The sequence below is a fragment of the Dipodomys spectabilis genome, unplaced genomic scaffold (genome assembly GCF_019054845.1).
Source record: "Dipodomys spectabilis isolate Male_0828 unplaced genomic scaffold, ASM1905484v1 ptg000089l, whole genome shotgun sequence".
NCBI lineage: Eukaryota > Metazoa > Chordata > Mammalia > Rodentia > Heteromyidae > Dipodomys > Dipodomys spectabilis.
The window spans coordinates 12,017,683-12,281,860 of NW_024870766.1; the positions used below are offsets into that span (position 1 = coordinate 12,017,683).

Here is a 264,178-nt window from a genome sequence, read left to right on the forward strand (position 1 = left end):
TTTGCTTAATGCTGTTACATAAATGTAAATTTTAATTATGAAAAAATAAAATGAAAGCAAAATTCAGTTTTTCAGAAACACTAGACAAATTTCAACCATTAAGTAAGTATTGTTGTGGATACTGTAGAGAGTATCACTATAAAATATAAATCTATTGCTTGATCAATGTCCTTGTCATGCCAATGGAATGATTTGCCCTTGTTTTTTGAAAAGCCAGATGCTCACTTTAATTTCATGAGTGCTGATTGACATATTTTTTGTTCATGCTTCCATTTTGAGAATGTTTTGTTTATCCTCCATGAATGCTGAAGATGTGACATGCAGTCATGGGGCTATCTTTTAGCTAAGAGCCAAGTACCAACACATAAAATAAAAATATCTCATCATAAATAAGTACCCTGGCATTCTAAATATCAATAGCAGAGAAGCAAGACATGCAAGATAAAGGGATCAAAATGGTTTGGAATTTACGAAGTGTTCTCCTCAATTGAATTCCTTGAGCAAGGGCTTGGGGCAGGTGAGGGAGACAGCCCTGTAACTGGGAACCACATTCTACATGGAAGATACAACCAGGACAAGCAACACAACAAGTGTGCCCCTGGAGAGAGTGAGAAAGGAAAAGAGTGGTGTTAGAAACAAGAAATGAGAAGTGATAGGAAAAAAATGATACCCAAGTTTCTGAACTTATTTAAAAATTGTGTGGTGCCCTTGCAGAATTTTGAGAAGAGGAGGAAGCTTTTGTTTTCTATTTTGGCATGCTTTCATGACCATTTCTGCTGAAATACTGAGAATGGATTTTTAAGCTAGGAGTAGAGTTTTAAGGGTAAAAGCATGGAGTTCTATCTAATGGTTCATAGTTTACAGAATTGCTTCCCGACCTCTTATTATCTGGGCTTTCCATTGTGTGTTCTATCTGCATGATCCTGTTTATAAGTATCCGCTCTGAATCTGGTTCCATAAATAGAACACAATATGCTCAGATGATGGGACGAGACAAGTTCTGGAGACAATCACTCCTGACATTAGTGCTATTGTCCCAATGCTGCTGGATCTTTTGTCTCAATATTTCCTGAATGATGTGATATGTCATTTTGAAATTAATAAAATATTTACCTTTCTAAATTTTACATTGGTTAATTTAGCCTAGAGTTTCACTTCTCTGTTTTATTTAAGCTATAAATGTAGTAAGAAGTAGTTTTATGCTTTCACTTAAGTTATTAAGTTATTATGCACACTTTTTCTTGAGACAGGAACACTTCAGTGCCTGAAATTGCCACTGAAGATAGACAGGGCAGCAGTAATGCTCCTTGTCCAACACTGGACCATTAGGTAATTTGCATTGAGTACCATTCCAACATGTTTCCAACTACCAACTAGAAAGTCAATAGATAATCTTTCTTTTTAACCTTTAACCACAAGTGGTTGCACTTTGATTCCAACCATCATTCTCTTCACCTCCTATTTTCTCCTTTTTGTATACTGGTCATGTAAGACCAGTATTCATGATCCTCCCATGCCTGGCATACCCACCCCCCTCACAACCCTGTGTTTGCTTTAGCTTTATTATTGAATTTCTAGTGCTTGGAATGGGTGCATTGCATATACTAGGTCATTAGTAAATACTTGCTGAGGGAGTAAATCAACTATTCCTTGAAATTGTCAGATTTGTTTGATTACCTGTGTAACCTCAAAAACCTATGGGAGCAATCATTCAAATGCAGTTATTTTTAATATTTTGTGTGGCACTGGTATTTGAACTTAGGGCTTCGTACATCTAGGCAAGTGCTTTACCCACTAGTTAAGATGAAGCCTTGGCAATGTTTTATCTAGGCTGTCCTTGAACTATGACCCTTCTATTTTTTTTAATCTCCCAAATATTTGAGATTACTCATGTGTGGCACTATACTTTGTCTCGTTTTAAAATAAAAATATCTATTATATAATATATAGCTTACAACTGCATAACTTGGGTTGAGAATGTGGCTTAGTAGTAAAGTGCTTGCCTAGCATGCATGAAGCCCTGGGTTTGATTCCTCAGTACCACATGAACAGAAAAAGTCCAATGTGGCACTGTGGCTCAAGTGGTAGAATGCTAGCCCTGAGCAAAAGAAGCTCAAGGATAGTGCCCAGACCCTGAATTAAAGCCCTACTACTGGCAAAATAATAATAATAATAATAATAGTATGACTTTGTGGAACACACAGTAATGTTATGATTTATGTCATGATTTAAGGAACTTAAACTAATTAATTTATCAATCACATCAAATATTTAAAATTTTTTGCAATGAACACATTTGAAATTTACTCTTTGAAACTTGAGGTGAATAATACTTTACTACTACTTTCATCACGCTGTGCTATAAAACTAAGAAATAATACATGTATGTTCCTATGGTCTGATCAGTATTTTGTATTTTTTTAGTAATCAAATCCTCAAACTAGGATAATGGCAACTTGATAATGGAGTAGGACCTTTTTATTGTGCTATTTAATTTCATTTTCTAGTATTTTTATTGAGAATTTTTCATCTATGTCAATCAAGGGATTTGGCCTTTTGTTTTCCTTTTATTCTGTCCCTATCTGATTTTTAGTATCACGATAATTCATAAAATTAAACATTTATTTTCTTTCTAATTATGGAACATTTTGAGAAGTGCTGGTATTAGTTCTTTAAAAAACTGATCTAAGACAGCAGCAGATATTTCCAGTTCTGGGCTTTTCTTACTGGGAAACTGTTTTTTGCTGATATAATTTCCTTACTTGCTGTAGATCTGGTCATAATTTCTTTCTTTATAGTTTAATTTTGGTAAGTTTTATGTGTTAAATAACTTTCCTCTTTCTTAAAGTTGTCTAGCTTTTGTTTTCCGTTTGCAAAGTAACTTTGCTTGTTGTTTCACTTTCTTTCAAATATCTTTATTTTGTATTTATTTTTAAGAAGTTTTATTGTGAAAATATTGTACAGAGGGGTTACAGTTACATGAGCAAGACAATGAATACAGTTCTTATCAGGCATTGTTGCCTCCTCCTTTGTTTTTCCCCTACCATCCCTTCCCTCCACCCCCTCAACTACACTCCCCTCCCCACCTAAATTGTAAAGTTCATTTTTCCACATAGCATCTTGTTCATCTCATTGTTGCAATAGGTCCACCTGTATCCCTATTTAAACAATTTGTTTTTTTTCCTTCCCCTCCCCAAATTATACCAATGTCAAATACAGTGAAAACGAGGTGAATTTGTCAGAGGTAGCATAGAGTTGAGTCATTCTTTTGGTCCACTCAGATATTCTCTGTCTTTTGACTACAAATTTTAATCAACTTTGAGTAGAGGTAATTATTGACAGGTAATGTCAGGTAAAGAGCCACTTATTAACTGTGTATAGTTTTGTAGATCCTTTATTGTTTTCTTCCTTTCTTGCTAGTTTGTTATTATTGGTTTTCTAATTATTGATTTTCTCTTATTAGTTGCTTTGATTCTTTCTTTATTATATAAATTTAAAATACAATAAAATAAAGGAGACAGTACAATATTCCTCATAAGCTAGTTCCACAAAATTTTGTGCATTTGCTTCTTCCATTAATTAACTTTTTTGTTTATACCATCATTTTGATTTATAATTTTCTAATTCTAAAATAGATCCTATATACAATAAAATGATATCCATATACATTGAATCATGGAATGTCAGAGTTGAGAGAGTTTGTCAAATTAGACAGTTTCAAACTAGTGGCATATGAGACAAATACAGATAAATGGCATATGAGACAGATACAGATATGATAAAATTAAAAGTAGGTCTAATTTTGTGAATAATAAAAGGATGAATGTTCAGAACTCATGTAAAGAAACTACTGGATTAAGTAATATGGATGAGATATAGAATAATGAAGTCAGTTTTCCTCTTTCATGAATGTGTACATCACTAATGAGTCAACAAATATGCAAATCATCATGATGAATGACTTCTTGTGTCTGGAAATGTAATCCTTTTACTTCCTCCCCTGCCCTCCTCACTCTCTCTCTCTCTCTCTCTCTCTCTCTCTCTCTCTCTGTTGTTTCTATTTATAGATGCTAAGCTTTTATTTAAGATTTATTTACAACTACTGTAACTTCACTGAAACTGTCAATGTCTAACATATGGAAGAATGTATAAACTAATGAATAACTAACATTCAGTTGTCAGAGTATGGAAAGATCTCTTTGTAATACATGTACAGTATTATGAAATATTTTTGTATTAGAGTTTTTTAATATTTGATACAAAATGTATAATGTACCCCTACATTTCAAAACAATGTTTCTAATTGACAATATTTAATGCTTATCAAACCATATTATAAGTTAGACTTTTTTTTTTTATAAATATCCAGGCTCAGCTGACAACAAAAGCCCAAACCAGATTTCTTCTGACTTCTAAAGCACATTTTTTTTCTCTAATAATATTTTCAGAGCTAGTTCTAAAAAAGTAATGTGTAATGTAGATACTATATGGCTATTTTAGTTGACATCTAAAATATAACCTCAACCAAAAGTAATTTATAGAATTTTAAAATCACTTTCGTAAGTTCTTCATGAATCCCAAACATCTTAACAACAGACAACTGTTTAATGTTCTTGGCAGAATAAAAATGAAAGGCAGTCCAGTAGTAACAGTTCCTGAGCCCATGAATCTGTAACATCTCAACTTCTGGAAAGCTCTATGGTTTTTGAAGCTTTCAGTCTTCATGTGACCAACACACAACTCTACCTCTGCCCTAGTTGGAAAATCAGTCAACAAATATTGCAGGCTCTGGAAAATCCTGAAGCCACGAGGAGTATGCTCTGTGAATACCCAGCAAGTGTGTTTGTAAGATTTTTTTTTTGTATTTCAATATGATCTAATCTCATATTCAGAAAAATGGAGATTTTCTATTTCCATTATTTGTCTTTTAGAAATGAAAACAGTGTTCCTGCTGGAATAGTGCCTGTGGGTTACCTAGTTAAAGGATTTTCTATATTTTAATATTATACATATTTATAGATGTAAGCACATTCTAATTGTTTGTATTGGTCCTTTTCAATGCTTAGGCCACACTTAACACATCACTCAGATTCTGACTCAAAACAATGTGAAACTCTTGAATCATCAAAACCAAGTGGCTGGGAATTTCTGAGATGGCTACATTGAAGTAACTTTAGCTGACTAACATTTCTACTGAGGACAAATAGAGAAAGCAGATAAAATTACAAAGGAGATGATTCCTTTGAAGACAAGTGGGGTGTTGCTGAGGATGTGGACTTAGGAGTCGGAGAAGTGACCCACATGGAAGTGAGTTGGCTTCCTGTGAGCTGCCTCACAATTTGATTCACTTGCTGGAGAACTTGAGAAACAAGGAAGAAGTCACTGGCACACACACACACACACACACACACACACACACACACACACACCATCACCACCACTACCCACACACATGTATTAAATACATGAAGCATTCCCTATATGGAAAAATATGGTGAGATCTGGTAAAGAATTCAGAACAAAAAAGAAAATCCAAGAAAAAAGAGGAAAAGAAAAGGAAGTTTACAATGAATAAAACTCCCCTTAAATTATTTGTTCCAGATGATACATAGAGACATTCAAAGAAACTAAGAAATGTAGAAAGTGTTTTAAATCTAAGAGGAGATTTAGGAAGTTTCTTAGTACTGAGGAAAGAAGAATAGACATCATAGAGGAAGAACACTATAAATATTCTAAATTTTTAGTTGATGTCCCAAAATTAATACCTTAGGAACAGTGGATAAAACAGAGACAAATTGTTCCATAGCTATGTACCCATAACTTTATAAAATAATGTTAATTGAAATGAACTACAAGATATGGAAACAAGAATTTTTTTCTTAGTGTATTGTATGCAGTTATTTCTTTATAGACTAGTATTTGACTGATTAAGTTAATTTTAACTATTAAAACAATCTGAATTTGGAGAAATAGTCTCCATTATCACAATGCATTTTAGAAACCAAAGAATGACATTTATAGTAACTTATCTGTACTTAAATGTGTTATGCTGGCTGTTTTCAAGCTGAATCTCAAATCCTTGGATTTGATTAAAAACATCAGGCTACTGTAAGTTAGAACAGCAAATGCATTCTTTGCTGCAGATTCAGGGAGTGGCTCCAATCCCAGTTAGGTCAGCCAAAAGCTAAAGGGAGGAGGAAGAATGGAGCAAGAATCAGAATTTATTAAACCATATTGTATCCATTTAAAAAATGTATTTTATGTTATTTCTTCCAGGTAGAGAGAAGAAAAACCTGGTTACAATTTACACTAATGTTTATGTCCATCCCCCAAGAGTGTTTGTTAATTTGGAGTAGTAATAAATGTATCAAGTCTTTAGTTATGAAGTTTTATGACTACAACTTTAAATTAGGCCTGTGAGATAGGCCTCGGTTTGTTTATTTCTGTGCAACAGGAGTTAAAGCTTCATAGTCATTCACTGTCAAGCTGACTATGTTAATTCTTACATCTCCATACTCCAAGGCCACTTCAGCTGCAAGAGAATTGGTGTCCAGGAATCACAATTGTAGTTACCATTGTGAGGAGGTATGGTGGCATCAGGATGACCAAACCCAAACGATACACCGATGCAGTGTTGCTCTGAACTCATTCCCACAAATGCATTAGGTAATTTTTTTCATTTCCTTTCACTGGCATTACCTCCCCAACTTCTTCACCCCTGACCACTACACTCATACCGATGCCCGATGATGAATGGAGATAGGTTTGAGTTATTGATAACCAGTGATTTATACTAGGACGCATAGTCTTTCAATAAAATGGCCTGTGCTAATTATCTACAGTAGCACGGGTGTGTTCTAGTGTTTTAATGCCCTAAACAATAGTGAAATTAGGTCTACAATAAAGAAAAATGAAATTATGTTATTTGAAGGAAAATGGAAGAAACTGGAGGTCATCATGTTGAGTGAGATAAGCCAAACCTAAAAGTGCAAATATCCCATGTCCTTGTTTATTTGTGGAGTATGGAACTAAAATGGCAGTGGTGGTGGTGATGATTTTAGTGGTAACGAGACATGAATGTAAAAGGGAAACACTCTAGGAGAGATTCAAAGTCAGTGAGTCAAGAGAAAAGAGAGGATACTGAGATGTGAATTGGGTCAAAGGACATTAGATAGATAGATAGATAGATAGATAGATAGATAGATACATACATACATACATACATACATACATACATATATACATACATACATACATACATATATTACATACATGCATACATACATTTATACATAAATGCTATAACACAACAGTGAATCTGCCAAATGCTATTTGAACGGGTGGGGAAAAGTGAAGAGGACTAAGATATAGGAGAGTGACTGTTCAAAGTACATCATCATCTTGTATGAAAATATCACAATTAAAGGTCCTCCTATTAAATTGTTAATTTAACTTAAAAGTACAATTAAAAAGTTTAAAAAAATATGCCAAGGCATCTGGGTGAGAAATAGAATATTACATGAACCTACCTTTGGACTTTTTTTTTTTTTAATTGAAAAGGTGATGAGTGGGTGGGGGTCCCAGTTACATAGATATGGCAATGAGTGCAGTTGTGGGTTTTGTGTGTGTCTCTGTGTGTGTGTGTGTGTGTTTGTGTGTGTGTGTATGTGTGTGCTTGTTTTTTTTTTTTGTTTTTTTTGTTTTTTTGGTCAATCATTGGGCCTGAACTCTGGGCCTGGGCGCTATCCCTCAGCTCTTCAGCTCAAACTAGAGCTCTACCACTTGAGCCACAGTGCCACTTCCAGCTTTTTCTGCTTATGTGGTGCATGCCTCATACATGCAAGGAAAGCGCTCTACTACTGAGCCACCTTCCCAGCCCAACATTTGTTTTTATTCATTGTTATCCCATCCCTCATTATCTCTCACCCATCCCTCCTTATCCCCCCCCCCAAGTTGTAATGTTCATATCCAACATAGTGTCAAGTGAGTGTGAATTGAGTGCCAGTTTTGCTTTGGTTCATCCTTTTTCCTGCTGTTTCTGTGATCCTCTTTCCCTTCCATATGTTAAATAATCTTATAAGTGAAACACGAGGTAGAAACAAAACTAAGAGAAATGAAGAAAAATAAAACAATAGAAAAAGAAAAGAGCATAGTACATACATAATAAGAATCTCTTGCTTCCATATATTGGAGTTCATGTTGATACGCTTCATTATATACAGTCCTATGCACTAAACACTTGGGTTATTGAGATCCCCTATTAAGAACACAATAGACATATTCTAGTTCTTACAAATGATAGAAATTATGCAACCTACTTTTCTTTGGGTCTGGATTACTTCACTTAATATAATTTTTTCCAAGTCTTTCCATTTCCTTATGAATGGAGCAATGTTATTCTTTCTAATGGAAGCATAGAATTCCATTGTGTATATGTACCACATTTTTAAAATCCATTCTTCTATTGAAGGGCATCTGGGTTGGTTCCATATCTTAGCTATGGTAAATAATGCTGCAGTGATGCAGTCATGCTGGTAGCTTTAGTATGACTTTGTTTGTGGTCATTTGGGTAAATTACCATATCACATGGCACCAGAATCAACTCCAAATGGATCAAAGACCTCAAGGTAAAAGCAAATACTCTGAAAATATAAGAAACAATAGGAGAAACCCTTTGGGTCCTTGGCACAGGTTGAAATTTTCTTAAAGTCACAGAAACACAACATATCAAAGAAAGGCTGGATAAATGGGACTGCATTAAACGCACAGTTTCTGCACAGCAATGGACATAGCTCCTACAGATGGGGAGAAAATCTTCACAGACACACAACAGACAAGGGCCTCATATTTAGAATATACCCACAGGTCTCAGAATTAAATTCCCTAAGAACAAACTCCCAAAGAAGCAACCAACCCATTAAAAAGTGGGCTAAAGATCTTAGAGAGACCTCTCTGAAGAGGAAATATGAATGACCAAGAGACACAAGGAGAATTGCTCAACATCTCTTGCTATAAAAAAATGCAAATCAAAGCAACATTGAGATTCTACTTTATACCATTTAGAATGGCCATAATCAAAAAATCTAACAACAGATGTTGTCAGGGATCTGGTCAAAAGGGAATGCTACTACACTATTAGAGGGAGTGCAAACTTGTTCAACCACCCTGGAAAGCAGTGTGGAGGTTCCTCAAAAGACTAAACATAGAGCTCCCCTATATGTCCTTCTTTTCTCTGACAGCTGTCTCTATCTCCACACCTCTACCATCCTGATCCTTTGTTTGACTGAATTTTCTGTTGGAATCCCTTTTCTTGCTCCAGGCAAACTAGACCCCACCAAAATGAAACCAGTTAAGGAAAACAGGAATGTGTTTATGCTAAGGTTGTTAAACTAGCTCAAATCATTTTTACAAGAGTACTATCATTCCTTGTATAGACCCCTGACTGTAAATAACTCAAAGGAAAGCAGTGTGCCACCTGGCTCTATTCACTACAGGACACCAGTATGAATGTGGTGATCACGTCTGAAAGGATGAAAGAGCATTGGCAGTGATACTTAATGAGAAATTACAGAAGCAAAATTATAAGGTGATATATTCAGATGGATATCAGCAAAAAATTATATTGTTTTCTTTTTTAATTAGCATTAACTAATTGTACAAGGATGTTTCATGATAACATGTCCATCTATAGACACCTTGATCTTCCATCCTTCTCTTTGCTCCTCTCCTTTCCCCAGTGTCATCAAATTTCCTTGTTTCATTTTCATATATGTACCTAGAATCTTAAGACTAACTCTCCCTCCACCCTCTTCTTCATTTTCTCACAATAAGTGGAACCAACACCTCATCATAGTTCAAATTCCTAGTGTTCTTTTTGTTATGCTGCCTGTTAACTGTTTAAAAATGTTTTCACCATGAAATTTCACTCTTGCAAACTACATATGATTAAAGCATGATATTTTTTCATGAAAAATATTTATCATGTTTTAGTCATATTGGATTAGGAACCTATATGTGCTTATATATGTGTCTATATTTGAGGTCCAGCATCTACATATGGGAGAATATGTGTGAGCTTTGTCTTCTGACCCTAGCTTATTTCACTTACTATCATGTTTTTCAGGCCTGCCATTCTTCTGTATGGCTGAATAATATTCTATTCTACCTATTTTCTTGATCCATTCATTCACTGTTGGACATTTGGGTTGTTTATATTGTCTAGCTATTGTGAATAGTGCTGCAATGAATATAGTGTGCTATGCCACTATTATGTTCCGATTTATATTCTTTTTGATTAATGACCAAAAGTGGTATCACTGGATCATAGAGAAATTCTGTATTGAGTTTTTTTGAGGAACTTCTATACTGATTTCCATAGTAGCTGCAAGTTTACCATACTAACAACAGTATACCACCACATCCTGGCCAGCATTGGTATTATTAATGTTCTTGATAATGGCTCTTCTGATTGGAGTAGACAGCATCTCAATGTTTGGATTATGGCCAGAGATGTTGATTAGCTCTTCATAGGTTTATGAGCCCTTTTGCTTCCTCTTTTGAGGATTGTCTATTTAATACTTGTTCCCATTTATTAATTGGGCTATTAGTGTTTTGCAGGTTTAGTTTTTTTAAGTTCCCTCTATATCATTGTTACTAGGCCCTCTGTCAGATGTATAACTGGCAAAGATTTTCTCCCATTCTGTAAGCTGTCTTTTCAGCCTTATAAGTAAACCATTTGGTATCCAGAAGCTTCTTAGCTTGATGTGATCCCACTTGTCAATGCTCATTTCTATTTACAGAGCTACTAAGTTCTAGTATTTTTATCCTGTAGAATTTTCAAGGGGTTAGGGTACACATTAAGGTCTTTACAAATCACATTTGATAAGGAAAAATATAGAGACATAGAATTAACATTTAAATATTGGTACAAAGTAAAATTTTGCTACATTAGAAAGAATAAATATAATACTGCCTTTCAAATCTCATCATGTGCTTATTTAATAAAAAGTTTTATTACTTGACCCATGTTTTAATATGTATTACCTTTCAGAATATGTCTGCTTTTTATATTTATTATTTTTTTCTTTCTTTTTACCAAAAGGCCAATATATTATTTCATAGAAACAATTGTTTTCATAAAAGCAAACAAAATCAGCTCTGAGAAAGTTCAAATCCTACTATGGAGTTCTGAGGAATAACATGTGTTTTCAGAGTATTTAGGCTCACTAGGACTTAATATAGTCTGAATTCATATTTATTTTAATGAAGACCACAGAAAAGGAAGCAATAGGGGTAAAATGTTTATATATGGGGCACAGCAAATGTTCAATGTTAGTGCTGCGGTTTGTATGTAGTTTGCTTGTGTCCCCCAATGACTCCCATGTTAGAAGCTTGTTCTTCACTCTGGCATTGTTGGGAAGTGATGACATCTTTAAGAAGTTGTGTCTAAAGCAAAACAATCAATTCAAAATGCTGGTTTCAGGAGGAATTAGTTTACATGGAATCCTAGTTTCTTCTTACAAGAGACACAGACTAGCCCATCTTGGCTCTGGCTTTCTGTGTAGGCACATGTAACTTTCTTCTTATGTGTATCTCTGCCACGGTGTTATTCGTGATGTAGAAAAACAGCCAAGGAGGCATGAATAGATAAAGTTACCAATCTTGGACTTTCTACGTCTAATATCATGAGTTAACTAAATTGCCTTTCTCTTTAAACAACAACAACAAAAATTCAGCTTCAGTTATTTGGTTAGTAGTAAACCAATATAATTAACATTAAATTTATATATTAAAGTACCCATTAAATATTTGACTCATTGAATATCTTGATCCTTTTGTCCTTGTTTATAAATAAACATTTCTAAAGCAATAAACCCAGTCAGTGCTTAGTTCTATGTGTTAGACCGATTGTGGTAATAACTGAGATAAACTGCAAAACTTTCAATCTGTGTGTATGTCTGGGTCCTCACCACTCCTTGACTTACTTGTTTTAACCAGTGGGACAACAGCAAACTAGCACACATTTAGAAAATGATTGGGCATTGCTTGATCTTTTTTGGAGCTTATGGAATTTGGTAGCCATGTGATTAAGCCCTTGTCAGCCATTGGACTGAGGAACTATGGCCTAGTCATAACTGTGGCCTAGTCATAACTGTTGCATCTACAAAACCCAGAATTTTCTGGTGTTGTGAGTACAGTTCTTCCAGATCAGCCAGTCCCAGTTAGTGCCCAGGTGATGGACCTTAGAAGAGCCATGCCATATATTCAGACAGCATTGTGGCTGTACAGATTGTGAACTGAATCATTCTCAAGTCAAATCACTAAATTTTAGGGTGACATACTACTCCTCTAGACCAAACAAATATTTAGAAAATGAAATCCTAATTAACCTTTCTAGATATGATAATAGAAGTGGAGTAGAACAACAAGCATGTGGAAATTGGAAATTGTGTGATTAAAAATATAAAATTACACATTGATGAAGTCAGGTTTAAATTCTAAGTTGCATTATCTGTTTTGGAAATGTGTGAGGATATGTCCTATGTAAATAATCAGTGCACATTTGGCCATCATTTTTGGAGTTATTTAAGGTCATCTGGCTTTGTACTCAGTCATATTTTTGAAGCTGGCAGAGCTAGGCCTAAATGTAAATTAACAACTGAAAACTATTAGCTTCCAAGTCCCAAGAAGATTTTATCTGGCAAAACTTAGTCCTATTCTCAGATTGAATGAGAAAAAAATATCATAGGAAATCCTGCCAGTCTTGTGGAAGGGATGATTTTTTTTTTTTAACAACACAAAGCTTCGATGAGGGGATACTTTTAAGTATGACAGTCTCAATCCTAGAGAGAGGGTGGGTCATCTTCCTTTGTATATGAACTCCTTTTTAGAGGTATTGTTACTGACTCAAAATAGGTTGGCTTTCACATAATAGGGAAATTGACATTGTGAAGAAGCTTGCATTGAACTAGTCAATAAAAGTGCCAGCATTTGTATTCAAATGTTTTTTTTCTTTCATGCAATTGTTTCTAACACATTTATAAGATTATTTCTTTTAAGATTATTTCTTTGTTTCTTTGTATGTCCCTCCCCCATGGAATAACCTCTGCTTTCACTGTATTTGATGTTGTTATAATTTGTGGAGGGGAAGGGAAAAAACAAATCATTTAAATAGGGATACAGGTGGACCCATTGCAACAACAAGACACAAGTCGTTATGTTGAAAACGAACTTTACAACTTTGGGGGAGGGAGGGAGGAAGATTGGGTAGGGGGGTGGGGGGGAGGATGGGAAGGGATGGGAAGGGGAAACAAATGAGGAGGCTACAATGCTTGATAAGAAATGTACTCATTATCTTGTCCATGTAATTGTAACCCCTCTGTACAGTATTTTCACAATAAAAAAAATTAAAAATAGTGCCAGCATTTCTAATCTGTTACATATTTGAAGACAAGCCAGTGATCATACATTTCTAGATGAGTAGCTGATGTTTTTACTAAGGTTCAATTAAATGATTCTGTTTCTGTAAGACAATAATATTGAGGCAAAGTAGTTTAACACCTGTTTTCACTAATCAAACCAATATGAAATAAGTCTAGACAAAGTATTTTTTTCCAATGGAACATCAATTGCACACAAGGAAAGCCTGATATGACAATTACCTCTTAGATGATTTCAACCATTTACATAATACAACTACTTATAGAAACATATAGCTTTTTAGTGATATTAAAGTTTACTTTCCATGGTTGAAAAATGGCTCTCAGAAGACTAAAGATATTAACTGACATATTCTGTGATATGATTAAACCAGTTATTTACAGTCAAAACTTTTAAAAACTATATTTAGGATTTACCTATCCGTATTCCTCCTAGTAGCCACAAACATTTGTTTGCCAAGGTAATTATGTTCCCAGGACAATACCATTTGTCCTGGAAACTGCATGACTTAGGGAGTGCTGGGCTGTGAGAACTGGAATTGGCAGTTGGTCAGAACATGTTTTCCATCTGCTTTTTTTTCCTTTGAGTTTTTGCTTGGCATTACCCACAGGAACATTTAAATAACTTTTAGTATTAAAATTATCTTCCAGTTATTATCTACCCAAGCCAGTGTTTTTCCAGCTATTACAAAGCATACCTGTTTCATCCATCATTCTCTCTACCATAACTTTGTATGATTGGGACCGGGCAATTGGTCACTATGATCTGTACATAGCAAAAACATCCAAGCAACAGATGGACAGGTGAGGCTGTTGTTACTGTTAAACCAAAATACGTAACAGTGGCAGAAGATCTCTGTGAAAATGTTGAGGAAAGTTAGCACTTTGGGGACCAGTGTTCTGTTGAGTGGTCTAAGAAAAGACTATATGGATTAACCATGGCAGTCAAAAATAATAAATAAAACATGAGCCGGGCGCTGGTGGCTCACGCCTGTAATCCTAGCTACTCAGGAGTCTGAGATCTGAGGATCGCGGTTCAAAGCCGCCCTGGCAGGAAAGGCTGTGAAACTCTTATCTCCAATAAAAACCACCAGAAAACAGGAAGTGGCGTTGTAGCTCAAGTGGTAGAGTGCTTGTCTTGAGCTGAGGGACAGCGCTCAGGCTAAGAGTTCAAGCCCCACGACCGACAAAATAAATAAATAAAATACTACTAATAATAAATAAACAAATGTAAATGTTCCACAAATTCAGTGGACTATGTCCATTTACATATCAGCATAAATGCTTTAATACCTACACTGGTTTTCAAGGAGATATCCCAAGTGAAGAATTCCACAAACATTAAAAAAAATTATTGACCATCTCCTGTGGATTTTGCCATATGCTGACTCTATTTTTTAATATTCTTTTAACAAGAATTCCCCTAATACTATTTCTATTCATGATTTAAAATAGTTCTTAGAGCTGGGCTATGATAGCTCCTGACTGTAATCTCAGCTACACAGGAAGCTGAGATTTGAGGTTCATGGTTTGAAGCTAGCTGGGGTAGGAAAGTTCTTGAGATTTTTATCTCCAAAAAAGACAGATGTGGAGCTGTGTGTTAAGTGGCAGACTGCTAGTTTTGAGCAAAAAAGAAAAAAAGCTCAGAGACAGTGTGCAAGCATACACAAACACACAAAGTTTCTAGAAGTTGATCTAATTTTTCAGGCCTCATGATGTCAAACTTCATGATTTTTGTGAAATTATGATAACTATAAGAACAATGATGTCATTACAATATACCAAATCTTAGCACACATATTTCAATTACATAGCACAAACAAAGATGTTTTTAAGTTATTATAGTAAGGTGTATAATTACCACACACCTGTAATCCTGGTTGCAAGGGTGGTAAAGTCAGAAGATTTTCATTTGAGGCTAGCATAGGAAAAATTATAGCAAGATCCCAAATCCCAAACAAGCTGAGCTTTAGCGTTTATGAATATAATCTTAGCTACTCAGAAGGAAGATATTGTTCTAAGACCAGACCAAGCAAAGTTACCATGAAACCCTATCTGAAAAACCAAATAACCAAATATATCCATAGCAACTGGAGGCATGGCTCAGTGGTAGAATGTTTACATGAAAAAAGCCCTAAATTCAATCCCAGTACCACCAAAAATAAAGGAAAATGAAGAGTAATTACACTAATGCTTTGAAGAAAACCAAATTATTGGCATGAGTGGAAAAGGACTAATCATTTGAGTAACTCAAATAGATATTCTTCCATGTGTCTAGATATTTAAAATCAATATTTAGACTGGAAATGCAGGGGCTGGGAACATGAGTTAGTGGTAGAGTACTTCTCTAGCATGCATGAAGCCCTGGGTTTGATTTCTCAGTACCACCTAAACAGAAAAAGCCGGAAGTGGCACTGTGGCTCAAGTGGTAGAGTGCTAGCCTTGAGCAAAAGCAGCTCAGGGACAGTGCCCAGGCCAGCCCTGAGTTCAACTATCAGGACTGGCAAAAACAAAAACAAAAACAAAAAACAGAAAACCAAGAATAATAAATAAATAAGAAATGCATCAGTGATCACACACACACACACACACACACACACACACACACACACACACAAACTAAATTACGACAGATTCTATAATTAGGTCCTCTATATTCAAACTCAAGTATTAATGGGTTGCCTAACCTTAGGAAAGTATCAACAAAAAACCTCTCCTCTCTTCTGTCTGTCTGTCTGTCTGTCTCTCTCTTTCCATCTCTCTCTTCCTTTGTCTCTCTCTCATTGGTACAAGTACTGGGCCTTGAACCCAGGGTCTAGCTTCTTCCTCTTACCTTTATCTCTCAGGCTGGCACTTCATCACTTGAGCCAGAACTCCACTTCTAATAGCATCTTTTTTTTAAGTCTATGATGGGTCCTCACAGGTGAGTTGAAGGCGGCAGTCCCACATGCCTCACAGGTTTTGGAAGATGGTTTAATTTAAAATGCTTAGCAGCGTTCACGCAGCATCATTTTTCTACTATCTGTAAATATTCTAAATATTGATGATATCAATCAATTAGATATTATCCTAAACCCCACTGCATTTTTCTCAACTTTTTCCATGATTCACCAAATAATCTAGAGTGTATTTCATTTTCCAATATTACTTGGTTTCCTGTGTCCTTTCCTGAAATCCACCCTCTTGGGATCTGTGTATGCTCACTCTTCATTGTGCACAAGAGTCGGTCCATTCAAACGTGTGAAGTAACCACAGTACTTATTGTATTCTATCCTGTGATGCTACTGTATTTTTTAAAGCATTTCTTATCTAAATGATAAACTTATTTATCACTGTAAATGCATTTTAAATCTTTGTCCTTTATTTTATTCACTGTTGTTATGCCTGTATCTCTAGCAGCACCTCTAAAATGGGTGTTCAGTGAATATTGAGGAACTGAAATGAATACATGGCCATAACCCCTCTGTGATGCCTCAGGTTCAATGCCTACATCTTCTCGTCTCCTCACCACATTTCCATACCATATGGATACTTTAACAAGGTGGGTGGAAGTCTAACAGAACTTGCTTAATTATCAGTTCCCACATATGAAAGGATATTATATTATTAAACATGAGCAGAAAAAAAGGGATTTTTGTTTACATTTCAGATAAATCATTGGAGAAGCTCACAATTGCATAATACAACTTATTTATTTAAAGTTACATAAACAGTCACCAAGTTTTATTAATGTTGGGGAGAATATCATACAGCAGTGCCCACATGGGCAGAATGTATCCCTTCTTACGAACACTCTGATATGCGAGATGTATAAAGTGACAAACATCAACAAATAAAGAAAGCGGAGATGTGGCAAATGGTTAAGTACCAGCTTGGAGTAAATAGACCTCAAGAGTGCAAGGCCCTGAATTTAAACCTCAGTACCAGAATAAACGAACAAACAGACAAACAAATAAATAAGTAAAACCTTTATGGGAAATCAAACTGAAGCAAAAGTTCATTAGACCTCTGTGTCAATATCTGGCACATCACTGCATACCTGTTACCTCAGCTACACTGTGAATAGAAGATTGTGGCCTCTTCTTGCCTGGGCACAAAGAAAGACCCCATCTCTAAAACAATCATAGCACAGAGTTCAAGCCTCATGACTGACAATAATAATAATAATAATAACAACAACAACAACAATAAGAGCAAAAGGAGCTGAAGATATGGCTCAAGTTGTATGACACTTTCCTAGCAAATGAGAAGTCCTGAATTTGATCCCTAACTATTAAATAAACAAACAAAAATCTTAGTGTAAAGTAAATTAAATTGGTAGTATAATTAGGTAGCTGATAAAGAGAACACTATGTGGTATTCAGGGAGAAAGAGAAGCTTATTTTACCCATCTGCTGCCTGGCCATGCATGGCATGGACAGGCATGGCCGAAAAAGGGCTGGAGGGATGGTTTGCCAGGCCTTAACTAGGGATGGGCAGGGAGAAGGTATGGCCAGGTAAGGGAAGGTGTGCTACCACCAAAGGATGAGGTGACCTCAAAGCCTGGGACCCTCCCACAGTCTGACCAGAGAAATGACTGGGGGCAGCCCAGAATATGACTTGAGAGAAGGGGGAGGTGACTGGCTCCAGGTGTGCCAGTTACCTAGGTGACACAGATACTGGCAGAGACTTAGCCAAGAGGAGGGAGGAGTCTGTCTCGCCTTCTCAGGGTGGCTCTTACACTTAGAGCCAGGAACACAGACAGCAGTGTAAATAAAATCATTTTCCACCATGAGAAAAGTACATAGAACCATGAGATCATTAAGCACTGCACCTAATCACAGACCTGTTATATAAAGTTGCTTCTGGAAACCAGTGTTTATCATTATTCCCTAAGAAGAGGGAAGACCCGAATGTGTCTCACCTGTGGCCAGGACTAGTTCTGACACAGCAAGACTAGCAGCAGCTATTCTTCACAAGAGCCTAACTAATTGGGCTGCTTTGGAGCACAAATAACTGAGCGCATTGGAGGAAAAGACATCATTCCCATATGGTAACTTTGGTGCCTACCAATATTCTTGTGAAAAAAAAAAAAGCACGGGGGAATTGCCAGTGACCAGTTGCCTCCCCTTAGGACCTGGGCTGACAATTTCCATTAGCACGCTGAAGTAAAAGAAACTCAGAAGCATATGAGGACTCCCAGAAATAACTGGCTGACATTTTCAGATATTGTACATTAGGGTGGGAGTTTTGCCATTAGGAGCAAGTGTGTGGAATTTGGACATTAATATTAATGAATCCTCATCTGAACCCACAGGCTGGTGAGTCTGGTAGATATTATAGGTACCTGGTTATAAGAAAGTATGTTCTCACGACTATTTCACAAGGGGCACTTTTTCACTTAGGGTTACTTTAGACCATGGGTGTTTCTGTATGGTTTTCTCCCTAAATCCCTCAGGAGAATTGCTCATCTCCTTCATTTACCTCATTTATCTACCTTGGAGCACCACAGCCTCTTTATCCCTATAGAGAGGTACAGGAGTCCTCTGAACGGCATCAAATCAGGGCATCAAGGTAACATGTATTGTGAGCTCCAAAAATACACTACCCCATCTACCTGCACTGCCCATACGAATGAATTCTGGGCAGCTGCCTTTTCTCTTTGTCTGTGTTAGCCCCAGACCAAGCAATGAAAAGGCTGAAGCTCTGCCAGGTTCTCTCAAACAGATTGGTTTTGTTCAAGTATTATGACTTTATTTTCAGATGAATTGTTAATCAAAACATCAGTCAGATATGCTTTTAATACTATATTAATAATTTAGAATTCATGAAACATGTATGCCTTTGAGTTTCACATCTGTTGGGCTATCTGTAGAGCCCACACAGTCTTTACAAAAACAGATCAAAGTCTCTACCATGCTAACATGATAATACAGACAACAAAGAGCAGTTGTCATAATTGGCAGCATGGCTATTGCTTTTCAATGGATTTGGTTCACTTAATTAATATTTATCAGGAACCCAGACAGATCCTGGCAGTCTGTGAGGTGCCAGCCACTCCTACACTGGTTGCCTTTTGGCCATCTGCTATGCTGATGAATGGTAGGCAGCCTGCCACGTTAGCAAATGTGTCTCTAGGTGTCTCTATGCTACTTCCAGTTCACTGTCAGTGTCTCATGTGGCCTCAGCTCGTACATAAATGACACTCAAAGATGTAAGAATCGGGGTCTAAAATGCTTCATCTACAGATGACTGAGTGTCAAAGTCATCTCTCCTTTATGAATAATTAATTTATGGTTTCCTTATTTGCAATAACTAGTATATGTCTGGGACAAGCAGAAAAGGTCAAAAGCTATGTACATATGGCCAGATAAGATGAGGTTAAGCGAAATGAACCCCATCATATGGACACAAGTGATTTTTTCTTTCTTGCTATTGTTCCTAACCATGTGATTTTTTTTGTTTCTTTGTATGTTCCTTCTCCCATGGTATAGCCCCTGTTTTCACTGTATTTGAGATCAGTGCCCTGCATCTTATATACTTCTCTAGCTTGGGGAGGGGATGGGAAAAAACAAAATGCTTAAATAGGGATACAGTTTGACCCATGGTAACAATGAGATGCACAAAACACTATGTTGAAAAACAAACTTTACAATTTAGGCAGCAATGCTGGTGGGGGGTTTGTAGTTGTAGAGGTGGGAGGGAAGGGAGAGTAGGGGAAAAGCAAAGGAGGAGGTAACAATGCTTGATAAGAAATGTACTCATTACCCTACTCATGTAACTGTCACCACTCTGTACAGTATTTTTACAATAAAAAAGTATTTAAAAAAAAGAGGTTCGTGTGTTTTAAATGATTTGTTAAAACAGCCATAAAATGTTTGTTTTTTAAAAAGACTCTTGTGGAATAGTTTTAACTTAACAGCAAAATTGGAGAAGTAAGTCCAAAGGCATTCTATATACATATTCCAAATGCATGGTCATTGGCATTAGCATCACCTCCAAATAAGGGTGAAACTTTGGTCCCCATTCAGCAGTTTTCACCAAATCTATTCTGTGAATCTATTACTAATAAGATTCTTCTTTTTTTCAGGAAAAACTAAACATAGTTCACAAGATTTCTAGATAGCCCAAGGGTCGCTATGAAGTTAGAGTCATCCTATCTCAGCCTCCTGCGTGCTGCAATTACTGCTGGACCAAGACCAGGTAAATGATTACTCTGAGAGTTGCACAGTCTTTGCATGTTCTATGGATTCAAACAGATAAATGACAAATATCAAAATTAGGGATGATGCCATGTAGTTTTACTGGCCTAAAAATGAGTATTCTACCTTTCATTGCTCTGCTCCTTCTCCTTGAAACCATTTCACATGCACACATATGCGTGGGGGGGGGGGGGGTATATATGTATGTGCCTATGCTGGGACTTGAACTCAGGTCCAGGGCACTGTCCCTTAGTTTTATTGCTCAACGCTGATATTTTACCTCCTGAGATACAGTTCCTCTTGTGACTTTTCGACTATTAATTGGTAATAAGAGTCTCAGGACTTTCTTGATCAGGTTGGCTTGACACAAGGATCCTCAATGAATAGATAGCATTACAGGTGTGACACACTAGCCCTTGAATTCACCAGTAGATGTTCTTATCAGCTCTATGGGTTAGCTATTAAAGACTTAGATGTCCTTGGAATTTAGACGGTGAGCATTTCAGATTGAGTTGCTTCCCTTACTAATTAATATGAATTTAAGTTCTTCCCTGTATTTTGAGTTTATTGTCTTTGTTTCAATATACTTTATTAAAATGTGAGCTTACATTCATTCAGGTTTCCTAATTATATAAATGTTTTCAAACATGCACTAATTGTGTCTATTTAACTTCCTATTCCTCTCCAAGAAACCTAGTCCTTGTCTCCTACTCTCTCCTCTACTTTCATGTCATCTTATTTTATTAATTCGAGCATACGAGAGGGAAGATGCAATCTTGTCTCTCAGTGTCTGGCTTATTTTGCTTAAGAAGATGCTACTTATTTCCATTAATTTTGCCACAAATGGCAAAGTTTTTTTCTTCTTTATGGCCTAATTATACTCCGTGTGTGTGTGTGTGTGTGTGTGTGTGTGTGTGTGTGTGTGTGGTGTATCACATTTTCTTTATCCATTCATCCATTGACAGGCACCTAAGTGGTTCCAAATCTTAGCCATTGTGAAAGTGCTTTGGCACACAGGAGCAAACAAGTATCTTTTTTATTTGCTGATTTCACCTCCTTTGGATGTATATGGAGGAATGACATATCTGGATCAGATGGTAGTTTTTCCTATTTTTTTGGAAGGAGGGGTCTGTATTCTATTTTCCACAGTGACTTCACTAATTTATATTCACACCAGCTGTGCAGATGGGTTCTTTATCCTCCACATCCTTACCACCATTTGTTAATTTTTTTGTAATAGCCATTAGAACTGAGGTGCCACGGTATTTCAAAATATTTTTGATGTGCACTTACTATATGACTAAATAATAGTATTCAGATTTTTTTCAGAAATTTATTGTTCATTTGCATTTCATTTTAAATAAGTATTCTGATCATTTAACAATTTTAATTGGACCTTTTTCATGTTGTTGCTGTTGTGGTTGAGTTTATTTAATTCTATAATAGTTTTCATAGTAAGGCTCTGCCACATGAATAGCAGGCAAATGTTTCCTTGAATTATATAGTGGTTTATTTGCTCTGTTGATTGTTTCCATCACAGTTCAGAAGCTTTTACACTTGATGCAATACATTCAATAATTTTTTTTATTATTTTGGTTTCCTAAGATATGTGAATACTATCCAGAATAATTAGTGCTCATGTCAATATCTTGAAGAAGTTCTCTTAGGAATGTAAGGGCTTACATTAAGATCTTTTAACCATTTTGGGCTTATTTTCTATACAGAGTGAGAGATTAAGATCAGGTTTCAATCTTCTGCAGATGGTTATAAAATTTACTAGCATTATTTTTTATTTTTTTAAGAGACTATTATCACCACTATATGTTTCTGACACCTTTTTTTAAGGATAAATTAGCACCATAATCTCAAAATTTTGAGATATTTCAGTCAAATCTCTTAATTTCTTACATTAGTATTTTTGATTGAGTTTGATTTGGCTTTAGTACAGAACAAGAGACTGGTGTCCAGTTTCAGCAAAGTACATGAAACATCCCAACAAAAACCTCTTTCATTTGTAGGAGGTTGGGTTTTCTCTACATAAGTTTTTTGGCATCTTTATCTACACTCCTGGTTTTGTGACGGCTTCAACCTGTTTTCTTAGCAGTATACTTTACTAGTATATTTTGTCAAATATGTGAAGCCTCCAGCATTATTTGCTCAAGATTGCTTTGGCAATTTGAGGTCATTTGTATTTGAAGATTTTTTTTTTCTTTTTATGTAAAGAATGCCATTGGAGGGTTTTTTTAGTGTTGTTGTTGTTGGTGGTGGTGGTAGTGGTGGTGATAGGGCATGAACTCTGGGCCTGGGCACTGTCCCTCAGCTCTTCAGCTCAAAGCTAGCGCTCTACCACTTGAGCCACAATGCCACTTCCGGCTTTTTTTCTTTTTGCTCATGTGGTGCTGAGGAATTGAACCCAGGGCCTCAGGCATGCAAGGCAAGCGCTCTTCCACTAAGCCATCTTCCCAGCCCTTGTTTTCTTTTTAAATTATTCTGTAATCTCATTCTGATGTAATTCTAATTGTGTATTGAGAAGTTTTCTCTATATTACAGGATTTCATGGTGTATCTATATATTTATATGGAGCATATGAAATGTTTATAAGAATGTGGGAAAAGTTAGTAAGGGAGTAGTAAGGTTTCTAGGAAAGTGTGAAAGGCTTATAAAGCCTTAAAATATGTATAAATAAGAAGTGGTGCTATGGCTCAAGTGGTAGAGCACTAGCCTTGAGATGAAGAGCTCAGGGACAGCACCCAGGCCCAGGGTTCAAGCCCCATGACCAGCGAAAACAAACAAACAAAAATATGTATAAATATATAACACTACTCATTTATCATGGGGCTCTCTGGAATGTAATTCCCGCAATAGGTGAGGGATCCCTTGTATTATGCATTCATAAGAATGAATTTGTTATTTGGAGGACAATTGATGGAAATAAAAATCATTATGTTAAGAAAAAGCAGACATGTTTAGAAAGAGACTTATTTTGAGTTGTTTGGGCTAACACCTGTAATTCTTGCTACCCAGGAAACTGAGAACCAGATGGTTAAGGTGCCAAGAAAGCCTGGGCAGAAAAGCTCTTGAGAACCCATCTCCAAGATAACTAGCAAAAAGCTAGGCCAGAGGAGTGGCTCAAATAATAAAGTGCCAGCTAAGTGAGTATGAATGACAGCAGCAAAGACACAGAGAGACAGAGAGACAGAATACAGACAGAGAGAGGAAGAGAAAAAGAAGAGAGAGAAGGAAACAGAGGGGAAGAATGACATGCGTTTAAAACTGAGACTATTTCAAGAGGGAATTCAGTAGGAAGGAAAAGACAGCAGGGTGATGGTGGTGTTCATAACCAAAGTATTTTATATGTATTTATAACAAATTTAAAAGACATTAAAATAAGCTTTAAAAGGGTCTTAATGGGATAAGGATAATAGAGGTGAATTTGATCAAATTATATTATATGAATGCACAGAAATATCATAGAGAAACACTTGTTTATAGTTAATATACACTAATGAAAAAAAAAGAATTATGAACTTCAAGTCAATTTACTAACTCTGATTTTGTTCCTAACAAAATGAAATATCCTACTTAATGTTGCATACTTTTCACAGAAATGTATTCATTTCCAAAAATATCAGCAAATCTCCTTTTAGAATATATATACTTTCACCATTTTTTCAAAATAGTTAAATAAATGGAAAAAAACTTGAATATGTATGTATATATTTACATACAATAGAAATAGTTCAACGTCTTAGATAACAGACTTATACTCTATTTTCTCCCTGCATTAAAAATGTGGGACTATTTAAACTTACATTAACTATGATATATTAATATTAAGACAAAATAGAGATAGGCTAATTTTATAAATTTCATTTTTTAGCTTTCTACATCTTATTTTAAATATGTATTTTCAAACAATATAAAATCAGAATATAGATTAGTTTTAGGTTTCTTTCTGACACAGAGATAACATATTTCCTTAAGATAAAAGACTAATTGGACAAACTAGATAGTTATTACTAAGATCAATATACTTTCTAGGAATGAATTTGTTCCTGGGAAGTAACTACTTTTTGACTTTTTTTTTTTACTATTTTAAATATCCATCCCTTTAAAACCTATCATCACATTTTCATCAGCAATAATATTGTATGTTAGTAGAGAATATTCACATTTATTTACTTAAGACAATACTTTACTCTTTACCTAAAATAATTAGAAACCTTAAACAGTAGGTAATTGAAAGAGAAAATAAACACAGGATATTTCTTTTACAATGTTTATTTACTGGTGTTAACATAACAATTGTTAGTAGTTCAAAACAGATGTTTTCCACATTTTATTGATTATTTGGAAATGCTTTACTTCCTCTTTCACTGTACAATTTTATTTCTTGGGTTTTACATTTGTATTGACTCATAAACCTCTGAAGAATCAGTGTATAAAACAAACCAGAGCCACAGTTTGCACCCCGCCCAGTAAAGGAATTTTTAATATTATGGGTTTAAAATGCTTAATGCTTGGCTTTATCATCACTTTGTATTGTTGATATATAATATCTGAGATGTTATTCTTTTTAAAAGTTTTAAGAAGCCATCAAGAATCATGGATAAGCATTGGTCTCCCAGCATCCTCTAGAAAATGTGGCTGCCATCTCAATTATTTTTCTTCTCCTTTGTAACCAAAACTAGGGCAAACCATAGCAAGGCTTAATTAAAATTAGCTAGCAACAATGAGATGTACAAGTTGTTATGTTGAAAAACCACTTTACAACTTTGGCTGGGGGAGGAGGTAACAATGCTTGATAAGAAATCTATTCATTATCTTGCCATGTAATTGTAACCCCTCTATATGGTATTTTCACAATAAAAAAATAAATAAATAAAAATAAAAATAAAGTTAGCTAGCAATGGTGGTAACTGAAATACATTGAAAACAAGGTAGCCATAACTAAGTGTAAAAAATAAGAAACCCCTAGGGCTGGGAAGGTGGCTCAGTGGTAGAGTGCTTGCCTTGCATGTATGAGGCCTTGGGTTCAATTCCTCAGCACCACATAAGCAAAAAAGAAAAAAACTGGAAGTAGTGCTGTGGCTCAAGTGATAGAGCGCTAGCCTTGAGCTGAACAGCTGAGGGACAGCGCCCAGACCTAGAGTTCAGGCCCCACGACCCGACCAAAAAATAAAAATAGAAAGAATCACCAATGCCATTGCTTCTTTATTCATAGGAAATTTGACAAATTAGGATCAACAGGAGACAGATAATTGAGAAAATATTGTGAATTTGTCATTTTCTACTATTTACTTGGGAGAAGAGTTAAGTTTGTCATGGATATTAGCTTCTTTCAAAGATAACTTCTCAGAAAAGAATCCTGCATTTGTTCTCTTGTTTCTTTCCCTCCCTTCCTCCCTCCCCCTCCCCCTCCCCCTCCCTTATCCCCTCCCTCTCCCCCTCCTTCTCCTCCTCTTCCTTTTCCTCCATGTTTCAAGTAGGCTGGTTGCTAAAGGTCTCAAAGTTAATGACCCTTAAAAAGAGACAGAGGGATCCAATGGAATATGTGACCTCTGTCTTCTCATTGGCTTTATAGATCCTATAGACTCAAAACTGTCATTTGGAACAGAAATTACAGATTAGAAAAAAAGTCAACATACATCCAAGAAAATCTTTTCAGTCCCATAGTTAAGTATTTCAATCGGGAGGTGGCAAGAATATGAGATTTGTTGCTGCATGACTGAATAGCAAGTAAGGCATGCTGACAAACAGAAGAGTGAGGGAAGAGGCGGAGAGGGGAGGGATGGTGGAAAGGGATGACATTGGTCAAGAGTCATTTTCTTTATAAACTGCTTTGTTAAAAGTTTTTATACAACTCCTTAAAGATAACACAGAAAGAAGAAAGAAAGAAAACAAAACTTAATATGAGTGGAAAAGACACTTGTTTGTCCACCTTGAACGGGAATTCATTCATGTTCACATGAATTATCCCTGAGTGATAATGTATTTTTTTAAGTTTCTCTTGTATTAACACCAAGACCTTCGACCCCACTTCATTTGAGAGAATCCAGTCGTTTAAGACAAATAATACAGAACTTTAGGTACATGATTTTAAAGTCTTTTCAAAATCACATAATATCAGATAAACAAATCATACTGGGGTTGTGACTGTGCTTCATATATCTTTGTGCACCTATATCTACTTCTTGGAACCATTTCCTATATATTTTATTTAACTATATTGTGTGCCTATGTGTAATTATTTCTTCCTAAGAATCCGTAATTATTCTTGTACTCTTTCAGAGCCATAAGGAAAATATTTTAAGTCGCTTTTAAATGACGATGAGGGTAATGTTAATGCTGAGAATGTAGGAGCTCCCATGTCCTTTCAAGGCCAACTCACCCACTTCTGGTTTAAGCCTGTTCTCATCTTAGGACTAGAAAACTGGCTTCCTATATCCCCTTTTCATCTGTCCTTATAAATTTATATATCATGATTGCATCATTCCCAGTCTATAAATATACCTTTCAATCAACTTCTAACTTAAAAAAATGCCTTCACAAAGGATACCGTCCAAATATTACTGAGTCTTCTCTTTTCATTTAACTCTCTTTTAGGATAGCCTCCTTTTCTTCTCAATTTAATCTAGCATTTTTTTTGGGGGGGGTGGTCTATCATGGGGCTTGAAATTAGTTTGGGAGCTATCTCTCAGCTCTTCAGCTCAAGACTAGTGCTCTACCACTTGAGGCACAGCACCACTTTCACTTTTGGTTTTCTGGTGGTTTATTGGAGATAAGAATCCTATGGTCTTTCCTGCCCGGGCTGGCTTTGAACCGTGATCCTCAGATCTCAGCCTCCTGAGTAGCTAGGATTACAGGCATGAGCCACCATACCCCGCTTCTGAGCATGTTTTTATCTTATCACTTTACTGTGAGGACTTAGAGGGCATTACAAATTTCCATATTGAGGAAATTTGCAATATTTCCCTTACCTTTTTTTAAACTTACTTTAAAAAAAAGGCAAATGCAAAAAATAACCAGCCTACTGGAAGCTTTAATTTAATCATTTCCTGCCACTCTGTTTCTCTAGGTCCTTTATTTCCTCCACAAAGCATGATTGAACTCCTGAAAGCAAAAATTAAGAAATGCTTAAACTTACATTTGAAAGTATTAGTAACGAGATTCAGAAATTAGCATGAATCTTAGCTCTTTGGAGCTTTCAGTCCCGTGGCTGTAGCACTGTTTCTTAATCTTCGGGTGAACCTAAACTTACAACACTGACTATTGAGTTACAGTTTTCCATCTATCAATAATATCGGTATTACCAAGCTTTACTAACTAATCAAGCAACAATTTATAGTTAGCTTGGCAAAGACCTATTGTTTTATTTTTGCTCCTTCCTGGTCATTTTCCATTTGTGTCTAACATTTTCTATCTTGAAATTATACCTATTTCTAATTGATTCTTTCTAATTGATTTCTAATTGATTCTTTTCATGTAAGTTTGTCTCAGGGTACATTTTCTTGGGAAAGCAAGTGATCACATTATGCAAAATTCACATATTCAACCACAGTCCACCTACCCTCTTTCATTTCCTACCAGTTTCTTTGGTCCATTACATTCTAGCTCCTTTGGGCTACTTCTGTTTTGCAAGTGTTTCTTCTTACTCTATAACTTCATCTATCACTTCTGGTTTATCATCTATGTTTCACTTAAAATATGAGCTCCTCAAATAGTTTTTCTTGCTTACTTTACCTAAAGAATTACCACACCTGTTCAGCATACTCTGTATCTCATTTTACTTATTCCTACCCTTACTTATCTATCATACTTTATGTGCTCTGATATTAGTTATTTAACAATTGTCATCTTTTCTGCATGAAAAGATAAGTCACACTAGTTCTGTTGTTTTTTTTTCTATCTGGCACACAATATCTACACTAATTTTATTACATAAAAACAATTTCCTCATAACAAAATACATATGATTTTGATTGTGAAAATTAGTGATAAATTTATATTATTATGAGTTGACTTAAGCAAAACAGCCAACCAAAAGAGCCAGATGCATGCTTTAATGTAACTAAGATAAATTTATTTCTTATTCATCTATAAAGAAAATTTTTGTTTTAATTGTTTTGTTATATCAGAATCTAGTCAGCAAATTCTATGAGAAATATTCTTCTTGCTATTTATCCTTCTAGTTGATTCAGGGATTTCACATCCTCTGAAGAGTTAGATACTCTGTGTTGAGTATTCTCTATGATGCAATCTGACTGTAAGGGTAGTTGTGTTTATTATGGCATAGCAATGTTGAAAACTATGATAAAATGTTTTCATAGCAATTCTGAATTCTGCATGTAAATGGATTAGATTTGATATTTTTCTATAGAAGTGTTTACAAGTATTTTTCTGTAATTTTGGGCATTTTTGACATCTTCAAAAATTAAAAACGCACATTATCTTAAATGGTAGACTGTTATATTAGTTTTATGCATTTCCATAGATTTTCACATTTATAGCTGTCAATATTTCTTTGCACATTAAATGTATGATTCAATATAGCAGTATAACTCTGAAAAATACAATTTAAATTATTTTACTTCTTTAATAATCATTGACTACTAATGTGTATACTTTTAAAGATATTATTTAAAAATAAAATATATTCATAATAAAATGATTTTATGACTAAAAAGTAAATGATAACATTTACCTAGGAAATGGTCTGAGCTAAAAATAGTTTGGTGAAATTAAAATGAAAAATAATCCTAAATCCTGGCTAATTAGGCTAAGTAATAAAACAAACTCCACTATTCAGAATTTAACGTGAGTTAAATAGTATTTATAGGTCTAGAATCCCTATGGTCTTCATAAGCCTATCGTTTTGAGCCTACATGGTTTTATGAATTTATAATTAACTTTAACATTGCATCTTGATTTCAGATCAATAATGTTCTGGCAGAAATTCTGTTTTTTAGACAGATACGTTTGAATTTAACTTCTCGAAGTGCCTTGATGCCCTCTGGCCTTCACTCCATCACTTTGTGTGTATTCTCATCCTGGGGCTGGAACTCAAGGCCTAGGCTTCGTCCCTGAGCTTTTTCACTCTACCAATTGACCCACAGCTCCACTTTCAGGTTTTTGTGGGGATGCAGAGTGGAAGGAGGTGATTAATTGGATCTAAGAGTCTCCTAGACTTTCCTGCCCAGGCTGACTTCAAGCTGTGATCCTCACATCTCAGGCTTCTACGTAGCTAGGATTACAGGCATGAGCTACTAACACATGGCTACCATCACATCAACCAACAAACTACCCACAACCTAAGTCTGGTGTTTCTTCTGTTCATGGTTTACTCTCAATGTTTTGTTTTGCATTAAATTGTATTAGTTTTATTTTACTGTTGGATACAATCATTAAATATTCTGTTTGCAATACAGTTGTGAAGTCATATTTATACAGAAAGTTTTGTGTATAGCAAGAACACAATAAGGCAACTATTTCAGCAATTTTTTTGACATAAAATACAGTGTTATTGACTATTGGTACAATATTGTAGATCTTTAATTATATAAAAAGAACTTTATTGAAAAATGACCTATGGTTTAGGGGAAGGTTTACTTCATGGTGTTCATGGCATATTATAGAATAACCACTTACCAAACTGATGCTTTATGAAATATATTTGGGCGCCCACTACAGATCAGAATATTCTTGCATTGTGCCAGATCTTTTCCTTATTTTGCTTCACATTGCTTCTGATACTCCCGCTCCCTAAGTGGAGTCAATTTCTTTATGAAAACACATAAGAAACTCTCCAATTTCTATTTATTGATATAGTGATATATCCTATACATTTCATATATTCGTAGGTCAGTCTTAGCTTATTTATGCCTTGTTATATACCTAACATTTGTCTTTTCCTAAACACAAATTAGTCATAACATTTGCACTCAGGACAACAGCTCCCTTCCAAAGAATACTGTCACCCAGTCTTAAACTAACAATCTATTTTTTAACTGATAAATTTCTTTTATGAGATGTTTATGAGATTAAAAGTGGTTCAAATAAAAGATGAGCCAAGAATACTGCTGTAGAGTAAGCACATGTTCTAAAAGAAAAGACTGTTTATAGAACATAGTCTCTGTTTTCTCATCACATCACAATAAAGCTAATCTATCTAGAAAGTGAATATTTGCAAATAGTCCATTCACTTTATCTTTGACTTCTCTCTTCCTTTCTTTAAATAGTGCTTGCTCTTAGAAGAGCTTTTTGATGCAATTAAAGCTGGAACTATATTGACAATTTTTATTCCCTGTCCTTGTACATCCTACAAAATTAAGAAGAGCGAGGGAAGGGATGGGTAAGAATGTTCAGATGTGTGAGGAATGGGTGAAATGTTGAAAAAGGTGATGTTGATCAAGACCCTTTGTTGAATGGCAACTCCTCATACAACTACTTAAAGATAATAAAATAGGTTGAGGGGAGAGGGGTAGAGAAATGTCAGGGGTGAGGGATGCAGTTAATAATGCATTGAATAAACCACAACATTAAGAAAAATAAAGGACTAGGTGAGTCGAAGGGGATGAAAATGTTGAAGGGTGAGACACTGATCAAGATGCATTCATTGTATTCATTCACTGCATTGTTAAATGGCACCTCATTTATAGAACTACTTAAAGATAATAAAAATTTAAAATAAAATATCAGAAAAGCATGCTCTTTTTTCAATGTGTACCTTATATGCACTAGTGCACACTACACTAAGTAAAGAACATAATTTTTAAATCAGCTCATTTGTTATTTTTTCCTATTGATTATCCATATCCATATATATATATATATATATATATATATCCAAATCTAGTATCTGCTAAGATTCTTAAACACATTGAGGATAGATAATACAAAGAGATAATCTTAGATTCAAAGTCAATGAGATGTGGCCGGCTGCTGGTGGCTCACACCTGTAATCCTAGCGACTCAGGAGGCTAAGATCTGAGGATCACAGTTCAAAGCCAGCCCAGGCAGGAAAATATGTGAGGCTCTTTTTGCCAATAAGCCACCAGAAAACTGGAAGTGGTGCTGTGGCTCAAGTGGTAGAGTGCTCTCCTTGAGTTGAAGAGCTGAGTGACAGCTCCCAGGTCCAGAGTTCAAGTCCCATGACCGACTTCCCCCACCAAAAAAAAATCTATGAGATGTGTAGTTTGTTTTTCTTTTACCTAGATGTGTTCTCTGTGTGCTTCTATGTTATTATGAATCTTCTAAAGAAAACAATGATGGAATCTAAAGATGGAATTTAAAATACATATATAACAATTTATATTTATAGAAGAATTAAGGTATATATGTCTACAGGTCTCAATGGTATATTAATAAGCAAAGATAATTCTTATTTTTAAAAAATACTGAATGACCACTAACAGAAAACAACAAAGGTTAGGAACTATTCGTTTGAAAATAAGATAATTTAAAAGGAAATGTGAACCATCTACACACATCTTCAACTTTTTTTCTAGCTAGTTCCTATTAGTGTGTTAGATTTCAAGCTATCTATTATTTGTGATTCATTTTAAATTCAATGGAACTAGAATGTTTTGTTTTGCTTCATGTGGAGAATTGTAAAGGGTTTGCAAGTTAGTAGTATTCTTAAAGACAACCCATTTGACACCTTTATTTTGCAACAGATTGAAGTGATGTGAAATGAATGTGAGTGGATTCTGGTTACCTATTCCTAGTGCTCACGTTGTTTTTAACCATTCCAACTTGAGAATAACTAATTTCATCTTTATGGTTTCCATTTAAGTTATACATTGAAGGAAAAGAAATGATCTGTATGTAGGATTGTGTTGAAAGTCAGAATTAGACTTCCTTAAAACTTGTTCCAATCCATCTTTTCATATTTTGAGTGTCTGTTTCCTTCTCCCTATTCTATCATTTACTGTATAATTGCCTCTCATACTAGGCATGTTATTCCCTATTCTGTGCCTCCATCTAAATATAATTTTAATTTTGTAAAATTTTTAATTTTATTTTATTGTCAAGATTTCTATTAAAATCGTATCTCTATGTTTGTCTTTCTAACTCATTTTCACTCACATTAGTCATGAAATGATATTATCTTTTTGGTAGGTTTTGTAATAACTAGAAAAATAAAATCCATTTACTTGGAAAAAGACTAATTCATGGGAAAGTGACATCCCGAGACAAGGTATTAGAATTCTCTGTTTCAAAAGCAAATAACATTATGCTTTTGAATGAATCAGCAATTAAATTAAAAATTTTAAGTGTTCTGTTCTTTAAAATTAAATTTAAAAAAATTAAAAAACGTAAATACTACTATTGATATAAAATATGTAAGTAGACTCTATAATTATTCATTATACTCATTTCACACTCATTTCAGTATCAGAGAAGAATGAGTAAAAAGGCTGAAGAAACAAATACAGATTTAAATTATTAAAAAAAATAATTACTCATTAGTTGAAATCAAAACCCAAAGCCTGGCGTAGCAACTGTTGTGATATCACTAAAAATTTGTGGAATAATTTCTACTGTAGTTAATTTCCAATCTCTGGTTAGCAGATTTTATTTCCTAAATAAAATAATGTAGGGAACAATACTAGGTGAAATTAGACATAAAAATGATCAATTCTTTTTAAACATAAGTAAGGAAGAAAATGAGATTCTCCACTGACATTCTTTCTTCCTCGTTCTTGACAGCTGTCTGTGGACCACAGCTGGAGGAATGCAGTTTCAAAAACCACTTGTCAGTTTCAGTAGGTCAGAATGGTTCACATCAAACTAAAATTCCTTCTAGAAATAACTAAGAAATCTAGACAAAGTGTGTCCTAAATCACACAAAGAAAAAAACTGAAAATAGTAGGGACTGATCAAAGCAAGCAGAAATTTTAGGGTCATTACCCTTGAAAAAGAAAATTTTCCCTAGTGATAGCTATGGCTTGCCTCTTGAGATGTCTTTAGACTTAGGGCCAAAGACAGAGTCTAAAGATCAACTATGAAGCTGAAATGTTGTTGCAGTAAAGTCTGGTATCTGAAGTCTGAGTTTACGACGATAAGGTACCTGGAAATTGTGAAGACAAAAAGGGTTACAAATATAAAAACCTGCAATTTTGCATATAGAGTTCCTCATATCCTGACTGGATCTGTCATTGTACGAGCAGAAAAGAGGACAAGAGACCCAGCAGAAAACCAAATCTGGAAAGTAAAAAGTGATGGGATTATAATGGCTGATTATGTAGGGGAGCCTTAAATTGAAATGTAAAATATACTTGGATAGAAGAGTTTCCCCTAAACTAAGGAGGGCTCACACTCTCATAGAACTCATTTGGTCCTATGTCTTAGAACCAAAATTTTATAGTCGACTAGCTAATTACATACTTACTTATATGCCTTGTGTATTCCTTACTGAAGGAAACACAGTACTGGTTTTGTACTTTTATTCCCTGTCCCCTGACCAGCCCTGGCCTATCTCAAATGGCTCTCCATAGAATAGCATAACCTCTCCCTTTGAGATTGAGTACAATTGCATTTTCTTTGGCTATAGTCTTTTGATCTGTTGACAACCTCATGACTGAGTGGTAATACAAGCCTGTATTTTGGAACAGTAGCTTTTCTAGCAACAGGCATTTGCAGAACACTGACCAGCAACACACAAGGGCCGGTAGCTCCCCCAAAGCTATCCTCCAGCTAGTTTCACAGTGGAATGTCTCAGATGAGCATTGTCCAGATGCCAGAAGGGTGATTTCTGACAAGTTCTGAGGGATAGATCTTCTGAAAGTTCCATTGGCAGAATGCCACAGTATCTTCTCTTTCAGTGAACTGAAGTTATTTCTACTCCAGCAAAGTTTGGAGCTCAGACCTAGCTGGGGGAAGAGAGACTACTGTTCTACAGACACATCTGAGCTGGAGGACACAAACTGTTCCACATGTATTCCATTCCTGTATGCATTAGTAGTATCTTTCGTGCTTACTAGTCAACTTTTCATTGCTCTGATCTCCTATATAGTTAATAGAACTTTAAAAGATTTTTCCTGTTGAACTTACAAATAAATAAAATAAAAAATAAGTGAATTCATTTTTTAATTAAATTTTGATTTAGCATTTGATTTACCAATGGACATTTATCCCAAGCAGAGGTAGCAATTCTTGAACATTATCTTTCCATTTTTCTGGAAGATTTGTAATTACTACTATGTGTCTAAAATTAGCATTAAAATTCTATGGATACCTTTGAAGATAAAACTCAGAATTAGACTTTATGGGTATTATCACTATCAACTCTCTCTCTCTCTCTCTCTCTCTCTCTCTCTCTCTCTCTCTCTCTCTCTCTCTCTCTCTCTCTCCTCTCTCCCCACCACCCTCGGACAAGAAGTTATTGCCATACTCTGAGTAAGAGAGATACCTTTCATCCAGGTTTGCTATGCATTAGGAGGACTTTCTTTCTCCCTTATAATGCTTTAGGTACACAACGGTCCAAGTCATCCAGTAGAGCTGAAAAATAGATTTTTCATGTTTCTATTTGTTTGTTTGTAGGGGTGATGTCTTTGGGTGGTACTCTATTTGAACTTATTCATACTTAGCAAGTACTCTACCACTTGAGCCACTCCCCTGGCCATACTTTTTAATTTCTGTTATTGAGAGTCTGCTGGCCTTTTTGTCCTGGCCATACTTTTTAATTTCTGTTATTGAGAGTCTGCTGGCCTTGAAATTTTATCAGTAAATATCCTTTCAATCAAAAGAAAAATACAGGAATTTACTGTGTAAGCCAAGTAAATGAGATCTGGAAAAACTAGTGTGAGATGACCCTGGGATTGTTTCTCCATGTGTGAAATGCTACACTATTGAAATGCTGTCTTCCTTAACTCAAGATTTCCCCACACCTCCTTCCCCCTGTTGCTGTAAATGGGATTTCCCTGTCACAGCTCAGAGCATTCCACTTTAAGCCCTGTATATAGTATTAAACTACTTTACAAAAGGAAGAACTTAACAGATGGCAGTAGTGACATAACTAGGCTTTGGAAAACTAATCCCTAAATTCTGATTCAAGATGTGTTTTGCACTATAATATTGAATGATAATTTCCTAGTTTGTGAAACAAAAAAACTTATAGGGTCATATTATAAAAACATAAAAATAATACACTCAAAGATCTGTTCTCTTACTGTAAAAAAGAACCTATACTTATTAATACAATGATTTTTTTCTGAATTCTAAGCATATAATTACCCCATTCAGCACTATCTGCCAAGTACTGAACTTTAAGATCTGATTGTCAAAAATACTGAGCTTTATCAGAATTATATTTTACAAGTTCTTAAATATACAACAAATGGAACAATATACAACAAAAATGGAACCCGGTCACAGGTTCATTTTCCTCTTCAGCTTTGAGAGTATTTTATTTGTCATTATGGTGAATTACTTTCTTGGTCAATATTTTATCATAATGTCAAATACATGTCATGATATATACTATGTTTCTGTTATTGGATTGTGGGTAGCTTTATAATTAGTGTGAACTCAGCCTTGTGGTAAGTTTTATGTCCATGCAAAGAGCATCCACTAAGATAATTAGGTAATTCAGTTTTCCAGATCCTCTTTTCTTTAAGATTTACAGAACATCTATACATATTGTCTGAACCTGGGAATATAGAGAATAGGCAGATTTACTAAAAAAAAAAAAAAAAAAAAAAAAAAGTTAAGAACAGAATAACTGGAAGAATAAGAGAAAAAAAAGCATTTAGAGATTTGATGAAGGAAGCCAAGAATTCATAGCATTGATTTTTTTTTCCCCTAATCAAACTGCATAAAACACTTGAGAAGAAAGGATAAGAGTAAGGACCATAGATTTGCCATGGTCTCAAAAAGAAAGGAAGAGTGACAAAGTAGCATTTTCTAATTCTTATCAGTGCCATTAAACAATTTGATCTCTGCCCTTCTGGCCGACTTTGCTGAGGACGAATCCAATGGTTGGTTATTAGGATGTTAATTTTACCATGTGGACATCTGCTCTAGGAGCTAAATTGAGAATTGATTAACTTCACTTATGTCAGCAACTGGCAGGTGGTAACAATTTGAAGTCATTTCTTACCTAAGCTACATGCAAACCAGGAGCATGGGACAGAATTTCTTAAGAATCCATAGAGACATCGCATTATCATTACACAAACATTTTGTCACATCTTTAGTACTCAAGTTTTAATTCCAAAGCATTTGGCTATTCCCAGATGTTAGGTTTGGAATTATTTTTAAACTGGTCTTTGGGATCTCACCTTACTAGCCAGATTATACAGTCTTTAATGTGGGCACAAAGAAGTTGCTTTTGAATTGTAATTTAAAATGCTTTATATAAACAGAATTGCATGGCATTTAATGTGATTTTGAACATTTCCTGAGAATTTATTGTGAATGTTTAACACTTACAGATATTATATTCTTAGCTTCTGATTAACATTTTTTTCTGGATTCATCACTCCCTACATTTAAAGCTTCTCTTTAACTTCTGGAATATCTCCATATAAAAGATTAAGCCCAGGTCTGTTAGGACTTCGCCTAGTCTTTGAGAGTTATCTCCTATTGCATTTCCTTTCACCTTTCTTCCAGCCATACCTTTACTAAATGGTCTTTACTACAGGGTCTTTACCCATGTTTGCCCCTCTGCTATAACAACATTTCCTCTTTTCTTACTTGTTAGTGTTTACAACTGTCCAGAGTTCAGCAAGAAGACTCCCTCAGAGAGCATTTGCCAAGATCCTCTTCAAAGTCAATGCACCTTGCAGGATCTCATAGTGTCACTTTAATCTTTATTATATTACCTAAGGACATTAGGGGTCTTATGTCTTTGGAACATTATTGTCTTTCTGCTTCACTGAAATCTAAGCTCTGGCAGTCAGTTCAGGGTTCATCTATTCATCCTTATCACTTTCCCACCAATAATACTGCACAACTCATATTTGTAGAAGAAAAATAAACAAATTAATTACAAGGAGATCACTTATAGAACAGCATTATGGAAATCATACAGTATACATGCAAATTACATTAGGCTTGTCATGGACAAGGCCATCATTTTTGATAAATTTAAGCCAGCCTGACCAACTTTTATTTTGGTACCACATTTTGCTAATTGTGATTATTGGATACTGGCAGCTTACTATGCAAACAATATTTCATGGGGAAGTAAATCAACAAAAGTTAGTCACCAGGCAAAAACACTGCACCATCAAAAGAATAAGTAAATTCAGAGTAAAGAAGAAGAAAGGAAGATGATATCACAATGAGCTTCAACTCCTTCATTACCATTTGAATAATAAAATTTTATTGAAATGTTGAAAAATAGATTTTGTCAATATGAAGCAAATGTAAATTTGTCTAAGAGGAAGGCAAGAAGAAGCAGACACTTGAGATGGAGGGTTTACACAGACTTTTAGTTGATAGGTTTGGAAAGTAATGTGTGAGAATGCACACATATACACACATGCATTGTACATTTTATGCTGGAGAGTTGAAATTTATCAGGAAAGGAATGTGGAGTCTCTCAATGATTTTTGTAAAAGAAATTGATCATAAATTATTAACAATTCTGGAGACAAGAATTAGAATTATTGTACATGCTGAGACTATTTTGCAATAATGTAGCCAGCCAGCCAGGATTATGTAGTTTGGAAAGAGGCTGGATATAATAAGACAAATCCACAAGATTGTATGCAGGAAAAAATTTTCAGAAAATGATCATTTACATGAAGTTAAAGTGGGAGAAATGGATCAAAATGTTATATGTTCAAAGGCCAGTAGAGAGGCTAACTTCTTTGTAAAAACATACAAAAGGAAAATACTATTAGTCTTGGCCAGCTTACTTATTTTCATACTTTCTTAATGTTTTTAACTTTTGAGTGGGCAAGACTTCATTGATGTATTTAGCCCCTGAACACATCCATACAAGAATGCAATAATTTTTAAATATGAATTATGGATTTTTGTATTAGTTTGACTGCTTTAGATATAGAATGAAGTTTGATCCCATTAGGAAGTGGTCTTATAAATTTAAATTATTTCAAATTTTATTGGATAAATTCCAATCACATAGCAAAAGAAACGAAAGTTTCTTCTACATGATATTATTATTTATGTGTACTTCTTTTGAAGAAAAATCTTACAAAAAAAGAGACAAGTATCAACCAATAAGTCAATTCTGCAAGCTTTTGGCCAACTGAATATCCCCCAGTGGCCCAGTGATAAAAGACTTGGGCTCCAGGACAGACTGCAGACTGTTAGGAGGAAGAGCCTCACAGGAGGTCTATAGGTCACAGGGAGCAAGCCCTCTAAAGGGGTAGAGAAGCCCCAGGCTCTTCCTCTCAGTGTCTCTTCACTTCCTGGCTTGAAATATGAGCAACTTGCATCTACAATTGATTGTAGAGTTTTACATTAGAGGATGAAAAGCCTGAGTCTGGATATTTTGGCTCATTTCTTCAAGTCTACCTTTATGAAGAGATAAAGATTGAAAATACAATTTGATTCATTCTATGTTTTAAAAAATATGTTTAACTTTGTCCAACAGCTTCATTTCTTGATCACCTCCAGTGAATACCATTTTTTTAATATAACATAGTGTGAGGAATACAGATTATGGAGTCAAATTTCCTGAGTTCATATCCCTGTTCTGGCACCTAATTAAAAGCCATGCAGTCTTGGTCAGGTAACCAAACTTTCCATTCCCTGGTTTCCCCATCCACAATGCAGTTTAATATATAGCAAACAGGATGAATTTTATAGCAGAATTTTAGAGATAAACTAATTCAGAAGAAATAAAATTCTTGTTTCAGCTTTGCAGACCTACTGAAATGTCCTTGTAGACACCAAGATTTTGTTGATGTTTATTTTATTTATTTATTTTTAAGTTTATGCCAGTATTGGGAGTTGAACTTTGGTCTTATGCTCTTGTATGGCTTTTTCTCCCTACTGGCACTATTACCACTTGAGCCATGCTTTCAGCCCCCATGTTTTCTTTTCTCAAATCATACTGGTCAACAACTCTTTCAAAATTATTTTTGACATCTACAGAAATCATATATAACTACCTAATCAACTTCTATTATCTGATGTGTTGTGCCAATAGTCATTTCTCCTAAAAGCTTAAGGCTGAAAACCACAAGATTAGGAAGTTAGCAGTTCAAATAGTTCAAGTCATTTCCACATTTATTAATTCCACTTATATATTACATTTCTCTTATAGGACTATTAAGACCACAAGATTTCATTATCATGTTCAACACATTTAAAGAGCACATGATATTTTTTCTTTGATTTCACAGTGGAAACTCTGGGTGATTTCCCAAAACTGTCAGCAATGTGTTTCCCAGAAATATGTGGTATTTTGCTACCATTCCCCAATGAAAAGGAAAGATGAACTCTTTTTTTTTTTTTTTTAAAGCAACAAAGAGCCGGTTTATTGCAAGCTCGAGCTTGGTCCTCCGCGCACACAGTAACCTGTGACACTAAGAGGCCCTGAGCATAGAATCAGCACAGTTTTTATAGTATTGAACAAACAACTTTAAGGAACTTTTACATAAGAAATTACATGATTGGTTAACATTTAAAGCAAGCTAAGCTGAGCAAATATGATTGGTTGACCTTTACAGAAAAATGTCCTTGGTCCATAGCTTGACCGAAAACGGTTATAAGTCACACACACACACAACAGAATGCATGGCATGTCTCGCCCTGGGCTCTGAAGAACCGGTTGGTTAGAAATTCTTAATCCTAGGTGGCTGGGGGGCAACATCACTTGGAGGCTAACACCTCTCTTAAGCAAATGCCATCTATGGCTCTAAGAATTGTGCATGACTTTCTGTCATAAATTCCTAGCATTGGGACTAAAGTGGATCACGAGTCAAGTCGCAGAACTGAGATGTAGTGTTAAACAAAAATGGAGTTGCTCAGGTTTCTTAAAACATTATATTTCTTCCCTAGGGCCTTACTGCCCTGGCCTCTGGGAAGGGTGTTGCAGCTGTGGGGATAATTCTGAGGACTTTGCACCCTTGGTCAGGGCTGTAAACCCTTTATATATATATATTTATATATATATATATATTTATTTATGTTCTTCACTACCAAACCTGACACATTAATATAATAACAACATGGTTCCTGCAAGAATAGGCAGGTCCCACCTTTTTCAGCCATTAGAAGGTCCAAGGTTTGGCGATGTTGGAGCATACTCCCAATAAACTTTCCTTTCTTCACCTTTACTTCCTCCTACATGTTCTTTCCTCGCCTAAAACCTAATAATAACTTACAGTCAGCGGAATGTATATGTTAAAGAAAACTAAAAACAAAAACAGCATTATCTCAGAAGCCCCATTACATTATTAGGACTAAGAATTTAAAAGCCAACTCATCTAATGCTCCAAATACATTTCCATTTTCTGGTTGGTATTATAATGTTTCAGGAGGCGAAGAGTGATTTTCAAGAAGAAACTCACCATAGCTCCTGCTGCTGGGATAGGAATGTGCCAATGCACACAAGCACTCCACAGACCTAGAGACTATGACTGCTTCAACCTCTTGTAACAAGCCCACTTCCTCCAGTGGGCACAGCACATTGTGGGAATTGTAGTGTCCATTGGAGCACAGATCTTTCAAAAGTGTGGGCTTTTGAAGGGAAGGTAGAGAGAAAATGCTTCTGCCCATGCATTTCTCTGCCCACTGTTGGTGTTTGAAGTCTGCAAATTCTGGTTTCATTCCCTTTTCCTTGCGGCTGCAAGTGCTCAGAACTACAGTTTTGCATTATGTAGGTAGGAGCTCCAGGCAGGTGCCCAGCCTCTCTTCAGGGGACCTTGGGAGCTGTGACTTGAAGGAATCTCTGACTATGGAACCGACATCAGTTAGGAACCATGAGCTAGGCACAGGACAAGAGTGTACCCTCCATCAGTTCCTCCAGTCTGGCGTTGATGAGTTTGTGCTGTCGTTAGCCAGTGTGTTTCCAGATGCCAGAATCGGGCTCTCGAAGCTTCAAGAGCAAGTTGGGTTGTTCACCCGAAAGATGAACTCTTTACACTCCCAATTTCTGCTTTGGAATTGTAGTAAACAATTACTTCCCCTCATCCCTGTCCCTGCCCCCTGACTTGCAAGACATTTTAATTTGATGTTATTATTGTCTTCTTTGGAATTTTAAATTATGACTCAAATCACATTCTGACCAATTGTTTTCTGGAAGCCATTTGAACAGGGTTTAAGTACAAATAGTTGGTTTCACAAGAATCTTGTCATCCTGCCTGTAATCAGTTTTTAAAAAATAAAGCTAAGTTTTCATAACTACAGCAGCATACATGACTTCTTTGAAAAGAAATCTTCAGATTGCAATCTACTTTTAAAATGTATTCAATTTTAAACTGAGCGTTTTCCCTTACAGGTACATTTTATATGTATATTTGCTGCTTTCTGCCCTACTTTTGGATCAATTTCTAAGTATTAATATTTGGAAAACAATGATAACCATATCCCCAAGCTAAAACTAATCAAGTTATTTCCAACAAAGCACTTTAAAAGAAAAAATGTTATTTTATATATCATACATTTACAAAGCATCAAAATACAGAAAATACAAATGGCCCAATGTTTGAAATGTGCACAATCCAACAGAGCAATATTTGTTATTTTAAAATTAGAAAATGACCATTGAATGTTTCATAATAAATATTTTAATAATTTTTAACTATAAATAGCTAAATAATAAGCAGAAACCAAGTGATCAGAGTAAGATAGACTTGAAGAGTCCAAGGAAATACTATATGGTTGGCTTGTCAGAGAACACTTGAAATGGAGCAAACAACCATGCACAAAGATGATCATGAAGGGTTGAAAACATTATTATACAAACGAGATCATTTAGGATGATTAAAGGCGACTGAAGTGCCAGAATCTGGCAGTTTCCCCAAGTACCATACACGGTTTCTTGCTGGCTCTGTGTGTGTGTGTGTGTGTGTGTGTGTGTGTATACACATATATATATACTTATATGTATATATATACATACTGTATATATATTGTAAAGATACTGTACAGAGGGGGTTATAGTTACTTGAGTAAGGGTCATGAGTACATTTTCTATTGAACACTGTTACCCCTCCTTTGTTTTTTCCCTACCATCCCTTCCCTCATCACCTCCCCAACTTCTCCCTCACCCCACCCCCAACACCGGAAGTTGTAAAGTTCAGTTTCAATATAGTGTCTTGTACATCTCATTGTTACAATGGGTCAACCTGTATTCTTGTTTCAGCATTTGTTATTTCCATTCCACTCCCCAAATTAGAAAAATATACTTAAAAATGCAGGGCACCAGAATCAAATACATTGACAACAGCGGTTATACATACATACAAAAGAAACAAAAAAATTCACATAGTACATTAAAAACAACAAGGACTAGGATAAAACCTCTTAGCATAAGCTTATACTGCCATTGCACATAGTCTGCTTGTCTGATAAGATTATTCTAGATGTATATTGCAAATAAGGGAAACCAAAAATCCTATGCTTCTTTGGGCCTGTCTTACTTCATTTAATATAATTTTTTCCAAGTCCTTCCATTTCCTAACAAATGAGGCAATGCCATTCTTTCTGATGGAGGCATAGATTTCATATATAGATAGATAGATAGATAGATAGATAGATAGATAGATAGATAGATAGATAGATAGATAGATATAGATAGATAGATATATGTATATACCTATATATACATAAGTATATATATACATATTCTTGATCCATTCATCTACTGAGGAGCATCTGGGTTGGTTCTATATCTTACCTATGGTGAATAATGCTGTGATAAACATAGTTGTGCCTATAGCTTTAGTATGGCCTTGTTTGTGATCATTTGGGTAAATGCCCAAAAGTGGGATTGCTGAATCATAGGGGAGCTCTATGTGGAGTCTTTTGAGTGTTGGCTCTCTTTTTACAGATTGTTTATATTTGTCCTTCTCATCTCAGTTTTCTCCTTAAGAGAAAGAACACAGCAGACTTGTCCTCTTCTCAATCTTGTCAATGAGTTCTGGGAAGCCCTTTCTGACATACCTGGAGGACTTGGAAATCTGTTCCTCTAAATTCCAGTTGGTTCTAATTAGGAATACAGTTTTAAACCACTGGATCCTGACCTTGGCCACACATTGGAATCCACCTAGGAAATTCAATTGATGTTGATGCCCAGACCCTACCAACAGACTCGTTTCAGTGAAAGGGATATGATGTGTATACTGAGCAAGATGAGCTTGGGATAGAGTAGAAGGGGAAAAGGAAGGGGAAAAGAAAAGAGAGGAGGACAAGAAAAAAACTCTAATGCCAAGAAAATTTAAGCACTATTGGTGTATTCTCATAGTTCTAATATTTTGTTTTACTCTATAGATAGCTTCCCCTATAAATATGATTTTATCAATTTATACAAGAGACTGCTTGTTCCCAAACTACTGCTTGAAAACCTGATTTCTGTCATAGAACAGAGCCTTTCCCATTAGACAAAGAGCAGGAATTACAAACCTTGACATACTAACATTGTACTTTGAAGCAAATGTTTTAATCTCTACAAACTTTAGCTCCCCTAAATTAGTTGAGATGAGTGACTGAGATGTAATAACATAAACATTGACAAGAGTGTTTAGCTAGGCAACCATAAAGCCATTGTTGTGCTCTATTCATTGTAATTAAAGACCATTGTAAGCTCTTTAATATTTCATTAGTTTTAAGAACATTGCAATTATGCTTTAAATAAATAATAAAATATTAATAGTTTTATGTCCCATATGAGGAAGCAATAGAATAGGGCCAACATACATTTCAAAAGAAACCCACAGGTTAGATATCAAGTTAAGAAGCAAAGCTGAAATTTGGAATTGGTTAGTTCCATTTCTGATTAGATCTATACATTTGACTTAGAAAGAAAATAAAGCTGCCAGGCGCTGGTGGCTCAAGCCTGTAATCCTAGCGATTTAGGAGCCAGCCTGGGCAGGAATGTCTGTGAAACTCTTATCTCCAATAAACCACCAGAAAACCAGAAGTGGCACTGTAGGTCAAGTGGTAGAGTGCTAGCCTTGAGCTGAAGAGCTGAGGATCGTGCTCAGGCCCAGAGTTCAAGCCCCACAATTGACAGAAAAAAAAAGAAAAGAAAGATATTAATATAAATCAATTCTATATTTCAATTGTTAGCAGTGTGCAATAAGAGGCGCATAAATATTGGCATCTATCATCCTAGAAATTTTGAAAGGAACAAGGATTATGTCCAGGATTCCAGTAGAGGCTTCATGGTGGAAGTGAAATTTGATCTGTATTTCTATACTGTCTGTCAATATTGGGTGCAGCAAGTAGCACACAACAAATGTATGCAACACAGCACACACACACAGAGAGACACCCAAACACACCGCTTAATTTAAACTATGTATAGCAGGTACACTTGAAGTGTTTTAGGTGAGATGTGTTATTCTTGGAATTATATATAACAAGTAATTATCAAATGAGAATGAACACAGCTGTGTTTGGGATCCTTAACTACAATGGAACTACTATTAAAGATCCAAGATGTGATTCTGTGCTGCAATACATATTTTAATCTTGAAAACAGACACACTGAAGCTTAGATGATCCTAAGGGAAGCATTCACTTTCATCTGGAAGATGACTTTCTTTGACTCACAAGTGGAGGATTAGTCACAAAAATACTTACAGATTAGTTCATTTAAAATCAGCATATAGGCAAGGATGTCTACTTTACCAGTACTGCTAATATATGCCAAAAAAAGAAACTATAAGAGGACAAAAATTAAAGCAAACAATATCACATTTAAAAAAGAGAGAATTTGTTATCATTTTTTTATAGATTGTCTAGAAACCCCCAAGAAATCCTTAATTCTTTTAGAATAAGCAAGAGAGAATTTGGACAAATGTAAAATAAGTATATTACTCAGCACAAATTGTTAAGAAGATAGGAAAACAGTACACTTACAATGTGGAAATTACATCTAGTTTGTTATTGAAATCAGCAGTAAATTCTTATATGTGATGGCATTCAGATTTTTTAAAATAATCCATTATGTGTCATATAAACCAAATGCATACTATACAGCTCAGGGTTCTTTGGTGCTGTCTTGGAAACATAAACTGAGCAGGCAATGGATTAACATATCTACAAAATCAAAAAGGGTTTTGTGATAGACCTGGACTCTGAGGATAGAGTTTCAATAGCCTTCTACAAGCTCTGGCATTTTGACAATGATGTACTATAATCAAAGCTGAAGAGGAAAAAAACCAGCTATACCAGAAGCTGGTATAGCCTAAAGTTCTAGTGATATTCTCTACTACCAAACTTGATTTTATTATAGCTCTAAGAGAAATTCTCCAAACGTCCTCTACAAATATCCATATAAAATGTGTTTTGGTAAGTAATAGTTTGTATAACTAGTTTTTTATGTTGAATACAAGTATTTGGGCTTCCCAATATTTCTATAATGAATTATTTTACTATTTTTATTTTTATAAGTGAAGCAATAATTAAGCCAGTATGTTTGTTTTCTTATCTAGGCTAATCAACAATGAATAAAACTTAAATCTCCAAATATAAATGAAATCAGCCAAATATATAAGCCAAACACAACTACACAACAACTTTTTAGTAAATAATGTACTTGGCTTTGTTTGTTGTCTTTTTTTTTTATAGGGAGTATTACTTGGGTTTGAGCTTGAGGCCTTGTGAAATGCTTGGTTTTATTTTCTTCTACATGATATGAATACTTACTAGAATGTAAATTTTCGATTTTGAGCACCATTTAATATCATTAGTAGTGTTGTTTAGAAAACCTAACAAAATTCTTTTTATACCTTTTTATTTTTATTGAAGGAAGCTACTTATTGGCCATAACTATTGCCAAAACATAAGGGATTCTTGTGTATTTCAAGTGATATGAGATAATATTCCAGTAATCTAACTGCTAGAAAAATTCAGAGAAATACATTTTTTTAAACTAGTTACCAAAATAGCACTGAGATTCCACACCATCCCAGTAAGAATGGCCATTATTAGAAAACAAAGATGCTGGTGAGGGTGCAGCCAAAAGGGAACTCTAACACATACTACACTTCCTATGACCTTCCCTATGTTCCTGCAATTCCACTCCTGTGCATGTATCCAAAGGATCCCAAATCAGGCTATAATAAAGCCACCAGGACAACTATGTTCATTACAGTACTTTTCACCATAGACAACATTTTTAAGAAAACATAGCATATAATCACAATGGAATTTTTACTCATCCATTATTAAAAAAAAACCTTATTGTACTATTTGCAAAGAAATGGAAGGATTTGGAAAAAATATATATATTAAGTAAAGTGAGTCAGGCTCAGAGAGACAAAGGTTGCATGGTTTCCCTCATATGTGGAAGCTAGAATTAGCCTATCATCCTGTAAGTAAACATATGGGGTGCTATGCAAGTGATTAGAAACATATTAACTGAGATATAGTAGATTTAAAGGAGAACTGAAATAATGGAATTCCTTAGAAAGGCAAAGTCAAAGCCCAACAATAAAAACCAAAACACGAGTACTTGCAAGAGGAGCATTGGGTTCAAGGGAAGCGGGATAGACAAATGAAGACAAGAAAGGGGAGAATGTGGTGAAGAATCCATGTATATGCTACAAAATTCAAAAAAGTAAGGGAAAGGGTTGGGATGGTTTAGGGAGATTTTTAAAGGGGATGACACTGATCAAGATACATTGTATTTATAATTATGCTCTGTTAAATACAAACTCCTTTGGTTACTAAAAATAATTAAATTAAAACCTTAAAAATATATAATTTATGTACATAAATGAATATATCATTTTATTGTGCTTTGTATTTTCTGAATATTTAGTAGCTGTTTATCCTAGTATTTCTCAGAAATTGACTGAATTTTGTACATGCACTAAATATGATCAATCTTAAGTTACTAAATGCAATAATAACCTAAGTAATTTTTATTAGAACATTTGTAAAAGATAAAGATGATACTCTGGTATTAATAAACAAACTCTTAAAATGGACAAAAAATTATTCTAATTTCTTAGTGCAAACCATCGCATCTTGTAGACAATTTTACTAACTAGAAGAAGAAAAAAAAATTAAAAACCTGAATTGTTAGCCATCACACACTTCTGAACTCAAACCTCTGAGGAAACATGAGTTTAGATGCTTATCACTCTTGCTTTGAATGTGATTTATTTAATGGAAAATTTATGTAACAATTTTCAATAATGACTGTTTTGGTTTTGTGCTGGTACTGAGGCTTGTGTTCATGGCCTAGGCACTGTCCTTTAACTTTTTCACTCAATCGTAGTACTTTAACACTGGAATCACAGCTCCTCTCCTGTTTTGTGCTGGTTAATTAGAGATAAGAATCTTATGAACTTTCCTGCCCACACTGGCTTTGAACCACAATCCTCAGATTTTAGCCTAGTAACCAGGATTACACCAGTGCCTAGTCATAATGGTTGTTTAATAGCAGCCTTGCAGAACTCCTGAAATTTTGGCAATCATTTCTAGAAGGCTAGTGTCACGTCAGTATGTCACAGTTTCTGCAGACACCTTCTATCTACCAATTTTATGACATTAATGCAACACTTGGAATTGCACAGCCAACTGAGAGATCTCCACACTGGTGCCAAAGGGTCACTGCATGAACGTGCCACAACTCTGATCCAAGGTCACCACCAGGATGTCCCCTGATCATTTCCTGCCTTTGCTATAAACAACAACAACAAAGCTAGGATCATCTGTCATTTTAGGAGCAGAGATGTCATCGAGTTTAAATCCAAATGTAATGATTTGGATGTAAGCCAGGACCAGACATGCCAGATACAATGTGCTCTCTCTTTTCTCTCCACGTCCTGAAAATAACCTCCTGGCAGCCACCAGGCTTGTGAACAGAGCCCAGGACTCACAATGCTAAATGCTCTAATATTTGCTCACAGTCAATCAGGAGCAATTTATGATTCTTCAACTAAGATTTTATTCTGACCCAAGTATTATGGAAAAAAAGTGAGGCTTAGAAAAATAGTGATTTGTTAGAACTCACAGGTAATGAATGGAAGAATGAGATCTGAACCCCTGTGTCTAACTTTAGAGACTAAGTTCCCAGTACAGTACTGTGCTGCCTAAAGTGACAATGAAGATTATTTTAAATAATGACTGACAATTGTGAGTGACACTTATTTACCATGTTGCATTCTAAGTTCTATACATGTACTAATCTTTATGATAACTGGACATTAACTGGCATATTTCTTCAACTTCACAAGAATACTACAACTCATGGTAGACACATCTTTGCTTTGTGAACACTGTTCAAGAAAATATGCAGTAGATGTCATATAGATTATACCATGCTTGTCAAATAAATAAACATCCAAAGCTTACATCTCAGGACCAGAAAAACATGATTTATTGAAGAAAACCAAAGAGGAAAATGTGTTCCAGGAAGTTGAAGTGAATGAAGATGAAGCTGAAATTCTATGTTGCTGCAAGACCACATATAGTTTCTCAAAGTTCCTGGGTATCATGGTGGTAGGTTTACATACTAACATTAAATGAGGGTTTTTTTGGCTTAAGTAGCAGAGTATTTTTCCCTAGGAACTAGAGATGGAGATGCTGAATTATTTATCATGGTGAGGAGAAGATAGATTTTAGATTACCTCTTGGGAAACTTCATTGAGTCCAAACAAATCAAAAGGTGAGTAGTTGCCATACAATAACTAGTTCCTTTGTTGCTTCAATAACACCTTCTAGATTGAGAAGAGATTGATCTTTCCTTACTACCATGTTTTCTCAGTTACAATCTGTTGTGCCTGTTGCTCAGGTCTGGAGGAGGAGGATAGAGCCCCATAGGGGAAATAGTCCAAGGAATTCATACAGTCAAAAAATTTTCCTCAGATGCTGCAAGCATATGAATAGCTTTGCTCTCAAGTGAACAATATAAGCAACAAAGCCAGGAATTTTACTTGTTGCTCACAGTAAAATGAAAAGAACTGTTTGTATGAAAGGGAAAGTTTTCTTGAGTCTAATCTCTGCCTGCTCTGTTTCAATCTTTGTTTCTCCATATAAATGAACACATGAGGAATGTGAATGGAAACAAGCCAGCCCAAAAGGCTGGATAAAACCATGGTAACCCAGTGAAGCAGAGGTGCTCTATTCAACCCTTTAGCTCCCCAAACACAGATGTCAGATATTACAATAGCTTGAAGGAAACATTCTCAAGGAACATCATTTTAGTATGATAGGGATCACTTTACAAATAAGTTTTATGTTTTGATGGCAAAAGACAGAATCACTTGGTGGCTCATGCCTGTAATCCTAGCTTCTCAAGAGGCTGAGATCAGAGGTTTGCAGTTCAAAGCCAGCTCAGGCAGAAAGTCTGTGAGACTCTTACCTACAATTAACCACAAAAAAAAAAAAAAAAAAAAAAACAATAAACCCAACCTGGCAATGTGGCTCTAAGTGTTAGAGCGCTAGTCTTGAGGAAAAGAAAGACCTCAGGGATGGCACTCAGGCCCTAATCTCAAGCCTCACAAGCAAAAAAACAAAAACAAAAAATATCAGAATCATATATCTCAATTAGCAAAAGTATGAAAAGCCAGAGTAAATTGTGCAAGATGTAAATTGTGCCTGTTTAAAAATAAATAATTGCATATAGTAGCAGTTCTTTCCTTACTAAAATGTCTTCTGCAGAAAAAGCACCTTGAATGAATTCATCTCTATGCTTTAAGAAAATATATATAGTTAGCAGTTAGATTGGTAGATTTAGAAACTTAGTCAAAAAGATAATACAATAAAAGTAATAGAAAAGAAAAAAATAGAATCATGGAGTGCTAATTCAGAATTTATAGAATAAGAAACAAATTCAAATAGAATATATCAAAGTGATTATTTGGGGCCCCTTAGTGAAAATTCACACAAAAATATTTTTCCTTCCCTTTCTTTCTGTCTCCTCCCATTCCCTTTCATCCCCCTCCTCTTTGCTCCCCCTCCCTGCTCCTCGTGTCTCCTCCCTTTTTTTCTCCTTTCCTCCTTCCTCCCTCTCTCCCTCCCTGCCTCCTTCCTTCCTTCCTTGCCCACTCCTTTCTGTCTCTCTCTCTCTCTCCACTCTCTCTCTATTTCTCCCACACACATACATCTTATTTTTGAGAGAATAAATGTATCTTCTATTTCTGTGTAAAATATTCTGATAAACCTTTTGAATCGGATCTTTAAAAGTAGCTGCTCCCTGGAACAGTTATATAGCCTCTAAAATATAAAGATTCATTTTAATATTAGAATTAACCCATCAATAATAATAACATTGTTTAATAAGCTCTATGAATTTTAACTAATGTTATTTGCCACTTTACTTCTGTATTCTTGCTTTTTCAATCCTGAATCCCTAACTGCCCTAAATATGTTACATCATAGTCTTCACTAAAAGGCTAGGTGTTATATTTAATTGTCTGAATATGACAACTCTTCAAATTAGAACTCTCGTTATGTGCAAAGCAAATCCACTGAGACCATAACAAATGATTTTTAATTAATATGACCTATGAGAGTTTTTTCTGTTGTTACTACAACGCATGACTACCATATTTGGTGACTTAAAATAACAAAAATAAAGTATACTAGATTACATCCCTTCACAGGTTGAAGCCCAACTCTCAATTTGACTGTATTTGGAAAGAGATACCTGATGAGGCACAAAGGTTACATTTGTTCAGAAGGGTAGGGCCTGAACATGATAGAATTAATGTTCTTGTGTGAAGAGGTAGAAGCACTAGATTGTTCCTCATCATGGTTTGTATCCCATGAGTATTAAAGTCAATGAGACAGGCCTTGCCAGGCATTAACACTCATAATATTTCCACCTGGGACTTCTGAGCTCTAGAACTATGAAACAATAAATCTCTGTTTTCTAAGCCAACCAGTCTATGGTATGTGGCAGTCCATATGAACTCACATGCTGGTGCAAAATCAAACTATCCTCAGTGTTATGTTCCTTCCTTAGGGAAAGGAACTACTTTCTTGCTGTTCCCAACTGCTAAAGAATGGTACTAATTCTTTGATTGGTTTTCCTCTTCCTCTATCTCCAAAGATAAATAAATATGGTATATGTCCTAAAATATTATTCCAACTTCCTCCTTGGCCTTTTAGTAAGCATTCTGTGATTACACCTGGCTCAAAATTGGAAAAAATCTAGATAATATTCTTAATGTAATATAAACAGATTGACAACCTTGCTTCCATTTTTAACCTTAGTATCTCTTTGTCATTAATTTAGCATCTTTATAGATGCTACAGATGAGAATGAGGGCATCTTGGGGGTAGCAGGAAAACTATACAGTACACAAACATCAGGAAAGGGGAAGACGAAGCTGCCCTTCACTTCAACTTAGAAAAAAGGAATTCCTAGAGAAAAGTTTTGCTAGCTTGGCAAAAGCCACCTTCCCATTTTTGTGGTAAGGAGGGGTTAGGAGCCAAACAATATAAAATAATCATATTTCAGCCCCAGATAAAACTATGTACTTAGAGTAAGATGAGAAGCAGGGCATTTAAAGAAGAAATGCGTTTTCTCAGGAGAGAAAAAACTAGATGGAACAAATGTTGACTTTTTAGTATGCTGCCATTCAGTTGAACCTCTGGGGGACTTTGAGGCACTCGGTGGGACAGATACAACCTAATACCCACCTGTTTCTTCAACACTCTTTCATTGTAATTCTTCACATCTTTCTTTAAGCAGCCTGAAGAAACCCTTAGTTCTTCCAAATACAACTTCAAGGCCAAATCTTCTAGAAGAGAAACCTCACTGTCCAATGCATAAGCCATTCATTCTGAATGAGAGATCCAAGAGTAATGCTGCTGCTCTTCCGAGAGCACACGCTGTCTCCTCACTATACTGACATGTTTCTGATGTTTGCCTTCTTAAGCCTTGACCTGGGAAAATTTATTTGGCCTTGTCAGCTAGGTTCTTGAATTGCCCTGGTTCCAAAATTATTGCAAATGTTTTCTAAAGGTCCAGAATATTTGATTTTGTGGTAGGAAGATTTATGAATGCCAAGTTCACTTTCCAATTCAAATTTATTTCCCTACATACTAATAGGCAATAAAGACAGTGGCAACCTCCAGGCCATTGGACTACTTTTCTACAAAGGAAAATTTAATCTTCAAAGGGCAATTTTTTTATTAGAAAGGAACTTGTTGAGACGAAAATTGAATGAAATTTGATTTTCCTGAGAATAATTTTTAAATAAATAATTAAATTTTGACATAGAAAACAAAGTATATGCTTTATTGAAATGGAATAAAACCTAAGCATGCACTGTAAGTTAGTTCTCTGTTGTAGCAGGTAGTTCTAAGGTGAAGACATTGCTAAGACCTCCAAGACAAAGGGTTAATTCAACCTAAAACATTGAATCTTATTTGTTTACATAAATGAGATGATTTAAAAAACATATTTGTGAAAACAAAATTAATCAAATTATCTGAAGATAACAGTCAGGTTGATATCACTTACCATTTGGCACAGATGATTGGATTTTAGCCTAGACAGTGAATCCTTTGGGGGAATTGACATTGCCATCCAACATTCATATTCTAACCACTTAAATTTTCATATTAATCTTAGGCATTTGTGATGATATTGAATTCCCTCTTATAATGTTATAATTTCATAGGAATATTTCACAAAGAACATATTTTTGCTTCTAAATTGTTCGATGTAATCCATCCTCATTAGATTTTATGAATGAATTTTGATAAATATAAACTATTTTACCATTTTTGGATAGCTAGCATTTATTTTTCTACACTTCACTTAAGTTACATGATAAAAGATTTTCTATAAAAACGTAGCAAAATTTACTTTGACAAGAAAATACCTTTCTTATGCAAATCTTTTCATAAAAGCAATTTGTTCTCTTGTTTTTTATTTTTATTTAGTTATCTATCTATCTATTTTTATTTATTTATTTATTTTTATTTATTTATTTTTGTCAGTCGTGGGGCTTGAATTCTGTGCCTGGGCACTGTTCCAGGTCTTCAGCTCAAGCCTAGCATTACCACTTGAGCCACAGTGTTTTTGAATGGTTTTCTGAATGGTTTATTAGAGATAAGAGTCTCACAAACTTTCTTTCCCCGGCTGACTTTGAATGGAGATTCTCAGATCTCAGCCTCCTGAGTATCTAGGATTTCAACATAAGCCACCAGCACTCAGCTTGTTTTTTGAATAGATAGATAGATAGATAGATAGATAGATAGATAGATAGATATCTCTCTATATATTTATCTTAAAGTAGTTGTGTAAAGGAGTTGCCATTCACCGAAGCAGTTTAGGAATACAGTGCATCTTTATCAATGTCACCCCTTTCAGTATTCTCACCTACCCCTCACAAACCAGCCCTTTCCTCACTTATCTTAATTTTAGGATATGTATTTTTGCAATTTAAAGTAATGTATATGTACAATGCATCCTGACATGTGTCATCATTTCACCATCTTCACCCCTCTTTGATTCACCCTTTTCCTGTGTATCTCAATTCTGTGGTATATACATGAATTCTTGCCTGCATCCATCAACCCTTCCTCCTTCACTCTCTACCCTTCTCTTCTTGGCCCCACCCTCCCCTCTTGCCAGTACCCATTTCCTGGTACTTTTTTTGTTGGACTTTGACTTAGTCTTTTTAAAGAATTAGACCTTTTACACATTCTATAGAGTCTATTAACACTTCAGTTAATTCATTTATAAACCCTTGTTTACCATCCACTGTGGATTTATAGGCACATCCTAGCTACCACAAGTGAGAGAAAATGTGCAACCTATGTGTCTCTGGATCTGGCTTACTTCACTTAATATGTTTTTTCCAAGTCTTTGCATTTCCTTGTGGATAGTATAATATATTCTTTCTGAAGGATAAGTAGAATTCCATTGTGCATTTATCCATAGTTTCTTGATCCACACATCCATTGAGGAACATCTGGGCTGATTCTGTATCTTGACTATTGTAAAAAATGCTTCAATCCTTGTTTGTGCTCTATTAGATAACTGTCCAGGAATGGAATTGCTGGGTCATAGGATGTTCTCTTATATTTTAAGGACAAAAAAATGTTTTTGTTTATGGCTTCAGAAATGTTTAATGCAGCATGATGGAGTGAGCACAAAGGAGCAGACCAGCTTACTTCATGGTGTGTAGTTGTTGTTTTTTCTTTTTGGGGGGAGGGGGTGGGAGATAGGGAGAGCAAGAGAGTGAGGGAGGGAGGAAAAGGGGGAAAGGAGAGAAGAGGAGGAAAGAGGAAGAAAGGGGAAGGGAGATGTGGAGAAGTGAGAGGAGACGAGAGGAGAGGAGAGGAGAGGAGAGGAGAGGAAAGGAGAGGGGTGGAATGATTCTTGGTAATTATATACCAATTTAACTTAAATATTTTCATATCTCACATGCTAACTGGACTTCATACATGTTAACATTTACCAAGTTGTGAGCATTTAGCCAGAAATATCTGATGAAACCAATATTTTCAAACTCTCCCTTTAAATGTAAAAATGAATATATATCCATTACTTTTATAATACAAGTTAAAATCTCAAATATAACCCTCAAAGTTTGGATTAATTTTTCCTGTCATTTTAATATATTTTTTTTCTAATTTCTACTTTTTCCTTGCCTTCTTTGAGTCTTTGATGTATTCTATACCAGACAACTACAAGGGATTTGCACAGACTTCTCCCTACACCTGGAATTCCACTTTCCATTTCCTTACTTAAAGCCATCTTCATAATGTATACATGTCAATTTCTCATAGAAAATTTGTTAAAAGCTAAACTTTACAGTATATTTTTCTATGTTTTGTTTTCTCCGTTTCAGATTACAATAGGACAATTAACCAATTATTGGTTTATAATTCATGCTACTATCTAACAGTTACTTTTCTTTGTCTAAATAGCTGAATTGTATCTATCTTTTGTGTCACCTCTACCTAGCAAGATATTTTACACAAAGAAGATAGATCATAAAGAAACACTTTTAGAGTCACGCATGCCACACACTTGTAATTTTAGCCCATGGGAGGTAATAGCAGCAGAAGTTAAAGTTCCAGGCAAGTCAAAGCAATATATTAATAAAATGGAGACTAAAGTAATTGTTCATGTATTTTCTGTATTTGACTCTCCAACATCATATTAGCATATTTTTAGTGTTTTATTTTGGGGAGGAGGGATAAATATTGTAATGGTTGATCTTGTCATCTTGATTAACTGTAATCTTGTCCTATTGATAGAGAAATGTTTAGGAGATTTCTAAAACACACCTCTGTGGGTACCTTCAATGATATTTCCAGAGACAATTAGAAGATGAGGAATGTGACCTAATGAATAGATTTATTTCTTAATGCTTTTATAATGTGAGGCACTGATTGGAGTTAGTAAAAGGTAGGAGGTAAGGTGCATTTGGCAGAATTAGGTCAACGAGGGCATGACCTTGGGGCTAGATTTTGCCTTGTTCCTATGCTGTAATCTCATTTTAGTCTACTTTATGGCCTTCTTCATCAGCTGCTCTGCTCCACGGCACCCTCCCTGCCAGGATGGATTGATGCCTCTGAAACTGTCAGCAAAATAAACCCTTTCTCATTTTAAGTTGTTTTTTCTCAGGTATTTGGTCACAGCAGCACAACAGCTATGTTTCTAAATCGGCAGTAGCAATTTTCTTTTGAAATGTTTCCTGGAAAAAAAGAGTTGGAAACAAAAATCTAGTACTTGTAGAACTTAACAAATACATTTTTTATAGACATTGTTAAGTCAATCATTGTTCAGTTACTCCTTTAAGCCATTCTACTTAACTATTCTAAGTCAGCAAATGATTGTTCACTGACTTTCTTACAGGGTAGAAACTCAATATTTCAATGGGGGGAAAATAGCATATTCTTTTCAATTGAAATTCATTTCTCAGGTTTTTTTCATAGTATTATTAACTGCTCAGAAACTGTCTTCTGTAGTCCCCAAACTCAACTTATTAACCACTATTTTCTCAGAGGAAGGAAGTGGTTCTATCTAAGTGTAGAAGCCAAGAGTTTTACATTCCACGGCATTCATTGCTTCTGTTGCTGATTTATCTAGTAATAATATGTAGCAATTCCACAGAATTTTCTTTTGTACTACTGAGTGGCAGAGGACTAGAAAATTCCAGCAATGTGGGCATGGCCTGGGTGCATGACTAAAAAATAGGTGGTGATCAGAAACCTATCTTTGGCATGTCTGAGGAATGTCCCTGGAGTTGCTCATTACTGAGTAGCTGAGTGGAGAGACATGACTCAGCCAGTTTCTGAAACCAGCTGTCTGGGGCAGCTAGAAGAATGCTGGCAGGAGCGGCTGATAGGTCAGAACTCGCTGACTATAAAAGAGAAAAGTGAGCCTGCCATGCACAGTGGAGACTCCTAAATGGCAATCTGATTTTTCAAGAGACTTCAGTTTTTTGTCTGATTTGGAATGTTAAGTAAAGTGTAAGTTTATTATCTACTTGCAATAACAGTATTAGATGTTGCCAGTGCATGTAAAGCACATTGCAAGAAACTTATTCTGAAGACATTATTAAGTCATCTTTGGATAGATTCTCAAAAACAAAATAATAATAATATTGATTCTTGCGGTTGAAAAGTAAGAGAAATTATATTGGCAAAAATATAACTAAGGGACATGGGAACTTGTTTCTTGAGCAAAAGAAACTAAACTGAATATGGTGAATAAAGATAAAAGAGAGATCAAGAAAAGAGCTAAGCAAGAGACCAGAGGATGATAGAAGGCTGTACATCTAATAAATAGCATCTATCAATTGCATACGTTTTCCTCACAGGTGTTATTTTATATAGGTAGGTATATCTTTACACTGGGATTTTGGTAGCTCAATATTTATTTTTAGATTTTATTTTCAGAAATTTCTCTCCATTATGCTTCACTCTGTTATTCATTGACTTTATTTTTATGACAGAAACCTAGCAGTTAAGGCCAAGTGCAATCCCTTTATTTAATTTTATTGGGCAATAATCGCATGATCCTTATTTGTGTCATTTGTGTGTTAACACCCATGGGACAATTTGTTCACGGATCTGAAATAAGAGTGTAATTGTTTTTCCTATGTCCCTCCTGCCTGTCCTTGGTATATTCTTTATTACAATGAATTCATAGGTATACATCTGAAGATGGTTTATTGCTTACTGCAAAGTTAAATTTAAACCTTATGAAGGTACCAGCTGTCCTAAATGAGATAATTGCTATTTCCCTCAGGCTATAAATTCCAGCTCTGTATAAGACAGGACCCTGAAACAGAAATCTTATCAGAAGTCACTTTTGACCCACTTTGACTCATCGAAGTGTCAATGAATTTCCACACTCCTGAGCAGGCTCATGATGAATTCTCCTCCACTCATACACACCCCTTTTGGTCTAAACACTAAAATGTCTTCAAGAAAGTTGTCTCAAAACTCTGGTCCCCAGAAAAATTGTTCACATCACTTAAATGTTTCTGTCTTATAGATGAGAGCCTCCTTAAGTCGTGATAAAGAAAACAAAATTTCACAGTGAAGTTCACTCAATAACTGAGATGCTTACTGTACAGAGTATGAGATGTCTTTCTAGATTCTTTTTCATATTTATTTATTTACAATTTTTAGGGATGAGGAGAATGTTATCAAAGACTGATATATATTCTACCTACCACTCTTCAGATTCTCTGAAACTCAGCTCTCTTGCTTCAAGATGGGAAACTATAAAGCATAACAAACACTCAAAGCTCATTGCACAATTTGGCTAATGTTCTTTTCTGCAAGACTTTAGGTCTAAGAATGAATTTTCTCCCTTTCCTTGTTTCTCCTGCTGGCTCCAACTCCCTAAGGATAGTGTTCCCTAGAAACAGCTTCTTAATAAACCTTATATGCTTGTTTCAGAACCAACTTCTGCCAAAAACCCACCAAAAGAAAGGGGGAGATGAGTAAAAGGAGAGAGGAAAAGTATTCATCTCCACTTGTGAGGAGGAAAACTAGATTTCTGGGAGCTAGATGAGGAGAGACTTGAGGATCTGGAAAGAAACAAATAAAGACAAATGGAAGGGAAATCCAAGAAGTAGGCCACAGCGTGTGGGGGGCTTTTATTTAGGCTTCCTGAAACAGTTGCTTAAACAAAAACTTTGAACTCCTGCTGATTGAAAATAAGTCAAAGCCTCACTTTTCTACTTAAACACTGTCACCTTGGGTGTAGGATTTAACACTGTAAGCTTCTACCTTTCCATTTATAAATTGAATCTGAGATACTATCCATTTAGAAATACTTATGAAAATAAAGGTCATTTTATATTTTAATATAATTATTGAAGCATGATTTAGAGATATGTTTTCTAATTTGAAGTGATTTTTTGTTCCACAAGAAACATTAGGACATGCTGCAATTGTTTTTCTTTTAAATAACCACATATGTTGGAGTTATTAATAGTACAAAATGGCTGAGATAGCACCATGTAGCCCACAGTCTAAGTCAGCCTCTCACCATCTCCAAAAATGAAATATCTGCAATCTTCACACCAGAACATCAAAGATACACACCTGAGAGAAAATGCGGATCATCAAAATGTCAAAAGCTTACAAAATATTTAAATCTTTTGCAAACATTGATTCAATCAATAATTTCCTAACAAAATAATATTCTACCACTGATGATAAATTATTTTGCTAAATACTTGACACCGATGATGAAACTAAAATTTCTGAAAGTCTATAAATTGTGTGACTTTATTTCTTAATTTGTAAAAGTCTATTAATTGTTATGTTCACCATAGCTTTGTAAGCTGTTCCATGTCAGGTATTAGACTAGAAATTTCATAATATTAAAAGAGATAAATACACTGTTCTCATGAAGATTACATTTTAAAAGGAAAAAGATAAGTAAGAGATAGAACAAGTCAATCAATGGTGAAAAATTAATGTACAGAAAATGAATCACTAATAATTCAATTGGGATTGTAATTACTATAATGTACAGGACATGTTAACATAGAGGACAAAGAATTGCTAGGCACTGAAGAATCTAAAGTGAGAAGAAACAAGATAGCTTTTGAAGCACTGAATTTTTAAGAGTCAAATAAAAGTATGTGAAGTCTTGGAGAATTACAGACATATACTTGTCTGTGAGATGCTCATTTTCTCACTATTTCTTTAACATAGTCTTGATGTTATTGAACATAAAATACTTAATTGAATATGAAATACTCTCAGGATTATTTTGAAAATTAACTAGGATATATATGTATATATGTAATATATATCACATTAAATGTAATGTATTTTACATAATAATAGTTTTCATTTAACAAAAATTTAAGTTAAAATATATTTTATAGGGCTGGGAAGGTGGCTCAGTGGTAGAGTGCTTGCCTTGCATGCATGAGGCCCTGGGTGTGATTCCTCAACACCACATAAGCAAAAAGAAAAAAGCCAGAAGTGGTACTGTGTCTCAAGTGGTAGAGTGCTAGCCTTGAGCTGAGGAGCTGAGGGACAGCGCCCAGGCCCAGAGTTCAAGCCCCACGACCAGACCCCCCCAAAAATATATATAAATGTATATGTATATATATATATATATATATATATATTATAAGCTAGAGTAAAAGAGAGATAGGTATGGAGATAGATATGGGTACATACGTGCTTATGAATATGTAGTATGTCAAGTCTTTGTAAACAGTCTATGTAATACTACATATAAAATTTACTTTAGTGCCAAGCCCCAAGCTCATGAACCACAAAAAAAAAAAAAAAGAAAGAAGAAAAGAAAAAACCACACCTCACACTAGTGGAAGCAGCAGGTAGAATAGATGGCCAATGAGATTCTCCTTATCTTATAAGATTCCAGGAATTTATGAACTGATATACAATGTTAAATGTTAAATATCTTTAAGTATACTTACAACTCATGTCAGTTATCAGAACCATCAAAGAGTGAATGTATAATTCTCTGGGTAACAGTGGGAAAGAGCCCTGGTCTGGTGACTACCAATTGGTTCTTCTCATATTCAGCTTCTTATTAATTAACAATTTACCAACTAGTCTGGGACTCTGTTTCAATGAATAAATTATACACTATGATCCCAAAGCTCCTTTCTAATTCTCAGATTCTAAATATTAACAGAAAGTTTAGCAATAAAATGAGATTTGACCAAACTTCTGTTTCATCAAGTAGAAACATGTCTAGAATATACTGGCTTTTCTCCAAAAAAATATGTCCTTCTGGACTAAGTAAAACATATGTTTATAATTTGTATAAAGTTATTATCACAACCAATCAAAATGATCATAAATTATTGGCTTTAATGTATTTGCTTTTGATATAACTTTGACTTTGCATACAGAAATAAAGATGGCCAGACTTGTAGAATAAGTAGTTTATAGAGACTAGCTGTTCACATAGGAGACTATAAATATCTCCTTCAGTGAAAGATAAGATGGCCTAGACCTTACAGAAATGATGTACATTACATAGAGGCCATTCTTGACATTGGAAATGGCATCTAATGGAATGTTTAGTTCTAATGCACTAATTCAAAATTGGCTCATCAATACATGTTTATGAATAGAAATATTTATACACTCTTGGCACTAATTTGTGATATGAGTTAGGGTGTTTTACAAATGTGTTTTTATCACATATCAACTTAAATGAAATGCAGTGAAGAATGTACCAGTTTTCTTCTATACAATTTAACTAAATAAAGGATGTAGGTCTAATGGTTTACGGAAAGTTACATACAAATAAGATAAGGTCAGGGTCAGAATCCACTTAAAATCCATTAAAATGTCATTAGAGTCAATGATCCACTCCACATGAGAGGTAGTTGTACTGATGTGATAGAGAAAAAATTTCCTTAAAAGAAGTGGCATTGACTCAAGGCTAATGGATGCACATAAAACCTTATATGGAAATACTTAATACTTCTATTCTTACTTATTATATATTAATACATTAAGTAAGACAGTATTGCATATAATGAAGCCATAAATGACACTAAGGAGTTAAAAATTATATGGATAAATTCCAAGGTATTCTTTTCATTCATAGAATAAAATCATCTAAACATTTAATAGAATGTCATGAAAATTATTTAAATATCTGCCTTTTCTTACTACTGATAGTATGTAGAAATAAAAATATTGGCAGAGATTCTGTATAATACTGAAAAATGTATTCAACTCCAAAAGGAGCTGTAAGCTGGGCTTGGTGTCTTACTTCCAAAATCCCAATACTCAGGAGGCTGAGGCCAGCGTATGTTTGCAAGATCTTCACAGAAAACAGAGGTAGGAGTGACTTCAATTTTCTGTCTTTAATTTTGTATCTGAGGAACTAGAGTCAGAAATTAAATGAAGGATGACTGTCAATTTTCTCTTTACCACACACAGTGTATCTCAATTTTAGACTCATCTGGTTTCTCATATATAGTCAACTCTTAACAACTGCCTGGTCTATTGGGAACAATTATATAAGCATGTGTTTTCCTTAGTGAGTAAAACTTCCCAGTGTAAAACACTTTTTTAACCAATGTTGAGGTTAAGAAACAATAATTCCAAACAAAAATATTAGGGTGGAAGTGGAAGGAAAAGAACTATTATTCAAAATTAGAGATGGAACATTTGAAGTTATATCTGTTCCAACTTTAAATTAATGTCAAAGGAATTCACTAAGACTATAGTATGGAATAACAAGGTGAGCATATTGGGATCATCCATAGGCTTTTAGCACATTTCTAGAAGTGAGAAAGTAGATGATAAATTGCACAAGGAAAGAAGAATCCTGTGGTACAGGAGGAGGAGGCAGTGCTTTGAGTAGAGTCATAAGCTGATTCTAGACTGAATGACTTTTACCATAAAAGGTAGGTAATTCAGCTTAAAGAAAGAGAGATGGAATACTTCACCTACACTATTTCTTACAACTCAGTACAGAACTCTTGGAAGGCAATCTTAACTCTAGTAAAACCTAAATTTTAAGGATAGTTTCATATGTAGATGCACTTACTCAACGAAGACCACCTCTACTTTGATATTTAGGAAACCAAATGCTTAACAATCCAGCCTTCTGCTCTCATTCTGAACGCAAAGTCTGACCATCATAAACAAGAACATCTCATCATCAATTTATCTTAATAGATGACTAAATTAAACAGGACAGTATGGGAAGTCTGAAATCTGAAAAAGTCAAAGTAAACCAGTACGTGATCTGACGGAAAAAGAATTCACTAATGAAGAGAAAACACCCACAAACACAACAGACTCATTACGGCCCTAGTTATTTTGCTCAAGGGTATCATTCTACCACCTGAGCCATAGCCTTTTTTGTGATGGATTAGAGGTAAGTATCTTAAGGACTTTTCTTCCCTGGGCTGGCTTTAAATACCAATCCACAGATCTCTGCCTCCTGAGTAGCTGAGATTACAGACATGACCTGCCAAACTTTCTTTACCTAGCTTTCCTTTGTCTTCAAGTCTTGGTGGAGGGATGGAAAGGAGTAAATGCTTAAAACATAAGCTATATCTGACCATTTCTGTTTGTCTCAGACATATACTAGTAATTGCAAATAATGGAAACCATGGAACCTATGTTTCTTTCGGCCTGCCTTACCTCACTTAATATAATTTTTTCCCAAGCCTTTCCATTTCCTAACAAATGGGGCAATGTCATTCTTTCTGATGGAGGCATAGAATTCCATTGTGTATATATACCACATTTTCTTGATCCATTTATCTACTGAGGGGCATCTAGGTTGGTTCCATATCTTAGCTATGGTAAATAATGTGAAATAAGCCCCAAGATAAGGACTCAAATGTTTTTTCTTTCTTGCGATTGTTTCTAACATATGTATAAGATGATTTCCTTGTTGCTTTGTATGTGCCTCCCCTACGGTATAACCCGTTTTCACTCTATTTGATGTTGGTATAATTTGTGGGAGGGAAGGGAAAAAAACAAATTGTTTAAATAGGGATACAGGTGGGCCCATTGCAACAATGAGATGTACAAGACATTATGTCAAAAAATGTACTTTACAACTTTGGCAGGGGGCAGGGGGAGGAGGGAGGATGGGAAGGGATGGGAAGGGGAAACAAAGGAGGAGGCAACAATGCTTGATAAGAAATGTACTAATTATCTTGCTCATGTAATTGTAACCCCTCTGTATGGTATTTTCACAATAAAAAATTTAAAAAAACCATAAGCTATAAATAATAAGACAGTTGTGTTTTTTGGAAAGACTTCTTAAGATGTAAGAATACAAATTGACCTCATATTGCCTTCTAGTAGAATGTAATGTATAAGAAGCAAAGTATTTTCCTGTCACTTCCACCCTTTCTATGATATCACAGAGAACAAAAGATGTTCTCGTCCCTTAGAGGCATCCACATTTTATCAGCAACCATAAGGGAGTTGGGTGCCACAGTGAGTGATATTAGAACATAAAAGAAGATAAAGACAACAGGTACCATTCATGGTGGTTGACTGTATGTAAAGGCAAGACTTTGTAGAAAATGCTGGGAAATGCTATCACAACAAGGAAGGAGTTGATTTGTGTTAAACTGTTGTGTGAATTGGCAAGTTCAATATAAAATGTCAGTGTAACTTGATAAATGGATGTGATGTGAAAGTAAATTTGCACTTTGATTTATGTCCATCTGTGATTGGAAGCCTTAATTTTAATACAGTGAGAAGTGAATGCTATAAGACAAATCTTTCCAGTTAAATATAGGGGAAATGTTCAGCTTTAAAGATGAAGGCCACTTGTTTGTCCTTCAAAATATAGAGAACTCTCAGAATGTTAAAACATGGGACATACAAATCTTTAATTCATTAGCTAGTATGTTGCTTAAAGAGTCAATTTGTACAGTATTGCCAAGGGCTACATTACTCATTAAAGTAATTTATTCCATTTCATTTTGTAGATAAACTTCTCATATTTTGATTTCTTTCAAATGTCCTAAAATTTAAAAAAAGACTGACAAAGGGGAACATACAAAAAATATAAAAACAATAGATGATTATTATGATTATTTCTTTAAAATACCTTAAAAATTTGAATATGAGTAATTAGATAAGTACATGTATCATATTTGTAGCCATATGTACTACTCTGTGTGTGTGTGTGTGTGTGTGTGTGTGTGTGTGTGATGGTTAAGTATATAAAGGACATAAATTCTCAAGAGAACCAATTCATTGTGAACAAAAAGCTTATGCATATTCAAGAGACTTAAATTAAATGGAAGTCAAATAATGTATTACTTTCCAATATTGAAGGCTGTGGCACTTAAAGCCCTCCCCAATGCGTTCCATATGCACACAAGCAGGCAAATGGTAACATCAGTAAATGGATACCCAAATCTAATGCATACTTTGAAAAGTGAGGTCATGTCTTCAATATGTTGTGTTGCCACTGAATTACATTATATTTTAATACCCTAGGCATGTTCATCCCATGGTGAGAATTTCCTCAAATATCTTTAAAGAGATACCTATTTCTGGTTACAGATATTTGTAAGGAGTATATGAAGGTTTTTTTAAGCCATGAAGTAAAGTTTATTTGAAAATGGAAGTCACTTTTTATCATATTACCAATAGTTTACTGAAGGTATAGGTACACATTTATAGTATCTAAGGGACCAGAGCAGAAAATCCCAACAATGGCACTTGACTCTGTCAGAACATTAATTTTCAGCAATGTTGACATTTGTAAAGCTTTCATACTTCCTATACATGAAGTATAAATTATTTAAGTCCTTGTTTGTCTGAGATTTCTGTATATAAATATGTATAATATATTCTTAATACAATATGTGAATAATAAGAATTTTAAATTAATCTATCTGAATCTTTAATGCAAAATAACTGGCATTGTTAATAATATTTTATAATTAATTTTTGCTTGAGACTTGTATAAAAGAATACTTGGATGCATTAGTGATAACTACTAATTGTCCAAAATTCTTTTAGAAAAGCTGCAGAATCATATTTAAGTAACTTTTTTTTTGATTATTAAATGAAGATTTAATGTATAGAAATCTATTCTGTGGCAATAAAGTTCAGTGAATTCCTTATACAAAGATTTTTTCTCTTATACATATATGGGCATTAAACAACAAGAAGCCATATATTACTAAGGGACATTGTATGTGCAATCCATTCATTTGAACATTTCCATAAATATCTTCACAATGCCAATGATAAGCACTTGAATTTTAAAACTGTTTTATTAAGTCATGCTGTTGCTAATGTAGTAAGTACAGATTTTATATGTTGATTGTTTTGGATAATATATATCCTAAAATAAAAAAATGGAAATGTACAGAATAAATATACTAAAATATAAAATAATTAGTAGATAACTTAGTTCTTAGAAGACTAAGATTTTTACTAGAATGAAACTGAACTGAAAGGAAATATGAGAAGAAACAAAATGCTATTCAATTTCTAGAATAAATAACATTCCTTTTGTATGTTGATTGCTAGTATTTTTACAATTAGGTTTTATTTTTACTCTCATGTAATTTTTAGAGAATATTGATTTAAATTGTAAAAAGAGAACTCAAACATATTTGCTGATTTTAAAACATATACTTTAAAAAGAATTTAAAATTAACCCATACAGTTTGGTTCTATAGTTGTTTATTGCCAAGAATCAAACCAATTCTGGGGCTAGCAAGGTGGCTCAGTGCTAGAGCACTTGCCTTGCATGCATGAGGCCCTGGGTTCGATTCTTCAGCACCACATAAGCAGAAGAAAAAAAAACGGAAGTGGCGCTATGGCTCAAGTGGTAGAGTGCTAGCCTTGAGCTGAAGAGCTGAGGGACAGCAGCTCAGGCCCCACGACCGGACCACCCCCCCCAAAAAAAAATCAAACCAATTCCAATTTTCCTATAGGTTTACAAACTCAAAATAAGATTCAAATATGGTATGGTGGAATAAAACAAATAAGATTACATTTGGGAGTAAAATTTTGAGCCTTTGAAAGGGAGTAATTATAAAGCCTATAAAATGTATGTACAAGAATTCCACACTAATAATGACAAGTAAATATTTGATTTAGGTTTATAATATCTACAAAATCTCATAATTTTTTATTATGAAAATACTGTACTGAGGAGTTACAATTACATGGGCAAGATAATGAATACATTTCTTAACAAGCATTGTTACCTCCTCCTTTTTTTCCCCTTCCCATCTCTTTCCATCTCCCCTCCCCTCTACGTCTCCCTCATATCTCCCCCGATCCCCCATCCCCCGCCAAAGTTGTAAAGTTTGTTTTTCTACATAATGACTTGTACATCTCATTGTTGCAATGGGTCCACTCATATCCCTTTAAAAAGATTTATTTTTTCCCTTCCCCTCCACAAATTATGCCAACATCAAATACAGTGAAAGCAGGGGTTATATCGTGGGGGAGGGACATACAAAGCAACAAAGAAATCATCTTATAAATATGTTAGAAATAATCACGTGAAAGAAAAAAACATTTGAATACTTACCTTGGGGGTCATTTCACCTAACATCAACTTATCTGACCTTTTCTGCTTGTCTCAAACATATACTAGTAATTGTTAATAAGGGAAACCATGGGACCTATGTTTCTTTCAGCCTGGCTTACTTCATTTAATATAATTTTTTCCAAGCCTTTCCATTTCCTAACAAATGGGGCAATGTCATTCTTTCTGATGGAGGCATAGAATTCCATTGTGTATATATACCACATTTTCTTGATCCATTCATCTACTGAGGGGCATCTGGGTTGGTTCCATATCTTAGCTATGGTAAATAATGCTGCAATAAACATGGTTGTGCTGGTAGCTTTAGTATGATCTTGTTTGTGATCATTTGGGTAAATGCCCAAAAGTGGGATTACTGGGTCATAGGGGAGCTCTATGTGGAATCTTTTGAGGAACCTCCATTCTACTTGACAAAGTGGTTGAACAAGTTTATACTCCCACCAACAATGCAGTAAGGTTCCCTTCTGTCCACATCCCCTCCAGCATCTGTTGTTACTAGAGTTCTTGATTATAGCCATTCTAGCTGGGGTGAGGTGGTATCTTAATGTTGTTTTGATTTGCATTTCTTTTATGGCTAGGGAGGTTAAGCATTTCTTCATGTATCTATTGGCCATCCTTCTTTCCTCTTCAGAGAAGTTTCTCTTTAAGTCTTTAGCCCACTTATTTATTGGTCAGTTGTTTCTTTGAGGATTTGTTGTTGGGGGATTTAATTTTTTGAGTTCCAAGTACATTTTAGATACGAGACCCTTCTCTATTTATGGCTAGTGAAGATCTTCTCCCAATCCATGGGCTTTCTATTGATCTTGCTAGCTATGTCCTTTGCCATGCAGAAGCTCTGCAATTTTATGCAATCCCATTTGTCCAACCTTTCTTTGATTTGTTGTGTTTCTGGGTCTCTATTAAGAAAATTTCAGTCTGTGCCAAGGAGACCTAGGGTTTCTCCTGTTCCATTCTGTAATGTTTTCAGAGTGTCTGTTTTAATTCCCAGGTCTTTGATCTACTTGGAGTTGATTCTGGTGCAGGGTCCTATAAGGAAAAATCTCATAATTTTAAGAACCATCTAACTAGCATGTATTACCTGACAAGACTTGCCTGTACTCCTGAACAAAAATATACAAGATTTTTGTCCTTCTCTGGAAGTGTTGAGAGTAAAAAGTGAAGTTTTCACATAATTATAACATCAAATGATATAGCTAAGGGACAAAGTAAGCTACGTATAGCGTATAGAGGTAATTGTGTCTGTTAATGTTTATCCTGTGAATATACATTATATTATTTAATTAAACAGCGAAGCTAAAGGTGGTTGTTTTACTTTACATTTTGTAAATAAAAATAAAACAAAATAAATCAATCAACTACCAAAATATAGAGGCAGTAAATATTTGAAGATTGAAGGGAGGAAAAAATCTCCTGACATTGAACTAATAAAGTTGTAACTCTCATATAACATTTTGTACTTCAATTATGCTTCCGGCTATGCAAAAGGATGATGCATGTAGGATATATTCAAGGAGAATCTTTTTTAAAAATTATATTTTTATTGTAAAGAAACTGTACAAAGGGGTTACAGTTACATGAGCAAGGTAATGAATCCATTTCCTGTTGAGCATTGTTACCGGCTCCTTTGTTTTTCTCCTAGCATCCCTGCCCTCCCCACATCCCCAGCTCCTCTTTTTACCCCTCCCCCAAAGTTGTAACATAGTGTCTTGTGCATCTATTGTTACAATGGATCAACTTGTATCTGTGTTTCAGCATTTTGTTATTTCTCTTCCACTATCCCAATTAGAAAAGTGTAAAAAAAAAAAAAAAAAAAAAAAAAAGTGTATATACAAGATGCAGGATACCGGAATCAAATACAGTGACAACAGGGTTGTACCATGGGAGAAGATCATACAAAGAAACAAAAAAAAATCACATAGTACATTATAAGTATATTAAAAAGAACAACAAGAAAGATAAAATCTCTTGTGTCCCTATTTTGGGATTCATTTCGCTTAGCATCAGGTTATATGGTCATATGTACATACCTCTTCTGTTTGTTCTAGACATATACTAGTTATTGCAGATAAGGGAAACCATGGGATCTCTGTTTCTTTGAGTCTGGCTTACTTCACTTAATATAATTTTTTCCAAGTCTTTCCATTTCCTAACAAATAGGGCTGTATCATTCTTTCTGATGGAGGCATAAAATTCCATTGCATATATGTATACCACATTTTCTTGATCCATTCATCTACTGAGGGGCATCTGGGTTGGTTCCATATCTTAGGTATGGTGAATAACGCTGTGATAAACTTAATTGTGCTAGCAGCTTTAGTATGTCCTTGTTTGTGGTTATTTGGGTAAATGCCTAAAAGTGGGATTGCTGGGTATAGGGGAACTCTATGTATAGTCTTTTGAGGAACCTCCATACTGCTTTCCAAAGTGATTGAACAAGTTTAAACTCCCACCAACAATGCAGTAGGGTTCCCATTTGGCCATATCTCCCCAGAATCTGTTGTTATTAGATTTCTTGACTATATCCATTCTAATGGGGGGGGGGGGGTGAGATGTAATCTCAATGTTGTTTTGATTTGCATTTCTTTTATGGCCAAAAAAGTTGAGCATTTCTTCATCTGTCTATTGGCCATTCTTATTTCCTCTTCAGAGAAGTCTCTCTTTTAAGGCTTTAGCCCACTTATTAATCAGCTGGTTGTTTCTTTGAGGACTTGTTGTTGGGGGATTTAATTTTTTGAGTTCTAAGTATATTTTAGATATGAGGCCCTTGTTCATTGTATGGCTAGTGATGATCTTCTCCCAGTCCATGAGCTTTCTATTGATCTCCCTTGCTGTGGTCTTTGTCATGCAGAAGCTCTGCAGTTTCATGCAATCACATTTGTTCAAGCTTTCTTTGATTTGTTGTGTTTCTGAGTCTTTATTAAGAAAATTTTGATCTGTGCCAAGTAGCCCTAGAGTTTCTCCTATTCCTTCCTGTAATGTTTTCAGGGTATCTGCTTTGACTTTGAGGTCTTTCATCCACTTGGAATTGGTTCTGGTGCAGAGTGATATATAAGGATCTAGCTTTAGTTTTCTGCAGGTGTTTAACTAATTTTGCCAGCACCCTTTACTAAAGAGGCTGTGTTTCTTCCATTCTATATTTTTAGCTCTCTGATCAAAGATTAAGTGGCTAGAGGTCTGTGGGTTCATTTCTGAGTGTTTAGTTCTATTCCATTGGTCCTCATGTCTGTTCTTGTGCCAGTACCAAGCTGTTTTGATTACTACAGCTTTGTAGTAAAGTTTGAAGTTTGTTATTGATATTCCTCCAGCACTGTTCTTTCTGCTAAGGATTATTTTAGCTATTCAGGGTCTTTTATTGTTCCATATGAATTTTTGGATTGCTTCTTCTATTTCCTTAAAGAATGAGGTTGAGATATTGATAGATATTACATTGAATTTGTAGATAGCCTTTGATAGTATTGCCATTTTCATGATGTTATTTCTCCCAATCTAGGAGCATGGTAGATTCTTCTACTTCCTTTGTTCTGCTTTAATTTCTCAGGGAAAGTCTTGATGAATAAGAAAATCTTTGCCATGGGGTGACATGGAGAGAGAAAACAATCAAGTAAAGCCACAGAACTGTTAAGAGGCATGGTTTCATCAAGGAAAGACACTGGATGCACAGCAAACTTAAGTTGGCAGAAAGAATGAGTGAGAAGGAGTAAGGAATTAATCCAGACCAGGCAATAGAAGGGAATGCATTATCCATTCTTAAAAAAAGAAACATTGCCTTTCAGTAAATGAACAGATTTTTTGGAATCCATATTTGTCACTTTGCAGAGCAGGTACCAGTAATGTACAACATGACCTTCCTTTATAGTGATAAACTTCATATTACTTAGGCTTCAATACATTGTGAAAATTGTTTCTGGATTCCATTCATTATAAATTCCTAATTAACAAACTAGACATCTGAAGGGTCAATTTGCATAATGATAAATGTACTTGTATGGTTAAGGGAATAATTTAGAAGATTTTGTATTATACTTGTGTGGTCTTTTACTTGGTCAATATATTATTGATTACCACATCCCTTCTACTTACTGTCCTTGAACTCCCTTTCATATTGTGTGCTATGACCATCATTTCAATTGTATGCATTTCAAAGTGTAAGAAAGAATTAGACACTAATCTTGCTCTCAACTTGGCCAAATCTCATAGTAAAGATACAATATCTGCATTTATTGTACAGGTCTGAGAAACTGTGGTAAGTATACAACAAAAAGAAAAATAAACAACTTTCAAAAATACATTTTAATTCTCTTATTTACTGGATTTATTTTAATAGGTAGATGCACAAAGGCATAGGAGAAAGAGGAGCATATATTAATAACTGAGATAGGCAGACCTAAATTTTTTGCCTTATGGGCCAAAGAGGGAGAAGTTTCCCCAGATTTCTTGTTAGTATAGTTGATATAGTTTTCTCTTCTTTTAATGACTATTACATGAATTTAAAAGAAATAATCTTTTAAAATGTTTATTGGTATTGCCTTCTCTTTAAATCACAATAGCCCTTCTGGTGTAATTCTGGTCTAAGGTTTAGTAACCCCAGGGAAATGGATATCAGCATTACTTTACTTTTCCTTTCTTTACTATTAGAAAAGTTTTACAAAAATGTGTCCCAAGAGTCTTATGCCTTAAATTTTATTACTCTTGTTTCAAAATGAAAATTATCCTTCTATATAATTGTGTTACTTGGCATATCAAAGCATTAACTTCCTGACTAAAAAACAGTGCCAGTCACATAGGTAAAGTGATTGCTACTTTTCCTACACAGTATTATCTATGCTCAGGAATGATTGATAAAGAATACAATGGAGATTGTCAGGTGCTTTGCATTGTGAAAATATGTGGGCTCAGATAAGGAAGTCGCTCTTTATGTGATTCAATAATCATTTTAGTCACCCATTTAAAGCTTAAGAAGAGTAGAAAACAGTAAAATGTGAAGACTATGTGGAAAGTGCCTTTTACCACACTGAAGGGCTACAGATGGGAGTTAATTAGCCACAACAGTTTTACCTTAACTAATCCATCAGTTAATTATCATTTCTGAGCCTCATTACACACACCTGACCATCAGAGGCACTTCGAGGTGGGTCTCTCATGGCTCTTCTGGAGAATAGATGTGGAAAAGGGCTTTCTACTCCCATGTGAGGAGGAAGGGCTTTGCATAAAATAGACCCACAAAAGCTGCTACTTTTCTTAAAGCATTCTGACTGGTAGTGTTGGTGTGCATATTCAAATAAGGAACATTATGAATTAAGAGGCTGTGGGATACTTAGCCACTCTTGAAGAACACTCTAACAAGAGCAAGACAATGTATATTTCACTCCAGAGATGGAGGCGTACATGTGCATCCTCATAGCCAACATCTACAACTGTCATCAGACACCTGTAAGTTTACAGTAAAGAAGCAAAACCAGTAACAGGCTCCCCTCACTCTTCTGTTTTACAAATGAAATAGTGTGCAATGTACTAATATTAGAAGCAATTTGCTCTTGGTTGAACACCATTGTGTATTACTATATTTGAGATGTTTAAAGGAATATTGAAAACTTAAGCTTTGAAATTTAGAATAAATTTATTTCAAATTACAAAGTTGTAAATAATAAATAATACACATTATTTATTATTTATAATAATAAATAAAATAATAAAATATAAAAGGGAAAATAATAAATATTCTGGCAACTGTCCCTAAAAAAAAAAAAATCAGTCAGGGAAATGGCACTGTGGCTCAAATCATAGAGCACTGGCCTTGTGCTGAAAAGCTCAGGGACAGTGCCCAGTCCCAGAGTCCAAGCCCCAAAATCAGCAGAAAAAAAAAATAAAAATAAAATACAACCAGTCAGTAACTTATGTTTTTTAATGGCTTATAGATACTATAATTTGAGAAACATAGGGTTTAAGATACAGCAATAGAGAAGGTCAAAAGTTTGGGAAATAGGTTAGGAATGGATTAAGACTAACAATAGAGATACATTCTTCGAATAAAAACAGAGATACAATCATCCTGTTCAAAGATAAGAAATTATTTCAACAGGAGCAATAATAAATCCATCATCAAGCAATTCCACATACTGGTTTATATACCAGACCTGCTTGGCCAACTTGGTCTCAGAGGTGCTAAAATAACTCAAGAAGTAAGGGGGATGTAGACAAATTGAGTAACCACTGAAAGTACAAATGTGCTGGAGGTACTGTGCACCTTTGTATTCTACTGTAGATGCTTTCCCAAGGCATCCCAATGAGAAAATGTTTTGAAAATTGTGTCCTCTATATTTAGTTGTGTCATTGCTCCTCTGGGTTTATTGACTGGCCCTTTTCTCAGCCAGCTTCCTCAATTCGTTCCTGTACAAAGAACCCGAAGAAGAGGTACTGACCATTGATGTCTCTCATGAGTTTTGCTCTGTTAAGGGGTGTCAGACTCCTAAGCAGTATGAGGCAATGGTACAGAGGTAAACTCTTGAGAGTCAACTAATGCCGCTCCTAAAATTTCACTCTGCAGCCTTCCTTTAGGTAAGCAGGAGCACTGATTGTGCCCTTGGGCTTGGATCTTTCTTGGCTAATGAGTATCAGTACTGCATGAGTCATTTTGAGGTGTGGACTAAGCAAACATCTTTCACTCCCAGAAGCATACTGAAAGACAAGGTAGAGGAAATTTCAGCTCAGAGAGGGAATCACAGACAGATTACAACTCAGGTATTTGTCATAGTCTACAAAACTTTGAAAGTATTTGTTAAAGAATGGATACATTCTCTGAGTTTGGAGAAACCTAGTTTGGAATTGCATTCCCTTGTAAATGTGTCATTAGATTCTTATTCATCTTGTATTTCTTTATCGTGGTTCCCTAGAACGTAAAAATAAATGTGTAAACAACACCTACCTTGCATGAATCTGTGGATTAATCTATTTCTAGGGATCTGCAATTTTATGAAGAATTTTATCACTGTTATCTTCTGTCCTGATTCATTCTCAAGTCAGTTATTTGTGGGAAGATAACAAAATATTAGTACATACCAAAGACCTTTATATATTTTAGAATTCCAGAAAAGTAAGCATATTGCTCATTTACATATATATTTGTATCTTAGTACTGTCAAATGTTTTTTGAGTAAAATCTATTTACAAACTTATGTCAAGGATCTGCTCCACATTGTATTCACTAATCATAAAAAACAGCATAACTTACTATATTTTTTTTTATGAAACACACCTACTGAATTGGACATTTCTTTCAAAACACATACAAGTTTAAGGATAACAATGCCCATGGAATATTTTTGTTTTTATTATTTTAGAGGTACTGGAGGTTGAAATTAGGGCTTTGCTCTTGCTAGACAGGTGTTTCTTTTACTTGGCCCACACCTCTAGCTCTTTATACTATAAATATTTTTGAGATAGGGGCTTACTTTTTGTCTGGGCTGGATTGAACCACAATCCTCCTATTTACATTTCTTGCTATGGCTGGGATATCAAACACATGCCACCATGCCCAGCATGTCTTCTTAGCTGAGAAACTTTATGTCCAGACAGGCCGCAAACCATGATTCTCCTAATTGCTACCTCCTGAATAGCTTATAGGTAAGAGCCACCAGTGCCTTGCTAGGATATTGTTTTTGCACTCTTAATTTTTTAAACGTTTAAATGAATGCTTTATTAAATTATATATTCACTAACTAGGATTGCATATATTTATGGAAACAATGCACGCTCCAATTTTGAATATAGTTAGAAATATTAAATAAACCTAATTAACATAACCATTGCTTCAAATCTTTTTGTGATGAAACATTATTTTCTTAATGATACTGAAATATTCAGAGCTCAGTTTTTAGCTATATTCACCATACAATAAAACTGATCTTAAAGCAAAAATCAAATATATTCTTCACGCTTCACCCTTTCATCCTTATTTCTCTTGTCCCCTCAGAGGCTGCCACCACCATTCTGCTTTCTGTTTCACTGAGTTCAGATGTCTTAGATTGTACAGGTATGTGAGAACCTGTGATATTTGTCTGTTGTTTTTAAGCCTATTTCACTTAGCATGACATCTGGTCCCACTCATGTTTGTATAAATGAGAGGTATTCTTAATTATTTCTTTGTCTTGTATTATATAGGAGAATCACACAATATAGCATTCCTTATATGAAGTATATATAACTTTATGCACATACATATGCACCAGATTTTCTTTACCAGTCTCCATAGCTGTGATTGACTTTTAGGCTGATTGCTCAATCAATTAAGGGAATTCAAAACATCTCCTCTACATACTGATTTCAAACCTTGAAGGGAAATAAACAAGTGCCATTATGGGGTTAAATAGTAATCCTGTGTTCAGTAGTTAAAGGGACTTTCACAGTTTCCCCTACTGGTTGTCACTTAGTAGTCTATACATCTTGTCCAAGACTTAGCTTTGTCTTTTCGGTAATTGCCATGGTTAGTACACTATGATTATAATAGTTAGTGATGGGGACATTTTCTGTCTGTTAATCATATCTATTCTTTTCAAAAATACCTAGCAAAACCCCTTGCCTATTTTGTATTTGGATTCAGGTAATCTCAGAGATGCTGTAAATTTGGCTGGCCTAGTAACTCATCCTAGCTACTCAGGATTGAAAACTACCATTCCAGGTTCTAAGCCAGTCCAGAAGCTTATCTCCAATTAGCCAGCAAAAATCTGGAAGTGGAGGTGTGGCTCAAGTGGTAGAGCAAGAGGGCAAAAAGCCAAGTAAGAGTTCAAAACCCTAAGTTCAAGTCCTAATATTAGCATGTGCACAATGCATGTGCACACACACCCCCCCACACACACACACAGACTGCAAGTTCAGTTTGAGAGCATCACAATAAGGTGAATATTGCCATAAAGCATGAACCCAAATTGCCATTCCTATTTGACTTAATCCCCTCATTTCTTAAGTATACAACAAGAGTCACCGAGACTAGTGGACATAAGAGGCTGTGTCTAGACACATGTTAGCTGTTTACAAATTGCCTGACCCTCCCAACCAACATTTCATTCAGTTGTGTCACTGAGCTGTAATTCTACTCTCGGTTTTGTTTTCTGTGATACAATTTGTAGGAACTTAGCAATTCTGCTTCGTGTTGTAAAGAAAATTGTAAGGTGCAAGGTGGGCGAATTAAACTCAACTTTCCTCCACACAGTGACATCTACTGGGCTGTAGCTTACAGTGATTTTAAAGAAGCTCTTCCCCTCTCTCATGAAGCAAAGCTCTTTTCTCTCTGTGTTCAAACATTTACTTCATTGTGGTTGGGGAAAATACTTTTCACTTAACATCAAAATCATTTCCAGAGCTGAACAGAGAATATACCTGAAAATAAAGCTGGAAACACATTCCTAATGACTAGTTCTGTAAGCCACGATTTTGGGGGGCATAATTTCCGAACAGCATTCCTCAATAAAATTATGAAATAATGTCTTGTAATTATGTTTTGGGGAGAGAAGGTACTGTGCATGATTCAATGTGGAGAGGTCTAAATAATTGTTGCCATTAGAACATTAAGGAAACACAGTAGTAGGTCCATTAAAAAAAAAAAAAAGGTTCAGTTTCTGAGACCAGAGTGTAGGTTTACCTCGCCTGACTTTAGACAATTTGCTCACGTCCTTAACAAAACGCAACTCTTTGCCTTAAAAGGAGGCAGGGATTCATCTCTTGCAAAAATTAAAAAGAAAAAAGAGAAACAACTGCTTTGCACTTTGATATTTAAAGCCTGTGTGCTTTTTCAAGAACGGCGGATAACACAAAACCTAGGAGCGCACACTTGCAAGTTGTTCGGTCACAGCGCGGGTGGACCAAGGAAGCGCGTGGAGGCAGAGCAGGTTCCCGGCCCCACTGAAGCGCATTCCCGCATCTCTGGGGCAGCCCGGTCCGCCCTCGTGGCTCTAGGCTCCCCGCCACCCTTTGGCCCGCGCGCGCTCTGGGTGGGGCCTCCTCGCTGCCTCGGGATGCGGCCGGGTGGGGTGCGCTGGGCGGGCGCTGCTAGCCGGCTGGGCGGTGCGCCGGGGCAGCTCCAGCCGCACGCCGCGTCGCTGTAATCGGACACCCGTGCGCTCACCCCCCGCGCCTGCCCGGCCACTTTCCATTCACTCCGAGGTGCCCGATTGAACGACGCGGGGAAGGGCTCCGGGTGCCACGGCACTGCGGCGCTGAGAATTCCTTTACAAAGAAAGTCAGGGGATCAAGAAGAAAGAATCGCACTATTGGAGACGCACTAAGAATTAAGATCTGTGGAAAAGGACTCAGATTGGGGTATCCAACCTGGTAGCACATCGATGACTTGTCTGCGCTGATCTCTTCCAACCTCGGTAAGCTGGATTCGTTATTTTCAGCCTTATAAACACAGCCAGATAGAACTTTAGGGTGTATGGATTGACTTTCTATACATCCGTGTACTACTACAGTCTGGGCATTTTCTTAAGAACCCACGCGGTTTGTCGGGAAAGCATTCTTGGTGCTGCTGCCGGCCTGGCTGGCTGGAATTGTTTCTTTAAACTGTGACACCTGCGGAGAGTTGAAAGTTGGGAGTTATTCCTAAGCTCTCTAAAGCAAAACGGGATCAAGGGAAATCCAAGATCCTTATTTATCATTAGTTTTCAATCAGCAGCAGGTAACACCAGGCAGCACTTCTAACTGCACTGCGAGTTACAAGGAAGACTCTGTAAGGTACTTTGGTTGTGGGGTGGGGGGGGGGGGGGAGGGGGGAAGCGAGGTGGAGGATAGGAAAGCTAGACACTTGGCTTTCACCTTTCAGTGCTAGGCATGGTTGAAATCAGCTTGTTCTGGAGACTAGTTTATTTCATCTACAATATTCTTCTTTGCAATTTATTCTATGTACCCCTAGGGGATATATCTGATTAGATTTAGGTAATTGCTACATATGAAACACATGGAACTATTACCAGTATGTCTAACAAACAGACTGGTGTGGGACATATTAATAGGTTTTATTTTTGTTTATTTTTCCTTGGCACTAACTATAAAGTCAATAAATCGAAGGGGCAAATTACTAAGAGAAAGTCACCCATAAAAATCAATTTTCTTCTAAGGGAATTTAGGGATGACAGGGTGAAGAGGTTGTAGAAGCAGGAAGAAACTGTTTCTTTTGAAAATTACCAACACAAATACTTCTAGGGTTTCCTCCCTCTGTGTGGTCAAAGAAGCAATAATGTTTCTTCCTTAAATCACATAGCCTTTGAAGAACCTGTGAAAGCAATTTAGAATTGTTGTTGCAGATTGAATGTTTGGGCTAATTGCTCTTTTCCTCTTTATCAATGAAACAGTCTTCAGTGTTTAATGACACTTGTTCATTGAATAGAATCTATGATATCATTTCAATTAAAAAGCACATTATATTGGAGATAAGTATTGCTACCTGTAAAAGAACATTTCTAGATTACATTCTAACAGCATTTTACTACATAATTGCTGTATAATTGTAAAAATGATGGGATTTCTCCTATGGTTGTGAGCTTATTTTGCCTAGTGTTGTCTCCCCCTGCTCTCCCCTCCTCCTCCCATGCTTGTGGTTCACCTTAGCATGTCACTCGCTCTTCCTGGGTATCCGACATTAGTTAATAGCATGTATGAATTTTATGCATACTATTTTAAAGATCCATACTTGTCTCTTTGATGTATCTATTGGAATTTTGACAGCCCACTTTCCGGTTGATTTATTTAAAATATGCACTGGTGGGATTCAAGACTCACTGGCTTACTCACCACTAAGCTCAGTGGTTTGAATTTGGCAGGAGTCCATGGTTACCTCATCCACATCATTGAACAGCTGCCTGGTCACCAGAATAAATTGCCACATAGCTAATTTAAATGATTTTACTAATCTAAGATTGAGTGCACAGATTTATGTATAGAAAAAAATCTCAGAGACAAGTGCTCCCAAAGAGTTAATAATTATGGAAGCAAATGGGCACACATGAAAGCATGTGTGGGATTTCTCTATTCATGCCTTGAGGAGGGAGCACTCCTCCCTACTGGCACCTCTCTCAAGTCTTTTTAATGGAATAGAATTTTAGAGATCTCAGTTAAAGACTGGCTTCTCCTTTGGGAATCAACACACTTCAACTCGCTGTTACTCTGCTTCCATATTAGCAATATTTTGGTGGAAGATGAAACAGCCCTTTGGTTGTGGAGATTTGCAGACCCAAATAAATCAGTCTTTTCACATGTGAGATACTAAGTCACAGCACCTCCTACTGTTTACATCTCTGAAGAATTTCAGCTGTAACTTTTGTGAATAGATAGTTCTGTCTAGATCACTGTGTTTTTGTACTCCTAGACTGTGAAATGAGATATCACAAACTTGTTATCTCTCCCTTAAAGGTATTTTCCCTTGGATATTGACTTCCAAAGCTGAAGAAATGGCATTCCAGGCAATTTTCATGTTGGTTGGAGTACTCGTTTGTTCTATCTGTGTAAAAGGATCTTCTCAGCCCCAAGCAAGAGTTTACTTAACATTTGATGGTAAGAGAGTTTGAAAAAGAAAATTCTGGGAAAATGTTATCTGCAGTCTTATTTGGTTTCACTTTATCAAGATCATAAATTAGTCAATGAAAGACTGAATCTTGCTGAGGATGAACATGAAAAGCATTACTGTGGTGCTTTTGGGATGACAGCTATTGCAAATAATGGGTTAGTAGATGAAAGCCTCTCGAGATAATGTTTATGCAAATGTTTGAAGTACATACTGCCTTTTGTTTCTCCTTTAAGTTCCTTCTCTGTCTATATGTATATTCTTGGAGAGATAATGAAAAACTCTGTCTGGTCTCTTGGTTATAAGAAGAAACACCCTCTTCTGCCAGCCCTCATTAGTAGAACAATACTATAGGATAAAATACGTTTAACTTACTAAGACTTTCTCCCAACAAATTAGATACATTAGCTTCAAAACTTTACTCTGGTGGGTGTTCTAATGGTGTTTCTTCTAATTTTTCTCCAGGGCTTCCTATGGTTGGTGTACTATTCTAATAATTTGAAAAGTACCTGCAAGAATAGTTGTAAATATGTTTATTATGATCACTATTATTATTATTTACAGATGTTGCCTTCAAAAGCTTAGAGGAAAGGATGCAATTTCAACTTGTTATATACATTAAAGATATAATATCCTCTGAAAGAATAGTTAACCAAATATGTGCATAGACTTTCTTTTCTTTTGTCTCTTTGTGTCAGTTCTGGGGCTTGAACTTAGGGCCTCATGCTCTTCCTTGACTTTTTCTACACTCAAGGCTAGCTCCACTCTACCAGATGAACCACAGTTCTACTTCTGGCTCTATGTTAGTTAATTGGAAATAAGATTCTCACAGGTTTTCTGCCTAGGCTTGCTTTGGACTATGGTCCTCATATCTCACTCAGCCTTCTCAGTAGCTAGTATTTCATGCATGAGCCACCAACACCTTGTCTTGTGCATGAACTTTCAAGTATGGATCTCATACTTATAGGTAGATTATTTTGGTGAGTCAAACAATCCATGTTAACTGGACAGATGAAAAAAGAAGGGAAAGAGAAGTACCTTGCCATTCAGGAACATGGATATTTTTATTGCATTTTTTTCTTCTCTGTAGGAAATTCAGTTGTCATGGACATGTTTTTACTTTCCTTTGATAGACTATTCTTTCAGACATTCCCATGTCCCTGAAATTCTTGGTTATCTTCAGTTTCAAATAGCACCATGACTGGCACTTATCAGTCCAAGGGCTATCTTACTTTTCTTTGTTTTTAAGTTACCAAGTGCTTCTCCAAGGTCATCACAAGCACTGAAGGAACCATATTTAGAATTTACAGCATGTGAGCTTCTAATTGCTTCTTTAGTGTACAAGCTAAATTCCCCCTAACACCATACGTAGGTCTGTAGTTAGGTTGTGATGGAAGGAGCAGAAAGCACCCTTAGAAATGTCTTTTTTCTTTTAGGAGTTAGTAAAACATCTTATATACTGCCCCCGCTTTTCTCCCATATTGAGAACCAAGAAATATTTCATCAAATAAGACTAACAATGTTAACCAAAATGTAGTATTTTAAGGGGAGGCTTGAAATGGTGTAGTTCCTTAGAAAGACTAATTCACAGTCAAACAAAATAAATACTAGGCTGTTACTTAAAAGGTGAAGGATAGGGAGAAAGGGAAGGGGGTATATAAATGATTAAGAGAGGAAGTGGTGAGAACACAGTCATAAAATTCAGTTTATATCAGGATATCTATGAATTAAGAAAACTGACAGAAGGGTTTGTGTTGGGAGCTAGAGGGAGAATAATAAAGGAGGTGAGATCAGTCAAGATGCATTGTACTCATAAACTGAGGTTTGAATAGTAACTCCTTTGTAGAAGTACTTAAAGAAAATAAAAATAGCCAGGTGCTAGTGGCTCATGCCTGTAATCCTAGCTACTCAGGAGGCTGAGATCTGAGGATTATAGTTCAAAGCCTCCCCGGGCAGGAAAGTCAGTGCCCAGGCCCAGAGTACAAGCTCCATGACTGACAGAAAAAAAGAAAAAATAACAAATAAGGCATTGAGAAACTGGGTGCTGGTGGCTCACCCCTGTAGTCCTACGTACTCATTAGGCTGAGATCTGAGGATCAAGGTTCAAAACCAGCCTGGGAAGGAAAGTCCATGAGACTCTTCTCTCCAATTAACCACCAGAAAACTGGAAGTGGCAGAAGTGGTAGAATGCTCACCTTGAGCTGAAGAGCTCAGGGACAGTGGCCAGGCCCAGAATTCAAACCCCACAACTAACCAAAACAAACAAACAAAAAAGGCATTAAGAATGTATAATTTCCTGTTTTCTACATTACTTCTAGTATGAAGGGAGATGGGATGGTCTAAAGATTAGACATTAAACAAGTTCTTCTATGAATCCAAACTATCCCCAAACTTATTTTTAATTCTAATTTTATTATCTTTAAGTAGTTGTACAAAGGCATTTATATGCAACATGGAAGTTTATAAGTACAGTATATCAGGAATGTTACTGTTTTCCAAATCTTTTATATAAATATTACCAAATGAGTTACTAAAAGTAATTCAGTACGTTTATATTTGAAAAGACAGTTGAAATTATATTTCGCAGAAGAAAACTCAGATTAATCTTTAGAATCAATTTTTCTCACTGTGTTCAGTGACTGCTGTGTTTCACTGGGAGTGGGAGTTACAATGACCTTTTCAAATGTTGTATGTCTAATATTTTAGATGCTTTTAATCCCAAACCCAATACAGATCCTTGCAGAATAAGATCCACTTCCATTTATAGACTGTGGTCTTCAATTTTTGACATAGTGTTCTTTTCAAGCATATGACTGACAAATAATTTTAGAAGTCAGAGATCACTAAAATACTGTTTTAAAGGGAAAAAACTGGGAAAAAGCAAGAGAAGAGGTGACACTGTTCAAAAAGAAATTAACTCATTACTTGACTTATGTAACTGTAACCCTTCTGTACATCACCTTTACAGTAACAATAAAAATAAATAAAATAATTACAAATTTATAAAAAAGAAGTAGATGAATTAAAATAAAATTCTACTCATTCTAAATTAATAACTTCTTAAAACTCACAAAGTCTGGGGCTGGGAAGGTGGCTCAGTGGTAGAGTGCTTGCCTTGCATGCCTGAGGCCCTGGGTTCGATTCCTCAGTACCACAAGCAAAAAGAAAAAAGCCAGAAGTGGCGCTGTGGCTCATGTGGTAGAGCACTAGCCTTGAGCTTAGGAGCTGAGGGACAGCATCTAGGCCCAGAGTTCAGGCCCCACGACCGGACTTCCCTTCCACCCCCCCCAAAAAAAAAAAAAACTCACGAAGTCTGTACTAGACAAGATGTAAAGAGAAAGATATCTAGCTGGACTCTGGATACCCAGAGAGTTAAGATTTTAGAATTGTGGTTCAAAGTCAGCTGAGCAACAAAATCTGTGAGACTCCTATCTAACCACTTAAACAGGTAAAACATGTAAAGCTATGTCTCAAGTGGTAAATGTCAGCTTTGAGTAAAATGCAAAGGGACACACTTTGTCCCAACACACACATACACACACACTTTTTGCAAAAACTGTTGCTAAATTGTACAAAATTTCATTCATCAATTCAAGATGATTTTCTTATGTGACTAATTTCTCTCCAAAAATGACCTACTCTTGACATCAAAATATAGAATTATGTACTGATTACCAGGTTTATTAGTGCACATGTATTTAAACACATATGGATATTTACTTCCTTAATTTACCTTATATTTCTCATATGGATATTTACTTTAGTTGACCTTATATATCCATCAAAATTCAGGAATTAGAAGATCGTTGGAGGAAATTCAAGTAATCACAAGTTTTATTAGGCAGAGGTCAATTGTATCCCTTTTTGATATCTCTGTACATGTTTGAATTCTCAGAATTATTTACCTGCTTGATTTTATTCTTAAAATCTTCTCTTACTATAACTGGGTTCTCTACCTGTGTCATTCTGGGGGAAACCTTAGAAGAATCTATTCTGTCTTGTCTTACTTTTGTCCATGTAAGCTTTGCTGTCAATATAAAGGTGAGTGAAATAAGGTTTCTCCTTCCATCCACATTCCATTCTGTATTTTTGCGGTAGATTGATGGGGTGATAATGTTTACAAAACAGTGATTTACAGAGTTGACTTCCATGCTGATCTAGAGTAAGGTCAAGCAGATGACTATCAGTCTTATGTGAGAATGAACCTCAGATGATAATAATTAGTTTCATTTGTGCTCCCCAAATCTTCCATGTGAAGAAAACTACAAATTCTATTAGTATTTTCTAATGATTATAATTCCCATTTTATGTCAGTTTTCCAAATGGATATAAATGTCATGCTACTGCTTTTTAACTTGAATTATTTGTAGGAGCAAAGTAATTTGTAGGAACAAAAATATTGTCATTTTTTTCTCCAAAAGCCACTTTGGAATCTAGGAAAAGTAACCTTTGCTTGTATTCAAGGCAACCTTGTTTTGTTTGCTAATGTATCAGTGAAAAAAAAGTTGAATAAATCTAGCTCTAATCCAGTAAATATTCTAGCATTTATTGTAATTTAAAATCAGGAATAATGGGGCTGGGAAGGTGGCTCAGTGGAAGAGCGCTTGCCTTGCATGCTTGAGGTCCTGGGTTCGATTCCTCAGCACCACATAACCCAAAAGAAAAAAGCCAGAAGTGGCGCTGTGGCTCAAGTGGTAGAGCACTAGCCTTGAGCTGAAGAGCTGAGGGACAGCGCGCAGGCCCAGAGTTCAGGCCCCACAACCGGACCAAAAAAAAAAAAAAAAATCAGGAATAATGCTTAAATAGGGATACAGGTTAACCCATTGTAACAATGAGATGTACAAGACACTATGTTGAAAACAATCTTTACAACTTTGGTGGGCTGGAGGGGGAGTTGTGGAGGAGGTAGGGAAGGGATCATAGGGGAAAAACGAGGAGGCTACAATGCTTGATAGGAAATGTACTCATAACCTTGCTCATGTAACTGTAACTCCTCTGTACAGTATTTTTACAATAAAAAATGTCAAAAACTCAGGAATAAGTACATAATAGCTTGTTAACATTATGTCAGTTATTTCTAAAACTGAAGAAAAAGTTTCTGAATTAGAAATAAAGATATCATCTACATGTGAATTGATTTAAAAACATGATTACTGGATTAAGTATAATATTCTCTATTTAAAAATGTAAGCCAGGCGCTGGTAGCTCACGCCTGTAATCCTAGCTACTCAGGAGGCTGAGATCTGAGGATCGGCATTCAAAGCCAGCCCAGGCAGGAAAGTTCGTGAGACTCTTTTCTCCAATAAACCGCTAGAAAACCAGCAGTGGTGCTGTGGCTCAAGCAGTAGAGTGCTCGCCTTGAGCTGAAGAGCACAAGGACAGCACCCAAGCCCAGAGTTCAAGCCCCACAACCGACAAAAAACGAAAACCAAAAACATAAAAATGTGGTGAATCACATGAAAAGAGAAAGATTACTTTTTCATCTAGTGATTCAGATTGTTAATCTAAAACACTCAATGTTATTTAAACAAAATTATTCATACTTTTCATTATTTTTCTTAGTCTTTAGGATCTATAATAATGTTTTATTTTGTTTCTGGTATTGAAAACTTTTGTTTACTTCTTATGTCTGTTTAAAGATATATGTACTTTGTCAACCTTCAAATAAACAGCTTTTGATATTGTTAGTTTTTCCCATTAAACATTTATTTATTTATTTATTTATTTAATGCTTGTCCTGGGTCTTGAATTCAGGGCCTATGTCATGTCCCTGAGCTTCTTTGGCTCAAAGCTAGCATTCTTCCATTTGAACTGCAGTGTAATTTCAGCCTTTTCTGAGTAGTTTATTGGAGATAAGAGTCTTATTGACTTTCCTGCCTGGACTGGCTTCAAACTGCCATCCTCATTTCTCAACCTCCTTGAGCAGCTGGGATTACAGGAGTGAGGCACTTTTGCCCAGCTAACATTTCATTCACTTTTTCAAAATTTCCTTATTCCTAATTTCTTCTTGCCTCAGGATAAACTTGTTCTTAATTTTAGCACTTATTTGAGTAGAAGTTTGGGTTATTAATTTTATACATTGCTTCTACTGTAGCTATTCATGTTATACATTTTCCTCAATAATACACTTTAATAGCCCACCACAAATTCTGCCAAAATACATTAAGATTGCAATTAATTTATTATTCTTTTACTTGTTACCTTGTCTATTTCCTATGGACTATTTAGATATGTGTTGGTTATGTGTGATACTGTATGAATCTTCGAGCATTTTTGTAGATTGTTCTGTTATTAATCTCTACAGAATTTTTACCATGTTAGTTATTTAAGCATAGTTAGTGACAGAATAAAGAGAACATATATTCTGCTTTCATTGCTTAGAGTATTTGTTCAATTCCAATTAGGTCTAGTCAGTTAATGATTATCTATATCTTTACTGATTTTCTATCTTCTTGTTCATTAACTCACTGGCCTCATCAAAATGAGGCCAGTTCTTTATTTCTCCATTAATCTTAGAAAATGTTCACTCTAGCTGTATATTGAAATATTTAGTTCTCAGAGAATCCTGTGTTACTGCAGTGCCTTTTAAGTCCTCTTACAATGGTCCTATTAAATGTCTCCTAAATATCTCAAGCATCACCTACATGCTTTTATAATCCCAAAGTCAACAAAATCTGAACAAAAAGCTGTGTTTTTCATCTTGTGACAGTGTCACTGACCTCTAAGAGATGGATGCAATCATTGTGACTTGGACTTTACCTGAAACTGTACAGAGAAATCCACCTTTTTTGTTGTTGCTGTTGTAAAGCCATGAGTAAGAAACTGTTCTGAGATACAATTGCAGCAGCTGATGAGAAAATTGCAAAGAAATGTAGTCTTTTTTTCTTATAATAATAAGCATAGGACTCTGGTATGTGAAATAAAGCCAAATATTTTTGAAGGCTAGAATGGGAAGGAAGAAATTTTATTTCAGGTATTTTAAAGAATGCCTTGTTGAAATGCTAGGATAGATATGTCAGAATAGAAAAGATATATGCTATTGATCTCTTTTAAGAATTTTGGGAATCATTTGGAAGCCTATATTGTCTTTTTATAAAAAAAATATAGTTCTTATTCTAGGTGAGTTTTCTCAGATGATAGTAAGGCTCATTCTGTTGCCCCAAAATGATGCTATGGTATTATGAGTGTAAGAAAAGTTATAATCATTGTACAATTTCTACAAAGGTACAAAGAAGGATTGTTCTAGGTTTTTGAAACCCAGTGAAAGAGGGTGTGTTAGGAATGTTCAGTAACTCAACCAAAGCAGTTTCATGACAAAAAGTATTATATTTAATGGAATTACCACAAATATAGGCAAACATATTTTAATTAGATTTAACTCTACCAAATGGAAGTGACTAAGAAGTGCAAGGTAGTTTATTTTACATTTGTTCACATGCTGATCATATGTTTCTATTACATTTATAAAACTATATTTTACATAATTTTATTTGTAATACAAGAAAATATGCCAATAACCAAAATTATAAATTGCTTTCATCCTACACATATAGATACTGCTATTTTGTCTTTATGGTTCTAAAATATTTTGGTAATATATTTATATCTGGTATAATATACACTAATGTATATTGCCTTTGTTCAGGCTCTATTCTAACTGCGTCATATTATATACTAAAAATATCTATTGAAAACAGTAGCCATAAATTAAAAAATTATGATGCATCATTTTTTTAAATTGTAGTTTAACAAAATCTTTTAAAAAGTTAAAAAGGTGCTATTGTATTTTGTTTTCTCTTAGAACATCAAACTTTTCTAAAAATAAGAAAATAATATTCAATATTCCTTCAATGGACAATTCTTCAATTTGAGGAAAACAGCAACAAGGCCACTGGAGCATGCTCATTTTGTTGTTATCATGAGATTTCCTTTGGGTATCAGACTGAGCAGGAGAAGGCTAACTAGAGGAATTTATTATTTATAATCCTTATCTCACTATGCCAGTTTAGCAAAATGTATCTTTTTTGTTGTTGTTTTGTTTTTGTTTTGGCAGTCCTGGGTCTTAAACTCAGGACCTGGGCACTGTCCCTGAGACTTTTTTTTTCTTAAGACTAGCACTCTACCATTTTTTAGCTAACCTTCTGTTAAAGAGAAATGACTTAATAATTGTTTTCTGTGAATATCCCTTCAGCATTAGTTAATACAGCATTGAAATGTACTCAATATTTCCATTCCTAAACATCTTTTTTTTATGCTCCATTTCTTTCTTTTTTAAAATTTTATTTTATTTTTTTATTGTGAAAATACCATACAGAGGAGTTACAATTACATGGGCAAGATAATGAGTACATTTCTTATCAAGCATTGTTGCCTCCTCTTTGTTTCCCCTTCCCATCTCTTCCCATACACCCCCCACCTCTCCCCACTGGATCCTTCCCCCACCACCAAAGTTGTAAAGTTCGTTTTTTGACATAATGACTTGTACATCTCATTGTTGCAATGGGTCCACCTGTATCCCTAGTTAAATGATTTGTTTTTGCCCTTCCCCTCCACAAATTATACCAACATCAAATACAGTGAAAGTAGGGGTTATACCATGGGGGAGGGACATACAAAGCAACATAGAAATCATCTTATAAATGTGTTAGAAACAATTACATGAAAGAAAAAAAAATTGAATACTTATCTTGGGGTTCATTCCCCGAACATCAACTTATCTGACCTTTTCTGCTTGACTCAGACATATACTAGTTATCTTTTGTATAAAGAAGTATAGGGAAACGTCCACTTTGATATTAGTTCTATTACTGTGAAAAACTATAAGCATAAAATATCAAGAAAGAAAGTTTCCAGCTTTGGACTAATCCCAACATTCCTTTTCCTTCTACATTTCCATTTATGTATAACTGAGGACTTCTTTTGTCAAAGGAAATGATTTTTATAAGCAAAGGACTTTTTCCTATCACAGAGCATGAGTTGGCAAGAAAGAGCTGGAGAGGCAAAGCTTGATGTTGAGCCATGTTCTATTTTAAGGTAGCCCTGGCCAGGAAACAATATGCTGAGCTGTAAAGATGGCAGTCCATTCTGAATTTCCAAGGTGGAAGCTTTTCAGAAACAATCATTTCCTGCCTTCCTTCATCTCCAGAACAAATCCACTGCTTTTAAGTACTCAAGAGAATAATAGTTCCGTTCTACAGAGTGCTTTTTACTTTTTGAAAAATTTACTTTATGAAGAATGACCTTTATTACAGAATGCATGAAGGCTTGTTAGAGTTGGAGCTCTTTGTTCAGATCTTCTAGCTTGGTGGTGACACACTAGAAAACAGAAGTGAGAAAAAAAAGAAAACTAGTTGTAAACAGTACTTGAATAGAACCAGAAGCAAACTGAAAAATGCATAGTACATTTGTGAAGAAATACCAGGAAAATAATGTAAATATTATCAAATTCATGCTATTTCTTCTCCAAAAAATATGCAACACTGCAGCTTTAATATGCTTTAACATTTTAATTAACTACTGAATATATGAAGAAATCTCTTTCCTGTTCTTTCCTTTTTTCCCCATCTTCTTCTTCCCCTTTGTTTCTCTTTCCCTTACTCCTTCCTTCTTGATTTCGCTCCCTCTTCTTCCTTTTCTCTCTTCTTTCTTTGTTTTTCTTTCTGGAATCCTCCTTTTCTACCAGAGGTAGAGGTGAAATATAGAGGTTTCCACATGCTAGCCAAATGATCTACCAATGACCCACATCTTCAGTCTTACTACCTGAGTTTAAATATGTTTAATATAACATTACAGCAGTCCCTAAATTCTCTGCTCAAAGACTAATGCAGTATATCAGGATAAACATTCAATATTTTTGTTGTTCTCTAATGCTTACAAATAATTGTATGGTTTTTGTCTTACCTTTTGCCTTACTCATTTCCAAGGGTATTAATATATGTGGCCTTAGAAGGAAGATCATGTGCTGCTCGACTCTAATCTTTGATTTAAGAATTTTGATAATAAAAGTATGAAGGTTCTACCTAATGAATTAAAAAAATATTACAACAACAAATGAATAGATATCAGACTTTGCATACAGATTTGCTCTACTATCATTATATATGCATTACATATAATGTTTTGGCCAATGTGAAGTTTAAGGTCTATATAGAATTGATAGACCAATGAAACTGATATGTCATAGAAGACAATTTTGGATTCTCTTAAGAAACAATCAGGTTGCCAGTCAAGTGAAAAATAATGCTTTGACTCTGTATAGAATTAATAGGTCTGAAAAATAAACTGTTTTTTTTCGAGTGGGTACTACTTTATTTCTTTATTTTATTGTAAAAGTGATAAACAGAGGTGTCAAATCAGGTAATGAGTGCAGTTTTTTTTCTCCCTTGTATCTCTAAGTTCTAAACTTTAAAAATACATATGTACATTTTCTCTTTCTGGAGAAAGAATTAATTCTGGAGAAAGTATATAAACATCTGAGTATAACATACATATTGTACACGTACATATTGCATACAGATAGTCAATAAAAGAAAAATAATTATGTTTAATCCTGCTTTAGTCTTTTTTAACTTATATATTCTTTTACAAATGAATGTAACCAAACCTGATAAGTCATAAAGTGGTTGTAATATTCCTGATGCCATTTTAATGTGTTATTCATGTTTTTTTTCTCTACTGTGAGTAATCACAGATTTATAATTACAGTATAATTGGGTGATTAACTCTTGAAACAGTTTAGCTGTTAGGATCTAATTAGTACACTAAGCTCTGTAGTAACTGCTTAGTATGAGGATCAGAGCAAAAAACTCTGATGATGTAGGTATTTGAATGTTCCCAAAGGCTAGTTTATGTAGTCCTTATAATTGCTAGAGTAACAATTCCAACAGAACTGTAATTCTTAACTCAAGAGTCTGTTCAGGGGGCTGGGAAGGTGGCTCAGTGGTAGAGTGCTTGCCTTGCATGCATGAGGCCTTGGGTCCGATTCCTCAGCACCAAAGGAGCAGAAAACAAAAAAGGCGGAAGTGGTTTTGTGGCTCAAGTGGTAGACCCCTAGCCTTGAGCCAAGGGACAGCACCTAAGCCCAGAATTGAGGCCCCACGACTGACCAAAAGACAAAACAAAACAAAGAGTCTTTGTTCAATGGTATTAGTGAAGAATAGCACAGTAATTATACAAATACATAATACAAATACATACAAAGACAAAATACATAATATTTTCTTTAACTTATTATAGAAAAGAGTCAAATCTGTATGTTATCTATCATCTATTTAAAAACATATGTTTAACATTTCTATATACAGATACACACTTATGTATATACACATAACCATTCAGTAGGCTGAATTGAAAACAATAAATTCGAGATGAAGTCTCATGAAAGCACATGCAAATCTTGATTCTGTCTGGTGACCATCTTAAAAACCTCCATTTTATTTCACTTAATATAATTTTTTCCAAGCCTTTCCATTTCCTAACAAGTGGGGCAATGTCATTCTTTCTGATGGAGGCGTAGAATTCCAGTGTGTATATATACCACATTTTCTTGATCCATTCATCTACTGAGGGGCATCTGGGTTGGTTCCAGATCTTAGCTATGGTAAATAATGCTGCAATAAACATAGTTGTGCTGGTAGCGTTAGTGTGGTCTTGTTTGTAAACATTTGGGTAAATGCCCAAAAGTGGGATTGCTGGGTCATTGGGGAGCTCTATGTGAAGTCTTTTGAGGAACCTCTATACTGTTTTCCAAAGTGGTTGAACAAGTTTACACTCCCACCAACAATGCAGTAAGGTTCCCTTCTGTCCACATCCCCTCCAGCATCTGTTGTTGTTAGAGTTCTTGATTATAGCCATTCTAACTGGGGTGAGGTGGCATCTCAATGTTGTTTTGATTTGCATTTCTTTTATGGCTAGGGAGGTTGAGCATTTCTTCATGTGTCTATTGGCCATCCTTCTTTCTTCTTCAGAGAAGTTTCTCTTCAAGCCCAAAGAAACATAGGTCCCATGGTTTCCCTTATTTGCAATATCTAGTATATGTATGAGTCAAGCAGAAAAGATCAGATAATGTGATGTTAGGAAAATGAACCCTTAGATATGTATTTAAATGTTTTTTTTTCTTTCATGCATTTGTTTCTAACGCATTTGTAAGATTATTTCTTTGTTGCTTTGTATGTCCCTCCCCCACAATATAACCCCTGCTTTCACTATATTTGATGTTGGTATAATTTGTGGAGGAGAGGGGGAAAAACAAGTCGTTTAAGGATACAGGTGGACCCATTGCAACAATGAGAAGTACAAGTTGTCATGTCGAAAACGAACTTTACAACTTTGGTGGGGGGCAGGGGAGGGAGGGGAGGATTGGGTGGGGGAGTGGGAGGAGGCAAGGAAGGGATGGGAAGGGTAAACAAAGGAGGAGCCTACAATGCTTGATAAGAAATGTACTTATTATCTTGCCCATGTAATTGTAACCCCTCTGTACAGTATGTTCACAATAAAAAAAATAAAAATATTTAAAAAATATTTTAAAAAATTTAAAAAATAAAATAAAAAAATAAAAAATATTTTAAAAACCCTCCATTTTATAACTTTTTCAGCTTCTTAGAAATATAGTCATCATAATTTAACTCAAAGCAAAAAAAAAACCCTCATGTTTTGAGTTATCTCTTATTTGAGAAAGAATTATTGGATGATTTAATTTTTGTTGGTGTGCAGTCAAAGGCGTAACTGTTCTCTAAAGAAAACAATTCTGTGCTCACATCTAAGTTATGTACTAATCATGGAGAAAATGGGAAGAGATTTGGAGTCTCACTGCATTATATAGGAATCTGAGTTCTTTATAGAAGCAGTTTTCCTGGCACCAAAAACTTCCAACTCTGTGGGTCCATCCAGCCAGATTGTCGCTCCATAAATTCAAACACATACACTCTTTTCCTCCTTTTCCTTGAACAGTACTACTCAGAACATTCCAAGAGACTGGAACATTAAGCTGGTATAAAACAATGAGTGCATTATCATCACTAAAAGAGCATTTGAAATTTTATTAGAAGAAACCAATTAGGACGTTATTTTCAAGCAAAGGGCCTAGCATGGCTCTGCAAAATTACTTTCTGGAGTGGAGTCAGGCAGGGGTTTAGCTGGCACAGAGAGTAGATCTTTAGCTTAGAATTTTGACAGCTTTAATGCTCATGCCACTGGGCTTTTTTCTTTTAAGCTGATTCTCTTAAAAGCCATGCTTCCCACCACCATTCTACATAATTGCATCAATTCTGTTTCCCATCAGTCCCCAGAACCTGCTGATATGATGAGAGCTCTCAAAGCTTTGTGTGAAAATCTAATTATGTAAGATGTACATTCTGTTCAGCTGTATTTTCCAGTTTGATGTATAAAGTTTGGTAAATAAACTCTTATGCTTTTATAATAGTGTTATATCCCTTCGTTATTTACTTAATTATATTTTCAACTGTGGGATAAGCACTTTTCTATCATAGAAAGAAAAAGTATTCAATGGCTTTATTTTTTAAAGGAAAAACAAAGTACCTATGAGCTTTGGTGGAGAGTAAGACAATATTCTGCTTTGGGATGAAAACAAATGTTACTTCCTCTTTACTATAAAGTCTATAGATTTCATTGATAATGTGTTTGACTTTGTGGAAACTTCGACAAAGTGCTATATTGACTCACTTAAGCTTACATTCTAATTTTAGGATATACATTGGACATATTGGATGCAATAATTATTTGTGAATATTTCAGGAATTACATTACAAACTACTAATGTAAAATACCAGTGTTTAGCCATTAGTCTTTGCATTTGTCTCACTGTGAGATATGTGTGTGTGTGTGTGTGTGTGTAAATGATGTGAGAAGGATTATCAAGCTGAACCTGGTATTTATTCCTGAATGGTAAAAGCCTCAAAGCCCAGGTGCTGATGGAGTGCTTAGCAGGAATGCAGTTAGAAGGATCTATGAGTTAAAAGATCATTTATCCCAGCTTTAGCAATGAAATTCAGTGCCATATCCACTTGTATGAAATTACCTCTAAAACAACTATCTTTGATCTCAAAATGTTATAATAAATATTTGACACTAAGGCAGAATTTTAATGCCTATTTTTTAAAATATTGCTTTTGGGTAAATAGGCATTAGATTTTTAATAAGTGAAGATAAATTTGATCAAGTGCATTAACAGTGATTCATTTTTCAAGGCGTGTAAGTACCTGCGTTAGGTTCTAGCCATACAAATGGTGTTTACTTTATTCTAGTAGGTGGGAAACTGATTAGAATTGATTGTTGGAGAATTATGAATCCATATGAGAAAAAGCATTAAATATGAAAGAAATGTTGTGTGTACTTCTCTCTTACTCTTTTCTTCTCACTCCTCCACTCCCACCTTCACTACTGAAAGAGTTCATGATTCACTTAGCAAAAACTATCCAAGAAACTCTGTTTTATTCCTCAGGTATTCTATAACCTACTTCATTCAACACTCTGCTCTTAACGTGTGTGTACAAAGAAAAGAATCCTGTTCACAGTGGCCTCCTGTTTAGTTGAGGCAGAGTGAGCTTAACACCAATAACTATCAATAGCAACGCCTGAGCCATGTCAGATATAAGAGATCCCATAGCCCCTTACAGAAGAGGATGTTTGTGAGAGAATATCTTAAATGAGTTTAAAATTTAATTGAGGATATGTTAAGTTGGAATGATGAAGTTATTATAACTAGCCAAATGTCTCCAAAGCAAATCTCTGTTGCTTATTTTGTTTTATTTTGTATCTCAATTCCTAGCAGTGTCTATAACTATGCAGAGTCATCTTGGCTACCTGCTTGATGACATATGTGACTCCCAGTTGCCAACTTGACTCCTAGACCTAGCACATTTAAAATTCTGAACTGTCTATGATAGTAGTAGGGATTGTTTATAGAGTGCTTTTTATTTTTCTATTTCTACCTCTTTTCTCTCTTTCTCTCTCTCCCTCCTTCCTTCTTTCCTTATTTCTTTCTCTCCCTCTCTCCTTCCCCTCTCCTCTCTCTCATACACTAATATTGAATATATTTAAGGGTTGCATCAAAGGCTTGAAGAAGACTATTCTAAATATCTTTAAAAATTAAAAATGTCTTGGTATTCAGAAACCTTTTATATTTAGGGACACATTCTATACTCATAGTCTAGAAGTTCCTTTCACTAAAAGTATGACAGTGGCATATGCCTATAATTCAAGCTACAACAGGAATAGTGATAGAAGGATTGTGTTTTATCGTTACCATAGGCAAAAAGTTAAGTGAAATTCCATTTCAACAAACAAACCAGGCACAGGAACACATGTCTGTAATAGCTATACATGGGACAAAGGTAGGGATATCATGGTCTAAGGCCAGCTGTGAGCAAAAACATGAGACCCTATCTGAAAACAACCAAAGCAAAAAGGTCAAGTAGTAGAGCACTTACCCAGCAAATGGAAGGCCCTGAGTTCAAACCCAGTAACAAGAAGTACAAAAATAAATTCTTTTCTCTATACTTTTCACCCCATTATAAGCCAAAAAGGTAGAAATTACATGACAGTCAGGCACAAATCTTGGAAAAAATTCTATAGTTTGGGATTTTCAAAATGACTGGTAAATTACACTCAAGGATCCCTAAAGCAGTGATTTCTTGCCTTGACTGTATATTGGGCTGGCCTGCAAGCTTAGACCAACTTATTCACTAGATCAGCCATATTGGAAGCATGGACCTCATGAGAGGCATTTTGGCTTGTAAATGACTTAGTGCTAATTATTAAGGATTTAACAGTTGTGATCTCTCTGCCCTCTCTGGCCTCCACTATGTCATCGATCTTCCACAATGTGATGATCTTCTCACTAGATGCTGAGCCCTTGATATTTGACTTTCTAGCCTCCAGAACTGTGAGAAAATAATTCCTATTCTTTATAATTTGGTACAGGTGTTCTGTTGGAGTAGCACAAATAAACTAAGAAGATCTGAAAGGCTTATAACAGACCAAACTTTATCCTGGCTGTTACAGAATTATAAAATAACGTCTTAATGTGTGATGAACCTTTCTAGCGAATGATCTGCTTAGGGTCCTACAGCCTTAGATGTTTACTATGATCCTATTGTTCCATGTAGACAAGAAAGCCAACAATTAATGGTCTAGAGTTTTACTTTCATCTGCTTTATACTGTTGAAGGTAAAAATAAATGTCTATGGCTAGGTAAGGCTCAATGGTAAGGTGTTTGTCTAGTATCGGGATTCCATCCTCAGTACTATAAAATACCTAATAGTCAGATGATAGATAATAGATAGATATGCAGAAAACCTGTAGAAGTTAGACCAGTAATTCTATTGATAAACACCAAGACTTCATGAGGAACTGGAAATGAAACTATGATTTCACTAACTAAAATAAGTTATAGTTATAGATTACTGTGCTGTTATATTGTAAATTCATAATTGCATGTGTGTAGTTTTAGGTGTAAGTTTTCTCCTGTTTGATACAATGGTTCTCCAGTTGGATAAGAAATTGCTCAATTTTTGGTCATTTCAAGTGGAGTACTTTGACAATTTCATTGTTGACTCTAAATGTACCATCTTTCCTTCTACTTTCTAAAACAACAAGAATTAAAATGCACAGGTCGTTTGTCAGGAGCTGATAAGATTATTTGTAGAATGAACCAACATAACATCTATAGAACAAAAAAGGAAGAAATTTTTAAGAAGGTATATAAATTTAAGCTTAAAATAAACAACATACTCAACTACGGGCATGTGTTCTGTAAGTAGCCTACTGTTCATTCTTTTTGTTCCATAACATTTTATAAAACCTTCTTAACTCATTAATTTCAAAATGCCTATTCTATTCACAAGCCTAGAGACTAGTCAGATATTAGATAATAGGAGAAAACTTTCAACATCAGTTCTGCCTACTGTAGAACAGATTTAACTTACAGGACATTAACTTAAATCATTACCTTGGTTTTTCTGTATCACAGAGCTTTTCTAGAAGGAACTCTTTTGAAGTTTAAAATAGACTTTTTAGGCATTCTCTTCTGTGTGTGTGGGGTTGTATATATGTGTGTATGTGTGTGTGTGTGTGTGTGTGTGTGTGTGTGTGTTGAAGCCCGATTATTGTTTTACCCTAATAACTAATATATTAGTGATATTATTAAGACAGTTTCATGCCTAAACTTAAAATCCAAAGCAACTTTCTAACCATTCTATGCCAACTGTGTAGTTTTGGGGTGTGTTTTATGTATCAGGGATTGGAATTCCTGGTGATTTTTAATACTTTTGTGAAAATTGCCCATCTTGCCAGCCTGGAGTAATATACTCAGTCCTTTCTTATAAAACCAATTCCTCTGGGCATCACTTTTATAATAAAATAAAAAATACATTGTAAAAATCATGAGATCAGGATATCTGAACATGAATGCAATGAATACAGTAATCATGCACTGTCAGTTTATGTAGAGGAAACTAATGAGGACAGAAAAAAATCAGTTTTACTAGATTTTTTTTTTTACCAATGAAACAGCTGGAAAAACAGTCAACTGACTCCCATTTTCCATTACCTTCTGCCATTTAAATTGAGATTCCCTCTTATTCATGACCACACTAGCCACATACATGCTCCTGGGTTTTTTACTTTAACCCACATGGAGATTAAGCACTGTTAGTGAAAAGTAGCTTAAGAATATTCATCTGAAATAAATGGTACTTTCAAAGACTATATATATTCATGGAGTGTGTGTGTGTGTGTGTGTGTGTGTGTGTGTGTGTGTGTGTGTGTGTGAATGTGTATTTGCTTTTGCTGTTTGTAAAGTTAATAAATGCAGTAATGCTAGTTTACTGTGATTAGTGACTGAGACTTGTTTTATATCATAGCCTTATATCTAGCAATTTAAATATAGTAAAGTGCTAAATAACATCCTGGAGGCTAGAAAGAACATGTATCACTTTCCTAAAATTAGAACTTGAATTTTATTGCTCAAAGAAAAATGAGATGTGATTTAATCTGCCCCTTTTATATTACAGCTGAGGGCACCTAAAGAGATTAACAACCTTGGCCACTATTCAGGATGAACAGAAGTTGGAACACTGGTTATTTGTCCATCTGTGTCCAACCATATCACCATACTTTGCATAACTCAATTGAAGAGTAGGTGGTTCAATCATGCTTCTTAAAAAGGACAATGTTAATGCTTAATTGATGCCTATTTATTAAGGTTTGGGAACTAAAACCCAAGTCAATTTACTTAATAAAATACCCATCATTTACAGCTAATATGTGAAAAGAAGTAAAGGAAGTATGTGTAGTTATAGGCCTCCAAACTCAAGGATTGATCATTCTGTATCAGAGATCCATAAAACTCTTCTTGAACATTCTGTTCAAAGAAGTTTGTGAATTTCTCTTTACAAATCTGTTCATAGAAACAGCATTTAGCCTGATACATTTCTGAAAAATATCACAGTTATATTGTAGGAAAAATATGAAAACTAAATCATGTAAAGGTTTCATTCTAATGAACATTCTAACACTGAATTTTTTAAGTAATTGTGCAATGGGGGGAAAGATTTGGCATTCTGCTCTTTAAGAAGGCACAGAGGATTCATCTTTAAATTGCAGGTATACAAATCTATTTCACTGTGAATTTTAATATGCTGTACCAAAGAATGGCTCTACATTTACATAAGAAAAACAGGAGTCAAAATTAATACACTCTTTTATATACCTGCCATAATTAAAATTGCCTTACAGTATTCAGGACTTAGTCTGAAGTAATTTGTATTCTTTATGAGGAGATGAATATTTATAAATAGAGTTACTCCATAAAAGCAGCAAACAAAATTGTTTGTCTTGGGTGAGATGGCAAGTTTTCTCAGCATTCTTTCTGACAAAAGCTATCCTTCAGGTGAGGTAGAGCCATGGGATTTAAATACTATTAGAATAGAGAAATGTCTTCAGTTGATTTTCACTCACAATAAACATGCAAATCAACATAACATGTTAAAATGTGTTTACATTTTAAAATATTGTTCTCTGTCATGATGGTTACAATACATTTTAGGTGGCTTTGTTCATTTGATAGGATGATGTTTTGATGATTTTTCAGTAATTATGCATGTCAGAAATATCCTTAATATATTCTCTGAATTATTTGCATTCTCTCTGAGTCTACATAAACCTATTGTGACATAAGTTACAATGTACATATTAGCGTATATCAAGGTGATCCTTCTCTAGATTTTCAAGGTATTTCCCTTTTAATTAAAAATCTTGATTGAGTAACTAGTGTGTTTAAGGTTTTGTCTTCTGTGTTGAGAACATTAATGCATAATCTGTTTCTGGTTTTCCAGAAATTTACAATCCCATAAGGAGATGAAGACAACAATAACTGTACAACAGATGACGCTGTTCGCAATTATTGTTGAAAGCTAGAGAGATAAGGGGAAGTATAAGAGGGATTGTAAAGTCTGAGTTATTCTGATGAATGGTATGATTTTACAATTTCTGGCCAGGAAACTAGAGGGAATGCATCTGATAGAGAAAAATGTATAGACATCAATTTCCTGACTATTTTGTGTGGACTTCAAGACATCGTGTGATAAACTTGACAATGTTGATTGTAGACCTTAGGGTAAAATGGAATAAGAGAGAGTCATCTGGCTAAAGCATTGTCTAAGTAATGGTGATGGCTACAGTGGTAACATGGATGGATTTTAAGGATCAACATCAGAAGAAAAGGAAGGCTAGACATGGAAAGCCATATAAGGAAACTAGTGAAAGAGTCTGATGTGATCTTAAAAGGTATAGAAACTCTAGATGTCACATATTCTGTCTCTACCTTTTTAATCTACACAGAGAACTTACGGATAGGATATTTTATCTTTTAAGTGTGACTTTAACACTACTCAATCTTTAGGTTACCACAGTACATATAATCTTTTTTCCTGAGAAATAGAAAATATTCTCAGAAAAATTAAAGTAATCTATAATCTTTTAGAATAAAAATTACAAGAAACATTTATTTTCTTTTGTAGTAATTAAAATTGTAAGGAAAGCTGTTGTGATATAATCATAAAAGAACATTAGTTATTTGTAGCCATAGTTCAGATTTGGACTGAGCACCTGGGAACTAGGGTTTTTATGATACATATCATATGTGTGTGTATGTGTGTGTCTGTGTGTGTGTGTGTGTGTGTGTGTGTGTATTTGCCAAGACAATGTCTTGCTATAAAACTCAGGCTTACCTCAAACTCTTGAACACCTACTCTGGTCTTCTGAGTGCTAAAATTGTAAGAGTGCATTGTCTATCCCAATTTCTCCCGTGCACTTTATTATTTACTATGATAAGTATGCAAAGGAAGGATGGTAATGAGAGTGCATTTTATTTCTTTTTTTCACCTTTGGGTTCTCTTTTCCTATTCCCATATATATGTGTGTGTATATATATATATATATATATATATATATATATATATATACATATATATATATATATATATACATATATATATATATATTCCAGGTTATTTGAAGAATTTAATCATGGATAAATTTAGTTGATCCAGATTTAAGGGAAGTAATTGGAGATTACTTAGCTCTGGGTTAGTTTTACTAGAAAGTCATAGAAATATCTTGAAGAATGAAGGATGAGTAGGCAAGTAGCATCAGACTTACCCTGCAAAATATGTTACATCATGAAGAGGGACATATCTCAAATTTGGGGTAAAGACAAGTGATGTAGAGGGAATATGGTAGGGCTTCAATACTTGATGAAATGTCTCCAGTGTCATCACTCACAGACAATCAGGGAATTAGCTAAGCATCACAAAATACTGAATTTGTCTGAAATTTCCATGCAAACTGTAACTGTAGACCATGAAGGCCATGGTTCAGACTACTCTGAACCAAAATGGGAAAAAGAATGAAGCTCAAAGGAGTTAAACATGAAATTACTGGTAGACTTAATTGTGCTAAGCTCTGGAATGGAAGTGTGAATCAATATTAATGCAATCTTGTAGATGCAGGAAGCATGCCAATGATAGATTTCTTATGTATGGACTCCTGAAAGAAACCAGCCAAACTACACTATTACAAAGATTGTGAAATATTGTCTCTATGTGATGTGAAGATCATTAATCTATTGGTATGGTTTAGAAGAAAGTGATAATATGCTATTAATATCATGTAGTTGAGGATAGTGTGTATGTGTATATATAATTGTGTGTGTGTGTGCGTGTGTGTGTGTGTGTGTGTGTGTGTGTGTGTGTGTGTGTAACCAGAATCTAAACTTTCTCTGATAGTAAGCTCTGTGTCTGTTTTTTTTTTAATTTTTTTAAAATATTTTGAAATTCCACTAACTTTTCAGTTTATCATATGCCAACCTCACTGGGGAAAGTTCAGTCACCACCCAACAAGTATTTCAGCTTTCTGAGCAAACAATTTTAAAAGTAGAATGCATATATAATAAAATGATTCAGACAAACTTCAAGACAAAAGCAGAGGTCATTTTGGAGTCTGGATTTGTTGTTTAGAAGTGGTTTCAAAAGCTTCCTTTATCAACTACCTCTTAAAAATTTTCAGTTTTCTCAACTTATTTTTATTTCATCTACATACTTTTTACCTTGACATTCATCTCTCTATTGAGCTTCATGAGCTGTGTGGAACTCTAATTCTGTGACTAAAAGGGAGGAATATCTGGTAACCCTAATAGCTTTGGAAGTACTTTCTCAACCTTCAGGAAATATCTGTCTATATAAGAGACAGAAGATATAAATAAAAATAATTATTCTTGTTTCTTGCTTTGCCTTAATTCATACTAGTGGTTTGTCACAAAATTACAATAGCTGATTACCAGTTGCCTACAACTATAATACTAGCTATTCGGGAGGTTGAGATCTGAAGAATCTCACTTTAAAACTAGCCTAGCACATTATAGTCTGCAAGATTCCATTTCCAAAAATAATCAGCCAAAAGCTAGGCTACAGTGGAGCTCAAGTGGTAGAGTGACAGGCAAGCAAGTAAGCTGAGAAAGCCTAGGGCCTAGAGTTAAAAACCTGGTACTGACAAAGTAACAGCACCCAATGTTTAAGATTTACATATCACAAACAAATAATTAGACAAGTGTAAGTATCTCAAATGAAGCTATGTGAGAAAAGGCAGTATACCATATTTTCCCTTTAATTTGATTTAATATTATTGTTACAGCAGTGGTATTTTTAAATAACATCTATATAAAAAATAATTCAAGACTCTTTATGCTTTTGACATAGGAGTTAGGATAAAAGTTAGGATATTTAAGAATGGTACCAGAAATTTCTTCTTTCTCCTTTGATAACTATTATAGATAGATATATAGGTAGATAGATAGATACCTTCTCTATATTTCCTAACTTCTAACTGTGTCTTTGCTATGTTAATTTTCTGAATTTGTTGATTGTGTCAATAATACTGAAATTATAATCATAAAATATTGAAGAAATCATATAGTCCAATATTGTAGGAATTGAATGTATTTAAAGGCTCATGCCAGTAATCTTAGCTACTCAGGAGGCTGAGATTTGAGGATTGTGGTTCAAAGCCAGCCTGGAGAGGAAAGTCTGTAAGACTGATCTCCAATAAATCACCAGAAAACCGGAAATGGCTCAAGTGGTAAAGTGCTAGCCTTGAGCTGAAGAGCTGAGAGACAGCGCCCAGGCCCAGAGTTCAAGCACCATGATTGGCCAAAAAAAAAAAAAAAAAGGATTTTTTTTGCTATAACACATATTTGCTACTATATATGTAGATTTTACATATTTTACATATTTATCATATATATGTAAAAATTTACATATATATACTATATAATCTCAATTACAATTTATACTTGGGGTAAGCAGTCCTTTCAATTGATCTAACAAATCTATATTACACTAAATTCAAAGAATAGCGGAACCCATAGTAATTGATATGACCTAAAGTAATCTTTAATCTTGTCTTAAGATCACTATATTATTTAATACTGTAATTTGTTAGATATAATATAATGTTTTGGCTTGAGTATTTCATTCATGCTTTTCACTTTGGTATAGGGATTTAAAAAATAAATTTAAATTTTTACTTTATTCTAAGTTTACTATAGTTATTAAAGGTAGAATCACAGTGAGGGACATTCAAACGTGTTCTATTTTGTGATGTGTTGTCTTATACTATTTTTGTTGTGCCAAATTGAAATTTTGAATAATAGCTTACATGGTGAGTTTCATCTATTAAAATACTGTCTAACAATAGCTATGTACCTTCTATCATCTATTTAATTTTCTGTCAAATAGGTTTAAACTGAGGGATTCATGCTTGCTAGGATTCTTATTTGCTTGTTCACAGGTGAACAAGCCATGTCTCCACACTCCAGCTTTTTGGTTGATCGTTTTGGACATGGGAGTCAAGTATTTTTCTGTCTAGGCTAGCTTTGAACTTTGATGCTACAGGTGTCAGCTTCCTGAGTAGCTAGGATTACAGGTATAAGCCACTGGCACCTGATTGATTGATTAAAATATATAACAATTATATATTTTTTAATGTGGAGTTTTTTCATTAAATATTTTTTATAAGAAAATTTAAGTTTACTTGATGTAAAAAAAGTTTAAGTTCTGGATCTGTTCTGTGGAATGATAATAATACATTGAAGTAGAAACCTTTCCAGACAATATTTTATTTTAACTCACTGGTAGCAAAATGGATAAGCTCAGAGTGTATTGCTGAAAATATATGCCATGTTTAATTAACCGTAACTGATCAATGGGCTTACATGTTGCATGTACACATTTAAAGATCAAATCAGTCAATGTTAAATAAGAGAAAATCTGATAAATATTTGTTACTCAACAATATCCTAATTCTTTTATTATTGTTTCTGTTTAGAAAACAGTGGCATGGTCAAATTCAATCATTATTTTCAGGGACTAGAATAAACACTAGTGACTTTTTAGTGAAAAGTTGATTTAATTAATATATAGTACATTTAACTAATAACCTTTTAGATATCTGAATCATGTTCAAGAAGAAATTTCTAGTATCATTTGCCATGAGAAGCCTTGAAAAAGCAAGTGTTCCTTGAGAAATTGAAGTTCCAATGACACAACTTTCATCTAAGCTTTTTATCTTAGTGTATAGATTAATGCATACTACCTATATATTTATTAAATGTACACCCCCCCATGACAAGCACAAGATCAAATTTAGAAATAGATAAATGTGAAAGAGTAGATTTGATATATACAAACATATCATTTTTTAGCTGATTGATCTTTACTGTTAGAATCTCAAACAGCAGATATACTCTCTAATAATTATGTTTCTCTGCTTAAGAGTATTTCAGATGGATAATGTAGGTATACTCTAGTGTGTGTTCTAGACTCAGTACAAAAACACAGATGCTCTGAATTCTCAACGGGAACAGCTGAAACTAAAAAAATCAATATGTCATCAGCAGGATTGTTGTTGTAGATGCTTAGCACAGCAGGTTTGTATAAACCAATTGAACAGTCTGTGGTGACAAGATGGTTAGACCAAAGGACTATGCAGGGAGCCTCTCTGGTTTAGAGCAGTAGAGGCCATAAATTAATAAATACAGCAAGTTTCTCTGAGAGTGTCTGTAGAATTGAGAATGCAGGGCACAATTTGTAAATCCCTGTCCAGGGATGCAGTATTTCACACATAGCCATGACTTTGAATGGCTCATGTGTTTACAACTCATTATCACAGAACTCTTACTATTTTATCACAGAACTGGGATATGATCTATATATTCTAATTATTCTATCATCTTTCTATTTTATATTCAACTATATGTTTGATATATGATTTCACCAGCATACAGGTTTATCAAGAAGGTTTTAAAGAAGTTAGTTTAAAAATAACTCCTGGCCAAACTTACCTAGAGATTTAAGATAGGGAAATCAGGAGAATGTCTGCATTTTAAATACACCAAGCATTAAATTATGTTTCTATGAATGAGGTGGGATTCTGCTTCAGAAAAAATACATTAGGGACACTATTGAGCCAGTTAGCAAAATTGTTCATAATAATAACCTTGATACCTGTCTCATTCCAAAGAGAATTGCTGTCACAAAACCATAGAGTTTTGTTTGAAATCTTTCAAATGAAATGACTTCATAAAATGGGATAACTTCAACTCAAACCAAATGGTTATACTCTTGAGAGAATTAAGATTTTCTTTGAAACTTCTCTAGGGCATGTAGTCTGTATTTTGCTGGTACTTATGTTTAGTATTCTGTAGTTCTGTACACAGTTTTCTTACATAATCAGCATTTTATCACAGTTTTTGGTATGTCATCACAATCTTGTGACCTTAAGAAGAAATTTATGGTATACACCAATGCAATAATAAAGACATCCTCCTATAAGGAGATATCCTTATTACTCTGTGTTTAATACATGGTTAGAGTTTACATCAGGTGCTGGTGCTGGCTTAGGTGCTGGTGCTGGCTCAGCTGAAAGCAGTATGAGTATTTGTAAGATACAGACTGCTTCTGTTCTCACTTTCCCTGGCCTTCTTGTTTAAGTGAATGGACAATGATGACTTCTTATTTTCAGGACCAAATTGTCCACAAGCAAGTCTATGAAGCACACATGCTGGCCCCTTCCTCACTAAATTGGAATATAACAGATGCTGTAAGAATCTCTGATATTTATAAAGACTGCCAAGTTGTGTAACAATTATTTAAAAAAGACTATGCAGTTTAAATACTCTCTAGAACAATCAAATGACTTTGTCTTGATTTCTTTATTAACATCTCTATGGTTTTGGAGTAATCTCGAGTATCATGTGGACAGTTATAGTGAAATAATTTCATACTGTCAAGAGAATAGTGAAATAATTTCATACTGTTAAGAGAATTTTACATAAAAATATTACCTATATATACTTATATATGATATAATAAATATTACTCATATATACTTATACATAACTTTCTATGTATTTGTATTTTATGACAGTAACATAAAAACTTATGAATAGATTAGAATTGAAGTACAACAAATTGTACTAAGTTAACATTGCAAATATTTTTCCTGAAATGAAACTTCAACTTAAAAAGTAGCTAGGAAATTGACTTAATTCCTAGAGGTCAGGAACAAACAACTTAAGATTTAGTGTGTGTCACATATGATACAGATTTCAGGAACATTTCTTGTCAGAAAAGTGAAAGAAGAGTAATGATTCTTTCAAGTGCTGGGCTAATTGACAGTGAGAAGGACTGTTAACAGCTAAAGTCTCTCCTCCTGATTTCAAGATGTGCTTTGTTTCCATGAAAGACAGAACAGTGAATCTTTGTGAACCGCCTATTAAAGCCTGTCTTAGGGCAAACTGTAACTCTCTCATTGTATCCAAGGTAGGAGGAAGAGCAAGAAGCGGGTCATAATATAAAACACAAATGTCATTCCATACAGAGGCTGTTGACCTAAGATGAGCTATGTAGAAATGCGTTGGACAATTAGGGTTCATATGTACAAAAGTTTATACAATAAGGACAGAAACTATTGTCTTAGAAACTTAGGCCATTGGTGTGTACAATTACTTTTAATTGATAATTCAGGTATCTTGTCTCAAGTTCTGTTTAAATCTAAGTATGTACTTCTGAAATTTGCAACAGAACCTGAATTTCTCCTGTGATGTGACATACTTACTTATTTAGAATTGACTCTGTATTCCCATTTCCTTTTTGTTTTGGCAAGAGGCCATTGCTTTGTTAGAAACAATATCTGTTAATTTGTAGACTTTGCGTTTATTGCAAAATTTAAAAAGTTCATATAAGCCAGGCACCAGTGGCTCATGGCTGTAATCCTAATCAAGGAGGCTGAGATCTGAGGATTGAGGTTCAAGCCAGCCTGGGCAGGAAAGTCCATGAAATTTTTACCTCCAGTAAACTACTCAGAAAAAAAAACAGAAGTGGCCATGTGGCTCAAGAGGTAGAGTGCTAGCCTTCAGCACAAAGAGCTTCAGAGGCAGTGTCCACACCCTGAGTTAAGTCCCAGGACTGGCAAAAAACAAAAAGTACATATAGAATGATGTGTAACATTTTTCAAATGCTTTAGAGGAAAATTCCCCTGAAAGCAATCATTCAAACTAATTTACCTGGTGGAAGAGAGAATTCTGGCTTTCTTGGGTTCTGTAGAGGAACATGGAAACCTTGTTTATTTCTTGTTGGTGTTTTACTTTCAGTGTTCTGTTACATAAACAGCTTAAAGTAAATGTTACTTCCTGCCAAGAACTTCCCTGTCCAGACCTTTCTGTAAAAATGAAATCATGTACATATCCATTTTTATGTGAAAATCATCCAAATTAAACACTTATATTTAATAGCTTCCCAGATAACCCTCAAAAAGATCTGTTGGATATCTTTATTATATTATAGGTGTTAGGCGAGAAGAAAGAATAGATCCAATTAAAACAAGAAAGAACTCTTGAACTCACCAAGTGTACAAGAAAAACAAGAGACATGAGGTAATCGGGCTTCCTTAAGTGGGAAGCCAGTTCTGACTTAGCTTCTAACAAGAGGCCAGAAATGTTTCTTTCACAGTAGTGCTTCACAGATAATCAAATGTTCAATCAATACCTATGCTTCAAGAACATTATTAAATCTCTTTTGAATATGACGTATGTGAACAAGCATGTAAATTATGAGGCAGAGTTGAAATATAAAGTACACACACAACAACTGTGTTCCTGGACAATTCCAGCCTGGCTGAGTGCCAGTGGTTTATGCCTATAATCCTAAACTGCAGGAGATTGAGGCAGTGATCTTGGTTCAAAGCTAGCCTGTGCAGAAAACTCTGTTATACTTCATGCCCAATTAATCAGTTAAAAAAAAAACCAGACTAGAAGTCTGGCTTAACTGGTAGAATGCCAGTCAGCAGCAAATAAGCAGAGTTCAAGCCCTGGTAACAGCAAAAGAAACAAATTCCTGCAGGGTATGCTAGGCAAACCAGTAATCCCAATGCTGTAGATAGCAAATGGTAGGGATTTCCAAGACAGCCTGGGCCACATACTCTGTCTCAAACAACAACCACCATACAGTTTCAGAATGGGATTTTGTTTTGTTTCGTTTCTTGTTTTTGTTTCAGTTAGTGCCATATTCAGTACAACCTCCCACCTCTCAACTCTTCAGGAGATATTCTCAAGATCCCAATGGATGCCTGAAACTACTAGTAGCACAGAACCTTACATAAATTATGTTTTTATTCTGTCTGTTCTGTCTGCCTGGTAGTTGTATAATACTAGAGCTGATCTTCCTTTCTCTTTTATACCCTGATGACTTTTATACACCACAAGTCTTGCACTTAGGCACCATTACTAGACAGTCATTGCTACTTCAATACCGGCACTATCATACCATGAAAAATTACTTAGATAGCTACTAAGAGAAAAATGGGCAAGGCACATATATAGAATGGATATTTTGCACATCTTTAAACAGGATAAATGTAGACATGATTCCATCATGCAGTTTGGAAGAATTTGTCATTTAAAACTTATGAGTGGTTTGATTTTTGGAATTGTCCATTAAATATTTGCAGGATGTAGTTAGAATGTAAGTACCAAAAATCTCAAAATGGGAAACTGAATAAGGCAGAGTTCTTTTGTATACCAATGTGAAAATTATCACTACAGTCCAGCTCTTAAGAAAATCAAAGTAACTAAAAATGTTTTTATAAAGTTACTCCCAGGAAATGAAGACTCAGTTACTTGATGTGACTATCTTATTGTATTGTATTAATTGAGAATGTTTGAGATTTTTGTGGAACCATTGTAGTTATTTAGTGCATACAGTAGTGAATCAATGGCGTTTTGGGAAATTAGTTGTAGTAGTCTGTACTATCAATTATAATGATTAAAGACAGCTTTGACTCTGGTTCTGTTACATATGATTACAATAAATCTTCTATTGAATGCACACAAGTTAAAAGAACATAGACAATTCTGGCATGCCTATGTTCCTCTACACTTAAATATATTTTCTTTTTTCCTGGAAAACATATTTTATTCAGAGATAATGAATTCCAGGATTAAATCAACAAAATTGTATGAGTAATTTACCTCATGATATTTTCTCAGTAAGTGACATCAATACTGACGTATGGATACAAAGTGCATGTGAATAAACATCCTCAGTCTTTTGTGATATTCCACAAGCTTCCCTGTCACAACAAATTTAACATAGCTTGGCATTCTCTCTCTCTTCATTGCCTTCATTTTAATGCACTCACTGATTAGAAGTTTTCAGCTGCACTGATTGGTCAGTTCCACAAGGAACGCTATACATCTAATTCTCTAACCTTATTTCAACTTTTTGCTGCAGTTATGAGGCCAATTGTAATGTAGTTAATTGTTCCTATGATTACTGAGATAAATATCACGTGTTGGAGAGGGTTGATTTTTTTTCCCCTCACCTCAAAAGCTAAGCTCAGGGAGAATGTAGCCATCTGAGCATTCATTGTCCTAATCAATGACACATGTGGAAACCCTTGGTGATGCCAAAATTGCCCACAATTTCTTGTAAGAGTTGAGTGTACACTCAGAGGAAATATCACATCTATTTTCTTGGAAGGTGCTGCTGCTGCTGCTATGTTAGTGGTAAAAAAAAATGGCTTCAATATAATGCACATTTGAAATTCCAACTTTTCATTGGTGGTGGTGGTGGTGATACACCGACCTCTAGAATAGGTCTCTTTGAGTCTAGAATTCTTCTATAGAATGATGCACTTGCAATTGGTACCCATGTGAACATCCACAGGTCCAATGTCCCTCACACTCAAGATGGCTAACTGAACACACACCCTCCTTTGTTCAAATGTCTTTCTCCTTGTTCTGTGTCAGCAAATATCAGCCCCAAATCCTAGCGACTGAGCTTGGCTCTAGGTCACTATTACTGATTCCTATTTTATACCCTCATAACACCAATAGCTTTCTTCTTTGCAGCTTGCAATAGGAAACTTCCTAAATTATTCCAATGTCACAAAATCAATTTTTTAGGCAATTAGATTCATTTTTATTCCATGTAATCTGAAACAAATAAAAAATTCTATTTGAGACCTGTCAGAAGAAGATTCAAGGCCAGGAAGGTTGAAAATGTCCTGGAAACTCCATCTCCAAATAATTACCAAAACTCTATATTGGGGGCCTGGCTCAAGTGGTAGGTCTCAAGCTGTGAGCATGAACATTCACACACATACACACACATTTGCACACACTGACATTTCAAGAAAGATTATTTACTATTCTTAAACCTTAAGATAAATGTGCATTTAAGAGTATAACCTTCCTTGCCTGTTTTTGAAGTAGCTACACTTTTAATTATGGTAAAGATAGTGGTGATTTTTCAAAAATGTAATTTAAATAAACCCTTAGTATTCTGAGTTGGTGAAGCTTTTAGTCACTTGGGATGAAGGAATTAAAGTAAATCTCTCCTCTTCCACGCACGCACCAATTTGGCAGTGCTGCAAGTAATCACATATGAATTTAATGCACATAATTAGCTTGCAACATGTTAGTGAAAATGTACTGGTTACCCTCAAAGACATTCAGCATCTCATTACAAGAAAATCAGAGATGGCTTCATATATAAACCTATCATAGATCTGTTATTAAATGTTAAAAATACAAATTTTGTGTGTTCCCTTTATTATTTATGGCCCATAAAAAGTCATACCCGAGAAGGCTAATGTATAGTAGGTGATATTTTCCTACAAAGCCTCATTTCCATTTCCTACATGCTTGGCTTTTCCAGACTCCACACCAGAGGCCCTCAGGATTAAAGGGAAAGGACTGATGTTTATTTATGGTCTCTATGCCGGGAGCTGTGGCAGGAGGAGAGTGAATCAGAATAGCCAGAAGCAAGGCCAATACCATTTGGTTAATCAGCTTTCCTCCTATTGGCATGGAGATACACAGAGTTTTATTACTAGATGTGTTACTTCCTTTCTCAAACCACTTAGCCTTTCCCTGAGAAAAATCTTTCCACATTGTGGGATTCCGACCTTACTTCCATCTCTAACCCTTCCTCCCTCTTTCTTCAAACTGAAAAGAGCCTGGGATCCTGTGGGTCCAAACTTTTCTTTTCTTTCAGTTGGTCATGGGGCTGGAACTCAGGGCCTGGGCTCTGTCACTGAGGTCTTTTACTAAGGTCTTTTACTGAGGTCTTTTACTGAGGTCTACTACTTTGAGCCACATCATCACTTCTGGTTTTTCGGGTGGCTAATTGCAGATAACAGTCTTATGGATTTTCCTGCCTGGTTTGGCTTTGAACTGTGATCCTCAGATCTCAGCCTCCTGAGTAGGATTACAGGTATGAGCCACCAGCACCAGCAGGCTCTACCTTTTCAATTCCCTGTCTTGAACTCCAATTTTAAGTAAACTTGTTCCTGGTGTAACTTTGTCTTCTCGCTAACTCTTGCTTTTCCCTGTTATCCAAGTTTGTACAGAGGATCAAATGCCTACCTGTCAATGCCTACCACTTTTGCAAAGCTAGATCTGGGCCTGTAGCTTGTCAAGGTGAATGTTCTTAACCTGCTTTCCTACCTGTTTCCATCATACCATTTCTTACAAAGCACTTTTGGTTACATTCAAACCTGGCTCTATCACTTCTGTTCTCCCTGCGTGGAGTTACTTACTTCTCCAAGAGTGCATAAGGAATGCTTCCTCCTGTGTCCCAAATCCAACTGATAAGTTCCTTCTTTTTCTTTCAATCTTGTCTAATGCAACCAACAGAAACCTTATTTTCTCCTCCATAAAACAGTAATGCTTTCATCAGAACAGTACAGACTTTGTGCTATATTTCACTATGCTAATGCTTTCCTTTGGAGATTATGTAACCGAGGACCATATTAATTCACTCAGAGCATTTATTTGTTAAATATAATTTTCTCCATTTAATTGAATGGAAGAAAGAAGACGGTGCTCTTATTTTAAGATTGGTATTAGTGATAGCAGAAGGGGTTTCATTGTGAAGATTCTACAGAGGTACACCGTATACTTTGAACAATTTTACTCCTCTGTTGTATTCCTTTGAATCTCCTCCCTTTCTTCCTTTACTTGAAACATTTGATAGAATATATGTGTGTGTCTGAACATCTATGTTCATGGAGATATATTTTCTACCTTCTTTATCCTTCACATTCCTTTTTCCTTCTTCTTCTCCCAACCAGTCCTCTTTTTTATACTCTTGTCTCACGGCTATTATTTTCATTTGAGGCCTAGATTTCTTATAGGGGCATACACATCCAATATCTGGACTTTTGAGCACATCTTATAGGCATAGCAGTTCTCACCTGAGGTACAGTTCTCACAAATGGCAAATAAACACACAAAGAGAGAGGTTCATCATACTTAGCCATCAAAGAATAAAAATCAAAACTACATTGAGATCTGGGTGCCAATGGTTCACATCTGTAATGCCAGCTACTTAAGAGATTGAAATCAGAAGGATGCAGGCCAAAGCCAACCTGGGCAGACAAAACTGCAAGACCTTCTTTTCAAATAACCAGGAAAAAGCCAGATAAGCAAGCAAACCAAGTAAATGTGATCTCCTGGTACTGACAAAAAGCAAAAAGCAAAACATAAGCCCAAACAAACAAAAGAAACAAACACTGCACTGAAGTTTTATTTCACCTTAATTAAAATGGCTATCATGAAGAAAACAAACAACTATTGGTGAGAATATAAACTAATTTAATTGCAATGGAAATCACTACGTAGAGCCACCAAAAAAGTGAAAATATCTGGTTGTCAGCTGAGCTCATCTGCCATCCTAGCTCCCTTGGAGGCTGAGAGCTGAAGGATTTTGAGCCAAGACTAGCTCCAGCAGAAAGTTTGTGAGGCTCATTCTCAACATGAAACTAGGTGCAGGGATCTGTCATCTTAACCTACAGCAGAGGATGAGATTAAGAAGATTGTGCCTCCAAACCATCCCAGGCAGAAATATTCATCAAAGACTGAAGTTGGATGAGGTTGTGAGATCCTGTCATCTTAGCAATTACAGGAAGTCTAAAGTAGGTAGAAAGAGACTCAAGCACTCAGGCAGGAAGGAAGACATCTTAAAAGTAACCAATGAGAAAGAGGGCTGGAGCCATGAGTTGGGATCAGAATGCCAGACTAGCAAGCATAAAGCCCTAAGTTCAAACCCCAGTACCACCAAAACATAAATAAAATTTTAAAAGCTAGCTCAATATCTATATAGATATCCATGTCTATCAGTATAGATATAGATAGATAAAAATATATCACATTATAAAAAATATTATATCATACATAGGTATAATATAATATACATATATACTTATATGTGAAGTATAAGTTGATCATAAATCACAGATTTATTTCATTTTCAGAAAAATGAGTGGATTGGAGATCATCATCTTAAGTGAAATAAGCCAAGTTCTTCTGCTTTTATTTTTAAATTTAAAAGAAGGAAGCTCAGACATCCTAAATGAGCTGATAAGAGTTTCCTGGAGGTTTATTTGCAAAGTTAGTCCTTCACAGCCAGTGTCCTATGCTACCTATCATGTCAGAAGGGTGACAGGTAATATCTACAGGACATACAGATATAAGGGGTTGTTGTAAATATCAGAGTACAAATTATTTTAAACTTTCAGCATTGCAGCAGGACCTCTAATATCTCATTGCTTTAAGTAAAGCATACAATTGGTTCCACAAAACCATACACATAATTTGGATCTAAAGTTAAGCATAGGAGTTTGACACTAGACCTCCAATACTTAACAGCATAAAAGGATTTGTATCTTAAAAACACACAGAAGAAAAAGGCACTTTGAAGAATGTGCCATTAGAATGTTACTTTAAATATCTCTAATGGCATTCTAAACTCTCTAATGAGTGTAGAGACTTTTCTCCCTGAGTGGGAAGAAAAAGGTTCTGGAGATCACGTACAGATACCACACCCCTTGCTTTAAGGGCTTGCATGATGGACTATGTGTATTTTTTGCCTGACTGAGTTCAGACTACATAATATTGGCCACCTTGAATTTATGGTCCTTGGTAAAAGTCAACATGAATTTCTGGCTATAAATTTGTCATGCTTAACTAATGAGCTAAATTGTGTTTTCTGTCAGTGTTCCATTTAAGTTGATGTGACCTCATTCGTTAGTACATTAGTATTTAGAGTTATAAGAAATACACAAAATTTAGAGACTTTTCCTTATTCAGAAAATCAAGGAAAAAGTAGATTCAAGAGCTGGTAAAAGTTACATCTTTTACTATAAAATAATAGTTTTGTGTGTGTGTGAGAGAGAGAGAGAGAGAGAAAGAGGGAGGGAGGGAGAGAGAGAGAGAGGGAGGGAGAGAGGGAGAGACAGAGAGACAGGGGGGGGGGGGCTTGAACTCTGGACCACATGTTCTTGCTTAGCTTTCTTTGATCAGGGCTAGTGGTCTACCACTGAACCATGCATTCTTTTCCAGCTTTTGCTAGTTATTTAAAGATAAGAATCTCTGGGATGTGTCTTCCATCTCTGGGATGGCTCTGAACTGAGATCTTCAGATCCTACCCTCCTGGGTAACTAGGAGAATTTTTCTGCAGGCTTACTTGATCAATTTCATTCACTGGCTTGTAGGCAAAGCTTCCAGTGAGAGCCAGCTCAAATCTATGCTTCATTATAACTCCCATTTGTACATGATGCTCATCTCTATTTGCTTATTCTACTATCCTAGTGCCTAGGACACCTCAAATTCTGTTTTAGGAGCTAAGGGGTACAAACACAGCAATGAAGACCAGGGGAAAATTTAGTGAAGAAGACAAATAGATAAACCAGGCAATTTCAGTGTTTGATACATATCTATGAAATAACAGCTCTCAAAAGTTATTTCTTTTTAATATATTTTATTGTAAAAATACAATACAGTAAGAGGGGTTACAGTTACATGAATAAGATAATAAGTACATTTCCTATTGAGTATTGTTACCTTCTCCTACCATCCCTTCCCTCCCTACCTCCCCAACCTCCCATCCAACTCCCATCCAACTCCCTCCCACCTCCCCCCACCATCGTTTTCAACATAGTGTCTTGTACATCTCATTGTATACAATACCAGGGTACCAAAACCAAATACAGTGACAAAAGGGGATATTCCACAGTGAGAAGAGCATACAAAATAAACAAAAAAATCACATGGTACATTAAAAACAACAACAAAGAAAAACCCCTTGTGTCGACATCTTAGAGTTCATTTTGCTTAGCTTCATCTTATATGGTCATATGTACATAGCTATTGAGCTACTCTGCTCATCTGATAAGATTATCCTAGACATATACTAATTATTGCAAATAAGGGAAACCATAGGACCTATGTTTCTTTGGGTCTGGCTTATTTCACTTAATATGATTTTTTTCCTTTCCATTTCCTAACAAAGGGGTCAGTGTCTTTCTTCCTGATGGAAGCATAGAATTCTATTGTGTGTATATGTATACACACACACTGCATTGGTACCCTGGTATTGTACACACGTTTATTTGAAATAGGGAAGGGAATGGGAACAACAGAATGGTGACAAAAAGGACAAGGGGGAACCAATGCAAAAGTGACATACACAGACAGAATATTTGAAATGACCTGCACAATTTGGGGAGGAGGATGGGAGGGAGGGAAAGTAGGAGAAAAATGAGGGAAAGGATAACAAGTTTGACAGGACATGTAGTTATTACCTTGCTTATGTGACTGTAACTCCTCTGTACAACACCTTGACAATAAAAAAAAGTTTTATCCTTAAGGCCTGCAGGAACTGTTAAGAGCTAGAGTACATCTAAGAACATTTTTATTTTTTGGTGAGCAGAGACCTGAACTATGTTTGTTAAATGTTTTATCTTAGTAGAAGTTAAAATTTCAAACCAACTTAATGTTAATTAAATCAACCATAGAATAATATAATTTATGAATACTAAAATTTCAAAACAAATTATTACTGAAAAGAGATGAGCTGAGGTTTTACAAAGACGAAGGACCCAATTCTAGCATGGAAAACTAGAAGGAAAGATGACCCAAAGTGGATCCTTAAGAAATCTGAGACCACGTAAAAAGAACACTGTGGTAAAGATGCAAAGAGCTAGGGAAAAGGGGGTTTAAACTGCGGTCAGAGAGGAGACAGCGCCTCACTGCACAGGGCAGAAATCATAAATCAGTGGTCTATAGATCCGATTCAGACATCTGTCTTACAAAGCATTCTCCAGTTGCTGCTGATTTTGTCTACACAGCACTTTTTGTTGCTTTTTTTTTTACAATGACGATGATCCTTGAGTCAACTTTTTAAACGTTCTACATAAAAACCTAGATTGTCTTACACAAACTGCAACATTGGGTAGCACGAGGTCCAGTGCTACAAGTGGAATAGACCGTGCAGTTCCTGCTGCGTGGAGTTCACTCTGATCTCCTCTGCTAGCTACGGTAATCCAAGTGGAAGCATATCACCCAGGCCTAACTCATCACCTGACCTTTCTTACCCACAGGAAGACTCTACACGAGATGCAGCAGTGACTTTTGATTCTAATACAAAATTAATGAGTCATGGTATCAAAGAGAGGTACATATTCTCATTTATGCAGAAATATAGCTTTTTTGATAGGGCCTGTCAAGAGCTGTGGTCTAGCTCCTGCCAGTCCCAAGCAACACCTTTGCCCACCCTCCCAATGTTACCTTTTCTTTTGCAAGATCCAAGTCAAAGAGTCAGGAGATAAACCCTGACCACAGCTGCCCTAGGCAGTTACTGTACTCCAGGTTTTTACAAACGATTCAGGCTGTGTGGTGGAGCTTTTCAGTTAAGAGCAATCACATCAATTAGACAGCAAATTCCTGGAGGGGCTGAACTCTCTCAAGTTCTTATCTCTTAACACTGATTGATGCTAAGAAAGTCTCAGCAATCTGCAGACCTCTTCACAGTATTTACAATTACATAGGTGCTTCTCATTCATTTCCTGAGCTCTCAGAGTCCCTGGTAGGTTGATAGGTCCTGGTAGAGAGACCTTTGAGACATTATTAGTTCTATCCATGTGTTGCTCAAAAGACCCTGACAAATTGCCTCTCTCTCCCTGTCTCTCTCTGTCTCTCTGTCTCTTTCTTTGTCTCTCTCTCCCTCTCTCCCTGTCTCTCTCTCCCTGTCTCTTTCTCCCTGTCTCTGTCTCTGTCTTTGTCTCTCTCTGTCTCTCTGTCTCTTTTTTTGTCTCTCTCTCCCTCTCTCTCTGTCTCCCTCTCCCTGTCTCTTTCTCCCTGTCTCTGTCTCTGTCTTTGTCTCTCTCTGTCTCTTTCTTTGCCTCTCTCCGTCTCTCTCTGTCTCTCCTTCTCTCCTTTCTCCTCTTGCTCCTCTTTCTCTTGTTCCTCTCTCTCTCTCACATCATCTATATGAAACAAATAGCATTGCCTTCCTAAGCTGATTAAATGAGAAAATGCATATGGTGTTTGTCATCTGCATTCTGCAATATTGAAAATCAGAAGAAAAAAAAAGTGACATTTTCACATGTCCTCTCTACTACAGACAGTACAGAAGCATTCACATTCTTTTTTTTTTTTTTTTTGATCATGGGGCTTGAACTATGGACTTGGGCGCTGTCCCTTAGCTCAAGGCGAGCGCTCTACCGCTTGAGCCACAGCACCACTTCCAGTTTTCTAGTGGTTTATTGGAGATAAGAATCTCATGGACTTTCCTGCCTGGGCTGGCTTTGAACCTCGATCCTCAGATCTCAACCTCCTGGGTAGCTAGGATTACAGGCATGAGCTACTGGCGCCCGGCTCGAGCATTCACCTTTTTTAGTAATAATATTTTCAGCACCCTGATATAAATCATTTGCAGATATTTTGTGTGGAGAAATGTATGCAAGTTATATTTCATTTAGAAACTCTGCAATTTACAATTACTGACAACTATCTCATTGTCTTGATCACTTCAGAGGTTGAGGGGTACATATCTGTGGGCCAACCTGAACTTCAGGTAGCATTTAAAACTTCTCCATCATAATAAAACAAAAGACATGTTCTACTTGAGTCAGTCCCAAGACCAGAAAAGACTCCTTTCCTCCCTAACTCCCAGCTTCCTCCCTTGATTTTTTTTTCCTGGTCTTGGGGCTTTGAACTCTGATCCTGGGCACTGTCCCTGAGCATCTTTTGCTCAAGGAGAGTGTTCTACCACTTCAGCCATAGCACCAGTTCCAACTACTTTGAGTAGTTTATTGGATACAAGAGTCACCTTGAGGGAGACTTCATATCATAGAACCTATTGAGAGATTTTTCTCTTTCTATTCACGTTACTTCCAACCACATGCATCCAACCTCACACATCATAAATTACCTCTTAGACTTCAAAAGAGAATTGAGGAAAAAAAACTACAACATACTGTGTTACAACTAATTTTCCTTCTTTTTCTTTCTCTTTCTCACATTCTTTCTTTCTTCCTTCTTCCTTTTTCTCCCTCCCTCCCTCCCTCTCTCCCTCTCTCCCTTCTTTCCTTCTTTCCTTCCTTCCTTCCTTCCTTCCTTCCTTCTTCCTTCCTTCCAACCACAATGCCACTTCTGGCTTTTTTTGACAATGAGTTATTGACTTGTATGCAGCCCTGGGAAGGAGTTCCCTTAACACAAAACTAATGTTTGACTTCTCCACAATGTCCTGGCAACCTCCAGCGAAATCAGACAACTTTCTTAGCTGCCCTGGCACCTTTCCTGAGGTCTGACTAAAAAAATCACATTTCCTCCATCACAGAGCACAATAATAAGCCTGGCATTAGTAAGGTGGCATCACGTAAGGAAATACACTGTTGAAAACAAGTGAACATAAAACCGAGTATGTTTAGCATCGATTCTAATCATTTATTAAATTAGGAAAATAATTTAGTAAAATTAGTATGGCTTTCATGGTACAACTAAATTTCTTTGAATTTAAATTTGACCATTATTTATAACAAAGACATTGTCCTCATTGAGGAATTTTTCTCAGGCCTGAGCATTGACACCAAGTTCTAATGAACAAGTTACTTATCTTCTATAGAAAAGTCAGAAGGAATTTTTGTAGCTTAGAAGTGGAGATAATAGAATGAGATTTTAAAAACTCAACTTCAATGCATAGAATGAAATAAAACTAATTTTGTGTGACCATATTATTTTGGAAGTTCCATAGAAGGTGATGATAGTTTTTCTCTATCTTTTACGTCTACATTTTGTGCTATTTTCTTAACATATTTTTTCCTAACTATTAGATAATTAAACATGTTTTTTACTAATAACAACCTTTGTGTCATTAAATTGAGTATTGATTCCAATCTCTCTCTCAAAAAAAAGACGCATTGTTGAATTCAGTGTTTTATTCTCAAAGTCTAATACAGAAGTTGTCAAATAAAACACTCAAAACTTATATTTGAAAGAATGAATATGCTGTTATTTCAATGATATTTACAGTAAATGACATTTGAGATCAGCATTCTAAAGCCTTTCACTATTTAAATTTTCAACTATTTAATGTATGTGAGTAAAGCTGGGCTTTGTTTTGAATCTGGCTTTTTATATGTTTCACTTGATACATTGCCATCACTACTTCTTTAAAAAATGTTATATAGACATAAAATGAAGTCATTGCTAATATTTGGATATTCTGTTGCATATCCAAAACAAGGCCTAGACTAATTATTGCAAGTAAACATATGATATCATGTAGTTAAATGACAAGGTTAGCTAAAACTTATTAGAAGTGACTTAATTATATTCTACTGGATGTATAATAAGGTTTAGAAATACCTTCTGATGAAGCAGACATATAAATACATATTCTCTCTGTATATTATGATATTCTGTCTAAAGATAGATATTTTAATGGTTTGCGGATAATCATTTATGGATGTTAAAGTAGAAATTTTTCTGCATGAAGGAGGAAAGAACGTATTCCATGGGTCTGTATTCACCATCTGTCCACCAGTGTCCTGGTCAGCAAACAAAATGGCCAAGGAATGCTTTCATCAGCTTGCCTGCTTTTTCATGTGTTTGGTCAACTGGATAAAATCGTTTGTTCATCTACTGAAAAACCATGCTATTTCATTCTGTGTGCCTTTGATTTAAAGTCTCCCACAAAAACATGTCAAAGTTACCAGCACTAGATAAACATATACCAGTTAAGAGGAAATGTAGAAAATTTGCATGGCAGATACCTACTGAGGAAAAGCACTCACCAAGTGGTAGGTTCCCCAAACAGAATTTTTCACAGCCCACAACACCTATTTTAATGGCATTATCCTATGCCAAGAACCAAGTAGTCCAACAAAGGCTCATGTGGGTGGCCTGGTCTTTAGCGTTCCTCCCCTCTGATTGAATGAACTTGCCTGTTTGGTTTCTGACACTAAAGGAAGAGTAATGGCCCAGGACCCTTGACCTCTGTGGTTTTGGATCTGAAACCTCTACTTTGGGCTTCTGCCAGTTAATCTTAGATCTTGCTCACTGATGGAGATTGTTCTAATGTTATTGAATGGAAACAGAGTAATTCCTGTAACCTTCAGTGCATGAGTTTTACCAGGCTAAGTCAAGTTTCTCCTCTTGTTTAAAAATAGTTTGAGGTCACAGATGAATCCTTTTTATGTCTAGGGCCTCTTGTTACCACAGATTACCCTTGAAATGTAGTTACAACTGAGATAGTGATATATTTTGGGAAAGCAATAACTTTGTTAAATTTTGAATAAAGAAGTAGAAAGTAGTTGGCTTCGAGGAGAAGATACATAATCATTTTTTAAAAATATATGATTACACACTTGTCAGTGAGACAATGGTCATAGTTCATGCAGTAAAAACTAAGCATTAGCTAATGTCTCCTAGGACATAGAGACTTATTGCTGAATAATAAGTTGAATATAAATGTCACAATCTTCATGCACTTATTGATCACTCCACTAAGACTTATGTTGATACAAGGTAAGTGGATTCAGTGTAAATAGAACCTTACATTTTATACTTACTAACAAAGAACTTTACATTTTATACCTACTAATGAAGAATATTGCTTACCAAGTTTAAATGAGTTCATAACTCCATAGATGAGACAGTTTTGAAGCTCCATTATTTAAAACATAAATTGTGTTGGGCAGACAATACAAAGGAACCCTTAAACCAAATGTGAGAGGTATTGGAGAGTTCTAAATTTCAGTGTAGCTCAGAAATATTTTCTGTGCCAGCCATGACGCAGGAGACTGAAGTGCTTCTCACCAAATAAGGGCCTGTGAATGATGCTGAGAGCAGCTTACCATCCAGGGGATCCAGGAAACAGTTTAATGAAGTGTGTCAACACAGGTGGCCACAACGTGTTACTAAGCTTGAAGATGTGTGTCTCCAAAGTTGTTAACTGAAAATATACACCCTCTCTTCCCCTGCTTCCAATGAGATAAAGCTTTGTTCTTCATTTTAAATCTGCCTTTTGGTTGTCTTCATTTACAACATAGGAAATTCAGTTCTTGTAATCATGAAGCCCTAGAGGGAGAGTTTGAGTCTCAAGCCTGGCTGGAGAGGAAAGGTTTTCTTTAGCCTATGGAAGTCACTATGTCCACCCGAGGCTTGAAGCAAATCTTCAGGGTGAACTTGGAAATGACAAAGCAGCAAAGGTATTCTGTCATGGGAGCTTATACAGTGATTTTCCAAAATGACCCAAATCCTGAGAAAGCTAAACTGAAATTGCGTAAGAAGTTTGTCCTACACATGGAAAGTGGTGATTTCTAGACTCATAAAGCATTGAGGAAAAATGCCTAAATATGTATGTGTATATGTAAAAACCACAAATCCAGCTTCATTTGTATAGTAAAAATAGATACGTTTCTTTGTCACACACATGCGCACCCAATTTCTTGAACTTATGACACTTTTTTAAACTCATCACCATATATTTTATGGTGAATGCTTGTCTCAAGACAGAGTTTTAGAAAATACATTTTAAATGGTGAGAAAGGTAAAAGAGGAGAATAAAAAGTGTGAAAAATTAAAAACTAAGTAATGTTTGGGGGTTTCAGGAAGGGACAAACTACATCCCTGGTGCATCTCTGAGGAACACAAATCTTTAATGTACCCTTCTATGTGACATGATGAGGAGTTTAAGATGCTCAAATTTACAGACAAAAGCTTTGTTTCCTCCCCGTACCAAGAATCCAAAAATAAGAGGAAATGGGAATGCAAAAGGAAACATATCTATTTAGGTAAAGTTGATAGTTTAGACTGACAGGCATTTGGTCTAATTAATCACCCAGGATCTCAGAGAGGACTTGGACTAATGACAACCCTCATGTGTACCTAGCAGCTTTAAGGCTTGAGTGAATCCTGTTAAAACTCATACCTCTTCTTCAGTTTCTCTTAGGCATGCTTTAGATGACTTTTTCATTTTAGGCAGCCTCCAATTGCTGATGTTCATGATTTTTTTAATAGTGTCTTAATCGGCAATAATAATTTTAATAGTGATAATAAAAATGACTTCCTTTTCAAAAAGGACTAAAAATTCTGATTGTAAGCTGCCGGAAGAATAGTGCTCTAGTTTTCTGTGCATTATTCTCAGTGGTGGTGTCTCAGACTTGGATTCTGTGTGCACATGTATATGACTAAAGTTTTTCCTTAGGGTCTAGTGTGTAGTCACCAGTTAAAGCAAATAGAATTCCTCAGCAAAGGTATTTGTTCTGTTGTGATACAGATCCATGTTTCTCCACCATATCTGACTGAGTGCCATTGGAAGATGGATATAAAGCAAGTATTGTTGAGCCTTACTTAAAGAAATTTTTGTCCATGTTGCAACAATGAGAAGTACAAAATGTCATGTCAAAACCAGCTTTACAATGTCGGTGGGGGGGGGGTATGATTGGGTGGGAGGGAGGGGGGAGGCTGGGAAGGGAGGTGAAGGGTAAACAAAGGAGGAGGCTGCAATGCTTGGTAAGAAATGTATGCATTATCCTGCCCATGTAATTGTAACCCCTCTGTACAGTATGTTCTCAAATAAAATAAAATAAAATTTAAAAAAAAAAAAAAAAAGAAATTTTGGTCCAGATATTTCCAGAGGTTCGAAACATCTATACTTATAACACCCAATTAGAAGCAGTTAATTTAGGAGTACAAGTCATCACTAGTAACCGATGACTAATATCTGTTTCCATGTCTGAAAGCCATCAAGGTGGCTGAGTCTTATAATTGCCCAGGAAAATTCTTCATATATTAGTTCCATTTATTAACAAAATAGTGGTTTCAGGGAAAAATACCATTACAGACTCGATTGAATTTTGTACTTGTGAATATCTTTGCTTATATGTAGAATCATCACATTTAATAAGAAGGCATTAACAAGCTGGGTGCTGGTGGTTCATGCCTGTAATTCTAGCTGCTCAAGAGACCGAGATCTGAGGATCTAGTTCAAAGCCAGCCCCAACAGGAAAGTCCGTGAGAGTCTTATCTCCAAAACTGGAAGTGTCACTGTGGCTCAAGTGGTAGAGCACTAGCCTTGCGCTGAAGAGCTCAGGGACAGGGCACAGGCCCAGAGATCAAGCCCCATGACCAACAAAAAAAAAAGACATTAATGCACGTTATGCACATGTTATGCAATAGACACTGTAAGTCTTTCTACAGACCTTTTGGGTTAGTAAAAATTCTCTATGTAGTTTGCAGTAAATTCCTTTACACTGGCTTCTATTTATAACTGGTGTGATCCACCAAATTATATCAAAACACTGTTAAGTGATCAAAGGTCTACAAAAAGGAAATAACTGCCCATATATTCTTAATGTTTAATAGATATAAGTACTCATATGAATACAGTAGTTTTATTAAGCTGTTCTTGGATATAAAGAGATAAATCTGTGTGAGTTTCTGGTAACTATTTAAAAAATTCGTTGGGGCAAACATGGCCAAAAAAATCAACACACCTGCAACAAATATTTTATCTAGCCATAAGCCATTCAGCGATATGGATGAATTTCCAGTGAATCATACAGGCTAGTTTTGGATTATTTCTTCTTCTTCTTTTTTTTTTTTATTACAACTTGACTATTTCTTTCCCATTCTAAATGTTTATAAAAATAACTGTTTAGAGTGATTAAGAATGTTTGGCACATGGGATTGTCCTGAAAATGTAAAGTGTCTTTACTAAAAGATCCTGTCTTTTATGCTGTTAGTTATTTTATTAGAGTTGTTTGTGTGATTGTCTCAAAAATGTGCATATCCAGAATTTGACTCTAATTTAAAAAGCAAATACACATACATGCCCAAGCAAAATACAATGAAATGCATTAAATTCAGGAAGTAGTTTAGAGAAAATTAAGGTGGAGTAGAAGAGACCTTTTTCTTCACCAACTGCTGAGGCAATGTGTGAGGTAAGGACCGAAGGGATGGTTTCTCCTGTCTTCAGTGGTTTGTAGTTGCACGAATGAATAAAATGGAGGAAGGGAGGATGGGGAGAATGTTGACTTTTGCTTCATACTTATGCCAAGGGCAGTAATTTTTATTCTAAAATGTAGGAGAGGCAAATGGAAGGGCTATTTAGAATGACAGCACTTTTAACTCAGCCATACTTGGTGTCAGGGTTTCTGTGTATATCTCTCCTTTTCCTCAAGGCACTGGACCCAGGGTCAAGATGGAGGATCAAATCCAGTGTATTTTCAGCTGCCTCCTTGAGTAGCAAAGTGATGTAGCACATGATTTTTTCTTATCTAAGAACACAAATATCAGTAAGATAGTAGGAATATTTTGTTATAGCATTTTTTTCCAGAAATAAAATCTTTCTTCACAATGTTCCTTTGTTTATTAATCCTTTAAACTCTTGAGCGTTAACTCTTTAAACTCTAAGCATAATAAAGCACAATAAGCATATTTTCAGGATGATTTCTTCTTTTGACCTATTTTTCTCCCCTCAACTATAGAAGGATTGTTTGTTCTTTGTAAATCTCCTGCAGAATTTGTCAACATTGCTTTGAATGTTGTGTCCAATCTTTCTGCTTTGGCTAATCTTCATTCCTCCCAGATTAACATTTTGTTACATCACAATTAATTCATGATCTTTTAAATGGGTTTTCAAGTATGGACATATATCTCAGATGTAGGCATGCTTTACCTGCCACACATAAGAGGAACAGATAGAAAATAACAAATGCCCAAAATGTAGCTTTGAAGGGTCATTCTGAAAATTCAAATGCACTTAATTTGTTGTTATCCTGACACCTTTATTAAATCAGAACGGTGTTTTTCTCCCTACTTAGTTCTGGTGAGCTCTCCAAGAAATAAAAATAGTTAAAACAAAACTCTCTTTTTATTTTTGTTTACCTACATTTAATGGGCAATATCCTTTGCTAATTTATGGGCACTTTGATTGCTGTTATCTAATTATGTGCAATCTAGCTAGCCTCTCCTTTTCACCTCTTTGCAAAATATAAGAAACACATTCCTAATTTCTTACCTTCTTCATAAATGCAAGACAGTGAGACTGCTAACTACATGGCAAATCTAGTTAAAACAGAGTGTGAAGAATGTTTATTTTTCAAAAAGCTTCATGTTGAAGTGAAACCTAAAGACAAACAAAATGTTATCTCTTTAGCTGAAACTAGTTTTACAATGGAATACTTCAAATAAGGTAAATAACTGATATTTTAATCTCCCTCCCTAAAAGTTGCCTTATATTTGGCATCCTGTTGATTTTACTTGAGTCTTTGAGCCTGTAATTAAGAGTATGGATTCCAGTAAGACTTCATTGTGAGCCAGTCCTGATTCTGCTATGACTGTGTCCCAATGTCCCTAACTACACACCAGGATAAAGTAATCCTCACATGTAAGGCAATCAATCATCCATCATAGTCTGTCAGTTACTGTCCCTAAATACATCATTTGTTGTACAATTTTCATTACCTGTTCATACTTGAAAAAATCCTATTTTGGGTGATAAATTAGTCTCATATAGTTATTGTGAAGACTAAATTATATGGTCCATAGTTAAGGACTATTAATTATCAGTTCAAGAAGCAACAGAACTGACATGAGAGATCCTAAAGAGTTGTACTTGCAACACCTCCCCCAACACACTCCCCCACATGCCCAGCAGACACATAACAATAGACATAGGATAGCATGGTCATCTGCAAAAATTTCTAACCATCTTATCAATTTAAAAACACTGATGTAAAAAAATACAAAAAAGAGAAAATAATACTGTTGACAAAATACATGTGCATGTTGGTTTTTTAAGTAGATATTTTAGGTAAATAATAGCTTATATTCTAGTTATAACCTAACTGGGTTTAAATGTTTGATAAACACCCTTTTAACTATAATGATATAAAAAGCATAGATGTCGACTCATGGTACAATGAATGCCTACTTGATATTCAACTCAAGGGGTTACATCTCAACAACCTATTGGTTATTGAAAATAACTTATATCAAAAAATATATTGAAAGCTGGTAGCCAGTGGTTCATGCCTGGAATCATAGCTAGGATCTGAGGATCAAGGTTCAAAGCCAGCCACAGCAGAACAGCCTGTGAGACTCTTATCTCCAATTAACCACCAGAAAACTAGAAGTGGCGCTGTGGCTCAAAGTGGTAGAGAGCTAGCCTTCAGCAAAAGAGCTCAGGGACAGTGCGTAGGCTTGAGTTCAAGCCCCACAACCGACTTTATATATTTAGTATACAAAACCTGCTGGTAGTTGTAGATTATAGCCTAGCCAATCTTAAACAGTTTCAGAACACTCATATTATACTACAGTTAGACAAAATCATGTCACTCACACCCCTTGTATAATAAAGTATTGAATATTATTAAACATAATATACTGGAGATTATACTCTCATACATTTATTCTGAAGATCATGTGGTGATTGGAGTTATGGTATTGTACCATAAAACCTTAGCCCAGGAATATATCATTATTCAGAATATGAAATACAGTTTCTAGCAAATGTGTATAGCTTTCACTTTACTGGAAAGATGGAAAATGGTAAGGTAGAGTACTGTAGGTAGGGACCAGCTGTATTCATAATCCTGGAGGAGTCTTTTGTACACTGATTACTGTAGCCCTATCCAAGAACTCTGGGCTCAGTAAGAAATAAAAAATGACCCAGGAATGGAGCATCAGACCTCATGGCCAAGTTAAGGCTATACTCATGGCCAAGTTAAGGCTATACTAAATTGAGAAGTGTGTATGTTGTTCATGATCACACTTCAGAGAGTGCAATATGGTAAATTGCCACTCTTCAACAATGGTCAGATAGAGGAGCAGTACATCTCTTCATAAGCAGATTTTTTTTTAATTATTTTTTTTTGTTGGTTGTAGGGCTTGAACTCTGGGCTTGGGCACTGTCCCTGAACTCTTCATCTCAAAGCAAGTGCTCTACCGCTTGAGCCACAACAACACATCTGGTTTTCCTAGTGGTTTATTGGAGATAAGAGTCCCATAGAGTTTCCTTCCCGGGCTGGCTTTGAACCATGATTCTCAGATCTCAGCCTCCTGAGTAGCTAGGATTACAGGTGTGAGCCACCAGCACCCAGCATAAGCTGAATTTTTGCCTAATTCCCTATGGGTTTATTCTGAAGGTTACCCTGGCAAAGGACAGATGGAAACTCTTGAAAAGGTTTTTTTTTCTTCATTTCCTTTGATAGTGTGCTCTCTAGTTCTGCATAATCTTCCAGAAAAAAAATAGTATTTCTACCAAATATTTCTCTGAAAATATGCAACCTATTTTTCAGGATCGCCGGGTCTCACTTAGAACCATATTATGTGAATTAGACCACAACAATGGTTTAAAAATCACAGCTGAATTTTCACTTTGGAGATTATAACAAAGTTTTTCTTTTCCTTATCGCTGAAAGAATATCAGAAAGGAATTCAAGTATATTTGGAAGAGATATGTAGATAGCATTTGACCCCAGCTACTGTTCTATCTTGTCTATAAGGTCTAGAATTATGCTGTCGAGTCTGATGAAGCTATGCAGAATAGTTGTCTGTGAGTGTCTTGACTCTCACGGGGACTTTTCTCAGATACCTAACCAGGGACTTGAAGAAAGGGTACATGTGCCTCTCTAGTTCTGGAATGATCGTGGGATGTTGTTTTCGAGGACCACTGGATCTATCCATTGTTTTGGTGTTAGTCGCCTGAGTAGCTCTGCATAAGACTTCTAAGTTTGGCAGTTATAGAAGACAAAAAGTTTCACAGGTGTGGAAAAGCAAACCAAAAACAAACCATACTTGTTAATGGTACTTTAGCTTTTGTCATGATCAAATTCAGATGAATTATTTTCACTGTTATAAATTCAGAGGTATAAATAGAACTAAACTGAGCATGCTTTCTTCATGAAAATGTACCTCAATTTAAACACACCTATTGAAATTCATTTCTTTAATAGCCGCTTGTGTCACACTGTTTTCTTTCATTTGTCACTTGGCCTCCTTCAGGGCCATTTTGTGCTTTGATTGTCTGTTCCTTTTTATGTGTTCTGTGTTCTGGCTCCTTTTCCTATCAAAATTCATTTTCCACTCCACCTCCACTTGTCCTTCTCAGCTGCTGTAATGTTCAGTCATCTCTCTCCACAGAATTCTCAGTGATTATTGCCATCAGCATGTGGAGGTAGGCTGAATAGTGGTCCTTTGAAAGATATCATCATCTAAACCCTGCAGTCTGTTAATGTTAGCTTACAAGATGAAGTTGAATCTACAGATATGAATAAACTTCAGCTCTTGAGATAGAGAAGTTATTCTGGATGACCAGGTGATCCACAAATACAATCACATATATCTAAGAGAGGCTTAGAGCCTGCATAGAAGGAAAGGAAAACAAAACAAACCAACAAACCAACAAAAAATACCAAGACCATACAGGGACAAACTAAAGTGAGTCAAAATATTATCAGAAGCTTCAAGGGACAAGAAACAGGTTTTCCCTACAGACTACTGGGAAACACAGCTATGTTGCTTCTATTTCAGCCCAGTGTACTGATGATCAAGCATTCATGAATGCAAGAGGACTTCTTTCTGTGTTTTCTTTTTCTTTTTTTTTTTCAGTCAATGGTGGGGCTTGAACTCTAGGCCTAGGCATTGTCGCTCAGCTCTTCAGTTGAATGCTAGTGCTCTACCACTTGAGCAACAGTGCCACTTGTGGTTTTCTGGTGGTTTATTGGAGATCAGAGTCTCACAGACTTTCCTGTCAGGGACTTTCCTGCCCAGGCTGGCTTTGACCTTCCCATCTCAGCCACCTGAGTAGCTAGGATTATAGGTGTGAGCCACTGATGCCCAGCAATGTGTTTTAATTGTACAATGTAATATGATAGTTGTACTTGATGTACCAAATATAATTTAATCATTCTCATCCCCTCTGTAATAGACTTATCTTTCAGAAATATTACCTTATTTTTCTGCTAGCTGAAAGCATTTTTACTCTGAATAGTCACATATAGTATTTATTTTCTTTTCACTAGGAATCTCTTATGAAAAGACATGCTATTCTGTACCATTTAGTGCCATCTACCTTTAACAAAATGTATTTGTATTTATATGATTTTATTATACATGAAGTTGATATCTTGATACAGACCATCCATTTGAAGAGAAAATATTAAGGCTTTAAAATTCAGTGACAGTATTTTGTCAGGATAGTAATTTTTTAAATCTTTCTTAAGTTTCTATTCAGCAATAACATCCAAATTCATTAATTGCCATCATTACTACATGTTAATGTTATGACTTCTGTGGTTTGAAATGCAAGTTAAAAAAGCTGATTATAAGTGGTGTACATTTAAGACTACATAAATCTGCCAGTGTTCTTTTTTCTCGCAAAACAGTGAAGATTACTGTGGAAGATTAAGTCATTATGTACTTATGGTAGAATTAGGGATACATTTAAAGCTAAATTTAGAAGTGTAGTTGCCAAATGATGTTTTATATGACATTCAAAAGCTGGATTAAAAGGCAATGCAGTCTCTTGCATTAAGAAACACGTGTTGTTGCTGTGTAACATGATGAGAAAGTGATAAAGTGGATTTGTTGGGGATCATATTCTCTCCCCGAGTGAGACTGTTCAGTTCTCAAGAGAGGGCTCTGAGATCTTAACAATGACAGCATGCCTTGATCTAGATTGTGCAAGAAAATCAACAGAATCAGAAATTGAAAAATAAAATCATGGGCTGAAAAATGACTACTTTCTACAGAATCCATAGGTATAAGAAACACTGATATTAAAATGAGATATCAAGAAGAATGGAAAAAGAATGTATATACAATTTGGAGAACAATTGAACTCTTTGGGGCATTTGTGTCTAAGTTTTTATGTATGTTTGAGAAGCATAGAGTAGTAATCTTTTGGAAAATAAACACCTCACAAAATATAAGAAAAATGGCATCAAGAAATTATTTTAGCTGTATTTGAAGAAGGCCAATTTTTAGTTCAGATTTTTTTTATACTATACTAAGAGAAGAAAATTTTAGCAGTCTTGAAATGGTGTTCCTTGAGTTGATTTTGAGCATTATTCAGTGTCAGGGGAACGGAGGCAGTAAAGTTGTCATTTTGTAAATAATTCAAAGGTCATTTGATTTTATGCCCTATTTTGTAGTAGATAGACAAGTGAATTGTTTTCTTTTTTTTCTTTTTATTGTGAAAATAGCATACAGAGGGGATACAATTACAGGAGCAATGTAATGAGTACATTTCTTATCAAGTATTGTTGCCTCCTCCCTTGTTTCCCCTTCCCATCCCTTCCCATCTCCCCCTTCCCATCCCCCCTCAGGGAATTATTTTCTATTTCAATCTTTTTTGTAAATGGAAGATTTAATCCAGAGGGAGCCACTGAAGTAGCTTGATTTTTTTTTTCTGGTACTTTAATTTTATTGTGTGTTATTTTTTATTATAAATATCAAATCGAGAATATCTAGAAATATACAAATTCATATTTAATTACTTTGTATACTACATCATTTTCAAAAACCATGTAATTGCTTCTTAAACAGTAAGATTACATGTATAGCAAAGGAATCAGCATAAAAAGCATATATTAATAATAAATTCTAAAAGAATTTCAGGTTTATATTGGGATGGGTTTAAGAATAGTTTTGGAAATTCTTTTTTTTTGGGGGGGGGGAGGGTCCGGTTGTGAGGCCTGAACTCTGGGCCTGGGCGCTGTCCCTCAGCTCTTCAGCTCAAGGCTAGCACTCTCCCATTTGAGCCACAGCACCCCTTCTGGCTTTTTTTCTTTTTGCTTATGTGGTGCTGAGGAATTGAACCCAGGGCCTCAGTCATGCAAGGCAAGCACTCTACCACTTCCCAGCCCAGTTTTGAAAATTCTTGAAATAAAAAAATCAAACCCAAAGCCACAAAGGATTTTAGTGAATCATCAACTCCTTACACAGTACTGCTAAAATTGAGGCTGATGTACTATTCAGAAGGTCAGACAGTGGTTTTAAGTACAGAGTGTTAATTTGTCTTTCTGTCTAATGTGGGCATCCAGTGGCTCTTGAGCCGCTGGTTTAGGAAGTCCTGTATACAGTTTTCACTTCTTGACATGAGAAGATCTCTCTTTCCTCACTGGCTCCTAATTTGGGAACACAATTGTAGGTCTTATATTCAAATCAGCTTAAACAATTTTCATTAGTCAGATAATCTTCGTTCAGGAATTATCTAAAGTTAATAATAAATTTCCTAAGAAAATTTGATGTATAAATTTTTGCTGATATTCACAAAATTTTGGAAGAAAAATGAAGTAATGTTTTGAAGAATAATGATTCCTTTGTTAGATTATTTTAGTAAAAACATCATCCAACATTAGCTCATAAATGTATATCTCCAAAAAATAGCTTACTAGACACATATTTGTATTAATTGTACTACAAACTGCAAAATATTTGAAATGAGTTTGAGTATTATAATCAAACGTATTGTCACTGCCTTGAAGATTGAGAAGTTCTAATCTGATCTTGGCAATGGCCTTGGTAAAGTATTTAGCTTGGGATGTTCAACTGGAAGAGCTGAAAATAACTCCTAAGTAAATGTTTCTGTCATGAACTATTCCTATTTTTTCAAGAATTTACTTATGTCATACATGCATTAGTCATTGAGAACTACAGGTATGCTCAGCGAAAACCAAAGGAGACAAAAATCCTCAGGCTGAGAAAACTCTCATTCTCTAGCAACTTCAACAGAACACACACACCTGAGTTTGCATACATGCACTTTGGGTATTCCAAAATTCATCCCTAATTTTCTACATATTTGTTCACAAAAAATAGGATCTAAGCAGGGCGCGGATGTCTCATGCCTGTAATTGTATTTACTCAGGAGGCTGAGATCTGAGGATTGGGGTTCAAAGCCAGCTGTGGCAGGAAACTCCATGAGACTCTTATCTCCAATAAACCACTAGAAAAATCAGAAGTGGTGCTGTATAGAGCGCTTGCCTTGAGCTGAAGAGCACAAGGACAGTGCCCAAGCCCAGAGTTCAAGCCCCACGACCTACAAAAAAAAAAAAAAAATAGGGGGCTGGGAAGGTGGCTCAGTGGTAGAGCGCTTGCCTTGCATGCCTGAGGCCCTTGGTTCTATTCCTCAGCACCACATAAGCACAAAGAAAAAAAAAGCCGGAAGTGGCTCTGGGGCTCAAGTGGTAGAGTGCTAGCCTTGAGCTGAAGAGCTGAGGGACAGCGCCCAGGCCCAGAGTTCAGGCCCCACAACTGGACCCCCCCCCCCCAAAAAATAGGATCCATTAGAGATTAAATGAGAAAGTGCTTATAAATATACAGATTTTTGTATACTCTTCCTGGAAATTAGGTAGTGTGTGTGGTAGGTTACAATAGGCAGGCTGGTTAAAAACTCAAAAAGTTTGTTGATTTTCTCATCATTTATGCTAATTGCGGCAATTCTGAAGAAATGGCAATCATTGCTTTTGCTAAAGTTTTGAAGTTCCATACTTACTTTTATCAAATATAATTTTATACAAACTTGACATTAATAAAAGAGGTTTTCCTTACCAGTATTAATTCAGAAAACAACATTAATGTCCTAAAGCGAGTGCAAAGACAGTGCATAAGAATTCTGTTTAAAACTGGAACTCTGGACTTGGCATGGAGTCTTCCAGCTATGAGTAACAGCTAGTACTGTGCCCTGGGTGCTTCCCACTTATTTTCACATTGTATTAGCATAATAGTTCCAGGAATTATTTTCCCATCATTCAGGTGAGGACACTTAGGCACCAATATTGAAGTAACTTGCCTACAGCCACATATTTAGTCAGATGTAATGCCAAGATTTGAATGTAGATTTCTCCTCAAAAGAAAAAGTTTGCTCCAGGAAAATGGATTAGGTTACCCCCTCGTCCCTCCCCCAAAGTCATGCTTTATCTGTAATTTTTGTTGTTTCTGTTAAACTGATTTGGGGACTTGAATTGTTCTGAATTTCAGCTAATTTTTCTTTTGGGTATTAAAAGATAATCTTTGTTATTTTTGCATATATTATTTACAAAGTAACACAGCTTGCAACATTTTTAAATTAGAGAAATACAACTTGGAAATCTCTTTAATGGAAAGGAACCAGGGACAACTACCTAATGAGAAACCTGTGCCCCCACCCTTCTGGTTATTTGGCATAGTCCTGCTTGCTTGAGCTAATCTCACTAAATCCATATTTGTTTACTTTAAAAAAATTTCCTTGAATAACATCATCCTAGCTATCTATACCTGTCATTTTGATTTAAAGTAAGTTTTGAGATTTATAGATAAAAGTGACTATACGTAAATGGAATAAAACTTCCTACCATTAAAAAGTAAGTGATCTTTGGTCATTAATACTCAGATCAATTTTCAGTTTCTATGGCTTGTCACTTTGTCCTATGCCTTATTATCGTTCACCAAATGACCTTACTTGTACACAGAAAATTGAAGAAACAATCATGACTCATTGTTTATCTCACAAGTGCAGCCACATTTTTTAAAAAATAAACTTCACATCCCATAGTCACTATTCTCCTTGAAGTGCATGCAAGAATGATAAATATTATGTTTCCAGAGCAAGAACAGACAAGTGAAACACTGATCTTCACTTGTAAAGCATCAAGTGATGCCATCTCCAAACACTGTCACATGAAATTTGGAAACAAATGGTTTGCCAATCTAACATGAAGGAAAGAGAGTATCTTGCATATACATTGGATAGCGATTGTACATATGATGCGCCTTGGGCTTTGCAAACCACAGGAAATGTGGCTGGATCCTTTGTGCTTCTGTTGAAAAGAATCAAAGGGTAGCTCTATTACTATGTAGAAACACACTCCCAAGGACTGTTTAAATCTCTTCTCCGGTAGCTGAATGCTGGGGAGTCACTGACCTTGTATTTTAGACAGTCTCAGGGGATATAGATACAAGAGAGAAAGAGCTCTGCATTGAATGACAAATGAATATGTTGAGAGTGAAAGGAATACATCTTTACTGGCCCATACAGTTCTCCAACTTACTTTTGTTTTTGAGCCAAGTATAATAACTTGCCTAAACAATGAGTCACATTGAGCTAAATAATATTTAGATTAAATAGCTGTCTCTTTAGAAAAACATCTCTATCTCTCTTCTCTTCATTCATGAACTTCAGTTCTTTAAACTTGAGATCATATAGTATACATTATATATATATATATATATATATTTTTTTTTTTTTTTTTTCCTGTGTTCAAGGGAAACTGGGTTTAAGAATGTACCAATTGAAAGCTTGGTTCAGGAATTTGGTTGATGGAAAGAGATCAGTGGTTTAATTCCAAATAGTCTGCCTGCTAAAAGATGTGGGTGGTCTTCCATCATTCTGAAAGAATCTAGTGATAGAGAATTTTGGCAACTTTTACCTGTTTTCCAGTTTGTAATTCGTAGTTCCTTCGTCTAGTTCAACATGTTTTTAAGTGCAATCCAACCAGACTTTTGTTTCAGAATATATGTAGAACATTGTGGTCTATAAAGAAAACAAACACTGCTTGATTTTTCATCAGAGTAATTAAAAATCTTTTAAGCTGACAAAACACTGAAATAAGCTTTCAGTATTAGCAGGCTCATTTCTCTTTGGATACATGATGAAGAATATTATTAAATTGAAATTTCTTAAGATATTTTTCTGTGTACTTTCATGCCTACATATATAGTAGCTTAGGACATATATACTAAGTTAGTACATATGTTTACATGAAAGTACATCTATATATGTATATATACATATTTTTTATTCTACATTATGCACCTGACATTGTTTAATGAAATTATCTCCAAAACTCTTTATTAGCACACTTATCTTTTAAAGAACTTATGTTTGATTAAATCCTACACTTTCTCAAAATTGTTCATTAGTATTTCAAGTGACTTGAGAAATAATCCAGCCATTTTAGTTTGACATCCAAGGAGTTTGCATCTTTACATGTTACTCTGACGCTCCTGGACTTTGTGCATATTTTGCATGTTGCTTGGTTCCTAAGTTCTGCTTAGAAAGCCCCACACAAATATTCTTTCTGAGTTCCCCAAACTTCTGATAATCTTTTTTGAATTTTCCACTTTTGGGCTTCTGTACAGCTCTTTCCACCCTTTGAAAACAGTACCTCCTTCTTAGCTCACCCCTGTTCTTTAGCTCACCATCTTCATAAGTCTTCACAACAGATTTCCAACCCTGCTACAAGATAGCTCAGCCTGTGTTTCCAATTCATTCTCTTTTATTATACTTTGTTCATTTACTAATATGATTATAAGTTAATGGTAAGAGTGACTGGACTACTATTTGTTCAAGAAATAAAGTCAGGGACTTCCTCCTGCTTAGATTTCCTAGTTCTTTCCCAGAAGTCCTAATTTTCTCTCTTCAGTATTCCTGTAACTTCTTGAGTCATCTCATTTTCCTCAGTGGCTTATATCCTTCCACTATAGATTTGTCTTCTTAGAGAAGATGGATCAAAATTATTTTTTCATCTTTTTACCAAGCCCCTGGCTCCTCTGCTATCTATTTAAAGACTGAATAAATATATGTCTCAATGAATACTTTTCTTTGGTGGAGAGTCCACTGGATTATATAGCCATACAAGTTAAAAGGCATGTATCAAAAGATTAGAAAATTTAGGGTCAGATAGGCAAGAGATCTCACCAACACATAGGATCTGCAGCTCTTCTTGATGTAATTAAACTATGCTCACTAGACATTCCTACTGGAAGGACATCAGGTGGATAAGCAAGTTTCACTGGAAGCATGGAAAGCAATAAGTAATAGGATGTTTTGTGTTAATGTTGCTGTAAGAACTTTTGCATAAGTTATTCCAATATGGGCATTTTGGGGTTTCACAATGGGAAATGGGGTGGTCATGTTTTCTTTCCTGGGATTTTGCTGGCAGGAAGCGCTGTGCAGTACCCTCTCCCTGGCTAATACATACACCTACTTTTAGATTTCTGTCTTTCTACCCACAGACTTTGGTGTTTACATATTACAATATATCCCTCCTGATGTTACTAATCTTTTTTTAACTTTTTCTTTCTTTTCCTTTTTTGTGTTTGTGTGAGTGCCTGTCCTGGGGCTTGAACTCAGGGCCTGAGTGTGGTCCTGAGCTATAGTTTTGTTTGTTTTTCTTCTCTAGACTAGCATTCTACCACTTGAACCAGTTCCATTTTCAGCTTTTTGGTGGTATACATAAGAATCTCATAGACTTTCCTCCCAGGGCTACATTCAAATCTTAGATCACAGCCTCCTTAATAGCTAGGATCACAGCTTTATAAATTAACTTTTAACAAGTATTTTCATATTGAATGTAGACTTCAAAAAATAACAGCTTCAGCACTTTGTTTTCTTTTGACGTTTTTATATAAACAAATTTTTAATAGCACAATATTATATTTCATCGATGTGTACTCTTTTGTTATCAGTAGCAGTTGAAATCATGTCGCACTTTGTACCCCGAAACCATGGCAGCTTTACCAGAATGTTAAGAACTCTAGAAAGCACGTATGAGATGATATGCCTGGTTCTCTGCAAATCGGTCTACACTCATGGGCATTCTCTGAAACGGATGCTTTCCTCACATAATTTGTAAACACCATGAGTGCTAATATTTCATTCAGCTCATCCATTTGTCCCCCACACTTTAGCAGTAGGTGCAGATTGGAGTCTTCTAACCAGAAGTTCCTTCCTGCCTGTTCAGCGTCTCTCAAGACATCTGAGGAGAATTTCTAACTGAACGTTCATATACTGAGCTAGATTCTGGTTATTGCTTCTCAAAGAACCAGATTGGTACCCAATGTCTTAGAAATCTGCATTCACATCTCCCAAGTGATCTTAGAAGAAGTAAAACTTCTACTTAATTGAACCACACAACAAAAGTAGCTTTTTTTTTTTTTAAATAGAGGAAGGCCTTGTTCTTTTCTTTAGCTTAGAAAATATAGAAAATGCATATTACTGCAGCTACATTTCTGAATTTTAATAAGAGGGCTTGGGGCTTGGAAGTTGGCTCAGTAGTAGAGTGCTTGCCTTGCATGCATGAGGCCCTGGGTTCGATTCCTCAGCACCACATAAGCAGAAAAAGCCAGAAGTGGCACTGTGAATCAAGTGGTAGGTTGCTAGCCTTGAGCTGAAGAGCTGAGGGACAGTGCCCAGGCCCAGAGTTCAGGCCCCACGACCAACCAAAAAAAAGAGTTCTTGTTACCTAGCAGATTGAAGATAAAATAAAATATTATATTAGCCTTATGGATACTATTCAATGGTACATATAGATAATATTTATCATAAATAACTCCTGAAAATATTAACAAAATAAGTATTTTCTTTCTGCAGGGAACAGTAATCATTCTAGTTATTAAATAAATCTTATTATTTTGTTTGTTGTGACAGAAAGGACAGGACTGGTATTGTAGGAGGATGGTTGGGAAAATATTTTTATTGTTGGGAGATTAAACTAAAAGTTCAGTCCAATTGGCTAATTCCACAGCTGCTCCCACAATATCTAACATTCTAACAATGATAAAGTCTGTATTTGAACAGTGATAAATTCTTTTTGTGAAAAACTTTGATTTTCTTTTCTTGTTTTTTCTTTCTTTCTTTCCTTCTTTCTTTCTCTCTCTCTTTCTCTCTTTCTTTCTCTCTCTCTTCCTTCCTTCCTTCCTTTCTTCTTCCTTCCTTCCTTCCTTCCTTCCTTCCTTCCTTCCTTCCTTCCTTCCTGCTTTTCTTTCTTTCTTTCTTCCTTCCTTCCTGTCTTCCTTTCTTCCTTCCTTCCTTTTTCTTTCTTTCTTTCTTTCTTTCTTTCTTTCTTTCTTTCTTTCTTTCTTTCTTTCTTTCTTTCTTTCTTTCTTTCTTTCTTTCTTTCTTTCTTTCTTTCTTTCTTTCTTTCTTTCTTTCTTTCTTTCTTTCTTTCTTTCTTTCTTTCTTTCTTTCTTTCTTTCTTCCTTTCTTACTGGGAGTTTATGTACTAAGGTCCTTGATTTGCCAGGTTGGCACCATGCCACTAAACCATACCTCTAGGTTGTTTGTTGTTGTTGTTGTTTGCTTGCTTTTGTTGTTCCTTCTGGTTGCTTTTTAGACAGGGTCATGCTTTTTGTCCAGGATGCCCTGGACCATGATTCCCTATATGCAATTCCAACTGTAACTCAAATGACAGTCACCTCTCACTCAGCTGTCGATTGACACAGGCCTTGGGAACTTCTTGCCCAGACTTTCTTGAAACCGCAGTCCTCCTATTTCATCTTCCTCAATAGATAGAATCATAGAAGCCACACCTGGCTTCTAATAAATTAATCTTTAAAAGGATCATGCCAGGCCTGGAAAGTCAGGATAAAATCTTGGGTTTTTTGCTAAAATTAATAGAAAACTATTCAGGACAATTTAGAAGAGGGAGCTCAAAAGTACAGTAATCATAAAATTTAACATCCAAACCATGAATCTTTTGAAGACAAAAATGAGTACTATTGACAATTATGCTGGGAAAGAGAGCTGTCTGGGGCACACCAGACTGAGAATCACCATCTCTCATAAAGCCTTCTGTATGTTTCTTAATCTCTCTTATGCAATGTCTGGAAAATACATTCTGTGTTTCTTGTGGCCGTTTTCTGGCCAGGCTCCGTGAATAGAGCTGTGTCTCTTATTCCTTCTTTCAGCCATGTGGCATTTTGCCTTCACTTAGCTAATCATGCACATCCATGAAGAAACAGAAAATTGGAATGCTTTATCTCCAGTGTGAACTACATCTGATGCCTCTTTCCTGCAGCACATTGGGCCTGCTAAGGTGGTTTATTGAGTACCCCATCAGGAAGGCGTTGTAGAGACTGATGACTTTCCCATTGTTTGCAGTATGGTTTCCACCTCACCTCAGTTGGCATAAAATGTTGTCGTTGTTTTGAGAAGCTGAGGGATTTGTTCTACTGCATTTGATACTATACAGACTCAGGTATAGGGACAAAATCAAATCCGATTAAGTAAGTGTGGAAGGTTTGTGTCTCTTTAGAATAGCAAGAGGATACCTGATGGTGGTCACAAAGACCTGACCTTGCTTTCTTTTTTTCTTGCTTTCTTTTTTTCTTTTTTATTATCCTTAAGTAGTTATAGAAAGGGGCTTCCATTCAACATGTCATTTGTGAGTACCAGTCATCTGGAAGAGTGTCACCGCTTTCCTCACTCTCCCGCTGACCTTTCTAAGTTGGATCTTGCCACCTTCAAACCTCTTGGGTGATTTTGGTTAGGGTGGTCTCTGAACATCCATATTTATTTTTGTGTGGAACCAGGCCAATATTAATACATAATTATAGAGGCTGTGAATGAAAATTAAAGCAACCGTAGAACAGTAACTCGCCAGGTGAGCTCCCTCTATTTAGGGCTGTTAATTTTGAGTGAATGAGGTTTGAACAATTGACTTCAGGTCTCTGTTTACCTTGGGAATTAGGAAGCCTGGCTTCAGGCTGAAGAAGTTTCAGTTCTGGGCTTTATCTGAGAATTTTGCCTAAAGGGACAGGTGAAGTTCACTTTCAACCCATTAAGTAGAGGATGGGTCATTTGAGTACACCTATTTAACATTCTTCTGAGATAAGACATTCTAGAGGAAATTATCCTGTCCTGAACAGTAGTATCTCTAAAGTGAAAGGTTTCATAAGATTTACTTTGAAATCTGTGGTCTGCATTCTCCCTGCGGCAAAGCTGAGGTTGATCTTGAGGAGAATGCTAACGTGAGCTACCTACTTAGTGTGGCTCTACTCCAGTTAAAATTAGCAGCAGGGTTTATGAATATCTGTTTTCTCTTACTTGGATTAAGGATCTCTGAGTATGTGTTGAATAAATATATTAAAAGCACATCATGAGCTTTAAATATAATTAATGGATTACTATTGCATATGCTTCTAATTGAGAGACTCTTGGGAATTGATTTTCAGCTCAAGTAATTCTTTATCTACTCTAGAATTTCAAAAAAGCCCAAAGATAATGTAATATCCTGTTTAAATGAATTTCTCTAGCAGATAGTTTAACAAATGTTTATTATTCACAAAGAAAAATCTTACCATCTTTCTACCAAGATTATATTTCTGAGCATGTGAATATGCTTCTTAATGACTTGGTCATATTAGAAATAGGTCTCTGACTAGGTTAATGGCAAATGAAGATTAGTTCTTATGTGATTAGAATATTATTGATAATACAACAAATCACTGTATTGAGTCATACTTGAGTAGACTCAGAAGCTTACATTTCTAGCATTTATATTTGGGGAAAACAAATTTTACTTCAATTCTCAAGGTTTACAGTGGTTTCCATTACAAAGAAAAGTTCACTTGAACTCATAAATTGTAGGTGAGTATACTAAGCTGCAAAATTTCCTCAAAAGAAAGTAGATTGGGCATAGAGGATATTACAGTAACTTTCCATCCTGCAGCTCTACACTTGAGTGGATTTCAGAATAGAAATAGGAAAAACAATGTAGTTTTTTTTTTTTTAATATTGTTTCCCAAGAGATTTTCCCAGGAACTTGAAGACCTATGCTGCCCTTCTTGGAGCCACTGCATTTTCTAATACTGCAAACTCTAGGTCAAGTCTATTCTCAATCATCTGATCATGTCTTGGGAAAGGATATAATTAGCTGTACGTCAGATGCTGTTAAAAAGATGTCATCATTATTAAATTTAAGGAAATGTAGGGCATTGCCATTCTTTGTCTTATTTTGATGATGAGCTAGTCTTTGTGACTTCCTTCTCTCTCTCTATAGCCAAATCATTAAATCAGCTATTTCCTATAACTGTGGCAAAATCACTGAATCATCATTGACTTAAGTTGGATCTACATTGAAACAAAGGGATAGAATTGTGGATCAGTCTTTTTAAAGATACAATTCTTAATGCTTTGAACTTTTTTTTTAAAATAAAAAGTGAACATTTTTCCCCCCACAATCTCCAGAGTTCCATTATGGTTCCTAACAGCAATTTAAATAGTATATAACTAAATAGCCTAGGATTCTATGAGAAACAAAAAACACTTCTGAAATATGTCTTGGGTTAACAGCGGTCAACTGCCAGTGAACTACAGATGATTAAAGTTGAAGATGTTTTATGGCTCAGGAAAAAAAAAAAAGATAGAAGTCCTTGGACTAGAAAGGTCTTCAAGTTAATATTATTGCTCCCTGGTACTTAAGCAAATGCAATAAATTGATTATTTTTTTGGTGGAACAGGTAAGAGGAGAGCTGCTATTACGTGTTATTTGAAAATTGATTTCATTTGCAGTTACTTTCCCAGCTAGGTTCACATTCTTGGTTTCATTTTAGCACAGATTAGGAAAAAATAGAGGGCAGAAGACAGAGACAGAGAGACAGAGACAAAGAGAACTTTGAAAAAAGCATAATCTAAGCAAACTACAGTAAAAAGTGTGAAAAGTGGTATCTGCACATTCTGAACACAAAAGCTCTGTCAGTCAGTATGGATTTTTATAGAAGTAAAAGAAAGTAAAAGAAAGCCATAAAATGCTTTAAATTGGTGTGTGTGTGTGTGTGTGTGTGTGTGTGTGTGTCTGTGTGTCTGTGTGTGTGTGTGTGTGAAATTCACTTAACTAGATAGTTCTGGAATTGTGCTATTCCATGCTTATTTCAATAACTCAATGACTTAGTAAAGGACCCCATTGTTTTCTACATTTTTCCAATCAAATCGTCTCTCCTCACTACACATTAATCTCACAGTTGTTACAGTTATCCTGCATAGTCAAATTATTTTTTGAAAAATGCCTTGTTTTATTATTATGCTCTCCTGCTCAAATATTTAAGTAGATTCTACAGATAAAAGTATTCAATATGTGAATATTAAACATAAATCTGACAATCTAGTTCTCCTCCTTTATTGCCTTGTGTGAGGAATGTTATTATTTTTGGGGGCCAATAATAGATGTCTTTTCCCAGATCTCTGTCCAGAGGTATCCTGTATAATTAGGATTACTAAGCTGGTTACTTTTTTAATGACATTATGTATGCTCCCAATTTAAGTCTCACGACAACCTTGTGAGGCAAGTTACTATTTATTGTCTTTAAGATGAGGAAGCAAGATCTAAATTCCAATCAGTAATCTGAGTATTTTAAAAAATGTAATTGTAGAGAAAGAATTCAGACTCCAATGATTGGACCCAGAAAGTATAAGTTCAATCTTTCTTTTCTTTTTGTTATTTTTAGGATTTTTATTTCAGAATTTTCATTAAAAAAAAAAAGTAATTATTAAGCTGGGCACCCGTGGCTCACACCTGTAATCCTAGCTACTCAGGAGATTGAGATCTGAGGATCACAGTTCAAAGCCAGCAGGGGCAGGTAACTCCATGAGACTCTTATCTCTAATAAACCACTAGAAAACCAGAAGTGGTGCTGTGGCTCAAGCGGTAGAGTGCTCACCTTGAGCTGAAGAACACAAAGACAGCGCCCAAGCCCAGAGTTCAAGCCCCACGACCGACCAAAAAAGAAGTAATCATTGTAAAGGTGATGTAGAGGAGTTACAGTTACATAAGAGAGATGAATAGTGTTACCCCCTCCCTCATTTTATGTATTTCATTGGAAAATAATTTATTCAAGAGCTATTAGTTAAACATCTATGCTATGCCCCAGTCTATAATCTAACCATGTTGTTTTAAAGATTTGCATCATCATGACTTGTATTCATAGATGAAAAGGAAGCTTTGTGAAACACTGTGATACAGAAAGAATCAAGGACATCTGTAAACCTGTCCAATCTCGGAGTGATACTTGCTTTATTGTGTGTTCCCTCATATAGTCTCAGATATTCAAGCTTTCTAGTTATCCTTATCTATTTTACCAACCTTTGTGAATGACTTTTCTGTATTATGTTTTACTCACCTCATGAAGGAACCTGTTGTTTCTGGATCAAATAAATTTTAACATTGAACTCGTTGTTTTACTTTTTATTTTTTACTTCAGCAAAAGAATAATTGAAACTTCATTAGCCTAACTTCATTTTAAATTTAATTTATTATGATAGGGGAACATACAACTTCACTTTTTTGGTCAATAATTCTATAAGAGTTTTCATTAAAACAATACAATTGTAGAAACAACACACTATTTTTTCTTTAGTTATTTATTCATTCACTTATTATTTATTACTCACTTTCTTAGTGCTCAGACTCAGGAGTTTGTGCTCTCCAGTGGCCACACCTCCAGTTCTGATACTTTTTACTACTATTATCAAGGAGTTGTACAAATGGGTTAAAGTTCCATAAGTCAGGACAATGTTACCCCTTCCTTCACTTTCCCTCATTTTTCTCCTCCAGTATCTGGCCCTTTCTGAGACAAAAAAAGAGCCTAATATTAAATAACAACAAACAAAAACATGTTTCAATTTCCTGAAAATTGTTTTGGTAAGTAGTAAAGTAGTATTTAATTGCTCAGAGGAGTTAAGCCTTTTGGTTCCTCATGAGTGTATCTTCCTTCAGTGTGTTTGATTGTGTGTAAACACATAGAGCCCTATACACATTGTCATCTCCAGTTGTGGTTTAGCTCTAGCTTCGACATATGAAGAAAACATTAGCCATTTGTCTCTCTGGATTACTTCACTTAACATGATTTGCTCTAGGTACATCCAATTTTTTGCAAGTAACACAATCTTATTCTTTCTCCTGGATGAGTAAAATTCCATTGCATATATATATATATATATATATATATATATATATGTTTTGGATCCACTCATCTGTTGTGGGGCCTCTGGGCTGTTTCCATAACTTGGCTATTGTGAATACTGCTGCAATGAATAGGGATATACACGTGTATTTACCTTATCCTGACATCACATTCTGGGGAGATGCTCAAGAGATACATTCTGTTTTTATGTGTGCTCTTCACTATTTCAGAACTTCGGGAAACCAAGACATCTGAACACTTCAGCCTATCTCACCACCCTTTAGACTACAGGATATTACTAATGGATGAAGATCAGGACCGGATATATGTGGGCAGCAAGGATCACATTATTTCCTTGAACATTAATAATATCAGCCAAGAACCTTTGAGTGTAAGTTTTTCATTTTCATGAGGACAATGTTGAATCTAAATGCTTTAACAAACTTTAAATATAATGAAGAAAATATATTTATTTTATTATAATAGAATAGAAAATACCGGTCACATATGCACACATTCATATTAAGGAAATTAGTTCTTATTTCACAACTGGAAATGTATCAACTTCAATTCTCCCCTGTAGCTCTAAAATCTAGAGCTAAAGTAGAAAATACTTCTTGCACATTTACATCAAGAAAGGAAATGTAGAACATGAGAAAATGATCAGATTAAAGAAACCTTGTAATCTACGTAAAATCCACACAGAGTTTAAAAGGAATACATTAAGGAAGTTATTTAACGAGTATGCGTTGCATTTACCATACTATTACCCAACAAGGAAGCAAACTTGAACTTTATTGGAGTAAATAAGTAAAAGAAGATTGACTGCCAGGTACCAGCAGCTTATACCTGTAATAAGGTACTAGGATTTTGAGGTACGAAGGAGTTTGAGATTTGAGGATCACAGTTTGGAGCCAGCTCAGGCAGGAAAGTCTGTGAGGTTCTTATCTCCAATTAACCACTAAAAAAATCTGGAAGTAAAGCTGTGACTCAGGTGATACATCACTAGACTTAAAAATCATAGCGACAGTATCCAGACCCTGAGGTCAAGCCACAGAAGCAGCATGCATACATGTGCGTGTATGCACACAACATAGATTATTACAGAAAGTTGATTTCTGAATTCATTATATTAACATAGCAACAGGCTGAGAACTCAGAAGACCTGACCCAAAACTGCAATGTCTCAAAAGACTGGTGCAGTATTCCTCACAGAGAATCTCTTGGATTGTATCCAAGTTATTTCAGTTGCTCAGTTACATAAAGGTTCATGTTAGTAAAAATCTATCCATCCAGTTGTGTGGTTTACCACAAACAATATTAAATTTAGATGATAACATAAACATAAATTCATGAGTTGAGCAACATAGTGTAAATCAGATGGAAGGAATTTTTGTGCACATTTGTATGAATAAGAGACCTTATACAATATACAATTTTAAATGGCTATGTGTTACTGTAAGGCTTTTGGTAAAGAAATAACTGATTGGAGGACTAAGAGGCAAATATTGAATTAACAGTAGAATATTAAGTGACTGTAGGAGTGTGAATTTTCAAGTAGAAATACAGAAATACAAAATACCTTGAAGAAATCTGCTAACAGAAAGCAAATGAAGAGCATTGAGCTGCCATACATTTGAGTGACTTTAAATTACTTTATTTCCTTTCTGAGCAGGTTTTCTGGCCAGCATCTACAATCAAAGTTGATGAGTGCAAAATGGCTGGTAAAGATCCCACAGTGAGTACTTTTAAGACAAATAAAAACATACAAATGTTTGTTTATTTTTTAGGTTCATGGCTTTAAGTACAAACAAGAAGGTGTTTGAAGACCTTGACTGAATGTATGTTAAAAATGTAAATGTGACAAGATTGGAATTCTCATACCATCTGCAATTTTAGAATATCTGACTGGATAGAAATTTTCTGTCTTGCTTTCATTATCTTGCGCAGACATTTTTGTGATGGATTTCAGTAATAAACCCTGTTCCAAGTGGATCCAACCTACAGAATTCTCAGCAGGCTGCTGAAATAATGATAATGCAAGTGGCTGGAGCAGCTCCCAGATACCATGCAGGCTTTCCCAAAGATTCCCTGTGACAAACTAGTGGTAGTGGGCACATTCCTGAGATATAAATCAACAGTGTTGAATGGTACCTTTGTTGATTAAAAATAACTACAAAACCACAATCAATGCATATAGAAGTTTCAATAAATATTCACCACAACACTTGCATGACTTACATTTCTTTAAGTGGGATTCAATATAGAGTCAGGCAAGAAATCTGTATTGATTTCTGTGAATGGCTTGCTGACATAGACACATTTATTTATTCTTGAATATTACAAAAGAAATGTATGGAGCTGGTGTTCACTGCGAACAGTGTTTAAGACAAGTTTATATCTCATCTTATAAAAATAATATATAATGAAACCAAATATTAAATTATCTATTCTTTCAAATAGTATGTTGAGGAGTTTCCTTAATTTTCTTATTCTTTCAAGTTTGTTTTTTTTAAGCATTATTCACTAATAATAAATAATATTTGAGTACCTTTTGAATAACTTGCATAGTGTTAGTTGTTAGAGACACAATCTGGACTAAATCAGGCATACCTATAACTTTAATTAACTTTGCTTACTGCTTTGGAAAAATCAACATCTTTCGTATGAACATGAAGATACACGCTAAGTAAGCAATGAGGTAGCCTCTACATGGTGACAGAGTCAAAAATCTAGTAAATTGACACACATTTTTTTAAGATCTGATGTCATATGATCTGAAATTAGGGTGAAAAATGTGACTGAGCACTTATTTTTCCAGTAAAGACAAGGAATGCTCATGAACATAATGCTTGTAGCAAATGTTCTATGATTTATCATGCTAGGCCAGGCCTGGGTGTTGGGGATAAGCAACACATATTCTTTATGAAGTAAAATTGATATCTGATTTAGTCTAAAGGTAGTCACTGAGGTAAAAGTGCCAAGAAGTCAGATTCAAAGTAGAACCACACAATACTCTGCAATTTGCATCTCTGAGTATCACTCAAGAAGTCTTGGCAAGAGAAATTACCCAAAGTGATTGGATTGTGGGTCTCCCTTTTTGGATATTTCATCCAAGGATTGCTCTTTTAAAGAGGGCAGAGTAACCTTGCTAAAGCATATACACTACACTATCTAAGGAATTTCCTGGACCACAGTCTAGAGGAAGGGAAATCCAGAAAAATAAGAAAGAAATATTGAAAATTCCATTAAGACATGACAAATGATCTTTCAAGAAATTAACAGTAGGATGGAGTATCATATTGTCGAGAATGTTTTGTGTCCTGAAGCAGTTATTTCAATAATTGAGAAAGAATTAAACTATTGTCTTTGATTCTCTAAAGAACAAGATACACATCTGTTGTTTTTGTCATATAATATCTTGTGGCTATGTAATTGGGTTTATATTTTGTTCAAAAAGATGTTCATTTCTCAGCCATGGAAACTGCATAGACAATATATGGAAACTATACATACTTTTGTGTATTCTCTTTCCCAAAATCACCAGTTGACTTTCTCAAGAATCTTAGCTAAATCAGTTGATCTCTTGTTCCATTTGGTAAAGCAGAACCCCACTATTGTTGCTTTGTGGTAATTAAAAAATTATCTAGCAAAATCTTTGGTACATGCTTACATTTCCCCATACTTTTGTTATTCTATAATATCATTCACAAGTATCTTTAAATCCTTTTATATGGCCAATTGGTATACCCATTGACATAACTAGTAGAAGGATCTGATGTAGATATTACTAGAACTCAGCTGGACAGGTTTTATTTGTCCATAAAACATTGTGGAGTCCTAGGAAATAATAATCAGATTCTTTCAAACATGTGGTCTGTCTATTCAGGAGAAGAGAATGTCTAACAAATCTAACTCATTGCATATGTGTAAGAGAATCACAGTTTAACCACAGAAGAAAAGGCTAGTGGTAATAAATAAATAAATAAATAAAGGTACTGAGAAGTAGATCCTTGAAAGTTCTACAATTAACTTATTTTGTTTACACTTTTCATTGAAACCAAGTGTTTAGGAGTTTCTTAACAGCATTGGAATAAATTTTTCTCTCTTTCTTTCTCTTTTGCCAGTTGTAGGGTTTGAACTCAAGGCCTAGGCTCTGTCCTGAGCTTTTTTTGCTCAAGGCGAATGCTCTATCATTTTGAGCCATAGCTTGACTTCTGATTTTCTGGTGGTTAAGATAAGAGTGTCACAGATATTTCTGCAAGGACTGGCTTTGAACCATGATCCTCAGATCTCAGCCTCCTGAGTCACTAGGATTTACAGATATGAGTCACTGGTACCCCCTCATATATTTCTTTATATGTACATGCAATTCTATAAATGTTTATATGAAATGTTTATTATAAAATCTAAATAAAAAGTTCTTTTTTTTCTAAAGCACTTTATGGATTGTGAGGAGTGAATACCTCTAAAGTCTATTCATCTGTACTCCAGGATATGTTTTAAACATGTCTATTTTTATATTAGCAAATCAATATATGTTCAATTGAATTTATAAATCTTTAAAAGCTAAGATTAGCACGTAGAAAACAAACTAAATCTTATAAACTCTGACTTAGAGACTTCACCTCTCTGGGTCTCTGTTTGCTCATCTGTGAAATGTGCTAATTTACAATTGCTATCTTATTTGGTTAAGAGGATTAACAGTTTAATGTTTGTACAGAGCTTAGGATAGTACCTAGTTAAACTGTGCTCCTAGTGAACTGTGTTCACTATGAACAATTTAGTTGCATCCTTCAAGCATGTTGTGTATGTATATATAACAAACAATTACATTGCATTATGCATAATGTTATCAGCTTTATTTTCCATTTGCATAAAACCAAGGAAAGAGAATTAAGCAGTGAAAAAGAGGCAGGCATTGTATTTATTTCCACTAAAGATTCTATTTTTTAAATTTATGCCCCCAGTCTTTTACTGTGATAAGGATCTCTACTAATGTAGAGATCCACTTTTACGGTTTGTGCAGATAGTATAAGTGGAATTGCAAATAAAAAAATCACTATGTGATTACTGTGTTTATTTGTGCAAAATACTATTCTAACTGCCTTATTAAGTGAAGAAAGACTAACTGCCTCAAGTTCTAAAAGCTGATAAATGGTGCTGGGCTTGAACATGGGACTTCTGGGTCTGAGATGTTAGTGTTTATATCTATTTTCTGTTCTTGACAGTACGCTCTACTGCTCATTTGAATACTCAAGCCTAATGACAGCCTAGCTCTTATTACCTCTCCAGGGAGCTATTATTAGTATTAGCAGCTTTCATTCCACAGCAGTGCTCTAACCCTTTTAGGTACTATTCCCCAAGTAAATCCTACATTCTAATGTCTTTACTTTTTGGTCATGCTATTTTCTGTTGAAATGAGTGTTTCTTATGCTTTTTCCTGCCAAAATCTCTAGCTTATTCTACAAGCTCCAGCTGAAATGCAAACTAGCTCAAACCACATTTTCTCTTCTTTCCTTCTATGGTGTACTTAAAACTTAGAGTCCTTTTCTAGAACCTGTCATAGCCAGATATACTATGTCTTCTCCTTAAGAGGAGATAATGGACTCTTCATTCCAGTGTTGCTAGCCAGTTTAGCACAGTGTCTTGCATAGCATGAGTTGAGTAAATATTTGCCGGATAGAATTGACACAGTGGTCTAGGTCAGAAATAATGTGCATACAAACAAAGGAAGAGGCATAGTGGAAAAGCAGAACACCTACAAGATGATTTTCACTAGTGAACTCCACTGATTTCTGATTCCTTCTGTCCCTTGTATATAGATTGAGTTGAAAGATCTATCTGAGTATCAGATAGTGTGGCAATCTATTCAACATCTTACAGAAAAGCTGCTCAGTTGTGGTCAACCATTGTTCAGATCCAAGTTCAGTTACTTATTAAGTCTAGAGCATTTTATTTAATCTCTCCTACTCAATTTCCTTATCAAGAAAATGTCTTACTAATAAACCAAAGAATTTCTGTGAGAATTAAATTTACATCTAAGGATTAAGGACTTTGTACGCAGCAGCTATTGTTGCAGCAGCTATGAAAAATGTTATAAAAGGCTGAGTGCTGTGTCTCATGCCTGTAATCCTAGCTACTCATGAGGCTGAAATCTGAGGATCACAGTTCAAAGCCAGACAGTGTAGGAAAGTCCATGGGACTCTTATCTCCAATTAACCACCAGAAAATCAGAAGTGGTGTTGTGGCTTAAGTGACAAAACGCTTGCCTTGAGCTGAAGCGCTCAAGGACAGTGCTTAGGCCCAGAGTTCAAGCCCCACAGCTGACCAAAAAACAAAAAAAAAGTACTAATAAATTTTACAAAAGCCACAATGAGTTCCTCAGCCAATGATAAATTATAAAGTGAATAAAAGGACAGGATTCCATGTTAAACCTACTATTGATCAAAAATCTCTTATAGATTCTACCTCTATGATCTCAGACAAGTTAAGTGAAACAAATTGTTAAGCTTTATTTTTCTAAAAGGGACTGGCTTGTTCTAAAAACTTGAATGAATTTATATAAAGTAGTTAAGTACCACATAATAAGTGTCCAAAACCATCAGCAACAGGGTGAAAATTGAACTCCTGGAAGCAAAAGAGCAAAATATGTATCATGATTATACTAAATATTTAAAAGTACAACTGTGATAAGCAGATAGGTAGAAAAAGAGATTGCTATTAAATCAAGATTCAAATGAAGACTATCTGCTACTTTTCCTTTAAAGTACCAGTAATTCATGAAGGCAATTGTTTGCAAAACCCAAGATGAAGACATAACGTGGTATTAATAAAACTGGATTGATGGCCGGGAGCCAGTGGCTCACACCTGTAACACTAGCTACTCAGGAGGCTGAGATCTGAGGAATGTGGCTCAAAGCCAGCCAGGGCAGGAAAGTCCAGGAGACTCTTACCTCAAAAACTATCAGAAAAAATACATATCTAAGGATTCATTTTCCATCAGAAGTGGCACTGTGGCTCAAGTGGTGGAGAGCTAGCCTTGAGCTGAAGAGCTGAGGGACAGCATCCAGGCCCAGAGATCAACCAACACAGATACACACGCACACACACACACACCACCACCACCACCACCACCACCAACAACAACAACAACTGGCTTAAATTCATGTTTGATGGGAAGTTATTCTATGCAGAATTCTGAGTGCCTAAATTTCAATGTGAAAAATGTCCACAAGGCTCCTTGTTCAGTGATGTCTTTAATAGAGACATCTTTTATGCATGCTACATTTCATCTATGATTTTCCATCAAGGAAGTATATTATCATCTGCAGTTATGTAATCAGTTTCTAGGTACTTCTATAAAGACATCAAAACACAATGGCATTGTGTATTTAATGAGATACATAATATCTTCACATAAAAATCAAGTGTGTAGTCTAGTCTGTAAAGATAAATATCTTTGACAGTATGTTAATGATTGAAAATTTATAATGGAAACATATGTAAGAAATTATTATGTATGAAAAGAAGCTGATGTTTAATGAGAAGCCAGGAGTATTAAGAAAATATTAAATAAACTCTAAAATACTACTGACTTTAAGTTAAATACAACTTCTATTTTAAGTTTAATTTGCCTTTTTACAATAATTCACATAATACATGTTCTTATAAAAAAATCAGAAACATACCTTAGAAAGAGAAATCAACATGTGATGTCTGACCATCTAGGGAAAATCTGTTAACTTCTGGTGTATTTCTTCCTAGATTTTAACATAAGCAATTTTATCTATACCAATACAATCCTTTGCAATAATGTTCTTCAAGAGACTTTGGAAAAGGAACAGTGTTCAATCTCAAATTCTGTTGATTTATAATCAGCAATATAACAAACCTAGCAGTTGTTGTACACATGAGATTAATTCAATTATGCACACCTGCTGGATGACTGCCAACTGAGAATCACAGTAATTGTATGTCAATGAATATCTCCTACTGATAGCAAAGGAAAAAAATACACAAGAAAATAAAATGCACACCAAAGGATGTCAATATTGTCTTTACTTCTTGTTAATGTGTTTATACTTGAAAATATTGTCATGTTAATGCTAGGAGTACATTAGTGACTCAAACAAAACATAACTAGATCTGATGAGTAACCTACAAAGTTAACAAGTGTGAGGGTCTATAGAGGAGGGGTGGGTGAGAATATTGAAAAGGGTGACACTGCTCAAGATATATTGTATTCATAAACTGCTTTGCAAAATAAACAAAAGAAAACAAAACAAGGACATAGATGTTTGCTTTGTTCAACTGAGTTCTGTAAGGGTAAAATTTTGTTCCCTAAAAATACCCAAAAGATCACACATGCCATTTTGACTAAGGTTGGTACTCAGTAAATAGTAGCTAATATACTGTTCCTGTGATACTTTATGACTATTTCTGAGTCTTTTTATTTTTATTTTTTGTCTGTCGTCGGGCTTGAACTCTGGGCCTAGGCGCTGTCCCTGAGCTCTTCAGCCCAAGGCAAACACTTTGCCACCTAAGCCACAGCACCACTTGCAGTTTTCTGGTGGTTAATTGGAGATTAAAGTCTCACGAACTTTCCTGCCATACTGGCTTTGAACTGGGATCCTCAGATCTCAGACTCCTGAGTAGCTAGTATTACAGGCTTGAGTCACCAGTGTCCAGCTTGGATTAGGGTTTGTTTGTTTGTTTGTTGTTGTTTTTGGTTGGTTGTGGGGCCTGAACTCTGGGCCTGGGTGCTGTCTCTCAGTTCTTCAGATCAATGCTAGCTCTTTACCACTTGAGCCATAGTGCCACTTCCGGCTTTTTCTGCTTATGTGGTGCTGAGGAATCAAACCTAGGGCCTCATGCATGCAAGGCAAGCGCTCTACTACTGAGCCACCTTCCCAGCCTTGGATTTGTTTTAAGAGCACCAAAAATCTTAAACGTTTGAATGTAAAATGAATGTACTCAAATTTCCTTTATGAAGTGTCTACATAGTTCCTCAAAGATACGGAATAAAACGCAAGGAATTGAACCTCACTGTTGCTTTTCAGACAAAATCTCAGGATGATATAGTTAGCATAAACAGAAATCAAAGTCATCAGCAAAGTACTTCTTTTTCATTTCCAGCATGGCTGTGGGAATTTTGTCCGTGTGATTCAGACCTTCAACCGCACTCATTTATATGTATGTGGGAGTGGAGCTTACAGTCCGGTTTGTACTTACCTGAACAGAGGAAGGAGATCAGAGGTACGTGGGGCAATTTCATATTCGTAGATGTAGTGTTAGCATCAGAGGTGTGATAAATGGTACTTGACAGTAAATGGTGGGAAACATAACCTTAGAATAAGTTCACTTTTAATATATAATTTCTTACTTTTTATTAATATCTCTCAAAGTTTTTTAGGAGTTAAGAGACTGGCTTTTTGCCATATATATATATATATATATATATATATATATATATATTCTAATGCAAATAATGGAAGATATAAAAATTGGTAATTTTAACATTAATTTGAATCTAAAGCACTAAAATATTCTAAATTCTAGAAATACTGTACTATAAATCTTCTCTCTTACATCTATTTTAAGTAATTCTTATTTATCCTAGGAATTTGATAAACCTCTATGAAACGAATATTTATATCTGAAACAGACTGTTAAATATTTTTGCTTAAAAGAACTTTATACATTAGTGAATTATATATATTATCATGGAAAACTAACATGACTTGATAGTAAGCTATTCTCACTTCATTCTTCTAACAGTTAAAATGATATTGGATATTATGGTGTTTGCCAAAGGTTAGTCAAGTACAATAGCTAATGCATAGCCAAATACAAGACTGGTTGAACTTCAACCATGGCATTTAGGATTGTGCTTATTATCCAGTGTAAAACTATTGACTGAGAAAGGTACACATTAAAACGAGTGTTTATATTCATTCTTTTAAGCAAACACATTGTCTTACTTAATATAATTACTTAAAAACTGACTGTTTTAAAACTATCTTTATTTGGTTCACTATGAAACTTCACTTCAGAAAATTTACTTAGAAAATATTTTAATTTGATTTTAGAGATTAGAATTGTGACAAAGATTAAATATTGTTATATTTTAAAATGTTTATTTACTTTCAATAAGGATCAATCTAAAATAATATTAGTATAATTCAACTATGTTTTTTTCTTTGTTCCTTTTAATCAAATTACTTTTGCATACACAGAAATCAAGGCATTTCTAAATGGGGTTCACTATGCTATTAAAATATTAACAGTCTTCAAGGGAAAGTTATGCTTGTTGGAAGAAGAAAATTATCTTCATGGAGCTAGTCATTAGAGACACATGCCTGTGATCAATTTGTTAAATAAACTCCTGCCTCAGACGTCTGCAGTCTGTCAGACACTCAGCTGAAGTCTGGGCACTCACTGTGCAGGCCAACAATAGCATTGCAATTTTCAGAGCACAGATTTCAAATAAAATGATTTTCCCATGCACAAATTTCCCACTACACTCTTCAAACCTTAATTAGAAAGTCTATCCAAGAAATAATCTCTTTTGGAAAAACCAGCATGGAATCAGTTTTAATCACTTTGTTAAATATGAAGTATCTTACTTAAGATATATTTCAAAGGGGAAGGCATTTTCATTAACTTAGTCTCTTAAATCATATGTGAGTACCTTATAAAACTATTGAAGTAGGAGTTATGATATTCAAACTGTATGTTTGTATTCAACATATTGTATTCTAGTTAAAAGGTTTTGATATAGCACATTTTATATACTTGAACTATATACACTGCAATGTAATTGTAAACTTGCACAGTTTTATAAAACAGAGTGTGTGTGTGTGTGTGTGTGTGTGTGTGTGTGTGTGTGTGTGTCTTTTCTTCTAGCTAAGGGAAAAAAGAGTCTCCTGGCATAAAATGGCCATCTGATTCAGAATGTTCATTCTGGGAAATCTGGGAATTTCACCACTAACACTGTATTTTGAGATGACCAGTAAATAATACTTACAGCTAACACCTGAATCCCTATTAAGTTATGAAATTATTTTGCATATACAAAACCAAACTATAAGTGAATTAGTTGATATTGTCATGGTTACTAATTATTCATTTTGATATCTGAGACACTATCCTCTTTCACCTATCTTCATAGAAATCTTTAAATCTACAGCTGAAGCACCATATATTTAATAATACCTAATAATGCTTCCTTTATTTCCTAAGTAGGGTTGAGAGCATTACCAGAGCACATCAACTCCTATCCAAAGACTCTATCGTCCATGCTGCATCAGAAACTTACTGGACTTCTTCTTTTGTTCACTCTCTTTACTCCATCTTACATTACTGTTAAAACATAAAGCAACAGAAATAGGATACGACTTCAAAGTAATTGCTAAAAAATGAAGAAAACAGCCAGGTGCTGGTGGCTCTTACCTGTAATCTTAGCTATTCGGAAGGCTGAAATCTGAGGATTACTGTTCAAAGCCAGGCTGGACAGGAAATTCCATGAGACTCTTTTTTTCTGTGTGTGTGATGGGGACTGAACTCTGGGTGTGGGTGCTGTCCCTCAGCTCTTCAGCACAATGCTAGCCCTCTACCAATTGAGTTGCAGTGCCACTTCTGGCCATTTATGCTTATGTTGTGCTGAGGAATTGAACCCAGTGCCCCATGCAAGCAAGGCAAGCACTTTACCACTGAGCCTTCCCAGCCCCTCCATGAGATTCTTATCTCCAATAAACCACCAGAAAACCAGAAGGATCCCTGTGGCTCAGGTGGAAGAGTACTACCCTTGAGTTGAAGAGCTGAGAGACAGCATGTAGGCCCAGAGTTCAAGCCCCATGACCACCACCAACAACAACAAAAACAAAGAAGAAGAAGAACAACCATTTGTATAATCTTGGTACAAATATTGCAACATCTTTTCTCTGGTTGGTTTTACCTTTTACTATAAAATCTATTGCAACAATCCAATGCCATTGAAGTCCCTGACTCTTCCACGATTCAAGCAGATAACTTTAACTCTGAAGGAGTACCACAGGTGACTAAGAACCTCACTAGCATCCACATTATCCTTTGCTGGTTTAATTACTTAAACCAATCACCAAACTTTTTTTGTATCTTTCTGTTGCTTTTCTGTTTCATAAGGAGAAAATTGTATATTTTCCTTATCAATAACACTTTTTGATCCATAATCTTTCTCACTGCGTTATGTCTTCACTCATTTCTTATGTACTTACCTTTTATTTTTCCATTTGAAAGTAGAATTGTCCAGGCAGGCTGATGCTTATAATCCCAGCCTTTGGTGAGATAAAGCAGGAGAATCACAACTTCAGATCTAGCCTCAGTTGTGCAGGGAGACCCTGTCTTGAGAAAAGAAAAAAAAATTCCTTTCCTTAAAATTACTGTCTTAGTTCTGTAAGTTTTTCCAACTATGTTTCTTAGACTAATGAGATTTGTTTCCAGCTTTCATGATTCTCTTCACTATGTCTTTATTAGACATTTCTATTATAACTCTCCCTACCACAGAGTAGTAGAAACTATTTGTAAGATTCCTCAGACTACCATGACTCTCAGTATTCCTTCTCTTAAAACAAATTTATAACATGGAACTTTTTGGTAATAACCTCTAATATTCAAAGCATTATATTCTGAAATTGTTTTCTAACTATTTTACCATCTACTCTTTTTTGGTCCATTTTTGTTAATCCAATCCATAATAACTATTTATTTATTGGGACTCAAAGTAAAATAAAGAATCAAGTTGGAACTTGTAGCCAACATTAATTATACAGTTTTACTTTTTTTCTCTTGTTCTACAGCACTTGTATGTAGGAACAAGGACAAAAAGATTGAGTTTGTTAGTTTTTAGCTACATGGCCTTGAACTACTCATGAGTCTCAGTTAATTCATTAAAAAAAATCTTACCATAAGGTTTTTTCAGCCTTAGAGGATTAACATTTTTAAAGCTTTGTCATTCCCTACTGCCTCTGAGTTTCACTCTCATACATCAAACTTCATGTAATGAAAACGAACTGGCTTTGTTTTTCTTCAAGGAGTAGAAGTGGAATCTGCAGAATAATCTGAAATAAAATCTTGAATTACAGTTTAGAATTGATTGCCAGCCTCTGTTGATTGTCATGAAATTATCTTATATTTCTGTTGCTCTTACTGTACAGATTACTTACTGAGATTATAGAAGATCAGACCCTTATTGTCTAATTTATTTACCTATATCTGTACACCTAACACTATTTCTAATCTTCCTAAAGCTCAAGATATAATCAAACCTTAGAAGAGAGAGAGAGAAAGAGAGAGAGAGAGAGAGATTACATGTGTGTGTCTGTGCTTTAAGAGAAAGCCAGTAACTCAGGAAGGGTAGAACCATTGATGTTCCTGGCTCAGCCTCCCTTGTATTGGGATCACAGGTTTGTGACATTTTGCTGACAGTTTACATCCTTTATTTTCTACTTGCACACATTAATAAGTCTATTTCTTCTGGATAATTTTCAAAGCCTTATCCAAACAACTAAAGTTTTCCATTATCTGATAAAGCTATAAAAATGATCATTTTTCTTTCAATTTTTGTAGTAGCTAGTACAAACTTTGAGAAAAGAATAAGAAAACATGTATAGCTATGCTGACAAGAGTTCCCTCTTTGATGCTATGCTGACCACCATCTTTCTCAGAGAACTTATTTCTTCAAATCTTTACTCTTCTCTGTTTTATTTGTCCTTTAGTTTTTCTCCTAAGCAAGGGGTACCACCCATTACTTATGCTATTTATTATCTGTCTTCCTCATGAGATTGTAAATATTAGATGACAAAGTTGGCTTTTGTTCTTTGTTACTCTTGTTGTTGGTGTTTTTGGTGCTAGTCCTGGGGCTTGAACTCAGGCATAGGTGCTGTTGCTAAGCTTTTTTGCTCAAGGATAGCACTCTACTACTTGAGCCACAGCTCCACTTTTGCCTTAGTGGTGTTTAATTGGAGATAAGAGTCTCTCAGACTTTCCTGCACTTGTCTGGCTTTGCACCCAGATCTTACTTTCTGAGTAGCTAGGAACACAAGTGTGAGTCACTGGCACTCAGCAACAAAGACTTTTATTTTTTTCATTTTCTTTACTGTAACTCCATTGGCTAATCATATGTCTGGTACATGTTCTATAATCTTTTGTTAAATAAACATAATAACAAAATAGTGACATATTTTAATCTACATTATTTGTTGATCTTATACAATGCTTCACATAGCAAAATTATATGGCAAAATATTTTTACAAATATTTCTTAGAAAAGATTGTATTACTTATAAGCAGTATTTCTCTGTGGAAAGTTTTTCTACCTTTGTCCTATTTCGATTGTGTTTAGAATGAGCTATGATTTTGGTGATGTTGATTTGAGGAGAATTACTGCTTGGATCTGCTCTGTAGGGAGTATAATAGGATAAGAACTAGCTCTGCTGAGGTTTCCTAGTTATTAAGAGATGTATTCTTCTTACAAGACAAGTCATTCTCAACACAGCAAATTGGGTAGACATAAGCAACCAAGTAGAAAGTGAATTGTTTTTGATTATGCTTTGTTTTTACCAAAGAACAATTGTCTTAGCACATTATTACTGCATTTTATTATACGTTTACTAAAATGTTGTCATATGATATTTTATCTGCAATAAAGGACCAAGTTTTCATGATTGACTCCAAGTGTGAATCTGGAAAAGGACGATGCTCTTTCAATCCCAATGTGAACACTGTGTCTGTTATGATCAGTAAGTAGGATATAAAGAAATCGAAATAATGGTGCTTTTATATAAGCTTTTTATATTATCATGTTTGTATACTTGGTTATCCTTCTGAGACTATTTCAGTAGTTTTTGTGATTATCTCACTTGACTGTATTATTGGGATTGTCATGTCTATTCCACTGCCATGACTGACATAACTCAGTCTGGTTAACATGCTAACATCTATTAAATGCCAAGAAGCATTAATAATCAGAAGAATTCACATCACAATATTGATGCAGTATCTAATCCATTAATCAAGTCCAATGTTGTCTTATTATTTGGAGATCAACAAAGAAGTCAGATGTTATCTTTTTTTTTTAGAAACTAGACTTTGTAGTCAGTGAAAGGACAATTGGGAATCAAAAATATTTGCGGCTAAAGTAAAAAGGCACATATTTATCTTTGCTTAAATCCTACAAAGAAATCATCACCAAAACTTCTTAAAATGCTTTCCAAAGTGATATTTCATTAAATCTTTTTATTTATAGAACATAAAGCAGAAACTTCCCAATGTCATACAAGAACCACTGAAAATTCCAAACAGGAACTGAAGCTAATTAAACATGCCAACACGAGTAATGTTTAACTTATAAAAACATTGTAATATGCAATAGGATTAGATCATCTCTATACCTACCTTTTCACATCCTTTTCTTTTTTTCTTCTTGGGAATAGAACATCAAGAGTTGGTAATCTGTAGTTTTGTGGCAAAGTGGCTATAACAAAATTGGATCGATTAGTAACATATATGAATTTAGTAACTAAATCTCTGTATATATCTTGACAAATATTCATAGACGTTTACATTGAAATTTTTAAAGGCCTTTTTGTTCATTTTTATCTCCCTACAATCTGTTTCTATGAACTTCAGCCCCATTTTGCTCCAAAATATTTCCCACACAGACTGGCTCCTTGGTAGGGATGTGTGCAACACGGTGAGCACATTCTAGAAACATTCCATTCTCCAGTCGATTCTTGTACAACTCGTATGGCTTATTCCTAAGTAGTGAGACTGAGCTGACTGTTCAAATGTTATAGTTCTGACCACAACCTGGAGGCTGCCAGAGTCATCAGTGTAGAGTTCAGTGTACAGACATGATAAAACTGGTTCTTATTAAGACAGTATTCAGTTCCTCAAGGGTCACTAATTCCAAATTCTCCTTCTTACTGTGATTACACATATGTATCTTTAAAATAGATAAAATAATGTCATATATATATATATACATATATATATATATGGCTTAAAATAATTCAACCTGCCATTAATAATGATGATTTTTTCAAATTTTTAAACATATTTTCTTTCTTGTTCTTATATTCTACTTTTAACTGAGTTATAATTGATAAACTTTGTTTATATTACTAATAGCCATCTTGTATTTAAAATTAAGATACATCTTTACATTGATTACATTTCTTATCATTAGTAGTATTTTAATGATTGAAATATAGCATCCATGTCATCAAATAATAAGAAGAAGAAAACTTTATATTAATTGTGCTTAGTAAAACTTTAGGGATATAATATGCTATGAGAACTTTTGAGACTGTATTTCATGTCTCACATTTTAAAGATGAGAAGATTATAAATCAGGGTGCTAAAGCACTTAGCCTTAATTCTAAGTTTGTTATGGACAGCCAAGATTAGAAAGCAAGTTTTCTATATCTTAGTGTGTTGTTTAAATTTGTTAAAAAGAAAACAATTATACTATTTTATCCATTGAATATCTGTCATTGCTGACACATACTATGTAGAAAAAATAATTATATAGGTAATGATAAGACTAGATTAAAATTTATCCTTTGAGTCAGTTTGATAGACAATGAAAACAATTAACAATTACATTTAAGATGACCAACTTTATTGATTCATAAAACTTTCTAAATAGCAGAATAGCACTTAAAATTGAGCTCTCTGATGATATTTTTTTACTTTTCATAGATGAAGAGCTTTTCTCTGGGATGTACATAGATTTCATGGGCACAGATGCTGCTATTTTTCGAAGTTTAACCAAGAGGAATGCAGTCAGAACTGATCAACACAATTCTAAATGGCTAAGTGGTAAGAAGTTACAGCTTGCGTTTTTCTGGAGTATGCTATGATAGAGTAACAGTTTGTAATTCCATAATAAAAGCTAGCAAAAAAATAGCTAAAAAGTCAAAATTCAGTCCAATATATGAATAATAAAAAGTCTGTACTGTATGATTCAAAAATGTAGGACAAAGGAATGAAATAGTCCAACAGTGATAATTCCTTGTTTTATTAACTATCATGTAATTGTCATAGATACACACAAAAGTGACAGCAATATTCCAAGCATCTTCTCCAAGTTATTTAATGAGAACATCTTGCAATTAAATATGCTTCCTACTTCATTTAATGTGCTTGTATGCCAAACTTAAAAACTATCCTAAATTCATGATACTTGGCATAATGAGAAGATATTTTATGATATTGATATGATAAATGTGTTGTATCAAAAAATTCATTTATTTTATATTTAGATTCCCAAATTGTAAAACTGATGTGTGTATATATATATATATATAAAACTTTTCCAAAATGTGATTAATATTTACCAGAAATCATATACATAACTTTATTATTTTGTTCAATTATTACTGATTATTAGAGATTATGTGGAATTGCTATTTTTTTTAACAAAAAGGCCCTCATTTGATTTTAGTCGATGACTCCAATCACTTACTCGTCTTGACAGCGGAAGAAACCACTATCCAGAGAAAAATTTCAAGTTGACTCTTTTTTGTCCAAAGTTTCAAGTTGACTCAATTTGACTCTTCAATTAGCATTGCACAGCTAAGCATGAATCACCACAGCAAAGTGTTCTATTTCATTGATAGGGCAACACACCAAAAAAGCACTGATTGTCCATTTACTTCAAATTATTCTTCCCGTACATCTAGACTGTTCTAAAAGTTGTTTTGTTCTTGAAATAAAGAAACCCTGTATGATTTCAAATGACAGCATTTTTTTCCTTGAGAAGTTTCCCCTCCATTTCATTTTGCTGTTTTTCAAGGGAAAAATAGTGTGTGTTTCATACTTTGGACTCCCAACTTCTCATTCTGCTTCAATGAATTTGAGTTTATGTATACTAGATTGTAAACCACACTTTGAAAAGCAAACATTCTTTCAATAAAACGACCATCAGACTCCATGGAAAATAGCAGAGAGAAACTTTTCAACTTTTTAAAACTTACCAAATGTACAAGGAACTTTTGCATTTACATTACTTCCATAATATATTACACACAGATAAAAATTAGTCACATTAGCCCTATATTTCATGGTCTTTGACATTCCAAATTTGTAATGTTGAACTGAATACTGTTACTGTTTTTATTTGAAATTTTGCCTATAGACATAGAACTATTCCTCTATATCCAATATGGAGTAGGCACGAATCTCTGATCTACTTGAAAGAACAGTACTTGGATTTATTTTCATCATGAGTATATATAATCTTTATGGTTTTTTCCAGAGCCTATGTTTGTGGATGCACATGTCATCCCAGATGGCACTGATCCAAATGATGCTAAGGTATATTTCTTCTTCAAAGAAAAGTTAACTGACAATAACAGGAGCACAAAACAGATTCATTCCATGATTGCTCGAATATGTCCTGTAAGTATCCGTATGCTAATTTGAAGAAAAATTATTAATTATATACATGTCTTTCCAATAGTTTATATTCATGCTTTTATTATGTACAGTGACAAATGAATAAGACACTGACAGAAAGAATTCAGTATAATGTATGCTTGCATGAGTCATGTGGGATCATCTTGAATTGTTTTATTTAAAGTCTTCAGGGAAATAATTTGGTTTTAGTTTTGAGTAATTTTTTTTTACATTCCTTTAATGCATTTGAATAGCTAAATTGTGTATTACCAAAAGAATCTAGACAGCTCTTGCAAATAGAATACAACTAAATCTCAGTAAAAGATAAGTATTATGAAAGTCTGTAGTAGTAAAAAATTAAGGAATTCTTTAGCAACTATAGTTCTAATTTTAAAGAGAAGCCAAAATGTTCTGTGTGTCAACAAGAAGCATACATACTATCAAAAATTCATAAGTTTCTCTCACATAGTAATTTCATCATTATATTTGGTTATGTATGATTAACCTCCTTGTTCAACAAATATTCTGGAAGTTTTTTGTGTTAATTTATCTCAACATATTGCAATATTCCATTGGTCATAGCCCTCCTATTTCTTAGTCACTTGAGAGAAGATTTAAAAAAAAAGCCATTAATAGAGATAAAACGGCCTCTGGACAGAGATGGAGAAAAGCCTCATGAGCAGACATTTGTGAATGATCCAAATGGTAATTCTGATTAGAACTTTTGGGGACTGATAAAGCAGAGAAGGGAAAATAAATAAATAAATAAATAACAACAATAGTAATACAATGAAGGAGGGAAAAAATGAAACTATCTGGTATAGGGATATGCACACTCTCCTGACCAGAGAAGAATACAATGTACCACAATTTTTGTTTATAGCAAAGAAGAACAAGTATTAAGAAAAGTCATGAAAAATCACTCATTCTTCATAATGTGGATGTTTCGATCATAAGTTATTAAAATTAAGACATATTTTCACTGTTAAGAATGTAGGAGAATAATGCCAGTGTAATTCTGGACATTTTACAAAATAGTAAGTCTTCAATATTTTTGTGATGTGCATATGGAGTTTACGTGTTCTTCGGATTATATGTAGTAAAGCCTAAAGAAAGTAGAGTCCAGGTTGAATTTGCAATGCTTTTCCATCTTTCCTTAAGTAACCTGAATCCTGTTTACAAAATGGTTTCAGAATGACACTGGTGGGCTGCGGAGCCTCGTTAACAAGTGGACCACCTTCTTGAAGGCAAGGCTTGTGTGCTCCGTCACAGATGAAGATGGCCCAGAGACACACTTTGATGAGTTAGGTATGTTGATGTGAGACTGAACAATGTTTCCGAAAGGGAGTTTGTAAGATTCATCTATTTCAGTGGCATCCCAGAAGATGCGCCTTCTATGAGTATTTGCAGCAACAACAACAAAAGGTGCCAATTTGAATTAATGATCTGAATGCTACTTGTCATTTTCCTTAAGTGTTTTTAAAATCTCTTTTACCATACTAAATGTGTGAAAGTTATGGTGTACTTCTGTAATTTATATGTTTCCGTTTTTATAAATGAATATATATTTCATGTATGTGAGAACATCTAACATATTGATTTAACATCAGCTTGTATAAGAATACACAGCTGGTAAAACAAATGCACACACTTGAGTGTGGATAGAAAAAAAAATTAAAGTAGAAATTAGAATTGTGGTCCTGGTTGTTGGCCCTGAAATTATGGATTCCTTCTATGACATGAGAAAGATAAAATTTCCAAGTCAAACTAGGGCTAACAATGATCTAATTCTGTTATGGAAAACTTCTCCTCACTAAGAGTAGCCTTAATTTGAACTATGCTAATGCCTTTTAAGAATATCTTGTCTTTTCTTTAATCTATTAAAATGTGAAATTGTGTCCATTCTCAAACTTGGAGGCAGACGATGAAGAATGGCATTGTACTGTAAAATGCAAAACTTTGATGGTCCTAACAGTGATAGCCTGAAATAGATGGTCTAATCAACCATTGTGTTGATAATGCAAGCAAATTTTTAGCACTAGCATCTCTAAAAAACTTTCTAAGTAACATTTTATGACATAGGCTAGTAACTCATCCCCCTCCCCTGGCCCCTTGCTGACAACTCTTTGGTTCTTTCTTTTTACTTTGAGTGAGAACTAGATACTATCAGCCTTTGTTCACATTTGGAAAAGCTAAATGATTACTAATTTTTGCTTGAGGTCCTTAACTAGTTGTCTGGTATTTCTCCCCTAGAGTTTGTATTCTCAAAGTAGTTCATCCAGGATTTTATGATAATCATGGCAGTTGATTATAAGTTAGGATTTTCTTTCAGAAATCTACTTAGGGTTTTATATATATATATATATATATATATATATATATATATATATTCTTGTCTTTGCCTTAATATAGGGTAAAAATCTTATTGTCAGGGGAAGTATTTGTTAAGATAAATATGTCATCAGTAATTTTGAACATAAGTCTTATTTCCCTATTTATACAGAAACATTGTAAACCCATTAATTATCATGCTAGAACTTTAAACTATGGATTAAAAAGAAATTGAGAATTGTGATATTTTTAAATAAGAAAATGGTATAAAATTAAAAGATACTTAGAAAATTCACAAACAAGTTATAGGAATGCTCTTGTAACTTGATACTCAAGGACTCTCATGATAATAATTTCCCCTTTCTATCTTAGTGTGTATTTTTAAAGTTTACAAGGTTCTAATATGTATTATATGCCATTGTGGTTATTTCAGTTAACATTTCTTTAGCTTTGTTGGTATGTAGATATGGTGTTCATAAATCCCATTACTCTCTGTACCTATCATTCAGTTGTTTCCAAATTATAGTTATGCTCCAAGCATAACTTTTTTTTTTTTAAATTTAATTTAATTTTATTTGTGAACATACTGTACAGAGGAGTTACAGTTACATGGGCAGGATAATGCGTACATTTCTTACCAAGCATTGCAGCCTCCTCCTTTGTTTATCCTTCACATCCCTTCCCAGCCTCCCCCCTCCCCCCCAATCCCAATCCTTCTCCTCCCCCCCCCCCCACCAACGTTGTAAAGCTCGTTTCCAAGCATAACTTTCTAACCCCTAGTTTTCATAGTTGAAATTATTTTCTTACAATACCATTGAAATTTGTGAACTTTAAAAGAATGGAATTTTCCTTTGTTATAGAGGATGTATTTCTTCTGGAAACTGATAATCCAAGGACAACTCTAGTGTATGGCATTTTTACAACATCCAGGTAATTGTTAAATGAGTATGTTTTCTGAATTAATAAAATTATTGAGCAATAGTAGTTCTAAAATATTCTTTATATTTTTAGGTCCATGAAATAGTTCTACCATTTTGTTTAGATTTCCAGATTACCAAATTACACTTAAGCTGAAAAAGAACTTTTCAAGGTTATTCATATAATGAATAATAAAACTGAAATTATGTTATTTTTCTCAAAAAAGAAAACATATGTTAGAATATAGAAATTAAGTAAAGAAGATATTTTAAGAAATAAACTATGAATACTGGCAATTTCCATGAAAACTTTGACCATTTGTCTTGCTGAGGTGACTTGAGTAACTTGAGGTGACAGTGGTATATAAATTTATGCCCATGTTAGCCTACCTCTCCAGTTTGTGACTTTGTTCCTAGGTAGCACACAGCAGGAGATTTGTGAATTTTATCAGCTTTTCATTCTTTTTATTTTATTTTTTGGGGGGTTATGGGCCTGAACTCTGGGCCTGGGCTCTGTCCCTCAGTTCTTCAGCTCAGGGCCAACACTACCACTTGAGCCACAGCTGGAAATGTCCAGCTTTTGCTGCTTATGTTGTGCTGAGGAATTGAACCCAGAGTCTCACGCATGCAAGGCAAGCACTCTACCATTGAGTCACCTTCCCAGCCCTTATCAGCTTTTAATCAGAAGCTTTGCCACCTAATCTTTTTAATTGTTGTACATGTTTTAAAATAAGAAAATAAACTCTTTCTGTTTTTCTTTTTCAGCTCAGTTTTCAAAGGCTCAGCAGTGTGTGTGTACCATTTATCTGATATACAGACTGTGTTTAATGGGCCTTTTGCCCACAAAGAAGGGCCCAATCACCAGCTGATTTCCTATCAGGGTAGAATTCCTTATCCTCGCCCTGGAACTGTAAGTATACTGCAAACTTTCCTTTTATTCACATGGCTTAAGTTTGATATATCAAAATGCTTTCAAAACAGTACTTGTAGTTGAAATGATTTTTAATCACAAAGCAGCAAATATTTGTGTGGCTCTAATTTCTAAATTATTTTACATTTTATAAGACACTTGTATTATAATATCACTTTTCTTGTAACTATTTGCTCACATATGTCAAACATTTTTCCCTTTAAGTAATATATAGCATATATGCTTTAACTAAATATAGTCGAAAATTTGAAATAGATCTGCCATGTTATCTCTAATTCACACATGATTATTCCTTTACTAAAACAATTGAGATTCCTCAAGCTAGAGAAAGTTGAGGAGCAACTAGTGATAAAATTCTTGGACTCCTAAAATGTTGAACTTTCAAGTAGGCATGGTACAATACCCCTGTAATTCCAGCATAAGCTGCATAATAAGATATTGTCGAGAGAGAGAGAGAGAGAGAGAAAGAGAGAGAGAGGATGAGAAAATGTATGAAGGAAGGGAAGAGGTAGAAGAGGGAGCTAGGCAGGTAACTTTTTCAAAGTTAGTTTATATGCTAATTGGAAATCAATATCTTCCCCCATTTAATTTACATAAATGTACAATCTATATAACTTTACAATCTAAACATTATCATTTAACTCTTAGAAGAAAGAGTCTTCTTTTACTTTCTTGTCAGTTTTATACTTTAAAATCAGTATTTATAAGACAACTCTACCAGCTGACTCACTTGTTCAGGTCTTTCTGCTTCAGGTTATTTTTTCGATAGATTTTTTTTTTTTTTTTTTTGCCTCTTACATAGTTGGGATTGCAGACATCTACCACCAAGCTCAACTTATTTGCTGAGATAGAGGGGTCTTTGTAACTTTTTGACTAGGCTTACCATTGACCTACAATTCTCATCTCTGCCTCCTGAGTAGCTAGAATTATAGATATAATCCACGGCAGGCAGCAAGTATTTTCTAATACAAATGACATGTTAGCCAAGTTCCAAAGCAGCGAAACCTTGATAAAGCTCAGAGTTATGAGCTGAAAATTCATGAGCATACTAAGAAGCCTGTCATTGTAAAAATAAATGTCAATATGATAGTTACCTCTCCTCAAATCATATTTCAAGAATGATTACATGGAAAGTATTTCATCTGAAATATTTCATATTTGACCACAGGAGTCATGGGTAATATATTAAAAAAATAACATTCTTAACAATGACTTCTCATTGAGCTGTAGCTTTATCATTGCTTTCATTAAAAAAAAAAAAAAAAACTTGATAGGACTTGGTGATGTAATTCAGGATCACCTTGAACTCAGCCCATGCTAACCTCAAACTTCGGATCCTCCTATTTCAGCTTTGAAAATGTTTTATCTTGTTGATTGATTGGTTGGTTGGTTGATTGATTAAAATACTGGGGATTAAGACTGGGACCTGTGTATACAACTCAAGCATTCTACCTCTTGAGCTTTGTCTCCAACTATTCTTTCCTCTTGAGAAGGAAGTTTATAGATGACTGTGATAGTGTATGCTTTCATCTTCATTTTTCTCCCTCTTTCAGATAGTACCAGGGTCTGAGCCTAGGGCCTGGCACTTGCAAAGCAGGTACTCGACCACTAAAATCACACCCTCAGGTCTTTTTTATGTTTGTTACTTTTTGCAGTAGCTTTGTGCTTTTTGTCTCAGTTAGTTGGATCATGATGTACCTATTTATGTTACCAATTAACTACTTGAACAACTGGCACTTTACTGGTTTAAATGAGGATCTAGGAAGTACTACCCACCTCCAGCCTGGCCTTGATTCTTGATTCTCCTGATCTCAGTGTGTCAAGTACCTCAGATCACAAACATAAGTTACCTTGCCTAAATTTATCATTCATTCTTTTGAACAATGTATATATAGATTAGTATAGAAGCAACTGATTTATAAAGTCAGTTCTGATATCTGTTCATTTCTGATATCTTAAGAAAAGAAAAATCTTCAAATAATCTACCAAAAGAAATGAAAGAGAACTTATGCTAAATCAGGCTAAATTAGAATTTGAGACCTCAAAGCCACAGGCTGACTACTGTTCTGTACCCAACTTGTACCCAGATCCCAATAGTAAATTGTGTACATTATGAGCAGCTCTGCTAAAGAAAGGACACGTGCAGGGTGCCGGTGGCTCACACCTGTAATCCTAGCTACTCAAGAAGCTGAGATCTGAGGAACGCAGTTCAAAGCTGGCCCAGTCAGGAAAAGTCCTTGAGACTATTATCTCCAATAAACCACCAGAAAACTGACAGTGGTACTGTGGCTCAAGTGGTAGAGCATGCACCTTGAGCTGAAGAGCTGAGGGACAGCGCCCAGGCCCACAATTGACCGAAAAAAAAAAAAAGGAAAAAAGAAAAGACAAAAAGAAAGAAAGGACACCACAGTGGTAACCAGTAATTTTTAGCCATGGCAAAAACAATTTTTACCATAAAAATTGCTTTACATCAGGGATTGTTTTCCCTAAAGAATAGCCACCTCTGGATTTACTTGTCATCATGCTCTTCAAGCTCATGGCAACTTTAATGCCACCTTAATGTGTGCAGGGAGCTCTGAGGATAACAGGAATGAAGGCTCACTAGTGCAAGGAGCAAATCCTCTACACAATGTGGGGATAGAGCGACCATTTTAGTAAAAATAAACTCATTTTAAATTAGAAAATTCTGCTAACTGTTCACCAGTTTTTTTAGCTCCCAAGAATAAGCATTCTGTGCCCCCCTCCCCCGTCCTAAAATAGTGTGGAATAAGCCAAGGATTAGTGACACACATCTGGAGCAGACTGTGAAAAGAGGGAGTAGTCAGTACTTAAGACATATTTCTATTATGTGGTTGTTTTACATCTGGTGTTGAGACCAGAACAGCTCCTTTAGATCCAAAAATTGTCTGAAGAGTGAGGCTTAGGGAATTAAAGCAGCAGGGTGGAGGAATGACCTCTGGAAGTTCTCCTGGAAAAGCATATTTCCTTGAAGATCAGGTCCCTCCACCCTTTGCTCAGCAAAACACCATGAAGTCAGCTCTGTGACTCACAGTGGCTAGTGGCTTCCCTGAGCTTCATGATCATGCAGCCAGAAGACCTTAAGCCAAATGACCCAAAGCATTCCACTCTTCTGGGGTCAGGAATGCTGCCTCTGAAGTCCTCCCAATAAAGGATCAACTGTGATTGTCGGACTGTATTTCCTCTTGCCATAGTCTGGTTGCTGGGTCAACCCCATAAATATGATTGTGCTCTTAAAGAAATGGCACTGGCAGAAATCCTATATGCTCATTCTGATGTTCCCTGAAGGTGCTCCTTTTAAAACAAGCTTGAGAGCTGTGTTAGCAAACATCCCAACCAGCAAGTCTGAGTCTGTAGGAGGAAGCCTGCCAATTGTGTCATGATGTTTTTCCATAAGTAACTCAAGTTTGTGGAAGAAACAAGACACCTTTGGTATGTTGCAAAGGGCAGCCAAAGACTGCCGACTCTCTCTGTGTCAGGCAAACACATTACATTATTCTGTCCCAATGTGTACAAAGCTTTTGCAGAGATTTCTTTTGTATAAACTGTGTGTCCTGGTAAAAACAGCACCATTTTTAAAGTGCTCCATTCTAATATCTATTTATAAGTGTAGCAGAGAAATCTGCTTTAATAGCTCAGGAATAACATAGAGTTTTCCAAGTTACCTTAACCTTTATTTTCCCATCTTGAAACTTTTTCAGTGGCCTGGGCAGACTCAAGTACTTTCAAGACTTCTGTACTTTCCTAAGTTCATTAATATCTATCTATCTATCTATCTATCTATCTATCTATCTATCTATCTATCTATTTTTCTATCTATCTATCTATTTGTATTGATTATTGACAATTATTCATGAACCAAGTTCATGAATGAACTTGGACAATGAACTCAAGTTCATTGTCCCAAATTATGCTGGTTTTATTTTGCTTTGAATAAAGTCTATCTTACTGATGTATTTATAACAACTCATTCTTATGCCCTCTATGTCAAAATGCTTTGTGAATAAAAAGCATTCAAAGAAGGGACATGTAAAACTGCAGAGCTTCTGTATGGCAAAGGACATAGCTAGCAAGATCAATAGAAAGCCCACAGACTGGGAGAAGATCTTCAGTAGCTACACAACAGACAAGGGCCTCATATCTAAAATATACTTAGAACTCAAAAAACTAAATCCTCCAACAACAAATCCTCAAAGAAACAACTGCCCAATTAATAAGTAGGCTAAAGACTTAGAGACTTCTCTGAAGAGGAAATAAGAATGGCCAGTAGACACATGAAGAAATGCTCAATTTCTCTAGCCATAGAAGAAATGTAAATCAAAACAACATTGAGATTCTACCTCACCCCAGTTAGATTGAGTATAATCAAAAAGTCTAATAATGACAGATGTTGGAGGAGATGTGGACAGAAGAGAACCCTACTGCATTGTTGGTGGGAGTATAAACTTTTTTATCATTTTTGTATGTTTTTTTTATTGTAAAATTACTATACAGAGGGGTTACCGTTACATGAGTAAGATAATGAGTACATTTCCTATAGAGCATTGTTACCTCCTCCTTTTTTTTTCCCCTACCATCCCTTCCCTCCCCACTTCCCCAACTCCTCCTACCCCCCACCCACTGCCAAAGTTGTAAAGTTCATTTTCAAGGTAGTGTCTAGTACATCTCATTGTTACAATAGGTCAACCTGTATCCTTATTTAAGCAAATACAGTGTAAACAGGTGTTATACTGTAGGGGAATAATATACCAAAGAAACAAAAAATCACATACTACATTAAAATATATTAAAAAATAATAGCAATAAAGGAAAAAATGCTTGTGTCCCTATCTTTCGCTTAACATCATCTTATATGTTCATATGTACATAGCTTTTAACCTTTTCTGCTTGTCCTAGACATATACTAAATATTGTAAATAAGAGAAAGCATGGCAAGAAAAACTGAAACAATATATCTCCACCAAACCAGCCCTACAAAAGATACTTAAAGATGTCCTACACATAGAAAACCAACTAGAGTGTAAACTTGTTCAGCCACTCTGGAAAGCAGTATGGAGGTTCCTCAAAAGACTCCACATAGAGCTCCCCTATGGCCTAGCAATCCCACTTCTGGGCATTTACCCAAACAATCACAAACAAGGTCATACTAATGCTACCAGCACAACTATGTTTATCGCAGCATTATTCACTGTAGGTAAGATATGGAACCAACCCAGATGTCTCTCCTTAGATTAGTGGATCAAGAAAATGTGTATATATATATATATATATATATATATACACACACACATATATATACATATATATTCATATATATATACATATGAAATCCATGCTTCCAGCAGAAAGAACAGCACTGCCCCATATAGAGGAAATGGAAAGACTTGGAAAAAATCATGTTAAGTGAAGTAAGCCAGTCCCAAAGAAATTTAGGTCCCATGATTTCCCTTATTTGCAACAGTTAGTATACATATAGGATAATCTTACCAGATGAGCTGAAAAGCTCAAAAACCATGTACAAATGACCATATAAGATTATGCTAAGTGAAATGAACTCCAAGATATGGACACAAGAGGTCTGTCTTTATTGTTATTGTTTTAAATGTACCATGTGATCTTATTTTGTTGTTGTTGTTGTTGTTTCCTCTGTATGTTCTTTCCCCTATGGCATATCCCCTGTTGTCGCTGTACGCAATTCTGATACCTTGCATCTTGTATATACATATGTCTAATCCCCTCTAGGGGGATTAGAAGCAAGACCCAGGATGACCCATTGCAACAATGATACCCACAGGACAGCACACTGGAAATGAACTTTACAACTTAGGCAGCCAGGGGGAGGAAAGGGGAGAGGAGTGTGGAAGGTGGGAGAGGGAAGGAATAGTGGGACAGCAACAAGGAAGGTAACAGTGATGGACAAGTAATGTACTCATTGCCTTACTCATGTAACTGTAACCCCTCCGTACAACATCTTAACAAAATTAAACAAAATAAGAAAAGAAGGAACATGCATTTTAGTATGTTTCTGTATTAGCTTTGAAAGCTTGTGTAATGGATGTAAGAAGGAACCCCATTACTGGCACATTAAAAAGAAATTGAACACTAGAAAATATCTAACCAAAATTAATTTTATGACAATTTTTTAGAAAACGAGACGGCAGATTATTTAGTGGAAATCACATTTTTGTATGGCAGTATAAGTATGTTATTTGATCTTAAAGATTCAATACATATACTTTACTATATCACAAGATAAAGGAAAAGTGATCTCATCTTATTTGTATTTAGGAGTGTAATCCTGAGTGATCTCACCATTGCAGATAGTCAGAAAAGGGTAATCGATTTTTTTTAGCTGACATTTTACCATTCTATATACACTTTATCTTTAAAGTTGATGTTATGCATCAGTAGAAGTAGTTATTATAAAAACGATAATTAGTTGGGATTCAGTGGCTCATGGCTATAATCCTAGCTACTAAGAAGGCTGAGATCTGAGGATCACAGTGCTAAGCCAGCCTGGGCAGAAAAGTCCCCATGAGACTCATCTCCAATTAACCAGAAGTGGAGCTGTGACTCACGTGGTAGAGTGTTAGCTTTGAGCACAAAAGAGGCTCAGGCATAGCAGCCAGACCCTAAATTCAAGCCCACAACTGGAAGAAAAAAGAGAGATAATTCTTCTGTAAATTTGGAAATAAGCTCGTTTTAGGAGACACTTGTTTCCAAGGAAATTCAGTATGTTAAGAAAGTCTCAAAGATGGATTGAATGAATGTAACATCACTGATTTGATGTATATTGCTTACTTATCTAGTTAACTATGGTGGTAAGCAACCTTACTATTAATTTTATCTGGATTTCAGTTCCTTTTTAAGAAAAGACAGAAAATAAGCACTAACTGTACCAACTGGAAATTATAAAACTCACCTCACCACGTAGGCTAACTTTTGACCTTTCAAGAACTGAAAAATTCAAGAGCTTGCACATACTTGAGGATCTGTGTCAACTTAGCAAGTCATAATTAGTGGTGGTTTATGACTGTCTGCAACTTGTTACATTGCCCATGCTTTGTTCTTTCCATGTCTTCATCCAATGAGCAATGCATCTCCCTTTTTCCACTTTGCATGAAGAATGAGAATAGAAAACACCCATGATGATTCCATGTTTCTCTGAAGTATGGAATATATCCTCCAGTTTAGAGCAACCTCAAATTAAATTCTTGTCCTCATTTTGGGTTCTATTGTGGGCAGTTTATAAACAGCTATATTTAAATGCAATGCTTTTTCTTGCAAATCAGAGCACATGAGTTCCAAATAATGAAAGAACAAGTGGAAGGCTTGTTTTATGGCTAGTCTCATTATCTCTCCTTTGGGAACTCATGCCATTGCTCCTTAAGCAATTTCTCCAAAAACAAACTGGATATTTTTTATCCTGTAAAACTTTTGAGTAATGCTAAATTGGCCAAGTTGTTCTGAAAATAGCATATATGACTATGCAGTCTAAATGAGTGAGACTATATTAACAATCTGTGGAGGTGTGCATACAATTGTGAATCTGTCTGGCAACATTGACCCAAAGGCACACAGAATTCTGGGTAGCAATCGCATGGCTTTATCCTAGAGGTTGCCTTATATTGATGACTCCTATAACCATTTATCTTTTAAAACTGAATCAACATTGAAGATTTGGCTGATTCCATGCAAAATACCACATTTTTATCTTATGATTGAATCTGGCAGCACAAGCTTACAGGAACAATCAGCACATAATACGTGTCCATTGTCACCCGTGGACCCAGCATAACTTTCCAATCTCTCAGTCATTTCATATCCTACTGTTCACATTGATGCTGTAACCATTGCTATTAGCCGGGAAGCTTTCTTTGTTATCTTCCTTTGGACCTTGAACCTCTTTCTTGAGAATAAGTAAGAACTAAGAATAGTGTGTGTTTTTAAGATAGTTTATGTTCAGGTGGCAGGTATGTTACTATTTAATAGAGTGGGTCAACATTATTATTTCATGTTTGAACATGTTAAAATACTATACTTAACAATATGGTTCTATGACTTAATACTTTGTTCCCATTGAGTGAGTTTGAGTGATGAGCTTCAGCAGTTTTCACAGTCTAACCTGAAGTTTGGCTTCAGATATCCCATGGATAGAAACATTGCTTTAGCAGCCCTTCTCAGCCTCCTTTTCAGAACAGTGAAGCTGTCCAGTTTTTTTTTCTTTTTCTTTACTAAGTCATTCTTTCCTCTCTCTCTCTCTCTTTCTCTCTCTCTCTCAATAGTGGGACTGAACTCAGTGCCTTGCACTGAAACACTTTAGACATGCCCACAGCCCTTTTGTTTTTAGTTTGATTTTCAGATAATATTTTGGATTATTTTCCCAGGCTCTCCAAACACCAGAATTCTCCTACCTCTGCTTCCCAAGTAGCTGAACACTCAGTTAGCAATCCATTAAAAATGTTTTATTGCTATTATAAAGGTGATATAAAGAGGAGGTGGAGTTACATAAGTCAGGTAAAGGGTACATTTCTTTTTGGCCAATGTCATCTCTTCCCTCATCATTCCCCATTTTTCCTTTCTATCCCTGCCCACAAGTTGTATAGTTCATTTTCAACATAATGTCCAATAAGGCCAAACAGTCCATTTTTAAGGTTATACTATTATTTACTGTCCCTTGGTCTTAAGGCTCTGAAAAAGAGCCTAACGCCCTTAAAAACAATATAATTTAATTGTTATTATTAAGGTGTTGTACACAAGGGTTATCATTTCATAATTCAGGTAATGAGTATGCTTTTTTTTGTGGACAATATCACCCTTCTTTCACATTCCCCCAGTTTCCCCCTCCCATCCCTGTCAACATAATGAAACCATGATTGCATTTGTTCATCCTCTCGCCCTCCCTTTCTGCCCTCTCTTTTGCCCCCTCCCCACTGCAAAAGGCAAAAGAAAAAATCAAAAGCAAAGACAAACACCACCAACACCACCACCAACACCACCAATAACAACAAACGCCGTGTTTCAATTTCTTGGAATTTATTTTGATAAATAGTATTTTGAATATTCAGAGGAGTTACACCTCTGAGTTCTTCCCCATGGGTATCTCTTAGTTTGACTGTTTATGTGTGAAGCCCTAGAGTCCTGTATAGGTTATCATTTTCAGTTACATTTTTAGATCTAGCTTCCAAATATGAGAGAAAACGTGTGCCATTTGTCCCTCTAGCTTGGCTTAGCTTAGTATGATTTTTTTTTTGGTTAGTCATTGGGCTTGAACTCTGGGCCTGGATGCTGTCCATCAGCTCTTCAGCTCAAGGCTAGTGCTCTAACACTTGAACCACAGCACCACGTCTGGTTTTCTGGTGGTTTATTGGAGATAAGAATCTCTTGGAGGCATAGAATTCCATTGTGCATATATACCACATTTTCTTGATCCATTCATCTACCGAGGGGCATCTGGGTTGGTTCCATATCTTAGCTATAGTAAAAAATGCTGCAATAAACATAGTTGGGCTGGTAGCTTTAATATGGTCTTGTTTGTGATCATTTGGGTAAATGCTGGGACATAGGGGAACTCTATGTAGAGTCTTTTGAGGAACCTCCATATTGCTTTCCAAAGTGGTTGAACAAGTTTACACTTCCACCAAAAATGTAGTAAGGTTCCCTTCTGTCCACATCCCCTCCAGCATCTGTTGTTATTAGAGTTCTTGATTATAGCCATTCTAATGGGGTGAGGTGGTATCTCAATGTTGTTTTAATTAGCATTTCTTTTATGGCTAGGGAGGTTAAGCATTTCTTCATGTGTCTATTGGCCATCCTTCTTTCCTCTTCAGAGAAGTTTCTCTTTAAGTCTTTAGCCCACTTATTTATTGGTCAGTTGTTTCTTTGAAGATTTGTTTTTGGGGAATCTAATTTTTTGAGTTCCAGGCATATTTTAGATATGAGACCCTTGTCTGTTCTATGGCTAGTGAAGATCTTCTCCAATCCGTGGGCTTTCTATTGATCTTGCTAGCTATGTCTTTGCCATGCAGAAGCTCTGCAATTTCATGCAATCCATTGGTCCAACCTTTCTTTGATTTGTTGTGTTTCTGCGTCTCTATTAAGAAAATTTCGGCCTGTACCCAGGAGACCTAGAGTTTCTCCTATTCCATCCTGTAATGTTTTCAGAGTGTCTGCTTTGACATGGAGGTCTTTGATCCAATTGGAGTTGATTCTGGTGCAGGGTGATATATAAGGATCTAGCTCTAGTTTTCTAGAAGTAGTTAACTAATTTTGCCAGCACCATTTACTGAAGAGGCTGTCTTTCTTCCTTTCTATTTTTTTAACTCCCTTATTGAAGATTAGATGGCTATATGTCTTTAGGTTCATTTCTGGGTTTTCAATTCTATTTCATTGGTCCTGGGGTCTGTTCTTGTGCCAGCCTCTATCAGAAAGAATGACATTGCCCCATTTGTTAGGAAATGGAAAGACCTGGAAAAAATTATATTAAGTGAAGTAAGCCAGGCCCGAAGAAACATAGGTCCCATGGTTTCCCTTATTTGCAATATCTAGTATATGTCTGAATCAAGCAGAAAAGGCCAGATAAGTTGATGTTAGGAGAATGAACCCCAAGATAAGTATTCAAATATTTTTTATTCCTTTCATGCAGTTGTTTCTAACATATTTATAAGATGATTTCTATGTTGCTTTGTATGTCCCTCCCCCACAGTATAACCCCTGCTTTCACTGTATTTGATGTTGGTATAATTTGTGGAGGGGAAGGGAAAAAACAAATCATTTAGCTAGGAATACAGGTGGACCCATTGCAACAATGAGATGTACAAGTCATTATGTCTAAAAACGAACTTCACAACTTTGGTGGAAGGGGGTAGGACCGAGGGAGGAGGAGGGAAGGAGTTTGGGAAGGGATGGAAAGGGGAAACAAAGAGGAGGCAACAATGCTTGCTAAGAAATGTACTCGTTATCTTGCCCATGTAATTGCAACTCCTCTGTACAGTATTCTCACAATAAAAATAAATAAATAAAAATAAAAAGAACTACCTTGCTACATAAAAATAAATAAATAATTATATTGAATAAATATTTTTTTAAAAAAAGAATCTCATGGCTTTTCCTGCCAGGGCTGCTTTGAACTGTGATCCTCAGATCTCCGCCTCTTGAGTAGCTAGGATTATAGGCATGAGCCATCAGCTCCTGGCAGCATGATTTGTTTTAGGTCCATCCATTTCCCTGTAAATGATGTACTTAAATTCTTTCTAATGGATATGTACCATTCCATAGCACATATGTGTTGCATTTTATTGATCCACTCATCTCTTGGAGAGCATCTGGACTGATTCCATAACTTCATTACTGTGAATAGTGCAGTAATGAACACATGTCTTTCTTGTATCCTGACTTGCAATTTCTGGGTAGATGTCCAAGATTGGTACTGCTGTGCAATAAGGAAGTTCTAAACTGCCTTCCAGAGTAGACATACTATGAACTCCGTTTTTATACAGACCTTTTACCAAAATCTTGGACCTGATATAATGATTGATATAATTTCCCCATCTACCTACTCTTGCATCTATCAAGTAACAGCTTACATGATAGAAGGAGAAATGTACAACGAAGACACTAGAAATTTGTATGTAATCTATTGTTCAATAAACTGCTGTGAAGAAAAATAGCAGATTAAAGCAACAGAAAATGAAGATAAATAGGAGGAGCTATTTTTATATTATCATCACCTTAAAGAACTAACTTGTAAACTAAGAACTGAATGAGGCATCATAAGGTACTGGAGGTGTGCTGGAGGATGAAGCTAAATGAGCAGCAGCAGGTGCCAAGAAGCAGGAAGGGAAATAAAGTTGAAATTCATGACAATTACGAACTTTCATGAGATGAAAGCCTCAGGCATATAGGCCAGTGTAGATTGTTGAGGTTCTATTCTAAATCCAGACATGACTGGAGTCTTTTCTAGTGAAGATTTTCAGATCTCGTTTAATACATTCAATGGAAGAACCAACTTCTGAGATCACACTAAGGAAGGTAAAACAGATGAAATAAAAATAGTAACAAAAAACTCTTGTACAATATGATTTTGATTTAGTTTAATAAGTCACCATCTAATAAAGTTTAACCAATGGCAACATTAGATTGTGTCCACAAGTTTTTATTTTCCAATGACATCAAAAAAAGTTATAGAGAAAAGGGGAAATTTATATCACATGCAAAAGCATTAGCTCCTCTGAAAACAAATTGGATAGGATAAGTAAACTTTGCTTCCATCAATTATCTAACTCCTTGAAGGAGTAGGATTTCACATTAATTTTCTACAGATGGCATGCAGAGGGACAAGCTGTTTATTTACTCTTCAGCGGATAGTAAATATACCTAAAGCAATTGGAGCTTCTGTTTTGAGAAGAAGGCTTTCAATAATTATTAAAATGAACTATTATATTAATTTACTTCCTCAAAATATATTTTTTAGTGTCCAGGAGGAGCATTTACACCCAATATGCGAACCACCAAAGAATTTCCAGATGATGTTGTGACTTTCATCCGGAACCACCCTCTCATGTACAACTCCATCTACCCCATCCACAGAAGGCCTTTAATAGTTCGTATAGGCACCGACTACAAGTACACAAAGATAGCTGTGGACAGAGTCAGTGCTGCCGATGGTAGATACCATGTCCTGTTTCTTGGAACAGGTGAGTCAAACTACACTTCAAAGATTGTGTTCCAATATAGGTGGTAAGTTAGGACCTTTGTATGGAGAGCAAAATGCCTCTCATATTTCCTTTGTCTGGAATTCAGAAAGCTATTTAAACCTTTTGGTGACTGTTTTCACATGTGTAAATGAAGCTAATAAAATAAATTATGTATTTGTTGTGAGAAATGAGTTTGTCAATGTTAAATAGCTGGAAGAGTTCCTGATACCTAAGTAAAATATAGGAATATTATATTTTTATTATATTATATAATATATGATATTATACTCAGATCATATTATACATATATAATATGAGCTGAATTGAGGACAGGAAAGATTTTGGGGGAGGGGTTGCAGTCGTGGGGAGTGAATTCTGGGCGAGGGCGCTGTCCCTCAGCTCTTCAGCTCAAGGCTAGCACTCTACCACTTCAGCCACAGCACCCCTTCTGGCTTTTTTCTTTTTGCTTATGTGGTGCTGAGGAATCAAACCCAGGGCCTTATGCATGCAAGGTAAATGCTCTACCACTGAGCCACCTTCCCAGCCCCAGGAATGATATTTTTGAAGCAAAGGAAATTTTGTGACTTCTTGATCAACACTTGGGATCCATTTTCTAAGGATATTGTTGAAGATAATGATAGATAACAGGTTCTGTATAACATTTGGAAATGAATTGAACTCAAATATAGGTATATTGTTAGGCAATATTAATTTGGCAAGTTTAATATATCCACAATTGTCAATTCTAATTGTCAAATTACTTTATCTGAAGTTAAATAAAAATACCTTTGGTCACAGAGATTTACAAAATATGCAAAGATTAATCATGTTGTTGTTGTTGCTGTTTAATGTACTGCTTCTCAAAGTGGTGTTCTCAGACCAGCAAAATCAGTACCACTAAAACCTATAAGAAATATTCTATTTCTAGGCCCCACCCAGGAATGCTAGAGGTGAGACACAGCATTTTATGGTTAATAAGTCTAGGAGGTAGTGATGATTCATCCTAAAATCTGAGAACCAATAAAAAAATGTAATAAAACCTTAGCTATCTGCCTAAGCAAGTAGCTAATACTATATTTCTTTGTTTAATTTTTTTCCCATAGATATCAGGTCTTCTAGCTTAACTTCATTTTTGTGAATAACAGAATTTCACATAGCTCTTACTACAGTAATAAAATCACCTCTAAGTTTTCCTACTGAAATATCAGACCTACTCCAAGAAACCTGCTACTCTCTCTTCTAATTTAGGAAATAGACTCACTTGTCTGTAAAAGTCATTATACAATATGGCAGCAATGGAATACGTATTTTGCATTAAATGGTGAATTGAACTCAAGTTTCAGTCAGCTTAGTAATGTGGTTTTACTTTTTCTTGGCTAAACAAATCTCAAATCTGCTTTTCTTATAAAGTTTCTTTTATCCCTATTTATTCTTTGAATTCAAAGCTCACAATTCTAATTCTCACATCATCTCAGCTGGAAATTTCAGAGATAGAGACTGTTCTAACATCTGGCAACCTCACCCTGGCTCCTCTTGGGTCAGTTTTCATTGGTTCTTCTTCAATTCCCCAACCATCTGAGTCCTAAGCCCTTCTTTCCAGTCTGACCACACGTAATTGCTCGAAGCTATTCTTCCAGGTCCAAGCCTTTGGGTATTATTATTGTTGTTGTTATGATTGTTGCTATTATAATTATGTTTTTAATCACCTTATATTTTCCCTTTTCATTGTCATTACCATGCCTAGTTTGTTCTTTGAAAGAATCTCATTAAATTTTACCTAGAATGGCTTGAAACCATAATTTAATCTCTGTCTCTCAGGCAATTAGGATTACAGGAATGAGCTACTGGGCCTAGCTGTTCCAACTTTGGTTCCACACCAAGTCTTGATTTGATAAAAATAATAATTAAAAAATACATACACATCTTCACTCACTACCACTTCTACATTATTGCTGATTGTGTCAGTGACTTGGTAGTTTTCTGATAAGACATGCCATTCTTTAAACCACTGAAATACTATATGTGCTTTTCCTTGCAACATTAAGTATTGTGGGTTTCTGCTTCTTACACCCATGTATCAACTAATTCCAGCCTTCTCCTGGTCATTCTTTTTTCAGTCGCTGCCTTGTCTTCTTTCTGCTCATAAATGTGGGAACCTGTATTCAGTGTTTCTGTCCATGACCACTCTTTTAATATATTCTTTGATCACTTAATTTATTCATCTGGCTTTAATTATTTTGCACAAACAATTCAAAATGCCTGTCATTAATCCTTGCAGGCTCAATATTGGATTTACAATTTACTAGTATATAACATGTATTGTATAACCCATTAACATTTTAAACAATATGCTCCAAGCTAATTTATTCTCTTCTACGACTCAAGCCAGAACTTAATCCAATCTTGCATATTTGTATTCATTGCTACACTTTACTCTTAAGCTCTACTCTCTGTCCTTGATAGGTAATTTCTCTGTAGGCATATCACAGGACTGCATTAGCTCAATACATATTTGTCAAGGTAAATTAGAAATTTAACAATGTCCATTGTTACTCATGTAATAGAATGAATTCATAAATGCCTGTGAAAGCATTTATCTTCATTTGCATACAAGATGCATTCTCCTAACAAGTAGGCTCCATGCAAATGAGCCTAAACAATTGCTTTTAGTTAGACACTGATCAGATCAGACAATGTACTTTGCATTTGAAAAAAAACTATTTTTTTCTTCAAATCCAAGTAATAATTTAGGGCCTTACATCAACCTAATATCTTATATTACCAAGTAATGATTCTTGCTTTTTTTCTTTACCTTTTGTAGTCTGACTTAAAGTTGAACTTGGATAGCATAGTCAGATTGTTAGTTTCATTTTTGTTTTTGTTTTTGTTTTTGTTTTTCTACCTTAGGGAAACTTTTTTTTGGGGGGGGGGGTCCGGTCGGGACACCTGAACTCTGGGCCTGGGCACTGTCCCTCAGCTCTTCAGCTCAAGGCTAGCACTCTGCTCTACCACTTGAGCCACAGCGTCACTTCTGGCTTTCTATTTTTTGCTTATGTGGTGCTGAGGAATCAAACCCAGGGCCTTGAGCATGCAAGGCGAGCACTCTATCACTGAACCACCTTCCCAGCCCTACCTTAGGGAAACTTTTCTGCATGGGGTTTTCAATCTCTTAAGACTGTTCTGCAATGTTTATGTAGATAGCAGACAGTAAAAAAATGTGCTTTTGCTCTAATCTTTTGGCTTTTCTTGCTGCATAACTTGCTGGCACCTTTACAAAGTTATCTATATTGATCTTTAAACACTTGTGCCATTTTTTGAAACAATGTTTAGGCATATGTGTTTAATTATAGTGGAAAAATTCACTAATATTTGCTTACAAAGCTTCAAGACTGTTTTGATAATTCTATCTCAATAGAAAAGTGTGTGCTAGAGCAGTGTCTCTGTCAGTAGTGTCTTTATGGAGAGATTGCATTATACCAACTTCACTAGTTTATCCACATTGTCCTATAAGACTGAATTACCATTTCTAATCAGTGATTTCTATTTATCCAAAATTCTAACAAGAGGATATTGGTGTAAAATAATTGGTAGTAGGGGGTTAGAAAGGTGGCTCAGTGGGAGAGTGCTTGCCTTGCATGCCTGAAGCCCTGGGTTCGATTCCTCAGCACCACATAAGCAAAAAGGAAAAAGCCGGAAGTAGCGCTGTGACTCAAATGGTAGAGTGCTAGCCTTGAGCTAACGACCTGAGGGACAGCGCCCAGGCCCAGAGTTCAAGGCCCACAACAGGACCCCAAAATAAATAAATAAATAAATAATAAAATAATTGGTCGTAACATGCTTTTTTTTTTTTTTTTTAAGAATTCAAACCTTTTCTGAAATGGCTCTTGGGCAATCACAGGCTACTGTCCAACAATCTATTAGCTTTTTGTATCTAAATGGGAGAATATATCATTTCTTCGGAATTGCCAAATCTCTAAAAACATTTTTAAAGACTTCTTTCACTGTTATAAACAATGATTCTCCACTTGTTCACATGGAGGGAAGTTTCTTTTTCACTCAAGGCTGGCACCCTACCATTTGAGCTACACCTCCACTTTCTAAGGAAGGCTTTTGTCATAGCTTCCTTCCTTCTGTGTCATCAAGAAATTTTTAGGGGGATTGGGGAAATCATCAGTCATCAAGAAAGCATGTGACAAGTTCATTGGCGTGCAAAAAGGATATTATGTAAGTTTATTTGACGTAAATATTATGAATAATTTTGTAATTAAAAGCATCCCCATGGGTAGTTGTGTGGGCTTAGTGCCTTGTAACTGTGATAATTAGTGTCAATAGTGAGTTTAACTCTAGCTAAGACTGAGATGCTGATAAATTGGCCTTCCATTCTCATTGGAATGCCTCAGATTATAGTTTATGTATTGCCAGATAATGAACAGAGTAATCCAACAAATAAATGAAAAAAAGAAAGGAAAGGGGGAAGGAGGGAGGGAAGAATGGATAGAGAAAGGAAAAGAGGAAGGAAAGAAAAAAGGAGGGAGGAAGGAATGACAGAATTGGAAGCCAAGATGGAATGAAAGACGAAAGAACGAAGAAAAAGGGGAAGGTGACAGAAGTGGTCATTGGCATTTAACTTTTACTTCTCTGTACATTATCAATATCTGGTCTAAGAGTGATCTGAGTATGTAACCTATGGAACAAATCTGGGCAAGTGTATACTATATACACTAAGAATATTGTTTTATATTGGAAATGGTTAAGATACACAGAAGAAGAATATTTTGCAAGTAATAAAAATTAGGACTTAGGTTTCACTGTTCATAAAGCTTTCTTAAAACTCAATCACACCCATTTCTTGTTCATGTACTAAGTAAGGTTGGTTTTGTGCTGCACAGAAAGACTTGAACAGGAGCCACTGAATCCTCAATGCACAAGGCCTAAAGTAGATTACGTTTGACTGTTTTGGTCTATACATGTAAAAGTAAAAATACAGCAAAGAAATAACCGGTTTCTAATTTGAGGAGATAATATAGGAATGCATAATATTTCCCATAATAAATCATTCTACTTTTATTCTGAATTTTAGAAAGCTTGCTATGTTATTGAATTTTTAGCTAGAAGCTAAATTACTTATTTTCTCACTCCTTCCTAAGACAGATCATATATTTAAAATACATACACAAACATACATATAAAAATCATGGCTTTGTTTTATTCTGTATTATTTGCTTAGTTTCTTTTCTTAATCTTTAGGGCAGATGTAAAAGATCAGGAGAGGACTCTCATGGGATTAGCATTTCTATTTTAACTTTGCCACCTACTGCTTATTACCAGGCCAATTGCTCAGAGCAAACTCTAATGCATAAGCCCAGAGATTTTCGTCTGTTTTCCTTTTGCTTCTGGAGTTGGGAAAATATTTAAGTCTTTGGGTCAGGTTCAAGCATATTCTGTCAAATTTTTATTTTAGTGCTACCCATGAATCAGAATGACATGTGGTTTTTTATGGAATAATGGAGAGTATTCTTATGAATGGGTGTTAAAGTTTTAGGGTGATTTAATATCATTATGAATTTTTAATGTAGGGTCAATATCTGTGGTGCTCTGCCAAAATTCTTACATGGCATCTACAATTTCATGCTTCTTATTAGCTTCCGTTTAACTGGGTGAGTACTAAGTTGGAAGCTGGCTCCAGTTAAGTCTTTTGAAAGTGTGGAAGTTTGAAGTTTGTGCCACATTTGTGACTAAGCCTTAACATGCTTGACTGGTAGTGTTGGAGGAAAACTGGCTTCCTGGTAAGTACAGTCCTGCCAGTTGAAGCTCTAAGAAATGGCACACTTAATGATCTTCAGAGCCAGGAATTCTGATTTTAAAGACCCTAAAATACTCCAGGCAAAATGTAGTACATTAGAGTTTGGGAACACTACTGTCAGTTGGAATCTGTGCCTGACTACCTTTTTAAATATGATGTCTACATTTTCCCTTTGCTTAGAAATAAGGAACAAATGCCTTTCCAAGTCACTCAATTTTAAAAAAAAAAAATAACATTGTGGGTCACTGCTTTGCAAAGCTGAATCTGAAAACTTCTGAGAGTTTTCCATGGGCTGTACAAGGATTTTCACAGCAGGCAATACTAATTTAACTGTGTAGAATGATGGCTGAACTGATCGAAGGAAAATCATAACTAATGGGATCCTGGCTGCCCGATCAGGTATGAGGTAGTGCAGAAGGCCATTTAAGAAAGATCATGATGTCCAATCCAGAGAGAAATATTCTCAATTAATTTACACCTTAAAGAGAGATTTACTTGAAAGGCATATATGGTTAATCTCAAGACAATTATTTCTAAAAGCAAACTCTTTTTAATATTACTCTTCAGAGATCTTTCTTTTAAAGTTAGCATAAAGTCTATTCTCCTATAATGCTTACATAAACTGCACTCTTGCCAGATGTTCAAGTTACCCATTTATTTAGTACTGTGCTCATAAATAAGCATGCTTCAGTTTCTGGAATGTGTTGTTATTGTTATAATGTAATATATGATTTATCTCATTCAACCCTCCTACTTATTTTCTGAGACACAAGGAACCTAAGTGGCTTGGGGCACTAGTATTGTTCTGATATAGTCCTTGATCTACATTCAATATCTAAGCTATTGAATTGTTCAAAGTAGCTCTTAAATAGCCATTCTTTGAATGCGTGAATGAGTTGTCCTCATTATTCAGCACTGTATTCAGATGGAATTTTAGATACATTAAGGTCATGCCAATATATAGTTTATGTTAAGTCAGATATGAATATTTTCTGTCTTATTTTACTTTCTGATCATCTGTCTTCTTCAAAGTCCTAACTCACTGGCTATACTACTTATATTTTTTTTTCCTTTAACTAAGGTAATTCCATTTGCATTTTATCATTTTGCTCTAAAGGCAGTATTATTGTTTGTTCTATGCACATCAGAAGATGCCACTAATGGACTGACTCTCAACACCCACTATTGGTATTCCTTTAAGTGCTATCACTTAACCCATCTACTTGCTGTCACCACATCTTACATGTGAACAAGATGACAGAAAAACTGGTTAAACTGTGTCTTGAAACACACTGGATTCTTCTGTGTAAACTAACCTAACTTTTCTAGAATTAAGCTTGTAAATCTGATGCATGTTGTGTGTATTATATTCTATTAAGAAGTGGAGGTAAATACTTTTAGTGATACAGAAAGGAAGCATAGATGAAGTAGCATTTCATTTTGATTTTTTTCAGGTTATCATTAAATTTCTACATGTTTACAGTTTGTTTAAGATAGAAAGTATGTATGTATCGAAAATGCATCACATATTCACCAAAAAATACACACAGAAAACTTTCTGTCATGCTTCTCTTAAGTAATTCAAATGGAATCTTTGTGGGTGATTGATAGACTTGGTAAACTTGCGTATTCGCAATGAAATGGTGCTTTTCAGCAAGAAGAGAAATGGAGTGATTTGCTCTGTACCATTGGCTCCTTGACTATTTAATCACCAACCTTTCTGTAGAGGACTTGAGAACCACTACAGTGAAAGCTCAGTCCTGCATGCTGCCTCTACTTAACTTCTACTTACAGGAGTGTAAGGCAATTTTTGACCCCAGTGACATTAATTTATGAAGCCTATTGTCTGTGTGTCAAGAATGAATAGCCACACTCTGGTTTTGTTCTTGATGGGCTGCCAAGTTTCCCTGGGGTGGACTTGGCAGCCTTTGTCCCCTCACAAGAGTGTGTAGCCTCCCTTTCCTTCCGCCAGGGAGGCTGTCCCTCTGTGACTACTGCAAGGCCTCTGTAGCTCTCAGTTGGGGTGGCTTGTGTGCAAAGCTAGCTTTAATTATTTTTCTTTATTTTTCTGGGAAAAGTTCAGATTTTAGAAAATGGAAGGAAATGTTTCATTGTAGAATGCTAAATCTAGCATGAATTGGAACAAAAGAATTTTAAATGAATTTTTGAGATGAATCCATTCATTAGCATCACGTGTCTAATTTGGCTAAGTTACACACTTGTTTTCTCTTCCACTAAGGCAGTATAGAACAATGAACCCCTCGATTTCTGCTTTCTAAATTCTAGAATATCCAAAAAAGGAATAGAATTCTAGAAGTTTTCCTTTTAGTGCAGTGAGACTGTTGCTATAGTCTTAAGAACCTCTAAGGTAATTAATACTTACTGTTCAAAGAATCTAAATTGGGGATAATTTGTTTATGACTGCAATATGAAAATAAGCAGCTTTTGCATGCTAGTTTAATGCATTCTTCTCCAAAGATTTTCAAAAAATAAAAATAATTGTAATAATCTAAAAATTCTGGATTTCTGCTAATTAATCACAAAGATGAGATGGTATGTGTTAAAATGAGCTTATCAATGAGTACATAGAAACATGGAAATAGCTATATTATTAAACAACAATGTGACATATCCATTCAGTAGAATTTACAGAGCCTACTTAATGGCTATGATTTAGAAAGAAGAAAAGCAGCATCATTGTCCATTAATGAAGTTACAGTAAGTACAGTGAAGGCAAAGCAATCTAATTCAATTCATGTTTATTGAATGTCAGAATAGCTGCTTGATACACCTTTTTGATCATTTTTTTAATTTGCTACATAAAAATGTTCCACAAAATTATTGTCTTAGATTATCCATATTTCTTTTCTACTAGTTTCCATGGATGATAGCTGACCTGTCCTCTCAAGTCAGAGTCTCATAACATTTTGTCAGTGTAGTCAGGCCACATCTCTTTTTGAACTCATGGTCACCTTCTAGACTCACACACATTTTGCAAAATTAAATTTCTTGGTGCCTTAGCTCTTTTAGGAACGTATAATTCCCTGTCAGAAGGATATCTTTATAGGCTATTCAAAATAAGCTGCTTGCCTAAGTCAGGCAGTCCCTCAGTCTATTAATACAGTGCCTCATATGATGTAGCATAGTAATAGCACTGGCATACAATCAATCGCTTTTGCACCTTCTTTTGGTTACAACCAAATTACATGTTCTACCTGCAAGGAAGGATTTATACAAGGTGTGACTCATTAGAAGTTACCTTAAAGTGTGTTGGCCATATTACCCATCATACTGTATATATGTATCCATGTATATTTTATACAAGTCCCTTTGACAATGTTGTGGGAGACAGATTCAGAAGAGAAAGGAGAAAGAGGACTTCTTATGGCATAAGCATGAAATTATTAAAACAGAGTTATAAGTAGGATGTTGAGAGGAACTATCCAGTTTCAGAACTATTTAGGAAAAAGAACGGACTTGGTGGTAACAAATCCATTGGTGCCTTGATGTGAAGATTTATAGCTTTGTAAATCAGTGCAAATGGGTATCTTTGGCTGAGTAGAGTAATAAAAAATGAGCAAGCAGTTTTCAAAAGTCATCAGAGACCAAATCCAAGATATCATATCTAATTATAATATCAAACTATAAAATCTCATTAAAACCTCATAGTAGTGGTGAAGATTGGCAAAAAGTTTTACCCAACCTCCTACAACAAGTGTTGGAAAATCATTAAGATATAGTCCATTGCTCTCAACCAATCCACCTCTTCTTCCTGTCATTAAAATGATGAGCACTCAAGGACAGTAAAAGTCACACACTTTACCCATGAAATTCTTCAGTTGACAACTCAGAGCAGCACTAGCCACCAGGTGTCCCTGAGTACTACATGACAATAGATTGGCTAGGGGCTGGCCTGGCATGACCATCTCACAAGCTCTGCTCTCCTATGATTCAATTTAATCACTAATCCCCAGATCCCACAATTATTCAATCACTAAAGACACAAGTTCCACAGGTTTAATTTCTTGATATCAGGCCCAGTTCAGGAAATTGTGTGTGTGTATATGTGTGTGTGTGTGTGTGTGTGTGTGTGTGTGTGTGTGTGTGTGTGTGTGTGTGAGTTATGAAGCTTGAACTCCAGGCCTAGACCCTGTGTGAGTTTTTGCTCAACGCTAGCACTCTGTCTCTTGAATTACAGCTCCACTTCCAGCTTTTTGGTGGTTAGTTGTAGATAAGAGCTTCACAGATTTTCCTGCACAGCCTGGCTTCAAACTGACTGCAATTCTTAGATCTCAACCTCCTGAATAGCTAGAGTTTCAGATATGAGCCACTGTTACCTGGCTTCAGGATAGAAAACATTTCTTCCTTATACAGGTAAAAAGTGACTGGAATGGGAAATTCTCCAGGGATCTCTTCTCCTTTCTCTCCTCTCAGTGGGTGTGTTGTAGCTGTTTCAGAAATCCAAAGACTCAAACACATTGCCACCAAACTTTAAAGACTCACAGTGAAGGTAGTGCCATTTAGACGAATGCATATAAAAAGATATATTAAGGTTAAAAAAAACCTCATCATAAACAACTGAGGTGGAATTATTATGCCCTTTTTACTGTTTGTGTTCAATGAGAATTTGAGAGATTAAATTGTTTAACATTGTGAGCTTTTGGAAACAGTTTTGAAATGCAAGCCCAAGTCTCACACTTGATTGAAGATTTGGTGGTCTATCCAGAAGGATAAGTCAAAGAGGGTACACTTCACCATAGAGGGCTGTGCTTGAGATAGAGATACGAGAGTCATTTGCAATGTAGGTGTTAGTTGAGTTCATGACAATGCCTGAAGTCAGTCCAGGAGACTCTGATGATAAGGAAATTAACACGGAGAGTTCATTGAAGGGCTGAAAAAAAAATAGATAGAGGAGAGAGCATGAAAGTAAGTGGAAGAATACAAGGAAGTAACATCGCGATGGCCTTAACAGGGAGCTGAAGAGTAGCCATCACCTGTGGCCCCATTGTATCAGAGGGCCTTTGTACCGTGCCACTTTCCATATCATCCTGTCTTCTCACACGCTAATGTTTGAAGACATACTGGACAATCCTAACATTAGTTGAGAGTTTTCAAAAATTGTGTTACATAATAATTTGTTAAAATACAATATGCAGGTAATTGGTCTATAATGTTGCCTACATTTGAGTACACACTCTGATAGGAAGATCTGAAAGAAAAATGGAAGAAAGAATAAACAGAAGGAAGGGAGGAAAGGGAGAGAATAAGGAGAGGGGAAGGAAGGAAGGAAACAAAGAAAAAGAAGCAACTTTAGCGATATATAGATAAATATGCTTATAGTATTGGAAACATTTCCTTTGCTCTGAAACTATACTGATGCACTCATGTACAAGAAGAGTAAATGAATATTTTTATAACACAAGCAGAAGAAGAATAAGGAAGGACAATGTCCTCCCATGGAGGTTAACATTGGTGATATTCTTGAGTTTACACGAAGATTGACATAGGTTGTCTGACTTATTTTGAGCAGCTTTGCCAAGTGTATAAGGCAACTTCATTATCTATATTTTGTAGAGAGGGAAGAAAATTGCATGCTACTTACTGGGCTTGGTTATGTATAAATAGAATGATATATTATAAAATTATATATTAAAAATCAAAATTTTACATGCATGAAGACACACATATAGAATTTATGTTTTATATATGTGTGTGGTTCACTCAGCGGCACTGTAGCACCTGCTCTACCTGGGCTGGTGAGGAACAGCACTCATGAGTACTAAGTGCATCACCATCACAATACAGTCTCTCACATACCCAGCACAATACATTCTCTTCCTAAGGTAATTAAGGTATTAAGAGAGTGGTTTGAACCAGGCTCTCTTGAAGCTTTACACTCTAATATCTGGAGAAAAACAAAACAATACTTTGATTTCAAATATTTAACTATATTTCTTCAATCATTTTTATTCAGCTAAGTTGCATATGCTTATTGTAAACAACTGAGAAAGATAGATTTTAATTAAGGAAAAAAAGGAAGTGTAGTTTATATTCTCTTGTTTGAAATCAAACATTTCAGCATTTCGGCTTTTGAACAAGAAAAGGTAGTATTTGCACATTCAAAATGCCTACAGACGCTTGGACCACACCCATGACAATACAACACACAGTGTTTTTTCTACAGGGCAACATAAAAATCTTCAAACCATGAGTAATGAGTAAAGAACATAAATAGTTTCAAGTCAGTGCCAGTCAGGTTTTATAACCAAATTAGTTCAAGTCAGCATGGAGTTTAAAATAACAGATATTTTAAAATGATAAAGCCCTATAAATGTTGAGGTTGGAAATAGGGATAAAAGATAATTAATGAGTCACTTAAAAAATAGAGACTAATCCCTTATTCATAATAAGAATTATATAATCTTTATACTGATTTTCTTACATTCCATGAGATATCACAAATAGCTCAATTTGACTTTTTTTTTTTTGAGGGAGGAAAATTTTCCTTTACTGTCACTTAAGGTGCTGATTCTGACTGGCTGGCATTTATTTTATTAAAGGAGGTCCTTGGTGGGAGGGGTTGATGTTGTTTGAGGAGGACTCCAGGCTCTTGGGAACTTTGGTCTCTGCCATCCTTAGGAGGAAGCATCAGTCAGCATTGTCTTGTGTCAGCATTTATCAGACTTAAGAAAGTTCCCAAATGTTCATCTTTATTCCAGTCAGTGCTCACAGGAAGAGGTCATATCTGCTTTTGTTATTCGATCCTATGAATCTCATTTTGCACTTTGTGATGCTTTGCTTTTGAGTAGAAGACTAAAAGATATTTAGGGGGATCTCATTATGTGGCCCAAGGTGGCTTCAGGCTTTTGGTCTTGTGACCACTGCCCTTTGCAGGTATAAATACCACTAGGCCTGGCTCTAAAAGATACTTTTAAGCAATTCTTCCAATGCAAGGATCTATATAGAACACATTTCACAGCTTTTCTGCCTTGGAAAATGATAATTAGTATTTTCATTTATAAAATATATATGAAATATTTATATCTCTAGATAAAGAATTCTGAGTCTTTTTCAAAAATTAAAAATATTACTTCATTATTTTTGAGCCCTCTTGTTTTACATAGAACGCTACCAATCATTGTGGCAAAGTGTCTTTTTACTCTTGATACTGCCAAAGACTTTTTTTCTTTCCTTTGCCATTCATTTTTAGCTATTTTCATATGTGTACTGTCTTGCCTCTTTATATTTATTATATTGTTCTTAATGAATTATTGTATCTATACTGTATTATTTTTCATCAATTTTTGAGAGGTTTTGGCTGGCATTACTTCAAATTCCTCCTGCATTAGGATATTCTTTTAAAATGAGGCCATTCAATCATACCCACAGCCCAAGAGGCTGTTCACTCCATCTTCTTTTCTCTTCTTCCTTCCTTCCAATTTAATAAGTTCTTATTGGTCTATTTCTAACTTCATTGACTTTATCTGTTTTCAACCCCAACTTGCTAGCCTTCACTTCAGCCCATAATATTAATCTTTTATTTATAGCTATTATAGTTTTAAATCTAATATTTCTAATTTTTAAATGGTTGTTACTCCTTTGTTACCCTGTTTACTCTTTAATATCATTCTTTCCTTTAAGTTTTGAAAAGAAAAAAAATTTTAATTCCTTGAATATATTTAGCTCTTCATTAAAGTTATTTTTTAGTAAGCTGAACATCTGCTTTATCTTAACTTCTTTATCCTTTTTTCATGCTTGGCCATATTTTCTTTCTCTTTGTTTATGTGTAACAAATTTGGTTCTTAAATGTTAGACAATTCTGTTTACTTTGTTTAAATAGTACTATCGTTTCAATAATGATATTGTACTAGGTGATAGCCTCAATCATATTTGATCTCTTTTTAACTGTTCATCAGAATGTATATGCTTAAATAAATCACTTCAGTTTCTCAAGAATCCAACTCTAAACTTTCTCTTCCATCAGGTCTTGGTCATACATTTTGTGAACCTCTGAAAAGCTCAGCTTTGCTTTTGTCAGCTGGATATGAACAATCCTTACAAGTTGTTAATGAAATCTGAATGCAACCAGAACTCTAATCTCAGCCAACATTAGTTTACCCATTGAATTGATGAGATAATGATTCATTATTTTGCCTCTTGCCTGAGCAGCTGCAAACTCTTAAGCCTGGGTGCTCTCATACTCTGTTAAGATTTGCCCAGTACTCAGGATGTGGGCACCCATGCTGGACAGTTCTTTTCCTCTCTTTGCTCCATGAATTCATTTCCTTCTTTGCTCCAGACACTTATATAAACTTCTTCATCTCAAGTGAGACTTCTGTGCTCAACTTGAACATTAACTCCCTGAACCTCCATTGGAACACAGTCCACAGGTGGTTGTGATTGTGGGGATTAGCCTATCAGCCACCTTTATTTCAATCTTGCACTTTCTGCTATGACTCGGTATGAGTTGGCCCCAATAGCGGGCCATGTTTTACAGCTTGTAGAAAACTTTCTCAGTCGAGAAACTTGTTCTAGTAACTTACTTTATCATGGTCAATGAGCATGGTGCCCCCCAGAAAGATTATCCTTACAATATTTCTCTTGACAATATTTGAAAGTTTCCTTTTTCCTTACATCTCTGGCAACTCTAGGTTTTATCAGACACTCTGATGTTTACAGACTAAGTGTTCTTTTTGCAATTTCATGAATCATATGTGTGAATTACACCTTGATTTTCAAAACAATTGAAGCTTCTTTATTAGAATTATGCTTTATGTGGTGCTGAGGAGTTGAACCCAGGGCCTCAGGCATGCAAGGCAAGCACTCTACCACTGAGCCACCTTCCCAGCCAATTAGAATTATGTGTGTACCTTTTATTAAGTATCTTTATTACATCATTATTTTAAACATTAGTAGAAAAAGTGTGTTATTTTAGGGAAATACACAGAGAATTAAGATTTGATAAATTTATATTATGAAAAGGACTAATTTGGTGATTACCTCTTTGATTAATATAGATAACTACCACAAAATTAACAGGTTAAAAAGAGTCACACTGCACAATTTTTTGTTTTTTAAATCTTGAAATCTCTGTAAAATTTAGTGATATTTAGGAATTCCAAAGATTCTACATCCATGATCTGACAGAAGAAACAATATGTATGGTTTTACTAGATTCCCAAAGGGCCTGAGGGAGGAAGTCTGAAAGCCACACTTAGAAAGTATTTGTGTGATTGAACATGTCTAGAGTTGCCAAGGAGACAAGTGAAGTTAAAAATATCAGCAAATGAAGGTGAAAGTCTATGTATTCTTGACATTGTGGTGAAGTATTTTAACCTTTCTGAAATATTCTGACAAAAAAACTTGAACATAGGTGAACCTAAGACTTTCAAATTTATGTGATTCTGCAAATTATAACATCAATACATTTTAGAAAACACTGATTAGATGACTTTTTTTTTCTTTTCTTTTGGACACTGCATTTTAAAAAGCCTCCCCTCCCATGGGGACCCTTGCAATACCATTGAGGACCAAATGGGCCTCTAGCTGTCCTGAGCTGATGTTGAAGGTGTGGATATCACAACTTTTCCATGATATAGTCAAGATTCACAATGTAAGAAACTGCTAAATGTGAGAAACTGTACTAGATGACCTAGGGTAGCAATACATTGATATTTCTTTTGTAACAATAAGCATGCTGAGGAGAAAGATTTTTCAAACTAAAGATTTTTAAAATACATGCTTCTTTTTGTTCTTGAACTTAAAAATTACCGTGGAAGCAATTTGGTAAATTAAATCTATTTGATTTTTTTTCCTAAAATGAAGTGCAGTAGCCAATTGGTAAAGTTTAATTATAGATACTAACAATGTATGATGGCTAGACAAATTTTCTTCATATGTATAAAACTTTCATTGGGTAGATATTTGGCAGCTTTTTTCTTGGCTATAAAATTATCTATTTTTGTTCTTTTTTTTTTTTTTTTTGTCATGGGGCTTGATCTCAAGGCCTGGACTTTGTCCCTGAGAGTTTCTGCTCAAGGCTACTGCTCAATCACTTTGAGCCACAGCTCTACTTCCAATTTTCTGGTGGTTAATTGGGGAGATAAGAGTCTTATGGGCTTTCCTGCTTCTGCTGGTTCAAACCACGATCCTCCTATTTCATAGTCCTAAGTAGCTTAGGACCACAGGTGTAAGCCACCAGCACCTGGCTCATGCATTAAAATTACCTTTTTAACAAACATATTGGCTCAGAAAACTGTAATAAAGAAGAGTTACCATTTAGCAAATGAGAGGTCATCTTTTTTAATGCTCATTTTAATTAATCTGAAAAATTGTTCACTATTATACAGTAGGCTGCCTTGGTTGACCCGTAAGGTCTGAAGCCAGAGAAAAAGAAGGAAATATACCTATGTGACTGGAATTTGTGTGTTTGTCTCTCTTAAATGAAGAGAGCTGATTTTTTTTAAATAATTTTTTATTGTGAAAATACTGTACACAGGGTTACAGTTACATGAGCCAGGTAATGAGTACGTTTCTTATCAAACATTTTTGCCTCCTTTGTTTTTCCCCTACCATCCCTTCCCTCCCACATCCTCAACTATACTGACCCACCCCCCCTGCCCCAGCCTAAAGGCTGCTTCATATATGGTTTGAATTACTTAGTTACCAACTTACCAACTCCTAGAAATAAGCACCATATGTACTTTGCAGGCCATTGTACAGTATGTAGGATCCTTTTTCTAAAAACCAATTCAGAATTTCAAGGAAGTACACGACAGATCCTTAATTCAAACTTACAGCCCCTCTGAACACAAGAGCTTGTGTGACTATGCAGGTCAAACTCCTATGAAGCCAGTCTGACTGGAATAATTTTAGAGGTACACACAAAGGAGAGGCGACTGTCTAGATCTAATTAAGGAGGCAGTACTCTATGAAATCCATAGCAAGCACAGTTTAGCTAACCAGTTTCCAGGGAAACCCTTGAAGACTTTAGTTAAAATGCAACCCAGGGGATGGATATACAGGTGATTGGTCAAGTGACCTGCTGATAATGAGCTGTGTTTGATCACTTGTTTGAGACCGCCAACACCTACTGTGCTATAAATGCAAGCTGATCTCTTGGCTGAAGTAAGGGGATGGTTTTAAGCTGATTGCTATGATCCCTGTTAGGAGGGGGGGGAAAAATCCACCACCACCAACAACCTAGGAAGTATACAATTTAAAATGCAGGATTTATGCTTGTCTGAAGGATTATCTTTAAATAGTTAATGAAACAAAGAAAATAAAATTTACTAAGATGGTCTACTGTATTAGCTTTGTGCATATATATGTATGCATTATGTAAATCACCTCTAAGGTTTATCTTGCTTATTCATATACCAAGGTAGTAATATATTCAGATGTTTATCCTCTATCTCATTGAGGAGAAAATTGAAGTCAAATGAAACACATGGACTTCAGTTCTGTCAAAATGAGATATTTAAAAAATAATAATAATGTTTGCTTACTGAGGAGAAACTCTGTACTGGGTACCATATTAAACCATTTTTGTTTTTGTTTTTTGTTTTTTGTTCTTACTCATTTAACTAGAAGTCTTTCATCAGAAAGTGACCATACACCTTATTCAAACTAGGCAAAACAAAGAAACAAAAGCCTCCTTTGAGAAATGTCAAAAGTAGTCATGGTTCCAGTTAACTCTGTGCTAAAATAGTGTTTGTCAGAGTTTATCTCACCACCTTTCAGTTCTGCTTTCCTTCACATTGTTAATTTGCAAGTGGAAAATCTGTGTATGGCCACAGGAATGGTTCCAGCACCTCCAAATAAACAAGGCTTCAATAGCCCTGAGGTAAGGAGAGTAAGATCTTCAGAAAGGGCTGGGCTTTGACTTGTGTCTGATCCCACTCTTGCATGAATCACAGAGGCTCAAGTCAAGTGGGAGCGTTTCTCCCTGAATTGGCAGTGAGGGAAACCATCCCTTCATCATGGTAGACGAAGACTAAGAAAGTTATTGTTTCCCAAAGATACCTTCGATTGATATTACCAGAAGAAAGGGATGTGATTCTGGGCACGTTGTAGTAGCAGATATCCACTGCAAAAGGCACAGTTGTGCTCCACATCCTTACACACAGCAGAATGAGGAAAATAGTCCTTTAGTGTAACTGTACATGATGTTTTTTTCCCAAGGATTTGATAGCAATCTCCCAATTCAACAGAATAATAAAAAAGATTTATGGTTATGAGTACATTCAAAGAATGCTATTCTCACCACCCCTAAAAGGAAAGCATTTGATAACTCTGTTATCTTCTTCAAATGAAGGGGCATGAAGATGGCTTTATGTGATGTCAGTAATGGGCATTTTTATGACCATTTTGGAATGCATAACTCACAATGACTAATAGCTTAATGGGAACACATTAACTACTCAAAAATCATGAAATCTCAACTGTGAACTCTCGAGTATTCTGTCTATTTGTCTTTGCATCTATACTGTCTAGCTTACTGAAGCCATTCGATGATTTCTTGTTGCATTGATGAGTAAAAAATGGGTGGAAGACAACACAAATTTACTTATTTATTTAGTAACAAATGATATGGACTAAGGATACTGTCAAAGTATTTTCTGTATAGAGAACTCATCTTTACAAGAAAATTTTTAAAAAATGAAAATATCAATAAATCAATAAATCAAAGTAACTTTCTACCTTTTATTGTGAATACATCAAAATGGGTTTTGTATTATCTTTTATGGGCTCATGTTTATAGGTCTTCTTTGTATAATCTTTTATAAAGGGTATGAATAAAGTGTTTTTACATCCTTTCAGAAGAAAATGATGGTTTGTTTTCAAATTTTCTCTCACAGTAACTTAAACATTGGGTTAAAATTAGGAGCTACTCTGCTGGGTGCCAGTGGCTCGCGCCTGTAATCCTACCTACTGAGGAGACTGAGATCTGAGCATCATGGTTGAAAGCCAGCCTGGGCAGCAAAGTCCGCGAGACTCTTATCTCCAATTAACTAGAAAACCTGAAGTGGCACTGTGGCTCAAGTGGTAGAGCGCTCGCCTTGAGCTGAATAGTGCAGGGATAGTACCCAATCCCAGAGTTCAAGCCCCACGACTGACAAAAAAAAAAAAAAATATATGAGATACTTTTTTTTTCATTTACAGGCACTTCATATTCTTTCATTTTTTTGTTGTTTTTGTTTTATTTTTAATTAACAGGAAATTTTATATTTTAGTATGTATGCATATATGATGTTTTAATATATGTAACTTCTAAATATTCCCTTTGTTTAAAAAATATGCATCTCAGTATTTCTCTGTTTAATATAGATCGAGGTACCGTGCAAAAGGTTGTAGTCCTTCCTATGAACAGCTCTGCCAGTGGTGAACTCATTCTAGAGGAAATGGAAGTCTTTAAGGTTTGAGCATCTCTTCTATTAATCTTAAAACATGTGCAATGAATGCAATTCTTTAATCTCACAGCCACTTTAGAGGGAAAATATTTGACCAAAGATCAAATAAATGACTGTAATAAATTTTTGTGGGTAGGAAAACATTAGATAAAATGAGAAATCTAGAACAAATATTTTTGTGAAGTATTTTCTTAAACTGCAAGTTATTGTAACATGAAAGAATGACTTTTTCCCCTCAGCTATCATCACAACTTTAGTCATCATTATTTTTTTAAAAATGAATTGTTGTGGTGAAGGTCTAGCTGAGTTTGTCATGAAAGGGCTATTATGATTTGCATCACAGGCCACTGAAACACAATTGCTTTCACATTATTGATCGTTAGACAAGCTTTCTCATATTCTTGTAACCACTGGTTTCAAGAAAAACCACTTTGATTTTTTTCTCTTTTTATTGCTTTCACTTCAAATGGCACTCATGTTAAATGAAACAAGTGTTACCCTTAAAATCATGGATTCTGTCACTATTGAAGATTTTATTGAAATTTTCTTTTTGTTTTAAATTTGTGACTGATAAAACAAAAGAAAAGAAAGAACAAAACAACTAATAAATGGTACAAGGAGGAAAGTTCAATTCTATAAGTTCTTGTCTGCTTAGGGCAGAGTGCCTATTCATTACATCCCTATGTCAAGAGAGGGGATTTGTGGTGTCCTGCCTTGTCCTTTTCTTCTTAAAATCACCTTAGTTCAAGTGGTCCTTTTTATCTTCACTTGGAAAGATAGCTAAAACACAGGGAGAGGAACTGTCAGAATTGTAAAGAAACCTTGGCAGGAAATCTTCTTATTGAAGGACCAGTATTTCTAACTAAACCAATTAAGAAACAATAACTCAGGGACAACAAAAGAGGGAAGGTAGCCTATGGTTGAGTAAAAGTTCAGACCTCCCAGAACCAGAATATTTTTAATCCACTAAGTTACTTTACTAGCTGAATGGATTCAGTATCTTTTGAACATTACTAAGGTCATTAAAATATTGAATTTATAAGCATATAAATAGTAAAGATACAATACTGTCAGATTAGCTAATACATAGTAAAAGCAAAGAAATACAAAAAAAATAAGCACATCAATAAGTAGTAAGGGAGCTCTGGTAACTTTCCCTGTGCATTATTGAATGAACAATGTTAGACAGAGTTTGACATTCAGTTCTTTTGATTAGTACACTAAAATTGTGACCATAAAATAACATGTGACCATAAAATAAAATTTATAAAATTAGCTGTTCTTCTATTTTTTTACTTTTTTAAGAAATGATCATTTCATTATGTTTTAGGTATTCAGCTAAGTAGGAATAATTTGTGTCAGGTCTAAGTAATATAAAGTGACTTATTCTTGAGGCTTCTTAAGATAGAAAAATGCTTTATTGTGTCACTTCATTTTTAATACTGGCATATCTTTTCTTGATTGTTGGGAAATGTTAATTAAGTGAATATGATACAAACCCAAACATATGTTATGAAAACATCTCAAAAGAAATGTGAGTTAATCTGACCAAGTGAGAACAACTGATGGTCTGTTACATGACTTTTTCTGTTGTTATCATCATGAAGAATAAACTCTCAGTGGAAAAAGAGAATCAGTCAGAATGTATGTGGGGTATATCATCCCAAGAGATAGATTAAATCTACATGAGCCTCTTCACTGATACAGGTGCCAGTGATGAATAGAACAAAAATTAAGAGAAACAGTTACCAAATATAGTAACTGTCTGCAGCCTGGTGTTTGTGTCATAGTTTCTGAGGTGAGGTAAAAAGTAATTGGGTGTGCATGATCCACTTTGATGAACATGTGAAGAAATCATGTATTTAAGTTGGAAAAAAAATCCTTAGCTAAGTGTCATGTTGAGATAGTACAGAAAACTGAATATAACTGTTAAAAATAAAAACCCCACCAAATAACAGGCACTTAGTTTTGATACAGTACAGAAATTTCATCTCTTCATTTCACTTGGTTCATTTTCTGAGACTGAGTCTGATTTCTCTGAGTTTAACTTGAATTAAAATACCATTGTTAGGGGTTATTTCATTGATTCTCAGTTGCAATGTGTGTGTGCAGTGTGTGTGTGTGTGTGTGTGTGTGTGTGTGTGTGTGCGCGCACGCGCGTGTGTGTGTTTGTGTGTGTGTGTTTCTAAAGTGCAAAATAAACCATTTTCTCTTTTTAAGTATTTGATATACATATGCATCATAGCACCTCCTTTTTTAGGTGTTATAATGAATGTAAGCTTAGTCCCTAACGAAGAAACATAACTTATTGAACAGTGTATATACTGAGAGAAAGATGATGATTTTTAGAGTTTTTATAAGTAATACTTTGATGTAAAATAGTTTCTAAAGGTTGTGTGAACAATTAACATAATTTTTCTAATTTTTTGTAGGCTCATGTGCCAATAACAACAATGAAAATCTCATCCAAAAAGGTAAAACCTAATCCACTTTTATATTCTTTGCATGTTCAAATAGCTTATTATTGTTTGCTACTCTAAAAAATATATTTCTTAACCTAAGAAAATTTAGTTTTGCTGTGAAAAATATTTAATACCTCTTAAAGTATATCATAAAATCACCTTTCATTTTGACATAGACATTAGCAATAGCTCGAATATATTTATTTTTGTATAAAATTTCATCAGAGCCAGTCACTGATGGCGCACACCTGTAATCCTAGCTACTCAGGAGGCTGAGACCTGAGGATCATGGTTTGAAGCCAGCCCAGGCAAGGAAAGTCTGTGAGACTCTTATCTCCAATTAATCTCCAGAAAACCAGAAGTGTCATTGTGGCTCAAGTAGTAGAGAGCTTGCCTTGAGCTGAAGAGCTCAGGGATAGCAACCAGGCCCAGAGTTCAAACCCTACAACCAACAAAAAAAAAAAAAAGAAAAAAAGAAAAGAAAGAAAGAAAAGAGAAAAAAGTTCATAAATTACATTGTTAAATGGCAACTTCTTTGTACAAGTACTTAAAGATAATAATAAATAATAGAAATGTTCATCAGATCACTAGATACATACAGAAATATATTACAATATTTTATATTATAGTGTATCAAGCCAACTAAAATAAAAGTCATCTTCCAAAGAAAGAATTTATCATAATATTTGGGCTACTATAATTCTCAGAGGCTTGGAATGGGTAATCAATCCTCCTTGGAATTTTTGTTTCTGTCACAAGTTGGAAATACACAATGCATTCTTCTATGGTTATTTTTAAGGCAAATCTATTCCCTAGGGTTGATACATGTCTGAAAAAATATGAATCATGAATATTCTAAGTCAGGATTTGAAGAACAAATCTATGATAATTACCTTAATTCTTTAAAATTTAATGTTTACTTTAAAGCAAATACACAGTAATCATTGCAAAGAAGAGCCCATTTCCAATCTTTCCAGCCCTTAAAAGCATTAGATTAACAAAGTTCTCCAGAGTTGAGTATTGTAGGCAAGGTGGAGTTCAGATTTGGATTGAGATTTATCTGAAGCTCAACCTGACTGTTAGTTAGGGACAAATTGCTTAAGTTCTCTGTCCTATATTTCCACACCTACCACATGAAACTTTTCTCACAAGTTAACTTATATAACCACTTAAGGTAAAGTGGGTGCTTAGCAAATGCTGTCTATCAGAGGCTGAGATTCATTTTTTTTGGAATGGAGAATAAAGGTTTTATGTTTGTACAACTGATTTGATAATTTCAGTATTGTTTACCATATTTGGTCTGTTAGAGATGATGCAGTATTCCAAAGTCAGCCTTGTTCTCTTTTCACTTGAATAAATTTTATGAGCAAAAATAAATAGTGTATGATAAAGCTGAAGATCTCATCTGTAAAAATGTTTGCATGGTGTATAAGAAACATTTTCCCAAGTCACAAGGAGCAATTCATCACTTTGCTTAATGTCCTAGGGAGCTGATCACAAGTCAGAATTGTCTTTGAAGTTAGCAGGGAAGCCCTTTGTTTACAGTGAACTAATAGAAAAAGAAAATATTATCATAGCAAAATTTAAAAATGGACATGAAGCCATTGTGGCACAGCTGTATTACATACAATTCCAGGTCTTATTCTATTTGCAGTTAACACATTACACTGGTTTTCTACATCTTACATTCCATTTAGTAAAAATACTTCCTTAGAACTATTGAAGTTGGTTGGGGTTGGAGGCATAGCTGATTCGGTAGAGCACCAGCCAATGAATGAGAATGCCAGCTACCAATACAGTCTCAGACCAAAAAGAAAAGGAAAGGAAAAGAACAGTAAACAATTAAAGTTAGGACAACGGTGATTATTTGAGTTTTGAAATGCCTTTCTTCAACTGCATTCTCTTATTATATAAGAGAAGGACAATTTCTGAAAGAGAAATTGTACAGTCATTATATATGCATATGTTCACACATATATAATGTATTATTATGTAACATATAACAAAAATAAATGAAATAATCAAAAGCATACTGTAGCCAGGTTGGTAGTGACCTATGCCTTATAACTAGCTATTCAAAGAGGTTTTTTTTGTTTTGTTTTGTTTTTTTTGGTCATGGGGCTTGAACTCTGGGCCTGAGCACTGTCCCTCAGCTCTTCAGCTCAAGGCAAGCACTCTACCACTTGAGCTACAGCGCCACTTCCATAACTAGTTATTCAGAGGACCAACACCTGAGAGTTGAAGTTCAAACCCAGCCCTGTCAGGAAAGTTCTTGAGACTCTAGTCTCCAATTAAACACCAAAAAGCTGAAAGTAGAGCTGTGGTTCAAATGATAGAGTGCACGTCTTGAGCAAAAAAAGCTCAGGGATAGCACCTTGACCCTGAGTTCAAGTCCCTGAACCAGCACACACACATATACAAAAACAAATTCCAATAACGCCACTTGTGTCATTTTCTCAAATAACTGACTCTGATTAAAGTAGTTGATTGAAGAATATAGTCACTATGTAATTTTTTAAAAATTTACTTAATAAACAATTATTTCAAATGTTTCTGGATAAATGATTGCTATAACCATTATTGTAATAAAATTGTTATCCACAAACAAATGTACTCTTTACTTGACTTATGTAACTGTAAGCCCTTTGTGAATTACCATATAATAACAATAATATTTAAGAGATTATTAAAAAAACTATAAGAAAATGGGTTTTCCTATTATTTGAATGCCCAAGTAGGAACCAAATTTAGAAAATTTTCTGAAAAAAATCCATTATTCAGAATAAAATAATTATGTTAAACACAGTAAAAGAGTCCAAATGACTGGCTAGAATTGAACACTTATAGATAGTTTATTAATTAGTGTTTTACTCTATTGTTTTAATCAATTAATATTTATTGGACACCTATGGACTAGAAACTATTCTAAGCATTTCATGTGATAATGGCCCTTACAATATTAATCTCTTAACAAAAACAAAACAAAACAAAACAAAAATCTTCTATCAGGGTAAGTGTTATGTTGTCCCAATGTTAATAATAAGGAAGCTGAGTTTGAGAAAAGTTGCACATCAGATTTGTGGCTGAGCTGAGTTTGGAACTAGGGGAGTCTGCCTGCCAAGTTCCAGAGTAGACACCTCTGTAGGTATAATTCTTAAATGTATATATACATATGGGAAAGGCAGGCACTTTCTACACATCCATGAGTATTCAAGTTCCATCTCCAGAATTCCATGCAAACTGGAGTTACGCAATATCAGTGCTTTGCACAAGAAGTATCCACTGGAAATCCCATCTTTCAACTCCTATGAAATATCTATGCATGGCTGAAGGCCATGGAGCAGTATCTTCAGAAGCTCTCAACATCTTCCAAATGAAGAGGATAAAATCTTTATTCATGACTTTTGAGGATGGTGCAGATTACTTGATCATGAAAAAAATTGAAAGCATCTATTTAAATATAAATACAGATGTTCTTCTAAGTAATCTTAAAAGAGTCTCAGTAACTAATATGCCACTTTCAAAGTCATGCTCTGAAATGGTTTTTGTATCTCATCTAATACTTGTTATCTAATATTTTTCTTTTAGATTTAATATTTTTCTTTTAAGCTTTATTTTAAACCTGACTTTCCTTCCAAACTTACAAAGTAATGTGTTTCCACGTTGGAAAAATAAGAAAGCTTCCTTGTACTTTGCTTAAGAGACAGAATTCAAAAGAAATAGAAAACATTATAATTTAAACCTGCAACATATTAGTCCAAATGTGAGAGAACACTGAATCTCAGTGTCTAAAACACATTCTACAAGGTGCTCTGAGATTCTTCTTTTTTTCTTTCAGGAAAGTGGTAACGTTATAGGCACATTAACATAGAAAAGTTCTATTTGTTTTGGCTTTATATCCTTCTGCGTGCTACTTCTCATTTTCAGTGTGTTTCAGAATGAATTCAAGGGTCTGCGGGTGTATCTTATAATGTGTTCCTGCTGAAAGGCTTCTTTTAACTTCCACATCTGAAATAAATGATCCTGATTTCTCTCACAGCAACAGTTGTACGTGAGCTCCATTGAAGGGGTTTCCCAAGTCTCTCTGCACCGCTGTCACATGTATGGCACAGCCTGTGCAGACTGCTGCCTGGCCAGGGACCCCTACTGTGCCTGGGATGGCCATTCATGCTCTAGGTTCTATCCCACGGGGAAGCGGTGAGTATTCAATGGGAAAGCGGTCAATGGGACAAGACAATACAGAAAAACAGCCCATCATTAAAATCACTTGTATGATGCAATCAACAAATGTAAAGTAGTAGCTATGATTAATACCATATAGAGTCTTCTAGTGGAGAAAATACCATGATTTATGACTTCACATTTTTTCATCCTCACTGTAAAACTTATCCCTCCAACACCTTTAAAATATTTCAGGGAGCAAGTAGCTTTATCTTCATACTACCTAATTCTTGTTTCTTTGTTACTCTCAAGGTTTCAGTATATTTTAAGCCCCACATTCTTAGGGTTTCTAATATATACTGCTTAATTATGTTATAAGTAAGTAAATGCTTCTTATAAAAGGAAGTAGTTTTATTGGCGAGAAAAAGCATTTTCTAGAATGGAACTACCTGTGTCATTGTAGTGATTCAATCTTTGCCATAGGAAAGGTGCTCTTTGTGCTTTTCAACCTGATGAACATGTGCCTTCCTGCCTTCTTACCTGGAATGGCATGCACAAGTTTGCTGGTTTGGGTGAGAGGAAAACAGAAATCTAAGGAAGGCTATTTTTTGTTTTTGTTTGTTTTATTCCAGACAGCTCAAATACAAGTGTTGGTGTAAGAGAAATGATGATTGTTTATTTCAGAGATGGAAGGTAAAAAAATACAGAGAGAGGAAACAAAACACCAGTCTGCATGAAGTTGGAAAGGACACGAGTAGAGACAGAGACACTGAATATCTGTATATATATATGAGAAGAAGTCAGAGTCAGACAAGGTCATAGCTATTATCAATCATCCCTGGATATAGATCATGATGGATTGTAGGGATAAAAATCTATAAACCATTGATGTCAGGAAAGGGAGAAAACAATACCAGTCATTATTAGCAATGATCTTTTCAATAAAACATTAGGAATTATAGCTATAAACCTATATAGATTTATTTTTTATTTTATTGTAAAGCTGATGAACAGAGGAGTTACATTAAGTCAAGTAATGAGCACATTTCTTTTTGAAGAGTATTACCATCCTCATTTTCTCCCAGTATTTTCCCCCCTTTCCCCTTAAGTTGTATAGTTCATTTCCAACATAGTGCCTAATGAGTATCACTGATGAATTAGTTCATCCTTTGTCCTACATTTAATTTTTGTGATGGTTTACAGCATTTATTCTCTTTAGCAGATATATTTCTTTATGGACAGATTCAAATAACCCTGCACTTTCCCAAATTAAGATCTTGATCTTTTCATCTATTAGTTCAACATATATATATATATATATATATATATAAGTATATATAACATATATAAATATATATAAACCTTTATATATATAACCTTTATATATATATAAAACCTTCATATATATATTATATCTATTTTATATGTATATATATGTATAAATAAAACCTTTAAGTAGTTGTACAAAGGAGTTGCCATTAACAAAGCTGTTTACATGTTTATAAATACAGTGTATCCTGCTTAATGCTGGACATTTTCTAGCCATTGTTTCAGAATTTGATATTATAACAAAAGACAAAAATCTGTGCCTTCAGGTTTAAAATGCTGTAAGGGGAGAAGATAGAAAGAAAGACAAGTACTAATGTATCAGAAAAAGGTAGGCCTATGAGTTTTAGGAGAACAGAGAAGATAAATAGAATACTTGGAAGCAGAAATTTGCAGTGTTGACTGGGTGAACAAGGACTTGAAGGTGTTAGAGAATGTCATCAAGGCATTAAGTGAGAAAATACAATTCCAGGAATGTTTCCAAAAACATTGGAGTAACAGCACCAAACTTAATTAGCCTCTGATGTAGGGAAATGGAATAGGAAGAAATGAGGTCATAGTTCTAGATGATGCAGGTCTTTATAAGTAATCAGAAAGCTTGTTTTTAGACTAAAAGTGAACATGTTGAGGGTTTTTTTGTTGTTGTTGTTTGTTTGCAGTACATGAGTGATAGATACTTTTGATGTTTGCTTTGAAAAGGTCATTGGTTGGATGTTGCATTGAGTAAGATGTGCAAAAGCTACATGCCGGAAGGCTACTGCAGTATTTCAAGTGAGATAAAATAGAGGCGTGTACAGGATGATGGAGGGAGAGGAAGCAAGATGTGGTCTGCTTTTTTTTTAGAACTCACAAAAACTGTAGCTGTATGAGACTGGAAGTGTCAAGAGGTACTAGATCACTTTGGGTTTTTGTATCTATGTTCAAAGATTCCATGCTATTCCATGTCATTCTTGGAGTAAGAAGGTCTATGCCTTTTAATTTTGTCTAACATCTAATTTGGGAGCCTCTTTATCATGTAATGTTTTGTATTTGTGCTGGTGGAGAGATCTTAGAAACTTGATAAAAATGTGAGAGAAGCAAATTTTAAAAAATGCTTTTTGTGAGGCCTGATGGATTTTTTTAGTCATATTTGTTTTGCACTGTCAAGTATAATTATTAGCACTGGAAGTTTTACTACAAATATCTACACTATATAAATTCTCCAAATTATTTCCAAAAATCAATGGAACATTATTTATGGAGGATGTAAACCATGTTTGCTGAATGAATTAACTATCTTCCACTTATCATATGCAGTGTTTATTTTCTTTACCTCATACAAGGCAGTGATAGAAATGGCAATTTGGAATATTTTTCACATTTTCCTTAACAGTGCTAATGTAACCTGGCTGCACAATCTGCCTAGAGCATAGCTATCACTTAGAGGTCTTGTATTAATAAAAGCAAACCGTATCTGTTTTGTATAGAAACAGGTATAGTTAACAAGCGTTTTTACTTCTCACCACTCTCTAATACCTTAAATATTTGTGCATTTATATCAAAGAATGCAATTTAGTTGTGTTATTTAGTCTAGATTAAGAAACAGAGTAAGAAATTTAAGACAAGATAATCAGTTCAACCTTAAAAGAAATATCTTTCTATACAAGAAGAAAATGATTTCATTGTTTATCCAAGCCATTGACCATAATGGGTAAAACCTTGGAAACTGGAGCCAACCCCTAAATTCTGTGTGCAATATAGAGTCCTCCATAGAAGTGTGCTTTTGTGGTGCTGCAGCAATGACTCCAAGGCGGCAATAGACACATACAAAAGGCTCTTGCTGGTCTCAATTAAGCCAAGCCATAATAACGGTTTCTGGGTTTGAATGTTTGGCAGCTGATACTGTAAATTCAGATTGCCCAGCTTGAGAATAGTTATGCTCTCAATGAGTAACCATTACATAGTGCTGATCTCAGGACAATAAATGTAACCTATGTGAATGATGTTACATGTGCAGAAAGCTGACCAGGTCAGCCATAAGAGCCCTCACACAGTTATCTAATAAAAATTTTCAAGTCAGCTGATGGTAAATGATGCTGTGACTCACAAATACAGCAAATTCGGTACAGTAAAAAATGGATTTGAGTATTCATCCATAATATAATATGAATCATATTTTGCCACCTAAGAGAGATATTTTCACTATTTGTGTATGTGTTTAAAATAACTATTTAATATAGTAAAGATCACATTGATTTTTAGGAAAACAAATTTTTCCTTTGTTTTTCCTTTTTTTTGGTCATGGGGCTTGAACTCTGGGCCTGGGCACTGTCCCTCAGTTCTTTAACCCAAGGCTAGAACTCTACCACTTGAGCCACAGAGCCACTTCCAGTTTTCTGAGTGGTTTATTGGTGATAAGAGTCTCAGGGACTTTCCTACCTGGGCTAGCTTTGAACAGCAATCATCAGATCTCAGCCTCCTGAGTAGTTAGGATTACAGGTGTGAGCCACCAGCTCCCGGCTACATATATTTTCTTAAGTAGAAGCACACAGTCTATTGTGAGTGAGAAACGTAACATAGCTATATCAAATAAGGAAACCTTTTTTTTTTTTTAACCCTGAAGCTTAGGTAATGAAAAGTTTTTACTTTAAAAATGCAGTGTTTTAAGTATTGTAAAAGGATAATTCCAATGCCATTTACATGTTTCTGTGCCTGTAGGAGGAGCCGAAGACAAGATGTGAGACATGGAAATCCACTGACTCAATGTAGAGGATTTAATCTGAAAGGTAAGGAAGTGCACAGTGGTCATTCTCAGTAAACTCTATGATTAAAAAAAACTTACCTGTGGCCAGGAACTGGTATTTCATACCTGTGAACCTAGATATTTGGGAGAATAGTTTTTTGTTTTTGTTTTCTTGGTAAGGATAACAGTTTGAGGACAGCCAGGGCAAAATGCTCATGAGCTCACACCAAGCTGGGCTTGGTGCAGCTGCCATCCCAGTAGAGTGCCTGCCTAGTAAGCACAAAGCCCTGAGTTTAAACTGTAATGTCACAGAAACATTTTAATTGCTATTTGTATGAACACTGAGAATCAGGAAAACAAACATCCAAGAATCAAGAATATGTGTGTGTGTGTGTGTGTGTGTGTGTGTGTGTGTGTGTGTGTGTGTGTAACTTTGTAGGTATTTCACATATATTGTAATACATTTTCATAGCTACTCTCTCACCTGAAGGGATTTTTTAAAAAAAATTTTCTATGGAATGACTGGTACTGCTAGCTCACACTTATAATTATTGCTGTTAGGGATGCTGAGATCTAAAGGATCAAAGGTTGAGGCCAGCTCAGACAAACACACAAAAAACATGATTTTTAAAAATGTGATTTTTATCTCCAAAATATACAAGGAAAAGCCAAGCTTGGGGTCTGACTCACATGGTAGAGCATCAGCAAAGCAAGCTGAGCTAACATGGGTTCCTGAGTTCCAACACTAGTACCAGGAAAAGAAAAACGAAATTAAATGAAACACTACCACTTAAGCACATTTGTATTGTTGCACAACAATCCAGAAGTCATCTTAGCTCCTGCAGATGCCAGTACTTTTCTGAACTTCTTATGAAGTTGACTTTTCTAAATACCTCACATAAGTAGGACCATATAAAGTTTGCCCCTTCATTTTTCCATTAGTAAAATATCTTCCAGATCCATTAACATTGTAGTGTATATCAGTTTTCTTCTTGCTTAAGTCTGAACAATATTCAACTGAGTGTTAGTCATACCTTTTGTTTATCCACACATCCATTGCTGGAGGTGTGGATTGCTTCCACACTTTGGCCATACTGAATAGTTCCAAGCCAGGGCCTGGGTACTAGACACAGTACTACTTTGGATCTCACAATTAATCTAAAACTTCCTTCCTGTCCTGACAGGGAGATACCCTGTTGTTCCACTTTCCCCATTAATCCTCTGTCTCTACCCCAACCTCATCAACCAGTAACTCCTAACAGACCTTCTTCTGCCTCACCAAGGGGCTGTCTATGTAGATCTGCTTTTAAACATTAACAAGAAGCCTCCCATTGCCCAAAGACCTGAGAGCAGCCTCTCCTTTAATAAAACATGTCATCCCTGTTTACCATCTTCCCAAGCTACAGTGAGGTAATCAAGGCAGATTTGGCTTCATTGTTCCGAACCACTAATGGAGGGCATAAATCTGGGTTGCCACTTCCCTATTCACAGAGTTTTTGATAGAAGGCACGTCAGTTTCCACTAATCATGTCACGGTGGTAACAATAGTGGCAGTGGAGGTGACTGCAAATACGCTGCTGATTTTGGCTAGGAACTGGAATTATCTCAGGTTCTTTTGATGACTATCTCAGTTAATGCTTTAACAATTATCCCAAATGATATTATAACCTGGTTTATAAATGACAGTTATGTACCACATAACTATACTGTTTATGCAAATAGGTATTTTTATTTAAAACATTGGAAATATTGTATGTTATAGAAATGAGTCAAATGAAGTCACAGAGAGATGAAGTAACTTGTCTAAGCTAACACAACCACAGCTGAGGTCAGGATTTCCTCACGTTTCCTCTCATTCCAAAGATTGGGTTCTTCACCGCTAAAACTCCTCTGTGGGCACAGCAATCTCTGCTTTTATAGTTCTTCTTCACTTTCTCCATGCTACACCTAAATATGCAGTTTGGGGTGAAATAAAACCAGTTTTAGAATTGTCTGTCATTTAGTAATGTTATACTCTATTTCCTCATAATTCACAACCCTTATTTGTTCATCTGAGAAAATGTCACTCATAAGCATGTTGCAATTAAATGTCAAAATTGATTTGAAGTGCAGTTGGTACCAAGGAATTCTTGAATAAATGTTAATTGCTTTATCAACATAGCCTCTCCATTAGCTTCAGAGTCTTTCTGTCCCTTTGCATTAAACGACACTAGAAAACACTGTAGAACACTTTGCTCATTAAATGAATGTCACTGTCTTCTCCTGGCTGCTGTAGTTGATACAGTTTTATATAAAGAGATAAACATCCATACAAAACAGTGTGCTTTAAATGCCACTATGTTCTTTCTTCCTGTTTTGTTCCTCAGCATATAGAAATGCAGCTGAAATTGTTCAATATGGAGTCAAAAATAACACCACGTTCCTGGAGTGTGCCCCTAAGTCTCCACAGGCATCGATAAAGTGGTTGCTACAAAAAGACAAAGACAGGAGGAAAGAGGTGAGTAGCACTGTGCCTCTGGGATCAACCAGGGCTTTGGAACAAACATTAAATCACCATCCCAAAGTGAAGTGTAGATCAAAGACCAAAGGAAAGACATGTGAACATCCTTTTATGTGTCTGGCTGGACAAGACCTACCTTTTTTAAAAACTCCTTTGTGCTTAGATTGATGGATTAATTACAAATCCTCTCTGTCTCTCTGCCCAACTCTGTAACAGAGTAATTGAAACAAGAGTTTGGGCAGTAAGACTGTAGTATTGATGTAAGGAAGCATTTGTAAAAAGAAACAAGATGTGTGTAAATCCACAGGCCAAGTTCTCACACAAGAGACCTTTGTGTGAATCACAAGATAAAAGGGGTCTTTTAACAAAGTACGGTTTTCTTCAGCAAGAAATTTACTCTGAACTATAACCTTTATGGCAACAAAACATTTTTCCAGGGTGCCATAATCTGTTTACATTACTATATTATTCATAATTCTTAGGTTTCTCTGAGCTAATATATGGAATCCTTGTTTATGGAGTCATCATTACCTTTTCTTATTGATATAGAAAAAAAAGTATTTCTAAGTAAAAAGACACTGTAAGCTTTCAGCGATTAGAAAGGACTACTTTAAAAGAGAGACATTGTAAAATTGTAATATACTATAAGGAATGAATTCCAAAATCTTGCTGTTGCATTTTCCAGACTAATGAGGAGAAGAAAAACATGTATATATGCATGTAATAAAGTCTTGAGGTAGTCTAAAATGTACTGTTACCAGTGCATCATAAATTCTGAAGAGCCAAGGGGAAAATAGGGCCTGCTATATCTGTGGATGTTCTGTTCTGGGAGATTCGGTATCTTCATTTTATATCAATTAAGACTATGTAAGAGACTTATCATCACAGCATATAGATACTGAATTGGAGTTGCTGAAATGTTGGGACCATAGGAGAAAATACTTTCCAGTTTTCAGACTTGGCTATCCAAATGTGTTATGAATTGTTCAATGAAATGCTTTTCTCTCTGTTGCTAGAATATTTAACCATAGACTATGTCTACTTACATAGTTCTCTGGAGAAAAGAGAGACTACCTGGATTTCAGAATCCATTTTCTTCTTCAGAAAGCTGTGATATGAGAGAGAGAGAGACAGAGACAGAGACAGAGAGACAGAGACAGAGAGAGAATAAAAGCCAACATCTAAGACTAAGTATGATGGTACATGTCTGTAATTTCAGCTATGTGACAGTCATAGACAGGAGAATCCTATTTCAAGACAAGCTGAAACAAAAAGTAGATCCCGTGTGTGTGTGTGTGTGTGTGTGTGTGTGTGTGTGTGTGTGTGTGTGTGTGTTTGTGTATGTGTGTGTGTGTGTGTGTGTGTGTGTGTGTGTGTGTGTGGAGAGAGAGAGAGAGATAGAGAGGTAAGCTGCAAATGTGGTTCATATGGTTGAATGTCCAGTAAATGTGAGATTCTTAGTTCAAATCACAGTGCCATATATATACATATATACGTATATATGAAAAGAAAATATTTTATATACTAGGAAAGACATTCTTTTGTTTAATTTCTAAGTAAATTTGGAAGTACATTCAAAATTTAAAAAGTGGAAATGAAGGTATGGCCCAAGTTGAGCACCAGTCTTGAACAAAAAAGCCAAATAAACTGGGCATCAGTGCCTTATTCCTATAATCACAGCTACTCAGGAAGCTGAGACCTGAGGCTTGCACATCAAAGCCAGCTTGGGCAAGAATGTCTATGAGAGTTACTTCCAATTAACCATTAAAAACAAAACAAAATGAAACAGGTGATGCTATGGAGAAAAATCTAAGGGATAGCACCCAGGTCCTGAGTATAAGCCCCAGTACCAGCACAATAAATAAATAATGAATAAATAAACCAATACAATTAATAGATTAATTAAAAATAATCCTTGTTTCCCTAATTCTTCTTGTTCATTTCCACTCTTCTAATTCTAGTCTGACCAGCTTCCAATATTGTACTTGCTTTATTAATTAATTAATTTATTCTTACTTTTCTGTATGGGTTGCTTGTTATGCAAACAAAATTTTCAGTTATATTTCCTTAATAATAAATTATCTGTCTGCATAGAACAAACATTTCACATGTATTTTCTTTATTTGATTTTTGGAAGGGTTTCTTTTTTTCCTGAGAGAAGGAGCTTTATAGAGCATGCTGTCATGTAACTGTTACTATGTCAGTTTTTATCTCTTCCTTGACAACACTCTAGCTAGAACTACTGTAAAGGAAAATAGATTTTAAGCATTTCCTAATATCTAGCCATCAATCATTTCCCAGTATAATCCTGTGGAGTAATTTAACATTAACCATTTATTTTCTTACTTTTCCTTTGAAAGTAAATCTCCCTGGGAGACATATAAGACAATTAATTCCTTTCCAGCTTACTTATAGATATATATCCTACAGAATAGGGAAATTAGAAATGATCCTTGAAAAATATCTAAAAGCCTGTTTCTGTGTGTATATATATATATATATATATATATATATATATATATATATATTAATTTTTGTTTGCTGGTCCTGGAGCTTGAACTCAGGGCCTGGTCACTGTCCTTAAGTTGCTCTTTGCTAAAGGCTAGCACTCTACCACTCGAGACACAGCACCACTTCTGGCTTTTTCTGTTTATGTGGTGCTGAGGAATTGAACCCAGGGCTTCATGCATGTGAGGCAAGCACTCTACCACTAAGCCACATTCTCAACCCTCTGTATATTTTTATTTAGTATATTCATACATGAAACAAAGAAAAAGCTAACATTTTAATAATGAGTTCATGTTTTCATGAGTGACTATTTTTGCAAAACTAAATGGACTCTTGGATGAAATAGATATTTAATAATACCTATGAAATTCATTTATATATGTTGCCTGTGATTCACTCTCCAAAAGTAACTAAAATTCTACACTTGTGCGTGATGAAACTACTTGAAAGGAAGCATACTTCCTTCCTTTCCAACATGGATGACACGCTCATCCTCTCTTTCATTGATTTGGGACTCATGATAATATTGTTCATGGGAAAAAAAGGACTGACAAAAATCTGTGCCTATTGGGAAGGATGCTAACTTGTACGCAATGCTTTGCTAATTTTTTTTAGGTCCACAATACTTTGTACTCACTGGCCATATAATTTTTAAAAGTACAGTCTTCAGTTTGGAGAACTAAAATGTGTTTCTTTCCTTAGGTTAAGCTGAATGAGAGAATTATTGTCACTTCTCAAGGACTCCTGATTCGTGCTGTTCAAGATACTGACCAAGGGCTCTACCACTGCATTGCAACTGAGAACAGTTTCAAGCAGACCATAGCCAAGATCAACTTCAAAGTTTTAGATTCAGAAATGGTGGCTGTTGTGACAGATAAATGGTCCCCATGGACCTGGGCCAGCTCAGTAAGGGCACTACCCTTTCACCCTAAGGACATCATGGGGGCCTTCAGTCACTCTGAAATGCAGATGATCAATCAATACTGTAAAGACACCCGGCAGCAGCAGCAGCAAGGAGAAGAATTGCAGAAGATGAGAGGGGACTATGGCAAATTGAAGGCTCTCATCAACAGCAGGAAAAGTAGAAACAGGAGGAATCAGCTGCCAGAATCCTAAGGTCTTCAATCAAGCTTCTGCTTCCAGCAACAAATGCTCTGTTTGCAATGATCAAATTTTACAATCAATATTGTATTTTACCCATGAAAAGTTCCTGCTAAAAGTCAACTACTCACTCCTAAAGTGAGTTTAATGGGAGCTGAAATGAGCATGCATTTTCTTGTATGATATTGACTAGCACTAGACATGTCATGGTCCTCATGGTGCATATAAGTATTTAACTTAACCCAGAATTTATTTATATCTTTACCCATCCTTTCCTCAAAATCAACGTGGTGACTACGAAAGTAGAACTGTTACATCCCTCGATTGAGTGAGGGACAAAACTTTGGGCTCTAAGGGTTTTGATTTTTAATTGTCAATGATTTTCATATATGGTAATCAATTCCAGATCACAATCTTCACATAGTGAAAGTTACACAAATGCATGTGATAGAATTAAAATCAAAAGAAGTGTAGAATAGCTAAATGACAGGGAAGAAGGCAAGGAAATAATTAGTTGATATGTTTTCAGTGAAATATATTATTGTTTTTAAAGATTGTAAAATTGTTGTCAGTTGCTGATAAATGCCATTGATTTTATTCTCATATATCTGGAAGAATAAATAAAAATCTTTGATGGGAGATATATCAGTGAACATTTAGATTTATATTGTTATGTTATTATCTTCCAAACAAAAGCACTTTTCTTTTTTTGGAAGTGTTTTTAAGTTATTACGGACTTTAGTTTAATTTGACACTATTTATGGCATATTGTTTAGATTTTAATCTTTCTAGTCTGCATGGGATATCAAAATAAGAAAAACATTTTGAAGTAGCAAACATCTATATGAAGTGTAAAACCACCAGAATGAAAAAGAATAAATGTAGAAAACTTGTTATCAGGAAGAATTTATACCAAATGTGGCTCATATTCAAATTCAGCAGTCAAGTTCTGTGATTAATTCCCATTTTTATAAAACTGAAAATCAAGATGTTAATTTTTTCCAGTCAACATTTCCCTGTTTTACAATCATTTGTTTTTGAGAGATGTCCATTAGTCCAAGAAATAAAAAGATAATATATATGAACAAAATCAGGCATCCTGTAAGATGTTTATTTTATTCATAGTGTATTGTTTTGTTTAATTCATTTGAATGAATATTGGCATCTGTTTAGTCATTTTTAAATGTGATTATGGCAAGTTTTGTGATAATAGATTATCTTAGAATAATATTTGAATAGTTTATTAGAATAATTTAATGCTAAAGTTATTTTTATTAAATTTAAAAACTAGATGAGAGAAATAACAGGATTTTCCTCAGGTTCTTCTACTTTAAAAAAAAAAAACTTTTGCTTTTTTATTTTACTTACTTTGAAGACATTTTTAGGTTTCCAGATAAAATTAGAAATTGCACCAAATAGCTTATCAAAATCTAATTAAAATATTTCTAGCTAACAATGCAAGGTAATCAAAACTGACATATCCTTTTTAAAAAAATTTCACTATTGTCGGGCGCTGGTGGCTCACGCCTGTAATCCTAGCTACTCAGGAGGCTGAGATCTGAGGATCGCGGTTCAAAGCCAGCCCGGGCAGGAGAGACCGTGAGACTCCTATCTCCAATAAAATCCACCAGAAAACCGGAAGTGGCGCTGTAGCTCAAGTGGTAGAGCGCTCGCCTTGAGCTGAAGAGCTGAAGGACAGTGCCCAGGCCCAGAGTTCAAGCCCCATGACCGACAAAAAAAAAAAAAAAATTTCACCATAAAACTTAAAGATGTAAAATTAGGACTAGAGGTGTGGTTTCATTGGATAGCACATGCTTAGCATGAAGTAGGCCTTGACATCAAGGGAAAGAATTAAAATCGCTGTAAAAATCAATGGGCTCATTGATCAGAGTTTAAGAAATGATTGATTTTCCAGTAATGGTAAAATTTAATAATCTAAGAGGAGAACCTCAGTGGTTAAAAAAAAAATCAGTGAAAAATGAAAACCATAAAAATCACCTGGAAGAGTTAGGAAGGTGGCTCAGTGGTACAGTGCTTGCCTTACATGCCCTGGGTTTGATTCCTCAGCACCACATAAGCAGAAAAAGCCCAAAGTGGCGCTGTGGCTCAAGTGGTAGAGTGCTAGCCTTGAGCTGAACAGCTGAGGGACAGCGCCCAGGCCCAGGGTTCAGGCAGGCGCCACGACCATGACTACAAAAAAAAAAAAAAAATCACCTGGATATATTTACAAAACTGTCGCTCAAAATGTATGTTATTCTAAAACAGTTTCTAAAGCAGTTTGTTAAACAAATGGCTTGCCTGTTTAAAAAGGAGATGCTTAAATTTTGCCTCTATATGAACACAAAGCAATGTGACATTAGGGGGTCAGTGGGTCACGGCTGTAATCCTAGGTACTCAGGAAGTATCTGAAGATTGTGATTCAAAGCCAACCTGGGCAGTAAAGTCCATGAGACTTATCTCCAATTAACCACCAAAAAAGCTAAAATTGGAGGAATACCTCAAGTGGTAGAACACCAGCTATGAACAGAAGAAAACTGAGTGAGCTCAAAGCCCTGAAGTCAAGCCCCAGTACAAGGAAATGAAATAAAATTAAGCAATGTGCTAATGTAAAGCCAAAAGTACACTCTGTGTTTGTAATTAACCTATTCTATGTCCAAAATCAAGAGTAAAATTGTTTTAGGGTCATCTTCTGGTTTCATATAGTTCCAAATTAACCAACAATAATGCTATTTAATACCTTTTATCTTGACCATTACTAAACTGTATATACTTTATTACTGCTTCTTTGAAAACATTCTAAAACACAATTGCCAAGTGTAAAGGTTTTCTGTATCAAAAATATTGTTAATGTGGACCGTTTATTGGTGACTCTTTCATTTGGGGTAGTTTGGCGTATTAACAGTTTCACATGCTTTCCATTTGCATTGTATATAAAATTTCCTAGAAATGCACTTTTTCTCAAAGTGTAAGTTTGTGAATAGAGTTTTAGCATGATGATTCTATCATTATAGTGAATGTTCACACTCTGTGTAAGAAATCAAACTAAGTGTAGTTATCACACTAACCTTGAGTTGGGAAAGAAAGCATTTGCCTGGCAAAATAAAAACCTATTGAATTCTCCCAGGGATGTCTTTTGCTCCTTTGTTAATGTGAGTTTATTTGTGAATAGTCTAGAAACTCCTTATTTATCTAATTTTCCATTTTCATGGGAGGAAAACATCCACAATATTTAGGAATCCCATAGAGAATCATGTGTCTATTAATCCTTTACCATCAGGCCCAACCTAAAAGTCATCCCATGTCATCAAGATTTCTGTCTATTTCCAAGGTATCTTATATATGCAAACAGATGTATGTTTGTATCACTAATATTGCACATACATCCATATCTATATATAGTGTTTTGTCAACATTAATGTTAAAAATGACAGATGTTCACTGGACTTAGGGGAAGACTACCTAGACTTCATCCAGACTTGCTATTTAGTTTAAGTTTTTAAATTACACTCTTCAATAGTACTCTATACAAGTCCATACCTGGGAAGTATTAAAAAATGTTACATAGAAAGTATTTAATACATGCCAAATTTCCTTTTCTGGAAGATGACATCTTCCAACTTCCAGCTGAATTCTATGTCCAGTTAAGATTCCAGTGACCTAAGTATGTAACTCGACTGTGTAGATCAGCAACACCTTGCCAGGTAAAATGAGCCTTTGTAAAATTAAGGGGAAAAGGAACCACGGATTAATTCCTGGTTTTGTTAATAGAGTTGAATCACAATTCTTTTCCTGTTCGCTGCTAGGTTATCTATCTGTATTAATGTGACTAGAGGAAAAACAGGACAATAAAATTTAAAATTGTCACAAGCAGTCTTGCAGCCTGATGATTTTGTACAACCTGTCAATTGCTTTCATGTTTCTCACACTCTCCCTGGCTTCTATTTTAACCTTACTTATCTTAGAATATTTTAATGTTTCTTTGTAATTTTAAAGAATTGTGATTGTGATATCATGTGCGACTTACCTAAGTGAAATCTTTTAAGGAAAAAAAATGAGAGTCTCTTGTATCTATTCTGCTGGTTATAGTCAGGAGAAAAATCAAGCTTTTTTGAACAGCTGGTTAAGACTACGTAAGAGCTTCAGAAATGAAGAGTTTTATTAAATTTTCTGCTTAAAAACAAAGCTGTAGCAGATCGCTGTGAAAAAAAAATTCTTCTTAAGAGTTTAGCCTACTAACCTTTTAACTGACCACATCTCACACAAGAATCCAAACCCTTCTGCAAAACCAAAACAACTCACAACAAATCCCATATACACATCAACTGGTAAACTTCATTGTTAATAAGTTGTTTTCTTAGGAGTTCTGATATATACTACAAATTTTTATGGCTCCATAACAATGTTAGTGTCCAGGTATCTAGCAAAGAACAACTTCCAAGACCAAAAAAAAATCTTATTTTAATGACTCTAATATATTTGTCTATTCACCTCATAAAATTCTACTTTCCAGATAGTTAGAATGGTGTATTTCTCAGGACTATTATGTTGCTGAGCTTGAGTGTTACTTACATAAAGTGCTATTAAAGAATGACATTATGATAAACACATTAAAACTGTTTATTCTATGTAAAGGTACCTGGCATTTCCCAAGAACAAAAGCAGGGTGGATTTCTTTTAAGTGCTTTGTTTTTCCTTACTTCCAAATTGGTCACACACACAAAAAGATGCCATCCAAAGATTTTTATGAGATCAAAGGCACAATTTATGGATGGCAAAATGGATATATGATAAGCATTGCTATGAGACTGAAGTCATCACTCTTGTTGCTCTGGATATTTTTCAGCATTCATATGATGCTTGGTTCATGACATGTGTGTAATTTCTTGCTTTCTAAATTTTTTGCATAGTGCATGCCTACAACTTTAAAAGAAGAAAAGGAAATTGTATGTTTTAGATTGTACTTACTGGGCTGGGAAGGTGGCTCAGTGGTACAGCGCTTGCCTTGCATGCATGAGGCCCTGGGTTCGATTCCCCAGCACCACATAAGCAAAAAGAAAAAAAAAAAGCCGGAAGTGGCGCTGTGGCTCAAGTGGTAGAGCGCTAGCCTTGAGCTGAAGAGCTGAGGGACAGCACCCAGGCCCAGAGTTCAGGCCCCACGACCGGACCCAAAAAAAAAAAAAAAATAGATTGTACTTACTTATTTATTTGTTTGTTTCCTTATTTATTGTTAGTCTTGGGGCTTGAACTCAGGGCTTGGGTACAGTTCCTGAGCCTCCTTGTGTTTAATGCTAGCACTGTGTCACTGAGCCACAGTGCTACTTCTGGGTTTTTCTGAGTAGTTTATTGGAGTTGGATAAGAGTATCACAAACTTTTCTGACCTGGCTGGCTTTGAACCATGATCCTTAGCTTTCAGCCTCCTCAGTAGCTAGGAATACACTCGTGAGCCACCAGCACACAGTTTAGTTTTTCTGTTTGTTTGTTTCGAGGGTAATTTAATAATTATCACTTCTGTTCTACATTGTGGGTACTCACAGAGGGACTTCAGATCTTTAAAGTCCCTGAGGTGATATGAGTTGCTAGTTATTTGATCCTTTTTAATATTCACAGACATTTTTCCTCATAGTAGGAAAACTGAGTCCACAGGAAAACTGACATCCAAGCCCTACAAGTCTGGGGACCATGATGCAATCCTGGATACATCTTTATGCACATGTATACAATGTGTGTATTCAAGGTTTGTTTGCCTATAAATTCAGAAGCCGGCTCTGTTCAATTTACTTATTATTGCACATAAATGTCAATTTTCTGCTTCAAATTCCTGTTCCACTTCTAATAGTATAACCTAGAAATTATTTTTATTCATCTCTCCAATGGATTATTACATTCTACAGATTAATTTCATGGAATAAGTGTGCTATGAGAATTAAATTGAGATGTGGAGTTTTTATCACAGGCCATTATTTTTCAGTCAGGGAAGCAAAGCCATTTCTTTTGGAGCATTATTTTTTGTTAGGAGTGCTTTACATGCTGTGAAACATGTTTATGACTGAACCTAGAAGCCTTCGACAGGGAAAAATAATCAGAACAAAGGAAACAACAATCAACTAGAAATCCAGAGTCTAGATTTAAGTGTTGACACCCACTCATCTGACTATATAGAGAATTGTAAAAATCTCACCTGGAGTGCGCTTTTGAAATAGGGAGAAAGGGAGAAATGAGCTATGATTTAATCCCTGAGGGTGAGGAGGGATTAATACTGAGTGGGTATGCTCTAGAAAAGAAAAGTGAACCCCAAGAAGAACACCTCAGACGTGGTCCTGGAGCTGGAACTGTTAGCAGTGATTTGCTACTCAACAGAATTATACCTGGACATAATTAATTAGCCATCCACCTAAACATTCACACAGAAGACTGCAAAGGCTCAAACAACCATGTGCGTAAGATTATTTAAAATAATGCTTATGAGAGTGATCTCCAAGGAATGGAAGTAAAAAGTTGTTTATTATTATTATTATTATGTTTGTGTTTTTTTTCTTTTCTTTTCTCTTCTGTCTTCTTTTGTTTTTGTTTAGTTTATTCCTTTCTCTCACTGTTTTTGATTTCTGTATCCTCTGTCTTGTATATAAGTTTATCTGATTTGAGGTAGGGAAGAGGAAGCACACAAATGGTGGGAGGAAGGGTGAACCAATTCAGCAGTGAAACCCACTAGACACTATGTTGGAAATGAACTAGACAACTTTAGGGGGAGGGAAGTTGGGAGAAGAAAATCTTGGTGAGAATGAGGAAGGGAGTGATACTGTTCAAAAGGAAATGTATTCATTACCTACTATTGTAACTGTAACCCTCTGAACATTACCTTTATACTAAAATTTATTTGGAAAATGTCTGGGAGAAGAAATGGCTTGAGTTTCAATATATGAATAGAAATCCAAGAATGTTTTAGAGGCAATGCTATGTGGATGGAGACAAGCTGGGTCACAGGGACAGAGATTCTAAAGTACTGAAGATACAATAATCTGTAGGACTGAGAAGCCATAACAAACACCTTGTTGAAGGTACAATGAGACAAGATTAAGAGAGCGACTATTGGTGAAGCCTACTTGCCTTACCAGCAAATAATTTACTTCATCCCAATTCTATTTATTGGGGAAATGACACCTCCATTTGTGCATTAAAAACAAGCTGTGGGCTGGGAAGGTGGCTCAGTGGTAGAGTGCTTGCTTTGCATGCATGAGGCCCTGGGTTTGATTCCTCAGCACCACATAAGCAGAAAAAGCCAGAAGTGGCGCTCTGGCTCAAGTGATAGAGTGCTAGCCTTGAGCTGAAGAGCTGAAGGATAGTGCCCAAGCCCAGAGTTCAGGCCCCAGGACCGGCAAAAAATAAAAATAAAAAAATAAAAACAAGCTGTGTAAAGAGAATAAGGAAGACTTAGGGAATGGTGTTTGTGATGAAATATCCTTCTTCAGAAGAGTAAAATTACGATGAAGTTTACGTATGAATTAGCCTTTAGGGTCCTGGAATCAGCAATGAAGCCACTTCAACTTTTCATAGGAAACTTCTTCCCTATGCCTTGTCAAGAAAGATCATTTCCAGACCTATATTAGCATGGTTTTATCAGAAGTTGGCATTAAGACCTGAAAAGGGAGGTATATCCAGTTTCATTCTAACCAACAAAATAATTAGGGATACATATGGATAAAGTATTTATGTAAGAGGAATCTGGAGAATAGAAAGAAGGAAGAAAAGATGGAACCATGACTTTGCCTCTCCTTAAGGAGCCTTAACCATCTTCATTCCCCTACCATCTCTACCACAAAAACCAAGGTTTTACCTAATTTTTAAAAAACAAAAGTATAACCAGTGAAGAGTAGATGGGGTGTTAAAATAGTCTAAGATTGCTAGTGCTTGTTTTCTTTTTTTATTTGGGAGAGCCCCAAAATCCTGGAACCTGATATGAAATACTTTGTTCAAAAAACTAAAACAAAATGCAAACTAAGCTCACATCTGTGAAATCTCCTCCTGTATCTTTTGGCACATTTGTCAGGCCTCATATGGCTTGGGCAATGCCACATTATGTCAAACACTCTATGTGTAACATGCAATATATAAATGCAATATAGCTCTCTTGTGAGCTAGAGCCTAAGCTTCATATCTCAATCACATTGTTTTCATAGTATCTAGGAGAGTGCTGGCCATACTCATTGTGAATTCAATGTCTGAATAAGCAGTATAGAATTGATTCAGGATCTTCCTTGTTTGACAGTATACAGTGAACCCTTATGGCCACTAATATCCAACAAATAGGATACCATAGATGCTTTTTTAAGACTATCATGCCATTTAAAAATGTGAGCAGCTATTGGTTTAAAAATAGGTAGAATTTTCATTATGGGAAATAGGAAATTCACAAAACTTACCAAGAAACAATGACAATTCTACTGTGTACTTTGTATAAGAAAATACCATCTCTATTCTTCAAGAAGAAACTTAAACAAAGATAGAACACTTAATAATACCAGGTGGCTTTTAAACAACAAATATTTATTCCATCCCAGAATAAATATATAAATAAATAATATGTCTGAAATCTGTTGTTCTGTTAATGTGATATTTAAGTCTACTTTATTTTATCCATTTCTCATAGTGATACATATCTAGTAAGGCTATTGTATTAAATTTTTAGGTAGAAAAATAAGCCAAGCATTTCAAGAAAGCAGATGTACTAAGACTGAAGCACTCATCTACTTGTTGTTCTAGGTTGGACACACATTAACAGTTGAGCCAATGGGCTTTCACTGTGGTAATTTGGAAAGTTTTTTGTTGTTGTTGTTTGTTTTGATTTTTTTTGTCAGTCATGGGGTTTGAACTCTGGGCCTGGGCACTGTCCCTCAACTCTTCAGCTCAAGGCAAGCACTCTACCACTTGAGCCACAGTGCTCCTTCTGGTTTTCTGGTGGTTTATTGGAGATAAGAGTCTCATGGACTTTCCTGCCCCAGCTAGCTTTGAACTCTGATCCTCAGATCTCAGCCTCCTGAGTAGCTAGGATTACAGGTGTGGGTTACTAGTGCTCAGTTTGGAAAAGTTTTATGCTGCAAAGAACATGATATAAAGTGTATAGTGTAGAATTTAAATATGTAACTATAGAAGAGGACTTTTCTGTAGATTTAGAGAAGGAAAACATAAAGCAAAGATAGAAAAAGAGTACAATGACTCCTAGATTCAGTTAGACATGTGTCTCTGAAGGAAATAGATAAAGAAGTAAACATGGTCTCACCATTGATTTTTGAGAAAAGTTGGTCAATGTGAGAAGACAGAAGGTCAGATTTATTTAAGAAGGTAAGCATGAGAGACAAACATTTCCAATGATCAATAGATTACATTGCCTTGAGATAAACAATTAAGCTTCAATAAGGATAAAAGGGCAGAAGATTTATTTATCATAAGTTTGTTTAATATAGTTGTCATGGCATTCAATTTAAGGTCTGACAATTGTTTGAAATACTGTCTCCTTCATCCTACTATAAATAGGCCCTCCTTGCCTGGTTGTTTGTAGTACAGCCCACTTGTTTGTGTTCACGACAATAAAGCCTAATGGTCAACACAAGAGTCATGTAAATAAGATCTCTACTGTGTATGTCTTGCCTTTAATCTAGCCAACACACATGCCTTCAGGAAAGCATGAGGATTGACTAATTGTCATGGACTTCAATAAAAAATGTTTTTCTCAATCCTCTTTGGTTGAAACAGCAATCTGGCACATTCAAACCTCTCATCTGAGTCCTACTGGACAGCCCAACCTCTCTGAAACCGGGAAGGACTAAGTTTCTTATGTGCCATGCATTTGGGTTGCCCTTTTTCTTTGTATCTCATCGGAATGAAACCTTCTAAACTGAACTCTAATGTTTTACTACTCATGGCTTTCCTAAGGGCAATGTTTAAGACTAGATATCCTTATCTAGATTTTATGGCTGCTGTCTGGAAAGAGACATTTACAAAATTACAAAGAAACCAGACAATAGAAAGCACAGCCCGAGTGAGGCTTTTTCCCAGTCGTTTAGTGGGCACATTGAGTTTGAAGACTTTATTACGCAAATCTGGCAAAATATGTAGATGCTGCAAGTTATTTAACTGATTAATTTTGGGTTAACTGATTCATCACATAAAGCCTGATTAATTTTTAGTATAAATATTCTCAGCATTATAGGTGAGGATGTTTTTAAAAAATATGTAATAATAAAAATGTTGAAAACAGCTAATTTTAATTATGCTAACTAATTGCTAATGATGTTTGCTAATTTGCATTGCCTTGTTCAATTTTCAGAATCAAATTTGGGAAGTACTACTATTAGTTGTCTGTCTTTTACAGATGAAAAAAATTTGAAAGTTGATAAGAAATTTGATGTTGATAAGAGGATTGTGTAGAATAATATAAACAGTGATGCTGTTACTTTGTAAAGTACCATCTTATATGTTCTGTGAAAGTCAGGTGCTCATTAATACTGACGATAATCTGGGGTAGGAAATATTAATGTAATACATATAAAGGCTAGCTTCTAAGCTTCTAACTTTGTCTTTGCCTCTGCAGATATGATTTCATCATATGATACCAGAATATCTATTAGCTAGCACAGTACCACAGTAACCAAAAATTTTCAAGATAGCCCACTCTGTTGTTTGCTTTGTTGTTGTTTTTAAGAAAGTATCTCACTTTGTAGACCAGGGTAGATGGAAATTGACTATCTAGCTCAGGATGGCTTTAAATTAAAACCACAGCCTTCTATTTCCTGAGAAATGAAATTACAAACACTAGCCATATCAAGTTTTCCTAGGACACTACTTTTATCATGAGAAAGTTAATCATTAAAACATGGTTAAAATATTGCCCATACATAATAGTACTCAGAATCTCTGCATACATTTAGTTGTGAAAAATCTTTTACACAATCAATTAAGATAGGACTTAGGAACTTAAAAAAAAATTCACATTGATGAATCACATGTCAAAACACATCAAAACAACTGGAGCTAGGTCATAAGTTGTGGTTAGTTAAGCCATCTTAGAGATCAGAATACTGTACAGCGAAAAGCATCTGGACAGGTGGGAAGATCAGGGTGGTCCTAAGAACTGTCAAAACAACTGTTTTACAGATGATCAAGTTAAGCCACATAAAGAGGTCACAGATTTTTGTCACAAAGCCACATCTTCTATACCTCCATGGAGTTCCTTTCCCATATATGTTAGTGACCTAGAGATATGTGCGTGTGTGTAGTACAGAAAAATACACACAAGGCCTACAGATTATTCTTTTTGCATGTCAGCACCACATAAGGAAAAAGTGAGGTTTCTGGGATTCCAGTTCATGGCCTGGCAGCTGTTCAATTGCCCTGTTAACTAGGCCAGATTTTTTTGGTTAGTCTCATTTGGCTTTGCTTAGCTACACATAGCCTTGGAGTAGACTAGGCTAGAGTGAAAGGAGAGTCTATTGTCTCTCAATCCACATAGATTGAAGAAATTTAAAGCTTCAACACTAGAGGTCATAATGACAACTTTCTCCAACTTCCTCAGCAGTAGTTGGGAATTCTTACTGCCACCTTCCTTTTAAACAGGTGCTAGAGGTGAGACAAGCAGTCACAGGTGTAGGGAGGAGAAAAGTGATCTGAAAACACTCCCTTTAAAAGCCTGAGGTGGTCCAACTTCTTTGTAGAGAAGGCAGCTAAATAGCCTGGGATCTGAATTACGTGAGGCCCAAATCAATATCATCTTATTCTCTTTGCCATCTTCTCCCTTTCTTTCTTTTCCTATACCTTATTTCCCTGCCAGTGCTCCTTGCAGTTGACATGTATATGAATCATCCCTGCACTTTGTTAAAAGGCAGATTCGTATTTGATAAGTGTAGAGGTTCTGTATTTCTAGAAAGTTCCTACAGGGAGATGCTTAGGTGGTTGGTCTGTAAGGCAAGCTACATGAGAAGGCTTTGTTTTACTTACATATTTGATGACTGAGAGGATGAAGGCCAATTGTAGAGGAAGATAAAGAGAATTTATTTCAGTTTCCTTTTCTCCCCATCCTTTGCAGTGTGGTTTTTTTTTCTTCTCTACAAATGCCTACCATCTTTGAATGGAATGATTGAGGCAGATTGTTAAGAATGTACAGTTTATTTTGCCTAAGATTGCCTGTGTTTCTGAGTAATATTTCTCCAAGAAACTTTGTTTATTTTTCATAGTAATTTTTCACTTGATAAATAGGATTATTTTGGTATTTTAAAGTAAGGTTTCACCAATATTTTACTTGAATTCAGATTATAAAAGGATTAAGGCTAATGGTGAACAGGTATAGATTAAAAACTGACTCACTAGATGAAGGGAGCCAAAGAGACTTAGTATGTATAACTGCGCATTCCTATGGAGTAACTTATACTATCAAGGCCAATGGAAAGCTAACTAACATGAAGTCAGTGAACACAAATCTAGGACGAGATTAATTCAGTTTACCTACAGGACTAATGACTCTTCCCTCAAAAAATAGTTGGAGTTGCAAGGAAAAATGACATGGTTCCAAAAAATAAAAAAATAAAAGGATAAAAGAAAAATTTGTATAACTTTGTATCCATATTAAGGTTTCTATTTCATTTATTTTTGTCTCTTAGTTAACTTTGGATTTTTTTCTTAGACATTACATCATAAGCCTGATCTGAAATAATGTCTTTTGTCCTTTGTATTTGAAGCAAATTACTTTTAAAAATAGACTTTGAATTATACGTGGAATATGAAAGTTGACTCCATTAAAACTTTTTTGAGCAAAAAATAAATTGTGTATGACTTTCCAATTGAAAATGAGAAGACTGATAGAGTTGATATGTGCATTTGTGACTGACCTATACAAAATTGTGCAATAATTGTGACGCATTCAGTTTGGAAGAAAGATAAAGAATCAGAATAAGAAGCTCGGTAAGGGCTTTGGAAAAAAAATCCATCATTTACCATGAAAACAGAAAGCAAAGCTCATATAGGGGGCAGGATGCATACTCGTGTGTGTGTGTGTGTGTGTGTGTGTGTGTGTGTGTGTGTTCCTGCACACACGTGACACACGTGCACATGCACACATACAGCAAGCTTATGCCTCCTCAAGAAAGTTGTGTACTAGGCCTCACATCTTGCTAATCTTTAGGCTGTTCACAAGTAGGAAATGGAGGTTAAGGGTCTTTTATGAAGAGACATTAAATATAGAGGCAGAGAATAGAATGATCCTGAAACTTCACTTGGGGACAAATAGAGGAATGAGGAGATTGTCAGGCAAAGTTTGTGAACAGTTAAGAAAATCAAATGGCTGTGAAGTAGGAATGTTAAACAAAGTATACTTAACTATAACACTCTCGACATTTATATGTGAAAATAGAGAACCTAAACAGGAAAATGCTGGGTAGTATAATTTTAAAATTAAAAGAAATCAAAATGAGATTTAAACTTTTCTATCTTGCATATAACTGTAGACTTTTTCAGAAATTGGCCTGTGTATATATTTCCTATTTGCATGGTCTTATATACTGTAAAGTCTTGTCTTTGAACATGGCTTAAAGGGTTAGGTATTGACTCATTTACTATAGTAGATAACCATAAACCTTAAAAGGTCAAGCCCTCTGATCCAAAGAATTTATTTAATGGAATAGCTGATAGCTTTGTCAGAATATGAAGGCACCATTTTAGAATATGTGATTATTTTAGAATGCTAAACTCAAGCTTTGAGTGATCTACCATACCCCGTTTGCTTCATTCATTGGCCAGAACAGGCAGTACACAACTGGGAAAATGCAGACCATGAGGCTGCTTAAAAACAGGATTCTTTGTTCTCTGTCATTTGTCTATACTTACAAAGACATAGATTTGTGTAGCCCCTATTGCTTCTCCAATAACAATTACACCAAGATGCATGTGTACTTCTTTACTAAGATAAGCAAATACTTTCTTCACTAATGAATGGATAATGATACCTTCAGTTGAATCATTTCTGCAAATTCATCTTCAGACACTGTATTCAGATTACCTTCCAATGTGCATTTAAGTATCAGATACCACCTAAATGTCAGATGGAGAAAAATTAGACTAATCCTGGGAGTCTGGAAGAAAGATGTTGTCAAAGGTCATCAACAAGTTTGACAAAACAGTGCTCATTAACAGTGTCTGTCAGCACCTCCATTTGGAAGTAATTTGGATAGTTACAGTGACCCCATCCATTCTGATTGGCTGGGTAGTGACCTTGGCCTGGGTGAAACCTGTTCAATGTAACTCATCCAATGCACTGTAGGTAGAATTCAGCATGACAGATGGTGCTGGGGTCAGCAAAGAGGAACTTGTCCATCAGTGCTGTTGAAGATGAAACTACTCAACAGTATAATTCAAGTACCACTGGGGTTGTGGTTGCTGTATGTCATAAAAGAATCATTAAGGGAATCATTTATTTTTGAAGAAATGTTACAGTCTGTGACTAACGAATATGTAGAAAATGAGTATAGCTACTGAAATTTAGCAACAGAATAGACATTACAAGAATCAATGTCTACCAAAAAGTATTGCCTAGGTAGGTTTTAATCATGGATTAAGTTCCTCATCAAAAACTTATTTCCCTAGCATTTGTGTTTATTCTTATTAACCACCTGAGTTAGTTTCTTTGTGGGGTGGTCATCTCCAGCATTTGTGTTTATTCTTATTAACCACCTGAGTTAGTTTCTTTGTGGGGTGATCATCTCCTTTCTCATGGACATAATCTCCCTTTAGCTTCTCTCCGATACCGCAAAATCAATGCAGTGAAGACTTTTGAAGTTCTAGATTGATAAGATTATAAAGCAATTATCACCTTCTGAGAATAATTAATAAAACAACCTGGATATTCTTTTGCAGTTCCAGAAATAGTTTTTTATATAAAAGTAGAGATGGATGGACAATGCAAAAGTCCTTTTGGTTTTAGTTTGTTTTTCCAGTAGTTTCTTGTGCATTTGGCTGAACTGGCCTTATACCACAATCTTCTTACCCCTGCTTCCTAAGTAGCTGAGACCACTGGTATACACAATTACCCTTGGCTTGCTTTTGAGGAAACATGTGGTTGACTTTTGCCTAGGCATAAGACTATGTAATCCTCCTATTTTCTGGCCCCCAGAGTATCTGAGACTACATATCTTTACCACCATGCCTCGAACAGTGGTTTAATTCTAGGAATTGAGTTTCAGTAGTTTAACAAACATAAGCTACATCAATTGGCTAAGGATCCACTGAAAGATATATAGGGTCTAGTAGTGATGTATATGTGAAATGATTAAACAATTTTAAAATACATAAAATGTTCAGCTACTCATGTAATAACCTCTTCTTCTTTTATATTTTTCTTGACTGGCTAAACTCAGAAATTACCTAAATACTTGTCCTTAGGATCTTTGGAGTGCTTTTGAACTGAACGGAGGGGTAAACAAAAAGGAGGAAAAGGAGGAGATGAAAAGAGAAAAAGGAAAACAAGAGAAAGAGAAAACAAAGTAGCAAATCTGTTCTTATAGAAAATCAGCAATGAAATAACAAGCACATTTGTTTTTGTTAACTACCAAGACTGCAGGAAATTGAAAGACAATTTGATTTCTTGGTTTGTAGAATACTCTTCTTGTCCACATTTAGCATTTAGATATATCTCATTAATAGTTAGAACAAGATTAAAGATTTAACAACACCACTTAACCTGTGCTTAATTAAATATGATTTTCTTCTACTTTTTTCTGTAGAAAAGAGTACTGTCTACAAAGCAAAGTACCTTCCTGTCCATCTAGACACTAACATACAGACATGTCTGATTTAATTTTTTCCATTTGTGTTTTTTATCCATAATAGATAACATTATCCAAATGGCTTTTAGTATAATGCATGACTTTCACTGAAACACTTCACTTAACTGAATTTGAAATACTTCCCACTTGGGTAGACCAGCTTTTATAAAAATTGCTTCCTCCAGCCTTATTCAGCTCTATTTACACCCCTTACCTTAATGTGCATATTGTCATGACCTGAAGAGACTGCATTAAGTAATTAAAAGACTGACCACATAGTATCATTTGCTGCAACTAAATCTGTGACTTAATCAATAACCACCTGAAAGTGCCTAGGGCTGCAGGATTGGAACACAACCTGCTGAGCCAATAGGTAAAATTTGTAGAAATGAGAGTACCATCATACAATTTTCAGTTCCATTAGTCATAAAATATAGCAAAAACCCAGCCAGACACCTGTGGCTCATGCCATAATTCTAAGTACTCAGGAGGCTGAGATCTCAGGATATCAGTTCAAAGCCACACTGGGTAAGAAAATCTAGGAGGGTCTTATTCTCCAATTAACTACCAAATAGGTAAAAGTGGAGGTGTGGCCTAAATGGTAAACCACCAGCCTTGGATGAAAAACTAAGGATTAGAGCCTAAGCCCTTAGTTCAAACAGGTACAAAACATCAACAAAACAAACACTGAAACAAAGCATAAGCCATATTGCTAAGCCATCCAAGATAGAAGACAGTCTTTCTTCCCTTGAAAATGGTTTGAGATTGAACAAGAGATTAAGCAAATAGCAGCTGAATAGGAAAGATATTAATCTTCCCTGACTTTCTAAGATATAATTTATCTGTAAAAGAGGAGCCAAATTCTAGAATTACTGCAAGCTTTCTTATTTTCTTCAGACTAGAAGAAATGGCCATTTTTTGAAGTGCAAACACCACTGTAAACATAATTGTTTTATTTGATTTTTTATAGTTCCATTGGTGAAAGGCTATGCAGCTGTTGTTTGCTAAATTGTCATTTGTTGGGTTAAAAGTTCGTCCTACACATCCAGTACATGGTCACTGCTCAGGAATCAGATGACCACACCATAGTTACATGTTCTTTGGATCATATAATTTGTTTTGGATCGCCTTCCATCCAGATGCTAAAATCTGGTGTACTTGTTAAGAGTTTGGCCTAAAACTCTTAATTTACTCTGGAGTTCAACTAAAGCAGATGAATTGAATGGGACCCATCCCAACACATATGTTTTCCTGAAGCTAAAAATGATTTAGGGCTTCAATGTCATTGAGTGACCACTGGGTAAATTTATTCTTCATCTAGGCAGTTAGCCTCCCCAAGTGTTTCTACCGACAAGAAAAACTTAGGTGAATATTTCCCAGATGCCATTTTCACACAAAGATCTCTTACAAAAGAAGAAGAAAAAAACTTTGTAGCAAATTCCAAAGAGCAGCTCTTATTTAAGGTTTTTTTTTTATTTTGGCGGAGAGGGCAGGGGTAGTTTCTGAAGAATGCATTCCAAGGGCTGTTCAAACTCCACAGGGTGCTTTTGGGATGTGTCTGGAATGTAAACATACTTCAGTTGTCCAGCTACCACCTGGCTTAGAGGGTGATCTTTCTTAGAATTTTCTATGAATTAGGGCTCTTGGCAAACACTGGGATGAGACTGACACCTCAGCCAAAAGAAAAATGGCACTAAGTAATACTCACAAATGAACTTGAGTGCCAGAAGTTCCCACTCCACAGCACACCCTTCACAGGTGTGCATTAACAGCATGGCACATACGCTCTCCTGGTCTCCTTGTTGCTTTTCTACTAGCTGCTCTTTGCCCTTGCCCTTCTGCATCTTTTTCTTTCTTCTAACAACATTTTCTTCTGGTTCTTTTACATCTTTATTTGCTCTCTCCCCCACCCCACCCCCCCGCAACCATTTTATAATTCTAAACCTTCATTGCAGAGCCAACAAGGATACCTGGCTGGAGAAAAAAGTTTTATACAATGTCTGATGTATGTTTCAACTGAAATGGTTTATTGTCCATACAAACTATACTGAGAAGAAATGTATTATCTTGGGTTTTATTGATAGTACTTTATTTTTATATATTTATATATTTTATATATTTATGCAGAATTTGTGACATCACACTACTTAGAAATGTTTGAACCACCTAGTGTAGTGTTAGGGTATCTAGTATAAAGAGATCACTTTTCTCATTCTCTTTTTGTTCCTTTTTTCCCTTTTTTTCTTCCTTCCTTCCTTCCTCCTTCTCTTTCTTTTCTTTTTTCTTTCCTTCTCTTCCTCTCTCATTTTCACTTTTCTTTCTCTCTCTCCCTCTCTCCTTCCCTCCCTCCTTCACTCCCACTCTCATTTTGTGTCTTTGTCTCTTATTTCTGTCTCTCTCTTTCTCTCTCTCTTTGAATCTATGGCCTGTACTCAGAAATTTGAACCACATACTTGTCCCTCTATCTGTCTTTTACACCGTGCTTTTCAACTTGTGTGCAACCAACTGAGGTATTATTTATAACTAAGTTAGGAGAAAATAAATAAAAACTAAAATCACTTGTAAAACTCAGATTTACTTACATACCCTGAATGGAGCAGCATTTTAATTCCTCATACCACAGTGAAGTGAACTATTTTCGTTATTTAACTTAGGCTTTTGAAAGTTGTTAGTTGTGAGGATTTAATTTCCTCTCTCAATGGGAAGTTGATTCAAATATTTTTTTCATTCTTTGTCTCGACCATAATTGTATGCACACCGGAATATATGCATACAGACACACAAACACACATAGACACACACAAAGGCATACACACAAAACAGCTCAAGTAAAATGTATACATATTTAAGTCACAAGCATGTATTAACCTAATCTTAAGTTATATATGTGTGTGTGTGTGTGTGTGTGTGTGTGTGTGTGTGGTAGTCACAATAAAGTGGAAGTTGAAGATACCATGTTGGCTTCCATGTGTATTCATTTTATTAACTGTAATAGAGTCTATAAACTAAGAAAATGAAATTAGACCAGGAGAAAAAAAGATCTTGTGAGAGAATAACAGAACATAGCCACAGTAAAACACAAATAGGAAACTATGTCATGCAAAAAAGTAAGTGTGACAGAAGTCCTGGTGTCCAGAATGAGACTAAAGATGAGTGTAATGCAGAAACCAGTGGGGCAGGGACACAGGGTTCATTGACACAAGGTTCAGTGGGTGGTGCTGATGGAATAAATGATAGAATAACATAGGAAGGTAGCAAAATGAATACCAGTACGCAGTCACCACTACTGACTTAATGGGAATTATGGGGATGTAAAATATCAGCCATAGAAACTTGTATGACATAGTTCATTTTATGCAGCTAGTGAAGTATTAAGAGTTAAGCTGTTCAAGAGAGAGTGAATCCAAGTATGGCAAGAAGAATTAGAGATAATGTGCCCACTGTGTTTTCTCTCCTTCCCTCAAGCCAGGGTGTTCTCTAGCCCCTGGAGAGATTTGCATAGTCTGATTACAAGTCTTATTCCCTTGGAAAAGTTGGCTCTGAGATTTCATTTTCTGGTGCCTGAACTCTGTGGAAGTATCCTGAAGTGGTATCAGAAAAGAGCTATGAATAGTAGAAGGAGAAGGAAACTGGGGAAAGAGAAGTATTATCTTATCCTACAATTGCAGGTGAACTGGCTTCTGAATGGATGACAGATACCTAGAAATAGACAACAGCAGATTTTTCAGACAGTCAGAGACCTGGGATACAATGGGAATATGCTTCTTTGGATAATCATCCAGGTTTGGACAACAATATCATCCCTACCCAGGTAGTGCCCTGATTCCTTAGCAGTCACAACCACTTAGTTGTATTACTTATCTATACATAATTTTATTGTTGTGATACCAAGTAGACTGAAACTCAACTCTGGTCTGACTTTTTTTTTTTTTTTTTTTTGGTCGGTCATGGGGCCTGAACTCTGGACCTAGGCGCTGTCCCTCAGCTCTTTAGTTCAAGGATAGCGCTCTATCATTTGAGCCACAGCGTCACTTCCTACTTTTTCTGCTTATGTGGTGCTGAGGAATGGAACCCAGGGCTTCATACATGTAAGGCAAGCACTCTACCACTGAGCCACCTTCCCAGCCCCATGTGTATGACTCTTATACTTCAAGTCAACAGTATTCTCTTAGTCCATTATTTCAGAGTCAGAGACTTATTTCTTTCCTGATTTTAATCCAGGTCCTGCAGTCCTCAGCAGATCGGCCCTTTTGTGAAATTCTAGTGTACAATAACATTGAGTAATTCCCAATATAGCAAGATGAAAAAAGTCTTCTAACTTAGACTTTACGAACCAGCAGACTTTCAACAAAACAAACTGTTCTAAGGAGTTCTGTAAAACAACAATGTAGAAAGTTTAGAAAATTTACTTTAAAATAAATGTAGTATGGGGCTGAGAAGGTGGCTCAGTGATAGAATGCTTGCCTGGCATGCATGAAGCCCTGGGTTCGATTCCTCAGTACCACATACACAGAAAAGAGCCAGAAGTGGCACTGTGGCTCAAGTGGTAGAGTGCTAGTCTTGAGCAAATGAAGCTTAGGGACTGAGCCCAAGCCCTGAGTTCAAGCCCCAGGACCGGCAAAAAATAAATAAATTAATTATTTAAATAAATGTAGTAATATTTTTTCAGGCCTTGCTTTTAAAAACACAAAGCATCCCAAAGTTGTCAAAGGAGACTTGGAATTACCTTAAAACCACCACTAAATTTCAGAGTATACTACTGTGTTTGTATGACTTTGTTGGATTATAAATTACATACTGATGTAGCATGTAATTTGTATTTCAGTAAGTGAAACACAAATTTTAATAAGTTCAATAACTTAAATGAAAATTAAAGTAATTATATAGTCATAAGTTAATTTTTATGGTTTATACTATATTAAGAGATGCAACAGGGGCTGGAAAGGTGGCTCAGTGGAAGAGTGCTTGCCTTGCACACGTGAGGCCCTGGGTTCCATTCCTCGGCACCACTTAAGTAGAAAATGCCAGAAGTGGAGCTGTGGCTCAAGTGATAGAGCTCTAGCTTTTGGCTGAAGAGCTGAGAGACAGCACCTAGGTCCAGAGTTCAGGCCCCACTACTGACAAAAACATAAAAAAAACCTTATACAACAATCACTACAACTTAATTCATTTTTTTCTTCACATACCCCCTCAAGATAAACCCTGTATTCAGACCAGTCATACCATAAATTTGTCCACCTCTTCCAACACAAGGCTGTCATTAACATATGTTCTGTCTCTGGATTTCCCAGTGTGAACACTTCGGATAAATGGAATGACACATCATATAATCATTTGTGACATCTTTCTTTCATTTAGCATGATGATAATGTTTTTAATGTTCGTCTATGTAGCACATACATATATTTCATTGCTTTGGTATTTTTTACCTTTAGTATATCAATGGGTGGACATTAGTGGAAATTTGATTTTTAGCTATTAGGATTATATATATGTATATATGTATAGACAATATATGAATAGACTAAATGTCCTTATAATGATTTTTAAAAGATTTTGTTTTCTGAATATTCTTATTATCTTTGAGTAGTTACAGAGGAGTTGCCATTCACCAAAGCAGTTTATGAATACAGTCCACCTTGATCAATGTCACCCCTTTCAACATTCTTACCTACCCTTCCAGCGCACCTCTTCTTCACTTTTGTTAATTTTTAGGTTATGGCCATACTATCCTGAATGAGCCTGATTTCGTCAGGATTTTATTTTTATTATTTAACTTCATTATAAGTTCATGTCGTGTTAAATTAAATTAATTGCATTTCCTAAGTATGTTTGAAAGTTTTTATTTATTTACTTTTTCTTTGTTTGTCCTGGAGCTTGAACTCGGGACCTCAATGCTGTCCCTGAGCTTTTGTGCTCTAGACCAGCACTCTACCACATGGGCTACACCTTTACTTTGGGCTTCTTGGTGGCTAATTAAGACCTTCATGGACTTTTAAATCATGTCTTTCAAATCATGATACAAAGATCTCAGCCTCCTGAGTAGGTAGGATTATAAGCATGAACCACCAGCACCCTGGTTGATTCTTTTTAGAAATTGTATATTTATTTATTATAAATACTTTCTATATAAAATTTGAATAAGTACATGATACAGACATAATTATGATTTCTGTCAAAATTATAATTACATTTTAATGATTTAATCATTATATTACTTTCATTATTATACTAATCATTGTATTGATGTTTAATAATTCTTTTATCGTAGCTTACAGTACTCACCTTCCTATCAGTCAACTTTCTGAACATTGAACTATGCTCAGTGATTGTTTAATGTGGAAGCTTTTAGTAATCATCTCTTTCATTTTATTTTTTTTAATTTGGGAAGCAAAGCTGTCAGAGGTTTAAGGGATTGTTGATGCCCTTGTCAATTTGCAGCAATGGATGATGTTAAAGGCTTACTCTTAAATACCACTACTCTTCAGAGGGAGTTATGTCAGTGGCCAAATACAAAATCATGAAACAATAATCCTTCACATCCTGAGAGAAACTGATAGTGACACACAGAAAATGGGGTGAGCAGAACATTGTCAAAATCATCTGGCATGTAATATGATAGCCATAATGGTGATGTGATACTCATATTTCTAAGAATTCAAAGCATTCCACATATAGTTAAAAAATGAATATTTCCTTATAGACACAGTAGAGCACTCAGAACTAATCACAGGAGATTTGTCTATTGTTTACTCATCCCCAGCTTTCACTCTCATACAAAGAAATGACAACAGGATCTTTCTCCTCAAAAACAAAAAAACTAACAGGATCTTTATGGCTTCAAAGATGAATCATTCTTGATTATATTACTGGAAAAACAGAATTCACCATGATCTCATCTTGTGCTTTCAACATTCCTTGAGGTTTCAGTTAATTCTAGAAAAATAGAAATTCTGGCCAGTAGGTGAGCAAGATAGGCTTAAAAAAAATTAAGGAAATTACACCTGCTTAGGAATATCTTGCTTTTCTTTCTTTTTCTTTTCTTTTTTTTTTGGACTTTACTTTTGCTTATTTATGTTTTTATTGTAAAGGTGATGTACAGAGGGGTTACAGTTATGTAAGTCTAGTAATAAATACATTTCTTTTTGAACAGTGTTATCGTTCTCCTCATTTCCTCCCAGTTTTGTCCCTCCTGACTCCCTCCCCCACCCAAATTTTATAGTTCATTTCCAACATAGTATCTGGTGAATATCACTGCTGAATTAGTTCACTTTTTATCCCACTGTTTCCATGCTTCTCCTTCCTCTGCCCAAATCAGAAAAACACAGATAAAAGGTACAGAAATAAAAAAAGCAAAACAATGACAAAAGAGAAAAAAATAGAAGAAAAAAAAGAACCTCAAACACTACAATAAAAAAACTCATTTCCATTTCTTGGAGTTCATTTCTTTTTCTTTTTTTTTTTTTTCCTAATAGTTTGTATTTTTAACACTTTTTATTGTAAAAATACTGTACAAAGGAGTGATAGTTACATGAGTAAGGTAATGAGTACTTTTCCTATCGAGCATTGTTGGAGTTCATTTCGATAAGCGTCATTTTATATGACCATATGCACATAGCTACTGAACCTTAGTGCTTCTTTCCTAAGAATATTCTCCTTTGGTCTCATTGTCTGAATTAGAGTCCTTTAAACTGTCTTTCCCAAAGTATTATTTATATGGGCTCTTAAGTATATAATGTTAGCCAGCTATAGTACAAAATAGGGTGATGATTATAGACTTTATTTTCTGTCTGGATAAAAAAATTATTGTACGTTGCAATGAATGCAATCATAATATCCAAGGTATCTGTGTGAAAATGGAGCTAAGCAAATTGAGGGTATGGGTGAGGTTGGGTAAGACAGGGAAGAATAATTAAAGGTATGACATTGGTCAGGATGCACTGTATTAATAAACTGATGCATTGAATTAGATAGCCTCTGTACAGCTACTTGAAGATAATAATAATATTATAAAAAAGCATCTGGTGTTAGTGTGTTTGATTAATTAAACAATATTCTAGTTCAGTCAATGAAGTCTTGGTTCTTTTAATGCGTGCACAAGAGCTCTAGTGCATAGTATAGGTGGTAGGCCTCCCCAATCTTGGAGTTAGAGCACACTAAAATGGTCAGCAATTTCATACTTCATGGTCAGCATAACTTGATTAAGCCTATCCATAGTGACCTTCCCAAAGTTCAATTTTGTACTATGGAGCACTTACCTTAAACCTGCATCCATATATTCAAATACACATGTGTGTGCACACCCCACCTCCCCCTACCCCACATAAAGCTCCAGCAGGAAATGAAGTAGACATACTGCAGTTCTTTACTAATGGTTGAAGAATCCTGCAATAAACCAGTCTGTTTAGTTTTGGGTACTCTATCCTTCACTGCTGAGAGTTACTCTCCTGGCCAAATGCCCTTCTTTAAAAAAAAATCCTTCTTTGAGTAAATACCATTAACTTCCTTCGATATAATATTCCAAGGTCATGTGTAGGAGAATGTTGCTTCTTGATAATGTAAACTTCAGTCATGTCCAAAGTAAAATAGGTCTTGCCAAGTTTAGAAACCTCCATTGCTTTAAAATTATTTTGCCTCACTTTTTAATCTCATAAGGAGATAAAACTTTGTGAGTCCCATTTACTAGTAGTATTCTCACTGAGGGATATTTAAAATAAAGGAAATGGAGTGTTCCATAGCAACAGAATAAGATATATATGAGGAATTAAATCCTGGCTGTGTGCAGAAGCCTTGGGATTTAGGATTTGGTAAACTGTCATGCTGGATACTCTCATACCCACTGCACTGCTCATTTCAGAGAAGCTGAAAGCCCGCTTAGTCCAACACAGATGTTAATCCCTATTGGCAATGAGAGATGTCCAGGAATTTTGGGAATGACTCCTAATTCTCCAGGTCCCTCAGGTGATTCAAGATGATGAAGAGGTTGGCAGGATCATGTGTGAGTTGAGGGAGAGAGGGTTTATGTTGGGTGTGCCTGACAGAGAGGTGTGTGAGGGCTGGATATACCACAGGGGGAACATATGTGAACAGAGAGCCAAAGAGTGCTCCAGAGACACCGACCCTCCAGGCTGAACCAAGTATGCACACAAGGAGAGGACAGTGAGGTCAGAGAAAATTCAATTGTAAACCAGAACTGCTTAGTAATAATAAATATGTTTATAACAGACATGACAGCAGCATTGATCACACTTTCAGCATTTGGAAAAGCTTGTGATTAGCATGAAAACTACAGCTCTAAGCAGAAATCATCACTATTTGCATCAGGTGGCTGATGTATTCTTGCAATACTTCTCATATCATTGTCTTATTTTTTGGCAAACAATTTGAAAATACCATTATTCTAATCTTTAAATGTTTTTTACAGCCTTTGCTCTTATGCAATGAATCAAATCAGTAACTAAGCCTTCACTGAGAAATATTGCACACAATTATACATGTCTAATGACTTGACACATGATGTGACAAGAGTTTTGTCTTCCAGGAATTTGGCCTCCGCAAATTGCTATTTAAGTGTGACTATGCTAACTTAGATTTTAAAGTGAATTCACTTTGTATAACATTTTTTTTAATTGTTACACTCTTTAAAATCAAAGTTCTGTTTAGGGTGCACAATGTGATGTATTATAATTACTATAGTTAAGCAAATGGGGATAGTTCTACCCTCATGCCTTGTATTTTTATTTGAATCCATACAGTGTTTTCACTGTCATATTGAATAGAGTTGACTTTGTACTGTACTTAGCCAAATTTATTCAGGTTTTTCACCATTTAGCTATGTTATCAGCTGTGTGAATTTGAAAGCAGCTTTACTTGTATTGAGAAATTTCTTAATTACCTATTGAATTACTTACTAAGATAGGATATTGAAGTTTGTCACATGATTTTTCTGCACTTGTTGATGTGGTTATATGGGTTTTGTCTATCAGTAATATGTCACATTGGTTTGCATATCTTTAAGTAAACTTGTATCTTGGGGATACATCTCATTTGCTTGTAGTAAAAAATCTTTCAGTTGTGTTGTTGGCTTCTGTTTACTGATACTTTGTTGAGGAATTTTGCAATTATGTTCATCAGAGAAACTAGCCTATAGTTTTCTTTCAGTGTCTTTGGCTTCTCTAGTAGGCCGATTCTAGCTTTATAATCTGAGTTTAGTAGTATTCCTTCTATTTTATATTTATTATTTATTATGTGATAGGTAGAGTACATGCTTTTATGCATAGCAAACCTTCTAAGGTCTTCAAAATGTTAACTTGTTAAACCTTATCACAATCCAGTAAAAAAGAATCAATTATTATCTTCAGTTTAGACATGAACAAACAGAGATGGAAAATTAAGCAAATTTTCCCAGTGTTACATATTGACATGAGGTGGGACTCCAGACATTTTTGGTTCAAGATTGAATGCTGTCTATAGTAATGTTCTAATATTTGCAAGGCCAGATATAAGATATATGTCAGTTCTAACTACTTAAACCAAGCCATATGCCTTTTTAAGTGGCAGTGGGGCATTCTTACTTACAGGCATAACTGAATATTGAATTACCTAGTTCATCCACCAAAACCGAAATGAATTTGAAAAAACTGAGATGCTGTGATTCAACCTCAAAAAAGACTCATTCTCTCTTTTCTTGAGATATCAAATTTGGTTTTCTGCAAGCAGACTGATTATTTTGAATACAGCAACTTTTTTTCACACTTGATTGAAATCCCACTGTAAGTAATCATTTCAATCACAATAATGCAGGTGAATCTAGAGTGTTCCATCATTTCATCTCAGTGACAGGTTACACTGAGTGATTATAAAAACAGAATACATTATGACTCCAAAGGAATCTTGCTTTTTTAACACCTAGAAAGAAAATTGAGTAGAATATTCTATCAAGGAAACTATTGGCATAGAAAGAACTGGGTCCATTGACTGTAAAACTATAAAAGAGGGTTTAGTCAAACTACTTGGGAAAAAAGAGCCTTGAATGAGGAAAGCACCTCTCTCCTGTCTAGCTTTCAGAGTGTTGAAATGCCATAATGGAATGCCAACATTGAGTTCTATTTATTTTTGATGAAGGCTTCTGAGGCCTCAAAGAGACATTTTTCAATTACAAGTTCTTCCTTAACTGATGACAAAAGTCAAGCTGTTGCCAGTCCCTGGGCCTTCCCCAGTCACATTAAAAAAAATCCTGTCTTTATTAGCAGAAGGAGGAAAGCACAGGTATTAGAAATGGAACTTGTGTTGAGTAAGGGTGCTTGCCGCAGCAGAGGGGCAAGTGCATTAGTGCTGCATTGGAGATTATAAAGATTGGAAATTAAGAGAGTCTTGTCTATAAAACAGTGTGATCATCTGGTTGCAGTTAAAGACAGACAAACAGGAAAATTTTTCTGAATCACATCTTGGCTGCTTTCTTTCAGTTTTTAAATACACTTATTTATTTACTATTATATACAGATAATTATTTGTTTCCATTTTATATATATACATATATGGCAAGGAATTAGTCAATGACCTCCATTTCTCAGCCACACCTCTTAAAAGAGTTACCAATATTGCATTTACATATAGCACTTCACTCAGTCTTTTGCATTCTGGTCTCCACCACTCCACTGCAACTGCTCCTCTCCCAGGCATACAGTAATGATGGTAGCTTCTTATCACTACTGCTTCATGGTTTTACTTGGCTTCTGAGATAGTTCTCCTTTTGTTACTCGAGCTCCTGCTAACCTCCTTTAGAAATACTTGATTTTCCTATCCATCTTTAAAGTCAGTGATCATCACGTTTATGGTGAGATTCCTGTACACTCCCTTGAAGGACTCAACTCAATTCCATGACTCTTTCTCTCAACTTTTCTTCCTTTTTCTTTTTCTTTCTTTCTTTTCTTTCTTTTTCTTTCTTTCTTTCTTTCTTTCTTTCTTTCTTTCTTTCTTTCTTTCTTTCTTTCTTTCTTTCTTTCTTTCTTTCTTTCTTCCTTTCTTTCTTTCTTTCTTTCTTTCTTTCCTTCCTTCCTTCCTTCCTTCCTTTTCTTTCTTTTCTTCCTTTTCTTTCTTTTTCTTTCTTTCTTTCCTTCCTTTCTTCCTTCCACTCTATAAGAAAATCTATATGCATCTGAAAAATATCAACAATTTTACAACTGATCACTTTCATTTCATGCATTTTAATTCCTAGCAACACTTTGGCTGTGACAGTGATTGGTGGAGCCATCCAACCATTTACTCAACATTCTACATAAAGATCTTGTATGTTTCATGAATTTATCAAGAAATCCTGTCAATTTAATTCTCTCAATATTTCTTGAACATCATTATTCTCACTTCAGCTTTCAATATCTCAGCTCAGAGGATTGATACCTTACATTCTAGCTACTGTGTAGGTAGAATGGTTTTTCTAAAGTATGTCTGTCTGAAATCTTCACCTTCTCCATGTAATCCTCAGGAAGCTCTGTTATCTCACTACACAGGCTCCTTTTTTTCACCTGTTTCTCATTCATCCTGACTCTGCCAATCTCTGACTGTCAACGGTACCTATTGCTACAGGTACTTTGTTTTGTTCCTTCAATAACTCCCTCCTGTAAATATTTTTAAATGGTCTTAATCCTGCTCAGAACTCAAACTTAAATTCCATTGATAGCTACTGTTCCTATCTTCCTAGTTTGTCCTGATCTTGAGTCTTGACTCCCCAGGGCATAGGCTTCTGATCTTCCCTTATTATAGCAAATAATACATTACAATGTATGTTAACTTGTTTGTATACAACTTGATTCTGTTTGTTTGTTTGAAATCAACTGGTTCTCTTCTTTAGAGCAATAATTAAAAAAGCCATTCGAAATTTCAGAGAATAGGGGAAAAGAGTAGGATAACAGAAGATAATCATTTTAACATATTTCTATTTTATCCATTATGATTTGAGGGTACTTTTCTACTTCTCTGGTTATGGTATCTTTTCATTAGAAGAATGTCAAAACAGTAGAATTTATATTAAGCAAGATTATTAAGGTGAGCCTCAAGGTAAAGCAAAAACAATAATTTTTGTTTGTATTGTATTGAATAAAATTCAGTATAATATTGTTATGTAGATCATAAAATAATTTTTAAAATTGTTGAGACCCTAAAACACTAGGGATAAATCACCTATAATTATTCTTTAAATATCAACTTGGAAAAATAAGCAACAGGTCGGTTGCAAGACCCCACTGAAGAACACTGTAATTTCTCTAATTAAAAATACCAATAGAGTTATTTGGGGATATTTTCTTTTTTATAGTTATAATATTAATAGAAGATATAAATAGAAGCTGGGTGCCTGTAATCCTAGCTACTCGGGAGGCTGAGATCTGAGGATGAGAGTTCAAAGCCAGCCTGGCCATGAGGCTCTTATTTCCAATAAACTGCTAGAAAATCAGAAGTGGAGCTGTGGCTCAAGCAGTAGAGTGCTCACCTTGAGCTGAAGAGCTCAGAGTTCAAGCCCAACAACTGACAAAACAAAAAGAAATAACCTTGGCATTTCAGTTTGATACAGCTCATATCACTAATTCACAAAATATTTACTAATAAATATTTGCTAACAAATATTCTGTATAAGGTATACAACATGTCAATATGGGAATATATATATACATAAATATATATTTGGTAACATGGCTATGATAATAAAACAAATGAACATGTTCATCACCTGACATGTTTCTCCTTGCTAATGACAAAGTAACTAAACCAAAATCTACTGGTTATTAACAATAGTTTTACTATTGTAGGTGGATCTCTAGTCTTGTTCTTGTTGCATTCTCCTATTTTGTATCCTTTGACTTAACGTCTCATTATAACCTCTTCCCCTCTACCTATAACCATTGCTGAAAAAGACATTTTTGAATGTAGTGTTGGAAACTATTTACTGTGATCATTTCCTGCTGTGTTATCTTAATATACTGTAGCCATTTATCTTCTGCCTTAAATTTCCTTGTGATTATATCTTATCTCACTAAGTAGAAAAGTATTTCCTTGAAGACTTCCTCATATTTATGTCATTTCTCCTATGACAAGTAAGATGGATCAAAACACACAGAAGAGAGTCAATAAATATATTTGCATTAATTCAATGCATTTAGGCTATTTTGGGTTTTTTGTTTCATGTTTGCAGTGTTAATCACCATTTATGACTCCACTGAGTTTTATTATTTATTTATATTAAAACCAAAGATGGTGCCTCCAAAGAGCTTCCTCTTTAGTTTCGTGACTCCTCAAAGTCAACCTCAATTTGAAGATCTAACTTGTAGATAAAAATTTCTGTTCCCCCTTTTCACACACACATGTGAGTGCATGTGCATGTGCGTGCACACACACACACACACACACACATACACACTCACTCATACCACATATGGCATTAAAGATGAAGGGTAAAAGCTCTTGTTCTCTCTACCCACAGGTCTGTTCTTTAGGGGTGTTTTATGAGTTTAGACTTAAAATGCTTAAAATGCTTCTCTTTTTGATAAATTATTTTAAGTGACTTCTATATTGTCTGCCTTTAGAGACTGTTGCAGGGAATAAAAATAATTGCATTTTATGTGATAGCTGTCATATTAATGCCAAAGAAAGTATTTGGGATAACAAAAGTGAAATAGCTACCTTACACCTGCTAGGAAGAAATGGGGGAAGTGTAACCATAAAATTCTTTTCTGAACAATGACATGCAGAGACTTAAGATATAAATGAGAGTTGCCTCGTGGTTTTCTATCTGCGTATCAAGTTATCTCCAATTTAACTTATAAAACCACAGCAATGATTTATTACTTTAATATCTCATGGCTCTGATGTACATTGGCCTCAGGAAGTACCAGTTTACTTCAGATGCCAGGCCCAGGTTCCTGTTTGTGGACTGGATCTCCTTATACTCCTAATCATATGTTTGATCCCTAAACCTCAATATAATCATATGTAGAGATGAAGCATCTAGAAGGTCATGGGGGGTCAGATAAGACAGTGAGCCTGGTTTGCTTACTCTCTCTACCTACTCTCTACTTTTTCTACTTTATCTGAGGTAGAATGAAAGGTAGCTACAGGCCAAGAAGAAAACCTTCACCCTTTGAAAACAATGACCACAGACTTCTAGCCTTCAGAACTAAGAAAATTCAATTATTTTAACCACCCGTCTGTGTCCATGACTTTTATTATGATAGTCCAGCAGCTCCGACTCTTCCACGTCTACTGCGTTAGTGAGGAGGAGATGGAGACTGGAGCTTTCTCAAGATTGTCTTCCCCACACATGAAACGAGCAGAGACATTCATAGTTGAAAACTGGAGGTGTATGAACATTATAATTATTTGTTGTCATGTCATCTTTCCACATGGTTTCTCCCATGTGGTGATTTTATGTTAGCCAATCTGATTAAACTGTGACTCAATTACTCCAAAGTGGCATGGATCCATCATAGGGATAAATCCAGTCAGAAGCTTCAGCACCTTTGATACCTATCTTAGGCAACCATCACATGGCATTGTTTTAAAAGTGACTCAACAAAGCTAATTTATACATTGTAAGGGAGCAGAGTTTGACATCACTTCCTGATTAAAGAAAGCCACTACACCCAGAGAAGAATTACCTGTGTGTATGTAAAATGGTGCTGGTTGAAGAAAAGGGATAAAAGGAGGCTTGTTTAGTTAGAATTCAGTGATTTATAGAGCACTTGGTGAGTTATATCAAGTATTCTCACCTTATTCTTCAGGCCATATATCCAGAAGAGTGATTTTTGTTGTCCTTAGCTTGCTTTGATACTGCCAACTGGAGTATTTGTACTTAATCTTTCATTCCTCATCAAACGAAATGATCAAATCCTGACATTTGTCTCCAGCATATTATTTAATCTGCTTTCTCTCTATCCCCACTCTTAACCCTTAGTTCATGCCAGTATCATCTTTTTCTTTTATCTTTTGTCTTTTTTTTTTTTTAACAATTCATTGTGTATATCCTGGGGACCTAAGTATACATTGTAAGGGCTGGGGATTGTATCATTACATAAATGAAAATACCTGTTCTCTTTTGATCTATAATGAGAAAGAAAAAAATCTCCCATTTCATATGGGAGCAACAAGCATTATTGTGATTCATACTGTACTTCGTGAGGATATTAAGTGAAAGCTTGGACTATTCCTGAGTCTGAATACTAGTGTCTAGACAATAACAGGAGAGAGGCATATATTCCACAGGAGGGACTCTAGAGGGATGGAGGAAGTGTGAAGAGACAAACAGGCTTCCGATACATGCATTTAAAAATTGATTCCAGAACTGAATCTGAAAGTTTTCTCACCTAATGACCAAGTGAGGATGATAACCCTACAGAAGGAACACGCATCCTTATAACACATGACAGTGAAATTAGTAAAGAACTGTTCAGATATCCAAAGAAGACTGGGAGTCCAATACAGAAAAACCAGGAAAACACTGATTCCTGATGCTTCATGGCACTAAACAGTTCATCATGGTAAGGGTGTTATAGGAGACTTACTGATTTGAGGCTTCAGTCCTACCCACTCAGCAAAGTGTAGTAAATCAACATTGTGCTTTGTACTACAATATAAATTTCTATCTGACATCAACCACTCCCAAATTGGTAATGTGTTGCTATATATTATTCACACTACCTGAGTAATAAGTTGGGATTCAGAGAAGTTCAGTAGCTTACTCAAGAATTTTGTTTAGTGTTAAAACCATGACTAGGATCTCATATATATTTTTGTAGTTTTTCTACATTGTATTCTTGTGTATATAACATACAGTAAATTGAATGAAAAGTGTTTAGGAAGTTTTTATATGGAGTACATTTCCAGCTATGAAATTACTGTTAGAAGTTATATAAAAAAGAACAAAGATATCAGAGTCAGAAGCCCAACATTTCAATAAAGTAAAAATTAGCTTTATTCCATTTTACCCGTTCTTCATAGCCATTCTATTTAATGTTGGATTTTGTCTGCCATCTACTGGAATTTGGGTAAATTGCATTCTTCAAAAAGGCCCTGCCCATTTGTTTCTGAGATATAGTCAATCAAACTTCACCGAACACTTTCAAACACTAATACAGATTTTTTTTTTTACTGTTTCAAAGTGTAATAGATGTCCTATAATCCTAAATTTCAATACAACTAATTCTTGGCTAATATATGAATAGGATGATTAACTTTTTTTCTTCCTTAGTAAAATCCCTATTCATAAAATGAAGTAAAGTCTCTTTCAGCTTCATAGTTTGTGAAGCTATTACAGATGTATTTACCAGAAGTATTTACTGTTTTTTAAAAATAGTTTTTCTTCATATTTATTTCTTTTTGCTCTTACCTTGGAGCATCTCTATGACTCTATGAGCTATAAGGTCAGACTTTAGGGAATATATGCAAGTAATGTTACACATGTCATCATTGGAAGGGTTAAAAGAAAAGAGTTCAGACTCTTGAGACTAATTGAATTGATGAAATAAAGTACATAGATCTACATGTCTTAGTGAATCATCACAAGATCTGAATTCAGCGAGGTCACTGAAACAAATCTGTATCACTTTTTTCCATTAAGAAAATAGGGGAAGAGCAGTATTACAGGAACAAGTCAGTTTCACAAAAGGAAGAAATCACAGAAAATGAACACAAACTCAGGTCAAGTGAGATCACCCTGGAATTTGTTACAAAGGTAAGATCTCAAGCTTCACTCTCTAGCTAGGTAATCAGAATTTGTATTCTGACAAGATCCTCAAGAAGTTCAGGCTCCACAAACATTTAAGAAGCAAAGAAACTAGCCCATGATTCACTTAGGAGACCAGGCTTCCTGAAGTCAGCCCCATGGTTGTCTGAGAGGGTTTGAATCAGCTCTTATCTGAGCAAAGAGTTAAATGTGGAAAATTATTACCTTGAGTGAACAGGTTCAAAGTAATAAAAATCAGCATACATTTAGAATATTTAATAGTGGAGTAATTTTATTCAGAGCATCATGTATTTATAATATTTAAATTTGAGCAATTTTATTCTGATTATTTTTCATACACAGTTTGATCTCAAGGTCTTGTGTTTTTTTTTAGCTTTCCTATTCATAACTGACATTCTAATACTTGAGTCACCCCTCCAGCCCTAACAAGATTATTTTTTAAGTATTTGTTCAAGAGCAACAATATCAGTGTTATTGTTTAGGGAAATCATATTTCTACAATTGGGAACATACAAACACCTAGTTTAACTTATTTTCTTCAAATGATCTATGAAGCAAAGGAAGTTCATTCAAAAAGTTAATGGCATTTAGGATTAAACTTGGAGCTCTTGTCTGCCTGTTTAAAGATCTTCATCAATGCTCTTTGCCTTTTAAAAATAGAATTAATGTTTGGATAGCAAATTCCCAAAGCTTGCTCTGTAGAATATTTTTCCTACAGTTTGCACTTCAATATATGCTTTTGAGACTAGAAAAAGAGGAACTCTAGTAGAGTTTTGGCAGAAACATAGTCATTATTGAAAGCAGTTTGAAACTTTCTAGACAAATTAAATATAAAACTATCATGTGACCCAACAACAAGTTTTCTGAGTATTCACCTACAGGAAATTAAATTATTCTCTTACAAAAGGATCTGCACTCCTATGTTCACTGAGCCAGTATCAAGATAATGAGACTTATGAACAATCTAATCAATGAACAAATGAATAAGGAAACTGGTAAGCATATACAATGAAATATCCATTGCTTTAGGGGTAGGATATAACACAATCTCTCTCCAGCAATTGTACTTTATCAAGTGGACATGGTACAGTGGTAGCCAAGCCTCAGGAATAAAGAGATATAATGGCTTCTTATTCCTTGAATATGTCTCACCCCAGCAGTGATATCAATCCAGTACAATCCAGTAGCAATATGGGCGATGGCAGATGGGAAACTGTCACTTCTTTCTCTAGGGCAGCTTGATATGTGGACTCTAAAAGTTTTCTCAGCAGGACTCAGAGTCCATGAAGGCAGCGGCAGTCTCCAGTAGAGTAGACAGTGAATGTTCTTGGCAATGATGAAGATGCGTAGGTGTTCTGCCCATGATTTCCCACAGGGAAAGATTGATTCTGATTGGGAGGATGGAACACTGAGGACAAGGTGTTTCCTCCCGGTCTTTATAATTTCTCTGATCTCTGGGATTTCATCCTTCAGTTATTTTGATCAAGGTGCCATTCTTTGTGTGATCATTTGTTTACACTGGGGTGCTAGGGATTTCTAGAAACTATCTTCCTGCTATCATTCTTTCATGCTGCATATATTTTACCCTCAAGAAGGGCAAGTTTTCCCCCTTTAAGAACCATATTTATAACATCAGGCCCACTTGAGTAATCCTGGATAATCACTCTATTTGAAAGACTTTAACCTTGATTGCCTCTACCAAATTCCTTGGTCATTTAACCGAAGATATTTACAGATTCCAGGAATTAGTGCATAGATATGTTGGTGGCCATTCTGCTTAACACACTGTCAAACCTTTATAGAAATCTTCTCTGATCACCTACTATAAAAGGAATACTTGGCTACTTTATTACATCTGTGCAGAATCATTCTTTACGCATTTCTTCTTTTATTTATATCACTTGGTACTATATAAAATCAACAAGAAATAAAAAACAAGGATCTGGTAATCATAGAATCCTAGGGATAAAAAAGCCCCTAGACCAAACAAGGAAACTGAGTCAGGAATTTAACCTCTTACCTGGAATGGAGGAATGCAATAACAGGAAACTGCCATTGTAAAACTACCATTTTTGAAACCCTGATTCAAAAAAAACGTTGATTTTATATTACTGGAACTTGGCAGTTGCACCTGTTTGTGGTTTTTGCCTTCATAAGCCTAGCTTGTGTCCATGCTCAGGGTCACAGTGTTAGCTCCCGAGCCTACGCTGTGTCCCTGGCCGGACAGCTTCTGCAACACCTTAATAAACTTCTTCAAACCCTAATCTGCATTGGTGGACCCAATCTTGGACCCCGTAATATTTCTTGGGGGCTCTTCTGGGATAGATCCCTAACTACACTTTAACCCCCGAACAAAGATGTTTCTTTGGGTGTTCTCTGCAAAGCCTCTGGAGGTAAGCCTTTGGATGATCAGTTTTTGAGGTGCACCGTCTGTACTTTTTTGGGTTCACCATCTGTAATTATCTGGGTGTACTGTCTGTACTTATTTGGGCATGCCATCTGTAGGTCTAAAGAAGAGAGAAACTGGACTCTGTATCGTTCTCCAAGACCAGGGAGGTCAAGGGATGCCTGGACCCCCATCTGCCTCTTGTGTTTGGAAGAGGGTCTGGATTTTGTGGAAGTTATCTTGGTAATTATGTGTAGATTCTCAGTGTGGTGTTTGTCTTCTTTGTCAGTGTTTGTTTTTAGTTTCAGTTTGTTTCTTTGGTATTGATTGGTGCTGGTGTTAGTTTAATGTTAAGCTAACTATGGGTCAGATATCTGGGTTCCTCGAGCCCACTGGCAGTGACCTCAGCAGGTTGTCTGCCAGGGATGGAAATCTCCACAGGGGAAGTGCCCCCTGAGACTTTCCAGGGCCCTGTGGTCTTTCTGCAATTCTGAGAGACAGTTTGTGGGTGCCCGATATGCCATCAAAGAAAAATCTTTTGGGGGTTATTTAGAAATTTTCAGAACTAAGTCTGTTTCTCTGTCCTGCTTTCTGTTCTATGTTTACTGAGGTAGGGAAGTTTTGGGTGAGAGTGGCAGGCTCAGTCAGCTGGCTCTGGATTCAGCTTGCTGAGTAAGAGTAGCACAGAGTTCTGGTAGGGATGAGCTGGAGGCCGGTCAGTCCCCAACTCAGCCTTCAGTTATTGTCTTGTCTTGTTCTGTTTTTAGAATTGGTACCAGTTTTAAATGTGGATCCTTGGTTTTTGTGTTTATTTGTGGTTTTGTTATTTATTTGAACATCTCTGGGGGAATAAAAGTTCCAGCCTTGGGCTGAGCCCAGTCACAGACCTGCCAAGTCCCCCTCCTTGTGTTACAGCAGTCAAGAGTTGGGGCATGGCTGCATTTTCTCCTTCTGGAGGCTGCCTGAAGGGAGGGTGTTGAAGGCTGTGTGCAGGGTTTGGGTTTGTACTTTCAGCTGGTCCTGACAGTGTAACAATTTGTAACGTGCCCTTGTCTACAATTGTGTAAAAGACAGAGTCAGGCCAGTTTAGTTTCACGTGACCCCCACCCTCCCCAGGAGGTATTTAACTGAAGGTATTCAAAAGACCAATTGCTAAAATACCTGGCTAAACAAGAAAGCCCTGGAAAAAATGAGGCCCAGCTAAAGTGCTCTGTTAAAGTCTTGTCTTAAATTTTTGTCATCTGCAAGAGTAAGATTGACAAAAGAAAAAGAAAAAAAAATCTCTTGCTATTGAATTTCAGAAAATGTACACAACTGATTTTCATTTTTGTGTGCTTTAAGATCTATGTGAGTGTGTGTTTTGTATGTGTGTGAACATGTTCAAGATTAAAAACTGTCAGCATGCTGTAAAAAAATTGGGTGAATTTAAGTTTAAAATGCAAAAGGTTATGAGGTTTGGACATTTGAACCAGAAATTTTAAAAAATTATCACATTGTTTTAAAAGGCTTTCTAAGGATTCTTTAATTTGAAAATCAGAAAATCTGGAATTTTAAAATGCATAAGGGTATTTACACTGTAAACAAGTTATCTGGCTTAGCAAAAAGGAAATTTGGGATTTATTTCCCTCAGCTAAAATTTGGGGATAAGTATTAGAAATTTAAATGTAAAGATTTGCTTACCACTGCTAAGGACTTTACATGTTCTGGCTGTGTAAAACTGCTTGGGTATTTCAGTCAAGAAACAAGAAAAAAAGGAAAGGGGAAAAACCTAGCCAATAGAAGACCTATCTTCAAGTGTGGGGGTTGAACAGGCGGCAGTGCAGCTCAGCCAGGCCTGGGAGTCCACACATGGTAGAAGAAGGCAAGCTGGCACAAAGTTCACCTAACCCTACAGAGTCAGGTGGACATTAGCCCGTTCTGTAGGAGGGGCTGGGTGGTCTATCTTTGTCCAATCACTTTTCCTTACAGATGGACACTGGAGATCTGATGGTAAAGTGAGTGGTGTGATGATGTGATTGGTATTGCTAAAACTTCCCCTTGGATGTATCAAAAATTGAAAAAGCTTTAAAAAGAGGGTTAAATGTTTCTCTGTGTAACGTAATTTGATATTTATGCTATTTTGCAATTGGATGTATTTTTAAAAGGCAAAAAGATGCTGTCTGGATTACTGGTACAGTGCTGGTGACTTTAATTCTTGCATTAAGGAAAAATTGTCATTTGAGTTCAACAGTTTTCTAAGTGGCAATTCAGACTGAAAAATAAAGTACATTTGTTTTAAAACAAGCAGCCAAGAGACAATGGGTTTTACCTAGCCCCTCAAAATTTCAAGGAGTTATTCAAATGCAAGTGAAAACAGAAGTGTAAAATGTTAAAGTACGGTGGAGGAGGGACACACACAAAGCAACAAAAAAAAATCACATGGTTCCTTATAAATACGTTAGAAACAATAGCAAGGAAGAAAAAACCACTTGTGTCCCTATCTTGAGGTTCATTTTGCTTAAGAGCATCTTGTCTGACCTTTTCTGCTTGTCCCAGACATATACTAGTTATTGCAAAGAAGGGAAACCTATGTTTCTTTGGGCCTGGCTTACTTCACTTAATATAATTCATTCACACAAGTTACCTTCTCAATGATGCCCAATGTCTCAACAACCTGTAGCTCTTTAGAGCATTAACTTCTAGTCTCTGATACACTGAAATTCTGACAAGTCCTTGTTTTTATTCTATTTTCCCACCATATTATTTAATGCAGTGTTTGATAGATTTGCAAGTTATAAACCTTAGTATCAATGGTCAATAAATATAGCATTTGTGGATGAAAAAAAATGTTAAAGCAGAGGTTAGTAAAAGATTTTAAAAGTTAGAAATTAGTTTCTGGATATAAATTTAAAAGTAAAACTGTCCTAAATGTTTGTTTCAAAATGGAGAAAATTTAGAGCTATGAAAATGAATGTTTAATTGTTATTTCAATTTGCCATTATAGGTTTTTTGTAACAGCTTTCAGGAGGCCCACAGAGAAGGACAGAGTATTCTTACAAGTTTGTCACATGTAACTTTGGTCCTTAATAAGTTCCAGGTAAGAGCACGCTTAAAAGCTACTTCTAGGTTGACCACCTTGTTGCTTTTAATTGGAATAAAGTAGCCATTTGTAAAGACTCATTAATGTGCAAACTGGTTTGAAACCAGCCCAGGCAGAGAAAGGTCCCTGTGAGATTGTCATCTCTAATCTACTAGAAGTGCTGGAAAAGCAGAGTTGCTTTGGAGCTCAAAGTGGCAGAGTGTTAGCCTTGAGCTTGAGAGCTGAGGGACAGTGTTCAGGCCCTGAGTTCAAGTCCAGTAACTAACCAAGGAAAATGCCAAAGGTGCATTTATATTTATCCCAGCATGGAGAAAGGCACTTGGGGGGACCAGGGCTGTAAGCCACTAATTGGATGGCAAAGACGGTGTCAGATCCTGGAGTCACTTGTGCTTGACCCTTCAAAATTGATCAGAGCCCGAAGGTCACGGGAAGATAGTTTGTAGGTCAACCTTCTAATGTCCATGTGTGTCTACTTTGGTACTTCCCATCATCTGTGATAGTGGGTAATCACAAGCTAAGGTTGTCAAATAAGGGGATGGTTTAAATCCCCAAACCCCTGTATCTGCTAAAAGATCTAATTGGTAGTAACTTTTGGACTGGAACCAGCTACATAAATTCATTTGTGCAGGAAAGGAAAAGTTTCGTACATAAGATTGTATCCCTATTGAGATATGTCTAAGGGCCTGCAAGGTAATTTAGGCTTTATTAGTGTCACTAGAAATCAGTTTAGTTTTGCTCAGCCAGCCAGAAAAAAATGTTTTTGCAAAACAAAGTGCTAAACAGGCTACCCTCCAGAACCCCAATAAAGGTCTGTGCAGTTGTGAAAAGTTAAATGTTGTATATAATTTTCAGTTTGGAGTAAAATTCTGTTTTTTTAAAAATCTTTTTAATATATATTTTTATTGTAAAGATGCTATACAGAGCAGTTACAGTTACATAAGTAAGGTAATGAGTACATTTCTTATTGAGATTGTTACCCCTCCTTTGTTTTTCCCCTACCATCCCTTCTCTTCACACCTCCTCAACTCCTCCCTCCATCCCCCCTCTGATAGTGTCTTGTACATCTCATTGCTACAATGGGTCAACCTGTATCCTTTCCTTGTGTCTTTTTTTTTAATTGTGAAAATACTGTACAAGGGGATACAATTACATGGGCAAGCTAATGAGCACATTTCTTATCAAGCATTGTAGCCTCCTCCTTTAATCCTGGCAACCCCTTGGTAAAATAAGTTAAGGTTATAGGTTTCTGGCTAGGCAGTGTCAACGCCCCTGAGTCAGCCTGAAGAAGTTATAGAAGATGAGTCTTCGCCCTTCATCCCCTTTTTAAGATCAAGAGACCAGAGTCATTTTTGGAAAAATGAGTCAGAATAGGCAGAAGGAAATGGCATGGGGAATAGTGGTACAGGCCTGAGCCCTTTATATCTGCCTAGGAAATCCTAGCCTTATCAAAATAACTAGTTAATAAAAATTGTCACCCTGGTAAATTGTCCTAGGCCACTGCCTAAAAGATTGCCTTAAAACCAGCTGGACAGCAGCCTGTCAAGCCTATGTCATGTATCCTTAACCAGCTATGTAGAAATTTGCAGCACAGCATGAGGTGTGACAATCCATTGGAAGCACTGAGAGCCCCTGCTGCTGCTACTGCCCACCCTTCTGGGTAAAGTTCAAGGACAGCCTGACAGTCACCTGGAGGGAAATCTACACTGTCATCCTGACCACCTCCACCATAGTGAAAGTGGACTGGATTCCTGCTGACTCCATCACCTGGAACTGCTTCCCAGTGGAAAGCTGCTTTAGATTTGCTGAAACTAAGAGTTTGTGGGATGCTCTTTCAGTGATATCCAGTAACCCTCTCTACTCCCACAGTGGCTATTGGGGGCAAGGACAACATCACTGGCTTGCCTTAGGCACTTCAAGGCATAGGGAAATGGAAATGTCAAGTCTTGCTTGGCTCTGGTGTGGTACAAGGCAGCTTCCAACAATGTCTGTTGAGAGATGCTTATTAATGGAGGTAGTAAGAGGAATGAGACCCAGCCCTGCTTTTAGCCTTAAAATCTAGCAAACTTCTCTGGCCAAGCAGTGCCTCAAGGCAGTTCTCAGATAACCTGGTTCCTCAAGCCAAAAGGGGAAAATGGGCAGCTTTAAACTCAAGCTGTAAAGAAGCTCAAGGAAAGAAAGAGGGCTGTAAAGAAGGCCTTTGAAAGGAATTTTTAAAAAATGGTCTCCTCTGGATAAAAAAGGATTTAAAAAGTAAGTATTCTCTTAAAATCTTTGTGTGAGAGTGAAAAAGGGAAGAAAGTTTAAGTATGTAGCAAATGGTATGAGTATGTCTTAAAAACGGAGCTTATGAGTAAAGTTGGTATGAAATTAAGCTAGCTATGGTATACATAGAGTCAGGATCAGTGCAACAACGTGGAACTATTCTTTATGTTTATCTGTATGGTGGGGATGAAGGAAAGGCCTACTTCACTCTAGATGCTGGTTTACTTAGAGCAGCCAGAGGGAATTCTCTGAAATTGCTGAAGACTGGAGGCGCTCCTTCCCTTTGCCCTTTTGTGTGTGCATTGTACTCCCTGTTCCAAAGGGTTTATGTCCTATGAAGTCATGTTTGGCAGACCACCCCTGTTGTGTCTTTGCTTAAAAACTACAGTGTTGACTGAGATGTCTGATCATTACCTGCTCCAGTCTTCACAGGCACTGTAGACCCGTTCAACAGGAAATCCATTTCCAGTTGCAGGCACTCCAGCAATGGGCCCCCGTGGTTGATCATACTACTGACCAGGGGACACTGTGTGGGTCAGACGACATCAAAATGACACTATCTCCCCTCGGTGGAAAGGACCTCACACTGTCATCCTAACAACTCCAACCACTGACAAGGTGGACAGGATTCGCTCCTGGATCCACGCTTCACATCTTAAGGATGTGAAGAGATGAGATGGACGGTGTGCAAGGACTCTGTAAAGTCTCTCAAGCCAAGATTTATTTCATCATGAGTTTTGGATTATACTTCTGTGCTCTAAATGCTGATAATTACCATTGGCAGTTTAAAATCAGAGAGGACTAAGGGAATAGTTTATAACACCAACAAAAATACAGTTATAGGATGGGTGGACTGTCCTACAACCAGATGCTCCAAACATACTTCCTTCCAGATACAGCCAAAAGTGGTGGAACCCTCCACCTTATTGGGAAGTCCCTCAGTAACTAAACTATATTTATGTTTTTTTCCATGATCAGATTCAGAGTTGGTGTAAACAAGGAGCTAAATACACAGATTATTATGGGGGGGGTGCCCCTATTGGTCTTGTAAAATGCATGGTACCTAGACGCCCAGGTCTACTCTATTTACATGGAACCCCCACCCCCAATGTGAGGAGACAAGTGGTGGGAACGAGGAGTTGAAGCAAAAATATATGGCTCTTATTCCATCGCTTCGACCCCTTTTAGAGGTGGTATGGCTTTTATCACAAGAACTCACTTGCTCACTTACCTTCTCAACCCAAAAATAATACAGCAAAGTATTTTAGATTCAGAAGATTCTTTGCAGTACTAAATACTGGAAGCTCAGAGGCAGAACCCAGCAAGGCCCAAACCTATGGAAGATACGTTGGTCTCAGATTACACAAGAATCTGTAACATTACCTAATCAAACTGTTCAAGGATTAGACATCACCCAAGGTTTTTTGTGCGCCTTCCTGAGAAGCGCCTCGTTTTGGTGGTTCCCCTAACCGGAAATACTGTCTCCTCAACACAAAATCTAACTGAGTGTCAGGAAGTACTCCCTGGGGTCCCTAGGTGGAACCCAGGGGACAGTTTTCTTACTTCTGCTATTGTAATGTCCCTGATTGTAGTCACTTAATTTTACCAGCCAATTCAACTTGAGGAGTACAGCAAGATGTTTCAGGCACCTTGATGCGCGCCCCTCCACCCCCCACTCCGCCGTACTATGTTCTGGTGTAATGGAACTCTATGGTCTTGTATGACTCAAACCTTGACCCCTTTTAGTTTGGTAACAGCAGTTCCCCAACTCTTTATACCAAAGGTGAAATTCTTTTATTCCCATAATGTTAGGGGTGAATCTGGTTACCTCTGTTGGAGGAGCAGCCTTTGCTGGAGGCTCTCTAGGGCATAGTTTAAACCTAGCAGGAATTTGAGGACCAGCTGGATGAGGCTCCTTGTGTCTCCTCTTCAGTGTCTCCGGCATTGTTACAAAGACACCTCAACTCTCTAGCAGGGGAGTCCTTGAGGAACCGTAGGAGGCTGCCCAAAGGGGAACCTGTGTATTCCTAAAGGAAGAGTGCTGTTACAAATAAAGGCTCTAGAAAAACTGTGTGAAGGACTCCACCAGGGACCATCTGCTAACCTAGCTTATGGATGATTTCAAAGCCCTTGGGCCTGGCTGGTACCCCTAGCTGGCCCAATAAAACTATTGCTTTTATGTGTAACTATTGGTCCCTGTGTGGTTAACACTTCGATATCATTTATGGGAAAAAAGGATTGGGGCTGTCAAGCTGATTGTCTTTCAGGCCCAGTGTAGCCCCATGGGTTAGGAAGAACAGTCAAGGATTTGACTCAGTTTCAAAAAGAAGGGGGAAATGTGAGGGTCTCAGGATTAAAAAAAGCCCCTAGACCAAATAAGGAAACTGAGTCAGGAATTTAACCTCTTACTGGGAACTGAGGAATGTAATAACCGCTTACTGGGAACTAAGGAATGCAATAACAGAAAACCACCATTATAAATGTCCCCTGTTTCAAGAAAAGTTTATGTTATCATATTACTGGAACTTTGCAGCTTGTACTTGCTTGCAGTTTTTGCCTTTATAAGCCTAGCTTGTGTCCATGCTTGGAGTCACAGTGTTAACTGCTGACTCTATGCTGTGTCCCTGGCCTGTCAGCTTCTGCAACACCTAAATAAACTTTGTCAAACCCCAAATCCATGTTACGGACTCATTCTCAGAACCAGTAACAGAATCATGTTTATATTATGGTAATATTTTAAATCTCAAATGTAAGGATTTTTCAAGGTTTCAGGATTCATTAACAAAGGTTTTACATAGGTTACTAGTAGCTTCAAAGATGACATGAAAAGCTTTCAGCTTCTATTTAAAATAGAGCACAATCTCCACTTCACATTTTTTTTTTTCTGGTTTTGGGGTCTGAACTCTTGGCCTGGGCACTGTCCCTCAGCTCTTCAGCTAAAGGCTAGCACTCTACCACTTGAGTCACAGTGCCACTTCCGGCTTTTTCTGCTTAGGTGGTGCTGAGGAATCGAACCTAGGGCCTCATGCACACAAGGCAAGTACTCTACCACTGAGCCACCTTCCCAGCCCTAAAATTCCACTTTTTAAGGTAGTGTAAGTTAAGAAAATCTCCAGAGACTAGTGTGAAAAACCCTTTCTCCAATCACAATCAAGTGTGTGAGCTGGGCTGTAATTTACGTTGTCACTCAGGGAATGGGACTGGATGCAGCTTTCCATCTGTTATTGTAGATGCAGTAGCTGACAGGGACCCCAGAGCTATTTAATTCTTCTGAGGAGTATCTGATATACCCATCCTCCTCCAAAATTTATTCCACCTGAATTTATTCCATTACTTCTAACTGTAGGGAGTCTGTGAGCCACAAAATGGAGTCTTGAATTTAAACGAAGATTTAATAATTACTTTAAGAACGGAGATGTGGAAGAATTTCTGGAAGGCTTGGAAGGCAATTAAGAGAACACTTGCATTCACTTTGCAAATGTCATCTCCTAGTCCAGGAATGCTGTATGGTATACACATAATTAAAACAATGCAGTCACACCCATGGTCTGATGATTTGCATGTCATTGAACACAAAAGAATAGGAAACACAACTGACACTTGCAATGCTATTTTATACAATCATGCCTACATTAAACTACTCACTGTGATTGAAATGTCAGGAAATAAGTTATGAGAAAGAAACAAAACATCAATAGCCAATATTATCTTGATTTTCTAAAAAATACTATTCATTCCTAAGTAATTATTCTTTGTTGTTGTTGGTGGTGGTGGTGGTAGTGGTTGAACTGAGGGTTTAGGCGCTGTCCCTCAGCTCTTCAGCTCAAGGCTAGTGCTCTACCACTTGAGCCATAGCACCATTTCTGGTTTTCTGGTGGTTTATTGGGGATAAAAATTTCATGGACTTTCCTTCCTAGACGGGCTTTTAACCATGATCCTCAGATATTGGCTTCTCAGTAGCTAGCCAATTACTTAAGCACCTGGCTTAAGTAATTATTCTTAAGTAAAAGGAATCCATGGACATAAAATTTGACTCACATGCAGCATTGTTTTCCTCTTAGATTTAATAGTACATTGAAGGTTCCATAAGACCTCCAGAAAGTAATATGTTTTATTTTGTTTACAAAATAAATCAAAATTTTATCATAGAGCTAGAAAAAGTAAAGAGAAACAAATTTTAATGAACTCTCTAAGTTTGAATAGGATTAGAAGAGACAGTCAGTCTTGGCTTTTACAGTGGTTAACCTGAAATGCCCCAACTCTGTTTCCAAAAGAAAAGCATTTTTTGGTTATTCTCTTCCCTTGGAGGAAATTCTCAGAGCTGGGTATTCTATAGTTATGATACGAACTTGGTTATCCTAGTATGTGTTACCCCTGAATCATGGAGTTAAGGGGGGCTGATGGCAAATATTCTGATGTGTGTGTGTTCTTTACAATGTTGGAAATAACCAAGCTTTTATCTCTGTTATAGGGGCAGCAATGTCTTCTGACAACATCCTAACATAAGACAGGCTGACTCATTAGATCTTAAGTAGGGGAAATTCAAATGTAGGGTCTAACAGGACAGTGTGGGTGGAGAAACTTCTCAAAGGTTAATTATGAAGAAATAGTTTCAGGGCTGTTAGTTTTGACATAGGAGAAACCTGAGTTATTTGGTCATTAACTCACAATTGTTTTGATTGATCAATTACCATTATAAAACATTTGAGTGCCTACTGTTGTCTCAGCTCTGTAATATCATTAATGAAAGAATTTTATACGAATTAACTTATTAATCCTCAAGGCACATGATGACAGAGGTACTAACATATGCACTTGAGATGAGGAAACTAAGACACAGAAGGTTAATTAACTTTCCTAAAGTCATATTGGAAGTGGTGGGTCTGGAGTTTAGACTTGGTAAAAGAATCAAATTTCTATCCGTCACATCACATCTCATCCACTACAAGGTAGGAGATACAACCCAGGATTTTAAGAATTAGTTACTGAAGAAATCAGAACAATTAGACTTTTATTTTTGTGCTTCTTCAGCCACTGGATGCCAGCTATGCATACAAAGCTTTTAATGTCTAATACTTGTAAAGATATTTCAAGGCTGGGAGTATGGCTTAGTGGCCATACTTTCCTAGCATGAATTCAATCCCTAACACTGAAAAAAAAAAAAAAAGGAAATATTTAAGGAGGAAAGTAAACGATTTTTAAACTATATGTGGCTCTCTAATTGAAGATTTCAGTAGCTCTCAATTAATCACTGGGACAACAGTAAGTCTTATTCAGAGATCAGTTCAGGCTTTCTATAGAAAAATTCAAGTGCCATTTCTCGACACAGCAGAGTAATTCAATTAGCTAAAAAGCTAATATTGAACATGGCCTCAATTCCAAGAATCAAATAATTTATATAGCTGTGATCAGGCCATGCTCTTTATGATACGAGAAAATTTTAGATTTACTAACTCAAATAATTATGCATTGTGTAAGTCAAGTATAAACAGAGATCAACCAACTGTGTCCTATGAATCAAATCCAGCCTAGGGTGTATTTTTTTTTTCAGTACAATTTTATTGGGACACAGACTCAGGCATCAGTTGTGTTTTGTCTATGGCTGATGATGAGCTTTCATGACAGAGCTGAGTTATTAGTAGTTAGGGCAGATTCTGAATGTAATACAAAGCCTAAAGTATGTTCTAACGGACCTTCATTAAAAGATTCGAATTCTTTCCATTCCCTAACAAATGGAACATATATCTGATTCTGGTGTCCTTCATCTTTTTTTTTTTTTTTTTTGGTCCAATCGTGGGGCCTGAACTCTGGGCCTGGGCGCTGTCCCTCAGCTCTTCAGCTCAAGGCTAGCGCTCTACCACTTGAGCCACAGCGCCACTTCCGGCTTTTTTCTTTTTGCTTATGTGGTGCTGAGGAATCGAACCCAAGGCCTCAGGCATGCAAGGCAAGTGCTCTACCACTGAGCCACCTTCCCAGCCCCATCCTGCATCTTATATATACACTTTTTTAATATAATTTTGGAAGTAAGGGATATAACAAAATGTTTAAATAAGGATATAGGTTGACCCATTGTAACAATGAGATGTATAAGACACTATGTTGAAAACAAACTTTACAATTTCTGGGGGAAGGAGAGAGGAGTTGAGGGTGGGGGGGAGGGAAGGGATGGTAGGGGAATAACAAAGGAGGAGGTAACAATATTCAATAGGAAATGTACTCATTACCCTACTCATGTAACTGTAACCCCTCTGTATTTTCACAATAAAAAATATATATGGAAAAACAAATGAAGAAAAAATGTTTCCAATTTTTACTTTAGTAACTTGCACACATTATCAGCAGTGATAAATCTATAACTCAGCTTGTATGAAAACCCAAATCAAACATTGCCTTCATATTTAGAGGTGACTGTTACTCGAACATACATTGAAATTTGAGTTTTGCTTGTAAATATTTCTACCTTATGGCAATAGCTTAAAGTGGTAGATCATAAGACTTTATCCTACTTAATGGTGTGTCAATAATTAGACTCACTCATCAATTTTCCCATTTCATAGTTAGACTTAGAGATCTTTCCTTTCCCTGAGATCCCTGGGGTTTTCTCTCTGTTCCCCACAATAGACTTTGCTAACTCTTCATGACCTTCCATCCACATAGATCTTAGATTCATCAACATATCTGTCACAACCAACTCAAGTACCTCTCAAGCAAATCATTTAAGGCAAACAATATCTAATAGTTGTGAAACAAATATTATTTGCCAGCTAGGCCTGATCCCATATGTGACATTTATAATTTATTTAGCAAGCCTATTGAATGATTACTTTTTATTTTGCATACTGGATTACTGTGAGTACAAACTTGTCCTTAATCTCAATATGTGTCAAAACATCACATAGGAAATTACTTTGTTGATGTTGTCTCCCAAGTGTACCAACAGGCACACTACTCCATAGGGCCAGAATATATCAAAGAACAATTACTGCTTATCAAATAATAATTTGTGAATCAACTTAAAATACATGTTGAGAAGCCAGGACAAAGAGAAAACTCACAAACTTACATGTAGAATGGAAATACCGAATCCTGATGTACATAATAATTTAAATATTATCTTTGTGTTACATTGATATTCTTATTTAATGATAAAGTTGGTAAGATCACAGTTGTGTTTTGAGCAAAGGAGTCCAAACGTAGAAGGTGCCTGGCAAAATCTACTCTTGTGTTGGTGAGACACCAGGGCAGGTACACCTGGCCACAATTAGAACCAGTAACTGCCATACTTGTTATTGTTTAGTTGTTACATGTTGCTAGCACAGAGAAAATGACACACATATGAATATAGCTCATATGCATATTTAATGGATCATGTACATTTGGTAATCAATCTGTTCTTATTTTCAACAAATGCTTGTCTATCATTTTATACTAGCTATTTATTTCTATACTTATTTCTATCCTTGCTTTTTTCCCCCTTTAGCAAGAGAGCTGAATGTTCATGAATAAAACAAAAATATACCTAGTCCAGTGAAGTAAACAACACACCTAGCAAGAAGTTTTCTTACCAAAAAAAAATTAATCCACTTTTTGGCCTCTCGCCTAAGGCCTCATTGATCTATTGCACTGCCCTAAACATAGAGCATGCAAGCTGGCTGCAGGCTGGAGTGGGAGTAAAATCACTTTCTAAACGATAGAGATTTCCCAAGCTCCTAAGATTCATATTTTAAATGA

At 35.6% G+C, this 264,178-nt stretch overlaps 1 protein-coding gene across 1 annotated transcript; it reads left to right on the forward strand.

The window, feature by feature from the left end:
- The first annotated feature begins 77,331 nt into the window (after positions 1-77,331).
- Sema3c (semaphorin 3C) lies at positions 77,332-215,838 on the forward strand. Its single transcript, XM_042684770.1, has 18 exons — positions 77,332-77,587; positions 79,620-79,760; positions 144,088-144,248; positions 145,533-145,595; positions 152,996-153,115; positions 158,547-158,637; positions 160,601-160,720; positions 162,159-162,301; positions 163,492-163,606; positions 165,490-165,559; positions 166,312-166,456; positions 178,968-179,190; positions 198,323-198,411; positions 200,838-200,879; positions 204,907-205,064; positions 209,052-209,119; positions 211,443-211,573; positions 214,787-215,838. Exons 2-18 carry the CDS (start codon positions 79,658-79,660, stop codon positions 215,198-215,200), a joined length of 2,256 nt encoding a protein of 751 aa, XP_042540704.1. The 5' UTR covers positions 77,332-77,587; positions 79,620-79,657; the 3' UTR covers positions 215,201-215,838.
- The last annotated feature ends 48,340 nt before the right edge of the window (positions 215,839-264,178 follow it).

Excerpts from the sequence above, each read along its gene's own strand:
- Sema3c (XM_042684770.1), top strand. The coding sequence starts at position 79,658 with ATGGCATTCCAGGCAATTTTCATGTTGGTTGGAGTACTCGTTTGTTCT. Across the intron at positions 79,761-144,087 it reads AGTTTACTTAACATTTGATG|AACTTCGGGAAACCAAGACA; the intron begins GTAAGAGAGTTT and ends TCACTATTTCAG. Across the intron at positions 200,880-204,906 it reads TGAAAATCTCATCCAAAAAG|CAACAGTTGTACGTGAGCTC; the intron begins GTAAAACCTAAT and ends TTTCTCTCACAG.